This window comes from Salmo salar, chromosome 09 (assembly GCF_965601325.2).
Source record: "Salmo salar chromosome 09, fSalSal1, whole genome shotgun sequence".
Taxonomy (NCBI): Eukaryota; Metazoa; Chordata; class Actinopteri; order Salmoniformes; family Salmonidae; genus Salmo; species Salmo salar.
In genome coordinates this window covers 65,695,667-65,984,024 of record NC_138299.1, presented here as the reverse complement: position 1 = coordinate 65,984,024, position 288,358 = coordinate 65,695,667, and the positions used below count along the sequence as shown (strand labels likewise).

The following is a 288,358-nucleotide window of genomic DNA, read 5'->3' as shown; positions in this document are numbered from 1 at the left end:
CAGAAATATATAATTTTCTTATGATAAATACATGTTTTCAGTTGTCACAAAGGCAAGTTTATACATTCAGGCGTCATGTTGAATTATTAATATTAGGAAAAACTTAAAAAGCACTTAAAATAATATTCAATGCAAGTTAATGTACAAATTTATAAGAAATGTGTTATAAATGAATTGTATGATATTTCATTTTCAACTAAAATTTATGTTTAATGACATGATGTAAATGATTCTACATCGACTTCAGGTTACGAAAAAAAAAGAAGGTATGGGAACTGTTTAAAATATCTGAACATTATGAAGTGGATATGAACTAACACGTACTCAAATACATGCTTGCTTACACATACGGACTTATACATACACACACACCTGATCTTGCTCTCTTCTCTCACTCACTCTTTCTCTCTTTTCTCTTCTCTCCCTCCCTCTATTGTCAAGAACTGTTTTATAATTTAATGTGTTTATTTTTTCTCTGTCTTTTTTATGTATTTGTCTACAAGTTTATATATGTTTACAACAAGCAAGGGGAATATATCAAAATAGGGGCATTGGGGAATAGAAACATATTGTACGGAATACATTTGTACTGTAGTGAAGCCATCACTAGAGTAATGCAAGGTCTCTTTCATGATCATGTGAAATGTCAATTGCTATGGAAATGCTGGGATGTGGTTTTCAATTATGTTAAAGGTAATTATGATGCAACTATGATGGTGATACGATATGGTTTACAATTATGAATATTAAGGATATTCGGACTACATGTTACACACAGACACTCAAACATGCAAATTGGCAGATTTATTATTTATTTGGACATCACACATTATAGTTTTACTCTTATAAAGACATCGTACACACTCTCATTATATCATATCTAATATCATACACATCAACCTACTCAGATTTGTTACACACATAATTTGTCTCAATTTTCTAACATCTGTGGCATTGGCTCACAGGCAAACAGGCAAGGGAATAAAAAGAATATTGCTAGATCCTATTTCTTGAATTCTAAATAACAGACATTTTAAAGCTCTGGTTTTGACCTTCATAATACCTCTGATGGCAGTAACTTTACAAGCACTAATTATGGTCAATTTAGCCTGAGAATAGTATCTAGTTAAGGTAAGGGGTGAAATAAGTATAGCTAGTTATAATTGCAATGGTTTGGCAGATTATAAAAAAAGAAGATCAGTCTTTACATGGCTAAAAGAAAAGGAATATAACATATACTGTTTACAGGAAACTCACTCTACATCCTTAGATGAAGTTGCGTGGGAAAAGGAATGGGGTGGTGAAATAATTTTCTGTCATGGACAAAGGAACTCAAAGGGTGTGATGATATTAATGAACAAAAATGTCGATCTGAATGTGCTAATAATCAGGAATTATTCGCAAGGACGGTGGATCCTTTTGAATATGAAAGTGGATGAAAAAGAGATTTGGCTCATTAATCTATATGGTCCAAATCAGGATGATCCACACTTCTTCGAAAACATTTATAGCAATTTATTGAACTTACAGGTAACAAATGATCTAATCATTATGGTAGGAGACTATAACACAGTGTTAAGTACCTCAATGGACCGTAAAGTTAATCACTCTACAAACTATCATCACCGTGCCCTTAAGGAAATCACAAATATTATGGACACATTAGAAATAGTGGATATTTGGAGACTAAAATACCACGACCTAGTGAAATATACATGAAGGAGACTTAATCAGCTAGTCATCTCTTGCATCAAAGGTTAAAAAAGTTTTAATAGGAGACAGAATGCGATTGGATCATCATCTAATTGGCATTCACATAACTCTTATAGATGTTCCACGTGGACAGGGATATTGGAAATTTAATCAAAGTTTACTGGAGAACAACTTATTTTTAACTAAAACAAAATAATTTATAACTGGATTTTTCCAGTATAATATAGGTTCAACAAATCCCCTTATTGTTTGGGATACCTTTACATGTACCTTCAGGGGTCATTCAATTCAATATTCATCAATAATAAAAAAGCAGTTTCTGGCTAAAGAAAGAAGACTAACAAGGGAAATTCATGAACTAATAATACCGGTAGATAGCAATAAAAATTATACTACAGAGATACAAAATTAGTTAGAGGAAAAACAAAAAGAACTTGAGGAACATATTCAAGAACAATCTAATGTAATCTATTACAAAAATAAAGCAAACTGGATGGAATATGGAGAAAAATGCACAAAATTCTTCCTGAATCTCCAATACAGGAATGCTAACAAAAATAATTTGCAGAAACTCGTTACCGAAGATGGAGTCATCTATGATTCTCTGAATGATATTTTAAAAGAGGAAGCTAATTATTTTAGGCAGATATTCTCTTTTCTGTCTCATCCTCTCCCACTGAATGAAGATTACTGTCACAGTATCCACAGAAAATGGTGCCCCTCCTCGGCCGGGCGGCGCTCGTCGGTCGTCGTCGCCGGTCTACTAGCTGCCGCTGATTTGTGTTTCTGTGTTCATTGTGTTTTGTATGTCTAGGTCCGCACCTGTTGTCACTTCTGTCATTAGTGGGGGGGGGGGGGGGGGTATTTAGTTTGTTCCTTTGGGGTTGTGTGTTGTGCGGGATTGTTTGTTTGTCAGCGGGTTTACGCTGTGGCCGTTTCTTCTCTATCGTTTTTATATTGGAGGATTTATTTTCTCGCCGGGCTGCGCCCCGTGCGGGATTTTCCCTTTGTGGATTACCTGTTTCCCTTTTGGGTATTGTACACTCCCAGTGCCTTTTGATCACCTAGTGTTTGGGTATGAATAAACTTCGAGCTACTGGACGATATCTCCTGCATTTGACTCTACTCCTTCCTCCTGCCCTAAGTACCCGTGACAATTACGGTAAGGAATTCTTTCCAAATAATATAAAAAATTGAAAATTAACCTGTTATGGCTAGGGGGCAGTATTTTCACGGCCGGATAAAAAACGTACCCGATTTAATCTGATTATTACTCCTGCCCAGAAACTAGAATATGCATATAATTATTAGCTTTGGATAGAAAACACTCCAAAGTTTCTAAAACTGTTTGAATGGTGTCTGTGAGTATAACAGAACTCATTTGGCAGGCCAAAACCTGAGAAGATTCTGTACAGGAAGTACCGTCTGACCATTTCTTGCCCTTCTTGATTATCTCTATCCATTACAGGGGATCTCAGCTGTTACGTGACACTTCCTACGGCTCCCATGGGATCTCAGAAGGCGGCAAAAAGCTGAATCGTGGCTTTGCAGGCTCTGGCTGAAAAATATTAGCGCGTTTGGATAGTGGCCAGTCACAGTACTATGAAACTCAGGCTCGTGCACGAGGGGATCCCATGCTTTTATTTTCTCTCTCTCTTTGTACGTATACACGCTTTCTCGGTCGGAATATTATCGCTTTTTTACGAGAAAAATGACATAAAAATTGATTTTAAACAGCGGTTGACATGCATCGAGAGGTCCGGTAATGGAATATTTAGAATTTTTTTGTCACGAAATGCGTCGTGCTCGTGACCCTTATTTACACTTCGGATAGTGTCTTGAACGCACGAACAAAATGCCGCTATTTGGATATAACAATGGATTATTTTGAACCAAACCAACATTTGTTATTAAAGTAGCAGTCCTGGGAGTGCATTCTGACGAAGACCACCAAAGGTAATCAAACTTTTCTAATAGTAAATCGGAGTTTGGTCAGGGCTAAACTTGGTGGGTGTCTAAATAGCTAGCCGTGATGGCTGGGCTATCTACTCAGAATATTGCAAAATGTGCTTTCACCGAAAAGCTATTTTAAAATTGGACACCTCGATTGCACAAAGGAGTTCTCTATCTATAATTCTTAAAATAATTGTTATGTTTTTTGTGAACGTTTATCGTGAGTAATTTAGTAAATTCACCGGAGGTTTGCGGGGGGTATGCTAGTTCTGAACGTCACATGCTAATGTAAAAAGCTGGTTTTTGATATAAATATGAACTTGATTGAACAAAACATGCATGTATTGTATAACATAATGTCCTAGGTGTGTCATCTGATGAAGATCATCAAAGGTTAGTGCTGCATTTAGCTGTGGTTTTGTTTTTTGTGACATATATGCTAGCTTGAAAAATGGGTGTGATTATTTCTGGCTGGGTACTCTGCTGACATAATCTAATGTTTTGCTTTCGCTGTAAAGCCTTTTTGAAATCGGACAGTGTGGTTAGATAAAGGAGAGTCTTGTCTTTAAAATGCTGTAAAATAGTCATATGTTTGAAAAATGGAAGTTTTTGTATTTTTGAGGAATTTGTCATTCGCGCCACACCTATCATTGGATATTGGAGCAGGTGTTCCGCTAGAGTACTGAGCACCATGCTATTCAGTTAGCCGTCCAGCCACGGCATCCCCAAAACGCTGAAATATGTTACAAATATTATCTTACCTTTGCTGATCTTCGGCTGAATGCACTCGGAAGGTCTCCCACTTCCACAAGAAATGTTCATTTGTTCGATAAAGTCCATCATTTATGTCGAAATAAATCCGTTTTGATGGCGCGTCCAGATCCCCATTCCAAAATGCATCTTTCCACCGTCGACGAAAAGTTCTGAAGTTCCCTCAGCGTTTGTAGTAACATGTCAAACCATGTTCACAATCAATCTTTAGGGTGTTATAATCGTAGAATTGCGATAATATTCCAACCGGACAATAGCAGATTCATTACAAAATAAAAATAAAAATGGCTAATCCTTCGTGAGCGCGCGCGAGGTAAGGCAATGACCCCAGGTCGACCACATACTGTTCCGGGTGTTATTCAATCAAATTGTATTCTAGAAGCCTCAAACGAGTTTCTAATGACAGTTGACATCTAGTGGAAGTCTTAGGAAGTGCAATATGACATCACAGACACTGTAGTTTAGATAGAACTTCATTTGAAATGACTACAGCCATCTGAGGTCAAACTTCCTGTTTGGATTTTTCTCAGGTTTTTGCCTGCCATATGAGTTCTGTTATACTCACAGACATCATTCAAACCGTTTTAGAAACGTCAGAGTGTTTTCTATCCAACTCTACTAATAATATGCATATTCTAGTTCCTGGGCCCGTGTAGTAGGCCGTTTAATTTGGGTACGTTTTTCATCCGGCCGTGAAAATACTGCCCCCTATAGTGAAGAGGATAAGGGGAGCAGGAAATGTATTCCTATGGGGAGAGAAGTCATTGCAAACTGTTTGATGTAAACAGCTTCTTTTCACTGTTAAAGGTTAATGCCACATGGTCACGGTCAGGCTTGCACAGATCGGGAGGACCTCGGGAATGTTCCTGAGGTCGAATTGTGCTTCTAACCCTAACGGTTCTCTCACTATCACCCAAAAGCACTTGAAATTTAGGGCCAGGCTTCATTTTGGGCCTACTTTTTTCACGGTCGCTGCGCTCAGACCGAGCGAGCTATGGTCAAGCGGGGCATCTCGTTGAACTCTGCACAGACTAGAGATAATGGTAATACCATTGCAGGCTCTGTGTGTCTTTAAGCACGCACTGTGTCACTCCATCCTTGCTGTGTGTGTGTGTGTGTGTGTGTGTGTGTGTGTGTGTGTGTGTGTGTGTGTGTGTGTGTGTGTGTGTGTGCTTTTCTTTGACATCTGATGGGATAAATCACTGATTTACAGTTCATGAGGGTTGCCTAATCACACATATGAAGTTGTGGAAAGATCTGACCTTTTTAACCCTTCGAAACTGCCCCTATGACACCATTTTAAGGCACTTCTGGTTGACACAGGAAGCTGAAAGTGAACACATATCCTCCTTGGGTTAGGCTCTTATAGAATATTGAGCTGTAAGTCTTTACGTTAAGAACTGACTTATTTACAGAGGGTTGAATGAGTGTGTGTTATTTCAGAAAATCACAGAAAATCACAGAAATCTCACAGAGCTCCGAAACCTGCCTTAACGGATTCATCTGAACACGCTGCAACTGGATCTGTAACTTTTTGGAAAAAAAAAACTCATTTTTTTGAACATCACCAATTGTACATTGTACGATGTCTCTTAAATTACGATAGATAAATGTCTGGTTATTTTTTTCCTGACACCGTAGCTTCAAGTACTTTGACGTGAAGCGGTCAAGTTAGTGCTCTATTTTCGTTTTTGACCTTTAACCTTAACTCAAAAAGCGTTGAGGCCTTGACTCTTGTTCGGGGACAACTGCCCATTATGCCAAACCTAATGCTCACCAAGTTTCGTCTTCGAAGTCTTTTCTGTTTAGGAGAAAAGGCCACGTCGTGAATTGTTAAGTTTTGTACGTTTGCAATATGATCCATTCGCCCTCTGCTGGTATTTTCGGGGACAGGTGAAAAATTACCAAAATTTGAAAATTTTATCAAACGGAAACCAAATGTCCGAGAGACTTCGTTCGATGACTTCCCGGAAGATCCGGCCCCGGTGCACGGCCCGCTGCCGTCTGCGAATTTTACAAACATTCGCGGACATCTAGTAAGGGACCGTACATTTGCAATATGTAGTTTCTCATCAACCATACAGCAAATGCCAAAATGTTCCCTTCATGTATGTAAGACTGGATTTTATTTATATATGCCTGGATTTTTTTCAATTTTGCTAATTCTCTTATAAAATGGGTAAAAAATAATGTATAGCAACCCCAGGTGTAAAATAGTAAATAACGGCTACTTCTCAGAGAGTTTTGAATTGTCAAGAGGAGTTAAACAGGAGTGTCCACTGTCACCATATCTATTTGTTATGGCCATCGAAATGCTAGCTATTAAAATCAGATCCAATAACAACATTAGAGGATTAGAAATCCAAGGTTTAAAAACAAAGGTGTCCATGTATGCCAATGACTCAAGTTTTATGTTAACCTGTCTGGGCCAGTGGGACGCTTGCGTCCCACCCTAATCAACAGCCAGTGGAATCGCGTCGCGCGAAATGCAAAACCTCATAAATGCTATAACTTCAATTTCTCAAACATATGACTATTTTACACCGTTTTATAGATACACCTCTCCTGAATCGAACCACATTGTCCGATTTTCAAAAAGGCTTTACAGCAAAAGCAAAACATTAGATTGTTAGGAGAGAACCCAGCCAGAAATAATCACACAACCATTTTCAAAGCAACTAGATGCATCACAAATACCCAAAACACAGCTAAATGCAGCACTAACCTTTGACAATCTTCATCAGATGACAATCCTAGGACATCATGTTACACAATACATGCATTTTTTGTTCGATAAAGTTCATATTTATATATAAAAATAGCATTTTACATCGGCGCGTGACATTCAGAAAATCTTTTCCCTCAAATGCTTCCGATGAAACAGCGCTACAATTTACAAAATTACTATTCGAAAACATTGTTAAAATGTAATATTGTCATTCAAAGACTTATAGATTAACATGTCTTGAATGCCACTGCTTTGCCAGATTTAAAAATAACTTTACTGGGAAATCACACTTTGCAATAAACGACGTGGTATACCCAGCAAAATAGGCTAGGCTATACATGTTGGAGCCATCTTGGAACGATCAACCATCAAAAATACTATTGTAAATAAAACCTTACCTTTGATTATCTTTATCAGAAAGCACTTCCAGGAATCCCAGGTCCATAACAAATGTAGTTTTGTTCGAAAAAGTTAATCATTTATGTCCCAATTGTTAGCGCGCTCTGAAGGCTACTGAAAATGTACCGTGCTGAGTAGGACTTGTCGTCACGAATGTACAAAACAAAAATATTTAAGTTCGTTCAAACATGTCAAACGTTGTATAACATAAATCTTTAGGGCCTTTTTCAACCAGAGCTTCAATAATATTCCATGGGGACGTTTGCATTGTCTTTCAAAACGTTTCGAAAGGGGAGGGTAGCCATGGGCGGCCGCGTCATAATGGTAAATGGCCCTCCACCTGTGACCACTTTCCACAGCGTCTCTTTCAGTCAGTTTTGATAGTAGGAGACTCAAACCACTTTGTAAAGACTGGGGACATCTAGTGGAAGCAGTAGGAAGTGCTAAATGAATCACAAGCCCCTGTGTGTTTCAATGGCAAATGTCTGAAGTGATATCCACACATCAGATTTCAGTTTCCTGTCAGGATTTGTCTCAGGGTTTTGACTGCCATATGAGTTCTGTTATACTCACAGACACCATTCAAACAGTTTTAGAAACTTTGGGGTGTTTTCTATCCAAATCAAACAATGATATGCATATTCTAGTTACTGGGCAGGAGTAGTAACCAGATTAAATCGGGTACGTTTTTTATCCGGCCATGCAAATACTGCCCCCATCCCCAACAAGCTAGATCCCTGCAATGTCTCATTAAAGGTCTAGATAACTTTTCTGTACTCTCTGGACTAAAACCTAATTATGATTTTGACAACTTTTACATTACCTTGCAGCTTACCTATAAAATGGGCTGATGGTGAAGTAGACATACTCGGTATTTATATCACAAAATATATAAATAAGCTCTCCATAATGAATTTCAATAGAAAACTTGTAAAAATAGACAAGATCCTGCAACCATGGAGAGGTAAATACCTATCTATTTATGGAGAAATTGCCCTGATTAACTCCTTAGTCATATCTCAGTTATATCTATATAATGAATATGAATTGGGTGGGTTGAGATTATTAAATATAAAAGCACTAAACCTCTCTCTGCTTCACTCATTCAAAAGTTTTATTTGAACCCTAAATGGTTCTCAAGTAGATTAATAAGAAAAGCTCATCCATTGTATAAAAAATGCCTTTTTGCCTTTGTGCAGATTGCCATGTCTCATTTTTGATTAATTGAAAATGATACTTTTTTCAAAGTATCTGTCTTTTTCAAACAAGCATTGCAGGGCTGGCTACAATTTCAATTTCATCCCCCTGAAAAGACAGAACAAATATTACAACAAATATTATGGCTGAACTCAAATGTGCTGGTTGATAAAATACCTGTATTTATGGGAAAGGGTATTTTGAAAAGGGTATTTTGTTCTTAAATTATATTGTAAATTGTAATGGTAGAGTTATGTAAGAATTGTGTGGGAAGGTCTGCTCAATCCAAGAGTACAACCAATTAATTACAGCATTGCCCCAAAAATGGAGGAGGCGGGTGGCAGTGGGAGGAGGTAGGGAACTGGTCTTTCTGCCCAATATAAAGGATCAGAACTGGCGGAGGAATAAAAATAGCATAAATAGGAAAGTATACCAGTTTCATTTGAGGATCAGGATGTTGACAACTGTGCCATACAGATTGCAAAATAGTTGGGAAGAGATTTTTGATGTACCGATTCCATGGTACAGGGTGTATGAGTTGATATATAAAACAACGCAAGATTCAAGACTTTATGCTTTTCAGCTAAAAGTATTATATAGAATTCTTACCACCAACAAAATGTTGAATATTTGGAGCATAAAATCATTGAAGCTCTGCAGATTTTGTTGTGAGGATACAGAATCAATAGACCATTTATTTTGGTATTGCCCTCAGGTAGCCTGTTTCTGGTCTCAGGAATGGCTGAAAATGCATAGCATTGATCTAAAATTGACCCTAGAAATAGTACTGTTAGGAGATCTGGAGAGAAAGGGTCAGTCAATTACTAATATACTAATACTCTTAGTAAAAGTATTTATCTTCAACACGCAATCTGTAGATTCTATTCGATTAGATAAATTGAAATTGTATGTTAAAATGGGTTGCGTAGAAACACGAAGTGGGTGGCCAGCAGAGATAGATGGGATGGGCTGAGGGAAGCTGAGGGTTGGTATGTGGAATTGGAGACAAGTGGGAGTGGAGTTGCTGTGTGTGAGAGAGAATAATGGTCAAAAGATAAAGGGAAAAAAAGTCTAAATAAAACATGATAAAAGTACATTTGAATGACACTAAGTGGCAGTGTTTTTACAACTAATGCCGGTTTGCCTGAGGCTGATGACGTGCAGGTGTTTGTACACATGCATATACACACACTCTCATTCAAATAAACACATACAAGGACACACACATACATGTAATAGTGCCAGACATGCACACAAACATATAAAGTAGGCATTGCTGTTATGATTTCAGTTGTCCTTGATGTCCTTTGTTTTACATTTATTATTATACAGTGGGGGGAAAAACGTATTTGATCCCCTTGTCACGGCTTTCTTCGTCGGAGGACGATATAGCGAAATCGTCGTCCGAAAAGGTGGACCAATATGCAGCAGAGTTGGTGTTCATTTTCTTAATTTATTAACAAACGTTGAACACGAAAAAACAAGAAAACAATAAGCACGACAAATGACAGTTTTGCAGGCTAACAAAACACGCAATGCAAAAACAATCTCCCACAAATACAAGACAAACACACCCAACTAATATAGGACTTCCAATCAAAGGAAACACCAAACAGCTGCCTTCAATTGGAAGTCCACCCCAATTAACTCAACATAGAAACACACTCACTAGACTACACATAGAAATACATAAACATAGACCATAACTCAAAACCCGGAAATAATAAATCAAACACCCTCCTAACTAACACACCACCCTGAACCACATAAAACAAATACCCTCTGCCACGTCCTGACCAAACTACAATAACAATTAACCCTTATACTGGCCAGGACGTGACACCCCTTCTGATTTTGTACGTTTGCCCACTTACAAAGAAATGATCAGTCTATAATTGTAATAGTATTTATTTGAACAGTGAGAGACAGAATAACAACAAAAAAATCCAGAAAAACGCATGTCAAAAATGTAATAAAATTATTTGCATTTTAATGAGGGAAATAAGTATTTGACCCCCTCTGCAAAACATGACTTAGTACTTGGTGGCAAAACCATTGATGGCAATCACAGAGGTCAGACGTTTCTTGTAGTTGGCCACCAGGTTTGCACAAATCTCAGGAGGGTTTTGTCCCACTCCTCTTTGCAGATCTTCTCCAAGTCATTAAGGTTTCGAGGCTGACGTTTGGCAACTCGAACCTTCAGCTCCCTCCACAGATTTTCTATGGGATTAAGGTCTGGAGACTGGCTAGGCCACTCCAGGACAATAATGTGCTTCTTCTTGAGCCACTCCTTTGTTGCCTTGGCCGTGTGTTTTGGGTCATTGTCATGTTGGAATACCCATCCACGACCCATTTTCAATGCCCTGGCTGAGGGAAGGAGGTTCTCACCCAAGATTTGACGGTACATGGCCTCGTCCATCATCCCTTTGATGTGGTGAAGTTGTCATGTCCCCTTAGCAGAAAAACACCCCCAAAGCATAATGTTTCCACCTCCGTGTTTGACGGTGGAGATGGTGTTCTTGGGGTCATAGGCAGCATTCCTCCTCCAAACACGGCGAGTTGAGTTGATGTCAAAGAGCTCCATTTTGGTCTCATCTGACCACAACACTTTCACCAGTTGTCCTCGGAGTCATTCAGATGTTCATTGGAAAACTTTAGACGGGCATGTATATGGATTCTTGAGCAGGGCGACCTTGCGGGCGCTGCAGGATTTCAGTCCTTCACCGCGTAGTGTGTTACCAATTGGTTTCTTGGTGACTATGGTCGCAGCTGCCTTGAGATCATTGACAAGATCCTCCCGTGTAGTTCTGGGCTGATTCCTCACCGTTCTCATGATCATTGCAACTCCACGAGGTGAGATCTTGCATGGAGCACCTGGCCGAGGGATATTGACAGTTCTTTTGTGTTTCTTCCATTTGCGAATAATCACACCAACTGTTGTCACCTTCTCACCAAGCTGCTTGGCGATGGTCTTGTAGCCCATTCCAGCCTTGTGTAGGTCTACAATCTTGTCCCTGACATCCTTGGAGAGCTCTTTGGTCTTGGCCATGGTGGAGAGTTTGGAATCTGATTGATTGATTGCTTCTGTGGACAGGTGTCTTTTTACAGGTAACAAGCTGCGGTTAGGAGCACTCCCTTTAAGAGTGTGCTCCTAATCTCAGCTCGTTACCTGTATAAAAGACACCTGGGAGCCAGAAATCTTTCTGATTGAGAGGGGGTCAAATACTTATTTCCCTCATTAAAATGCAAATCAATTTAAAATTTTGACATGTGTTTTTCTGGATTTTTTTGTAGTTATTCTGTCTCTCACTGTTCAAATAAACCTAACATTAAAATTATAGACTGATCATTTCTTTGTCAGTGGGCAAACGAACAAAATCAGCAGGGGATCAAATACTTTTTTCCCCCACTGTATATATTTTTTTGTATTGTTTTCTTCTGTCTTTTACTTTTTTCTCTTTAGTTCATTCTCTTGGTTGTTGGTGCATTGGGGGGTTCTTGGGGGTAGGGATTGGAATTAATTGTATTTTTTTTCTTCTGGGGGGGGACTGTGGGAGGGGTCTCGAATGGTTGAGGGACAGCTATTGTGGAACTGTGGGGGGATCTTGGAGGGTTCGGCTTTCACAAGATTGTGATCATGAAAAAGGAAACTGACATATTTTATATCACTATCATGCACACGCACCCTCACACATAAGGATGGCTCTGTTGCGGAAAGACTGATACATGTTTGATAGTGTCTTAATGCAGTAGTGTTTGTCCTTCATATTCTAATACTTTAATGTTACCCCTTCCTTGTGTTTTTGTAACAAATAATTATAAAAAAAATAAAACATGAAAATAAAAAAAGACATTTGTCTATGGCTGTCTGAGAAAATATATATACATTCCTGAATAGTACGATCGCAGCCATTACCAGATATTATTTCTAGACAAATCGAAGACAATTATAATACTGGTAAAATGGTGTTTAAATACATTTTCATTTCTGAAAGCTTGTTGGGCCAAAGTGCCCGAAGTTGCAGAATCACCCAATTACTGTCTTAATTGGTGTCCCATTACTTTATTGAACATAGATACTGTAAGAATATATTCAGGAGGACATCATTGGCACAGCAGATTTAGAACCAGATTGTACACATCAACTGTAAATGAACAACTAACCTCCTGAGGGCTGGGGATTCCAAATGACAGAGCAACAAATATGGGAATTTACTACAACACACTGCCCAGTGTTCATCAGGGATAATTTATCTTGAGGGTCAGTCTGTCCATAAAGACGTGGAAAATGCCTCAGTGCTGAAGAAACTGCTAACCTGTTAGGGCTAGGGGGCAGTATTGACACGGCCGGATAAAAAACTTACCCGATTTAATCTGGTTACTACTCCTGCCCAGTAACTAGAATATGCATATAATTATTGGCTATGGATAGAAAACACCCTAAAGTTTCTAAAACTGTTTGAATGGTGTCTGTGAGTATAACAGAACTCAAATGGCAGGCCAAAACCTGAGACGATTCCATGCAGGAAGTGGCCTGTCTGACAAGTTGTGTTTCATCTTGGCTCTTTTTATTGAAGACTGAGGATCTTTGCTCTAACGTGACACTTCCTATGGCTCCCATAGGCTCTCAGAGCCCGGGAAAAAGCTGAACGATATCGAGGCAGCCTCTGGCTGAAACACATTATCGCTTTTGGCAAGTGGCCGATCAGAGTACTATGGGCTTAGGCGCGTGCCCGAGTCGACCCCATGCTTTATTTCCTTTCGTCTGTTTACCTAAACGCAGATTCCCGGTCGGAATATTATCGCTTTTTTATGAGAAAAATGGCATAAAAATTGATTTTAAACAGCGGTTGACATGCTTCGAAGTACGGTAATGGAATATTTAGAATTTTTTTGTCACGAATTGCGCCATGCTCGTCACACTTATTTACCCTTTCGGATAGTGTCTTGAACGCACGAACAAAACGCCGCTGTTTGGATATAACTATGGATTATTTTGAACCAAACCAACATTTGTTATTGAAGTAGAAGTCCTGGGAGTGCATTCTGACGAAGACAGCAAAGGTAATAACATTTTTCTTATAGTAAATCTGACTTTGGTGAGTGCTAAACTTGCTGGGTGTCTAAATGGCTAGCCCTGTGATGCCGGGCTATCTACTGAGAATATTGCAAAATGTGCTTTCACCGAAAAGCTATTTTGAAATCGGACATATCGAGTGCATAGAGGAGTTCTGTATCTATAATTCTTAAAATAATTGTTATGCTTTTTGTGAACGTTTATCGTGAGTAATTTAGTAAATTCACCGGCAGTGTTCGGTGGGAATGCTAGTCACATGCTAGTCACATGCTAATGTAAAAAGCTGTTTTTTGATATAAATATGAACTTGATTGAACAAAACATGCATGTATTGTATAACATAATGTCCTAGGGTTGTCATCTGATGAAGATCATCAAAGGTTAGTACTGCATTTAGCTGTGGTTTGGGTTTATGTGACATTATATGCTAGCTTGAAAAATGGGTGTCTGATTATTTCTGGCTGGGTACTCTGCTGACATAATCTAATGTTTTGCTTTCGTTGTAAAGCCTTTTTGAAATCGGACAGTGTGGTTAGATTAACGAGAGTCTTGTCTTTAAAATGGTGTAAAATAGTCATATGTTTGAAAAATTAAAGTTATTACATTTTTGAGGTTTTTGAATAACGCGCCACGGGATTACACTGGCTGTTGAGTCCCACCTAGCCCATAGAGGCTAACAGAGACAGTCAGCCCTCGGTTAATTGTTAATGGAGGGCACACATCTTCGGAGATCCCCCCCATCTAGGCCATATGTTCCTCACCAAATTCTTGTGACATTCATTTTCCATTTCACCTCAAAGTTAATTACATGATATTAAAAGAATGTTGTCTCTCACTCTTCATTTACAGGTGATTCATATAAATTGGACTGTGCACCCCGATGAGTGAGAACACAGTGTCGAACGTAATATTTACAGTTCGTATTTTTTCTAACTGGATATCAGTGAGCTGGAACTCGACTTAATATGGCACATAAACACATACAGCAATGTCCTATTATTGCAGGCTCCTTAAGGGCAGCTAAACTAAAAAAAATAATATTTTTCTGGTTGAAAACTGTCACGTCCGTCGTAAGAAGGAGACCAAGGTGCAGCGTGCGTGGAGTTGCACATCTTTTAATAAATGAAACTCACCAAACAAAACAATAAAGCACAAACGAAAGGTGAAGTAAATGGCGTGCGCACAGGCAACTAACCAAAAAACAAGATCCCACAAAAACCCAGTGGGAAAAGGCTGCCTAAATATGATCCCCAATCAGAGACAACAAATGACAGCTGCTTCTGATTGGGAACCATATCAGGCCAACATAGAAATACAAAAAAACATAGATATTCCCACCCGAGTCACACCCTGACCTAACCAAACATACAGAATAACAAGGATCTCTTAGGTCAGGGCGTGACAAGAATGGCCTATGTTGCATCGGTATTAGTGTAAATCAGGGTTGGGGTCAATTCCACAAATTAAAATCAAATTCCATTTAATTCAATTCAAATTCTAGGTCAGTCTTTGACTTCAGTGATATTTAAATTTAGCTCCATTACAATGTTAGGTAAATTCCAAGAATTCAAATCCCAATTCAATATTATCCCCATCGTTTCCACAAATGTAATGTTTCATTCCAAAACACTATATATCAATATTTCTGAAATGTTGGTAAATTAGCTTTTAATGTTAAAATAATTATGAACGAGATTGGTGTGGTTTTTCACAATCTAATCATGACATTGGTTGTTCAATGACAGACATGTATTTATTTAAAAACTATCACTTGATGGTTTTATTTCAGAGAGTGAAATAATCATGTTATTTCTATTTAAATGCTATACTCTGAGAAATAAGTAGTACTGCTAGTACTTCTAGGTTTTAGCCAGTCAATTGTAACCAAAAACATTTTTAATAAAGAAATGTAGTGATATGTTTGTGACATCAATATTTAATAATATGAGATCTGTACGCAAAACATTTATATTTGACATTTTAGTCATTTAGCAGATGCTCTTATCCAGAGCGACTAAGTAAGTGCATTCATCTTAAGACATCACAGTGAAATATAGAGGATACGAACATTCCATTCCAGCTAAACAATGGATATATAGCGTGTTGCAAAGAAACAAAATGTTTTTCTGTTGTTGGTATTTTACCCCCTTTTTCGATCTTGTCTCATCACTAGAACTCCCCCAACGGGCTTGGGAGGCAAAGGTCGAGTCATGTGTCCTCCGAAACATGACTCGCCAAACCATGCTTCTTAACATCCGCACGCTTAACCACCAATGTGTCGGAGGAAACACTGTTGAAATGACGACTGAAGTTAGCCTGCAGGCACCCGGCATGCCACAAGAAGTCGCTAGAGCGTGATGAGCCAAGTAAAAACCCCATCTGCCAAACCTTCCCTTAACCAGGACGACGCTGGGCCAATTGTGCAACGCCCTATGGGACTCCCGATCCCAGCCGGTTGTGATACAGCCCGGAATCGAACCCGGGGCTGCAGTGACGCCTTTAGCACTGCGATGCAGTGCCTTAGACCGCTGCGCCCCTCGGGAGGCCCCAATAAACACAATTTCACACACATCTAAAAATCTATTCATAAAAATGTATTTTGATCATGCCCACTTGCCCAATAACACAGGATGGTAACACCTAGGGAAAATTGTCTTGCACGGAGAAACAGCAGTGGTGATTGCGTTCTATCCAATCGTACTGCGGAGCCTACAGACATTGAAAAAGATCTGTCCACATTAAGGAGCGCCTCAGACTTTTTTACACAATATGTTGGCAATGTTATGTTGACAGAACACTTTGCCCCTAAGCCCTTTATCGAGTGGCCAGCTGCTGATGTGTTTGATAGTGAAAATGATACGTTGCCCATGCGTCGTCAATGGGCCATGCGATGCATTCTGGGTGATTCTGGGAAAAGGAGATCCCTCCTTCAAGAAATGAATGGGAGTCAATTCGGAGCTAGTTCAAAAACACAACATTAACATGAATTACATGAACAAGAAGTACAACATTACAAATATTTTATGAGATATGAGATAATTAACTTGTTCTCTGAAATATCATATAGCTTTGAAATCATGACATTATGTATTTTCAAGGAAAACAGGTAGGTTTCTCGATTCATACCCTGACTTTTAGAAGGGATTGCGTGACGTTTACCTTAGCAACCATGTGACGCAGCATGACAAAGTGAACACAGTTAGTCGACAGTCTGCTGGGAGAAGCGTAATACATTTCTCCATTAATTTCCCGCTGGGATTCTTATCTCCTCAGTTTTAAAATGTCTCTGATAGTGACCATTCAAGTGTGCCACTGTTTTGGGCAAAATGAGAATTGAGACAATGTGCACTTACATCCCAATTGCCACTTCAACTGCAACTTACATCCCAATTGCCAATTCAAAACCCATTTGCACGCATCTTGTGTCCTGCTGCGACGTATTTTGTAACATAATTCACTATAAAACACAGGGTAACACTTCATTTTAAGAAATCTTTATTACAAGTATAGTAATTAATTGTAAGAATTAATAGTTGCACTGTACCAACAACATGTGGTAATTGCAATTCAAGTTTGTGATTTTTTTAACCATCAGTCAAACTATTTCAACACATTAATAAACAATTATTGTCACGTCCTGACCAGTTAAGGGGTCGTTTGTTATTATAGTTTGGTCAGGGTGTGGCAGGGGGTGTTTGTTTTGTGAGTTTTGGTTTATGTTCTATATTTTCTATTTCTATTTGTTTATCTAGTTTTTCTAATTCTATGTTGGGTTTTGGAACGACCTCCAATTAGAGACAGCTGGTTGTCGTTGCCTCTAATTGGAGGCCATATTTAAGTGGGTTAGTTTTCTCTTGTGTTTGTGGGTGGTTGTTTCCTGGATAGTCTGTGTACCTTACGGGACTGTTTTCGTCGTTTGTTTTGTGTAAGTGTTTTGTTTTCCTTCGATTAAAGAAGATGTTAAATATACCCACTGCAGTTTGGTCCATTCCATACGACGAACGTTACAGAACCACCCACCAACGAAGGACCAAGCAGAGGAGGAAGGAGCAGCAGGGTAAAGAGGACTGGACATGGGAGGACATCCTGGACGGCAAGGGATCGTACACTTGGGAAGAGATCCTGACCGGAAGGGATCGCCTCCCATGGGAACAGGTGGAGGCACTCAGAAGAGCGGAGGCAGCAGGAGAAAAGGTCCAACGACGAAGGTATGAGGGAACACAGCTGGCAAGGAAGCCTGAAAGGCAGCCCCAAACATTGTTTTGGGGGGGCACACGGGTAGTTTGGCTTGGCCAAGGGTTAGCCCTGAGCCAACTCCCCGTGCTTATTATGGGGAGCGACGGATCAAGCAAGCACCATGTTATGGGGAGATACGCACGGTATCGCCAGTGCGCAGCTACAGTCCGGTGTGCTTGGTGACAGCTCCTCACGGGGTCATGTTAGAGCCAGTATCGAGCCAGGACTGGTGATGCAAGTAGCAAGCATCAGACCACCGGTGAGGGTTCATGGCCCAGTGTATCCTGTTCCTGCTCCTCGCACTGGCCCTGAGGTGCGTGATACTAGGCTGGTGCCTCCTAAGCCAGCCCCACGCACCAGGCCTTTAGTGCGCCTACCCAGTCCAGTACGTCCTGTTCCTGCTCCTCGCACTAGCCCTGAGGTGCGTGTCCATAGTCTGGCTCCTCCAAAGCCAGCCCCACGCACCAGGCCTTTAGTGCGCCTGCCCAGTCCAATACGTCCTGTTCCTGCTCCTTGCACTAGCCCTGTGGTGCATGTCACTAGTCTGGCGCCTCCAAAGCCAGCCCCACGCATCAGGCCTACAGTGCGCAGTCCCCGTCCAGAGCTTCCGGCGACAGTGCCCCGTCCGGAGCTTCCGGCGACAGTGCCCCGTCCGGAGCTTCCGGCGACAGTGCCCCGTCCGGAGCTTCCGGCGACAGTGCCCCGTCCGGAGCTTCCGGCGACAGTACCCCGTCCAGAGCTTCCGGCGACAGTGCCCCGTCCGGAGCTTGCGGCGACGGCCCACAGTCCGGAGCCTGCAGAGACGGCCCACAGTCCGGAGCCTGCAGAGACGGCCCACAGTCCGGAGCCTGCAGAGACGGCCCACAGTCCGGAGCCTGCAGAGACGGCCCACAGTCCGGAGCCTGCAGAGACGGCCCACAGTCCGGAGCCTGCAGAGACGGCCCACAGTCCGGAGCCTGCAGAGACGGCCCACAGTCCGGAGCCTGCAGAGACGGCCCACAGTCCGGAGCCTGCAGAGACGCACCTCAGCCCGTGGTCTCCAGCGACGCACCTCAGCCCGACGTCTCCAGCGATGCACCTCAGCCCGAGGTCTCCAGCAACGCACCTTAGCCCAGAGCCTTCAGCAGTGGTCTACAGCCATGAGCCTTCAACGGGGGTGGGCAGGTTAGAAGGGGGACTCAGGCCGGAGCCTGAGCCACCTCCGTAGTTGGAGGATTAGGGAGGGGGGGGTGTAGCACGGGAGCCGTCAGTGACGGTGGCCACCCTCCCTTCAAGTTTGGGGTTATTTTTGTGGGGGTTTTGTGTTTTGGTGAATCCGGGGTCTGCACCTTTGGGGGGGGGGGGGGGAGGGGTACTGTCACGTCCTGACCAGTTAAGGGGTCGTTTGTTATTTTAATTTGGTCAGGGCGTGGCAGGGGATGTGTGTTTTGGGGTTTTTGGTTTATGTTCTATATTTTCAATTTCTATGTGTTTATCTAGTTTTTCAATTTCTATGTTGGGGTTTTGGAACGACCTCCAATTAAAGGCAGCTGATTGTCGTTGCCTCTAATTGGAGGCCATATTTAAGTGGGTTAGTTTTCTCTTGTGTTTGTGGGTGGTTGTTTCCTGGATAGTCTGTGTACCTTACGGGACTGTTTTCGTTGTTTGTTTTGTGTAAGTGTTTTGTTTTCCTTCGATAAAGAAGATGTTAAATATACCTGCTGCAGTTTGGTCCATTCCATACGACGAACTTTTCAATTATGGTAAAAATTGTGAGATGGTCATTTAGTGCTCGCCAAATTGTGATCCAGGGTTAAAAAATGGTTTACAAATGCACATAAATAGTCATAAGACAACCTTTTATTTCATAATGTAACTTTGCAAGGGTTTCACAGTTGAAGAACATTCTCCCTTTTGGATGGGACGCATTAGTGCACTTAATTATTTATCTCAGGAAGTATGGAATTATGTCAATATCGGCCCATCTGCACAACGCGCTCAAAATAACGACCTCGAACGTGGTCATGGCTAGACAGGACACAGCTATTCCAGAGTATGCGGAGGTTAGAGGTTATAACCTAGAATTCATGTCCGGAATTTATGTTGAGTTATTGACATAGCCTTGCTCTGTTCAATGTTCTTTATCTATTTAATACTGTAAATACAAGATACAAATTTCTGACGCCATTCAAACCAATGAGGGTTCGAAACTTGAAAGCCTATCTCCGAATAAAAATAGAACCTTATAGTCCAAAGCACTTTTTTTGTCAAATTGAAGTCAAAAGTTTAGCTAAACCTAACCCTTTAATTATCTACGTTAATTCTCCTAACCTGCTGCGTAAGTTTTCCTAACCTGGTACAACAAAAATCTATTCTGATATAAACTATATACCATCCAGTCAAAACCACTGAACGTGCCCAGAATTTGTCTTGACACTGATGTCATATTGACTGTGTGCAAAGAACTGGGATTAAGAAGACTGTGTAAAAAATCCAGACAAGAAATTGCCAGCTAGCTAGTCTAGTGTTGGCAAATGCTACGATACAGTTGAAGTCAGAAGTTTACATACACTTAGGTTGGAGTCATTAAAACACATTTTTCAACCACTCCACAAATTTCTTGTTTACAAACTATAGTTCTGGCAAGTCAGTTAGGACATCTACTTTGTGCATGACAAGTCATTTTTCCAACAATTGTTTACAGACAGATTATTTCACTTATAATTCACTGTATCACAATACCAGTGGGTCAGAAGTTTACATATGCTTGTCACGGGTGTGCGTACTGGTAGCGAAGTCAGGTGCAGGAGAGCAGAGAGTTGTGAACAGGCGCACACTTTATTGAGGCAGGAGCAAACAGAAGACGGACGCAATTGCGTTAAAACCTCCAGCAACAATGGCAAAAGTGCAAAGTGTGAAAACAGTAACAAAGGTTATAGTTTACCAAATAAACATACTTCATGAAATAAACACAGATCATAGAAAACCAGCCTGGCGTGTCACATAAAAAACGTAACACAAAACAATTCCACACAAAGACATGGGGGGGGACAGAGGAATATATAGCAGTGTAACTAGGGAATGTAAACCAGGTGTGCAGGGGACAAAACAAATTGAACAATGAAAAATGGAGCGGCGATGACTACAAGGCCGGTGACGTCGAACGCCGCACCGAACAAAGAGAGGATCCGACTTCGGCGGAAGTCGTGACAATGCTAAATTGACTGTGCCTTTAAACAGCATGGAAAATCCCAGAAAATGATGTCATGGCTTTAGATGCTTCTGATAGCCTAATTTACATAATTTGAGTCAATTGGTGGTGTACCTGTGGATGTATGTCAAGGCCTACCTTCAAACTCAGTGCCTCTTTGCTTGACATCATGGGAAAATCAAAAGAAATCAGCCAAGACCTAAAAAAAATAATTGTAGACCTCCACAAGTCTGGTTCATCCTTGGGAGCAATTTCCAAACGCCTGAAGTTACCACGTTCATCTGTACAAACAATAGTACGCAAGTATAAACACCATGGGACGATGCAGCCATCATACCGCTCAGGAAGGAGACGTGTTCTGTCTCATAGAGATGAACGTACTTTGGTGCGAAAAGTGCAAATGAATCCCAGAACGACAGCAAAGGACCTTGTGAAGATGCTCGAGGAAACAGGTACAAAAGTATCTATATCTGTAACGGCCATCGTCAGAAAGAGACCAAGGTGCAGCGGATGATGTGTTCATCATAACGGATTTTAATCAACGAATGAACACTACAAACAAAACATGAAAAGAAATGACAGCCAACAGTTCTGTCAGGATTAACAAAAACCTAGACAGAAAATAATCACCCACAAACCCCAAAGGCAAAACAGGCTGCCTATGTATGACTCTCAATCAGCAACAACGATCTACAGCTGTTCCTGATTGAGAGCCACACACGGCCAAACCAAAGAAACAAACCAACATAGAAAAATAAACATAGAATGCCCACCCATGTAACACCCTGGCCTAACCAAAATAGAGAACAAAAAAACCCTCTCTATGGCCAGGGCGTTACAATATCCAAAGGAAAACGAGTCCTATAGTGACATAACCTGAAAGGCCACTCAGCAAGGAAGAAGCCACTGCTCAAAAACCACCATAAAAAAACAGACTACGGTTTGCAACTGCACATGGAGACACAGATTTTACTTTTTGGAGAAATATCCTATGGTCTGGTGAAACAAAAATAGAACTGTTTGGCCATATTGACCATCGTTATGTTTGGAGGAAAAAGGGGGAGGCTTGCTAGCCAAAGAACACCATCCTAACCGTGACGCACAGGGCTGGCAGCATCATGTTGTGGGGATGCTTTGCTGCAGGAGGGACGGGTGCACTTTACGAAATAGATGGCATCATGTGGAAGGAAAATGATGTGGATATATTGAAGCAACATCTCAAGACATCAGTCAGGAAGTTAAAGCTTGGTCGCAAATGGGTCTTCCAAATGGACAATGACCCCAAGCATGCTTCCAAAGTTGTGGCAAAATCGCTTAAGGACAACAAAGTCAAGGTATTGGAATGCCCATCACAAAGCCCTGACCTCAATCCTATAGAAAATTTGTCGGCAGAACTGAAAAAGCACGTGTGAGCAAGGAGGCCTACAAACCTGACTCAGTTACACCAACTCTGTCAGTAGGACTGGGCCAAAATTCACCCAACTTATTGTGTGAAGCTTGTGGAAGACTACCCGAAACATTTGACCCAAGTTAAACAATTTAAAGGCAATGCTACCAAATACTAATTGAGTGTATGTAAACTCCTGACCCACTGGGAATGTGATGAAAGAAATAAAAACTGAATAAATCTTTCTCTCTACTATTATTCTGACAGTTCACATTCTTAAAATAAAGTGGTGATCCTAACTGACCTAAGACAGGGAATTTTTACTAGGATTAAATGTCAGGAATTGTGAAAAACTGACTTTAAATGTGTTTGGCTAAGGTGTATGTGAACTTCTGACTTCAACTGTAGCTAGCCAACTACCTATGCTAAATTGTCCAGCAGAATACCATTTGCTTGTTAGCTAGCTAGCAAGCAAATGTTATCTGACATTTATTGTAGGCCTACCAACTAGGCTAGCTACAGTTGCAATCTTAACATGAAAATCAACAAACTTGTATCGAAGCTACTACACTACACATATACAGTGACCTCCAAAAGTATTGAAACAGTTTCAAATGTGTTGTTGTTGTAAAACAGATCCATATCTTTGGTTTAGTACCAGTGTTTTTAAAGTATGTGCCAGTCCATATTGGGGCTTTAGAACACAGCTGTAATTTTCAGACCAAGGTGGCTAGAAAGAAATTGGGCACTCCTCCCATAAAGGTCTCTGGCCTAACACAAATTCATGGATTTGAATGTTTAGCTATCATTCAAATTAAAGACAATACCTGTCGCTGTTCAGAAACCGATGTGAGATGGTGAATCTTTGAAATGATCCAGTCAAAAAAGTGTTGTTTCCTTTTCCATATTGGCCATCTACCAAAATCTTTTTCCCACAGAGATATGTTGATAAATGGCTATGACAGGTTTTCATCTATCAACAGATGAGCTACAAAAGCGTTGGGACAGTGACATTTTTGTTTTTTTTGTTTGGGCTCTGTACTCCAGCACTTTGGATTTGAAATGATACAATGATTATGCAGTTTAAGTGCAGACTGTCAGCTGTAATATGAGGGTATATTCATCCATATCGGGTGAACCGTTTAGAAATTACAGTTATTTTTGTACATAGTCCCCATTTTAGGGGACCAAATGCATTGGGACAAATTCACTTATGTGTATTAAAGTAGTCAAAGGTTTAGTATTCGGTCACATATTCCTAGCACACAATTATTACATCAAGCTTGTGACTCTACAAACTTGTTGGATGCATTTGCTGTATGTTTTGGTTGTGTTTAAGATTATTTTGTACCTAGAAATGAATGGTAAAGAATGTATTGTATCATTTTGGAGTCACTTTTATTATAAATAAGGATATAATATGTTTCTAAACACTTTTACATTAATGTGGATGCTACCATGATTATGGTTAATCCTGAATCAATCGTGAATAATGATGAATGAGAAAGTTACAGAGGCAAAAATATGAAATATCATATCCCCCCAAAATGCTAACCTAACCTTTTATTGTAATGAGAGGTTAGCATGTCTTGGGGGTATGATATTTGTGTGTCTGTAACTTTCTCACTCATCATTGTTTACGATTCATTCAGGATTATCCCTAATCATGGTAGCATCCATATTAATGTAGGAGTGTTCACAACATTTGGATGGGAGCTACGTATAATCCAGTTATAATATCCCCAAAATGTTAACTATGTGTGTCATTATTGCTTGAAATCAGGCTTGGGTGGACAGATTTCAATGGGGAACGATTACTTCCATACCCAGCTTGTCCCTTCCTGCGTGAATTTTGTTGAAAACTTAACGTAAGGCGGCACCCAAGGGGGCTAAAGCTTCCTATAAATCCCAGTACATGCTGCGGTCCAGCACTGTCCAAATGAATTCACCCACCTGAACCCTTGAGCTCGTGCTAATCACGTGCAGCCACACATGTTAGAATAACCTTTGGGATTACAGCTGTGAGACTTTCTGGGTAAATCTCTAAGAGCTTTGCACACCTGGATTTTACAATATTTGCACATTATTATTTTTTTAATTCCTCAAGCTCCGTCAAGTTGGTTGTTGATCAATGCTACACAGCCATTTTCAAGTCTTGCCACAGATTTTCAAGACGATTTAAGTCAAAATTGTAAAAAGTTGAATTTGTCTCCAAGTGTCCTAGGATTTTGCCTGTGCTTAGCTCTATTCCATTCATTTTTATAACAAAAAATCCCTACTCCTTGCCGATGACAAGCATACCCATAACATGATGTAGCCACCACCATGTTTGAAAATATGAAGAGCGGAACTCTTGTGTTGTGTTGGATTTGCCCAAAACATTAAGTCCTAAATACAAAGCGTTAAGTTAATTTCTTTGCCACATTTTTTGTAGTTTTACTTTAGTGCCTTATTGCAAACAGGATGCAGGTCTTGGAATATTTGTATTCTGTACAGGCTTCCTTCTTTTCGCTCTGCCATTTAGGTTAGTATTGTGGGGTAACTACAATGTTGTTGAGCATTTTCTCCTATCACAGCCATTAAACTCTGCAACCATTTTAAACTCACCATTAGCCTCATGGTGAATCCCTGAGTGGTTTCCTCAAAATCATATTTCTTATCATAGATTTTTTTACTGTACATTTTGCCATTTATGAATGTGTTATTCAATGTGTTTCTATGCGCTATAGTTGTAAAGACCAAATTCAATATTTTATCGGGGTCCTAAAATTCTAAATCAAATAGTTAAATGATCCATGGTATGAATCCCCCCCATCTACCAATTTTATCCATCTACCAACAGGTGCCCTTCTTTGCAAGGCACTGGAAAATCTCCCCGTCTTTGTGGTTGAATCTGTGAGGGACTTTACAGATTATTGTATGTGTGGGGTACAGAGATGAGGTAGTCATTCAAAAATCATGTTAAACACAGAGTGAGTCCATGCAACTTAATATATGACTTGTTAAGCACATTTTTACTTCTGAACTTATTTATTTTGTTGACAACATTGCAAATAAAACAGCGCTACCGTGTTGCTCTTTGTAAAGTTTTATGCACTCAGTGAGGTTCTCTTTCCATTCAACTCCACCCTAATCTTGAGGGGCATTCCTTTAAAACATGTATCCAATCTTCTTGATCCCTTAGATAACTAGACCAATCATATGCCATGGTTCAGGTGTGCCTTGAGAGCGTGAGAAGAGGGTCAAATGCTTGTGTCTCACAGTCAATGCGTGAGAGTTGGCAGCTCTGTTCTCCGAAATCAATCCCACACAGCAGCAGATACTGTCTGCAGTGCACTAATTAAGTAGATAAATTTGTCATGCAAAAAAACAAACAAATATTTGACAAATACTGCACCAAACACCTTAGCGAGATGTGGAATTGCGCAACAAAGACCTCGTCTGGAAAAACTCAATTAATGACAGATTTCTTCACTTATTTTAGACTAATTCTGACTATTTTGAGGGTGAGATGATGCTATCGCAACTCGAGGGACAAACAACAATAGCTGCCAGGGTACGATATAATAAACATAACACACCCCCATCAAACCACACCTCCAAAATGCAAATCTCGCTTTTATTCATGAGCAGCTGAAAAACACATGTGGAATTATGCACCCAATAATGGAACTCGAAATGTCTGTGGCACATGATGATCTTATTGATTTTAGGGTGAGGTAATGAACACACAGATATGATCATAATAGATTACCTCCTGTGTGAATAAGAATTGACAGACATTTTGTACATTTTTACTAAAAGATTGGCTAAAAGGTGAACACAATAGAATAATATGATCAGTTTGACGTGGTCAAGTCAAATGGGTGAAAGGCAAGCCTAGGAGTTTTCGTAGACAAAACTGCAAAAATATTTCTACAATTTTACTTACAGTATTCACTGAACTTTCCTAGCTTGATGTACGTACGATGTCTTTCAATCGGTATGAAAAAACGAAAGAGAAACAGCCAGAGGCAAAACCGCTGAAGTCAAAGGAGTGTTGTGTCTTTGGCATCATTAAAGTGAAGACTGTTATTTTATCAAATCAATTCTCTGTAATTATTATTGTGTGATTAAACTAATCATGTAAATGTAATTAACTAGGAAGTCTAGGCACCAAGGCAAATCTTCAGATTACAAAGTTATAATTTTCCTAATATAACTCTTCAGATATTTTAACATCTGATCAATTAGTCTTCTAATTAATGAATTATTCTTTACCTCACGTTAGTCTCATTCCAAACGTTGTAAATTGTTGGTTATCTGCAAGAATCCAGCCTTTATTATGAATCATCTATACACCAATTGTCTTAATAATTAATTTCCTAACTAACTAAATAATCCCAGAAATGCATAAACAAACAACACTAGATATGGTTACAAGGAAATGATAAGAGAGGTTCCCTAGTGGGCTAAGCCGATATGACGGCTTGGTGGACAAAGGGAAGTAGGTATGGACTGAGAAGGGCGGGAATTACAAAAGAGTCATAACACAGTTGATAATTATATTAACGGAAATGCTAATCCTTTGCACATTAACACTCATTAATTTGGGAATAATTGCAATCAATATATATTTACGCTCAGTGTGTCGTCGTGATCTCCATTGGAATCGTCCATCTTTCTGTTGGAAAATTCATCCAAGCGTCTCTCTGCTTCTCTGGAGTCTTTTGTGGTTTGAATGGATACTTCAGAGTACCATTCAGAAATGTTCTTATAGAATAGATGTTTTGGCGGTTGTCGATCTTCACATGTCAGGTTGACATAATTTCTATCTGCAGACTAGTAATTGGTATCGAAGATTTGCTCTTATTCTGTCTGGATCGATAGTCTCAGAGTTTAACCATTTCCACCCGGGTAGCCAATGCTCCACGTGGTATGGTTAGGAATTCAACAACCATTACAACCTTAGCTTATACTGAGGTTTTTGTGGTCTCTACTCAATCTTCGGCCCCTCAGCTGACCGAGGTAGGCGTGGTCTGAAGAGGATTTCTTCAGGTGGGGGTTTTATTCATAAAAGTAGAAAGGCTGTCCCATGATGCCAGATCATGTCTGTGCTCACGGGGGCGGGTCAATGACTTGGTTAAACTTTAAAGGGAATACAATTCTCTTTCATTAAAAGGGTTAACATAACCTTACATCATTTCACAAATAGTTTCATCTTTAGTCATTCATTTTACACAATAATTAGACCCAAACTTCATAATGGAGGCACCTGTATAAACAGAGTTATGGTAATGTGGATGTATTGTCTTTCATGAGGTCACAAACATGAAACAAAATGGACCGGGTCGTAGCTGGCTTCTCCACCGACCGTTTACACATTCTCCAAAACATGGATATTGTTCAGTTCTCAAGTTCTGTGATGTAGAAGAAGTTCCTTTGTTCTACTCTCTCTATATACTGCATGGCCAGGAGGAGAGAGTCTCCTGCAGGAATTTACAACCTGAGATAACAGAATCTGGGTGTAGGGGAGCGAGAGAGAGAGAAATGCCACGATCTATACCCAGAAAGGGCCACGTCATGACAGGAGTCTTCCGCATGGCACAATCGTTAATGTTATTTTTACAAACTCAAACACACAGCTTTCTGCTCTCACATTTCAACACCCTATTAACCTGTTAGGGCTAGGGGGCAGCATTGACACGGCTGGATAAAAAACATACTCGATTTAATCTGGTTACCACTCCTACTCAGTAACTAGAATATGCATATACTTATTACATATGGATAGAAAACACCCTAAATTTTCTAAAACTGTTTGAATGGTGTCTGTGAGTATAACAGAACTCAAATGGCAGGTCAACCTGAGAGATTCCTTTACAGGAAGTGGCCTGTCTGACCATTTGTTGAACTTCTTTTCCATCTCTATCATTTACTAAGGATCTCTGCTCTAACGTGACACTTCCCACGTCGTCCATAGGCGCTCAGAGCCCGGGAAAAAACAGAATGTCGTCATTCCAGCCCCAGGCTGAAACACATTATCGCCTTTCTCAAGTGGCCCATCAAGAGACACTAGCTTATGCGCGTGACCCCGACCGCCCCCGCCTTTGGGATTTTTTCCTCTGTTTGCCGAAAAGGAGATTCCCTGTCGGAATATTATCGCTTTTCTACGAGAAAAATGTCGTAAAAATTGATTTTAAACAGCGGTTGACATGCTTCGAAGTACGGTAATGGAATACTTAGAATTTTATTGTCACGAATTGCGCCAAGCGCGTGACACTTCTTTACTATTTCGGATAGTGTCTGGAACGCACGAACAAAACGCCGCTATTCGGATATAACGATGGATTATTTTGGACCAAACCAACATTTGTTATTGAAGTAGCTGTCCTGGGTGTGTATTCTGACGAAGACAACAAAAGGTAATGAAATTTTTATAATAGTAAATATGATTATGGTGAGTGCTAAACTTGCCGGGTGTCTAAATAGCGAGCCCGTGATGCCTGGGCTATATACTTAGAATATTGCAAAATGTGCTTTCACCAAAATGCTATTTTAAAATCGGACATATCGAGTGCATAGAGGAGGTCTGTATCTATAATTCTTAAAATAATTGTTATGCTTTTTGTGAACGTTTATCGTGAGTAATTTAGTAAAATGTTAGCGAATTCCCCGGAAGTTTGCGGGGGGTATGCTAGTTCTGAACGTCACATGCTAATGTAAAAAGCTGGTTTTTGATATAAATATGAACTTGATTGAACAAAACATGCATGTATTGTATAACATAATGTCCTAGGGTTGTCATCTGATGAAGATCATCAAAGGTGAGTGCTGCATTTAGCTGTCTTCTGGGTTTTGGTGACATTATATGCTGGCTTGAAAAATGGGTGTCTGATTATTTCTGGCTTGGTACTCTGCTGACATAATCTAATGTTTTGCTTTCGTTGTAAAGCCTTTTTGAAATCGGACAGTGTGGTTAGATTAACGAGAGTCTTGTCTTTAAATGGCTGTAAAATAGTCATATGTTTGAGAAATTGAAGTAATAGGATTTTTAAGGTTTTGAAAATCGCGCCACAGGATAGCAGTTGCTGTTACGTAGGTGGGACGAATTCGTCCCGCCTAGCCTAGAGAGGTTAAGTCAAACGACACCGCTGGTCCTGCTCACATTGCCCTACCCTATGCTTTGACCTCTTTCTACCCTCTCTCTCCAGATGAAATCTTGCGACTTGTGACGGCCGGCCGCCCAACAACCTGCCCGCTTGACCCTATCCCCTCCTCTCTTCTCCAGACCATTTCCGGAGACCTTCTCCCTTACCTCACCTCGCTCATCAACTCATCCTTGACCGCTGGCTACGTCCAGCGGTCAAGAGTTGCACCCCTTCTCAAAAAACCTACACTCGATCCCTCCGACGTCAACAACTACAGACCAGTATCCCTTCTTTCTTTCTTCTCCAAAACTCTTGAGCGTGCCGTCCTTGGCCAGCTCTCTTGCTATCTCTCTCAGAATGACCTTCTTGATCCAAATCAGTCAGGTTTCAAGAAGGTCATTCAACTGAGACTGCTCTTCTCTGTGTCACAGAGGCTCTCCGCACTGCTAAAGCTAACCCTCTCTCCGCTGCTCTCATCCTTCTAGACCTATCTGCTGCCTTTGATACTGTGAACCATCAGATCTTCCTCTCCTCCCTCTCCGAGTTGGGCATCTCCGGCGCGGCTCACTCGTGGATTGCGTCCTACCTGACAGGTCGCTCCTACCAGGTGGCATGGCGAGAATCCGTCTCCGCACCACGTGCTCTCACCACTGGTGTCCCCCAGGGCTCAGTTCTAGGCCCTCTCCTATTCTCGCTATACACCAAGTCACTTGGCTCTGTCATATCCTCACATGGTCTCTCCTATCATTACTACGCAGACGACACACAATCTTCTCCTTTCCCCCTTCTGATACCCAGGTGGCGAATCGCATCTCTGCATGTCTGGCAGACATATCAGTGTGGATGACGGATCACCACCTCAAGCTGAACCTCGGCAAGACGGAGCTGCTCTTCCTCCCGGGGAAGGACTGCCCTTTCCATGATCTCGCCATCAAGGTTGACAACTCCATTGTGTCCTCCTCCCAGAGTGCTAAGAGCCTTGGCGTGACCCTGGACAACACCCTGTCATTCTCCGCTAACATCAAGGCGGTGACCCGATCCTGTAGGTTCATGCTCTACAACATTCGCAGAGTACGACCCTGCCTCACACAGGAAGCGGCACAGGTCCTAATCCAGGCACTTGTCATCTCCCATCTGGATTACTGCAACTCGCTGTTGGCGGGGCTCCCTGCCTGTGCCATCAAACCCCTACAACTCATCCAGAACGCCGCAGCCCATCTGGTGTTCAACCTTCCCAAGTTCTCTCACGTCACCCCGCTCCTCCGCACACTCCACTGGCTTCCAGTTGAAGCTCGCATCTGCTACAAGACCATGGTGCTTGCCTACGGAGCTGTGAGGGGAACGGCACCTCCGTACCTTCAGGCTCTGATCAGTCCCTACACCCAAAGAAGGGCACTGCGTTCATCCACCTCTGGCCTGCTCGCCTCCCTACCTCTGCGGAAGCACAGTTCCCGCTCAGCCCAGTCAAAACTGTTCGCCGCTCTGGCACCCCAATGGGGGAACAAGCTCCCTCACGACGCCAGGACAGCGGAGTCAATCACCACCTTCCGGAGACACCTGAATCCCCACCTCTTTAAGGAATACCTGGGATAGGATTAAGTAATCCTTCTAACCCCTCCCCCCCAAAAAAGATATAGATGTAGTATTGTAAAGTGGTTGTTCCACTGGATATCATAAGGTGAATGCACCAATTTGTAAGTCACTCTGGATAAGAGCGTCTGCTAAATGACGTAAATGTAAAATGTAAGCTCCAGAATAATGCAATAGGCTGTCATGACAAACACTTGACAAGTGATGTTTTGACACAAACAACAGGAACATCTTGACAATAAGGAGCATCCCCTTAGATTCAAGACAATGTACATGAGAGATATTTTGGGCAATATTTGTCATCTGCAATACTTCCCCCTGTATAGAGGATGTCTGATACTGTGTATGATATAGAAATATCCATTTTATCTCATTGACTATATACATCAAGAAATTACATTAATCTCCCCTTGCCAATAATTCACTTGAATATGTTTTTCAATTCTATAGCAAGACAGCTTCTTTTTTTGCTTAGAGCATAAAAAAGATAGTGAATGACTATTATGTTGATGCTTTATTCAATTAAAAAGCTTTTGTCCCCAGTATTACAGATAGGTATGGCTTAATCATAGTAATATTGTAAACTCTGCCTGGAGAGCTGAACATACACAATGTGCTTGTGGTGTTAATAATTCAGCCAAACAGAAGTGGAAGAAAATAACTCTTTACCTATGTCCCCTTATAAAATTCCATAGAGAATATTACATTCTCCCTCTTGCTTGAATACAATAACAGGAAGGAAACTGAGGCATGTATTGTTGACTGTTGTCGTTAGGTCTGAAATATTATAGAATATCTTCAGTGTCTTGCTATTGTCTTGGCAAAATATACCGTATGAAGTTACTGTTATGTTATAGTTACCTTTTTCTGTGTCAAAGTTATGTCAACATCTAGATTATTCTCAGGCTAAAAACATTTGTTTATGTCTCTTATAGTGATGTCAGCTGTCTATATGTGAATCACTGGTAGTGAATAGTAGAGTCCACCATTTCTGCTGTACCATATGTTCATCCCACTGGAGTCCTGCCCTTGTCAAATGTTAGATTGATGGCAGAACAGTAGCATACTCAAAGCTATATCTCGCTCTCTCGCTCATATTCATATATTACTGTTTGCCACTACAATGCACATAAAAAAGGGCATCCATGTTCCATGCATTGGCTTGGAATGGGGACAGTTGTATAAGACGTGGATATAAATAAATATGAATAATGTTCCAGCAAGGGAAGAAGGACAGAACATGTTGACAGTCGCATGGACAGTATGCCTATCTGAGCCTGAGAGAAGTGGAAGTGAGTAAATGTGATCAGACACACATAAAAACACATATGTACACACACATACATGAGGCAGACAGGGGGATAACATAGTACACAATGTCCAGCGGCAAATTAAACTGATGTTGTGTCAGCCCCTAGGTGATTTACACTCAGTGGGCCAGTTTATTAGGTACACCCATCTAGTACCGGGTCGGAACCCCATTTGCCTCCAGAACAACCTGAATTATTCGGGGCATAGAAACATTGCTCAATTAGTTTAAAGGGACCTAATGTGTGCCACACCATTACACCACCCCCACCACTCTGTACCGACACCAGCTAGGATGGGGCCATGCTGCTTACGTCAAATCCTGACTCTGCCATCAGCATGACGCAACAGGAACCGGGATTCGTTGGACCAGGTGATATTTTTCCACTCCTCAATAGTCCAGCGTTGGTGATTGCATTGCATGCTCACTTTCAGATGGTAGGAATGGAACCTAGTGTGGTCGTCTTCTGCAATAGCCCATCCGAGACAAGGACCTACAAATTGTGCGTTCCAAGATGCCGTTCTGCGCCTGTCTGTGCCCCACCTGACATGCAAGATTCTTGCCATTCTCCTTCAAACTCTCATCAACAAGCTGTTTTCACCCACAGGGCTGCTGATTGGATGTTTTTTGTTCGTCGCACCATTCTCTGTAAACACTGTCGTGCATGGAAAAACCAGGAGGCTGGCTGTTTCTACATTTACATTTTAGTCATTTAGCCGACGCTCTTATCCAGAGCGACTTACAGTAGTGAATGCATACATTTGATACATTTCATTTCATGCATTTTTTTGTTGTTGTACTGGCCCCCCGTGGGAATCGAACCCACAACCCTGGTGTTGCACACACCATGCTGGCGTTGCAAACACCATGCTCTACCAACTGAGCCACAGTTCTCAGATACTGAAACCAGTGTGCCTGGCACCGATGATCATACCAAGCTCAAATTCATTCAGGTCACTCCTTTTGCCCATTCTAACGTTCAATCGAACTGTAACTGAATGCCTTGATGCCTGTCTGCCTGCTTTATATAGCAAGCCACGGCCACGTGACCTCACTGTCTGTAGGAAAAAACTGTAAGCGGGGTGGTGTATGTAATGAACTGGCCAGTGAGTGTGTGTGTGTGTGCTTGGGTGTTCAAAGTCCCTAACCTGATTGGCTGCCAATGTTTTTGAAATAATTCAAATTCACCAGTGGGAAGTGAAGTTGCACCTTCACAGTACCAATTCCCTAGTACTTATGCATGAATGACAAGGCACTTCAAAATTGAGTCTGACAGATGACTAACAATGGTTGCCATTGAAGGATAGGGACAGGGAGACGTGAGAACGTTTGGTACAGCAAGATGCAAACAACAATGCACCTACGCAGTCAAGGTTTGGTTTATGTTGTATCATTTTCTTTCCACACTGGATCGACGTAGAGAAAATTGTAATCTTTTCCCCTGGATTTCCCTTTGAAATTCTAACCGACAAGCCATTAATGATAATGGCATCAACCAGAAGTAGAACAAAAATGTCTCAGAGTATCCCCTGGCTTATATCAAATAAAGCTTATATAACATAAAACCTGATTACTAGGCTCTTTACTTGCATAACATGAGGTATAAGTGCTTTTCTTCTATTAAAAAAGAACACTAAACAAAACATCAAGGACACCCTATCTCAACAGAACTGGGTCAATTCAGATAATTACATCGAAAGAACATCATGAGACATGTTATACTGGGAAAACACGAGTGACTACCCCAATTGCCCTCTGTCTGGTATTATGTTCTCAAAGGTACAGTATATGAATGATGTCACACAAGTAGGTTACAATGGGAAAACTGATATCATTGTTAATGGTGGGTTAAGCCAGAATGCAATAGGACCCCATGGTGTTATGATCAGGGCTCGACACTCCATGTAGGCTTTAAACTGTATAAAATGAGACGCAATTCTATGTGAGCCATGCATGTTGTCCCCAGGAGGGAGTTGGGTAAATATCATGGTACAGCTATATGGACACTCAATCACTATGGTACTTGTTAATGGTGCATTTTCAAACATATATTATGATGAATAGATTTGAAACTTGTATCTCATTATGGTGAAATAAGTATAGCCAGTTAATTGTAATGGCTTAGCAGACAATAATTAAAGAAAAACAATATTTACCTGGCTCAAAGGAATCTAATAATTGTTTACAGGATGGTCTAGGGGGGGGGGGGGGGGGGGGATGAAATATACATCTCCCATGGACAAAGAAACACAAGGGGTGATGATAGTAATTTTAATCCAAATGTACAAATTGTCCAAACAGGTCCGCAAGGTAGATAGAATATGTTAAATACGTTATTGGACCATAAACAGATATGCCTCATTAAACTTTATGGACCAAATAATGATCCACGCTTTTGAAAATATATATCATAAATGATCAACCCTGCAAGAAATACAATACTCTATTATGGTGGGAGATTATAATACTGTTTTAAATACCTCAATGGACCGTAAAGGAAATCACACTACAAACTTTCACCCTCATGTTCTTAAGGAAATCATTAATGTCATGGATATATTGGAACTTGAGGATATATGGAGGCTTAAATATCCTGACCTAGTGAGATATACATGGCAGAGGCTCAATCAAGCTAGTCGTCTTGACTTCTTTATGTCATTCTCGTTGGCTCCAAAAGTTTAAAAAGTGTTGATAGGTAATAGAATGCGGTCGGACCATCATAATTGGCATATACATTACTTTTACTGAATTTCCACGAGGGCGAGGATATTGGAAATTTATTTAAAGCCTATTGGATAATAACTTGTCTTTAACTAGGACAGAGGAATTTATAACTGAATTTTTCCGAAATAACAGTGTGGCAGACCAGGGGATTTGGTCAAGACGTCTACACAGATCAGACACAGACAGACAGAGTAGGATTAGCTCAGTTTCAAGGGTGTTTATTTAAATAAATTAAAAGAAAAGGATAGGTCTCCCCCATGAGACCCTCTCTGGGATATCATCTTCTGGGCTCCGGGTCTTGCTGTATCCTGTCGGGCACAAAAACTGAACTCCCTCCTTTTAGCTCAGGCACCGTCTCCAACTCTGACAGGGAGTGGATACCTGATGTGTTGAATTACCTTTAAGCCTATGCCATTGAAACACACAGGGGTTGATTTGGCACTTCCTATTGCTTCCACTAGATGTCACCAGCCTTTACAAAGTGTTTTGAGTCTTTTACTGTGAGATCTGACCGAACAAGAGCTTTGGAACGGTGATGGCCGATTAGACTCTGGCGCGCGAGTTCATGTTGGGTACCCTTGTTCCAATACGTTATAAAAGAGAATGCATTCGTCCACCTTGAATATTATTCATGTTCTGGTTAAAAAAGGCACTAATGATTTATGCTATACAACGTTTGACATGTTTGAACGAACGTAAATATATTTTTTCCCCTCGTTCATGACGAGAAGTCCGGCTGGCTTAGATCATGTGCTAAGAACACGGAGCTTTTTGGACATAAATGATGAGCTTTTTTGAACAAAACTACATTCGTTATGGACCTGGGATTCCTGGAAGTGACATCTGATGAAGAGAATCAAAGGTAATGGATTATTTACATAGTATTTTCGATTTTAGATCTCTCCAACATGGCCGTTTGTCTGTATAGCAAAGCGTATTTTTCTGGGCGCAGTGCTCAGATTATTGCAAAGTGTGATTTCCCAGTAAGGTTATTTTTAAATCTGGCAAGTTGATTGCGTTCAAGAGATGTAAATCTATAATTCTTTAAATGACAATATAATATTTTACCAATGTTTTCTAATTTTAATTATTTAATTTGTGGTGCTGACTTGACTGCCGGTTATTGGAGGGAAACGATTTCCTGAACATCAACGCCATAGTAAACCGCTGTTTTTGGATATAAATATGAACTTGATAGAACTAAAAATGCATTTATTGTCTAACATAATGTCCTAGGAGTGTCATCTGATGGAGATTGTAAAAGGTTAGTGCATCATTTTAGCTGGTTTTATGGTTTTGGTGACGCCTGTCTTTGAATTGACAAAACATTACACACAGCTATTGTCAATGTACTCTCCTAACATAATCTAACTTTATGCTTTCGCCGTAAAACCTTTTTGAAATCGGACAACGTGGTTAGATTAAGGAGATGTTTATCTTTCAAAGGGTGTAAGATAGTTGTATGTTTGAAAAATTTGAATTTTGACATTTATTTGGTTTCAAATTTGCCGCTCTTGAAATGCACCTGCTGTTGATAGGGTGCACCACGGGTGGCACGCTAGCGTCCCACATAGCCCCAAGAGGTTAATTAATACCAACACCCTGCCACCCACCTGGAATTCTCGAGGTTGGGGTCCCCGATTGTAGACCTGGGCCTGGGCGTGTTGGGCCTTCTCCATATTTTCCCTTATCACTGGCCATAAGGCTGTCATCCGCTCCCTCATCGTCTCCATGTGCTCTACCACACTGCGTAAGGGGGGATGCCCACCCGGCTAAAGAGGTGGAACAACTCCCGGGTGATTCCCTTGGACACCGCCACCCGTAGGGGAATGGCCTCGGGATACCGGGTGGCATAATCTACTATCACCAGGATGTACCAGTGTCCTCGTGCTGTTTTTATCCGGGGGGTTTCGGAAGTGTGCTATTTGGGCAGTGAGTTGACACTCCGGGCAGCTGCGACAGTAGTCTTCCACGGCCCTCCTCATCCCGGCCAGTGGAACCGGACGGCGATCCATTCCCGGGTCTTCTCCATTCTCAGGTGCGCCTCCAACAGATGGGTATGGGCCAGCTGAAGAACGTTTCCCACATACCGTCGGGGCAGCAACAATACCTCTCGAATTTCCCCCTGTTGGCACGACACCTGATACAAAAGGTTATTCTTGATTTGGAAATGGGGGTAGCGCCAGTCACTCACCCCCGGAAGTAGCTGTCCATCCACCGCTATCACTTGGGCTGCGGCGGCTTTCAGGTTCGATCCTCCCACTGGGCCGTCCCGAATTGTCCCCTCAGTTGGCCCCCAGCAGGTGTCTCGACTGGTCCCTCGGGGGGGGGGGGGGGGGGGGTCGGGATCCGGTGCCCCCTCCGACTCCGGACCCGTAGATACAGGTTGGTCAACCGGTTGCTTCCGGGCCGCACAGGCGATGGGTCGTCCCCGCTCTCTTCTTTCGGCCGGCTCGTATAATTTTCTTCAGCTCATGCCCCCATAGGGCCGCGAACAGCGGACAATCCCGTCCCACTAGGAGAGGCACCGGCAACTGGTACTGCACCCACCATCATCTGGCAGCTCCCTTGTGGCGTCACGATGTTGGTCGATACGGTTGGATACCGCTTTGTGTCACCGTGAACACAGGAAATGGACATCTCCCTACCACGTTCGGTCTCCTGGTTCAGCAGGCTCGTGGTTACAAGTGTAACCATACTTTCGGAGTCTAATAGAGCTTTCGTGTTGTGTCCGTCAACCTTCCCCCGGGACCATGGGTGCCGTTGATTCGTGGTGCGCCCAACAGGAGGTGACATAGTTCACGGCATGACCTACCTTGTCTCCGGGGCTTGCTAAACGCATCGACTCCTCTCAAGCCGGGAAACTCCAGGCAATGTGCCCCTGGGTGCCACGCTCAAAACACCTCCTTTGGTCTCCATTTACCCGGGGTCGTCGGTGGCGGATCGGCCCTACCCCAGCCATCTCTCCATGGGTTTGCGGTCCTTTGGCCCTGCCGACTGTCGGTTCGGGGTACACAGCGGTGGGGCTGTCCTTCCGTCCCCTCGAACGGGTCGCTGACTCGGCCCAGCTCCCACTCAGCAGGGCCTGAGTGTTCTGATGCGTCTCCACTGCTTCCAGGAGGCCCTCCAAGGTCTGGGGTGCATATAGACTCGCTGCCCTCTTCATGTCGTGGGGTAGCGTCCGTAAGAAGCAAACCAGGACCACTTTGTCGAGGATGGAGACGTTGGTTAGGAGCCATGCCCTGGTGACGCGTAGTAGGTTGCTCATCTGGGCTTGGGGGGATGCATCGGGTACGAACCTCCAGTCTTGGAACAGTTGAGCCCGATGGGCCAAGCTGTACTCGTAGCAACTGAGGATCCCCCGTTTCAGTCCGTTGTAGTTAGCCGCCTGTTCATCGTATAGGTCCCATTACGCCTTTTGGACATTCCCAGAGAGGAACGGGGCCAGCAGACTTGCCCACTTTGGCCTTGGCAATCCTTCCCGCAGTGCTGTCCATTCAAACGTACAGAGGTATGTTTCGATGTCATCGTCTTCCATTAGCTTGGTTAATAACTGGTTGGGATGTGATTCAGGAGACGCTCCTCCTTGCAGCTTCCTGATTTCCTCAACGAGGCGGACATTTTCTCGTCGCTGTTCCTCTAGCGTTCGTTCCTGAACCACCTCTTGTGCATGTTGGGCCCGGACGAACTGAGCTATCAACTCGTCCATGCTGATGCTGTGTAAACATCAACCCTAATCTGACCACGTTATCAGAATGCCCTCATTCTCCACCACTTGTGGCAGACCAGGGGGTTTTACACAGACATTTACAGACATTTACACAGATCAGACACAGAGTAGGATTAGCTCAGTTTCAACGGTGTTTAAATAATTAATCAAAAGAAAAGGATAGGTCCCCCCCATGAGAGCCTCTCCAGGATACCGTCTTCTGGGCTCCAGGTCTTGCTGTATCCTGTCGGGCACAAAAGCTGACCTCCCTCCTTTTAGCTTGGGCACCGTCTTCAACTATACGGAAGTCACCTTTCTTTCCTCAGTCCTTTGTGTGCTGCACTTCTGGCAGCTTTATGGGACTCGTACAGCTGGTGAGCAATCAGCCCTTGATTACCCACCAACCACAATCAGCCCCAATTAGTCCCGGCCGGGGAGCCCGTCGAGAACTGGCACGTCCAGCAGAGGGAGCCATCATCGCCTTGTGATGTAGACTCCGTCTGCCACCAGGCCTCTGAGTCTCCCCCTGGTGGCTGACCTGCTGTACACCACAACAGGTACAGCAAATAGGCTTATTGTGTGGGACACTTAAATGTGCCTTTAGAGGCCATGCAATTCCGTACTCATCTCTAAAACAAAAGCACTTTAGGTCAAAGGAGTCCATACTAACAAAGGAACTAGAAGGTCTAACAGAACAGATAGATGGCAATAAAAACTGTACCATAGAGGCTCAGGATATGTAAGAAGATAAACAAAAATACATGTAGGAACTTTTTCAAGAAAGATCAAGTGTAATATATTATAATAATACAGCATATTGGATGGAATATGGGGGAAAATGCACCAAATTATTTTTTAATATTCAACATAGAAATGCTACCAAAAATAATTTACTAAAACTTGTTACAAATGACAGTGTCACCTATGATTAACCAAATTATATTTTGAAAGAGGAAGTAAAGTACTTTAAGTGTATGTTTTCGTTTCAGGCTCCTCCATCCGAAGCTAATTGTATGGATTTTTTTTCTATTAACCTCTATGGGCTAGGTGGCAAGCGTCCCACCCCTGGTACACCCTATCAACAGCAGGTGATATATCAAGGGCGCCAAATTTGAAAACAATGTCATAATTCAAATTTCTCAAACATACAACTATCTTACACCCTTTGAAAGATAAACATCTCCTTAATCTAATCATGTTGTCCGATTTCAAAAAGGCTTTACGGCGAAAGCATAAAGTTAGATTATGTTAGGACAGTACATTGAAAATAGCTGTGTGTAATGTTTTGTCAATGCAAAGACAGGCGTCACCAAAAGCAGAAAACCAGCTAAAATTATGCACTAACCCTTGACAATCTTCATCAGATGACACTCCTAGGACATTATGTTAGACAATACATGCATTTTTTGTTCTATTAAGTTCATATTTAAATCCAAAAACAGCGTTTTACAATGGCGTTGATGTGGAGTAAATATTTTCCCTCCAATACCACCAGTCAATCAACACAACAAATTAAATAATTACTATTCGAAAACATTGGTAAAATATTATATTGTCATTCAAAGAATTATAGATTAACATCTCGTGAACGCAACCGCATTGCCAGATTTAACCTCTCTAGGGTAGGTGGCACCAAATCGTCCCACCTACGCAACAGCCAGTCTAATCCCGTGGCGCGATATTCAAATACCTTAAAAATGCTATTACTTCAATTTCTCAAACATATAACTATTTTACACCATTTTAAAGACAAGACTCTCCTTTATCTAACCACACTGTCCGATTTCAAAAAGGCTTTACAACGAAAGCAAAACATTAGATTATGTCAGCAGAGTACCCAGCCAGAAATAATCAGACACCCATTTTTCAAGCTAGCATATAATGTCACATAAACCCAAACCACAGCTAAATGCAGCACTAACCTTTGATGATCTTCATCAGATGACACACCTAGGACATTATGTTATACAATACATGCATGTTTTGTTCAATCAAGTTCATATTTATATCAAAAAACAGCTTTTTACATTAGCATGTGACGTTCAGAACTAGCAAACTTCCGGGGAATTTACTAAAAATTTACTAAATTACTCACAATAAACGTTCACAAAAAGCATAACAATTATTTTAAGAATTATAGATACAGAACTCCTCTATGCACTCGATATGTCCGATTTTAAAATAGCTTTTTGGTGAAAGCACATTTTGCAATATTCTAAGTACATAGCCCAGCCATCACGGGCTAGCTATTTAGACACCCAGCAAGTTTAGCCTTCACCAAAATCAGATTTACTATAACAAAAATGTTATTACCTTTGCTGTTCTTCGTCAGAATGCACTCCCAGGACTTCTACTTCAATAAAAATTGTTGGTTTGGTCCCAAATAATCCATCGTTATATCCAAACAGCGGCGTTTTGTTCGTGCGTTCCAGACACTATCCGAAATGGTAAATCAGGGTTACGAGCATGGCGCATTTCGTGACAGAAAATTTCTAAATATTCCATTACCGTACTTCGAAGCATGTCAACCGCTGTTTAAAATAAATTTTTATGCAATTTATCTCGTAAAAAACCGATAATATTCCAACCGGGAATCTGCGTTTCGGTAAATAGAGGGAAAAATAGAAAGAAGGGTGCGACCAGTGCACGCGCCTAAGCCCACTGTCCCTGATCGGCCACTTGACAAAGGCGATAATGTGTTTCAGCCTGGGGCTGGAATGACGACATTCAGCTTTTTCCCGGGCTCTGAGAGCCTATGGGAGCCGTGGGAAGTGTCACGTTACCGCAGAGATCCTTTGTTTTGGAAAGAGATGTCAAAGAAAGCCAATAAATGGTCAGACAGGCCACTTCCTGTAAAGGAATCTCTCAGGTTTTTGCCTGCCGTATGAGTTCTGTTATACTCACAGACACCATTCAAACAATTTTAGAAACTTTAGGGTGTTTTCTATCCATATCTAATAAGTATATGCATATTCTAGTTACTGGGTAGGAGTAGTAACCAGATTAAATCGGGTACGTTTTTTATCCGGCGGTGTAAATACTGCCCCCTAGCTCTAAGAGGTTAAAAATAACTTTACTGGGAAATCACACTTTGCAATAATCTGAGTACTGCGCCCAGAAAAATAGGCTTTGCGATACAGACTAGGCGCCATGTTGGAGAGATCTAAAATACTATCTAAATAATCCCTTACCTTTGATTATCTTCATCAGAAGGCACTTCCAGGAATCCCAGGTCCATAACAAATGTAGTTTTGTTCGAAAAAGCTCATAATTTATGTCCAAAAAGCTCAGTTTTGTTAGCGCGTCCTGTAGGCTACTCAAAAACATGAACGACGCCCGCCGGACTTGTCTTCATCAAAGAGGGAAAAAAAAATATTTACAAACATGTCAAACGTTGTATAGCATAAATCATGAAGGCCTTTTTCAATCAGAACTTCAATAATATTCAAGGCGGACGATTGCATTCTCTTTTAAAACGTATTTGGAACGAGAGTACCCAAACATGCACTCGTGTGCCAGAGTAGTATCGGCCATCTGCTTATGACCAACGTTCCAAGTCTCTTGTTCGGTCAGTTTTCACAGTAGAAGACTCAAACCACTTTGTAAAGACTGGTGACATCTAGTGGATGGCGTAGGAAGTGCTCAATGATTAATAAGCCCCTGTGTGTTTCAATGGCACAGGCTTAAAAGTAATTCAACACATCAGGTATCCACTTCCTGTCAGAATTTGTCTCAGGGTTTTGACTGACATATGAGTTCTGTTATACTTACAGACACCATTCAAACAGTTTTAGAAAATTCAGAGTGTTTTCTATCCAAATATGTTAATAATATGCATATCCTAGCTTCTGAATTGGTGTAGGAGGCAGTTAAAAATGGGCACATATTTTTTTCAAAATTCTCAATACTGCCCCCTAGCCCCAACAGGTTAATAATGTAAAATGAACAGCCATAGAGACTCATTTTCAGGTGAAATTACAGGGGAGGAACTTGTTGATTCAATTAAATCCTTTAAGTCTAGGAAAACTCCAGGGCTGGATGACATACCAGTTGAGGTATACCAAACCTTTTTTGATATACTCAGAGGACCATTATTATCATGTTTTAACCACTCCTATGTAAATGGTAGATTATCAGATACTCAACAAGGTCTGATTTCATTATTACTGAAACAGGATACAAGTGGTAAATGTATAAATCCAGTCCATTTAAATAATTGGAGGCCCTTTACACTCCAGTGTTGTGATGAAAAATGCTAGCAAAATGTATAGTGCATAGAATTAAAAGGTACTGTCGGACGTATTCATTCTAATCAGACAGGTTTTTTAAATGGACAATACATTGGAGATAATATAAGGCAACTACTGGAAACAATAGAACACCATGGCTGCTATTCATAGCGGATATTGAAAAGGATTTTGATAAAGTACGACTGGAGTTTATATATAAATGCCTGGAACATTTCAATTTTGGAGAATCTCTTATAAAATGGGTTAAAATCATGTATAGTAACCCTTAGTGTAAAATAGTAAATAATGGCTACTTCTCAGAAAGTTTTAAAATGTAAAGAGGAGTGAAACAAGATTGTCCACTATCGACATATCTATTTATTATTGCCATCGAAATGTTAGCTATTAAAATCAGATCCAACAATAATATCAAGGGATTAGAAATACAGGGCTTAAAAACAAAAGGTGTCATTGTACGCTGATGATTCATGTTTTCCTTTAAATCCACAACTTGGATCCCTCCACAGCCTCATAGAGGATCTAGATACTTTTTCTAACTTCTCTGGATTACAACCAAATTATGACAAGTGTACTATATTACATATTGGATCAGTAAAAAAAAACATAATACTACTTTTACTTTACCATGTAGTTGTCACGTTCGTCGTAATAATTGGACCAAGGTGCAGTGCGACATGGTTTCCACATATTTAATATTAGAAACGCACAAAACAACAAAGAACGAAACAAACAAACCATAACTAAGAGGTGCTACGTGCACTAACTCAAAACAATATCAAATAAAACACAGGTGGAAAAAAATGCATCTTAAATATGATCCCCAATTAGAGACAACCATAACCAGCTGCCTCTAATTGGGAGCCATATCAAGCACACCAACGTAGAAATATGAAAACTAGAATACCCACATAGAAATAATAAACTAGAATAAAACAGACATCCATATACTAAATCACCCCCTCACCTACTATACCATAGAGAAACAATGATTCTCTATGGTCAGGGCGTGACAGTAGTTTACCAATAAAATGGTCTGATGGTGATGTGGATATTTTTACTAACTTTCTATAAACATTTATTGGAGTGAGATAATTTATCCCGAAATAAATAAATGATCTCACTCCAATAAATGTTTATAGAAAGTTAGTAAAAATAGATAAGATCTTGCTACCATGGAAAGGTAAATACCTTTATTTGTGGAAAAATCACCCTCATTGACTCTTAGTCATATCCCAGTTTACCTATTTGCTTATGATCCTGCTTACACCTCGAGAACAGTTTTTTTTTAATTATATGAGAAAAAAAGAATAAATTTTATTTGGAACGGCTAGCCAGACAACATTAAAAGGGCCTTATTATATAATGAATATGAATTCGGAGGGCAGAAATTATTAAATATTAAAGCATTAGACGTCTCACTAAAGGCTTCAGTCATACAAAAGTTATACTTAAATCCGAACGTGTTCTCTAGAAAATTAGTAAGAATGTCTCACCCTATGTTCAAGAAAGGCCTATTTTCCTTTATTCAGATTACAACCTCTCCCTTTCAGTTATTTGAATATATCGTTATTTGTAATACAAGCCATAGAAAGTTAGTTGCAATTTCAATTTAATCCACCAGAAAAGACAGAACAAATAATACAACAAATAGTGGTTAAACTCAAATATACTAATTGCTTTTTTTATAAAAAAAAGTAATCTTCGTAAATAATATTATAAATATGACTGGTTTAATTGTCATACATGTCATAGTTACTGGTTATTTGGACATATCACGATTTCGCAGGTGTTAGCATCTTTTGAATTTCGGAAGGGAGGGGACATTTGCTCCATAGACTTGCCTGTAACTTGCAAAGAGAGAGGGTGGAGGTATGGACCAAATGTCCCCTCTACTCCCGAAATTCGGGAGATGTATGTCCACATACTTTTGGTCATGCAGTGTATGTGATCCCTTTTGTCTTTCAGTTTAAAAAACATATTTCCTCTTACCTCATATCCAGTGGGAAGACATTAAATATGCTTGAGAGGAAGTTGCTCCCAGAGGCTCTAATTTAGCAACACATTTTTATGATGATAAAGCTTGATAATGTGAAAGCATCCCGGAACACAGAAAAGACCCATATTAAAATGTTCTGAACAACCTTGGCTTCAGGTGTCAATCAAAAGCTGCTTAGGATAAAAAGTCTGTCATGTGCAACATCACAAACAGTTGCATGGCACCCAGAAAAGCCACTGTATTTTCCCAATCAATTTTTTACAAAGAAAATGTCTGAGTTCGAGACCATCAAAACCGGGATGTATCATGGGTTAATTGTGACTGACTGACTGATTTACAAATAATAATAAGTTATTTATGATGCAAGGTGGTTTATAGACCAGTCAATCAGCAGTCGTCTGCACTGCCCAATGGAAACTCTGCTTGAACAACACGGTCAATGCTCGGGGGCACGCAACACATGGGTTGTCCTCTCTCTCGGTGCCGCTAAATTACGCACCTCTTAATGTCTTTTATTCCCCTCTAATTGAGTGCTCTGATGCAACTGCAGGGCATGTGTAGTAGCATTATGAAAAAAGAAATGGCCCCTGTCTACATTGTTTTTTTTGCATCTGTATGTCCTGTAGTAGCCCTAAGTTTAAAGTTAGGGGACAGTGGCCCGAAAAATTGTAGTCCCCCCATTCCCCTTTGGGCGACAGAGCGTGGCAATTAAAAAAATATGAGCCTACAAAACGCCCCATAGCCACAATATAGAACTGAATCGCTTCAATTTCCAGCCAGAGGATAAAAAATAAATAGTATCTAAAATATTCAGGGGGATGTTATTAGTGTTGCGTTTCGCAGTTTCATCTTGGCCAGGGCCGGTGGAGCCGTCGTAAGGTGTTTTGGGGGTTTAGGCATGTGCTCCTAAACCCCAGCGAGGAGGAAGAGAGGAGAGAGAACAGCAGAGAGAAAGAAAGGAGAGAGGGAGAGGGAAAGCAGCAGAGAGAAATAAAGGAGAAAGGGGGAGGGAAAACAGCAGAGTGAAATAAAGGAGAGAGGAAGAGGGGGAGTGGGAAAACAGCAGAGAGAAATAAAGGAGCGAGGAAGAGGGGGAGAGAGAGAACAGCAGAGAGAAATAAAGGGGAGAGGGAGGAAGGGAAATGGAGAGAACAGCAGAGACGCACTGGAGGAAAAGCCAGATGCCCCTGCTGTCCGCAGCTCTGCCACTGTTGCCTTGGATTTGGTTCAAAACATGAAAAAGCACAGAGGAGAGTTCCTTGCATGGAACTCCCTTCCATCTCATATAGTGCAAGTAAAGCAACACCTCACGGCACAAAGCCTCTCCCCCACATTTTTGTTTGTATGTACTGACATGCATGCACACACACACAAGGCAGACAAGGGGATAACATAGTACACAATGTCCAGCGGCAAATTAAACTGATGTTGTGTCAGCCCCTAGGTGAATTACACTCAGTGGGCCAGTTTAATAGCTACACCCATCTCGTACCGGGTCAGACCCCCCTTTGTCTCCAGAACACACGCACACGTTCTTTAGTTGTATTGTTTATTTTTCAAACTGTGTGTACATTTGTGTCTTCAGCTGTAGTTGTTTTGCATAAGTCTAATGTTAATGTTTTAAATATATGTAAATTGCTAAGTATTTTTGTCTGTAATGTCTTTTTCGTTGTGTGTCAGACCCCAGGAAGACTTGCCCTGACCATTGGAGTCGGCTAATGGGGATCCTAATAAAAAAAACATAAAAAGAGTGGAGATCCACGGAGCTGCCTCGGACTCTCCTCTCCTACTATACGGCTCATGTCATCCTCGATAAGGCCATCGGGCCAATAACAGAAGAATAACAGTAATAAAGTTATATTTTTAGCTTACATTAGATTGACATGCACAGTAGGCTAACACTTGGTGAGGAGTGTTGGTCTCTGCTGTACATCTCAAATGAACATCTATAAAAATAACTTTAGGGAAATGTTTCCCACTGCCAGCCCAATTTTTAGTATTATGCTGATTGTGTGTGTCTTTAGGTAGCTTGGATCTACGCAGATGCAAGAGAGCTTTTTCTCCGCTGAGGTACGGCTCTGCTGTTCCCATGCAAACACACTGCAGAGTGAGGTAGTGTGTGTGTCCTCACTGGTAAGGCTTAAACGCTGAGGGCTTATGCCTGACGGTCACACATTGACACTAATACGAAAACACACTGGCATGTACACACACAATAGAATGGAAAGAGATTACCCTTTTTACCATAAATGACCCTCTGTACCTGGGAACGTACATTGAATGGAAGATGAACCATAACAGTCTAAGCCTTGTCTAAGCCGGGGGGGGGTTCTACTAAGCTATATGGAATTGAATTAAGGTCATACCAAGGTTCATTTAGCTATTTGATTTTGAATTTAAGACCCCTTGAAGTATCAAACTCATTGAATAACAAATTCACTACATTGAACAGATAGCCCCCCCAAAAATCTAAAGGAAGTTTTTTCTGAAGTGTCTATTTATGCATCATAAATAACAACTCATTATTATTTGTAAATCAGTCAGTCACAATTTACCCATGATACAGCACAGTTTTGATGCTCTTGAACACAGCTACTGAGTTTTGATTCTCTTGAACACAGCTACTGCATTGTGTTCGTAAAAAAATGTATTGGGTACCAGGGGACAAACAACTGTCATGTACGTGTTCATAAGAGTCTCACCTTCCCACAGAGGTGTCATATTAGTGTGTAGCCCAAACTGTTCGGACCGCCACATTCAGAAGTTGGCAGATCGGCTGTACCGACTTCAGACGAGTAACATTTATGGGCCATTATTTGTTATGCTAATTAGATTTCTGTGGGGCGCGGACATCAACTCTAGGGGGTTAAAACCATTTCAAAACATTTACAAATCTATCCCTTGTCACCACTTTACAACCTCTCCTTAAGCCACCGAATATTCACTAGACCTCATTGAAAGCAAAGGGATGAGTGAAAGCAATAATAATCACTTTCCTGTGATCTTATCTTTTTTGGGTTTTTTTGTTTCCCCATTTAGCATTTCTGCATCACTCAGGCAGTCTCTACACCTGCTAGCAAGATGACAAAGTTGTATGTCTCAGCTCTCCTCTTTCCTCCCCTGCCCCTCACGTCGCAATAAATCTCTGTTTCCCCACTCCATCAACTCTGTATTCAAACATTCACCTCTTTCACCAAGAAGGAAGCTTGCACTCCGTGATGGAAGTCTGTGTGCATGCATCAGTGTGTGTTTACCTCCATTCTAATGGAATAGGACAGGCAAACGATGCCACCTCTGCTCACATCAGACTCAATCAAGCATTTAAAATGGGCTCCCTTTATAAAGCCCCCCCCCCCCAGCAGCCTGCCCTTTGTAAACCGGAGCCCATCACTCAGGGAACTGGGTATTTAATCACGGATGGGGATACAATTTGTCCGTCTCACTATCATGGAGCTCAATCTCGGCTCAGTTCCAGTTGTCTCTCCCTCTGAAAAGGTTCCTGGATCAGTGAGGAAGCAAGTAAACAAAGCCCAGAGAGGGAGTGTGTGTATGTTTGTGTGAGAGAGAGCGAGAGCGCGATAACCATCTGGTCTGAGCTCAGCCACATCAATGCTGGAAATTAGAAGGTGAGATGAGAGGTCCCTAAGCAGATGCTTCAGGAAGATGTTTGACTTTGAGTGAAAGGGGGCAGAGGTGGATGCTGACTGTAGATTGTCAGTTAAGTTTGAAATGCACTACTTGGAAAAATAATGTCTTGCTTATGAAGGCCACAGGCTCACGAGAGGTTGTGTTTCTAGTGTAGCACTTCGAAGTTTGTAGTTGAACTAAACCTCCTTTCTGATAATTAACAATAATATCTTCAGTGCCTAGTGAAAGTCTCCACACCCCTTGCACAGTATGTACAATTTGCTGCCTTTTAGGACCCCTGTAGGTATCAGTGACTAACAGTCATGCATGCATATATTTTATACGTGATGGCAGTGTGTGTTTGTGTGTTTACCTCCATTCTAATGGAATAGGACAGACAAACGATGTCACCTCTGCTCACATCAGACCCAATCAGTCATTTAAAATGGGCACCCTTTATAAAGCTCCCCAGCAGCCTGCCCTGTGTAAACTGGAGCCCATCATCACTGAGGGAGCTGGGTATTTAATCACGGATAGGGACACTATTTGTCCGTCTCACCCCAGGGAGCTCAATCTCAGTGCAGTTGTCTGTCTCTTCGCCTGAAAAGACTCCTGAATCAGTGTGGAAGCAAGAAAACAAAGCCCAGCTCAGAGAGTGAGTGATACAGAAAAAATATCTACAGTGCCTAGTGAAAGTCTACACACCCCTTGCACATTTTGCTGCCTTTTAGGACCACTGTAGGTATCAAAAACAAATATGACCGACCACCTTGTTTTGGTCTTATGTATCAAAACTTGAAATGGTATATCATTCACTATAAGGGCACAAGGCGAGACCCAGATGCAGACATGGGAGGCAGATGGTTTGAGTCTTTGATATTTATTATAATCCAAAAAGGGTAGGCAAAAGAATGGTCATGGACAGGCAAAAGTCAAAACCAGTTCAGAGTCCAGGACGTAGATTGTGGCAGACAGGCTTGAGGTCAGGGCAGGCAGAATGGTTGAGCAGGTGAGTACAGAGTCCAGAAAACAGGCAAGGGACAAAACCGGGAGGACTAGCAAAATAGAATAGAAAAGGCAGGAGCATGGGCAAAATACGCTGGTTGACTTGAAACATACAAGACAAACTGGCACTGAGATACATGAAACACAGGGATAAATACACCGGGGAAAATAAGCGACACCTGGAGGGGGGGTGGAGACAATCACAACGACAGGTGAAAGTTCAGGGCGTGACATACACTGCATTTGAGGAACAATGGGAAAGTCATTCTGATTTGAAAGTTGATAAACTTGTAATCTCACTTTTGAGAAAATGGCCTTTGAATTTTTGGTACCTACTGGAGAGCTCTTTGTTGACACCCATTCAGCTTTGTTCACACCCTCTTAAGCTTTAGCCCCCACCCAAACTCTGACCATTTTACTCTCCCTAGCAGAGCTGGTTAGGCTGTTTTCATCTTATCCAGAGCGTTGGTGACTAACAGTGCTGCTGGCAACAATTTAACCTCTTAGGGCTAGGGGGCAGTATTTACACGGCCGGATAAAAAACGTACCCGATTTAATTTGGTTACTACTCCTACCCAGTAACTAGAATATGCATATACTTATTAGATATGGATAGAAAACACCCTAAAGTTTCTAAAACTGTTTGAATGGTGTCTGTGAGTATAACAGAACTCATGGCAGGCAAAAACCTGAGAGATTCCTTTACAGGAAGTGGCCTGTCTGACCATTTATTGGCTTTCTTTGACATCTCTTTCCAAAACAAAGGATCTCTGCGGTAACGTGACACTTCCCACGGCTCCCATAGGCTCTCAGAGCCCGGGAAAAAGCTGAATGTCGTCATTCCATCCCCAGGCTGAAACACATTATCGCCTTTGTCAAGTGGCCGATCAAGGGACAGTGGGCTTAGGCGTGTGCACTGGTCGCCCCCGTCTTTCTTTTTTTTCCTCTATTTACCGAAACGCAGATTCCCGGGTCGGAATATTATCGCTTTTTTACGAGATAATTTTTATGCAATTTGATTTTAAACAGCGGTTGACATGCTTCGAAGTACGGTAATGGAATATTTTGTCATTTTTTGTCACGAAATGCACCATGCTCGTAACCCTGATTTACCATTTCGGATAGTGTCTGGAACGCACTAACAAAACGCCGCTATTTGGATATAACAATGGATTATTTGGGACCAAACCAACATTTGTTATTGAAGTAGAAGTCCTGGGAGTGCATTCTGACGAAGAACATCAAAGGTAATCAAACTTTTGTAATAATAAATCTGATTTTGGTGAAGGCTAAACTTGCTGGGTGTCTAAATAGCTAGCCCGTGATGGCTGGGCTATGTACTTAGAATATTGCAAAATGTGCTTTCACCAAAAAGCTATTTTAAAATCGGACATCGAGTGCATAGAGGAGTTCTGTATCTATAATTCTTTAAATAATTGTTATGCTTTTTGTGAACTCATCAAAGTCAGATTTACTATAAGAAAAATGTTATTACCTTTGTTGTCTTCGTCAGAATGCACTCCCAGGACTTCTACTTCAATAACAAATGTTGGTTTGGTCCAAAATAATCCATCGTTATATCCAAACAGCGCCGTTTTGTTCATGCGTTCTAGACACTATCCTAAAGGCTAAATAAGGGTGACGAGCATGGCGCAATACGTGACAAAATAATTCTAAATATTCCATTACCGTACTTCGAAGCATGTCAACCGCTGTTTAAAATCAATTTTTATGCCATTTTCTCATAAAAAAGCGATAATATTCCGACCGGGAATCTGCGTTTAGATAAACAGAGAAAGGAAAAGAAAGAACTCGGTCGAAGCGGGCACGCGCCTAAGCCCATAGTACTCTGAGTGGCCACTTGCCAAAAGCGATAAAGTGTTTCAGCCAGAGCCTGCCTCGATATCGTTCAACTTTTTCCCGTGCTCTGAGACCCTATGGAAGCCGTAGGAAGTGTCACGTTATTGCACAGATCCTGAGTCTTCAATAAAAAGAGCCAAGATGAAACACTACTTCTCAGACAGGCCACTTCCTGCTTGAAATCTTCTCAGGTTTTGGCCTGCCATAGGAGTTCTGTTATACTCACAGACACCATTCAAACAGTTTTAGAAACTTTGGAGTGTTTTCTATCCAAAGCCAATAATTATATGCATATTCTAGTTACTGGGCAGGAGTAGTAACCAGATTAAATCGGGTACGTTTTTTTATCCGGCCGTGTCAATACTGCCCCCTAGGCCTAACAGGTTAAGACATGTACAGTGAGGGGAAAAAGTATTTGATCCCCTGCTGATTTTGTACCTTTGCCAACTGACAAAGAAATGATCAGTCTATCATTTTAATGGTAGGTTTTATTGAACATTGAGAGACAGAATAACAACAAAAAAATCCAGAAAAACGCATGTCAAAAATGTTAAATTGATTTGCATTTTAATGATAAGTATTTGACCCCTCTGCAAAATGTGACTTAGTACTTGGTGGCAAAACCCACGACGCCAGGACAGTGGAGTCAATCACCACCTTCCGGAGACACCTGAAACCCCACCTCTTTAAGGAATACCTGGGATAGGATTAAGTAATCCTTCTAAACCCCCCCCTACCCTCCCCCCCAAAAAAAGATATAGACGTACTATTGTAAAGTGGTTGTTCCACTGGATGTCATAAGGTGAATGCACCAATTTCTAAGTCGCTCTGGATAAGAGTGTCTGCTAAATGACATAAATGTAAATGTTGTTGGCAATCACAGAGGTCAGATTTACATTTTAGTCATTTAGCAGACACTCTTATCCAGAGCGACTTAAAGTTGTGAATGCATACATTTCATGCATTTTTTTATTTTTGTACTTGCCCCCCGTGGGAATAGAACCCACAACCCTGGCGTTGCAGACACCATGCTGGCGTTGCAAACACCATACTCTACCAACTGAGCCACAGGGAATCCAGATGTTTCTTGTAGTTGGCCACCAGGTTTGCACACATCTCAGGAGGTATTTTGTCCCACTCCTCTTTGCAGATCTTCTCCAAGTCATTAAGGTTTCGAGGCTGACGTTTGGCAACTCAAACTTTCAGCTCCCCCCACAGATGTTCTATGGGATTAAGGTCGGGAGACTGGCTAGGCCACTCCAAGACCTTAACCCCTGGTCGGACATCCAGCGAAACATCCTATCGCCATTAGCATAACAAAATTGTATATTTTCTTTTTTCAAATATAGGACTATGTTATATCGTTTTATAGATACACCTCTTCTGAATCGAACCACGTTGTCCGATTTTAAAAAGGCTTTACAGCAAAAGCAAAATATTAGATAATGTTAGAGGAGTATATCGTAAAAGTAGCCACATAGCCATTTTCCGACCAACCACATGCATCACAAATAACCAAAAAACAGCTAAATGCAGCACTAACCTTTGACAATCTTCATCAGATGACACTCCTAGAACATCATGTTACACAATACATGCATTCTTTTGTTCGATAAAGTTAATATTTATATATAAAAACAGCATTTTACATCGGCGCGTAACGTTGACTAACTATTTTCCCTCAAATGCATCCGGTGAAACAGCGCTACAATTTACTAAATTACTATTCGAAAACATTTTTAAAATGTAATATTGTCATTCTAAGATTTATAGATGAATATCTCTTGAAAGCACCTGTAATGCCAGATTTATAAATAACTTTACTGGGTAATCACACTTTGCGATAAAAGGGGATGCGATACTCAGAAAAATAGGCTACCGTTACAGGTCAGCGCCATCTTGGAACAATCGCATATCAAATCTACTCTTGTATACTATTGTCAATAATCCCTTACCTTTGATTATCTTTATCAGAAAGCACTTCCAGGAATCCCAGGTCCACAACAAATGTATTTTCGTTCGAAAAAGTTAATCCTTTACGTCCCAATAGCTTGTTCTTGTTAGCGCGTTCTGAAGGCTGCTCCAAAACTTCTGTCGGCCGCGGGACTCCTCTTTCAATAAAATTCATTTTTTTTTTAAATTTAGGTTCGTTCAAACATGTCAAACGTTGTATAACATAAATCTTTAGGGCCTTTTTCAACCAGAGCTCCAATAAGATTCAAGGGGGACGATTGCATTGTCTTTCAAAACGTTTCGAAAGGGGAGGGTAGCCAGGGGCGCCCGCATCATAATGGTGATGGCCCTCCTCATGTGACCACTTTCCACAGCGTCTCATTCAGACAGTTTTCACAGTAGGAGACTCAAACCACTTTGTAAAGACTGGGGACATCTAGTGGAAGCAATAGGAAGTGCTCAATGAACCATTGCTCTTGAGTCCGCAATTCAGAATTCCACATCCTGTTACGATCGGTCTCGGGGTTTGACTGCCATATGAGTTCTGTTATACTCACAGACACATTTCAAACAGTTCTAGAAACTTTAGGGTGTTTTCTATCCACAAGTATTAATTATATGCATATCCTAGCTTCTGAGTTTGAGTAGGAGGCCGTTTAAAATGGGCACAATTTTTTTTCAAAAATCGCTGTAGCGCCCCCTATCCTAGGCGACCGTCAAGAGGTTAATGTGCTTATTCTTGAGCCACTCCCTTGTTGCCTTGGCCGTGTGTTTGGGGTCATTGTCATGCTGGAATATCCATCCACGACCCATTTTCAATGCCCTGGCTGAGGGAAGGAGCTTCTTACCCAAGATTTGACAGTACATGGCCCGATCCATCGTCCCTTTGATGCGGTGAAGTTGCCCTGTCCCCTTAGCAGAAAAACACCCCCAAAGCATAATGTTTCCACTTTCATGTTTGACGGTGTTCTTGGAGTCATAGGCAGCATTCCTCCTCATCCAAACACGGCGAGTTGAGTTGATGCCAAAGAGCTCCATTTTGGTCTCATCTGACCACAACACTTTCACCCAGTTGTCCTCTCAATCATTCAGATGTTCATTGGCAAACTTCAGACGGGCATGTATATGTACTTTCTTGAGCAGGGGGACCTTGCGGGCGCTGCAGGATTTCAGTCCTTCACGGCGTAGTGTGTTACCAATTGTTTTCTTGGTGACTATGGTCCCAGCTGCCTTGAGATCATTGACAAGATCCTCCCGTGTAGTTCTGAGCTGATTCCTCACCGTTCTCATGATCATTGCAACTCCACGAGGTGAGATCTTGTATGGAGCCCCAGGCCGAGGGAGATTCACAGTTCTTTTGTGTTTCTTCCATTTGCACCAACTGTTGTCACCTTCTCACCAAGCTGCTTGGCGATGGTCTTGTAGCCCATTCCAGCCTTGTGTAGGTCTACAATCTTGTCCCTGACGTCCTTGGAAAGCTCTTTGGTCTTGGCCATGGTGGAGAGTTTGGAATCTGATTGATTGATTGCTTCTGTGGACAGGTTTCTTTTATACAGGTGACAAACAGATTAGGAGCACTCCCTTTAACGTGTTGGGTCTAGGGGGCAGCATTTGCACGTCTGGATAAAAAAAATGTACCCGATTTAATCTGGTTACTAATCCTACCCAGTAACTAGAATATGCATATTCTTATTATATATGGATAGAAAACACTCTAAAGTTTCCAAAACTGTTTGAATGGTGTCTGTGAGTATAACAGAACTCATTTGGCAGGCAAAACCCTGAGACATTTTCTGACAGGAAGTGGATACCTGATGTGTTGTATTGACTTTAAACCTATCCCATTGAAAAACACAGGGGTTTAGGAATATTTTGGCACTTCCTATTGCTTCCACTAGATGTCACCAGCCTTTACAAAGTGTTTTGAGTCTTCTGGAGGGAGATCTGACCGAACAAGAGCCATGGAACGATGATGTCCCATTAGACACCTGGCGCGCTAGTTCATGTTGGGTACCCTCGTTCCAATACGTTATAAAAGAGTATGCATTCGTCCACCTTGAATATTATTCATGTTCTGGTTAAAAAAGGCCCTAATGATTTATGCTATACAACGTTTGACATGTTTGAACGAACGGAAATATATTTTTTCCCCTCGTTCATGACGAGAAGTCCGGCTGGCTTACATCATGTGCTAACGAGACGGAGATTTTTGGACATAAATGATGAGCTTTTTTGAACAAAACTACATTCGTTATGGACCTGTGATACCTGGAAGTGACATCTGATGAAGAGAATCAAAGGTAATGGATTATTTACATAGTATTTTCGATTTTAGATCTCCCCAACATGACGTCTAGTCTGTATCGCAACGCGTATTTTTCTGGGCGCAGTGCTCAGATTATTGCAAAGTGTGATTTCCCAGTAAGGTTATTTTTAAATCTGGCAAGTTGATTGCGTTCAAGAGATGTAAATCTATAATTCTTTAAATGACAATATAATATTTTACCAATGTTTTCTAATTTTAATTATTTAATTTGTTACGCTGACTTGACTACCGGTTATTGGAGGGAAACGATTTCCTCAACATCAATGCCATAGTAAAACGCTGTTTTTGGATATAAATATGAACTTGATAGAACTAAAAATGCATGCATTGTCTAACATAATGTCCTAGGAGTGTCATCTGATGGAGATTGTAAAAGGTTAGTGCATCATTTTAGCTGGTTTTATGGTTTTGGTGACCCTGTCTTTGACTTGACAAAACATTACACACAACTCTTGTAAATGTACTGTCCTAACATACTCTAAATTTATGCTTTCGCCGTAAAACCTTTTTGAAATCGTAAAACGTGGTTAGATTAAGGAGATGTTTATCTTTCAAATGGTGTAAAATAGTTGTATTTTTGAAAAATTTGAATTTTGACATTTATTTGGATTCAAATTTGCCGCTCTTGAAATGCACCTGCTGTTGATGGAGTGCACCACGGGTGGCACGCTAGCGTCCCACCTAGCCCCAAGAGGTTAAGATTGTGCTCCTAATCTCAGCTCGTTACCTGTATAAAAGACACCTGGGAGCCAGAAATCTTTCTGATTGAGAGGGGGTCAAATACTTATTTCCCTTATTAAAATGCAAATAATTTTATAACATTTTTGACATGTGTTTTTCAGGATTTTTTGTTGTTATTCTTTCTCTCACTGTTCAAATAAACCTAGCATTAAAATTATAGACTGATCATTCCTTTGTCAGTGGGCAAACGTACAAAATCAGCAGGCGATCAAATACTTTTTTCCCTCACTGTAGCTATTGTAAAATGAACCATAATCCCAACTCATCACGTTACTACCCTGCATGAATCTGCATGTACCTAACCAACGTCTAACAACAGTTGTTGGAGTGATATTCTATTGAAATGGATGCTTGCATAGTGGAGTATCTGTGAGTATAACAGAACTCATATTGCAGGCGAAAACCTGAGGAAAATCCAACCAGGAAGTGGGAATTCTGAGGTTTGTAGTTTTCAAGTGAATGCCTATCGAATATCCAGTGTCTGTGGGGTCAGATTGCACTTCCTAAGGCTTCCACTAGATGTCAACAGTGTTTAGAAGTTGTTTCAGGCTTCTATTGTGAAGGGGGAGCGAATAAGAGCACTAAGCAGATGGCCCAAGTGAAAGCCTTTAGTTTAGTGACGCGCGTGGCCGTGAGCTCCGTTCCCTTTCCTTTCTAATGACAATAGTATTGTCCGGTTGAAACATTATTGAATGTTTATGATAAAAACACCCTAAGGATTGATTAGAAACATCGTTTGACATGGTTCCACGAACTCAAATGGAACTTTTTTGACTTTTCGTCTAGACTTTGTGCCCACGCTTTGTGCATTTGGATTACTGAACAAAAAGGAGGTATTTGGACATAAAGATGCACTTTATCGAACAAAACAAACATTTATTGTCTAACATGGAGACCTGGGAGTGCCATCAGATGAAGATTATCAAAGGTAAGTGATTCATTTTAATGCTATTTCTTACTTTTGTGACACCTCTCCTTGGTTGGAAAATGGCTGTATGGTTTTTGTGGCAAGGCGCTGATTTAAGTTAAATGTTCTGATCTGTTGCGTCAACCACATTGCATTTTTTTATGTTAGTGGTTGTATTAATTTGGGATCTATTGCATCCCACAACTGTTCCAGACTGTTTGGAATATTTATTTCTCGCACAGAATAGAATAGGTTGACTTTTGTACTATGGGGGATAGTAGATTGACATTGGCTAGAGCTTTTGCTGTTCGTTCAGCAAAAGCCTGTGTGTAGCCTGTGAGAAAGACCTGATCATGTGATGGAGAGCCGTGTGAGTGAGAGATGCTTCGATTGCGCAGCACACTCAGGGAGAAGGGCACAACGCAGCACTCCGGGCCGCAAAAGGCATGGATTTTTTTAGGGTGCATTACCACCACAAAGTAATGCACCCTAAAACCTGTTCACCGGACGTGCTACCTGTCCCAGACCTGCTGTTTTCAACTCTCTAGAGACAGCAGGAGCGGTAGAGATACTCTCAAAGATAGGCTATGAAAAAGCCAACTGACACTTACTCTTGTGTTACTGACTTGTTGCACCCTCGACAACTACTATGATTATTATTATTTGACCATGCTGGTCATTTATGAACATTTGAACATCTTGGCCATGTGCTGTTATAATCTCCACCTGGCACAGCCAGAAGGGGACTGGCCACCCCTCATAGCCTGGTTCCTCTCGGTTTCTTCCTAGGTTTTGGCCTTTCTAGGGAATTTTTCCTAGCCACCGTGCTTCTACACCTGCATTGCTTGCTGTTTGGGGTTTTAGGCTGGGTTTCTGTACAGCACTTTGAGATATCAGCTGATGTAAGAAGGGCTATATAAATTCATTTGATTTGACAAAGGGGATGCCACTGTTAACCTCTCTAGGGTAGGTGGCACCAAATCGTCCCACCTACGCAACAGCCAGTCTAATCCCGTGGCGCGACATTCAAATACCTTAAAAATGCTATTACTTCAATTTCTCAAACATATAACTATTTTACACCATTTTAAAGACAAGACTCTCCTTTAACTAACCACACTGTCAGATTTAAAAAAGGCTTTACAACGAAAGCAAAACATTAGATTATGTCAGCAGAGTACCCAGCCAGAAATAATCAGACACCCATTTTTCAAGCTAGCATATAATGTCACATAAACCCAAACCACAGCTAAATGCAGCACTAACCTTTGATGATCTTCATCAGATGACAACCATAGGACATTATGTTATACAATACATGCATGTTTTGTTCAATCAAGTTTACATTTATATCAAAAAACAGCTTTTTACATTAGCATGTGACGTTCAGAACTAGCAAACTTCCGGGGAATTTACTAACAATTTACTAAATTACTCACGATAAACGTTCACAAAAAGAATAACAATTATTTTAAGAATTATAGATACAGAACTCCTCTATGCACTCGATATGTCCGATTTAAAATAGCTTTTTGGTGAAAGCACATTTTGCACTATTCTAAGTACATAGCCCAGCCATCACGGGCTAGCTATTTAGACACCCAGCAAGTTTAGCCTTCACCAAAATCAGATTTACTATAACAAAAATGTTATTACCTTTGCTGTTCTTCGTCAGAATGCACTCCCAGGACTTCTACTTCAATAACAAATGTTGGTTTGGTCCCAAATAATCCATCGTTATATCCAAACAGCGGCGTTTTGTTCGTGCGTTCTAGACACTATCCGAAATGGTAAATCAGGGTTACGAGCATGGCGCATTTCGTGACAAAAAAAATCGAAATATTCCATTACCGTACTTCGAAGCATGTCAACCGCTGTTTAAAATCAATTTTTATACAATTTATCTCGTAAAAAAGCGATAATATTCCGACCGGGAATCTGCGTTTCGGTAAATAGAGGGGAAAAAAAGAAAGACGGGGGCGACCAGTGCACGCGCCTAAGCCCACTGTCCCCTGATCGGCCACTTGACAAAGGCGATAATGTGTTTCAGCCTGGGGCTGGAATGACGACATTCAGCTTTTTCCCGGGCTCTGAGAGCCTATGGGAACCGTGGGAAGTGTCACGTTACCGCAGAGATCCTTTGTTTTGGAAAGAGATGTCAAAGAAAGCCAATAAATGGTCAGACAGGCCACTTCCTGTAAAGGAATCTCTCAGGTTTCTGCCTGCCATATGAGTTCTGTTATACTCACAGACACCATTCAAACAGTTTTAGAAACTTTAGGGTGTTTTCTATCCATATCGAATAAGTATATGCATATTCTAGTTACTGGGTAGGAGTAGTAACCAGATTAAATCGGGTACGTTTTTTATCCGGCGGTGTAAATACTGCCCCCTAGCCCTAAGAGGTTAACCGCTAATCACAGAATAGCTGCATGTGCTCACTCCCTCAAATCGATTATATGTTATTCAGCTTTGTTCAATAGTATTCGTCATACTATAAAATAATGGCACAGAATTATAAACAAATCTTGTGTACTAAATGAACTAGTGACGCACACAGCCATTTGGCATAGCCACATCAGGACATAACATTAGGACAACTTAGAGTATGCTATTCTTTTCTTCTGAAATAGACTACATTTCCTTCACAGCATGCTTCTTCAGACCTGTCTAAAATAAATTATGGATTTTTTGTGAAGGTGTAGGCTATAGCACATGGATTTGTTAGCATACAAGCCAATTAAAAAAGTCTGTGTGGAAGCCAGGAGATGCTAAATATTTTTATGTTCATTAACGGTCAATTACCGTGAGACCGAGTTATTTGCTTGATAATCACTGGATGACAAAATGTTGTGACCGCCACAGCCCTAAGTATACCCTTTAAATCCCCCTAGTCTACCACAATAGGAAATAATAATGCATGCTGTAAGGCATATGGTATATTGGCAGATAATGACAACAAATCCACGCTGTAAGTATACTAGCACACAGAAGTCTGGAGGCGTAGGCAGGATTTGTATGAAAACAATCCCACGGTACATGCTGCAACTTCTAACCAACAGTACATGAATTAGATAATGTTGAGGTAAAATCAATGGTCTTCCCGAGGGAATCTTTTTATGAGGGCGAAAACAGAAAGAGGCATGAAACCATGAAAATGCTGCTTGCCCACCATCCGTGATAAGTGTCAATATCAACTCCCTGCGCATGCTCCATCTTGGCTCATATAACCAGCCATATGTCAACTGCTCAGTGCTAAGCTCAGAAAAACAGGAAGGGTTATATGGAACATTTGAGAAAGTTCAGAGTAAAAAGATAAAGGTGTGAGATGTTGGCAGCTATAGGGTTATTGGAACTGATCTGAATGCCTTTTTCATTATTTGTGTTAATTACCATAGTGGTATGGGTTGTGATTTTTATGGCACGGAGAACATACTCGTCATAAGGAAATATAAAAAGTGTGCGTCATGCCTAAAATCATGTAAACATCTGCACACAGAGACACACATATGGACGTAAATGTAACACACACACACCCTCTATGGAAGGGTTGCCAATATGAATAGCCAGGCAGCCCTTGCCATCTACAGTGCCTTCAGAAAGTATTCACACCGCATTACTTTTTCCACATGTTGTTACAGCCTGAATTTAAAATGGATTAAATTTAGATTTTGTGACATTGATCTATACACAATGCACCATAATGTCAAAGTGGAATTGTGTTTTTAGAAATGTTTTCAAATTAAAAGCTGAAAAGTCTTGAGTCAATAAATATTCAACCCTTTTGTTTTGGCAAGCCTAAATAAGTTCAGGAGTAAAAGTTTGCTTAACAACTCACAGAATAAATTGCTTGGACTCACTCTGTGTGCCATAATGGTATTTAATAGTATTTAAATAATAGTATTTAAGTATGATTTTAAATGACTACCCCATCTCCCACACATACACTACTCAGTCGTGTAGTGAATTTCAAGCATAGATTCAACCACAAAGTTTGGTGCAGTATTTCTCAAGGAAAAAACCTGCTCTCTTATGTTAACAAAGTCGGAGCTGTCTCACTGTCTATCCAATAGCATAGAGAGCAATCACCGCAGCTGTTCACCCCATATTAGTGGAAAAATGGACATTGTCAAATCAAAATCCAACCTTCATTTATACGTTTTAGAGGAGAAAGACTTTATGACCAAAATTATCATATTTACACTTTGTAGTCAATTTTGTCAACTGTTTCTGACTCATATCGATACCAAATAGGCTGTTTTCAAAGGGATGCGTTGGTTTTTAAAGGCAGTCGCTATTTTAAACAGTTACATAGTTTAATGGCTGTGATAGGAGATAACTGAGGATGGATCAGCAACATTGTAGTTACTCCACAATGCTATCCTAATTGACAGAATGAAAAGGAAGCCTGCACATAATAAAAATATTCCAAATCATGCATCCTGTTTGCAATGAGGTGTTAAAGTAATACTGCAAAGAATGTGGCAAAGAAATTTACTTTTTGTCCTGAATACAAAGTGTAATGTTTGGGCAAATCCAACACAACTCATCACTGAGTAACACATATTTTCAAGCATGGTGGTGGCTGCATCATGTTATGGGTATGCTTGTCATCGGCAAGGACTATGGAGTTTTTTTTAGGATAAAAAGAAATGGAATAGAGCTATGCACAGGCAAAATCCCAGAGGAAGACTTGGTCCAGTCTGCAGACACTGGGAGACAAATTCACCTTTCAGCAGGATAATTACCTAAAACACAAGGCCAAATATACACTGGGAGTTGCATACCATGACGAGATTTAATATTCCTGAGTGGCCTAGTTACAGTTTTGACATAAATTGTCTTGAAAATGTATGGCAAGACTTGAAAATGGTTGTCTAGCAAAGATCAACAACCAACATCACAGAGCTTAAAGACTTTTTTAAAGAATAATGGGCAAATATTGTACAATCCAGTTGTGCAAAGTGAGACTTACCCAGAAAGACTCACAGCTGTAATCACTGCCAAAGGTGATTCCAACATGTATTCACTCAGGGGGTTGAATAATTATATTATCAAAAGTTTTATTCCAATTTGAGTATTTTGTGTAGATCGTTGGCAAAAAATAACAATTAAATCCATTTTAATTCCACTTTGTAAAAAAAAAAATGAAGGGCTGTGAATACTTTCTGCAGGCACATAAATCGGAGCTCTTCACTCTGATGAAAGATTTAATCTCGGTATTCCTCCCTGGACCAGTCTGAGGACAATGCCAGCTCCATCTGCAGGAGTGACATTCGGAGGGAGATGGATCTTTGGAAGCGGCTTGTAGAAAAGAAAAATGAAATCCACTTCTCACCTACAGTAGCTTCCTGTACTTTGGCTTTCCAACATCGATAAAAACCCTTCTCTGTCAAAGGCCCATAAACTGTTAAAACTCTAGTTTTAACGAACGGGAGTTTGGAAATAGCAACTTTTCTAGCAACTTTTTGCTGCAGATGGTGCACACCACGGCACACCCAAACAGATGCCAAGTCATTTTTCCTCAGACTGATGAGCTGCTGATGTTGTTTACCCATCTTCTATTCCAGTCATCATTATGCCGCCAATGTGTCGGCTTCGTTCATGTATCATTTACACTGTCAACTGGTTGCACTGAATCGTGGTCAGACTCCTGTTTGATGCCTATTAGATTTTTCTTTTTTTGTCATGCTTTATCTGTAGTCACTTCATTTGTTTACTGTTTCAAGAGAGTGTGATGGTGTGAATGGGACTTTTTCTTATTGGATGTTAACCTGTTGGGTCTAGGGGGCAGCATTTGCACGTCTGGATAAAAAAAATGTACCCGATTTAATCTGGTTACTAATCCTACCCAGTAACTAGAATATGCATATTCTTATTATATATGGATAGAAAACACTCTAAAGTTTCCAAAACTGTTTGAATGGTGTCTGTGAGTATAACAGAACTCATTTGGCAGGCAAAACCCTGAGACATTTTCTGACAGGAAGTGGATACCTGATGTGTTGTATTGACTTTAAACCTATCCCATTGAAAAACACAGGGGTTTAGGAATATTTTGGCACTTCCTATTGCTTCCACTAGATGTCACCAGCCTTTACAAAGTGTTTTGAGTCTTCTGGAGGGAGATCTGACCGAACAAGAGCCATGGAACGGTGATGTCCCATTAGACACCTGGCGCGCTACTTCATGTTGGGTACCCTCGTTCCAATACGTTATAAAAGACTATGCATTCGTCCACCTTGAATATTATTCATGTTCTGGTTAAAAAAGGCCCTAATGATTTATGCTATACAACGTTTGACATGTTTGAACGAACGGAAATATATTTTTTCCCCTCGTTCATGACGAGAAGTCCGGCTGGCTTACATCATGTGCTAACGAGACGGAGATTTTTGGACATAAATGATGAGCTTTTTTGAACAAAACTACATTCGTTATGGACCTGTGATACCTGGAAGTGACATCTGATGAAGAGAATCAAAGGTAATGGATTATTTACATAGTATTTTCGATTTTAGATCTCCCCAACATGACGTCTAGTCTGTATCGCAACGCGTATTTTTCTGGGCACAGTGCTCAGATTATTGCAAAGTGTGATTTCCCAGTAAGGTTATTTTTAAATCTGGCAAGTTGATTGCGTTCAAAAGATGTAAATCTATAATTCTTTAAATGACAATATAATATTTTACCAATGTTTTCTAATTTTAATTATTTAATTTGTGACGCTGACTTGACTGCCGGTTATTGGAGGGAAACGATTTCCTCAACATCAATGCCATAGTAAAACGCTGTTTTTGGATATAAATATCAACTTGATAGAACTAAAAATGCATGCATTGTCTAACATAATGTCCTAGGAGTGTCATCTGATGGAGATTGTAAAAGGTTAGTGTATCATTTTAGCTGGTTTTATGGTTTTGGTGACCCTGTCTTTGACTTGACAAAACATTACACACAACTCTTGTAAATGTACTGTCCTAACATACTCTAAATTTATGCTTTCGCCGTAAAACCTTTTTGAAATCGTAAAACGTGGTTAGATTAAGGAGATGTTTATCTTTCAAATGGTGTAACATAGTTGTATTTTTGAAAAATTTGAATTTTGACATTTATTTGGATTCAAATTTGCCGCTCTTGAAATGCACCTGCTGTTGATGGAGTGCACCACGGGTGGCACGCTAGCGTCCCACCTAGCCCCAAGAGGTTAACAATGGTGTAAGTTCAGGTGTTATTCACTGTAGCTAGCCAGGTATGCAATTGAGAACAATAATCTGTATATGCGACCAATACATTTTCATTTGATCTTTTACAATTACGAGCTGGGATTAGTTTCCCAAAGCCTTGTAGCTAACATGGTTCTTTCTTTCACACAACATTTCCCTTGGGTACCATATGTGAGTAAAAACACTACAATTGAGATAAGACACCTGAAAATCAGCCAACACAATGACACTGGAGTGAACCCATCACAGCACACAAAAACATGGAGATCTCCTTAAGGCCCCCATGGGCCATGCAGAGAGTAAAAGGGAAAATTACATTGGGGAATGAACATTCATATGCTGAATGGTATCTGCTCGTATTCTCTGTCTTCCAGAGCAGAGGATAGGCACATCCTAGTTTCTCTTCCATCAACCCAGTGCCACATATCGTTACAAGACAGACCATTAGTTTATTGCTCAGCCAGCAATGGAAACTAAGTGAGCGTGAACAATGCGAAACATTGAAGGAGAGAGCAACATTCCCCCGTTCAGTTAAATTGAGAGAAATAATATATTGTTTGGTAGCAGCCGGGCCCAAGTTCACTTTTTCTGGTTTGAATTCAATTCCCTCTGTGGTAGCAATAAGCTGGGCATGTTTGTCTTTTCAGGTGAACTTTCCAGGCCACATACTTTGAATGTAGATCAACATTCAAACATGAAACAAGGGGAAAAAGCTATATTTAATACTGTCTCATTGTTCACAGTATGAGTGGCCCTTACTTCAGACTACTAGTTATGTTATTGCCAAAGCCAGAAATATGAAAAGCCTGTTATCTCGAGTAAGATCATTAGTCTAAAACCTAAACCATTTTGACAGGCTGTCAACTTCTTATATCCTAAATTTATGTTCACCTTATACAGAAGTGTCAACATGTAAGGGTTTGGAGATAAGAATGCTGTTATGCTACAGTCTATTAGAGCAAAAGCCTGTCATGAGCTGTTACCATGGAAATAATCGAGCCGGTCTATAAAAGAAGCCTTTAATACTCACTGAATTCCCCCTCCCCCAACCACCTACACTAACACGCTTATTTTACTGATGAATGGCATAATGGTCATCCATTACATGTAATAATTCCCGAAATTAAGATGGTAGGATGCATGTCGGAACAGCCCAGCCCCCCTCCCACCTCCAACAAATACTTGTACGAGCGCCAACGTACAGCCAGAAGTGACATTGTGTACTAGGATATGAGAACACAGCTAATACTGTTGCCATGGCAACTCAGCCAGGGGATAACTGTATTATAGCATAAAAAACACCAACCAAATATAGTTGCCTCTGAAATGTGTTTTTGTCTCTCTCTCTCAGAGATTGCAATACTGTCCCAAATCTCAAAAGGTAACAAAATTAGTTAAGGACCACAATGAATGAATAGGTTTTATCAGCTCAGATGAGAAAGCATTACATCAAATGACAATTCTGGCCACCAAATATTATTTTCTTTCATTCTTTGAAGGTAGAGAGACAGATATGACATACATCTCAGAGATGAACGATATGACAGTGATGGAAATATTGTGTTCCATTGTCAGTTGTACATAATAGGGGCATGGCCAAACTCAGCAAATGAAAATGTCACACATGCATTTAAAATGTCATCCGTTACAGAGGTATTTGACAAATCTGTTTCATCTGTCTCGAACGTCACTTGTTGTTTTTCTAGTGCCACAGTAAAAAGTCGAAATGAACTCAATATTCTGTATCTGTCATAGAAAATAATGCAGCCCATGATATCAATATTTAATCAGAGACATTGTTAACTAGCTCTGCAGATCAGACAGAATTTCAACCTTGTCAGATCCAAAGAAAGTGTAGGCTTCTGAGGTGCCTTGCGAGACGGTCTGGAATCAACATGAAATGGAAAATAACTCAAGGTTCCATTAGCATTAAAATATAACCACACTTTGTAGTCCCATTTATTTAAGCTTTTTAAATGTTTCCACAGAATTCTAGCTCATAAACAATTTTAAATCCCCAAACTGGAAATCTTCAAATGTGTGTACAAACCATTAGGAACAACTTACTAATATTGAGTTGCACCTCTTTTGGCCCTCAGAACAGCCTCAATTCATTGGGGCATGGACTACAAGGTGTTGACAGCATTCCACAGGGATGCTGGCCCATGTGGACTCCAATCCTTTGCACAGTTGTGTCAAGTTGGCTGGATGTCCTGTGGGTAGTGGACCATTCTTGTTACACACGGAAATGTTGAGCGTGAAAAATACAGCCGCGTTGCAGTTCTTGACACACTCAAACCTGTGCACCTGGCACCTACTACCATACCCAGTTCAAAGGCACTTCAATCTTTTGTCTTGCTAATGGAACACATACACAATCCATGTCTCAATGTTTACAATTCCTTCTTAAACCTGTCTACTCCCCTTCATCTACACTGATTGAAGTGGATTTAACAAGTGACATCAATAAGGGATCATAGCTTTCACATGGATTCACCTGGTCAGTCTGTCATGGAAAGGCCATTGTAAGTGTTGTTACATAGATGCTGTGTTCACTATGCATGATTAATACATAATTCAAGGTTTATTTGATGTAGTAAATAAATAAATGATTTATTGATGTATAGATAAGAATTTAAATGTGATGTAACAGGTAAATTAACGTTAGGCCATTGATTGAGTTTTTATGTTCCATCCCGGAACTAACGTTCTCTGTTGTGTTACTGCTACGGAATTTGTTAATTGACTGTGTGCAATCTAGCTTAAGCAGATCTTAGTCTGAGTCATAATTGTTGATGGCAGAGGCTAAGAAAGACAGTAAAGGGACTTTCAAGGGACTTTAAGGATTCAAGAACCTCTTTTCAGGACAAGCAGCCAACGAGGTATTTTGTTCAACCTATAGAACTTTGTTTATAGTCGCGCCAAGTTCTATTTGTATTGTCGCGCCAAGCGCCATTTGTATTGTTGCGCCGAGCGCCATTTGTATTTCTTTGTTTCAGTACTGTATAATTTATCAACGTTACTGTGTTCATTCAAACATATAGTTCTCACGGCGTGACGTGGATGCATCGGAGAAAAAGACGTGCAATGCAATAAACGCCCGTTTCAAAGAACCAACCTGTGTCTGTTGTCGTGAAGAGAGCTACAGCCATAAAGGGCAAACATACTTAATTCATCAAACTTGAAGGCTCAAAGCTATACATTAGCATCTGTGGGCAATTAACACAGGCTCAATCAAATTAGCACCCAATGATGCAGGGAGAAATATTACATACAGAGGGTACAAAACCTGCTCTTTCCATGACAGACAGACCAGGTCAATCTAAGTGAAAGCTATGATCCCTTATTGATGTCACCATAAATCCACTTCAATCAAAGTAGATGAAGGGGAAGAGACAGGTTAATGCTATGTTGTCTTATGTCTCTCTTTATGTAGTGTTGTGGTGTCTCTCGTCGTGATGGGTGTTTTGTCCTATATTTTTTAAATTCGTTTTATTTTTAATCCCAGGCCCCCGTCCCCGCAGAATGCCTTTTGCCTTTTGGTAGGCCGTCATTGTAAATAAGAACTTGTTCTTAACTGACTTTCTTAGTTAAATAAAGGTTAAATGAAATAAAATACAATAAGAATTTTTAAGCCTTGAGATAATTGAGACATGGATTGTATACCATAAAATTCAAGCTGACCGTCTGCACTTTAACCTCATAATCATTGTATAATTTCAAATCCAAAGTTCTGGAGTACAGCACCAAAACAACAACAAAATTGTCACTGTTCCAATACTTTTGTAGCTCACTGTATGTAGTATACATTAGTTCATTGAGGTTTGTTAGAAAAGCGCAAACGGTACATGTCGGCGCGGTTATTGTCCCAGTTTAATGGATTTCAATACAATATGGATGCGAGTCATTCATTTGTGTGTGCTATTTATTACAGTAGAACAAGCTAATAAATTCCAGTCTTGAGTGACCGCTTGGTAAATATTGGTCCAAATGCAGTTTCTAAGGGAATCACTTAGCAAAATACAAGTAATCTGAATACAAGTGTGACACGTGTGTGGAAGGAGTCATTTTTATGGATTGGTCTTCAGAATATCACAATTTATTTCCGCATATTGATTATGAATTTATATGGACATCTGAAACTGGGGTTTTGACATGGCCATGAATCAAAAAGCCATGACAACGGCAGGCAGCAACAGTTCAATTTTCAATATATGCTTTAGGAATATAAATGGCACTTTTAACATGATTTTTCAACAGGATTCTACTTCATCATGTAAAAAACTACTGACAGATTTTCATGATATTAGTGAAATTGTGAAAATATATTTGTCCTGGCTATGATGAAACCTTGTGTTATCAATTTTATTTTAATATATTTTTTTACTATTTTTTTCACATTTTCAAATAGTCCATTTATATTTTTCATCGGGGCTATACATTTGGGTGAGGTTTTTTTCTTGCCTGGGTAGTCTCGTTTCACTGCCAAAAATAAAATGAAACCATCTGGTGTTCAGAGAAATAACAACACAATGTCAAATACAGGTAGCCTAGTCAAATAATTAACATCCAATCACATTAACCGTTACTCTCTTGCAGGAATTCCACTAACGGTCCGTATGTAGCCAAACGTAGCTTCTACTCATTCCGTTTGCTCAATAATTGATTAATGGTTAAAAAAAGTAAGCTCCGCGTCCATAGAGACACATGGTAGTACAGCTACTACCAGCAGTACTACACCTGCACCTGTCGACGACACAAGTTGTTCTGCTTCCACGAGCACATCCAATGCTAGCATCAGTAATTCTACATTTGTTGTTAGCCCAGCTAACATGGATACTTACAGTTGTGAATCTAATGCAGCCGAAGAGCTATTGCCCCCTAACCCAGGAAAGCACCGAACAACAGACAGGGACATTGGACATATAAGAGGCATAAATATGATGACAACTACATTGATTTGGGGTTCACTTATATTTGGAGTAGTGCCTTTCCTCACCCACAGTGTGTTATATGTGCAAAAGTACTACAGTATCTCACAACTCAATGAAACCTTCACTCTTGCGCAGACATTTAGAAACAAAACATGCCAATTTGAAAAATAAGCCACAAGAGTTTGAGCGAGAATTAAGATGACTTTCGAGTAGTAAGACGTGTATAAAAACAACAGATACCATTAGTAAGAAGGGGCTAGAAGAGTCTTATATGGTGAGCTACCGAGTGGCTACGACAGGCAAGCCCCATACTATTGTGGAGGACTTAATTCTTACTGCTGCTGCGGATATGGCTGGGACAATGCTGGGGGGAAAGGCCAAAAAAAACTATACAGACAATTCCTTCATCAAACAACACTGTTTCACGATGCATCAGTGACGTGGCAGGAGATGTTTTGAAACAATTACTGCTTCACATACAAGACAGTGAATTCTATACATTACAGCTGGATGACTCAACAGACGTGGCGGGCCTGGCACAGCTCCTGGTATATGTCCGTTACGTTTATGGGGGGTTAACCTGTTGGGGCTAGGGGGCAGTATTTGTACGGCCGGATAAAAAACGTACCCGATTTAATCTGGTTACTACTCCTGCCCAGTAACTAGAATATGCATATAATTGTGTGATTTGGATAGAAAACACCCTAAAGTTTCTAAAACTGTTTGAATGGTGTCTGTGAGTATAACAGAACTCATTTGGCAGGCCAAAACCTGAGAAGATTCCAAACAGGAAGCGCTCTCTCCGACCATTTCATGGCCTTCTTGATCATCTCTAACCAAAACAGGGGATCTCTGGCATAACGTGACATTTTCTAAAGCTCCCATAGGCTCTCAGAAGGCACCAGAAAGATGAATGGTGGCTTTAAAGGCCCTGGCTGAAAAACATTAGCGCATTTTGTAAGTGGTCGATCTGAGAACAATGACACTGGAGGCGCGTGCCCGAGCCGACACCATGTTTACTTTCTCTCTCTTTGAACGAAAACAACCACTCCCGGTCGGAATATTATCGCTTTTTTACGAGAAAAATAGCATAAAAATTGATTTTAAACAGCGGTTGACATGCTTCGAAGTACGGTAATGGAATATTTTGAAATTTGTCACGAAACGCGTCGGGCGCGTCACCCTTCTTTACCCATCGGATAGAGTCTTGAACGCACGAACAAAACGCCGCTATTTGGATATAACAATGGATTATTTTGAACCAAACCAACATTTGTTATTGAAGTAGAAGTCCTGGGAGTGCATTCTGACGAAGACAGCAAAGGTAATCAAACTTTTCTAATTGTAAATCTGAGTTTGGTGAGTACCACACTTGGTGGGTGTCAAAATAGCTAGCCTGTGATGGCCGGGCTATCTACTCAGAATATTGCAAAATGTGCTTTCACCGAAAAGCTATTTTAAAATCGGACATAGCGAGTGCATAAAGGAGTTCTGTATCTATAATTCTTAAAATAATTGTTATGTTTTTGGTGAACGTTTATCGTGAGTAATTTAGTAAATTCACCGGAAGTGTTTGGTGGGAATGCTAGTCACATGCTAATGTAAAAAGCTGTTTTTTTATATAAATATGAACTTGATTGAACAAAACATGCATGTATTGTATAACATAATGTCCTAGGATTGTCATCTGATGAAGATCAAAGGTTAGTGCTGCATTTAGCTGTGGTTTGGGTTTATGTGACATTATATACTAGCTTGAAAAATGGGTGTCTGATTATTTCTGGCTGGGTACTCTGCTGACATAATCTAATGTTTTGCTTTCGTTGTAAAGCCTTTTTGAAATCGGACAGTGTGGTTAGATTAACGAGAGTCTTGTCTTTAAATAGCTGTAAAATAGTCATATGTTTGAAAAATTGAAGTAATAGCATTTCTAAGGTATTTGAATAACGCGCCACGGGATTCCACTGGCTGTTACGTAGATGGGACGAAATCGTCCCACTGGCCCTAGAGAAGTTAATCTAACCACATTGTCCGATTTCAAAAAGGCTTTACAGCGAAAGCAAAACATTAGATTATGTCAGGAGAGTACCCTTCCAAAAATAATCACCCAGCCATTTTCAAAGCAAGCATATGTGTCACAAAAACCAAAACCACAGCTAAATGCAGCACTAACCTTTGATGATCTTCATCAGATGACACTCCTAGGACATTATGTTATACAATACATGCATGTTTTGTTCAATCACATTCATATTTATATCAAAAAACAGCTTTTTACATTAGCATGTGATGTTCAGAACTAGCATACCCACCGAAAACTTCCGGTGAATTTACTAAATTACTCATGATTAACGTTGACAAAATACATAACAATTATTTTAAGAATTATAGATACAGAACTCCTTTATGCAATCGTGGTGCCAGATTTTAAAATAGCTTTTCTGCGAAAGCACATTTTGCAATATTCTGAGTACATAGCCCGGCCATCACGGCTAGCTAATTTGACACCCACCAAGTTTGGCCCTCACCAAACTCAGATTTACTATAAGAAAAATTGGATTACCTTTGCTCTTCTTCGTCAGAATGCACTCCCAGGACTTCTACTTCAACAACTAATGAATCCTACAGACGAAGAACCATATATGTGACAATTTTTCCATTTTAAGATAATCAGTTATTTTTATATTATTAATTGTGTGTACCACATGTTATATGGTTATATGGTTGACAAATAATTCACCATACTCATATCTTCCAACAACAATTGATATTTTTTTGTTATTTAAAAAAATATTTTTTTTATTGCCGTTTTCATTTTTAGAATGTGGAAGAACAGTATATCTCCAGTGATGATTTCAGTTTGTGGAAGAACACTATATGTGACATTTTGCATGACACTTGTAAGATGTCCTTTTTTAACACCTGATATGATGTTTTAAGTACTTTCAAGTACAGATGCCCTTCATGTAAATAACTTAAATGCAATATGTAGTTAATTCATTTGTATGGAGGTTAAAGGTGGTCTATCAACTTTAGCAATGATGACTTTTCTTAAATTTGACTCATGAAATCTTAGTCTCATTTATAATGAAGCCCTCAATGTGAACATACCATAGAATAACTACAAAAATAGAATACAATTAAATTAATTAAATCAAAAGAAGCACAACTTGTACATATCAAATATGGACCAATGTGATGTGCCAATATGCATGACCATTATGCAGGTCCCTAAGGTCAATATTACAACATTTTCAGAAAAACGCAAAGAGAATGGTTAACACTATGATCAGCAATTAAGTTTTGAATTGCGTTAAACCCATGCTAAAGGCAAGAAATGTCATTCTGTACTGAGGTGAAAACAGTAAATAAGTATTAACTGCTTAGAGTTAATGCTAAATGTGGTGACAGAGAGATGTACTGTATATTGTAATGAATAAAAAAAGGGAATCATTAGGATATTTTATTGTTAGAACAACATGTTGCATGTTGATGGGATGTTAGTAAACTACACTGCTCAAAAAAATAAAGGGAACACTAAAATAACACATCCTAGATCTGAATGAAAGAAATAATCTTATTAAATACTTTTTTCTTTACATAGTTGAATGTGCTGACAACAAAATCACACAAAAATAATCAATGGAAATCCAATTTATCAACCCATGGAGGTCTGGATTTGGAGTCACACTCAAAATTAAAGTGGAAAACCACACTACAGGCTGATCCAACTTTGATGTAATGTCCTTAAAACAAGTCAAAATGAGGCTCAGGAGTGTGTGTGGCCTCCACGTGCCTGTATGACCTCCCTACAACGCCTGGGCATGCTCCTGATGAGGTGGCGGATGGTCTCCTGGGTGATCTCCTCCCAGACCTGGACTAAAGCATCCGCCAACTCCTGGACAGTCTGTGGTGCAACGTGGCGTTGGTGGATGGAGCGAGATATGATGTCCAAGATGTGCTCAATCGGATTCAGGTCTGGGGAACGGGCGGGCCAGTCCATAGCATCAATGCCTTCCTCTTGCAGGAACTGCTGACACACTCCAGCCACATGAGGTCTAGCATTGTCTTGCATTAGGAGGAACCCAGGGCCAACCGCACCAGCATATGGTCTCACAAGGGGTCTGAGGATCTCATCTCGGTACCTAATGGCAGTCAGGCTACCTCTGGCGAGCACATGGAGGGCTGTGCGGCCCCCCAAAGAAATACCACCCCACACCATGACTGACCCACCGCCAAACCGGTCATGCTGGAGGATGTTGCAGGCAGCAGAACCTTCTCCACGGCGTCTCCAGACTCTGTCACATGTGCTCAGTGTGAACCTGCTTTCATCTGTGAAGAGCACAGGGCGCCAGTGGCGAACTTGCCAATCTTGGTGTTCTCTGGCAAATGCCAAACGTCCTGCACGGTGTTGTGGCCTGCTGAAGGTCATTTTGCAGGGCTCTGGCAGTGCTCCTCCTTGCACAAAGGCGGAGGTAGCGGTCCTGCTGCTGGGTTGTTGCCCTCCTACGGCCTCCTCCACGTCTCCTGATGTACTGGCCTGTCTCCTGGTAGCGCCTCCATGCTCTGGACACTACGCTGACAGACACAGCAAACCTTCTTGCCACAGATCACATTGATGTGCCATCCTGGATGAGCTGCACTACCTGAGCCACTTGTGTGGGTTGTAGACTCCGTCTCATGCTACCACTAGAGTGAAAGCACCGCCAGCATTCAAAAGTGACCAAAACATCAGCCAGGAAGCATAGGAACTGAGAAGTGGTCTGTGGTCCCCACCTGCAGAACCACTCCTTTATTGGGGGTGTCTTGCTAATTGCCTATAATTTCCACCTGTTGTCTATTCTATTTGCACAACAGCATGTGAAATTTATTGTCAATCAGTGTTGCTTCCTAAGTGGACAGTTTGATTTCACAGAGGTGTGATTGACTTGGAGTTACATTGTGTTGTTTAAGTGTTCCCTTTATTTTTTGAGCAGTGTATTATACTCAATCTGTTATATTCAGAAGCACTGTTTCCAAAAAAGTTGTATTTTCTCTTTAAAGTTTTCATACTCTATACACCATCTCTGACCCTCAGCCTTGTGATTTGTTTACAGTAGATTTAGAAAAATACATGCAATATACATTTAGGAACTTGTTTTTTTTAGGAGAATGATTTCATACCTCCACAGAATTGTTCTATATAAATAATTCATAATTAGCAGTGAGTTTGAATGACTATGACAGACTGAAGACATATTCCTTTTGAACCATCCAGGATGCCAATGCAAGTCATACAAATTATCAGACTCACTGTGTGTCGTAATGTGTTCCTCAGAGTGTTCTTATCTTACTAACATACATTATATCTCGTCTAAAAAAAAGTTCTCTGCCTAGAGCCACCAGGTATATTTTTAGAATGAATGGGATGGCCTTTACTCTTGGGTACTGTCCTCGAATCCATAAAAATAAAGTGACTTCAGAGCTCACTTTTTGAGCCACGAAGACGCATACACCTCTTCCTGCAAAGGTTGTTCAGAGTGTGTTTTGTTTTATCTAGTTGTATGCAACTAAAGGTAATCATCTATGTAATCCCCAAAAGTAATTATTTATCATGAGGGGGACATAAAAAATAACGAGTAATGCTGTATACTCAAGTTAAAATGTCACCTTTCTGGTAAAAAAAAAAGCTAGAAATTGCTGAGGGGTAGTCACTTTTGAGGACACAAGCTCAAGTACACTACAAATATGATAAAAATATGGAACTATGAAATATTTTGTGATTCATTTCCTATTCAACAAAACTGAATACGGCTTGAAATGACAGGTACTTTCAAAATATAGCCTAAACTAATTATAAAATGAGTAACTATAAGATTTCACCTTTTTATAATTGAAAAATACATATTTGTATATTTAGTGTTAGAGAAAATGTGCATATTTTCAAAAAGTTCGATGAAAACATCTGCCCCCATTGCTGTGAAATGTCAGAGCTTTATCTTGTCATCCTGAACTCATTAGAAACTCACCTTTCATCTCACAGTGTCCTATTAATCTTGTCCGTCTATGACAGTGTTTTTTTGTTTAAAATCTATGAATTATTTTTGATTAATAGCTATAAATTGAGCGCTGAATGTACTACCGTAATGAAACCACTCATTTGCAGGCATGTGCTTTGTCAATGGCTGTGATGTAGGATTCAGCCAGGAGTTGGACAGTCAGAAGAGCAAAACAAATGGTAGGAAGGACGTCCCAGCTTCCAGTGGTTTCAGAATTCACATTCTATGTCACAGACTCAGAATATACTCTGTGTCCATGGGAACCAGGGCTATCGCTCAATGCAAGTCATTTCGATCTATGGTGTCCACAGATCGATTTACAAGCGGAAATTACTGTTGTAACCGGTACCAGAACCACGCTGGTCCCCTAAACAGGTGACTTTACATCTAAGAGGATTTTATCTAGACTTACTCAAAAATACTGAAGTATTACTCTGACAGTTTGGATGGGTTTATATTGAGTGGTTTACAGAGAATAACCTCCTTTCTGAACCTTATGCATTGATGAAATATATGTGACAATTTCCAATAGAAAGATGGGGCAATTTTACCATCAGATACAAGAAGTAGTCAGGTGGAATAACATCTTATTGTACTGTTCTTGTTTACTGGTTGCCTCCAGTGCTGCATCAGAAGTTCCTCTTGCCACCAATCCATCTACCTCCCATGGGTCTCAATTAGGCTCAACACTTGATGAAAGACAGACCGATGCGAGAGTGTGTTTACACTCTTAATCATACCCAGGTCCCAAAATACACTGAACAAAAATATAAAACGCAACATCTAAAGTGTTGGTCCCATGAGCTGAAATAAAATATATATAATCAAATGTAAGCAAAAACATGTATCCTTTGCCAAGATAATCCATTGACCTGACATGTGTGGCATATCAAGAAGCTGATTAAACAGCATGATCATTACACAGGTGCACCTTGTTCTGTGGACAATAAAAGGCCACCCGGACAGCTGATGAAACTGTAGGTTTGCACAACCGAAGAATTTCTGCACAAACTGTCAGAAACCATCTCAGGGAAGCTCATCTGTGCGCTCATCATCCTCACCAGGGTCTTGACCTGACTGCAGTTCGGCGTCGTAACCGACTTCAGTGTGCAAGTGCTCACCTTCGATGGCCACTGGCACACTGGAGAAGTATGCTCTTCATGGATGAATCCTGGTTTCAACTGTACCGGGCAGATGGCAGCATGTATGGCGTCATATGGGCGAGTGGTTTGCTGATGTCAAAAGTGTGAACAGAGTGCCCCATGGTGGCGGTGGAGTTATGGTATGAGCAGACATAAGCTACGGACAAGGAAAACAATTGCATTTTATCGATGGCAATTTCGATTCACAGAGATACCATGACGAGATCCTGAGGCCCATTGTCGTGCCATTCATCCACCGCCTTCACCTCATGTTTCAGCATAATGCATGTCCCCATGTCACAAGGATCTGTACACAATTCCTGGAGGCTGAAAATGGCCCTGTTCTTCCATAGTCTGCATACTCACCAGACATGTCACCCATTGATCATGTTTCAAACACTCTAGATCGATGTGTACGACAGAGTGTTCAAGTTCCCACCAAAATAACCAGCAACTTCACACAGCCATTGAAGAAGAGTGGGACAACATTCCAAAAGGCCACAATCAACAGCCCGATCAACTCTGAAAAGGAGATGTCTCGCTGCATGAGTTACAGTGCATTCAGAAAGTATTCTGACCCTATCCCTTTTTCCACATTGTTATGTTAGTGTTATTCTAAAATGGATTAAATAAAAATTATACTCAATCTACACACAATGATAAAGCTTACAGTTTTTTGAAATGTTTGCAAATTTATTTAAAAAATATAAAACATACTTAATTTACATAAGTATTCAGACGCTATACTACGAGACTTGAAATTGAGCTCAGGTCCATCCTGTTTCCATTGATCATCCTTGAGATGTTTCTACAACTTCATATGAGTCCATCTGTGCTAAAGTCAATTGATTGGACATGATTTGGAAAGGCACACACCTGTCTATAAGGTCCCACAGTTGACAGTGCATGTCAGAGCAAAAACCAAGCCTTGAGGTCGAAGGAATTGTCCGTAGAGTTCCGAGACAGGATTGTGTCGAGGCACAGATCTGGGGAAGGGTACCAAAACATTGCTGCAGTATTGAAGGTCCCCAAGAACACAGTGGCCTCCATCATTCTTAAATGTAAGAGGTGACCAAGAACCCAATGGTCACTCTGACAGAGCTTCAGAGTTCCTGTGGAAATGGGAGAACCTTCCGAAGGACAACCATCTCTCCACCAATTAGGCCTTTATGGTAGAGTGGCCAGATGGAAGCCAGTCCGCAGTAAAAGGCACATGACAGCCTGCTTGGAGTTGGCCAAAAGGCACCCAAATGACTGACCATGAGAAACAAGATTCTCTGGTCTGATGAAACCAAGACTGAACTATTTGTAAAATGTATATAGGTGTAACGGCTGTCTTCTTCGTCAGACGAAACAGAGAAGTCATCGTCCGAGAAAGTGGACCAATACGCAGCGGAGTTAGGGTTCATCTTTGTATTTTTAATTACGTAAGAACACTTTACAAAACAAACAAGAAAACCGACAGCCAAACAGTCCTGTCAGGTGCAAAACACTAAACAGAAATAATCCCCCACAAAACCCAAAGAAAACACATGCTCCTTGTGTGTGACTCCCAATCAACAACAACGAACTTCAGCTGTGCCTGATTGGGAGCCACACACGGCCCAAAACAAAGAAATACAAAAACATAGAAAAAACAGAACGCCCACCCAATGTAACACCCTGGCCTAACCAAAATAAAGAACAAAAAAAATAAAATCTATGGCCAGGGCGTTACAATAGGTTTTGAAATTTGGTGAAATAGCAGTTACAAATAGAACTGGATGGACATCAGAAATAGAGGAAGGACTAAAAACAAATACAACTATTGTAAAATAGATTGTTTATAAAATTCATAAACTGAAAGTAGAAGCCTAAGTGTTATTTTTTATTAGTTTATTCCAATTTGTGGAAGGGTGGTAGGGTTTGCAGGGAATAAATAAATAAATAAATATAGAGAGAGATTTTCACCCCCCCCCCCCCCCCAAAAAAAAGAAAAAAGATTGAACTATTTGGCCTGACTGCCAAACGTTATGTCTGGAAGAAACCTTGCACCATCCCTACGGTGAAGCATTGTGGTGGCAGCATCATGCTGTGTGGAGGGTGGATGTGGATGTTTTTCAGCTGCAGGGACAGAAACACTAGTCAGGATTGAGGGAAAGATGAACGGAGCAAAGAACAGAGAGAGAAATCCTGCTCCAGAGCGCTCAGGACCTCAGACTGGGGGCGAAGGTTTACCTTCCAACAGGACAACCATCCTAAGCACACAGCCAAGACAACTCAGGAGTGGCTTTGGCACAGTGCTCTGAATATCCTTGAGTGGCCCAGCCAGAGCCCAAATTTGAACCCGATCGAACATCTCTGGAGAGACCTGAAAATAGCTGTGCAGCGACACTCCCCATCCAACCTGACAGAGCTTGAGAGGATGTGCAGAGAAGAATGGGAGAAACTCCCCAAATACAGGTGCGCCAAGCTTGTAGCGTCATACCCAAGAAGACTTGAGGCTGTAATCGCTGCCAAAAGTGTTTCAACAAAGTACTGATTAAAGGGTTTGAATACTTATGTAAATGTAATTCGTTTTTTTTGCCTTGTCATTATGGGATATTGTGTTTAGATTGATGAAGGTGAAAAAACTATAATGAATTTTAGAATAAAGCTGTAACATAAGAAAATGTGGGAAAAGTCAAGCGGTCTGAATACTTTCCGAATGCACTGTAGTTCAGGCCTAAACTAATAATGTTCTTCTGTACTATGAATAATGCCATGCTTCATGTGGACCCCAGAAAGAGTAGCTGCTGCAAAAGCAGCAGCTAATGGGGATCCTATTAAATACCCATAGGAAAGCGAAACCATTAGCTACACCCAGTGGTTACCTAGGATAACCTCACCTTTGAGACCTCACCTAAGCACAGGTCTTTTACTTTTTTCCATTCATAACTTACACACTGACAAAGGCATTATGTGAAACCGTGTTTTCTGTGCTTTATATATAATAAAGATATTTTAACTTTAAATCTCAATTGACTGACTGGACCTTGGATTCCTCAAACCATGTCACACTCTTGTTGGCCTGTGCTTTATGTCATGTGCTTGTTTGGCAAGATACAATTGACTGAACTAAGCTATCACGCGATAAGATTTCAGTGATCCACAGATAAACAATGTTCTTTTCTCAGTTTTTATATCACAGTATACATCCAATCAATCAACTAGAATAACATGTACCAGGAGCTCATGTGTGCACTGTGACGTCATACCTAGAACAGCTTGGGAGAGGCAGTGTTTCATATATACAGTACAGGGAACAATTTGGTGGTGGAATAAATTAAATAAAGATATTTAGCATGGAGATATTCAAATGTAATAGCCATGTCATTATTTGTTACACAATGTGCTACAGTAGGCTGCATAAAATAGATGAAGGATAAATAACTAAATGTAAAGTAGGCTGCATAAACACTTCAAATTTTCCCATCATAAAATCGTATTCAAATCCATAGGACTCCTCTTAGGGGAACTGCAACCAGATTGCATGGACCACACAGGCAGATGTAGGCACTCTGTTCCTCTTCCCCAAGTGTCCTCTTGCCCACAGGGTGAATTGCCTATAGGCAGTCAATCTGTAAAGCCTGAAACATGCATATAGATTGTTATGACAACCTTATTGTAATAAATTCATGAAGTCCTTACAATAGAATGCTTGTGATTGTAATCAGAAAATAGCAAATTACAGATCATCAGATTGTGCATTATCTTGGAATGGATGCAAGGTAGCCTACTAATAATAGGCATTGAAAGTGTATCACGTCAAATCGGTAAAATGTCAACAAATGCACCTATCATTACAGTAGCCAGCAACAGACTGTAGAGTGGTTGTAAACAACTAGCTAACTAACTGTCTTGGCAACATGTGGGGCGACGATTCAGCTCGCTAGCTTTCCTAGCAAACAAATGCACTGCCTCTGATAAAGGTTTTGTTTCCATTCATTGACATTTATGACATCTACACTTTCACCCAATTCACATCAGTATGATCAAACAGTGCAGTGCCAATGCAGGATAATCCATAACTAGTTCCTTACTAGCTAGCTAGCTCTTCTAAAATGTAAACAATGCCTAGTAATGTTATGGTACCTGCTGTTTATATGGCTCTCCAAACGTTCAGCCTGTACATCCTTCAGGGATAAATAGGACACCTTCAAAAAGGTCTCGCTCTTCACAGAGCATGTTGAAGAGCCTGTGGTTAACTATACAAGGTTGTTGTCCTGGTCCACCACCGACACCCAGGTTGTGTAGGGCTGCTTTTTTGCAAAAGATCGACTCTGACCGTGGCCATCGCAGTAAAATTACCACAAGTGCACTACTCGCTATTGTTCAGCCTGTGGTGTAATTTTTTAAACAAATACGTTCTCTTGCTCAAAAAGATACTGAAGGTACTGCTAGGGGACCATGTCGAACAGGTTTAAAGGCATATGCCAGTTGATGAACAGAGAGCTTTGATGGGTCGGTCTTGTGAAGAGAAAATTATATATTTACCTGATATTAATAGTTAACAATTATATACTTAACCAATAGTAAGACATGTGTTATGTTAACCTGTTAGGGCTAGGGGGCAGTATTGACACGGCTGGATAAAAAACATACCCGATTTAATCTGGTTACCACTCCTACCCAGTAACTAGAATATGCATATACTTATTACATATGGATAGAAAACACCCTAAAGTTTCTAAAACTGTTTGAATGGTGTCTGTGAGTATAACAGAACTCAAATGGCAGGCCAAAACCTGAGAGATTCCTTTACAGGAAGTGGCCTGTCTGACCATTTGTTGAACTTCTTTTCCATCTCTATCATTTACTAAGGATCTCTGCTCTAACGTGACACTTCCCACGTCGTCCATAGGCGCTCAGAGCCCGGGAAAAAACAGAATGTCGTCATTCCAGCCCCAGGCTGAAACACATTATCGCCTTTCTCAAGTGGCCGATCAAGGGACACTGGCTTATGCGCGTGACCCCGACCGCCCCCGCCTTTGGGATTTTTTCCTCTGTTTGCCGAAAAGGAGATTCCCTGTCGGAATATTATCGCTTTTCTACGAGAAAAATGTCGTAAAAATTGATTTTAAACAGCGGTTGACATGCTTCGAAGTACGGTAATGGAATACTTAGAATTTTATTGTCACGAATTGCGCCATGCGCGCGACACTTCTTTACTATTTCGGATAGTGTCTGGAACGCACGAACAAAACGCCGCTATTCGGATATAACGATGGATTATTTTGGACCAAACCAACATTTGTTATTGAAGTAGCAGTCCTGGGTGTGTATTCTGACGAAGACAACAAAAGGTAATCAAACTTTTATAATAGTAAATATGATTATGGTGAGTGCTAAACTTGCCGGGTGTCTAAATAGCGAGCCCGTGATGCCTGGGCTATGTACTTAGAATATTGCAAAATGTGCTTTCACCAAAAAGCTATTTTAAAATCGGACATATCGAGTGCATAGAGGAGGTCTGTATCTATAATTCTTAAAATAATTGTTATGCTTTTTGTGAACGTTTATCGTGAGTAATTTAGTAAAATGTTAGCGAATTCCCCGGAAGTTTGCGGGGGGTATGCTAGTTCTGAACGTCACATGCTAATGTAAAAAGCTGGTTTTTGATATAAATATGAACTTGATTGAACAAAACATGCATGTATTGTATAACATAATGTCCTAGGGTTGTCATCTGATGAAGATCATCAAAGGTGAGTGCTGCATTTAGCTGTCTTCTGGGTTTTGGTGACATTATATGCTGGCTTGAAAAATGGGTGTCTGATTATTTCTGGCTTGGTACTCTGCTGACATAATCTAATGTTTTGCTTTCGTTGTAAAGCCTTTTTGAAATCGGACAGTGTGGTTAGATTAACGAGAGTCTTATCTTTAAATGGCTGTAAAATAGTCATATGTTTGAGAAATTGAAGTAATAGGATTTTTAAGGTTTTGAAAATCGCGCCACAGGATAGCAGTGGCTGTTACGTAGGTGGGACGAATTCGTCCCGCCTAGCCTAGAGAGGTTAATGCTGTGTTTTTGTAAAGGAATGGTTTCTACTCTAGCTTCCTGCAGTTAGTCTCGATGTATGGTCGAGGAAATGGGTTTTGCTAGAGATAGCTTGAGCTGACAATGACTTGGTGATAAAAATCTACAGCCGGCATTCCATAGACAAGATGTGGTGTGTGTGACCCGGGATAGAGATAGTCTGGAAGAGTTTAGAACAATCCCACATTGTCTTGGGTAAAACATCCCGTGCAGATAACCAGCAGATGAACCAAGGTGGTGAATGATGCCCCCCAATCAGCATGGGAGGGGTGTAACCAGCCCTGACTAAGCATTTTTAAGTCTCCTATATAAGATCTGAGTTTTCATTATCCGTTAAGGTCTCGGCAACACGCACTTCAGAGTGTGCTGTCGACCAGCTTCATTTTTGCAATAATGACTCAATGTATGTTAACTTCTTGCGGATCATTGGGACGCTACCGTCCCACCTGGCCAACATCCAGTGAAATTGTAGAGCGCGAAATTGTAATTACAAAAATCGTAATATTAAACATTCATGAAAATGCAAGTGTTATACATCAGTTAAAAGCTTAACATCTTGTTAATCCAGCCGCTTTTTCAGATTTCAAAAAGACTTAACGACGAAAGCACACCATGCAATTATCTGAGGGTGCCCCGCACACAAAAGCATTACATACATTTCCAACCAAGCAGAGGTTTCACGAAAGTCAGAAAGTGAGAAAATAAATCACTTACCTTTGAAGATCTTCATCTGGTTGCAATCACAAGGGTCCCAGCTACATAACAAATGGTCCTTTTGTTAGATAAAGTCCTTCTTTATATCCCAAAAAAGTCGGTTTCATTGGCGCACTTGACACAGTAATCCACCGGTTTCCCTCGTTCAAAATGCATACAAATGAATCCCATAAGTTACCAATAAACTTCTTCCAAACATAAACGTTCCTAATCAATCCTCAGATACCCTAATATGTAAATAAATGATACAATTTAAGACGGAGAACACCGGAGACCATTACCAGAGATAAAATAACGAAGTGGGCGCCCCCCCGGAACGCGCAATAAACACTACAGCCAAAATGGGAGCCACTTAAAAAAAACTACAAATTCTGACTCGTTTAAAAAAAAATAAAAAAAAGCCTGAAACTCTGTCTAAAGACTTGACATCTAGTGGAAGCCATAGGAACTGCAATCTAGGAGGTATTCCTTTTATATTCCCATTCCCAGCCATTGTAATCAGTGGTGAGCTGAAACGAAGATTTCTGGATGGATTGTGCTCGGGTTTTCGCCTGCCATATCAGTTCTGTTATACTCACAGACATTTATCAGTTTTGGAAACCTTTGTGTTTTTTCTATCCAATACTACCAATTATATGCATATCCTAGCTTCTGGGCCTGAGTAACAGGTAGTTTACTTTGGGCACCTAATTTCAATCAAACTTCCAAATACTGCCCCCTAGCCTGAAGAAGTTAAATAACAGCTGCTCCAGCTTGAGACAACAGCAGGCTCAGGTCAGGAGTCCAGTAAACAATAGCTGCCCTGAGACCAGAAAAAGCAGGAGGTCAATGCGTCCACTGGATGAGCATCACAGCCAGAATCATGAAGGAAACACTTGGTCACTGCTTAACCTGTCTGGGATAGGGGGCAGTATTTTCACGGCCGGATAAAAAAAACATACCCGATTTAAATTGGTTACTACTCTTGCCCAGAAACGAATATGCATATAATTAGTAGATTTGGATAGAAAACACTAAAGTTTCTAAAACTGTTTGAATTATGTCTGTGAGTATAACAGAACTCATATGGCAGGCAAAAACCTGAGAAGATTCCATGCAGGAAGTTGCCTGTGACAATTTGTAGTCCTTCTGTTGCATCTCTACGGAAATTACAGCATCTGTGCTGTATCGTGACACTTTCTAAGGCTTCCATTGGCTCTCTAAAGCGTTCAGAAAGCGGAATGACGTGTCCCCTGTCTCTGGGCAAAGTGCAGCAGCAGAGTGTGTAAGTGGCCTGCCTGGGGACAGTGAGAATGAGATGCGTGTTCGAGACTTCTCAATTTTTTTCTTTCAGTCTTTGAATGAATACAACGTTGTCCGGTTGGAATATTATCGCTATTTTACGAGAAAAATACCATAAAAATTGATTTTAAACAGCGTTTGACATGCTTAAGTACAGTAATGGAATATTTGAATTTTTTTGTCACGAAATGCGCTTGCGTGTTTCCCTTCGGATAGTGACCTGAACGCACAAACAAAACGGAGATATTTGGATATAACTATGGATTATTTGGAACCAAAACAACATTTGTTGTTGAAGTAGAAGTGTTGGGAGTGCATTCTGACGAAGAACAGCAAAGGTAATCAAATTTTTCCAATAGTAATTCTGGAGTTTGTTCCCCCAAACTTGGCGGGTGTCAAATTAGCTAGCCTGTGATGGCCGAGCTATGTACTCAGAATATTGCAAAATGTGCTTTCGCCGAAAAGCTATTTTAAAATCTGACATAGCGTTTGCATAAAGGAGTTCTGTATCTATAATTCTTAAAATAATTATATATTTTGTCAACGTTTATCATGAGTAATTTAGTAAATTCACCGGAAGTTTTCGGTGGGTATGCTAGTTCTGAACATCACATGCTAATGTAAAAAGCTGGTTTTTGATATAAATATGCACTTGAACAAAACATGCATGTATTGTATAACATAATGTCCTAGGAGTGTCATCTGATGAAGATCATCAAAGGTTAGTGCTGCATTTAGCTGTGGTTTGGGTTTTTGTGACATATATGCTTGCTTTGAAAATGGCTGTGTGATTATTTGTGTCTATGTACTCTCCTAACATAATCTAATGTTTTGCTTTCGCTGTAAAGCCTTTTTGAAATCGGACAATGTGGTTAAATTAACGAGTCTTAGCTTTAAAATAGTGTAAAATAGTCATATGTTTGAGAAATTGAAGTTATAGCATTTGAGGTATTTGTATTTCGCGCCACGTGATTCCACTGGCTGTTGAATAGTGGGACGCTAACGTCCCACTGGCCCAGAGAGGTTAATGCTAAGACGACAACAACTAACCATGACATATTGGAGCAATTTAAGGACATAAGGTTTTATCATCCTGCAAAAAATGTGTTCCTAGAGTGCTAAAAGTATGAACTAGACCTGAATACAAGTTTTGGGTGGATAGTTAATAGCATGGTGAGAGAAATGGGACTGTTTGGGAAACAGCCCCTCTGTGGTTCTTCCTGCTATCCCACCTTGGTTGCTCCTTCAGCCAATGATAGACCTACGGTTGCTTGAGACGGTAAGAGCTGGTGAGTAAGAAGTAGATCCAGTAAATATTGTAAGTGAACATTTCAGAACTCAGTACTATGCGGTCTTGAATATATTCACTGATGGATCTAAGGACCCTGCAGGGAAGAGAGGTGCAGCTTTTATTGTCCCTGAGTTTAAGGTGGCAGTGACAAAAAGAGCGACGGATCGTTTATGCATATACACAATGGAGTTGCTGGCCATACTCTTGGCTGCTCTGTGAGTGGAGGGGGTGAGGCCAGACAAGGTAGTCATCTGCTGTGACTCGTGTGCAGCATTGATGAGCTTAAATTATTTTGTGTCACAGAGCAGGCAGGATGTACTGTATGAGATTTGGCAGTGCCTGTTTAGGTTGAGACAGATGGGGATATTTGTGAGGTTCCTCTGGGTACCTAGTTCACGTGGGAGTAGAGGGGAATGAGGAGGTGGATGTTCTCACCAAGCAGAATCTCAAAGATCCTAGTTTTGGAATGGAAATGTCAATCAGTAAAGCAGAAGCCAAAGGGCTAATAAGAAAAGTGGTTAAAAACAAAATGTCAAGAGTTGTTGAACAGGGAAGGAAAGGGTAGATGTTTGTATAAGATCCAGGAAAAGGTGGGGCAGGGAGGTCCTCGGGTCGAGATAGAATGGAGGAAAGTTTAATCACAAGGTTGAGACACACAAGGCTCAACATTACATTGAGGTGTGATCACTGTCAGGAGTAGATGGAGACGGTGGAACACTTTCTATTTCAGTACCAGCAATATGGGAGGGAAAGGGCGAGATTGTTATCAGATTTAAGGAGTAATGGTGTTGAAGAGCCAAGCATAAGTGAACTGCTGAGAAAATCTTCAGAGTATGTAGTATTTAATTATGCATTTTTTGTTTCCTTAAGGAGAAGAGAATAATGGGTAGGATTTAGACGTTCCCTGTCTCTGGTTCAGCCTCCAATCCAGGTGGTCACGGTGATACACATTAACTTCTTTGGGATAGGGGGCAGTATTCACGGCCGGATAAAAAAATATACCTGATTTAACCTCTATGGGCTAGGTGGGACGCTTGCGTCCCACCTACTCAACAGCCAGTGTAATCCCGTAGCGCGTTATTCAAATACCTCAAAAATGCAAAAAATTCAATTTTTCAAACATATGACTATTTTACACCATTTTAAAGACAAGACTCTCGTTAATCTAACCACACTGTCCGATTTCAAAAAGGCTTTACAACGAAAGCAAAACATTAGATTATGTCAGCAGAGTACTCAGCCAGAAATAATCAGACACCCATTTTTCAAGCTAGCATATAATGTCACATAAACACAAACCACAGCTAAATGCAGCACTAACCTTTGATCTTCATCAGATGACAATCCTAGGACATTATGTTATACAATACATGCATGTTTTGTTCAATCAAGTTCATATTTATATCAAAAACCAGCTTTTTACATTAGCATGTGACTAGCATGTGACTAGCATTCCCACCGAACACTGCCGGTGAATTTACTAAATTACTCAAGATATACGTTCACAAAAAGCATAACAATTATTTTAAGAATTATAGATACAGAACTCCTCTATGCACTCGCTATGTCCGATTTTAAAATAGCTTTTCGGTGAAAGCACATTTTGCAATATTCTCAGTAGATAGCTAGCCCTGTGATGCCGGGCTATTTAGACACCCAGCAAGTTTAGCCCTCACCAATGTCAGATTTACTATAAGAAAAATGTTATTACCTTTGCTGTTCTTTGTCAGAATGCACTCCCAGAACTTCTACTTCAATAACAAATGTTGTGTTGGTTCCAAATAATCCATAGTTATATCCAAATACCTCCATTTTGTTCGTGCGTTCAGGTCACTATCCGAAGGGTAACGCGCGAGCGCATTTCGTGACAAAAAATGTCAAAAATATTCCATTACCGTACTTAGAAGCATGTCAAACGCTGTTTAAAATCAATTTTTATGGTATTTTTCTCGTAAAATAGCGATAATATTCCAACCGGACAACGTTGTATTCATTCAAAGACTGAAATAAAAAAATTGAGAAGTCTTGTGAACACGCATCTCATTCTCACTGTCCCCAGGCAGGCCACTTACACACTCTGCTGCTGCACTTTGCCCTGAGACAGGAGACACGTCATTCCGCTTTCTGAACGCTTTAGAGAGCCAATAGAAGCCTTAGAAAGTGTCACGATACAGCACAGATGCTGTAATTTTGGTAGAGATGCAACAGAAGGAGTACAAATTGTCAGACAGGCCACTTCCTGCATGGAATCTTCTCAGATTTTGGCCTGCCATATGAGTTCTGTTATACTCAGACACCATTCAAACAGTTTTAGAAACTTCAGAGTGTTTTCTATCCAAATCTACTAATAATATGCATATTCTCGTTTCTGGGAAAGAGTAGTAACCAGTTTAAAATCGGGTACATTTTTTATCCATCCGTGAAAATACTGCCCCCTAGCCCAGACAGGTTAAAGTTGATTGCCAACCTCCATATAAAAACCACATAACAACAACAACAAAAGGGAAGTAGTGAGTGGTAACAGTGAGGTAAATTAATCTACCTTTGCTATGGAGAGAGGTTTTTAAGTTCAGATGGTCAGCAAATTGAGTTCGATGTGTAGGCTAAAGCCTGCGCTGATATTGTGTTTAGCCAAGCGACAGCAGCTAGCTACTAAAGCTTGGTTTCTAACCACGTTGCCAACCACAGTTTATATGCAAGTGGAGTTTAGTTTTATTTATTAGGATCCCCGTTAACTACACATGCAGCAGCTACTCTTCCTGAGGTTGACATAAAATGTACAAATTCATGACAAAATACAGAACAGTAATAGACTGATATTACATGAAATTGTTACATTAAAATAAGAGTTATATATATAGGAAAGACACCAAGAGACAAAAATACTATTTATACACACACACACACACACACACACACGTGACACATTAAATCTGTTTTTGGTTTGGGTACATGAAAAACCCATAGTGGCATGTCTGGTGGGGTATGTACAGTACCAGTCAACAAGTTGGACTCTACTCATTGCAGGGGTTTTGTTTATTTTTACTATGTTCTACATTGTAGAATAATAGTGAAGACATCAAAACTATGAAATAACACATGGAATCATTTTAGTAACCAAAAAAAGTGTTAAATCAAAATATATTTTATGTTAATGTTCATGCACTTCCTACTGCTTCTGTATTATGTTTAAGTTAGCAAGCAGGCAATCTTTATGTGTGTGTGTGATCCATTTCGGGTGTACTCACATTCTCATATGAACTGCAATCATGCAATGTTCTGCTAACCAGAGCATGGCATAATAAAGGTCTTAAATTCATAAACCTAATTAAGGTCTTATAAATCCAATCAAAACTGTCACCAGTCATGTGGAGGGCAGATACCCATATGCTTCCAGGCATTGCGCTAACGCTAGTTCGCATTGACTCGTGAAACTACCTCTAACTTCCTTCATACTGGACACACAGACATTGCCAAACATTGCCAAAATCCCAAAGTATCCCTTTAACCCTAACACGTAAAATCTATTAATTCATTTATTTCAACAGCATTCAAAGAAAAGGGTTGAAAAAGGAAGCAAGCTGGGAGATTAATCAAGAAACAGACAAACAAAGCATGAGGCAGAGATGGAATGAGCAAAAGCAGAGAAAAAAGCATTAGGTCAAAAGAGGCAATGTTATTGTTAAAGAACCCACCAACCAACTCATCCCAATCCTCAGCCTTTTAGGTTCAAGCAGCCTCTTGGAAAGGCAGATAAACGGGGCCTAAAAGCTTTGCCAGCAAGTCCAAATAAAAAGGCTGTTGTTTCAGAAGCTGGCAATCTCATTGTGCTTTCTTAAGAACAAGAAAACCACTAACACTGAACTCTGACAAAACACAATAATTGGTAAAGGGGTTTTATATTAGAAATGAGGCAGGCAGGCACCAGGGATGTAGTGACCATCAGAGAGGGAGCACAAAAAACTGTCAGTGTTGGAGGCATATCGATGCTTCAAGGGAGAAAATCCAGAGGCTGTTATTGGGAAATCTAAGTTTGCAGAGCTGCAACAGCCCAATGTTCTCCGGTGCTCAGACACACCAAGAAATGTGTGCCATTACCACAAGTACACCAAGCTGCTTCTGGATTGTGTGCGCCATCATGTGCCATCAGGCATTTAACAGCAAATCAGAGTTCATTGAGGCCTTGGTCTGCTGTGCTAAAAGCCCTCAATGTATGCTGAATACCTTGGACTGCAGCAACGCCAAACAGCTTGACATGCATATTCTTAAGAACATTCCTGAAGAGGACAAGCAAACACAAACAACTTGGTATGCCTTTGAGGCAGAGGGAGTGCAGGTGAAATTCCAGAGGAGTGGGGTGCTGGGGGACATGCTCTGTGTTCTTGAGACTACAGCCCCAAAGTTATTGAGGCACTGTTGGGAAGAGAAAGCAAAGTGCCTCCGTCGGGTAAAGAAAGGTGTTGAGGATTCTGTGGTGCATGTGGACTTTGAAGAGAACTACACTGCTGCATATCAGGGTGAGATCCAGTCTGCACACTGGCATCAGAGGTAGGTAACTATTTTTATTTCTGTGGTGCGGGCTGATGTTAACCCCCTGTCATGTGTCATCATGGGTGACAGCTTGGAGCATGACAAGGCTGTGGCAAACGTTTTAAATATGATCATTCAAGATATACAGGAAAAACATCCTCAGGTAAAACAGTTGCACATCTTCAGCGATGGGGCTGCCTCGCAGCTGAAGAACAAGTTTACCTGGAAAAACTTGTCAACAACACTAAAAGAGCTGTTCCCAACAATGCGCATTGAGTGGCACTATTTTGCCACAAGCCATGGAAAAGGTGCAGTCGATAGAGTGTACTCAGCCATCAGGTGGTCAACGATGTTGCAACCTTTCTAGCTGTGTCAAAATGGAGCTGCCCGAATGTACAAATGAAGCTGATTACATTGGAAGAGATTGAAGACTTTACCCAGAAGCATCACCTGGAGGACCTGTGGAAAGATGTCAGACCTGTTCCAGGCACTCAAGCCATCCATCATGTTGAGCCCATCTCATGGGGAAAAATGAGACGGAAGCTTATTCTTCTGCATGTCAATCAGCTGATCACACTTTTGTGCAGTGTCCTCAAGAGCAGTGTACTGCCAGCCAAACACACCAATCATCTGACGACCAGTCCTTGTCCAGATCCACAGTCGTGAACATTAAAACAGGGGACTGCCTTCTTGTCATATACATTGCAACAACATCCAAAAGGAAGTCTGTGGGTCTGGTAACAGATAAAGACTGATGGTGTTCAAATGCAGTTCTTGAGGAGAAACTACCACACAGGATTTGTGTACATCTTGCCAGCCAAGGAGGACAAGGTTTGGGTGGCAGCAGGTCAAGTTGTCCAGTCCCTGTGTTCTTTTGTGGACATTGGGGGGGGGGGAGGAGGTACCATTTCACAGAGCCTGAGATGGCAGATTAAAGGGTGTGAGATTAATACAAAGCATGAGTTTATAAAAAATAACATTTGAAATGATGAGTTTGTTGATGTTAATTATCTTAGTATGTGATTAATAATAACATTTAATATTTGAAAACTTCTTAATGATCTAGAAAGAAATTACTAAAACTTTGTACATTTGAAATAGAGTATATAACTATTAAAGTTACTAGTGATTTCTTGGCGCTTTGAGTACCTCTGCAGTGTACCACTGCATTTTCAGATGACAACAAAAGTATTATTATGTAGTTTGGTGAAGAAATCTTTAATATACAAACACATTTTGCAGTGTCACATCCATAACAGAGAATGTCACATCCATAACGGTCAATTTTCCTCTGAAGTAAATAGGAAAATTCACATATTCATCATTGTTGATTGCCAGCAAAGCCACTACACAACACATTAATTACACTATAACAGTGACAAACAGTGCCCACAAACTGTTAGGGCCTACTTAAAAAGCTGTCCCAATATTTTATCACTGCTACACCTGGCTATCAGCGGAGCCTTGTCTTGCAGCAAAACAGTTCATTCAGCCTCATTTACTGCCTTTAAAAGAAACAGCTGATATGGCTGACTTGAATATTTTAACAATGGGCACGGGGGATGTTATCTGTGTATTCACTAATTATTTTTAACAATATTCCACCTACATCAGATTACAGTACAATAGTGAATCTGCCAAGTCAAACTTAGATCCGGCTCGAAGGACCACTTAAGATGCAATTAGGTTCTGATGACCGATATAATTTTTCGATCATCGTGTCCAAGTCATCCAAAAGTATCTCAAATTGATTGTGAACCTCAGTCGCTTATAGATGATTTGAATATGATGCACGAAAAATGCTGTTATCAGTCCCATGACTCAAATGGGATTTGTGTTAGAAATGCGAAAAGTTGAGCATGTGTAAACAGTGCTAGGGAAACTAAACCAAAGCATGGAATCAAACCAATGTAATTTTGAAATTTGGGTGAACTATCCCTTTAATACAGGAAAGCATGTTAGCTGTTATCTGGGTGGAATTCAAGGATTCACATTAAATCAGACCATTTGCACTGAAATGTAAATATAGGCTAAATGTCCTAGTTATAGAGAGATGTCAAGTCTAAGTCACTAAATTACGAATGCCCACTTGTCTTGTATATCTAGCTTTGTACTGTGAATCACATCTCTGCCGTTGTTATGGAGACAAATGTGTCACCGGGAGAATAAACTTTTTTTTTCATGAACAAATCTGAACACTCGAGGCTGGGAGGAAAAGCCATTTCCATAAGCTGAAGCACGCATTCAACTGTAGATCTCTGTATTAAATCCAACATTTCATTTTGAGACAAACGGTATGTATAGATTTTACGCATTCTCTAAATGTGCCTATGTTTAGTTTGTCTGTGTGGTTTTAATGGTGTATCTTGGGGTGTTTCCACTATTTCGATTTGGTAACGAGGTGTCTCGTTCACAGGCTTCAACATTTTGGTAGAATTTGGATTTGTTTCAACAATTATTTGAAGTACCAGAAAATATCCTCTGTTACATCATTCTGTTGTATAACTAGTTAAATTACAGTGTAAACAGTGCTGAAAAATGAAGTGCTAGCAGCATTTATTTGGCTACTAGACCTTTTCCCTTCAAATGTCCTCTTCTCACTTAAAGATGCGTCAGTACTGATCCCACATCCCCAGAGCTTTTCCTCACAACACTTCCTGAGACAGTGAAACACTCCAGCAACCTTCACTTTCCTCCCCGTTCAAGACACCAACCTTTGAGGTGAACAAGCTTAATTCCTTGACAATAGCAGCCTTGGTGGCTGCCTGTATACTTTTAGATTCCACCTCCTCTGTGTAAAAGGGGATTATGGTTAGTGGAGTTGTCCAATAGAGAAGGAGTATTAGCCTTGGCTCTCTTCTGTGCGGTTGGAGCTCAGGTTTATTGTATGGAAGTATTAAGATATGGGGTCAGGGGGAGGATTTGCAGTGTGGTACACTACTATCAGTGGCAGTCAGTGCCATTTAAGATGAGGGAGGACCATTCTTTTTTTTCATGAGCATGTCCTTAAATGGTCCTCATAACGGATGAATGTCATTCATATTCCATTCACCCAGTTCAATGTTAGAGCAATCAGTTCAGGCTACTACATGATAGTCAAATGTTCCCTATACTCATGAGGTTTCTACAACCTAGCCTATGAATCAAAGTTTACAACGTAAGTGCACAAAGGTTGAGAGAAAATTGAGGTGACAGACCGTGAAACATGGACAGACAGTGACACATTGAATACCGCTTTGGACACTTGCCTGCATCAAGCTGATATAGGGTGGAATCATTAGTTGCAAACAAGAGTTTCTATTGAACAAATTCAGGTGTTTTTCAACAGAATCGTCAGAATGAATACACCCCTGATCACACATAAACACAGTTCACTTTCATAACAGCCACGTTGTAATCTTTTTTGCATCTATGCGCTCTCCTCCCTTTACCTTTTCCCTTCGTCAATTGTGGATGTTAATGCACAAATAGCTAATAGAACTAACGCGTTAGTAAACCTGCTACAATCATGCAGTAATGTTACAGTGTACAGTCAGTAAGCATTTTAGCTTTTACACCGGCGGGTCCCGGTGGCAATAAGAGTAAAACCAAAAGCTTACCTTGACTTGGAAGAGTTCCAGTGTTCATTTTTTGATGCTTCGATTGGTGAACAACATGTCAGTTCATGCTGCAAGAGCGCTGATAGACTTCCGGAGGATGTCCTCCAACCTATGGAAGAGGGTGAGAGCCTCCTAGGTTTTGTATTGAAGTCAATGTACCCAGAGGAGGATGGAAGCTTGCTGTCCTCTGGCTATACCATGGTGCTACCCTACAGAGTGCTTTTGAGGCTACTGTAGACCTTCATTGCAAAATAGTATGTTTTATTCAATTATTTGGTGACCTGTGATTTATATTTAGTATAGTTTTATTTAAAAAGGATCACTTTTTAAAATGTTCTACAATTGTAATTCTTCTGAAAAATCACTGAGGAGGATGGTCCTCCCCTTCCTCCTCTGAGGAGCCTCCACTGTCTGATGTAGTTCTTGCGGTGCTGTGTTTCTAGTTCCCATTTGTCAGTTGGTCGTGGTAACATGCGGGTGGCAGGTAGCCTAGTGGTTAGAGCGTTGGGCCAGTAACTGAAAGTTTGCTAGATCAAATCCCTGAGTTGACAAGGTAAAAATCTGTTGCTCTGCCCCTGAACAAGGCAGTTAACCCACTGTTCCTAGGCCATCATTGTAAATAAGAATTTATTAACCGACTTGCCTAGTTAAATAAAAAAAAAATGAGTTCTCCCTTTCGTGAAAAACCATCAAAATTTGTGCTTTTCTGGTTTGAGTCATTCTTACTTTCTTCTATTTGGGGAAAAAGGATAGTTATCAGATGGATTAGCATTACCAAGCTGTATGGTGTGTGCACACAAAAACACACTCACAGTTTTGAGAAATGCCTGATATGAGGGTGATATGCGTCACACAGACAGGTGGTGATTCCGAATGGCATTTAAACTTCACGCAAATTGGTTGTGCGTTCAACCATCCGTTCAGTCCTAATCTGTGGCAGTCACACATTTATGTTTCTCTACTAAGAGGAAAAAGAGAAAGATTAGACCTGGGTGACATTGAACGACTCACAGAAAGCTATTTCACTGTCAGAGTTGCTCATGCTCAACATTGTGTACAAGTGCTACGGTCAGAAGTTACCCAGAGGTGTGACAGCTTCTGCAAGAACAATGGAAATCCTTTCATATTACAAAGGCCGAATGGCTCCCGAGTGGCGCAGTGGTCTAAGGCACTACATCTCAGTACTAGAGGTGTCAAAACCGGCCGTGATTGCGAGTCCCATAGGGTGGTGTACAATTGGCCCAGTGTTGTCCGGTTTAGGCTTTGGCCGGGGTAGGCAGTCAATGTAAATAAGAATAGGTTCTTAACTGACTTGCCTAATTAAATAAAGGTAGGTATGTGTGTGTGTGTGTGTGTGTGTGTGTGTGTGTGTGTTACTTACTGGCTCAAGCACTTGTCTGCTGCGTACACCCAGTTGGAGCTCCACAGAGGAGCATTATTAAGCCCTAATTGAATCTCATTCTCTTTTTGGCAGCTCCCTGAAACAGTGGAAATGTGATATTTGCCATAGCTAAGCTCCAAGACAGGTGGGATGCCAGGAGACCGCTAAAGTACCAGCTGTCAGAAATTGTGGCCATAGTTTCCTTAATGAGCCAGACAGCACTCTTATTACTAAAACTTGATAATGACTTCAGTTTGTGGTTGTCTTTCAACGTCAAACTATAACAAAACAAGTGTAAGTTTGTCTACTCCTTGCTTTTGTGTCCCATTAACCAATATGACAGACAGTTTTGTTGAGACCAAAACACTGGCTTGCACTGGAAGTAGGTAAGCTGTTCTAATTCAATGGTTACCCAGACACTGCACTTCCAAACAAACAGTCTGTGCTGTCATTAGCAATAGACAACAAGAAAACGTAGGGAAATTGTGGGCTGCCAACTGCACTAGAACTATTTTAGTATATTCTAATCTACTGTACATGTGGGCAAAAATAATACGGCTGGAAAGTAGACCTCAGGCAGAGGAGAGGAAGGCCGTAGAGATGACCATTTTGAGGAGAGGAAGTTAGCGATGCATACGGTATTTAAGTAGCTTGTACAGTGTGAGAAAATACTCTCTTCATGACATATAGCATTAGATAAATAGAAACTTAACAGAGCAGCAGACGTAGACAGTAACCTTCATGTGAACAGTGCGCTTGTGTATTAACTGATGTAATTTGACAATGTGATTTTTCATGAGAACAGTGGTACCTTTTGAGAAGAGTAACTTGCTCAAAACAAACTTTCGATTTCACCTCCTTTTAACGTTGTCATAGAGAGCATGTTTTAATTTAATAAAAAACATGTTTTCCCATCTCAAGAGGTAAAAAAAGACTACTAAGTGCCAAATAAAGTAACTGATCAGATCAAATGATTGACATAAAGAGCCGTTGTGTTGAACTCTGTGCGATGTATAACAGTGAGAATGGCAGAATGGTGAACTTACTAAATGACAGAGGTTGACTGTGTGATATTAGGTTGCTTCTTGTGTAAATATGTTCTGTCTGGATTTTAATGATTTGTATTTCACTTGAAATCAGACAAATTCCCTTGTGATGGGGAATGAAAGCTTGTTGTGTACAACAGGGAGTGGCAATTGAAAGCAAGCTTCACATTTGTATTTATTGCGAAAACATTTCTAGCGTGTCTATTTATGGATAACAGGTTTTCCACCACAAAACGTCCAAAAAGAGTAGAACCAGCTCAGCTGCTTTTACGCTATGATTTGACTACTAGATGTTCAATGTGTCTTTTGAAAAGAATTATTCGCCATATTAAAATGAGAGTTCAGTTCACATAATAGGGTTGATCTTAAAATGAGGTACAGATTTAAATGAATCACTAATCACATTAAATAAATAATAACCTTCAAAAATGATTTTGTTAAAGCAAAAAAAAAATAACTTAAGCTTTACAATGATGGTAAAACTTATAGAACATTTGAGATCAAGTGGGTTAAAAATATTCATAGAAATGACACCGGGTTGACTGAGGGATATGTCAAAATGCAGAATTTTGGCACTTTAGCAAGTCTTCATATAAAAAAAATCTGATTTACTTGAATTCTCCATGTGGTGCATATTATAAGGCACCTACTGTAGGGCTGGGTGATATGGCCAAAATATGATATATATATATATTTTTTTTTACTTTTGACGTTATTTGACCGTATTTTGTCTTTTTGAAAAATAAAAAGTTCAAAATATGCTAGGGTGGCAACACATACATTTAGCACTTTCTGCATTTCATGCACCTTTATCATTTACACATTGTGCCACGCAGGGCTGCATGATATGGGCATAAAAACATGGCCTAGTTAATTTGTGAACTGTTGGAATGATGGAAATAAAATTATTCTAATTAACTGTAGAACACACTGTCTCTCCCTATCTACATCATACAGTTCACAAAATCTCAACATGTTTCACTGTTTCCCCCACTAAACACTCACTCAGAACTGTTTCATGTCATCCCCAATGTGCCCAAACCATAGTCTACTCCACACAACTTCCTCTCTCCTACATCCCATACCCCTCATCTTTTCCTTTACTGACCGGTGCACACAATACAAATGCCTCAACCTTACTACTAGCACTGCACTCCCTTTGCCAAAGATCAAGCCCTTTTGCCCAAATCAAGGACTTGACTTCCCTGCAGCCCAGCAGGACCTGAATATCTACCCCCTCTTTCCTCACAGCACTCTTTGCCACCACATTGGCCTTCGCATTTGTCGGGAACCTAACAAAAGCTTACCTCCACTGATCCTCTCCAACAACATTAACATCTCCACAAACAAGTCTCCCCTATCCGATCTGCCCGTCTTCACACTACCTAACACTGCAACCGAATGAGAGCAGATCACCACTCAGTGGTTTCACCTCCACCCATCTCAAACCTATAATCATGGTCATCACTCATTGAAATCTGGGATATACACCCCTGCCCCCACCCTACCTGTGACTGGATCCTCTCAACCATCTGTATACATCCTTAAAAACAAATAAAAACGATTATCTATACATCTCTCCACACACTGTCTCAGCCCATTCTCTCCTGCTCACAATCATGTCCATGTCTACACTTGGTTTCAGAAACAGCCACGGAGGAACGTTCCCCAATGCAATTGCCGGCCCTCTCTCTCCCCTAGTCCATATTCTACCACCTTTTGTCCACCCGTACACCCTCTGCTTACCCACTCCTCGCTACCAGAATTCCCCAGTTGTCGTCAACCTCACCAGGTACGCATATGCAAGTTTTTCCCACCTTATCTTTAGTGGCAGTTCCCCACTATCCACCTGCAATGCCTCAACAGGTGTTGTCCTGAAGGCACCCACATACAATCTCAATGTCCTTGACTGTATCCTATCCAGGTGCTGTAGTACTGATTTGGCTGCCAATCCATATACAAAGCACCCATAATCCAAAGATGACCTAATCAATGCCTGGTACATATATAACAGCGTTTGTCTTTTCGACCCCCAATCATATCCTGCCACTTCCATCATGAGGATCAGCACCATTCTACACTTAATTTTAATATACTCAACATGTCTCTTCCACTTAAGCCTCTCATCAAACTACATATCTAAATACATAAATTCAAACCCCTACCAATATTCTGACTGTAAATTTACAGCCTAACATCTTCAACCTTCCTCCTAGAATACACCATAAAGCAGGACTTTGCCACAGACATCCTAAACCCCCATGTTCAAGACCAATCTTCCACAACTTATTGGATCTTCCTCAGCACATTTCACATTTCCACACAACCCCATCATTGGCATACAAGGCCACACCCACTCCCTGTCCTACCTCCTTAAATACTGTATGTCATCTATCAACAGGGTGAACAACACCAGACTAACCACACTTCCCTGAGGAGTACCATTGTCCACTTCAAACCCCATTGACAATTCTGACCTCACCCGTATGACTTGATTGAACAGGAAGTCCATGATCCAGTTATACAGACGTCCCCCCAATGCCCTCAACTTGGTCAACAAACCTTTCCCTCCACATGGTATCCTAAGCTTTCGCAATGTCAAAATACAAAACACTCATCACCTCTTTTATTGTCATGGCCTTGGCTATCTCTGTACTAACTGTCACCAGGGCATCCATGGCAGGCCTCTCTGTCCTGATCCCACTCTGTGCTACGCTCATCAAACCCCTAATTTTCAAGAGATACAGTACATCATCCTACTCACTATAATTTTTTCCATCAATTTACCCATGTTGGATGTCAGCGCAATAGGCCTAGAACTGCCTGCCCTAGTGCGGTCTTTAACTGATTTTACAAAAGCAATATCACTGAACGTCACCAGCCAGCAGGTATCACCCCAGTCCTCCACACCTTATCATACAACCCTAACACTGCTTCCAACGCACTGTCCAGTGCATCGTCTTGGAAAATGACACAATTAGTCATGCTATCCCGTGTTTTACTATTTAAATAATTGTCTCGTTATATGCTAGTGTTTTTTTCTAACCCGATACATACTTGTCTGTGTGACATTGTCATAAGACTGGGCGTATAGCTAGGATCCGTTTGGGTGCGACCACAACATGTGACATCCTGTGGGTTTACTATCTGCCGGTAGTCAGCTGTATGGAACCTTGCAGGAAGGAGCATGTTATAGTGTGAACTGTGACAAAACGCAGTTATACGGTTGAGCCCTCTTGCTATCTTAATCTGCACAGACAAGCCAAATCGTCTTTTACACAATGTCCCGCCCCCGTTTCCACACATCTGCTTCACTACCACGTAGACAAAAGAGGATGTACCTTTCTATAAAAAGCGGAGCCCTAACTCTTGTTCGATGGGCTTTCAGCATAGAACTACTTGAGTGATGCTGGTTGCTCCATTTTTGCAAATCTTATAATAAAGTGTGTTGGAAGAATCTACAGTCTCTTCTTTAGAATTTCCCCCACAGCATGCTTAAACATCACATAACACACCCTCTTGTCCATGAGCAGTAATACGGGAGCAAATCCCACCATGCCTTTCCGCTGTCTTACTCATTCTTCTCGCCATCGCTCTCTTCCCTTGATGCTCCATGAAATTCCTTTTTGTCAAGCCATTCCTAAGTACCTGTAGAGCTCTATCTGTTTCCTGCGCCACCTTTGAGCACTCATCTGTCCACCATGGCACCACCCGCCGTCTTCCTCCCCCCCGAACACACTGGAAGTCACATCTGCAGCTAATATAATTACTGACATTACTTCCTCAGTGCACTCGTCCAGACCCCTCCATTGATAACTTGTCTCTCGTCCACTCACACAGGTACTTGAACATCTTCCACTTAGCTTTCTCAAAGCACCACCTCATGTTATTGCCTCTACTCTGCACACACAGAACTGGAAAATGATCACTCCCTACTGTGGTTTATCACCACTTCCCATTCACTCCTCCTTGCCACCACAGATACCAATGTCAAGTCCAAGCATGAGTCTCTACCCCTCGCCACTGATTCTCGCCCCCTTCCCATTGTTAACACACACTACACACTAATCCCACGTTTCTGACAGAGGACAGCGAGACGAGTACCCAATTGTTGCCACTATATTCCATTGTCTTTACATGTACTTCCCCAGAGTTCATTTATAGGCATTAAAATCACCACACCATATTACCTTCCTACCCCTACACGTCCCATCAGTCCCTTCTAACTGTGCTAACACGAGAGGGTTATATAAGTTAATTATTCCAATGTTAGCCCTATTCCTACATATTTCTATTACCATACTCCTGTATCTCCGATCCCCTCTTTAATGAACATAGCGCAAGAGACGCTATATGGTCAAAAGTATGTGGACACCTGCTAGTCGAACATGGGCATTAATATGGAGTTGGTCCCCCTTTTCTGCTATAACAGCCTTCACTCTTCTGGGAAGGCTTTCCACTAGATGTTGTAAAATTGCTGCAGGGACTTCAGGCACGTGCAGAATCTTCTGGAATGTCATTGTATGCTGTGCGTTAAGATATTCCTTCACTGGAACTAAGGGACCTAGCCCGAACCATGAAAAACTGCCCCAAACCATTACTCCTCCTCCAACAAACTTTACAATTGGCACTATGCATTGGGGCAGGTAGCGTTCTCCTGGAATCTGCCAAATCCAGATTCATCCGTCAGACTGCCAGAGGGTGAAGCATGATTCAACACTCCAGAGAATGCGTTTCCACTGCTCCAGAGTCCAATGGCGGCAAGCTTTACACCACTCCAGCCGACGCTTGGCATTACCCATGGTGGTCTTATGCTTGTGTGTGGCTGCTCGTCCATGGAAACCTATTTCATGAAGCGCCCGACGAATAGTTCTTGTGCTGACGTTGCTTCCAGAGGCAGTTTGGTACTCAGTAGTGAGCGTTGCAATTGAGGAGATGATTTTTACACGCTTAAGCACTTGGCAGTCCCGTTCTGTGAGCTTGTGTGGCCTACCACTTTGCGGCTTAGCCGTTGTCGCTCCTAGATGTTTCCACTTCACAATAACATCACTTACATTTGACCGGGGCAGCTCTAACAGGACAGAAGTTTGACGAACTGACTTGTTGGAAAGGTGGCATCCTATTAAAGGTGCCATGTTGAAAGTAACTGATCTCTGTTCAGAAAAAAAATAATAAAAAAAACCTTATTTACAACACCACAAACTACAGCGCTTGTAAAACTGCTTGTGTTTTGCAAACCACCGCCCTACTCCCATTGAAGTCTGAGACCTTCGCCGCTTACCATCTGTAATAGACTTCAAGTAGCAAACGGAGTAAACTATAACAAAGGACATAACACGTGCCAGAGTTGCGTATCACAATTAACAAACCAAACATTGGAATACCGTTATAGAAGGTAAAGCAAAAACCCAAACCAGTATGTGCATCAATACAGGTATATTGCCCTGCCTTAATTTAATATAACAGGCTTTTAAAATTAAATATTGGTCCACAGTTTCTACTTAAAATATCACTTGATTCCATGTGTCATGCAGCTCTTAGGTTTATTACCAACAAAAAGTGTCTGACACACCACTATAATCTCTATATGCCTGGTGGCTGGTCTTCGTTGACTCTACGTAGGCTTAAACTTTGGTATACTATGATCTTTAAGGCCACTTTGGGAAAACTGCCACTTTCTCTGTTCATCTTTGATAAGGTCAGAAAATAAAAGTTAAACCCTCACTCCTATTTAGAAATATTTTGGCACACAGAACCAAATCCTGCATGCTTGCTGGCTAGCGTCTGTCACAAGAAACGACAAACAGCACAGTATACTTGGGCCTACAATATGCTTTGATTGCACCAACCTTGAAAGGGGTTTGCATTCTTGTGGAAGTCTAGTAATTTCAAATGGCTGAATCCGAGAGGTTGGGCTGCGTTACTTTGCACTGGTCCTCACATGTATGCATCCTTTCGAATTATTGAACTTTGCCATGCAGGAAGTTGATTTCAATGCTACTTTTGTGACTTAAGTGACTGCCAACTTGACATTGCCAATAACACTGGAAGTCTCACAATAATCTTTGCTCTCATTCAAACTGTGCTTGGGGCTTTCAGATATGACTAAGTGTCTGTTTAAATAAGGAAGTGCTGTAAACCGGCATGGGTCCACAAAGCATTAGAGCAAAACACTGCAATATAAATAAGGATATCACAGCATTATGGATAATCCAATATGGCACTTGCAGTTTTTTGGTCTTTTAGTTACTGTGTCACAGTGGAAGGGACTCTAAAAGGCGGCAGGTAGCCTAGCAGGTAGGAGCGTTGGGCCAGTAACCGGATCGAATCCCCGAGCTGACAAGGTAAAAATCTGTCGTTCTGCCCCTGAGCAAGGCATTTAACCCACTGTTCCCCGGGCGACGATGACCTGATGTTGATTAAGGCAGCCCTCAGCACCCCTCTGATTCAGAATATTTCAGTTGAATACTTTGTTGTACAACTGACTGGGTATCCCCCCCTTTCTAGTTCCAGTACATTTCCAGTCCTGCTTTAAAAAAGTGAGTGGGCTAAGATACAGTACTCACCAAGGTTCCAGCATTATAATTAGTAACTAACTGATTCGGATGACACCCACTCAATGAATCTCTAATATATTCAGGTTCATTCATATTAAAAGAGTGAAGCTAGCCTAGCTACCACCCACTACCATCACTGTGTCGCCCACTACTACAGATCCTAACGTGATCAGAGGGAGGTTTTGTTCTTCAGCATAACTTTAATGAGCGAGGGCTGTACAGAGAGTTGTAGGGGTGGAATTTAAAAAGCATCATGGAGGAGCAAGACAGCCATTTCTCAGCAGACACACTTACTGACCTCTGGTCTAGTTGGAGGGGGGATGTATGGGGGATGGGTAGTTGTGTGTTTGTGTGCGTTCGAATGTACAGTATGCACGCTTGCACACGTGAACACCTGTTCGTGATTGTGGATGCAGGACATTTTCAGCAGTAGTTGATTTGTACCTCACAACTCCCTAGGGAAAGAAAACCCTCCTACTTTATTCCCCTTTACTCCTCCCCCTCTTCCCTCTTATCACCCAAGGCTCTGGCGGCCTGGGGTATCTGGGAATGCCCCAGGGGATTATGGGAAAATGTGCTCGCCCTGGCCAGCTGAGCCCAGATGGCACAGGCAATGGCAAAGATGACGATGACGACAGCCAGGGGATGGAGAGGGGCTGTCATGAGCCTCTGTGGGGCCTGTCCTACTGTAAGCTGAGTGTCAGTAATTACCCAGTATGCCGTTGTGTAATAGCCTCTCCGCCTCTATACGGCTCTCACCCCCGCCAACCCCCCCACTGTGGAGATGGAGTGAAAGGTACGTGGGCCGCGACTGGATCATTACCGGGTTCGTTTTAGCCTCTAGTCACCCCAGGCGGAATGTACTCAGAATGACAAGTGTCAGAGGGGGGTTTGGATAGAGCCACCTCTCCAGATAAGAATGTGCTTTGGAATGCATTAAAGAGTCCTAATGCCTAAGGTCTAGTTTTGCCAGTATGGCTTGCTTCCACTATCCTCCTCACTTCACTATTGTGGGCTTATAGTGTTTGTGTAGATATAGGAGATATACTTGTCGGTGTACAACTCCATTTTTAACCCCCCCCCCCTCCCCTTAGCCTAACCCATATCAAATGCCAAACCCGGGAATAGACATCATTTACTCGTCTGGAAAGAGGGTTTTTCAATGGCTATTGTTTTTTTTTGTCAGGAAAGGGACACTGAACTGCTTCCCATGCTTACAAAAAATTATTGCAGTCAGTGTAGAATAAATGCAGTATGTTGCAAATACTGCCTCCAAAATAACACCCTTTTTTACTACAGTAATTTTGCAGTGTAATTGCAGTTACAGTGCAGTTATTCTGCAATTACTGTGTCCAAAATACCCCAGTCAACAGCAGTTAATGCACTTTTACTGCAGTTTCGAAACTGCAAACTTTTTTGTAAGGGCAGAAGCATTCACTAATCCATGGAGTAACAGAACAAAAGTGAGGAGCTTCTTGATGCCACATCACAGGGTGCAATTAGTGGGCTTGAGTCTACACCAAAATTGGACTCGCTTTCCTCGAGAAACAGGGATATGATTTGCTTGCCCCTTTTTGTCAGATTTCCATTTTCCACATTCTTTTGATCTATATTAGCTGTTCGCTCTATGTTTAGATCTCCTTTTTCATATCTTGAAAAAAAAAAAACCCAGGGAGTGGCAGCAATTTTCTTTTGTATAATGTATCAGTAAAACGAGGCGAGCTTGTCTCATTACTTATGCTGTGGCATTAAACTTTGATACGACCCACAGCTTTTAGCGTTTTAACGGCCGCCGTGCGACGCTGTTCATATCAAGCAAATTTCCTCTGCCTTCATTCCAACAAGCGCACGTGGCTTTTAACAAGATACACGGCCCGGTTCGCTCCGCTTTTTCCTTGATTATGAAATCATAAATTCAGGATGCTGTTTGGTTGTAAGGTTTTGTCTAGACTTCCTCACACTCCCATCAACACCCACCGGTAGTCTAGTCCCTCTCTCTGTACTCTCAACAATAATTCCTCACTAGAGACAAAGACTTTGTGATACATCTATGTATAGTAAATTAATGTCCGTTTTTCTATCACAGCATCTTGCACATTTACCTATAATTATATGGTATATGACAAAGGTGTACCCTTAGGCTCAGTGTTTTTTTTTAATTGCAGGTATGTCTCGTTGCCTCCCTTAACTGTAGAGATATGCAATCTGACTATATCTAAATATTTGAAAACATGTCAATTGTGAATGCTCCCCCACCCCACCACATGTTACCAAAGTAACCATCTGTAGGGTAATGAAATTCAGGACAACGTTGCCCTCCAGTGGTTTAGAGTGTATCAGACACTGGCTGGAAGTTTTATGAAGTAAGCAAGTTATGGGTGTGATCTGATGTCTCACTCATTCTTGTTCTCCCCGTCTCTTTACGCCTCTCTATGTACCATCCTCTCTCCATGTACCATCTCTTCTCACACCTGCCATACACACCCACCCACACACACTCCCTCTCCAAATTTCCTACCGCCGTCTGTGTTGATGAGTGGTAGCTCTTTAATACATAAAACATTTATCCAGTGGCTTTATACAACGAGACACGTGTGGCACAATGTTTCACATCTATTTTTTATATCCTGCATGAGTCATTATCGAAATGTAATCATTTTCAAAAAGGAATGTTATTCATTTCCTGACTGAATCAAATTGGTGTCATAATGACATCATGGAGAGAAAAACATCTAATAAGAGTTAAACACCTGTTATTTTATTTCAGACAGCAATTTTCTCACATACAATGAGAAAAAGTGACAACTGCTCATATCTGTGATTTTCAAAGCTTTTTGTGTCACATTCAATATTTTTCCTATGTCACAATGGTAAGGAGGCAATGTTATGTTTACATGGATGGAATCAAATCCTGAACCACTCAACATTCTCAGCCTTCAGCTGTATTTGGAGCATGCAAATGGATCATGATATCACGCAGTTGCACATGGCGTTTGGAACCATGGGAGTAAACAATCTCAGCTTGACATGTCCTTGATGGATGCATGTTCCTTACCTCGAATCCTGGGCCTATGCTATGCTGACTGTTACGTTCAATACATGAACCACAGAACACCACATTGTTGTGACAATTTTTTTTTTCTCCTCTATCAGAGAGCCGAATGTTATTATTCTCTGCTTTCCCCTAGGTGGGAGAAGGCTTCACAATTGCCTTTGTCCTGTCCAAATGTTAGTTCAACTAATTCATCAGACTCTGGCCTCTTGACTCAAAGGAAGGTACCAAGGGAAAAAAGTTGACTGGGTTCAGAGGGGAGAGGGGCTTTGATAGACAAGGTAATACATTACTAAAAGGTGTCTGGAACATTGTGTTCAAGTTTGGCCCTCAATAGGTGATTTTCCTGTGAATTTCTCCATACATTTGAGGTAACTGACACATACATTTGTCCAACAAGATTCTGACTTGTTACAAGGTGATAGGTTCCTAACGAGCACCGATATTAGCCGAGATGACCCCGGTAACAAGCTAAGCTACCCTCAGTGTAGAGTAAGTAGTACTTTAGGATTTCCCAACTTGGGAAATTGTTTTATCACTTCAGCATCATCAATCAATACAATTCCAAAGGCATGACCCGTATCAGTGGCAAACATGATAAAACATGTAGTGAGACAGACCCTGTTGATGATCAGTTATTTGAGAAGGAGACAAGTCAAGACGCTGGACCGGGTGGATTCAGTTTATAGTAAGGCTGTTTATTATGAGACAAAGATATTTGGCTGAGCGTGCACGGACTCGTTCGTTTAGCTCTTAGGGAACTAGCAGAAAAGAGAGCCCCGAAACATAGTGTGCATCTAATTTATACAATGAAATGACAGTGTGTTGACGTTGAGTCTAGTAGGTCCGCTCTCCTGACTGGTCGATGAGTGGAGGGACGGTCCACTCTCCAGGTGGTGTCGACTTCCCATTGGCCCTTGGCAGTGTCCTTTGTCCTCGGAGTCCAACACACCTAAGTGTGTGTGTGTGTGTGTGTGTGTGTGTATGTATTTCTGGTAATTCGTGTCTGGGTGCTTGCGATATTCATGGAATGTTGTTCTTTACACCAGTGGTCAGTTCGTGTGGCTAGGGCTTAAGTCAGCCATCTGTCTCTGGGTGTGGTCGTGATTGGTATCAGTTGGTCGCTCAATATGTCTCTGGAATTTTGTTGTGTGCTGTTGTGAAACATGTTGTGCAAATGCCCTCCTTATATATCATTAGGTAAAACGTTAGATTATCTTTATTACAACCCCTGCACGTTAACAGCCATAAAAAGATAGGAAATGAAGTTGTCTATCCTCCTGGGAAACAGCAGCAACAACACTCATTAAAAAGGCATAATAAATAGTCATTTACACTCATTAAAAAGCCTCATGGCTGTGGGTAAAAATGACCTTCCTAACCTCTCTGTGGAGCTTTTGGGCAGGATGAACCTGCTACTGAAGCTGCTTCTGTATTGCATTAAAGCCCTGTGGAGTGGGTGTGTGGCATTGCCCATGATTATGTGCGTTTTACCCGGCAGCCTTTTTATGAACATGTCCTGCATTGACCACAGACTGCATCTGATTGTAGCACTTGCTTTCTTTATGACTTTGTCCAGCTTGTTTACTTCCTACATTGCCAAGTCTCCTTTCTAGCACACAATAGCATAATACAACACATAAGCCACAACACTGCTGTCAAACATGCACCACATTTCACACTTTAAAAGATCAGAGCTTCCTTAAAAAGTAGTCTGGATTGTGATTTTTTTTTGTTGATATTCTGGGAATTCTTCTTCCAGTTCAGCTTATTGTCCACTGTAACTCCCAAGTATTTATAGAGTCAACGGAGCCAATCTTCACCAAGCAAATCATACAATTCTCACCTGGCATTGTAATACTCTAATACATGAAAATGACCAAATATGCTAATTCAAGGCTGAAATCTGACAGTAACGATTGAGCTGGCTTGAATGTCCCATCTCATTATTTAAGTTCGTCATAATACGGACGCACTGTCCAAGGCAGCCGACTGACGCTATAAGGTCATTCACTCAAAGCCAAGTTTTGCATACATTTGACTGAGTAAAACAGTAACTACATAACATTTCAACCACTGTGTCATGCCATGTGACCATCAGACTATGGTATTTTGTCATTTCTACTGAGAAAAGATTAAGGAATATGAAGCTCCGCTATCAAATATTGCCTTTAATTAAAATAAAAAAAACACAACAGAAGTTCTATGTTGGAGTCTGAAACAAACACTTGAAAACCTATTAAGAAAATAATATGCGGCTCTGATACACACAATATCGTAATGTACCTGTAGTGAACTGAACACAGCATCTTAAACTGCTAGACCATCCCAGGCCACTTGAACTAAACACTGATGGAAAGGTTGAGGAATAACCTTTTTAGATTCGATATTTCTTTATGGTCTAATTTTCACAGATATTTGCTCAACATACAAGAAAATACACTGCGATAGGACATGGCATAGGCCAGACATAACACCAAACATAGAAATGAATGAAAAACAAAACAAAAATGACAGCTTAAGGACTCTTACCCTTCTTCTCCATAACATAACTGTGACCCCCCCACTCATAAATCTCAATGTTACACATCCCTTAATGTGCAAAGTCCCTGAGGATTATACAATATTATGGCACACCCTTAATTTCAATATCCATGATTCCTTATTGCACAACACTTTCACTTTACACGGTTGGTTACATTTTACTTTTCACTATTGCACATTCCTGAAGGAGTGAGTCCATCCACATGGGTATTTAAGCAAAGGAGATCAAAAAGCGCTGGCTGGAAACATCATTTTTCTCCCCCATTCTACAGAGAGAGAAAGAATAGCTCAGAGATTGAGGTCTAGATACGTGAATCAGAGCATTATGTTTTGTCAGTTTGTCACTGTCTGCTTATGGCACCAAAGGAGTCAGTCCTGGAAAGTCTGACATGTGGAGGTCACCCTCAGTCCCTCACCTCCCAATAAGGAAAGAGGATATCTAATCAGTTGCACAACTGAACGCATTCAACCAGAATTTGTCCCTCTGAATCAGAGCAGTGCCTTAATCGACGTCCACTATCATCGACACCCAGAGAGCAGTTGTTATGGGGTTTAACAGCTTTGCTCAAGGGCAGTACAGCAGATTTATACATCTTGCCAGCTCCTGGATTCAAACAAGCAACCCTTCAGTTACTATCACAACGCTCTAACTGCTAGGCTACCTACCACTCAACAGGATAGCACCATGAGGTGCCACAAAATTGCATACAGTATAGGGATAGGCAACTCCTGTAGGTTTTTGTCGGAGCAAATGGTCAGAGGGGCCGGAAAAGAATCATAATAATTTGTACACTGCAAATTGACCACAACTAAGGCCAAAAATAGATTGTGTCTCAATGTAATTAAGGTATGAAATGCTTGTCCTTTTCAAATAAAATTAAGTCTATTTTCTTTGTGGGAATACTTGAACAATTTATTGATAAAGACTGTAAAATCACCAGTAATTTACCTAAAATGACCCCCAAATTACTTTGGGGCCTGTTGCTGACCCCTGCAGTATAGGATGGAAATGTATTGATTGCATGTCTATTTTTTTGTATTGTACACACAAACATATGTAACACACAAATTCAGTTGGGATGGGGATTTATATATTTTTTTTAATTAAATCAGTGCAACAAAAAAAATCTGTACGGTACTGTGAGGTCCCTGGCAATTCCCAGCCCTAATATTTATGTAGGTCTCCGTTTCTCATATGGGCGAATTCAACTCAATATTAGGAAGGTGTTCTTAATGTTTTGTACACTGTATTTTGTTGTATGCTTAGTGTCAACATATTCTATCTGGATTTATGGTGAGTGTTAATCACTATGCTGGAAAAGTCTTGACTGTGTGAGTGTTCGGATCGAGGCACAATTTCCCACACAAGGAGGTTGCCATGGAAACAACCCCACAAGTGCAAAATTCTCCATCACTAAGACGATTTAGACTCGATAGTAGTTGCTAGATGAAAAATAAGCCCCCTCCAGTTTCATATTTTATTCAATGTGAAATCCACCGTCTCTTTTCATGCAGCTGTCCTTGGATTATTCTCTGGGCATAATATTCTGTTTGGTAATGCTGACAAGGTTAAATTATTTCCTACATGATTTTGTATCAGAATATTAGTGTGCTTTCCTGTCTTGGGGTAATGTTTATTGCCAAGAGCTCACCAAGAAAACATTTAATTAATAATTTATATCAATCCAAGTAAGTAACGAGTGCATCAATGTTTCTGCAGGTGGTAGGTAACCAAGATGGAGGACTGAACAAAACAATGTAGATCACTTCAAGATAAAAAAGTAACATTCAATATCGATAAGGTAGACTAAATATTAGCACTTTACAATCTGGTGGGTAATAACCTTCAATCTGGATAACAACACAACACAAATCATAAGACAAGATAAATGTATCAAAGAGTGTAAGATAGGGGAACCTATTTCAAAACAAAAACTTGACTCTTCTACAGACAGATGATTTAATATTTTCACCACCGGGAATGGTAAAGGTAGAAACCGATCTGTTAAAATCAATAAATAACAATCTGGGCATACTTGAACTAGTCAGTAATGATATAAAAGAGATGAAGGCAAGCCTTGAGATGAGTGACGAAAAGGCTGTGACATTGGAGAAAGACACAAACAAGGTAGAAGGGACAGTCAATAAGATTGAAACCGAAGTTAACTTAAAAAAAGAGATCATCGTTCTGATAGAAACCTTACTTGACATACAGACTAGATCCATGAGAGAGAATCTGGTACTTACAGGTATCCAAGAGAAAGAAGGAGAAGTTCCTGAATGTGTAGTTACAGAGTTCCTCCTTAGAGCGCTTCAGATTCCATGCAAAGTTATCTACAAAATCCAACTGAATGTGTATACCGCTTTGGACAGAGAGGGCAGAGGTATGAATGCCCAATCGTTGCAAAATCTGCTTTCTTTAAAGATAAAATAATAGTTCAAAAACCAGGGTAAAAGACTTGCTGGCACCTTAATAATAGGCATGAATGATCAGTTCCTCACAAGTCCTCAACTGGCAGCTTCATTAAATAGTACCCGCAAAACACCAGTCTCAACGTCAACAGTGAAGAGGCAACATCGGGATGCTGGCCTTCTCAAGGATGAACCAGACTTGTGGAGTTCTACAAAAAAAATTCTGAGGTCTTGGCTGATTTCTTTTGATTTTCCCATGATGTCAAGCAAAGAGGCACTGAGTTTGAAAGTAGGCCTTGAAATACATCCACAGTTACACCTCCAATTGACTCAAATTATGTCAATTAGCCTATCAGAAGCTTCTAAAGCCATGACATCATTTTCTGGAATTTTCCAAGCTGTTTAAAGGCACAGTCAACTTATTGTATGTAAACTTCTGACCCACTGGAATTGTGAGACAGTGAAATAATCTGTCTGTAAACAGTTGTTGGAAAAATTACTTGTGTCATGCACAAAGTAGATGTCCTAACCGACTTGCAAAAACTATAGTTTGTTAACAAGAAATTTGGAGTGGTTGAAAAACAAGTTTTAATGACTCCAACCTAAGTGTATGTAAACTTCCCGACTTCAACTGTATATATATATATATATTTACCCCAAAAATATATGGCAGATTGGAAATGATGCCGACAAGTACATAGATGGAAGCAACAATCTGCGATATTAAAGCTGATCCTCCCCCTAAAATAAAAAATTACTTCCTCTTCTCTCCATCTGAATTCATGTGAAGACACAGGATAGGTTAAAGCAATGTAGTAGACATCTACTGGGCATTTGGCAATTATTTTGCATCAGTGCAGGAAAGAGGAGGAAAGACAGCCACTTTAGACTTTTGAGATGCAGCCGAAGTCTTGGAGAGGACATAGTTAAGAGTAAATGTGACATGACATGTCCTCCAGCGGAACACTAGAGGGCAGCAGAGTTCTCCCTTACCATCATTCCATCTCTCTGTCTCTCTCGCTTGCTGGGGTGAAATAGGAACTGATTTGTGGCTAAACTGTTCAAAATCAAACCAATACCAATGAATATATGGTAGCCATCTGCTTACTGCTAAGAATAATACAGTTTGACAAAATGTCTAATGGTGTATAGTAAGTGGTTGCTCAACTTTTTTCAATACATTTTTCACCCCAAACGCTTTACCTGCGTATTTTTCTGCAGGACTCACACCAGCTGAAAAGCAAAGTAGGAACATTAAAACCTCTCTAGGCTAGGCGGGACGAATTCGTCCCACCTACGTAACAGCCACTGCTATCCTGTGGCGCGATTTTCAAAACCTTAAAAATCCTATTACTTCAATTTCTCAAACATATGACTATTTTACAGCCATTTAAAGACAAGACTCTCGTTAATCTAACCACACTGTCCGATTTCAAAAAGGCTTTACAACGAAAGCAAAACATTAGATTATGTCAGCAGAGTACCAAGCCAGAAATAATCAGACACCCATTTTTCAAGCCAGCATATAATGTCACCAAAACCCAGAAGACAGCTAAATGCAGCACTCACCTTTGATGATCTTCATCAGATGACAACCCTAGGACATTATGTTATACAATACATGCATGTTTTGTTCAATCAAGTTCATATTTATATCAAAAAACAGCTTTTTACATTAGCATGTGACATTCAGAACTAGCATACCCCCCGCAAACTTCCGGGGAATTCGCTAACATTTTACTAAATTACTCACGATAAACGTTCACAAAAAGCATAACAATTATTTTAAGAATTATAGATACAGACCTCCTCTATGCACTCGATATGTCCGATTTTAAAATAGCTTTTTGGTGAAAGCACATTTTGCAATATTCTAAGTACATAGCCCAGGCATCACGGGCTCGCTATTTAGACACCCGGCAAGTTTAGCACTCACCATAATCATATTTACTATTATAAAAGTTTCATTACCTTTTGTTGTCTTCGTCAGAATACACACCCAGGACTGCTACTTCAATAACAAATGTTGGTTTGGTCCAAAATAATCCATCGTTATATCCGAATAGCGGCGTTTTGTTCGTGCGTTCCAGACACTATCCGAAATAGTAAAGAAGTGTCACGCGCATGGCGCAATTCGTGACAATAAAATTCTAAGTATTCCATTACCGTACTTCGAAGCATGTCAACCGCTGTTTAAAATCAATTTTTACGACATTTTTCTCGTAGAAAAGCGATAATATTCCGACAGGGAATCTCCTTTTCGGCAAACAGAGGAAAAAATCCCAAAGGCGGGGGCGGTCGGGGTCACGCGCATAAGCCAGTGTCTCTTGATCGGCCACTTGAGAAAGGCGATAATGTGTTTCAGCCTGGGGCTGGAATGACGACATTCTGTTTTTTCCCGGGCTCTGAGCGCCTATGGACGACGTGGGAAGTGTCACGTTAGAGCAGAGATCCTTAGTAAATGATAGAGATGGAAAAGAAGTTCAACAAATGGTCAGACAGGCCACTTCCTGTAAAGGAATCTCTCAGGTTTTGACCTGCCATTTGAGTTCTGTTATACTCACAGACACCATTCAAACAGTTTTAGAAAATTTAGGGTGTTTTCTATCCATATGTAATAAGTATATGCATATTCTAGTTACTGGGTAGGAGTGGTAACCAGATTAAATCGGGTATGTTTTTTATCCAGCCGTGTCAATGCTGCCCCCTAGCCCTATGCCATCTAATTACAGTCGCTGTACTCATAATATACAGGAGAACTGTCGCCTTTTGGTGAGGATAGCCATGTTGCAAACCCAGCTTCAGATGCAATCATTAGGCAAGGGCAATTTAAGTGTAGGAAATGATGAAACAGCGTCTCTGCCACCAGTAATTACAGATGATAGTATAAATCCCCCCCGCACACTCCCTGCAGTCTGACAATTTTCTCAAGGCTTCTGGAAATAAATGCTTTTGGAATGTTCAACTGGTGTCGCTCATTCAGCCGACAGAAACTTTGAACAGGTTCTCCCCGTTAAGCAATGAGTCTGAGTCAGAGGCTGAGCCGCTGAAGCCTCCCACCAGTAGCTCTGACAAATTTAAAACCTTAGTCATTGGCGACTCCATTATTGAAAGATTGTGATATCTTACATCTCAAAATAGGGCTGCTTAATGTTAGATCCCTCACTTCCAAGGCGGTCATAGTCAATGAACTAATCACTGATCATAATATTGACGTGAATGGCCTGACTGAAACATGGCTCAAGCCTGATGAATTTACTGTAATTTACTTACAATGTTCACGTGGAAATGTCCACAGACCCACTCCAAAAGGCTTTCGGCGCCACCATCGACTCGGGTTTTGTCCAACATCGGGTTTTGTCCAACATGTCTCCGGACCTACTCAATACCACAGTCATACCCTGGATCTAGTTTTGTCCCGTACAATAAATATTGTGGATCTAAATGTTTTTCCTCATCATCCTGGACTATTGGACCACTATCTTATTACTTTTGCAATCACAATAAATAATCTGCTCAGACCCCAACTAAGGATCATCAAAAGCCATGCTATAAATTCTCGGACAATATTCCTAGATGCCCTTCCAGACTCCCTTGACCTACCCAAGGACGTCGGAGTACAAACATCGGTTAACCACCTAACTGAGGATCTAAATGTAACCTTGCGTAACACCCTTGATGCAGTTGTATCCCAAAAACATTTGTCACAAGAAAATAGCTCCCTGGTATATAGAAAATACCCAAGCCCTGAAACAAGATTCCAGAAAATTGGAATGGAAATGGGGCTCCCCCTAAACTAGAAGTCTTCAGACTAGCTTGGAAAGACAGTTCCGTGCAATATTGAAGAGCCCTCACTGCTGCTCGATCATACCATTTTTCCAACCTAATTGAGGAGAATAAGAACAATCCAAAATAAATGTTTGATACTGTCGCAAACTAAAAAGCAGCATTTTCCAAGAAATTATGGTGTTTACTTCAGCAGTGATGAATTCATGAACTTTGACGAAAAGATCATGATCATTAGAAAGCAAACTACGGACACTGAACTAAAGCTCATTTGTCCGGAGTCTGCACAGAACTGCCAGAACCTAGGATCAATGGAGACTCTCAAGTTTTTTTTAACCCTGTATCGCATTCATGAAAATAGTCATGGCCTCTAAACATTCAAGCTGCAAACTGGAACCTATTCCAACTACTGAAAGAGCTACTTCCTGTGCTTGACCCTCCTATGTTGAACATAATAAATGTCTCCCTATCCTCCGGATGTGTACCAAACTCACTAAAAGTGGCAGTAATAAAGCCTCTCTTGAAAAAGCCAAACCTTGACCTGGAAAATGTTAAAAAAACTATTGGCCTATATCGAATCTCCCATTCCTCTAAAAATGTTTTGAAAAAGCTGTTGTGCAGCAGCTCACTGCCTTCCTGAAGACAAATAATCTATACAAAATACTTCAGTCTGGTTTTAGACCGCATCATTGCACTGAGACTGCACACGTGAAGATGGTAAATTACCTTTTGATGGTGTCAGACCAAGGCTCCGCATCTGTCCTCATGCTCCTAGACCTTAGTTCTGCATTTGACATTTGGAGAGATTGGAAACCCTAAATGGTCTACATAGACAAGTGCTTGCCTGGTTTAGATCTTGATCTCTCGGAAAGATATCAGGTCGTCTCTGTGGATGGTTTGTCCTCAAATCAGTTGTACGTTTCGGTGTTCCTCAAGGTGAATTTAAGTATGCTCCATCTCGGAGGACCTGAGCCTTAGGACCATGCCTGATGACTCCTGGCTGCCCCCAATCCACCTGGTCATGCTGCTGCTCCAGTTTCAGCTGTTCTGGAACCTTGACCTGTTCACCAGACGTGCTACCTTGTGTTGTGCTCTCTCACTTGGGGCCTAAAACGCCCCATAATTCAATTTGCGATGATTTTACATCCGCTAAGAAAAGTCAGCCAAAACTTAAAACTATCATCAATATGGAAAAGTCAACATACAAGTGTAAGTAAAAACTAATGTAAATCAGTTATAACTAATGCACGATGGTACAAACACGTATCGTAAAAGTAATGATGTTTTTGTTTGGTTAGCTTTTGGAAACGCTAGCTAGCGCATACAACTTTCCCTGACATCACACATTGTAATTTTGGATTTACCTGATATGATCGGATGGCTACTTTTCGATGTCTGCGGATGTGTTGTCTTCTAGCCAAGATATGAAATGCAATAATATTTAACTGTAGGGCAAATAAAGCACACACACACAACAGCTACTGGTGGTTCCATGTTGACTGAAAACAACTGTGAAGTGATGAATTTCCGGGCAAGGGCGGTCCATTTAAAATTCCTTCCTTCTTGCCTCGCCCCTTGGCCTGCAAGTGTCAACTCTACATACATTATGATACGTAATCAAAAGTGTCCACTTAATTTAAGGGCTGAGGGGAGAGGGTTGTCTTTTGCATGTTTGGAATGCAGTCATGGTCTGTTTCTCTCCCAAAGAGAGCTAGCCAAGTCAAAGGCTCCTAAATAGACACGTTGAATGTACATAACCTAGCCTTTTCCTTAACTTCATAGTTAAGCTACTGCACTCGATGCCCACTACCAGGCCGGCCTTGGGCATAAGCAACATAAGCGGTCGATTAGGGGCCCACGACCCAATATATATATATATATATTCAACTTACAGTTGAGAGTTAGAATACAGAAGGTGCCATTTTGAAATTTTGTTGTGCATCAGCAGTTTCACTCAGTCACTGACAGTCACTAAATTAGACAGTCACTAATGTCAGAAAAACATTTTTAGATTGGTAAGTTAACCTAGACAGCTGTCTAGGTTAACTTGCCAATCTAAAAATGTTTTGCTGACATTAGTGACTGTCTAATTTAGTGACATGGTCAAATTATAGACCGGGAATGAAGGGCACGTCAGGGCCTGGTGGACATGACCTCCAGGGGACTCACATTGATTTTGTTAGTCACTCTCAGATATCATATTAACATGGCATAAATCATGGCAAAATGTGTAGAGTTGCAGGAAATTTGCTTTAAAATGGCAAAATAATTATCTTCACCCCATGGCAAAATGAGTAGAATTGCATGAAATTAGGGCTAGGCGTCCCGCCAGCGGGACACCTGTCAAACTTCCGGTGAAATTGGAGGGCGCGCAATTCAAATAAATAATCATAAAAATATGAATATTAAACATTAAGGTACATACATGTATTATATAGGTTAAAAGCTTAAAGTCTTGTTCATCTAGCTGCATTGTCCGATTTACAATAAGCTTTACAGCGAAAGCATGCCATGCAATTGTTTGAGGACGGCGCCCCACATCAAAATATTTTTCAACCAACACAGGCTTCATAAAATCACAAACAGTGATTAAATATTCACTTTTGAAAATCTTCCTCTGATTTGCAATCCAAAGGGCCCCAGCTTCAACATTTACATTTTAGCAGATGCTCTCATCCAGAGCAACTTACAGTAGTGAATGCATACACTTCATTTTTTTTTTGTACTGGCCCCCCGTGGGAATCAAACCCACAACCCTGGCGTTGCACACACCATGCTGGCATTGCAAACACCATGCTCTACCAACTGAGCTACAGGGAAGACCTTCAACATGCATAGATGTTTTGTTAGATAAAAATCCTTCTTTATATCCCAAAAAGTCTGTTTAGTTGGCACCATCGATTTGAGTAATCCACTGGTTTATCATGCAGAGAAAGGAATCCAAAAAGCTACCACTAAATTTTGTTAAAACAAGTCAAAATACGTTTCTATTTAATCCTCAGGTACCGGGGAAAAGTAATTAAACTGTAATATTTCATACGGAAAGAAGTATGTTCAATAGGAAAGCAAAATTTTGCTTTCCTATTGAACATACTTCTTTCCTCTTTGTCACGTGCACACAGACTGATTTCCAACTCCTGCTCCCAGTACTAAAACTCAAAATTCTTCCTCGTTTGGGAAGAAACAAGCCTGAAACCATGAACAAAGACTGACATCTAGTGGAAGCCATAGCAATTGCAATCTTGGGAGCTGGATTTGGATATGACCCTATACGTTCCATACGTTCCATTGGAAGAGCATGGGCTCACTCAAAAAACAATTCTGTTTGGTTTTCTTTGGATTTTCTCCTACCATATCTATTGTGTTATAGTCTCATACATTATTTTGTATAAATGTTAAACAAAGTGTGTTATATCCAATGATACCAATTATATGCATACCCTGGCTTCTGGGCCTGAGTAACAGGCAGTTTACTTTGGGCACATCAGTCAGGTGGAAATTCAGAAAAAAGGACCCTAGCCTGAAGAAGATTTATACAATTTCAAAGTCTTCTCTGCGCCCCATGGCAAATTGTTTAGAAATTAGCATAGGGCCCCCAAAAGGCTAGGGCCGGCCCCTTGGTGCTAATAGCAGAGTAAGATGTCTATTGTTGGCCCAGTAATAAGCTACAGACTTCCAGATGAAATGTATCCAAGAGCTCTTGTTTTGCTTTTGTTATGCCCATATTTATTCCCCTTTCCTTAATTTCCTGGTGATGAGTATTTTAGCAGATATTTTCCCCTGGAGAAATCATTGGAGGATTTTTACAGCCACATTGAAGGAGTATATCACTGTATCAGTATAGTAAATGGTCAAAAAGGAATGAGGCATAAAATGGGAAAAATAGCAGTTTTTGCAATTTTTTCTCCTCCCTTCTTAGGATAACTGTTGGCATTACAGGATAATCATTCAGCTCCTGCGAGCTGTAATTGTGGTTTGAGATTAGGGCTTAGTCTTCCAATAGGCCATTTCAGAATAGCCTTCAAAAACTAATCTCATATAAATGAAAATTAAATAAATATCTAAAATGGGTTGCTCAATCATTCCCTAGAATGCCTTTCTTTCTTTCTTTCTTTCTGACCTTGCCTCTGTTGAGGAAGCTGTTTGAAGCAACAACAACCAACCAACTGTAAACCTAAACCCTTCTGGACGATTCCCTCATTTGATAGGTTGGCAACATGTCTCTTCAATCTTATGAGCACTCATTCTCATTGGCCTCATTAGATTTTTTGTCTCCTTTTCCCATCACAAGGTCTCTATTTGTAGATTGTGACATATTAGGCACACAACTGTCCGATTGCACCTAGATATCCCTGGGCAGATGTGTCATGTATACTCCCTCTCCGGCCTCTAGGTCATTAGACTGCTGATTATCCCGCACACCTGTCACCATCGTCTCACGCACCTGCGCCTCATGACACTCACCTGGACTCCATCACCTCCTTGATTATCTTCCCTATATCTGTCACTCCCCTTGGTTTTTTCCTCAGGTGTTATTGACTCTGTTGTCAGTGGTTCGTGTGCGTTGTCAGTGGTTCGTGTGCGTTGTCAGTGGTTCGTGTGCGTTGTCAGTGGTTCGTGTTCATTGTGTCTTATTTTGTAAACCACACACTCCCTGAACTTGCTTCCAGACTCTCAGCGCACTCGTTACAAGATGTTTGGCATGCCAGTGCGTGGCGGTGGTGTCTCACCCCATACACCCTTATTTATGGATGAGAGTGTGGGCTGTCACGTGTTAGGTCTGGACACACAGTGCCTACCCTTTACCTTTTTCATCGCTCCATGTATCGGAGTGTGAACCTTACGAACTAAGCGTTACATGGGCAGAGGCTTTGGTGGGGATATCAAGGATGAGGCCTGCTTTGTACAGTTTGTGTCCACTAAGGCAAACAATTCCACGTAGGGCAGTTTGAGCATGAGGGGATTGTGTGTGTGTGTGTGGGCTTGTATTACTATCCTTGTGGGTGCTATAAATCCCAACAAGTCACCACAAGGATTCTAAAACAAGGAAAATTCTCCCTCGTGGGGACATTTCTCATATCTCCACGAGGACAAAGGCTATTTTAGGGTTAGAATTAGGGTAAGAATTGGGGTTAGGGCAGTGTTTCACAAACTCGGTCCTGGGGCCCCAAGGGGCACATGTTTTAGTTTTTTGCCTTCAAATAATCAACTCATCATTAAGCTTTGATTATTTGTAGTGGTAGGGCAAAACCTAAAATGTGTACTCCTCGGGGTCCCCAGAACTGGGTTTGGGAAACACTGAATCAGGGTGATGAGTTAGGGTTAAGGTGAGGGGAAAATACGATTATTTTTAAGAATGTAAATAAATTTTAGGTCCCCACAACGATAGCAATACCAAACATTTGTGTGTGTGTTAAGTTTTATTAGTCGTATGTATGTTTGTATGGAATACACATGGTATACAAAAGGTTCTACAGCTGCACCATCGAGAGCATCCTGACTGGTTGCATCACTGTCTGGTATGGCAACTGCTCGGCCTCCGACCACAAGGCACTACAGAGGGTAGTGCGAACGGCCCAGTACATCACTGGGGCTAAGCTCCCTGCCATCCAGGACCTCTATACCAGGCGGTGTCAGAGGAAGGCCCTAAAAATTGTCAAAGACTCCAGCCACCCTTGTCATAGACTGTTCTCTCTGCTACCGCGTGGCAAGCGGTACCGGAGCGCCCAGTTTAGGTCCAAGAGGCTTCTAAACAGTTTCTATCCCCAAGCCATAAGACTCATGAACACCTAATCAAATGGCTACCCAGACTATTTGCATTGCCCCCTCCCCCTCTTTTACACCGCTGCTACTCTCTGTTATCATCAATGCATAGTCACTTTAATAACTCTACCTACATGTACATATTACCTCAACTAACCGGTGCCCCCGCACATTGATCCTGTACCGGTACCCCACTGTATATAGTCTCGCTATTGTTATTTTACAGCTGCTCTTTAATTACTTGTTACTCTAATTCTTATCCGTATTTTTTTTTAACTGCATTGTTGGTTAGGGGCTCGTAAGTAAGCGTTTCACTGTAAGGTCTACACCTGTTGTATTCGGCGCATGTGACTAATACAATTTTATTTGTTTTAAGTATACATCAGGGGTGTGAAACATTCCATGGAGGGCCAAGTGTCTGCTGTTTTTTTTCTTTTTTAAGACCTAGACAACCAGATGAGGGGAGTTCTTTACTAATTAGTGACCTTAATTCATCAATCAAGCCCAAGGGAGGAGCAAAAACTTGCAAACGCTCCGCCCGACATGGAATGAGTTTGACATGTGGTATACACCATCCAACGAAATGCTTACTTACAGGTTCCTTCTCGACAATGCAAGAACAATAAGAAATAATACAAGATAAGAATACAAACAAAGTAAATGGCTCAATAGAATATACTTTTAATTTCTGTGCATAGAATAATACATGAAGGCACAATTTATCATCCAATATTTACATTTGTTATGGTGATTGGGGGGAAAGTGTTTAGATTTTGTAGTATTTAGCAATCATAATAAGAGTCTGGTGGCAGCACTTGTGGTGTGTGTGCATGAGTGAGTACATGTGTGCTAAAGTGCAGAGAATCAGAGCAGATGGTCAGTCCAGTTAGTGTTCAGCAGTCTGATGGCTTGTAGATAGTTTCTATCAGACCCTATTCTCCGATACAGTCTGCCCGACGGTAAGGGAGTAACCAGCTCGTGGCTGGCATGTGGGGGTTCCTTGATGATGCTGCAAGCCATCCTCATGCACCATTTTGAGTGGATGTCCTGGAAGGGTGGGAGCACGGTCCCAGTGATGTACTGGGCCGTCTTCACCCCCTCGCTGCAGGGCCTTGCGGTCATGGATGGAGCCATTCCCGTACCAGGCCATAATGTAACCGGTCAGGATACTCTCAATGGTGCAGCAGTAGTTTTTGGAGAGGACCCAGGGGTGGCAGGCAAAATTTCCTAAAGAAGTAGAGACACTGTTGCGCCTTCTTGACAGAAGTGGTGGTGTTGTCCATGTCAAGTCTTCGGTGATGTGGACACTGATGACTCTCTCTACTGCAGTCCCATTGATGTGGATCGGGGCATGTTCCCTCAGATTTCTGAAATCAACAATAAACACATTTGTTTTGATGATGTTGAGGGAGCGGTTGTTGCCTTGGCATCTCAATGTCAGTTCACTTACCTCCTCCCTATAGGCTGACTTGACATTGTTCATTATCAGGCCTACAACCGTGGTGTCATCAGAAAACTTGATGTCGTGCAAAGCCACACAGTCGTGGATGAACAGGGAGTACAGCAGTGGGCTGAGGACACACCACTGGTGAGTCCTTGTATTAATAGTCAGTGTGGAGGAGGTGTTGTTGCCAATCCTCATCCGCCTGTGATCTGCCCGTCAGGAAGTCCAGAATCCAGTTGCAGAGGGTGGGGTCCAGACCCAGGGCTCTGAGCTTGGTGTGAAGCCAATTGAGGCTGTTCTGAGGGCAAAACGGGGTGTGCTGCTCAATACTAAGGAAGGTGTTCTTATTGTTTTGTATATTCTTTGATGTTGATGGGGGAATCCTGGGTGGATGAATCTTTGAACATACTCCAATCAGTCCTGTAGCATTGAGTCTGCTTCCTCTGTCCAGCGCCTCACTATTCTGTGTTGGTGGTTCCCTCTTGAGTTGCTACTTATAGGCAGAGAGAAGGAACAGAGCAGTTAGGTCAACACCCTGGTGAGGATGACGAGCACGCAGATGAGCTTCCCTGAGATGGTTTCTGACAGTTTGTGCAGAAATTCTTCGATTGTGCAAACCCACAGTTTCATCAGCTGTCTGGGTGGCTGGTTTTAGACGATCCCGCAGGTGAAGAAGCCAGATGTGGAGGTCTTGGTTTGGCATGGTTTCACGTGGTCTGCGGTTGTGTGGCCGGTTGGACGTACTGCCAAATTCTCTAAAACAATGATGGAGGCAGCTTATGGTAGAGAAATTAACATTCAATTCTCTGGGAACAGCTTTGGTGGACATTCCTGCAGTCAGCATGCCAATTGCACGCTCCCTCAACTCAAGACTTATGTCACACCAGTCAGGTGGGTGCATTACCTTGGCAAAGGAGAAATGCACATTAACAGGGATGTTAACAAATTTGTGCACAGAATTTGAGAGAAATAAGCTTTTTGTGCATATGGACATTTTCTGGATATCTTCTATTTCAGCTCATGAAACATGGGACCAACACATAAAAATGTTTTGTTCAGTATACATGGTCCAGCATGTTGTTTAGTCTTGTGGGGCAGGATACATGTTGGTGATATTTTGGAAAAGTTTGTTTTAAATGTACTTTAAAATCACCCTTGACAATAAAGACTGCTTCTGAGTAAGAGGATTCTTGCTGGCTAATGATCTTGTGCAGTTCCCTGAGCGGTGTTTGGTGTTTGCTTGTGACAATATGTACACAGCTGTGATAATAACACACGTGAATTCCCTCGGCATATAGCGAGGTCGGATTTTTAGCATCATAAACTTCAGGTCGGTTGAACACGAGGTCGAGATGTTTTCCACTTCGGTACACCAGGAATTGTTGATGAGGGAACATACCCCTCACGCCTACATTTACTAGAAGCCATATGGAAAATGAAAAGGCTGTCTGGTTGAATAACAGTGTTGAGTGGATCATCCAAAAGCCATGTCTCAGCAAAAACAAAGAGACAGCATTCTATGTTCTCTCTGCAATTGAAGCCTTGCTCTGAGTTCACAAAGTCTAATTTCCAGCGATTGGACATTAGACATCAGGATACTAGGAAGAAAATGCTGTGTAGCCTGTCTTTTCAGCTTAGCTTGTAGTCCACCTTTCTTTCCTCTTACTTATTGCCAGTGTTGCCTTCGGTCGTGTTGGTCAGCAGCAACAAGTAAGCCCGCTGAGAGGGGAACAAAGGAGAGAATGTAGTCTTCCAGATCTGGGAGGATAGGAGATAAGTGTGTAGCTTCCGATTCATGATAGGGAAGTGTTTGTCGGTCATAGATAATTATTGCACAAACATTCTGAGCAACAATGTAATAATTAATGCAAAAATAGCCAGAGCGAGAATTGTAAAACAGGGCCTGTTGGGGTCTAGTGATCATAAGATCTGTCAAATTTCTGTATCACTCCCATCGAAATCCTGAGCTGGAAATCCCTGTTTGTTATTTCAGAAAGGTTCTCAGGCGAAGTGTTTAGTTAGCGACCCAATGCTTTCATTAAATCGGCTTTGAAAAATTATTGACTTGGGTGTGCGTACAGCTCCGCTAGCTTAACCGTTTCATTTGCTTGCATTCTTACCTGACAGAAAACCTTAGTCCTATTTTTTAAAATTTTATTTAACCTTTTATTATAGGCCTACCTCTGACTTTAACTGGACATTTAGATATTGGTCAAGTTCAGTCAAAGTGAACATGTCTATCACTTCTTAAATTAAGGTCACTTTATGTTATGGTACACTGAAGTTGGACTATCTTGCCACAACAGTGAGGAAAGAGTATAAAGTTAGGAGGAAATCACTTTCAGACAAGACAGCTCTGCCCAGAGCCAGAGCTGTTTGTACATGCAAAAACCATATCTTCACACCAAACTCCAAGATACAGAGCATAACAGAGAATATGTAACAATGTGTGCTGAGAATCGGGAAACAAGTTCAGGGAATGAATGATTTAATCAATAAATGAAACATAATACAAAACAAGAAACACGAACAACGCACAGACAAGAAACAATAATGCCTTGCGAAGGAACCAAAGGGAGTGATATAGGGAAGGTAATCAAGGAGGTGATGGAGTCCAGGTGAGTGTCATGAGGTGCTGGTGCGCATGATGATTGTGACAGGTGTGCGGGATAATGAGCAGCCTGATGACCTAGATGCCGGAGAGGGAGCACACGTGACAGTATAACATCACAAACATGCATTATTGAGGATTCAAATTCTGGGGCTATTCAGTATTCAGGTTAAAAAGTAAAGGCCTCTGGAATGAGCAGGAATTTAACACATTTTCTGTGACACTTGTTGACGTTCTTTTGATTTCACTCACAAGTACAGATGTAGGATCTTAATTTGAGCTAGTTTACTACTGCGTGAAAATAATCCTGTAGCAACAGGACATTTTTATTATTATGTGGATTATAATTAAATGTACATTGTGTAGGGGTTGATACATTTTCCGTTAGGGTAAATCAAGTGAGAATTCTTTTGAAGCCTTTTTTAACCTTGAATATACTACAAGTTTACATTTCCTGCTGTGCATGTTAAGCACATTTTTACTCCTGAACTTATTTAGACTATAACTGTCACGTCCTGACCAGTAGAGGGTGTAGTTGGGTCAGGACGTGGCAGAAGGGAGTGAGTGTTTTATTGTTTCATTTAATTTTGGCCGTGTGACTTCCAATCAAGCACAGCTGTAGAGGGTTGTGGTTGATTGGGAGTCACACATAAGTTGCCTACGTTTCCGTTGTGTGGTGTGGGTAATTGTGCTTGTCACGGTTGTTGCACCTGACAGGACTGTGTTGGCTGTCAGTTTTGTGAATTGCATAGTGTTCGTAACATTAAAAATGACGAACCCTAACTCCGCCGCATTTTGGTCCACTTCTTCCGTAGACAGCCGTTACAATAACAAAAGTGTTGAATCCTTAACAGGACATTGACTCAAGACATTTCAGCTTTAAATGTTGTATTAATATGTAAACATTTCTAAAACCATAATTACACTTTGACATTATGTGGTATTGTGTGTAGGCCAGTGATACAAAATCTATATGTAATCCATTTTAAATTCAAGCTGTAACACATACATACACATTGAACAACATATTCACTAGATGGAACAACAGAGTCCCCCTTTCAAAAAATCTAAAGGAAGTTTGTTCTGAAGTGTCAGCACAATATCTGAGAGATATAGTTGAAGTCGTAAGTTTAAATACACTTAGGTTGGAGTCATTAAAACTCATTTTTCAACCACTTCACATATTTCTTGTAAACAAACTAGTTTTGGCAAGTCGGTTAGGACATCTACTTTGTGCATGACACAAGTAATTTTTCCAACAATTGTTTACAGACAGATTATTTCACTGTATCACAATTCCAGTGGGTCAGAAGTTTACATACAGTAAGTTGACTGTGCCTTTAAACAGCTTGGAAAATTCCAGAAAATTATGTCATGGCTTTAGAAGCTTCTGATAGGCTAATTGACATAATTTGAGTCAATTGGAGGTGTACCTATGGATGTATTTTAAGGCCTACCTTCAAACTCAGTGACTCTTTGCTTTGGAAAATCAAAATAAATCAGCCAAGACCTTAGGAAAAAAAATTGTAGACCTCCACAAGTCTGGTTCATCCTTGGGAGCAATTTCAAAATGCCTGAAGGTACCATGATCATCTGTACAAACTATAGTACGCAAGTATAAACACCATGGGACCACGCAGCCATCATACCGCTCAGGAAGGAGACGCGTTCTGTCTCCTAGAGATGAACGTACTTTGGTGCGAAAAGTGCAAATCAATCCCAGAACAACAGCAAAGGACCTTGTGAAGATACAAAAGTATCTATATCCACAGTAAAACGAGTCCTATATCGACATAACCTGAAAGGCCGCTCAGCAAGGAAGAAGCCACTGCTCCAAAACCGACTTTAAAAAAAAAACAGACTATGGTTTGCAACTGCACATAGGGACAAAGATCGTACTTTTTGGAGAAATGTCCTCTGTCCTGATGAAACAAAAATAGAACTGTTTGGCCATAATGACCATCGTTATGTTTGTAGGAAAAAGGGGGAGGCTTGCAAGCTGACGAACACCATCCAAACCATGAAGCATGGGGGTGGCAGCATCATGTTGTGGGGGTGCTTTGCTGCAGGGGGGACTGGTGCACTTCACAAAATAGATGGCATCATGAGGTAGGAAAATGATGTGGCTATATTGAAGCAATATCTCAAGACATCAGTCAGGAAGTTAAAGCTTGGTCGCAAATGAGTCTTCCAAATGGACAATGGCCCCAAGCAAACTTACAAAGTTGTGGAAAAATGGCTTAAGGACAACAATGTCAAGGTATTGGAGTGGCCATCACAAAGCTCTGACCTCAATCCTATAGAACATTTGTGGGCAGAACTGAAAAAGCGTGTGCAAGCAAGGAGGCCTACAAACCTGACTCGGTTACACCAGCTCTGTCAGGAGGAATGGGCCAAAATTCACCCAACTTATTGTGGGAAGTTTGTGGAAGGCTACCTGAAACGTTTGACCCAAGTTAAACAATTTAAAGGCTATGCTACCAAATACTAATTGAGTGTATGAAATAAAAGCTGAAATAAATAATTCTCTCTACTATTATTCTGACATTTCACATTCTTAAAATAAAGTGGGGATCCTAACTGACCTAAAACAGGACATTTTTACTAGGATTAAATGTCAGGAATTATGAAAAACTGAGTTTAAATGTATTTGGCTCATTCGTATGTGAACTTCTGTATAAGAAAGATCAGGAAACATGTTTTTTTTTTTACATGTATTAAAACTCTCATTTTTGGCACTAAACTGTGTCTATTTAAACAGTTAATTATTTCAACTGGTACCGAGGGACCTTCAGACGAGTCTTGTGCGGCCTGTGGGCATCGTAGAGCAAAACAACTGACATGTAAGTGTTTGTTATAGTGGGTCATATTACTGAATAGCCCAAACTGTAGCCCAACATTATTTTTGTATTATGATAATTAGAATTCCAAGGGGGCGCAGACATCAACTTTAGGGGATTAAATACATTTTAATCTCATGTTTGAAACAATAAAATGTGGAAAAATTCAAGGGGTGTGAAAGCACTGTATAAAATTGCCTACAAGCAGTGAGAAAGGTAAGCTATACCGATCTCCCAAAAAATGAATATGTGTAGCTAAGGCAGGCAGTAAATGCAGTTGAGATATTATCAAATAGATCAGCTAAAGTAATCCTACCATAACAAGACTGTACACTATGTGTGAGTAGTAACCATGTGTTACATTAGCTGTGCAGTCAAGTTTGGACACACCTACTCATTCAAGGGTTTTTCTTTTTTTGCTTACATTGTAGAATAATGGTGAAGACATCAACACTATGGAATCATGTAGTAACCAAAAAAGTGTTAAACAAATCAAAAAATATTTTATATTTGAGATTCTTCAAAGTAGCCACCCTTTGCCTTGATGACAGCTTTGCACACTCTTAGCATTCTCTCAACCAGCTTCATGAGGTAGTATCCTGGTATGCATTTCAATTAACAGGTGTGCCTTGTTTAACCTGTTGGGGCTAGGGGGCAGTATTTTCACGGCCGGATAAAAAACGTACCCGATTTAAACTGGTTACTACTCTTGCCTAGAAATGGGAATATGCATATAATTATTAGATTTGGATAAAAAACACTCTAAAGTTTCTAAGACTGTTTGAATGGTGTCTGTGAGTATAACAGAACTCATATGACAGAGCAAAACCTGAGAAGATTCCATGCAGGAAGTGCCCTGTCTGACAATTTGTTGTCCTTCTGTTGCATCTCTATCGAAATTACAGCATCTGTGCTGTTATGTGACACTTTCTAAGGCTTCCATTGGCTCTCTAAAACGTTCAGAAAACGGAATGACGTGTCTCCTGTCTCTGGGCAAAGTACAGCAGCAGAGTTTGTAAGTGGCCTGCCTGGGGACAGTGAGACTGAGATGCGCGTTCACGAGACTTCTCCATTTTTTTCTTTCAGTCGTTGTACGGTTGGAATATTATTGCTATTTTATGAGAAAAATAGCATAAAAATTGATTTTAAACAGCGTTTGACATGCTTCGAAGTACGGTAATGGAATATTTTGATTTTTTTTGTCACGAAATGCACTCACGCGTTACCCTTCGGATAATGACCTGAACACGCGAACAAAACAGAGGTATTTGGATATAACTATGGATTATTTGGAACCAAAACAACATTTGTTGTTGAAGTAGAAGTCCTGGGAGTGCATTCTGACGAAGAATAGCAAAGGTAATCCAACTTTTCTAATAGTAATTCTGAGTTAAGGTTGCCCCAAACTTGGTGTGTTTCAAATTAGCTAGCCTGTGATGGCCGAGCTATGTACTCAGAATATTGCAAAATGTGCTTTCGCCGAAAAGCTATTTTAAAATCTGACATAGCGTTTGCATAAAGGAGTTCTGTATCTATAATTCTTAAAATAATTATTATGTATTTTATCAATGTTTATCATGAGTAATTTAGTAAATTCACCGGACGTTTTTGGTGGGTATGCTAGTTCTGAACATCACATGCTAATGTAAAAAGCTGTTTTTTGATATAAATATGAACTTGATTGAACAAAACATGCATGTATTGTATAACATAATGTCCTAGGAGTGTCATTTGATGAAGATCATCAAAGGTTAGTGCTGCATTTAGCTGTGGTTTTGTTTTTTGTGACATATATGCTTGCTTTGAAAATGGCTGTGTGATTATTTTTGGCAGGGTACTCTCCTGACATAATCTAATGTTTTGCTTTCGCTGTAAAGCCTTTTTGAAATCGGACAACGTGGTTGGATTAACGAGAGTCTTATCTTTCAAATGGTGTAAAATAGTCATATGTTTGAGAAATTTAAGTTATAGCATTTTTGAGGTATTTGTATTTCGTGCCAACTTCCGGGGAATTCGCTAACATTTTACTAAATTACTCACGATAAACGTTCACAAAAAGCATAACAATTATTTTAAGAATTATAGATACAGACCTCCTCTATGCACTCGATATGTCCGATTTTAAAATAGCTTTTTGGTGAAAGCACATTTTGCAATATTCTAAGTACATAACCCAGGCATCACGGGCTCGCTATTTAGACACCCGGCAAGTTTAGCACTCACCATAATCATATTTACTATTATAAAAGTTTCATTACCTTTTGTTGTCTTCGTCAGAATGCACACCCAGGACTGCTACTTCAATAACAAATGTTGGTTTGGTCCAAAATAATCCATCGTTATATCCGAATAGCGGCGTTTTGTTCGTGCGTTCCAGACACTATCCGAAATGGTAAATAAGTGTCGCGAGCATGGCGCAATTCGTGACAATAAAATTCTAAATATTCCATTACCGTACTTCGAAGCATGTCAACCGCTGTTTAAAACCAATTTTTATGCCATTTATCTCGTAGAAAAGCGATAATATTCCGACCGGGAATCTGCAATAAACTAAACAGCCGAATTAAAATACTCCACGGGGGCTAATCGCGCACGCGCCTCACTCCATTGTCACCTAATGGGACACTTGAATAAGATGATAATCTGTTTCAGCCTGAGGCTGCCTCGTCAACCTTCATGATTTTCCCGCGTCCTGAGAGCCTATTGGAGCCCTGGGAATTGTCACGTTACAGCTAAGATCCTTACTTTTCAATAAACAGATGCAAGACGCACGACTCCTTGTCAGACAGGCCACTTCCTGCATGAAACCTTGTCAGGTTTTTGCCTGCCATAGGAGTTCTGTTATACTCACAGACACCATTCAAACAGTTTTAGAAACTTTAGCGTCTTTTCTATCCAAACCTGAACAATAATATGCATATTCTAGCTTCTGAGTTGGTGTAGGAGGCAGTTAACCTGTTAGGGCTAGGGGGCAGTATTTGCACGGCTGGATAAAAAAATGTACCCGATTTAATCTGGTTACTAATCCTACCCAGTAACTAGAATATGCATATACTTATTATATATGGATAGAAAACACTCTAAAGTTTCTAAAACTGTTTGAATGGTGTCTGTGAGTATAACAGAACTCATTTGGCAGGCAAAACCCTGAGACATTTTCTGACAGGAAGTGGATACCTGATGTGTTGTATTACCTTTAAACCTATGCCATTGAAAAACACAGGGGCTGAGGAATATTTTGGCACTTCCTATTGCTTCCACTAGATGTCACCAGCCTTTACAAAGTGTTTTGAGTCTTCTGGAGGGAGATCTGACCGAACAAGAGCCATGGAACGATGATGGCCCATTAGACACCTGGCGCGCGAGTTCATGTTGGGTACCCTCGTTCCAATACGTTATAAAAGAGTATGCATTCGTCCACCTTGAATATTATTCATGTTCTGGTTAAAAAGGCCCTAATGATTTATGCTATACAACGTTTGACATGTTTGAACGAACGGAAATATATTTTTTCCCCTCGTTCATGAAGTGAAGTCCGGCGGGCTTAGATCATGTGCTAACAAGACGGAGATTTTTGGACATAAATGATGAGCTTTTTTGAACAAAACTACATTCGTTATGGACCTGTGATACCTGGAAGTGACATCTGATGAAGAGAATCAAAGGTAATGGATTATTTACATAGTATTTTCGATTTTAGATCTCCCCAACATGACGGCTTGTCTGTATCGCAACGCGTATTTTTCTGGGCGCAGTGCTCAGATTATTGCAAAGTGTGATTTCCCAGTAAGGTTATTTTTAAATCTGGCAAGTTGATTGCGTTCAAGAGATGTAAATCTATAATTCTTTAAATGACAATATAATATTTTACCAATGTTTTCTAATTTTAATTATTTAATTTGTGTTGCTGACTTGACTGCCGGTTATTGGAGGGAAACGATTTCCTCAACATCAATGCCAAAGTAAAATGCTGTTTTTGGATATAAATATGAACTTGATAGAACTAAAAATGCATGCATTGTCTAACATAATGTCCTAGGAGTGTCATCTGATGGAGATTGTAAAAGGTTAGTGCATCATTTTAGCTGGTTTTATGGTTTTGGTGACCCTGTCTTTGAATTGACAAAACATTACACACAACTCTTGTAAATGTACTGTCCTAACATACTCTAAATTTATGCTTTTGCCGTAAAACCTTTTTGAAATCGTAAAACGTGGTTAGATTAAGGAGATGTTTATCTTTCAAAGGGTGTAAAATAGTTGTATGTTTGAAAAATTTGAATTTTGACATTTATTTGGATTCAAATTTGCCGCTCTTGAAATGCACCTGCTGTTGATGGAGTGCACCACGGGTGGGACGCTTGCGTCCCACCTAGCCCATAGAGGTTAAAAATGGGCACATGTTTTTTCCAAAATTCTCAATACTGCCCCCTAGCCCAAACAGGTTAATTGAACACATCAGACCCATTTGCTCCTCTTTTATCAATTTATATATATATATATATATATATATATATATTTTTTTTTTTTTTTTTTTCCTGAGTGAGCTAGAAGTCTCAACACACGTCTTTCAGAGCTCAGTTTTTAAGCCTTTTGCCTATTCCCTGCCTGTACTTTAGCCTATCGGATTTCCTGTTATCTACCTATTGCCTGATCTCCCGGATTATGTTACTATCCATTTCCCTGCCTGAACTGTTGCCCTTCTGGACCCCCTGTGTATGACCTTCTGCTTGCCCCTGCGATAAACACCTGCTGCGTCCTGCGCTTGAAACCAGCTCTCTGTTTCCCCTCGTGTTCATTACACTGGCACTGACACACTCCAGGCATTCCCATGATTGGAGACAGCAGTGGGACTGGCATGCTAGACCCCACAAAACCCAAAGCAAACAGAACATCAGAACGCAGGCACATGACTTTACAAGCGGGTCGCCACAATATCCTAATAGTTGTGACTCATTGCAACAGTATGCACTAATTAACTAGTGTAGCTTTACAAGTGCACAATTTTTGACCAGCCTGCAAGTTAAATGTAATGTGTTTCTAGCTTTAACTGTGTAAAGGAATAGGGTTCCAAAGAATAATAAGCACAGTCAGAAATAATTTGTACAACATTTAAAGTGTGACTGCAGCGCAAGAGAGAGAGATGGGCAAATTATTTGTGACCCGATTCAGGAAACTGGGTGTATGTCGAAAGTCACGACTTCACAGGAGAGCCGGATGAACGTAAAAAAATCGTTTGGATTGGTCTGCCAAGGCTTCCGTCTATATGAGCTTGTCAGTCTGTGTTGGTAATCCTGTCGAATGGGGATTTAAAAAAAATGTATTGTGTAGTGGAGCTGCGTAAGTATTGCTCTCCACTTTGTGGAGGATAACGTTTTGAAATCAGTGGAATTAGAATATGATAGCTAAAGAGATGGAGAAAACACCTGTCTCCGGATTACATCTTCAAACTAAAGGCAACCATGGTATAGCATTCCTGACAGGGAGACGCGTCCATCATGCATGATGATGTATGATAGTCGAGCGTTAGCTAGCTACATTTTCAGATATTACACATTTATAATTTTGACAAAGTTGTTTCATTTCAAGCTAAAGTGTACTCTTAGCTAGCTAGCCAACATTAGCTGGCTGGCTCCCTAGCTGATGTTATTATTTGTATCCCAGAGCCGTATTCATGCAGGGTAGTAACAACATGATTTAGTACTCGTTCATTGTTGTTTAACTAGCTAATGTTCGCTAGCTGGCTTGTTAGCTAACGTTACGTGACGTGTGTGATCTTAAACGTTGTTTACCTATCTAGCTAGCTACATGTCTTAAGCTAAAGTGTATTGTTAGCTAACTAGCTAATGTTAGCTGGCTGGCTTCCTAGTGTTGATGATCAGTTACTTGAGAAGGAGACCAAGTCAAGACGCTGGACCGGGTGGATTCAGTTTATAGTAAGGCAGTTTATTATGAGACAAAGATATTTGGCAAAGCGTGCACGGACTCCTTCGTTTAGCTCATAGGGAACTAGCAGAAGAGAGCCCCGAAACATAGTGTGCGTTTAATTTATACAATGAAATAACAGTGTGTTGACGTAGGTTGAGTCTAGTGGGTCCGCTCTCCTGACTGGTCGATGAGTGGAGGGACGGTCCATTCTCCGGGTGGTGTCGACTTCCCATTGGCCCTTGGCAGTGTCCTTTGTCCTCGGAGTCCAACACCCCTAAGTGTGTGTGTGTGTGTGTGTGTCTGCTAAGTCGTGTCTGAGTGGTTGCGATAGTCATGGAATGTTGTTTTTTACACCAGTGGTCAGTTCGTGTGGCTAGGGCGCTTTCATGTCTTGACATGTTTGTGTGAGTGCTTAAGTCAGCCATCTGTCTCTGGGTGTGCTCTTGATTGGTATCAGTTGGTTGCCCAATATGTCTCTGGAGCCCTGCTGTGCGCCGCTGCGAAGCATGTCGTGCAAATGCCCTCCTTATACATCACTAGGTAAAACGTTAGATTATCTTTATTACACTAGCTGACGTTATTATTCATATCCCAGAACTGTTTGCTTTTCTAGTTAGAGCTTTTCTGTTTAACTAGCTAACGTTAGCTGGCTGGCTCATTAGCTAACGTTATGTGACGTGTGTACAACAACCGTTGAATATGGTCGGTGTTAGTAAACATCTGCAAAAAAGCATAATGAAATCGTTACCAGCAGAGCTGGTTAAGCTGTTTTCATGTAATCCAGAGGTAAACAAATCATCGGCCAGAGCGTCAAGTGTGCCCTCCGCGAGCGAAACGAAATGGGTGGGGCTAAAGCTTAAGAGGGTGTGAACGATGTAGAATGGATGTAGACAAAGAAGAGCTCTTCACTAGATACCAAAACATTCAAAGGCGATTTTTCTCGAAAGTGATTTTACAAGTTGATCAACTTTCAAAGCAGAATTACTTTCCCATTGTTCCTCAAATGCAGTGTATGATACACCATTTTGTAGCTCTGAGTCTCTACTTTTATCCAATGTAAAAAACACAATTTCTACATTGCTACATAAGACCGAATCCAGGCGGTGAGTCACATTTAGCAAGCATATTCAGTATATCTGAGTGTGAACTTGAGGCAAGGAGGATAGAGAGATTCAGACAGACCGGCAGGCAGGCCATTAGTTACTTACTTGAAGGGGCACGTTGCAGAGTACAAACATATGGCAGTGACAAAATGAGGAATAAATATAATAATCAGATTTGACGTTTAGTCACACTACCCTCCATATGTATTTGGACAGTGAAACTATATGTTTTAATTTCGCTCTATACTCCAGCATTTTAGATTTGAGATATTTCATATTAGGCGACAGTACAGAATGTGCGCTTTTGGTTTAGGGTATTTTCATACATATCTGTTTTACCGTTTTAGAAAGAAAAGCACTTCATGTACCTGGTCTCCCATTTTTAAAGAAGTCATCAGTAATTAGACAAATTCACTTATAATGTATTAAAGTTGTCAAAAGTGTAATATTTGATCCTTTATTCCTTGCATTCAATGACTACATCAAGCTTGTGACTACAAACTTGTTTCATGCATTTGCAGTTTGTTTTGGATTATGTTTTGGCCAATAGGAACTGAATGGTGAATAATGTATCATGCCATTTTGGAGTAACTTTTATGATAAGTAAGAATAGAAGATTGGGCCTAGATACATAAAGTGCTTTCATTTGTTAAAGGAAACGTAAAGGTGACATTCTGTTTTGTCGCCTCTTATGAATCATTTTGATCTAAAATCGAAAATGCTGGAGAATAGAGACAAAATTTAAAATGTAGCTTCACTGTCCAAATACATATGTTCAGGAGCGTATTTCCTCATCCCTGTACTGACTTGAATCGATGGCTGCTGTGGAAAGTTGTACAGTACCTTTAAAGTGAACCGCACATACGATCCATTCACTAGACCACTTGCGCTCAAAATGGGACCGTTGTTGGCATGGGAAAACCATCAATAGTGATATAGATACAGTGCATTCGTAAAGTATTCAGACCCCTTTACTTTTCCACATTTTGTTACATTACAACCTTATTCTTTTTTCATCAATCTACTCACAATACTCCATAATGACAAAGCGAAAACGGGTTTTTAGAAATGTTAGCAAATTTATTCAAAATAAAAAACAGATACCTTATTTACATAAGTATTCAGACCCTTTGCTATGAGACTCGAAATTGAGATCACGTGCATCCTGTTTCCATTGATCATGCTTGAGATGTTTCTGCAAAAACCAAGCCACGAGGTCGAAGGAATTGTCAGTAGAGCTCCAAGACAGGATTGTGTCGAGGCACAGATCTTGGAAAGGGTACAAAAACGTTTCTGCAGCATTGAAGGTCCCCCTCCATCATTCTTAAATGGAATAATGTTTTAACCACCAAGACTCCATTTTTACTATTTTCTACATTGTATAATAATAGTGAAGACATCAAAACTATGAAATAACACATATAGAATCATGTAGCAACCAAAAAAGTTTTAAACAAAAATGTGTTTCATATTTTAGATTCTTCAAAGTAGCCACCTTTTGCCTTGGCAGCTTTGCACACTATTGGCATTCTCTCAACCAGCTTCATGAGGTAGTCACCTGGAATGCATTTCAATTGACAGGTGTGCCTTGTTAATTTGTGGACTTCTTTCCTTAATGCTTTTGAGCCAATCAGTTGTGTGCGGGTGGTATACAGATAGATTTGACATAGCCTACATGCTATAAAAATGTCACCTTAACATTGAAGTGTAAATCAGTCTAGTAGTACCACAGAGTACTCCTTTGTTCAAAAAGTAATACTGCAAGATATATGAAATGACTGAAAATATATTGATGAATTGCAATGCTTTATTAATTGATGCCTTATAAGACTATAAAAGGCCCCCATAAGTATTCTGCAAAGGTGAGGGCCAACTCCTAAGAGGAAAGTTGGAACGCAAGCAAAATGTTATGACCTGACTCTTTGCCAGTATAATATAACAATTGTTTATTATCTTCCAATTTTTCATGTCAAGTGCCTATTATGCCTAATAGCCTACATAGTAATTATTCCAAAGGTTACCCAATGATTGCATTTTGACAAAGGCTAGAGGCCAATATGTTGTGATACGAATGCAGGACACTCAGTAAGTGGGAAATGGGCCTACAGTACCTACAAACGAAAACTTCCTGCTGACAGTGGGTACGCTCCGGTTCAGTCCCAGGATCATATCTAAATGGAAAGCGAAAACCTCGCTTGTGTCTACGGGACTTTTGATAACTCCACAACTTGCTTGACACAATTGATGGTCATTCACATCATTGTGTTTGTTAGAATGGATCAAGAACAAATTTGATGTGGTTTGAAACAGCAAGAAGGGGATAGATTCCTTATGGGACACCTCATGAATGAGAGTAACTATACCATCAGCAAGAAAGCGTATGGCAATAATGTCCTATTTGCTGAACCACGGTGGTGCCCTCTCACTGTATATTTGGATAGAATTGACGTGAGGTTCTGAATGCATCTTTACATTCAAGTTTACATCCCGTGTTGCATTACTTGTAGTGTTAATTTGTTTCCAAGATATTTCCAATTCCTTTAGTGCCCTTTTGTCTCTATTTCTCCCTTTCCAAAGTGGGATACTTCTGAACGTAGTTGGGTATCCTCAGAAAATAATAGCATGACCACAGAATGAGAGACTTTTTTATGTTTCCAGGATGTATACATTTCTCCATTAGAACGTATGATCCGACATGGTTATCTGTTTGTCTTTGCATTGAGCTCAAGTAAGGATACAGTGAGGGAAAAAAGTATTTGATCCCCTGCTGATTTTGTACGTTTGCCCACTAACAAAGAAATGATCAGTCTATAATTTTAATGGTAGGTTTATTTGAACCGTGAGAGACAGAATAACAACAAAAAAATCCAGAAAAATGCATGTCAAAAATGTTATCAAATAAATATTTGAGCCCTCTGCAAAACATGACTTAGTACTTGGTGGCAAAACCCTTGTTGGCAATCACAGAGGTAAGACGTTTCTTGTAGTTGGCCACCAGGTTTGCACACATCTCAGGAGGGATTTTGTCCCACTCCTCTTTGCAGATCTTCTCCAAGTCATTAAGGTTGAGGCTGACGTTTGCCAACTCGAACCTTCAGCTCCCTCCTCAGATTTTCTATGGGATTAAGGTCTGGAGACTGGCTAGGCCACTCCAGGACAATAATGTGCTTCTTCTTGAGCCACTCCTTTGTTGCCTTGGCCGTGTGTTTTGGGTCATTGTCATGCTGGAATACTCATCCACGACCCATTTTCAATGCCCTGGCTGAGGGAAGGAGGTTCTCACCCAAGATTTGACGGTAGATGGCCCCGTCCATCGTCCCTTTAATGCGGTGAAGTTGTCCTGTCCCCTTAGCAGAAAAATACCCCCAAAGCATAATGTTTCCACCTCCATGTTTGACAGTGGGGATGGTATTCTTGGGGTCATAGGCAGCATTCCTCCTCCTCCAAACACGGTGAGTTGAGTTGATGCCAAAGAGCTCCATTTTGGTCTCATCTGACCACAACACTTTCACCCAGTTGTCCTCTGAATCATTCAGATGTTCATTGGCAAACTTCAGAAAGGCATGTATATGTGCTTTCTTGAGCAGGGGGGCCTTGCGGGTGCTGCAGGATTTCAGTCCTTCACGGCGTAGTGTATTACCAATTGTTTTCTTGGTGACTATGGTCCCAGCTGCCTTGAGATCATTGACAAATCCTCCCCTGTAGTTCTGGGCTGATTCCTCACCGTTCTCATGATCATTGCAACTCCACGAGGTGAGATCTTGCATGGAGCCCCAGGCCGAGGGAGATTGACAGTTCTTTTGTGTTTCTTCCATTTGCGAATAATCGCACCAACTGTTGTCACCTTCTCACCAAGCTGCTTGGCGATAGTCTTGTAGCTCATTCCAGCCTTGTGTAGGTCTACAATCTTGTCCCTGACATCCTTGGAGCGCTCTTTGGTCTTGGCCATGGTGGAGAGTTTGGAATCTGATTGATTGATTGCTTCTGTGGACAGGTGTCTTTTATACAGGTAACAAGCTGAGATTAGGAGCACTCTCTTTAAGAGTGTGCTCCTAATCTCATCTCATTACCTGTATAAAAGACACCTGGGAGCCAGAAATCTTTCTGATTGAGAGGGGGTCAAATATTTATTTCCCTCATTAAAATGGAAATAAATTTATAACATTTTTGACATGTGTTTTTCTGGATTTTTTTGTTGTTATTCTGTCTCTCACGGTTCAAAAAAACCTACCATTAAAATTATAGACTGATAATTTCTTTATCAGTGGGCAAACGTACGAAATCAGCAGGGGATCAAATACTTTTTTTCCCTCACTGTAAGGACAGTGTTGACGCATAGGCTAACTTCCAAAACTAATTTTCAACAGGAAAAAAGTGTGGTCCAAAATCAGAACGCAATATAGAGAGGCTGTGGTTATACCTTATGTCAGTGTGTCATCGCAAGAGAGGAAGGGGTGTCTTTGTTGCCATAGAGAATGAACAGGGACACCTGGCAAAACAGATGAATCAGATAAGATAACAGACTTATAACCGGGCATGCAAGAATTGATACATGTATACATTTGTGCATGTAATATACACTGCCATACATGTAGGCCCAAAGATACATAATTGTTTGTCACAATAATAGCCTAAACAAACATATTTTTATATTTAGCAGATGTTATTGCAGGTGTAGCGAAATGCTTGTTTCTAGCTCTAACAGTGCAGTAGTATCTAACAATTCACAACAATACACACACATCTAAAAGTAAAAGAATGGAATTAAGAAATATATAAATATTAGGACAAATAATGTCGGAGTGGCATTGACTAGAATACAGTAGAATACAGTATATACATATGAAATTAGAAAAATAGTATGTAGACATTGTTAAAGTGACCAGTGTTCTATTATTAAAGTGACCAGTGATTCCATGTCTATTTACATAGGGCAGCAGCCTCTAAGGTGCAGGGTTGAGTAACTGGGTGGTAGCCAGCTAGTGACAATGACTAAGTTCAGGGAAGGGTACTGGTTCGGAGGCCAGCTAGTGATGGCTATTGAACAGACAGCTTCCCTCCTATTCTGGAGTGAAGTGAGTTTCAGAAAAACTGAAAGTATGCATCTTAGAAATAGTTTTCACATACAAACTTTATATGCAAAACTAACATGGTCACTGTAGTAGAACGTTTATTTTGATTGCAGATATCCTGCATATTTTTAAAGTCCCATGTGAACAGGATTACTAGGGAAGTCGTTGTTCTTGCAAAGCATGTAAACGTTTGAAAAAAACAATTATATTAATCTGACTATCCAAAATAATCGTATTACTTTGTGCAAGTAACCGTGCTCATTGATTATTTGTAGTCACAGATGGTTTGTTTATGTTTATATTAGTGCTGGAAGCGTCACTACAGACACCCTGGTCCGAATCTAGGCTGTATCACAAACAGCCATAATTGGGAGTCCCATAGGGCTGCGCACAATTGGCCCAATTGTAGGCCGTCATTGTAAATAAGAATTTGTTCTTAACTGACTTGCCTAGTTAAATAAATGTTAAATGTTAAATAAAAATAAATAAATACAATTTTGGCTAGATTTTTAAAAATCAGTTAAGATCAAATTATTATTTAGATGGAGTAGGCCAACTAGTGTTGGGGACAACTGTAGCATTGTCGCTGAGACAAACCCTAACTCTTTTCCTGACCTTAACCTCATTCACCTAACCTGCTGTGTTAGTTCTTCTAACCTGACACGTTAATTATCCTAACCTGCCACGTTTATTATCCTAACCTATCACGTTAATTATCCTAACCTGCCACGTTAATTATCCTAACCTATCACGTTAATTATCCTAACCTGCCACGTTAATTATCCTAACCTGTCACGTTAATTATCCTAACCTGCCACGTTATTATCCTAACCTGTCACGTTAATTATCCTAACCTGCCACGTTAATTATCCTAACCTGCCACGTTATTTATCCTAACCTGCCACGTTAATTATCCTAACCTGCCACGTTAATTATCCTAACCTGCCACGTTCATTATCCTAACCTGCCACGTTCATTATCCTAACCTGCCACGTTACCTATCCTAGCCTGTCACGTTAATTATCCTAACCTGCAATGTAAACAAGCCATCTATACCGAAAGATCGTCAGTATCACCACTGGGGAACACACCCAAAGTTAAGCCCAGCAGCCTAATTGATTGCCTATCTTAATTAGTGTCAGCTGTTGCAGCATTATTCCTTGTTGTGGAACGGCAAGTATTGTCGTTAACACATGGCCGATCATCTGTGCAGGTTTTGAAACCGGTTATTGTTGATGGTGGCAGAAATGCTAGATGTAAACATGTTTAAACTTTTTCTCCTAATTGCTGTCATGATGTGGTCTCTGGGGAATTTCTCAGAAGCAGAGAAAGTTGAACAAGGTATGTAGCCTACTCACCATACACCTATGTGCTAGCAAACAGATGCTTGAGATGGTAAAAATAAACAATGCATGCTGCCTTGAAATGATCTTTATCTGCAGTGCATGTTGAAGAAACTGTAGGGCTGGTTGCTTGAACAATCTTCCAGACAATACTAGTTTAATCCTGTTTTATATTGCTGTATGTAGCTAAAGGTTCACATTAATTTCAAAATTGTATAATTATAATAGTAACATATGAAGTGATTTAAAAAATAAAAAAAACATTTTCAAAACCAGCCTACAATGGTGAAACCTAATTTATCTGAAGTAGTTTGTTTTCTCTAACTTGTCACTCAATATTTTTGTCAATGGGTATTATTGGAGTACTTGATGCTGATAATTGGTCCTTGACTAAATTCAGTAACATTCTTCAGATGTGCACGTTGATGAAAATGCTACAATGAACATTGAAGTAAGAAGATTACCTTTACTCGGTTCATTAAACATGACTGGAATGGCTTACGGCTTTGTTGCAAACAGTATTGCTGTGATCTTGTATGGCAGCAACTTTATCCCTGTCAAAAGGATAGAAACTGGTGATGGTAAGAGATCCATAAAATTCATAATGCATGTTTTTTAACTTCTCTCGTTTGACCATCTTGTAATATTTTAACATAAATCTTCAGGGATGTTTTTCCAGTGGGTGAACTGTGCATCCATATTGGTAGTTTCGATGATTGGTGACTTGATACTCGACTCTCCCAAATTCCATCCGTTGGCAATGCTGGGAGGAGCAGTCTGGGCCACAGGTATGATTCCAACTTTCAAGCTGTACTGTAACTTCCACACAAACATAAATTGGGCCTACAATCTGAACTACTGAAATGTTTTCATCAATGTTTACAGGCAGTTTAACAGTCGTCCCCATAGTGAAAGCCATTGGCCTTGGACTTGGAGTTTGTATTTGGGGATCCAGCAGTTTGCTGATGGGATGGATAAGTTCAAGGTAAGTTTTTATTTATTTTTTTTTATATATTTTTTTGTGCAGTAAGTCCTCATATTTTACATTTTGAAAGGGCAATTCATATTTAGTTTCAAAATACAATTTCCATTGGGAATATGTTCTTAGTCCAGCAATTGAGTGAGGTAATTTAAATCTTTTTTTTCAACAGGTTTGGATGGTTTGGTATTGAAGCACAGGATGTTGCCAGACCAGTATTGAACTACTGTGGTGCTGGTTTGTGCTTGTTGAGGTAATGAGTCATGAAAGCACCTAATCCAATACCTCAGAGTAATACTCTTGTCACTGGTCAATTTGTTAATAACTTTATATAGTCTTTGAAACTCCCATGACAATCGTATTGCATTTACAATTTATTTTTGTTTCCAGTGGACTCATCCTTTTCTTTGTGAAGACTAATGTTGGAGAACTTCCACATTCAGAATCCACCCCCTTACTGATTAACAGGGTAATTATGCTTGATGTTTGGAAGTCTAAACGCTTTTGCTCAATAGCCATGCAGTATCAATTCAGTTGAATTAAAAAAATAATCTGAGGGGCAATCATTTTGGATACATGTCAGACAGCAGCAACGATGACATGAAAGTGTACCATAACACGTACCACACAGCAACTTCACAGCAAGACAAGATATAACACCCAAGACATTACCACACATCAGCTAATGACTGGTTTGTCTAAAATGTATGTCATTCGTGACACTTATTGTAACGGCTCTCTAGAAAAATCCGTGGGGTGAAAAGTTGAATGATCAATTCTTCTGCCACCACAGGACAGACTTGTCACAACTGCAGAAATGTATTTTTTGAGTTTGTATTGAGATGACCATGGGAAACTGCTGTGCTGAGTTATTGTCTACACTACTGACTTGACTATTTTGTCTACTTAAGACTGTGAATTCTGGTGTCTATGGGCCTTCGGAGTCCTGGGTGGATGTCATGGGAGCAAAGAGAAAGCGCTGTGTGTGAGTACACCCCTTAATCACTCATGCTCTTTGCTTTCACAATTGAGTAGTTGGAGCTGGGCTGAAGTCAATTGATTTGGGTTCTAGTTACATGTTGGGACATGACTTACTCAACTGAACATTTATTTCCTTTTGACTTTTGGACATGGGGCTAACTCAACATGAGAAATTACAGCTCGTTTAGTTGTCTTGTAATTTTCAATGCAGTCATAGAAACTCTCTCACCACCCTTTTGACTTTAGAGGCTGCTTGTTGGCTGTTGTAGCAGGCCTGTTGTATGGGGCCTCCTTTGTTCCAATCCTCTACATAAAAAGCCATGCAGCGGTCCACGACAGCATCTGCTATGGAGCCAGTCTATACGGTGAGGTGCTAGGTGGAAGGATCCTAGAGACTGTAGCCAATCACACATTAAACTCAGTAGTCTGTGTAATGCTGAAGAGGGTTTAGTCTAAACAACGTGCTAAGTTTACATATTCTCTATTGTCAACCTAATATGCCCCCCATTTCCTAGATCTCGACTATGTGTTTGCCATGTGCTGTGGCATCTACCTCACCAGCACGGTGTATTTCTCCATCTACTGTGCAGCCATGAGGAACAGACCCAGGGTGTTCTCCAGAGCCATCCTGCCAGGTGCTCACTCTCCACTCAAATTCTAATTATCTCCTCTTCCTGAACTGTGCCCTATATTTCTACCCCCCCCCCCCCCCTTAAAGTATGGGCTTGATACAATCATGGGGGTGTCTATCCTCATCCATGAGGGCAGATTGAGTCCAGGGCTGGCTTAGAAGTGTTTCCCAACTCCAGTCCTTGACTACCCCCAACGGCACACATTTTTGTTGTAGCCCCAGACAAAAACTCCTAATTCAACTTGTCAACTAATCATCAAGCCCTTGACAAATTGAATCAGGAGTTTTTGTCCAGTGTCACAACAAATATGTACTATTGGGGGTACTTGAGGACCAGAGTTGAGAAACGCTTGGTTAAAGAATTGGGCCGGGATTGATAATGCCATGTAAAATATATTGTTTTGTAAAGCATGTTAAGTAGGGTGTCACTAAATCTCATTCTCCTATGTTCAGGCTTTTTGTCAGGTCTGATGTGGACGTTGGCCACTTATTGTTGGTTTCTGGCTAATAACTACCTTAGTGCCGTGGTCACCTTTCCCATCGTCTGTGCAGTAAGTACACCTCTGGGATGCCCCCTGACATACTTTTATGTGTGGACACCCCTTCAAATTAGTTGATTTGGCTGTTTCAGTGATACCAGTTGCTAACAGGTGTATAAAATTGAGCTCACAGCCATGCAATCTCCATAGACAAACATTGGCAGTAGACTGGCCTTAAAGGCTTTGACTTTCGTTGTGGCACCATCGTAGGATACCACCTTTGCAAAAAGTCAGTCAAATTTCAGCCCTGCTTGAGCTGCCCCGGTCAACTGTAAATGCTGTTATTGTGAAGTGGAAACATCTAGTAGCAGTAATAGCTCAGCCGGGAAGTGGTAGGCCACACAGAATGGGACCGCTGATGCATGTTGCGCGTGAAGTCTTTTCAGTTGCAACACACTACCGAGTTCCAAACTGCCTCTGGAAGCAATGTCGGCGCACTAATTGTTTGTCGGGGGTTTCAAGAAATGGGGTTTCCATGGCCGAGCAGCCAGACACAAGCCTAAGATCACCATGCGCAATGCCAAGTGTCGGCTAGAGTGGTGTAAAGCTTGCCGCCATTGGACTCTGGAGCAGTGGAAGCGCGTTCTCTGGAGTGATCAATCACGCTTCACCATCTGGCAGCCTGACACGTACGGGTCAGGGTTTGGCGAATGACAGGAAAAGCTGACTGAGCCAGGCCTAAATGCCCAACATATGGACTGACCTCACTAATGCTCATGTGGCTGAATGGAAGCAAGTCCCAATAGCAATGTTCCAACATCTAGTGAAAACCCTTCCCAGAAGAGGGGAGGGGTTTATAGCAGCAAAGAGGGGACCATCTCCATATTAATGCCCATGATTTTGGAGTGAGATGTTCGACGAGCAGGTATACATACTTAGGTCATGTAGTGTTATTGCTAGATGACTCATACTTCGTATAGCACATGTGCTTATGTCCTTGTATAGGTTTTGACATTGAGATTTGGTGATGTCTTCTTACAGAATATAGTTTGCGCCACTGTCAGTTTCTTGAAAATGTGCTACTGTTCCTGGTAATGCTAAATGTAGAGAACCTGACAATGGTGCTTTGTAAACATGAAGGTGTAAGTGATCCAATAATTCCAATTAACAGAATTCCTCTATCTAGGGTAATTGTCTAGTTGCAGCTCTGTGGGGAAGTCTGGTTTTCAAAGAAGTCAAAGTAAGTATCCCGGAGTGAGCAAATTTAGTGGATTTATTCGTCTAAGAAACTTCCTCAGCTTCTGGGAACAAGGCACACTTGACAATTGCTGAAATTGAAGTATGAACCCATTTATGTAATTTTGTGGACAGATAAAATCAAGTTCCATGTTAATTTTCTAAATTACGTTTTTGCCCTAGAATTTCCAAATGTAAAACAAACCTTGCTGTGCAGATTTTGAAGTAGCTGGTCATGCCATCGCTTTTTGACACCAGCTGATTGAGTATCATTTAGTTCTGATTAGCTTGCCCAATGTTGGATATTTTACATCCTGTTGCTCTTATGCATGCCCCCTTTTTCAACACCATTCCACTCACATTATGCTTACCCTGTGCCAACCCAATTTGACACGGAGTTTCCAGTGTGACATGCCATCATTTGTTGTATTAACTAATGCTTGTCTTTTTTCAGGGCTTGGTAAACTGTTCAATCTTCATAGTAGCCTCCTGTGTTGTCCTGACTGGATCAATGTTGACGGCCTTCTCCAATGTGTAACAAAGAATCAATATAACCCCTAGGTGGCAGCGTTTATACAGGAATGGCCATCCTAAAGGAGTCCTGAGGTGTATTCAGTGAAGTGATGTGTTCTGAATGTTTCCGATGGAAAGGTAATGGACAGAGCTGATTCATGATCCCCTATTCTGTCTCAGACAGTCATCTGTTCTGGACAATACATTCCTATCTGAATGTTCTGTAATGTTACACCCTCCTGAACAAGGCCCTGGATGGTGAAGTATGTTTGTCTCTGATAGTCCTTCAGTTTTGTCTGTACATCTAATGGAGCACTTTATCACCTGGTTAATGAGGGTTCAGCTGTTGCTGGTACATATGTTGTCACGTATTCAATAGTTTGACGAATTCAAGGGCATTCCGAATGTTAAGAGGGAAGATGTATTAGTAATTTCAAATGGTCATACTCTACTGAAAATATTTATGGTGTGTTGTCTGTGGCATTTTGCTATGAATGTGAGTTAAAGATTTATATGACTATGTAAGATCTTAATGTTAATCTTTATTTGGGACATGTCTGAATAAAATAGCTTTCAATCACAAGTTTTTGAGCACTGAACTTTGAAGGGAACCTAGTGGGGAAAGCAGAAACCCTAAATGGTGTGCTATTCTACTGCATAAATTAAGAAACTGCTGCCTTTCAGTCTTTATGGTTTTCTGAAAATCAAATGGAGAATGTGTACCTCTCTTCCCAGATTACCTATACTGAACAAAAATACAGTACCTGTGGAAAGTACTCAGACTGCTTGACTTTTTCAACATTTTTGTTACGTTACAGCCTTACTCTAAAATGGGTTAAAATAAAATCCTCAGCAATCTACACACAACCCCATAATAAAAGTTTTTCCAATTTTAGGGAATGTGTTAACAGATACCTCATTTACATAAGTATTCAGACCCTTTGCTTTGAGACTTGAAATTGAGCTCAGGTGCATCCAGTTTCCATTGGTCATCCTCGATGTTTCTACAACTTGATTGGAGTCCACCTGGGGTAAATGTTATTGATTGGACATGATTTGGAAAGGCACATGTCTATATAAGGTCCCACAATTGACAGTGCATATCATAAATGATATCATTACGTGTACCACCCATGTCATTTACATTATTAAATGTCCATGTGGGCTCTATGTCGTAAGACCTCCCGCTCTCTCCAACAGAGAATTGGTGAACATAAATTCAATCAGGCGACACGACAGGGATTATCCAGTCGCAGTACATTTTAATGACCTAAAACATGACATTTCTACCTTTTTAGATTTTGTGGCATAGAGAAAGTCAAGATATCAGACAGGGGAGGTGATATTAATAATACTCTGAGCAAAAGAGAATGTTTTTGGATTTTCACCCTCCAGACATTATTTCCTAAAAGGACTTAATGTTGAAATGACTATGTAGGTTATGTTGTGAATTTGAACATGAATTATGTGCCTATTTAAGATAACTCTGTTTTTTTGTATGATGTACCCAATGATTAATGGAAACTTGCTTTGTCCTCATTGTGGTTTTATGGACGCGTTTAATGCGTCTTATTTACACACTTTTGTAGTGTTTGTAATGCATATTGTTATGTTTGGTAGCACTTTATTTTTCCTTTGCCTCCAACCCCTTTCCATGCATGGAATGGATGTGGGTGGGGCTAGGTCTACATAGAGGTGCTGTTTTTAGAAAATTCACAAAAGCTCTGACGAAGGCCGTGAGGCTGATACGTAAGCTTAATAAATATCAGTGATCCTATCGAGCAGTGTGCGGTTTCCTTTTTCCTTCATGCTGAACAACAAAAGAAAGGGAATATTGAATGATCCCCAATGATCCATCGCATCTCCAAAAAACATTTTCAACATCTGTAAAATGATAGTCTAGAAACTAAAACTTTGGCTGTCTTACTCTCAGGCTTCCATGTCTTCTCCCTGGACCTCCTCAAGGTCCACCTCTTGAACATCAGACTGAGGCCTCATCTTCACTGTCACTTTCCAACCTTGTTGAGGATGGCTCGTTGTCAGGCTCAAAAAGCCTCAAATTTACGCAGATGGCCATCAATTTTTCAACCCTTGTGTTGGTCAGCCTGTTGCATGCTTTGGTGCCTGTGTTCCCAAACAAGGACCAGTTGCGCTCTGAGGCAGCTGATGTTGGTGAGATTTGGAGAGTGATGGAGGCAACGGGAAAGAGCCTCAGATCCACAAAGTTCCTTCCACCAAGTGGCTGATGAGATATGTTGGCACGACTGCCATCCCAATGTCCTTGCTTGGAAGTGTACTTCGCCAGACTGCATAGAACTTTGCCCTCATCCAGGCCAAGGTGGCGAGACACGGTAGTGATGACACCATAGGCCTTATTGATCTCTGCACCAGACAGGATGCTCTTGCCAGCATATTTGGGGTCCAACATGTACGCTGCGGTGTGTATGGGCTTCAGGCAGAAGTCTTCACACTTTTTGATGTGTTTCAGAACTGCAGTTTCCTCTGCTTGGAGCAACAGGTAAGTGGGCAGGGCAGTACGGATTTCTTCTCTTACATCTGCAAGCAGAATCTGAACATCAGACAGAATGGCATTGTCTCCCTCAATCCGTGTAATGGCTACTGCTATAGGTTTCAGGAGTTTCAGGCTGTTTACCACTCTCTCCCAAAATACATAATCCAGGAAGATACTCTTGATGGGGCTGTTCGTATCGGCAGACAGTGATATGGCCATTTCTTGGAGAGACTCCTTCCACCCCAGGAGACTGACAAACATGATGACAACACCACCCCAATGGGTGTTGCTGGGAAACTTCAATGTGGTGCTCTTATTCTTCTCACTTTTCTTGGTGAGGTAGATTGCTGCTATAATTTCATGAACCTTCACATACCTAACCATTTCCTTGGCTCTCTTGTAGAGTGTATCCATTGTTTTCAGTGCCATGTCCTTAAGGAGCAGATTCAATGCATGAGCAACACAGCCAATGGGTGTGATGTGAGGGTAGGACTCCTCCACTTTAGACCAAGCAGCCTTCATGTTCGCAGCATAGGCTGTCACCAGTGCAAATCACTTCTGTGGTCCAAAGTCATTGATGACTGCCTTCAGCTCATCTGCAATGTTGAAACCGGTGTGTATGTTGTCCCTTGTGTCTGTGCTCTTGTAGAATACTGGTTGAGGGGTGGAGATGTAGTTAATTATTCCTTGCACATGGACATTCGACCACCCATAGGAGATGATTGCAATACAGTCTGCTTTCTCTATGATTTGCTTGACCTTCACTTGAACTCTGCATCCAGCAAATGAGTAGATAAAGCATGTCTGGTTGGAGGGGTGTATGCTGGGCAAAGAACATTCAGAAATCTCTTCCAATACATAGCCTGTGAGCATCAGAGGTGAACCAGTTGCATACACAGCTCGAGCAAGACATTCATCAGCATTTCTCTACGTTCCCCCATTGAGTAAAAAAAAAACGTCTGATTCCAGGAGGACCGTGAGCTGTTGCTATCGATAAGTTGTCTGATTCATAATTTTCACCTCAAATAGAAGTAGAGGGACTTTTGTCAAAGGTTGCTTGTTGTGAGTGCTGACGGAACTTTATGCACTTGGCCAGATGATTCTGCACCTTTGTTGCATTCTTCACACATGATTTGGCACAGTATTTGCAAATGTACACAGCTTTTCCTTCTACAGTAGCTGCAGTGAAATGTTAGCTGCAGTGAAATGTCTCCACACATCAGATAGTGTCCATGGCATTTTCTTGTAAAGTTTAGGGAAAAAAATGAGTAAATACAATTCCAATTCCATGTACAGATACATAGTTAAGCAGTTAAACAACTCCTTTGTAAGATAAATGTTTTATAATGAAACATGTATGGAAACAGGTGAATTAACACTCCTCAGTTAGCAGGCTCAAGCAAGCTAAAACCCACATGGTAGCAAAAACTAACTAGCAGACATTGTTTACTAGTTAACAAAAAATATTGTATGTCATATAAAATATATTCACCCCACCCAGTATTGTAATTAAAACTTATCAGAAAACATGTAGTCCTTGGCTCAGACAGTGTAGTAGTGAGTAGTGGGGCTCAATAGCATTTATTTTGTGTGCAAGATCTTGAGAAACAACTGTACATGTGATGGAAGAGTGCAACTCAGGAGAGTGAACCTGATTATTTCTCCCATGACGATATGTAATAGTTGTTAATGCTTAATGAAAGGTAAATTGTGCAATTTTCGCTCTTTGCTTCTGAATCCACACAATGGGCTTTTTATTAACATGTAAAATAATAGGAAATTAGTACTAATATGAGAACTTCAGTCATTTCTTTTTCGGGGATATGCATATGAATCGGGGAATAACTCACTTCAGAATCTGTGTTGCTATAGCAGCTATCTCGTCTAGACTACTTTTGAATTGGAGGACCACAGAGACAAACTATTGTTCCTCGGGTTCAATCCTAGGATTTAAGTCCCCTCCTTTTGTATTAATTATGTAAATAATTTAAGTAATGAGGCACTATAGTTTGAGAAGTACTTGCATGACCCTGCACTTTCAAAACCTCCCGGCTAATCATGATAGGTTGTGTATGTCAGGACAGCAGACATTGTTGATGCTTTACCTCCAGGACAAAGATGTTCATAGGTTTCCTAGATGGGACACCATAATTGTTCTACTGTTCTGTGTTGTCCTGAAAAGGGGTGGATGTTATTGTTGGTGTCCTAAAATAACCTGTGGCTATAGTGGAGTGGAAACAGAAGTGTCCAGATATACAATAGAATTAACACACATAGTGGCCATGTACTTAGTGGAGTCCAAACGGAAGTGTTAAAATGCAGAATTAATTAACCTATTTACAGATATTCTCACACCCTGCGTGTTGAGGGCTTTTGTTATTGACTATCATAAAAACAATGTGAAAGGGAAGGACACAATGTTGGCTCAAGTTCTTTGGGACATTCTAATTGCTCAGAATTTGCAGAAGGTGTCTGAACATATAGTCCCAACTCTGATTGTCTAACTTTATATCAGTTTCAAATTCATGTCTGTGATCTGTAATGCTGTAAATCAACAAATCCATAAGATGATTAAAACAGAGCTTGTTATAGCGTAGCATGCAATGACATCTCCCAATAACTGACTGGATGAAAACCAAACTTGATTGATTGTCACGCCCTGACCATAGAGATCCTTATTATTCTCTATGTTTGGTTAGGTCAGGGTGTGACTCGGGTGGGGAAGTCTATGTTTTCTGTTTCTTTGTTTTTGGGCCGAGTGTGGTTCCCAATCAGAGGCTGCTGTCTATCGTTGTCTCTGATTGGGAATCATACTTAGGCAGCCTGTTTTCCACCTGTGTTTGTGGGAGGTTATTTTCTGATTAGCGTCTGTGCCTGACGGAACTGTTCGCTTTCGCTTTGTTGCTTTTGGTTATTCTTGTTTGAGTGTTTCTTGAAATAAAGTATCATGAACACTTAGCATGCTGCGCCTTGGTCCACTTCTCCTAACGACGAGCGTTACAGAACATCCCACCTAAAATGTACCAAGCAGCGTGACCCGGAGGAGTGGACATGGGAGGAGATCCTGGACGCAGATTGGGGAGTATCGCCGTCCAAGGGAGGAGATAGAGGCAGCAAAAGAGGAACGGCGACGCTACGAGGAATTAGCACGGCAACAACGGAAGCCCGAGAGGCAGCTCCAAAAATGTTTAGGGGGGGTGCACATGGGGAGATTGGCGGAGTCCGGGTTTAGACCTGAGCCAACTCCCCGTGCTTACCGTGGGGAGCGTGTGACCAGTCAGGCACCGTGTTATGCGATGATGCGCACTGTATCTCCAGTGCGCATTCATAGCTCGTTGCGCTCTGTGCCTGCGCCCCGCATTTGCCGGGCTAAAGTGAGCATTCAGCCAGGACGAGTTGTGTCGGCTCAGCACTCCTGGTCTCCAGTACGCCTCCTCTGTCCAGGATATCCTGCGCCAGCTCTACGCACTGTGTCGCCAGTGCGCCTTCACAGCCCAGTTAGTCCTGTGCCAGCGCCCCGCACTTGCCGGGCGAAAGTGAGCATCCAGCCAGGACGGGTTGTGCCAGCCCTATGCTCCAGACCTCCAGTGCACCTCCATGGCCCAGTATATCCTGTGCCAGCTCCGCGCACCTGGTCTCCAGTGCGTCTCTCCAGCCTGGTACGCCCTGTGCCTGCTCCACGCTCCCGGCCTCCAGTGCGTCTCCCCTGTTCGGTGAGACCGGTTCCGGCTCCACGTATTAGGCCTCCAGTGTGTCTCCCCAGCCTGGTAACCCCTGTGGCAGCTCCACGCACCAGGCTGCCAGTACATCTCCTCAGTCCGGTGAGACCTGTTCCGGCTCCACGTACGAAGCCTCCAGTGATGATCCATGGTCCGAAGCCTCCAGTGATGATCCATGGTCTGAAGCCTCCAGTGATGATCCATGGCACGAAGCCTCCAGTGATAATCCATGGCCCGGAGCCTCCAGTGATAATCCATGGCACGAAGCCTCCAGTGATGATCCATGGCCCGGAGCCTCCAGTGATGATCCATGGCCCGGAGCCTCCAGTGATGATCCATGGCGCGGAGCCTGTAGTGACGATCCATGGCGCGGAGCCTGCAGCGATGGTTCCCAGTCCGGAGCCTGCAGTGATGGTCCCCAGTCCGGAGTCTCCGGCAACAGTCCGCAGCCCGGAATCTCCGGCGACAGTCCGCAGCCCGGAGTCTCCTGCGGCAGCCCGGTGTCTCCGGCGAGTCCGCAGCCCGGAGTCTCCGGCGACAGTTCGCAGCCCGGAGTCTCCGGTGACAGTCCGCAGCCCGGAGTCTCCGGCGGCGATCCAGGGTCCGGTTCCACAAAAGTGGGGGGAGCTCCAAGTGGAGGGGGATCTGCGTCCTGCACCGGAGCCTCCACCAAGAGGAGATGCCCACACGGACACTCCCCTATAGGTTCAGGTTTGCGGCCGGAGTCCGCACCTTTGGGGAGGGGGGGGGGGGGGGGGGTACTGTCACGCCCTGACCATAGAGATCCTTATTATTCTCTATGTTTGGTTAGGTCAGGGTGTGACTCGGGTGGGGAAGTCTATGTTTTTTGTTTCTTTGTTTTTGGGCCGAGTGTGGTTCCCAATCAGAGGCTGCTGTCTATCGTTGTCTGTGATTGGGAATCATACTTAGGCAGCCTGTTTTCCACCTGTGTTTGTGGGAGGTTATTTTCTGATTAGCGTCTATGCCTGACGGAACTGTTCGCTTTCATTTTGTTGCTTTTGGTTATTCTTGTTTGAGTGTTTCTTGAAATAAAGTATCATGAACACTTACCACGCTGCGCCTTGGTCCACTTCTCCTTCTAATGACGAGCGTTACAATAATTGTTAAATGCATTACTGTTTTTAATTTCAATCTGAATAACAATGCTATTAGTGCTGGTCTCTGGTGCTTTTTGGGATATAATGATACTACTGTAGGATCGGACAATGAAAGCAAAATCCTGTTGAGCTGTACCAATAAATCCATCTAAAGTTTATAAAGTTTTAATTTTGGTCAACTGGTATGTTGACCACAATTAATGGGCATTACATAATACTGATGAAATGCTTCAGCAGAATGCTTTTCTTGTCAAACTTCTAAAGGCAATGTTTATATATTTCATATACGCATTCAGTTTTTATTTCCTACTGTCTGTTGAGCATGAGACATGAAATTGGAAAGAAGACTGTACTTAAATAGAATAACCGCGCTCGCTATGCTCCCCCGCACCTTAACCAAGAAGTTTAAGTTTAAAAATGAATTCCTGTCAAAATAGAGTTATGCCTTTAAAAAGGGATAAACTCAAACTATGGGACAGTGAAGTTAAAAAGGAGCTACACTTCGTTTAATGTTCATTTTAAAGCAGCAATTTTAGGGCAGGTCAGCGTGTTTGCTAAATGAGTGCTTTGGCAGTATGCAAGCAGCATGACCACTCACAAGTAAAGTGCACTCAACGATGCCGGCCCACATTCACAAAGCCTCACAGAGTAGGAGTGCTGATCTAGGATGCATCCAATTTGTAATGTTTATTGGGATCCCCATTAGCTAACGCCGTAACACTAGCTAATCTTCCTGGGGTCCAAAACCAATTAACAAGACATTACAACCAACCACAAATCAAGACTTCACAAACATTCATCAAGGAGACTTTTTTTTAGTTTAGTTAAGTTTATTAATTCGACCATTTAAAAAAAAACAAGCACACATAAAACTTAAAAGCCATACATGCACATGAATAAAATCATCGAGGATAACACACAAAGTCTGGGACTTATTTCCATTGTGGTCCTCTTGAGACAAGATGGCTAGAGAAGATCAAAAACAGTATGGCAGTGAAATAATAAAACAAAAACATAGAAGAGGAACATCATAGGGGTTATTCATATGGGCACAGAAGACATCAAACATATTTTACTTGATTTTAAAGCTGTCCAGAAAGGATGTTGTTTTTATAGGCAGAGGCAACTCATTCCATTCTGAGGCTCCAGTATACAAGAAAGTACCTTTCCCAGCATTACTCCTGAACCTGTATAAGCACACATCAGCAACACCTGATCTGGTGCTGTGATTGTGTGCATCCCTAACACGAGGAAAGTAATCACTTTGATATCTGGGCGCAGGACCATAAATACTACTGTAAACCAAACCTAGTCAAATCTGGGACACCCTAGCCTCAACAGCCAGCCAGTTTAGTTCTTGAAAGCAGCTCCTGCCTATGTGAGTATGTGGACTCACCTTCAATACTACCCTGATCAGCTTTTTCTGGGCTATCTGGAGCTTCCCCTTCATAAGTTTAGATAAGCCCCCAAACCAGGAAGTACTAGCATAGTCAAAATGGTATTGAATGAGGGCAGTAGCTAGCACTTTCATGGAGTCCTTATCAAGCAGCTTGGACTTTCTAGCCAAAAACTTAGTCCTGGCATTAACCTTCCCTAGCACCTTATTGGCCATGGTCACACCTCCCAAGCTTCCATCAAGGATACATCCCAAGTAGCTAACAGAGGTTTTAGTAGTCAGCACCTCACCTCCTAACTCCACTCTGATTTCAGACGACCTACACAACTTAGGTCTGGATCCCAAAATAATTGCTTCAGTTTTCCCTAAGTGCAGAGATAGCTTATTATATCCAAGCCATTTGCTAATGTTAGTAAACTCTGTGCTAAGTATGCTCTCCAACATAGTTTTACTTTTGTGAGACACCAGAAGTGTAGAGTCATCCGCATAAAGAAAAAGACGGCAAGAACAAGCATCTTTCACATCGTTAATATACAATAAAACAGCAGAGGCCCAAGCACGCTCCCCTGCGGAACGCCACAACGCATTGGTTTTGCTTGAGACAGTGAACCATTAACCTCTACTACTTGCTCCCTTCCTGATAAATAGGACTTCACACAGCCTAGAGGGATACTGCTTAACCCCAGTGCCTCCAGTTTGGAGATTAGGAGACAGTGGTTAACTGTATCTAAGGCCTTCTGTAGGTCAAGCAGTACCATTCCACACAGATTTCCCTCATCAATATCTTTCCTGATGAAGTCAGTCAAGTAAAGTAGACATGAATCAGTGGAGTATGTATTTCTAAAACCCGACTGAAAATCATACATTAGACCCTGTTTGTTAACATATTCATACATTTGCTCATGTACAACTCTCTCCAGGATCTTTGATGTTACACAGAGGATAGATACAGGCCTATAATTCCCAGGGTCAGACTTTATCCCCTTCTTATACAGAGGTATAACTTTAGCTTGTTTCATGTCCCTGGGAAAGGTGCCTTGTTCAAGAGAGAGATTAACGATATATGTAATACAAGGGCCAATTTGCTCAGCAGAATCTATTAGAAAACTTGCATGAATATTATCCAGGCCTGTGGCTTTGGAGCATTTAAGCTTTGCCAGCATACTGACTATTTTGGCTGTTGCTACCTTTGCAAAATAAAAATAGTTTGGCTGAACCCCTAACTCTACATAATACTTCTTGACTTGGTTGCTTTCATACAAACCAGAACTGGTGGGCAGCTTGCTAACCAGCTTGCTGGCAACAGAAGTTTAAAAAAAAAGTTGAATTTGAGTTTATTTTATTTTTTACAGGGACAGTGCACATTAATCCACGTTTCAAATTCATTGGCAACCTCTGCTTTTTCATATGCCATCTCCCCTTTGATTTTCAGTCCAATACTGTTTAGTTTGTTTTTGGTAGTACTACTACAGCCTAGTTCCTTAAATGATTTCCAAAGCTTTTTAGGGTCATTTTTGTTTAAGGATTTTCTCAGCAAAGTAACCCCTCTTAGCTTCATCCATCCTGCTCTGTGCTTCATTTCTGTGATGTTTATATAGGACAAAATCATGAAGCTCTTGAGAGGCCTTATTCCTTGCTTGGATAGATTCTAGAATCTCATGATTAAACCAAGGGCTAGATCTCTGCTTTACCCTGACCCATCTAATGGGAGCCATCACATTCACCACATCAAGGAATCTACATTTAAAGCCTTCCCAGGCACTGCCTACACTATCTAGCACAGGTGACCAGTCAATTTTACCCACTTCCTCCCTAAACCTTTCTACACAGTATTTTTTGAGTCCTCTGATTCAAACGGTTTTGTGACACTTAAATATATCTTTAAAATCCTCCTTGTGCAAAATGTAATAAAATGATCACTTATTCCATAGACTATTACTCCACTCTGCGATATTTTAGATTTATCAGACACCAATATTAAGTCAATTGTATTTTGCACTGTTTCACATATCCTGGTGGGATCTTTAATCATTTGGGTCAGAGCAAGTGATCTACAAAAGTGCATAAATACATTGTGGGTTGGGCTATTCTTTTTGTAGACATCAGTATTGAAATCCCCTAACAAAATGATTTCCTTCAACAGGGAATCGTTATAGTTTGACAACACAATTTCAAGACCTTCATAGAATGCATTCTGCTTGGGCGGCCTATAACACACCCCCAACAAAATCGGCTTGGTTTTAGGAAGGCAGATATCCAGCCAGACAATCTCCAGATCAGCGTTTAAATCCGATCTGACGTTAACCTGTTGGGGCTAGGGGGCAGTATTTTCACGGCTGGATAAAAAAACGTACCCGATTTCATCTGGTTACTAATCCTACCCAGTAACTAGAATATGCATATACTTATTATATATGGATAGAAAACACCCTAAAGTTTCTAAAACTGTTTGAATGGTGTCTGTGAGTATAACAGAACTCATTGGGCAGGCAAAACCCTGAGACATTTTCTGACAGGAAGTGGATACCTGATGTGTTGAATTACCTTTAAGCCTATGCCATTGAAACACACAGGGGTTGATTCATGTTTTGGCACTTCCTATTGCTTCCACTAGATGTCACCAGCCTTTACAAAGTGTTTTGAGTCTTTTACTGTGAGATCTGACCGAACAAGAGCCATGGAACGGTGATGGCCGATTAGACTTTGGCGCGCGAGTTCATGTTGGGTACCCTCGTTCCAATACGTTATAAAAGAGAATGCATTCGTCCACCTTGAATATTATTCATGTTCTGGTTAAAAAAGGCACTAATGATTTATGCTATACAACGTTTGACATGTTTGAACGAACGTAAATATATTTTTTCCCCTCGTTCATGACGAGAAGTCCGGCTGGCTTAGATCATGTGCTAACAACACGGAGCTTTTTGGATATAAATGATGAGCTTTTTTGAACAAAACTACATTCGTTATGGACCTGGGATTCCTGGAAGTGACATCTGATGAAGAGAATCAAAGGTAATGGATTATTTACATAGTATTTTCGATTTTAGATCTCTCCAACATGGCCGTTTGTCTGTATAGCAAAGCATATTTTTCTGGGCGCAGTGCTCAGATTATTGCAAAGTGTGATTTCCCAGTAAGGTTATTTTTAAATCTGGCAAGTTGATTGCGTTCAAGAGATGTAAATCTATAATTCTTTAAATGACAATATAATATTTTACCAATGTTTTCTAATTTTAATTATTTAATTTGTGGTGCTGACTTGACTGCCGGTTATTGGAGGGAAACGATTTCCTCAACATCAATGCCATAGTAAAACGCTGTTTTTGGATATAAATATGAACTTGATAAAACTAAAAATGCATGCATTGTCTAACATAATGTCCTAGGAGTGTCATCTGATGGAGATTGTAAAAGGTTAGTGCATCATTTTAGCTGGTTTTATGGTTTGGTGACGCCCGTCTTTGAATTGACAAAACATTACACACAGCTATTGTCAATGTACTCTCCTAACATAATCTAACTTTATGCTTTCGCCGTAAAACCTTTTTGAAATCGGACAACGTGGTTAGATTAAGGAGATGTTTATCTTTCAAAGGGTGTAAGATAGTTGTATGTTTGAAAAATTTGGATTTTGACATTTATTTGGTTTCAAATTTGCCGCTCTTGAAATGCACCTGCTGTTGATAGGGTGCACCACGGGTGGCACGCTAGCGTCCCACATAGCCCCAAGAAGTTAAATATTCCCCCACCGTTTCGATTCCGATCCTTCCTGACAACAGAGTAATTACCTATCTCAATTTCTGAGTCACAAACAGATGAATCTAACCATGTCTAAGTAAAACATAAGACGCCCACCTCTGATTTGCAAACCAACAGGCGTATCTCATCGATCTTCGGTAGTAGGCTTCGGACGTTTAAGTGCACAAAATGTAAGCCCTTCTTCCCAAAGGCCTCATTGAATTCCCGATCCACTTGTAACTCGCCTCCCACTGCGCTGCCATCTTCCCACTGCCCTGCATCCAGTGGCCTCCCTGTCGCCATGGAGCACCCCTCCCCAGGTGCTACTCCATCGTCCACACCACCGTGTCCCCCGTCACTCACCTCTGGTTGCCTCCGCTCCGCTGTGGACCGCTCCTCCTCCGGTGCACTCTCCACCCTTGGTAAGTCCTCTGGTCCCACTCCACCTTCAATGCTCACACACCATGTGGGTACAGCACACCAACAGCAACGGTAAGCTTCATTGACCCCTTGCCCAAATCTAGAATCGCTGCATTTTAAATGAATCCACCGCACGCATTCCAAACATACCAAAGCTTTGCTGTTACTCTTTATCCACCGTTCGCAAGAGTTGCATGGGTGCATAGGCCGTTTTGATGGGGTTCGTGATAAAGTGAGGTCCAGGGAATTGATGGATATCACCCGATACGAGAAGGCATAGAGTTATTATAAGATCTCCACCATTAATTTGCGATTTCAGGCTGGATTTTGATGATCGTTTTGGTTTGTGCCAAGGTGCTATGAAAGTCTGGTATATAACATTCCTTCCAAATCCGAAGTGCTGGATGCCATCAAAAGTGTTTGCATGACTGAGAAGTTGCTGAGAATGTACTATTCTTTCATCAAAATAGCAGATGCAATTATTTCCAGTAACATTTAAAACAAACACATAAAGTAAAAGTGCTGCCACCATGCCGAACTTGCCGGTCGCACACTTGTCTACAACGCTGTGTCTGTGGGAGCAGCTCAGGATTAGTTCCCCTGGTGTGTTCCAATACAGACAATTAAAATACCTGACTGGAAACACATTTACCATTCAGTTGATGCTTTCTATTTCCTATCCAGTTATATGGTCTATCACATTAGATGTTCTTAAAAAAAATTATTGAAGGTGGATATACTTTTTGTCTGAGAAATATGGATTGGTAAAGAGTTCCATTCAGCTGTAGTTCTATATAAAACTGTAGATTTAAGGCGATTTGTCCTTGGCTTGGGTTTTCTTAGCTGCCCTGAATTTGCCTGTCTGGTTTGGTGGTTATGCGTGTTGCCAGTTTGTACTAACTGGCCTGAAAAATACTGTGTTATTTTGAAAAATATAACATTGCTAAAGAAAATCAGAAGACTGCATAGTAATTTGTTTTCAACTTGAAGCCATGAGATTCTGATGCATTTGGTTAATATTCATACGGATAGAGCAATGAAGAGCTTATCTGGCAGCCTTGTTATGAGCGATTGAGCTTTTTTATATCTTTATTTGCTGCAGATGACCAAAGAGATCTTCTGTTGAATCTGACAATTAATCTGGATGGTTGTACAGTCGTCTCAAATAAAACTGTGAAGGACCTCGGCGTTACTCTGGACCCTGATCTCTCTTTTGATGAACATATCAAGACTGTTTCAAGGACAGCTTTTTTCCATCTACGTAACATTGCAAAAATCAGAAACTTTCTGTCCAAAAATGACACAGAAAAATTAATCCATGCTTTTGTTACTTCTAGGCTGGACTACTGCAATGCTCTACTTTCCGGCTACCCGGATAAAGCACTAAACAAACTTCAGTTGGTGCTAAATACGGCTGCTAGAATCCTGACTAGAACCAAAAAGTTTGATCATATTACTCCAGTGCTAGCCTCCCTACACTGGCTTCCTGTTAAGGCAAGGGCTGATTTCAAGGTTTTACTGCTAACCTACAAAGCATTACATGGGCTTGCTCCTACCTATCTTTCCGATTTGGTCCTGCCGTACATACCTACACGTACGCTACGGTCACAAGACGCAGGCCTCCTAATTGTCCCTAGAATTTCTAAGCAAACGGCTGGAGGTAGGGCTTTCTCCTATAGAGCTCCATTTTTATGGAATGGTCTGCCTACCAATGTGAGAGACGCAGACTCAGTCTCAACCTTTAAGTCTTTACTGAAGACTTATCTCTTCAGTAGGTCCTATGATTAAGTATAGTCTGGCCCAGGAGTGTGAAGGTGAACGGAAAGGCTGGAGCAACGAACCGCCCTTGCTGTCTCTGCCTTGCCGGTTCCCCTCTTTCCACTGGGATTCTCTGCCTCTAACCCTTTTACAGGGGCTGAGTCACTGACTTACTGGTGTTCTTCCATGCCGTCCATGGGAGGGGTGCGTCACTTGAGTGGGTTGAGTCACTGACATGGTCTTCCTGTCTGGGTTGGCGCCCCCCCTTGGGTTGTGCCGTGGCGGAGATCGTTGTGGGCTATACTCGGCCTTGTCTTAGGACGGTAAGTTGGTGGTTGGAGACATCCCTCTAGTGGTGTGGGGGCTGTGCTTTGGAAAAGTGGGTGGGGTTATATCCTGCCTGTTTGGCCCTGTCCGGGGGTATCATCGGATGGGGCCACAGTGTCTTCTGATCCCTCCTGTCTCAGCCTCCAGTATTTATGCTGCAGTAGTTTATGTGTCGGGGGGCTAGGGTCAGTCTGTTACATCTGGAGTATTCCTCTTGTCTTATCCGGTGTCCTGTGTGAATTTAAATATGCTCTCTCTAATTCTCTCTTTCTCTCTTTCTGTCTTTCTCTCGGAGGACCTGAGCCCTAGGACCATGCCTCAGGACTACCTGGTATGATGACTCCTTGCTGTCCCCAGTCCACCTGGCCGTGCTGCTGCTCCAGTCTCAACTGTTCTTCCTGCGGCTATGGAACCCTGACCTGTTCACCGGACGTGCTTGTTGCACCCTCGACAACTACTATGATTATTATTATTTGACCATGCTGGTCATTTATGAACATTTTAACATCTTGACCATGTTCTGTTATAATATCCACCCTGCGCAGCCAGAAGAGGACTGGCCACCCCTCATAGCCTGGTTCCTCTCTAGGTTTCTTCCAAGGTTATTGGCCTTTCTAGGGAGTTTTTCCTAGGGAGTTTTTCCTAGCCGCCGTGCTTCTTTCACATGCATTGCTTGCTGTTTGGGGTTTTAGGCTGGGTTTCTGTACAGCACTTTGAGATATCAGCTGATGTACGAAGGGCTATATAAATAAATTTGATTTGACTTGATATAACTGGAAAGTGCTCTAAGTGTGATAGGACCAGGGATTGAATCACTGTATTCAGAGTGCTAGATGTTACATACTCTGAACATTTTCTTGTAACAGTAATTCCCTTACCCTTCTTAACCTCTATGGGCTAGGTGGGACGCTAGCGTGCCACCCGTGGTGCACTCCATCAACAGCAGGTGCATTTCAAGAGCGGCAAATTTGAATCCAAATAAATGTCAAAATTCAAATTTTTCAAACATACAACTATTTTACACCCTTTGAAAGATAAACATCTCCTTAATCTAACCACGTTTTACGATTTCAAAAAGGTTTTACGGCGAAAGCATAAATTTAGAGTATGTTAGGACAGTACATTTACAAGAGTTGTGTGTAATGTTTTGTCGATTCAAAGACAGGGTCACCAAAACCATAAAACCAGCTAAAATGATGCACTAACCTTTTACAATCTCCATCAGATGACACTCCTAGGACATTATGTTAGACAATGCATACATTTTTAGTTCTATCAAGTTCATATTTATATCCAAAAACAGCATTTTACTATGGCATTGATGTTGAGGAAATCGTTTCCCTCCAATAACCGGCAGTCAAGTCAGCGTCACAAATTAAATAATTAAAATTAGAAAACATTGGTAAAATATTATATTGTCATTTAAAGAATTATAGATTTACATCTCTTGAACGCAATCAACTTGCCAGATTTAAAAATAACCTTACTGGGAAATCACACTTTGCAATAATCTGAGCACTGCGCCCAGAAAAATACGCGTTGCGATACAGACTAGACGTCATGTTGGGGAGATCTAAAATCGAAAATACTATGTAAATAATCCATTACCTTTGATTCTCTTCATCAGATGTCACTTCCAGGTATCACAGGTCCATAACGAATGTAGTTTTGTTCGAAAAAGCTCATCATTTATGTCCAAAAATCTCCGTCTTGTTAGCACATGATCTAAGCCAGCCGGACTTCTCGTCATGAACGAGGGGAAAAAATATATTTACGTTCGTTCAAACATGTCAAACGTTGTATAGCATAAATCATTAGGGCCTTTTTTAACCAGAACATGAATAATATTCAAGGTGGACGAATGCATACTCTTTTATAACGTATTGGAACGAGGGTACCCAACATGAACTCGCGCGCCAGGTGTCTAATAGGACATCATCGTTCCATGGCTCTTGTTCGGTCAGATCTCCCTCCAGAAGACTCAAAACACTTTGTAAAGGCTGGTGACATCTAGTGGAAGCAATAGGAAGTGCCAAAATATTCCTCAGCCCCTGTGCTTTTCAATGGGATAGGTTTAAAGGTAATACAACACATCAGGTATCCACTTCCTGTCAGAAAATGTCTCAGGGTTTTGCCTGCCAAATGAGTTCTGTTATACTCACAGACACCATTCAAACAGTTTTAGAAACTTTAGAGTGTTTTCTATCCATATATAATAAGTATATGCATATTCTAGTTACTGGGTAGGATTAGTAACCAGATTAAATCGGGTAAAAAAAAATTATCCAGACGTGCAAATGCTGCCCCCTAGCCCTAACAGGTTAATAACAATATTATCTATGTGTTCTGACCATGATAAAGCTGCTTCCAACATGACGACTAGTAGTTTTGTTTTTTTCACTTGCTCTACATGCGTTCTATTCATCGACCAATTCAATTGGAGATCATCAGCAAGCATACAGTTGAAGTCGGAAGTTTACATACACCTCAGCCAAACACATTTAACCTCTATGGGCTAGGCGGGACGAATTCGTCCCACCTACGTAACAGCCACTTGAAGCCTGTGGCGCGATTTTCAAAACCTTAAAAATCCTATTACTTCAATTTCTCAAACATATGACTATTTTACAGCTATTTAAAGACAAGACTCTCGTTAATCTAACCACACTGTCCGATTTCAAAAAGGCTTTACAACGAAAGCAAAACATTAGATTATGTCAGCAGAGTACCAAGCCAGAAATAATCAGACACCCATTTTTCAAGCTAGCATATAATGTCACAAAAACCCAGAAGACAGCTAAATGGAACACTAACCTTTGATGATCTTCATCAGATGACAACCCTAGGACATTATGTTATACAATACATGCATGTTTTGTTCAATCAAGTTCATATTTATATCAAAAAACAGCTTTTTACATTAGCATGTGACGTTCAGAACTATCATACCCCCCGCAAACTTCCGGGGAATTCGCTAACATTTTACTAAATTACTCACGATAAACGTTCACAAAAAGCATAACAATTATTTTAAGAATTATAGATACAGACCTCCTCTATGCACTCGATATGTCCGATTTTAAAATAGCTTTTTGGTGAAAGCACATTTTGCAATATTCTAAGTACATAGCCCAGGCATCACGGGCTAGCTATTTAGACACCCGGCAAGTTTAGCACTCACCATAATCATATTTACTATTCTAAAAGTTTGATTACCTTTTGTTGTCTTCGTCAGAATGCACTCCCAGGACTGCTACTTCAATAACAAATGTTGGTTTGGTCCAAAATAATCCATCGTTATATCCGAATAGCGGCGTTTTGTTCATGCGTTCCAGACACTATCCGAAATGGTAAAGAAGGGTCGTGCGCATGGCGCAATTCGTGACAAAAAAATTCTAAATATTCCATTACCGTACTTCGAAGCATGTCAACCGCTGTTTAAAATCAATTTTTATGCCATTTTTCTCGTAGAAAAGCGATAATATTCCGACCGGGAATCTCCTTTTCGGCAAACAGAGGAAAAAATCACAAAGACGGGGGCGGTCAGGTCACGCGCCTAAGCCCAGAGTCCCTTGATCGGCCACTTGAGAAAGGCGATAATGTGTTTCAGCCTGGGGCTGGGATGACGACATTCAGGTTTTTCCCGGGCTCTGAGCGCCTATGGACGACGTAGGAAGTGTCACGTTAGAGCAGAGATCCTTAGTAAAAGATAGAGATGGAAAAGAAGTTCAAGAAATGGTCAGACAGGCCACTTCGTGTAAAGGAATCTCTCAGGTTTTGACCTGCCATTTGAGTTCTGTTATACTCACAGACACCATTCAAACAGTTTTAGAAACTTTAGGGTGTTTTCTATCCATATGTAATAAGTATATGCATATTCTAGTTACTGGGTAGGAGTGGTAACCAGATTAAATCCGGTATGTTTTTTATCCAGCCGTGTCAATACTGCCCCCTAGCCCTAACAGGTTAAACTCAGTTTTTCACATTTCCTGACATTTAATCCTAGTAAAAAATTCCCTTTTAAAACCTCTTTGGGAAAGGCGTGCCGCTAGCGGTTTTTTCCCGTCACTCTACTTCATCAATTTTGTGCTGATAGAATCCCTTCTTCTTTCCTTTGGTTAGCTTGGTCACAAGATTTCTTAATTTACTATTACTTTGCTTATCAAACACAGTGCCAGATTTATCTGCTACCTCAAAAGATGAGTCCAAGTGAGTCTCTGATATTGCCAATGCATGAATAGTGTTTGACTGCACGAGACAGCATATTTCATGAATTTTGTTCCTTAAGGCTAGGGGGCAGTATTCAGAAGTTTGGATGACTGATGTGCCCAAAGTAAACTGCCTGTTACTCAGGCCAAGAAGCTAGGATATGCGTGCAATTGGTAGTATTGGATGAAAACACTCTGAAGTTTCTAAAACTGTTAAAATAATGTCTGTGAGTATAACAGAACTGATATGGCAGGCAAAAACCCGAGGAGAATCCATCCGGATTTTTTGTTGTTGTTGAGGTCACCACCCATTAAATGCTTGGCTATGGGATATTCAAAGGAAATTCTCCCAGATTGCAATTCATATGGCTTCCACTAGATGTCATTAGTCTTTAGAAAGGGTTTCAGGCTTGTTTTTTTTTAAATGAATTAGTGGTTGTAGTTTTTCAAGGTGGCTCTCATTTTGACTGTAGTCTTGTGGCGCGCGTGTGTAAAAGGGCGCAAACCTCGTTATTTATCTCCGGTATTGAACATACTACATTCCGTCTTAAATGTTATCATTTATTTACATATTAGGGTACCTGAGGTTTGATTAGAAATGTTGTTTGACTTGTTTGGACGAAGTTTATTGGTAACTTTTGGGATTCCTTTGAATGCATGTTGAACTAGTGGAACAGGTCGATTACTGAATCAAACGCGCGAACTAAACTGACTTTTTTGGGATATAAGGAAGGACTTTATCGAACAAAACAACCATTTGTTGTGTAGCTGGGACCCTTGGGATTGCAAGAGGAAGATCTTCAAAGTTAAGTGATTTATTTTATCGCTATTTCTGACTTTTGTGACGCCTCTGCTGGGTTGGATTTTTTTTAATGCTTTTGTATGCGGGGCGTTGTCCTCAGATGATCACATGGTATGCTTTCGCAGTAAAGCCTTTTTGAAATCTGGCAAAGTGGCTGGATTAACAAGAAGTTAAGCTTTTAAATGATGTATGACACTTGTATTTTCATGAATGTTTAATGTATTTTGAATTTCGCGCTCTGCAATTTCACTGGATGTTGTCGAGATAGCCCAAAGAGGTTTTAAACTGCATATATTCAACTGACCAATTAACAGATCTTTCTTTGGTAGATTTACAATATTTATATGTCCAAACATGAATCAGCAGTTGGAATCTGAGAGAGAGTTACTCTTGTGTGTGTGTGGGGGGGGGGGGGGGGGGCTGGAATGACTTGTTACTGTTGCTCTTCCTAACTCCTTGGGAGGGAGGATGAACAATCAGCTTGTCATACCTCAGATATGCTATGTCACCTCGTTCTCTTGTAGCCTTCATAGCTGGTATTTGTTCCTTTCTTCTTTGACGGACTGCATCTGAGAAATCCTCATTGATGAAGATGAAAGAAGCAAGCTTATCCTTGAACCTGAGGAATTTCACTACAATTGGCCTGGGTCTGGTTCCATTGGCCACCATTGGCACCACCATTGGCACAACCAGTGCCCCCTGGTTTCCCAGACCGGTGAGCACATTCCAGCTCAACCTGAGAATGCTCAGGATGCTATGATTTCTGTACATTTTCCTGTGTATTTTTGCAGAAAAGCCACCAAAGATGGCAACCACAGTTGTATCATCCAATCATCTCCCTCCTTCCCTCTATTGATACAAGTCTCACAGCTCTCCAGTTGCCTAGACATCCTGTGCCATAAAGTACTTTGTCCACTGATTGGAAAAATAAAAAAATACAATGCCCAAAGTCAATTGACGGGGACCGTCTCAAAGGGAAACGAGCCCCTGGTGTCGAGGCTTGTATTCAGATCCATTGCCTTTGAAGATTCTATAGCTACCTTGCATTAATGAAAGGTGGGTTATACTTTTATTGATCAAATGATCCAATGTGAAAATCCCATGCCAAAGCTAAACTTTTCGGAGGCAGAAAAATAAATGGAGAAAGTGCAGAGAAACAAGATGAAATGTTCACATCAGAAAGTTCATAGTTCACATGTGTCCTCTTTCACCCTATTACCTGCTCCATGTTTTGGACTGTGTCCCACATCTTGTTAAATGTGCCATTGTTATTGCTTACTGACCCACTAATTAACAAACTTATTGTTTTAACATAGGAATTATTTTTTTTATCTCAATGGGATCACCTGGATAAATTATAAATAAATGCCTTTATATTTACTTCAAAGGACTTTGTAAGCATTTTGACAATGACAGAGATGAAACGAAACAGACTACCTGGTGAGCGTCATCTCCAATGAGTCGAGCTAGAGGCATTATTTTCTTGGGACGACAGCGCAACCAATTTGCTTTATTGGAAATTGACAAAACTGATGTGTTTTGGGGGTGGTCAGTGCTGAAACAGGAAATTGAAGTGCAATGTATTTATTTAATGAGGCGATGGCCTGATAAGTGTCTATCAGATAAGATGTCCTTTATTTTACCCTAAGGGGAAGTTGCCTCCAGGCGTCCGCATGCTTCCCGTACAAAACAGTTCGGAACAGTCATGCATATATTATGATGACATTTTGTGACGTTTTGGTCTTTGGCAAGGGTTTTTTCAGCTCTTCGTGCACACATTTTTTCTCGAGGCCAGCCGAAGTTGGTAGCTTAATTCTACGCCCCTTCGTCTGTGATTGGTCAACATTAGTGATTCTTCAATTAATTGTTTGTTGTCGTTCACTGAGAGATGCAATTTTTTTCATTTGAGAAATACTGCACAAAACATCTTAGTTGTCAAATTGCACGACTAAACATACATTTAAAATAAATGACAGATTTCTTGAGATATCTAGTTATATATTTTGCTACGGCGTCTCAAGATGGATAAACAGTACTATAGCCCCCTTTTTTCTTGTTTTTCAAGTGAAGGTCTTTTAAGGGAGTATGTGACCACACTCGATCAGTTCGCCTAGCCGAGTTCTGCTTGGCGCCAGCAAACCAAAGCATGCTGACGCCTTTAGAGACACACGATTGCCTTTGTTTATCTAAGCTAAGACTTTCATGCAATAGCAAGAAAATAACAGACTTTACACCTCCAGTGAGTGGTGTGACATCAATAGTAAGTGTTTCCTCCTCACCATAGGTAATGGCTTACAAAGTGGAGAATAATGCTTTTCCCCATGAAATCATAGGAGGAATGTGTTTTGCCTCAGTCCCCTGTAGCTTCCACCGATGAATCTTCACAGCAGGAAAATCACAATTTCTTTAAAGGTTGTTTGAGGAGAATCTTCCCATTATACAGAGCTCAACATATAAGATGAGACTGGGAGAAGATTTATATGTACAGATAAATCGAGCCTATAGTCTATATGTACAGTATTTCTATTAAACATATTCAGCAGCATGCTTTGCTGTAAGATACACATTAAATGCAACAAATTGCATTTCAAACTACATAATTTCTCTTGAACTCATTCATCTTGAAAAAAGTCCCCTCTCCCTCCCTTCCGACACCATGAGCACGGCAGTGCGTTGCTATGCTGGTCATTGTGGCATGCATGTGCTTGTAATGAATACTGCCAGTGGGTTAGTTTTGAATTTCTAGAATGTGTTTTCTAATGGTCAGGGACAGGTAAGGGGCAACTGCAGTTTGCCTCTGTCAGTAGCAGAACAAATTCAAATCAAGTGAAGACTTGTTAGCTTGTTTTGACAGCACAGCCTAGCTACAGTGCTTTAAAAAAGCATTTACACCCCTTGACTTTTTCCACATGTTGTTGTGTTACAGCCTGAATTTAAAATGGATTCAATTTGGATGTTTTGGTCACTGGCCTACACACAATACCCCATAATGTTAAAGTGGAATTATGTTTTGGGGTTTTTTTTTTTACAAATGAAAGTAAATTTAAAAAAGGTGAAATGTCTTGAGTTAATAAGAATTCAACCCCATTGTTATGGAAAGCCTAAAATAAGTTCAGGAGTAAACATTTCCTTAAGTTACATACTAAGTTGCATATATTTTTGAATGACTATTGTACATCATCTCTGTACCCCACTCATACAATTGTCTTTAAGGTCCTTCAGTCAAGCAGTGAAACACAGATTCAACCACAAAGACCAGGGAGGTTTTTCAATGTCTCGCAAAGAAGGGCACCCATTGGTAGGTGGTAAAAAAAAGAAGTTGACATTGAATATCCCTTTGAGCAGGGTGAACTTATTATTTACACTTTGATGGTGTATCAATATACCCAGTCACTATAAAGATACAGGCGTCCTTCCTAACTCAGTTACCGGAGAGGAATGAACCCGCTCAGGGTCAATGGTGACTTTAAAACAGTTATAGTTTAATGGCTGTGATAGGAGAAAATTGAGGATGGATCAAAAACATTGTAGTTACCCAACAATACTAACCTAATTGACAGAATGTTCCACAATCCAGGCGTGGAAAGCTTTTAGAGACTTACCCAGAAAGACAGCTGTAATCACATCCAAAGGTGATTCTAACATGTATTGACTCATGGAGTTGAATACTTATCTAATCAAGATATATTAGTGTTTTGTTTTTCATAGATGTTTTACAAAATGTTCAAACTTTACTTCCACTTTGACATGACAGTATTTTGAATAGATCATTGACAAAAAATGACAATTAAATCCATTTCAATCCCACTTTGTAACACAACAAAATGTGCAAAAAGTCAAGGTGTGTGAATACTTTCTGAAGGCACTGTAACTAGCTGATTCTATCTAGCCTATGTTAGTGATGGTCAGCTGATTTAGCCTACCCACCCCAGGAGTGGTTCAAGCTAATAAGTAGTGGTTATTTCTAACTAAGCAGTTTTTTTGCTGAAAGAAAGGCCTATGTTAAAAAAGGCCTATGTTAAAAAAATGTTTTATGAATGTGTGTGTGTGGGGAGGGGCTTTTCTTCTTTGAACACTTGCTCCAACAAAGGTATGTGCATGGCCCTGCCAACTACTATACAGTAATCTCTCGCTCTGTATGAGAAGTCATGTATTCTGTGTAAGAGTCTGAACCATTCAAATGGCAACTCATTAGAATGCTGTCTGGTGAGCCAGCCTCACTGGAGCCATACTCATCTAGGATTGCATCAAGGCTGGTCTGCTTTGCTGTCAGATCTCTCTCTCTTCATATTCCATCTCAAAACCTTATCCAATGCCAGCTGGGCTGCAGTTGGTAGTTTGGCTGATAACTTTGAGATACATTCGCAAATCATGCATTAAAGTCATGAGGGGATATTTGTGTGAATTGGGAGTTCGGATGCTGAACAAAAATATAAAGTGTAAAGTGTTGGTCCCATGTTTCATGAGCAGAAATAAAATATACCAGAAATGATCCATGTGCACAAAAAGCTTATGTTTCTAAAATGTTGTGCACAAATTTGTTTACATCCCTGTTAGTAAGCATTTCTCCTTTGCCAAGATAATCCATCCACCTGACAAGTGTGGCATATCAAGAAGCTGTTTAAACAGCTTGATCATTACACAGGTGCACCTTGTGTTGGGGACAATAAAAGATCACGCTAAATTGTGCAGTTTTGTCACACAGCACAATGCCACAGATGTGCAATTGGAATGGTGACTGCAGGAATGTCCACCAAAGCTGTTGCCAGAGAATTGAATGTTAATTTCTCTACCATAAGTCACCTCCATTTGACTGTATGTTCAACCGGCCTCGCAACCGCAGAACACGTGTAACCAGCCCAGGACCTCCACATCCGGCTTATTCACCTGCGGGATCATCTGGGTTTGCACAACCGAAGAAATTCTGCAACAACTGTCAGAAACCATCTCAAGGAAGCTCATCTGTGTTCTTGTCGTCCTCACCAGGGTCTGAACCTGACTACAGTTTGTCGTTGTAACCGACTTTAGTGGGCAAATGCTCACCTTCGATGGCCACTGGCACGCTAGAGAAGTATGCTCTTCACAGATGAATCCCGGTTTCAAATGTACCGGGCAGATGGCAGACAGCATGTACGGCATTGTGTGGGCGAGCGGTTTGCTGATGGCAATGTTGTGTACAGAGTGCCCCATGGTGATGGTTGGGTTATGTTATGGGCAGGCATAAGCTATGGACAAAAAACACAACTGAATTTAATCGATGGCAATTTGAGATCCATTGTCATGTCATTCATCCACCACCTTCACCTCATGTGTCAGCATGATAAATCACGGCCTCATATCGCAAGGATCTATACACAATTCCTGGAAGCTGAAAACGACCCAGTTCTTCCATGGCCTACATACTCACCAGACAGGTCACCCATTGAGCAAGTTTGGGATGCTCTGGATTGACGTGTATGACAGCGTGATCCAGTTTACTCCAATATCCAGCAACTTCGAACTGTCATTGAAGAGGAGTGGGACAACATTCCACAGGCAACAATCAACAGCCTGGTCAACTCTACTACATTTTATGCATATCTGTATTCCCAGTCATGTAAAATCCATAGATCAATTGACTGATTTCCTTATGAACTGTAACTCTGTAAAATCTTGGAAATTGTTGCATGTATCGTTTATATTTTTGTTCAGTGTATTTCAGTGGCGGTCGCTGCCGTTTAAGATGATGGAGGATGCTTCCAGACAAACTAAACACCTTCTTTGCCCGCATTTGTAAAACCAAAAGCTTACCTTGACTTGGAAGCGTTCCAGTGTTGGATAGTCATAGCCAGCTAGCTAACATAGCATCCATCTGTTTGAGCCGGGTGTTTGAGTTGTTGAAACTAGCTAGCTGTATTTGCTAGCTACTGTATGTAAGTGAAAGTGAAGAAAATGACAAACTATAGCAATCTCTCTCTCTATCTTGCTCCTCCTTCATTTTTGACAAAATTACTTTGTTCAAAACTGTTAAACTATTGTCTTTCTCTCTCTTTGAGTCAACTACTCACCACATTGTATGCACTGCAGTGCTAGCTAGCTGTAGCTTATGCTTTTAGTACTAGATTCATTCTCTAATCCTTTCATTGGGTGGTAAACATGTCAGTTCATGCTACAAGTGCTCTGATAGGTTGGAGGATGTCCTCCGGAGGTTGTCATAATTACAGTGGAAGTCTGTGGAAAGGGGTGAGAAGCATGAGCCTCCTAGGTTTTGTATTGAAGTCAATGTACCCAGAGAAGGACGGAAGCTAGCTGTCCTCTGGCTAGACCAGGGGTAGGCAATTCCAGTCCTCGAGGGCCTGATTGGTATTACAGTTTTGCCCCAGCCCCAGCTAACACACCTGACACCAATAATCACCTAATATTGATCTTCAGTTTAGAATGCAATTTGATTAATCAGCTGCATTTACTAGAGACTGAGAAAAGTGTGACACCAATCAGGCCCTCTTGGACTGGAGTTGCCTACCCCTGGGCTACACCATGGTGCTAACCTACAGAGTGCTGTTGAGGTTACTATAGACCTTCATTGCAAAACAGTGTGTTTTAATCAATTATTTGGTGATGTGAATATATTTTCTATAGTTGTATTTATTTTATATTGATCACTTTTTAAAGGATTCAATATAAAAAAATAAAAAATCACTGAGGAGGATGGTCCTCCCCTCCCTCTTCTGAGGAGCCTCCAATGATGTGTTTCCAATGGTGAGAATACAAGAAATGAACATAATTTACCAGAATGTTACCATCTGGCAAGCAGAATCGGAGCATCGAGTCTCGGACCAACAGTCTCCGAGAGAACTTCTACCACCAGGCCATCAGGCTGCTGAACAGCTAACCCCAGCTGTCTCCCTGCACAGACCTGTACCTAGAGACTATTTGCACCCTAGAGACTATCTGCACCTTAAAGACTATGAGCACTGTCTCTCCACACATCCAACCCTTACACACAAGAACACACACACAGACCCAGTCAATGCTACTACTCTACATTACCAGTCAAACGTTTGGACACACCTACTTATTCAAGGGTTTTTCTTTATTTTTACTATTTTCTACATTATAGAATAATAGTGAAGACATCAAAACTATGAAATAACACATGGAATCATGTAGTAACCAAAAAAGTGTTAAACAAATAAAAAATAAAAATATATTAAATATTTTAGATTCTTCAAAGTAGCCACCTTTTGTCTTGATGACAGCTTTTGCACACTCTTGGCATTCTCCCAATGCGCTTCACATGGAATGCTTTTCCAACAGTCTAACACCCTATACTGATGGGTTCATGGAAAAGCCAATCCCATTGGGGCTGCAAAGCTTTCAGCTAGATGCCAGACAACAGTTGGTCCTGTACTGCATCACAGTCAAGGGCATACAAAAAATTAGTTTAGTTTACGTAACGCCACAACGATGCATCTATCAAAGTAGACATTTTGGGAAATTGAATATGATGATTTATACAATCTACTGTAAAAACAAGGTAAAAAGTGGAAGATATAACCTGGGTCATTTGCGGAGGATGTATAGGGAGGACTGAGCAGCCAACAAATTCACAGCATCATCTCTTTGTAGGTACAGAGAGAGGTTATATACTCATCGTTGCATTGTGGTGCGGAGGAGAGAAGAGAAATCCATCATTCCCAATGATCTTGGAAGGGCTTTGGAGGCTATGAGCCCTAAAGTGGAATAGACGGTCAACCTTCACACATTTTAGATCTGCTAAGCCAGGGAGAAATAAGGAAGGAAGGTGAACCTGAACGCAAAGGATAACACTGAAGCACTGCTCACTTGAGTGTACAGCTGCAAAGTCTGCGTCCCAAGAGGACACGTTATGCAAACGCTAAAGGAAGTGGCACCAGCTTGGAGAGGATACTCTAGAAGGGGACCAGGGGGGCAGTACCTTTGTAAATGGGGAGAGGCACTACAGAGAGAAGAGGTGACAGATTGTATACAAATGAACTTCTATGGGCTAGGTGGGACGCTTGCTAGGCGAAGATTGGGGAAAAAAGGTCAGATCCTTAATGTGGGACGCTAGTGTCCCACCCGCGGTGCCAGTGAAATAGCCAGTGAAATAGCATGGTGCGAAATACAAAACAGCAAAAATCTCATAATTTCATTTTCTCAAACAATCAACTATTTTACACCATTTTAAAGATAAACTTCTCGTTAATCTAACCACATTGTCCGATTTAAAAAAGGCTTTATGGCGAAAGCATAAAATTAGATTATGTTAGGACATATACTTCACAAGAAAAACCACACAGCCATTTTCCAAGCAAGGACATGCATCACAAAAAACCAAAATACAGCTATAATATTCACTAACCTTTGATGATCTTCATCAGATGGCACTCATAGGACTTCATGTTACACAATACATGTATGTTTTGCTCGATAAAGTTCATATTTATATCAAAAACCCCATTTTACATTGGCGCGTGATGTTCAGAAAATGTATTCCCACCAAAACTAACGGTGAATGAGCACATCAATTTACAAAAATACTCATCATAAACATTGATAAAATTTACAACAGTTGAAAGAATTATACATATACTTCTCCTTAACCTGTCTGGGCTAGGGGGCAGTATTTTCACGGCCGGATGAAAAACATACCCAATTTAAACAGGTTACTACTCTGGCCCAGAAACTAGAATATGCATATTATTAGTAGATTTGGATAGAAAACACTCTGAAGTTTCTAAAACTGTTTGAATGGTGTCTGTGCAATGTGACCCCACAGACACTGTAATTTCGATAGAAGATTGAAAAGAAGAACTACAATTCTCAGATTTCCCACTTCCTGGTTGGATTTTTCTCAGGTTTTTGCCTGCCATATGAGTTCTGGTATACTCACAGACATCATTCAAACAGTTTTAGAAACTTCAGAGTGTTTTCTATCCAAATACACTAATAATATGCAAATATTTGACTCTGGGCCCGAGTATTAGGCAGTTTACTCAGGGCGTGCTTTTCATCCAAAAATGAAAATACTGCCCCCTATACCTTAAAAAGTTACTTAGCTACTGTGCAGGGACTATCTGTATTCCATAATAGCCCACACGTCACTTTTCCGACACAGGTGTACACCTCTGCCATGAGAGCTAAAACAGGGAGAAACACCTGTTACCATGGATCTGTTTTTAATCTGTCAAAATGGCCATACTTGGGGGTCCATAGCGGCTGGGCGATAAGATGAAGAGGTGAGTCAATGTACTCCAATCTACATATTAGACAGCGTTAGTAAAACACTTCCCTCTGGAGAGCCCAGCGGTTTCGGGCGGTGCAGTTGCTGAACCAGTCGGTGATACAGCCCGACAGAATGCTCTCAATTGTGCATCTGTTAAAGTTTGTGGGGGTTTTAGGTGCCAAGCAAATTTCTTCAGCCTCCTGAGTTTGAAGAGGCACTATTGCGCTTTCTTCACCACACTGTCTCTGTGGGTGAAACATTTCAGATCGTCAGTGATGTGTACGCCGAGTAACTTGAAGCTTTCCACCTGCTCCAATGCAGTCCCGTCGATGTGGATAGGGGAGTGCTCCCTCTGCTGTTTCCTGAAGTCCGCTATCAGCTCCTTTGTTTTGTCAACATTGATTGTTTTGTCAACATTGATTATTTTCCTGGCACCACACTCCCAAGGCCCTCACCTCCTCTATGTAGGCTGTCTCGTCATTGTTGGTAATCAGGCCTACTACTGTTGTATCGTCTGCAAACTTGATGATTGAGTTGGAGGCGTGCGTGGCCAAACAGTCCTGGGTCAACAGGGAGTACAGGAGGGGGCTGAGCATGCACCCTTGTGGGGCGCCTGTGTTGAGAATCAGCGAAGTGGAGGTGTTGTTTTCTACCTTCACCACCTGGGGGCGGCCCGTCAGGAAGCCCTGGACTCAGTTGCCCAGGGCGGGGTTGAGACCCAGGGCCCCGAGCTTAATGATGAGCTTGGAGGGTACTACTGTATGGTGTTGAATGCTGAGCTTTAGTCAATGAACAGCATTCGTACATAGGTATTCCTCTTGTCCAGATGGGATAGGGCAGTGTGCAGTAGCTACAGAAGGCAAGAATACCATGGCAACATAATGCCCCCTAACCTAGTTATCAAACTTCTACATCAACAACACATGTAGTGAATCATGTTGGAGGGCATCAGGGGGAAGATATACATAACATAGATGTCCATTTACACAATAGCTGTTGAGAAGACAAAGTGTTGGTAGGGCCTACAACTGTGTTCAATCAATTCCCTGAACAAGGTATACTGGAGGGTGTTACCTGTAAGCATCGGCAAGTGCATGTCCTGGCAGCACTTACAAAGCTATTGTTGGAACTAAATATAAGGGTAAAAACAACGAATGTTTAGTGACCTTGTATGAGGTATGTTTGTAGATGTATGGATAGGTATTGACATAAGTTACATAACACTGTAGGGTACTGTCAATTCAGTTTTTAAAGGCAATATAAACAAGTGTACTCAAAACTGGTAGGTGGGCATGTGTTGCATTTCTACTGTTTAGCTCTAATATGCCAGGTGGCCCGGCTTGGAATGAATTTAGTCCAACTGTTAGTTACTATTACTAAGCACTAATCCCTTTCTTATTGGTGAATCATGATATGTTCTAAGTTCTTTCACAATGTGTCAAATTAGTTATGAAGACTTCTTCCCCATTATAGCATGAACTGGAATAGTACAATAGATGCTTGAACAGGAGAAAAAATAAGATAGCCGAGAAAATACTTAAAATTACTATTCTCATACCTTGGGTTTTCTATATCAGCAAGGAATATAAATCAAATATTTTGTCTCAGTGGAAGGCACTGATTTATGCATGTACATGACCAGGTTGTTCAAATACCTGTGTGTGTGTGTGTGTGTGTGTGTGTGTGTGTGTGTGTGTGTGTGTGTGTGTGTGTGTGTGTGTGTGTGTGTGTGTGGTGTGTGTGTGTGCGGGTGTGTGTGTGTGTGCGTGCGTGCGTGCGTGTGTGTGTGCGGGTGTGTGTCCGCATGTGTGTATGTATGCCTTTTTACAACTCATTTATGTAGCAATATGTATCCCCATTACAGGTTTACTGTTTGTATTGGATTTCTGGGTCCGGTCTCAGTGAGGCCATGTACTGTAGGAGATATGGAGGAATGAAATGTGTGGCAATAAGTGTCATTCAAAGCAATATCCTTTAAGCCTTTGTGGTGCTCCAGCTGCAAGTGGAGATAAAACCCGAATGTATTTGAAGACTTCATGATTAAATGACATGTTCATTCTTCTTTCTGGTAATATAGAGTGATTGGATTTCAGAAGGTCAACAGAGGTTTAAAATAGTGACATATTATAAATAGAGACATAACCTTTGAGCACAATGTTCCCAGTTTGCTTTATACACATCTTAACATTCACATCACTGCTGCTATTTCAAACTTTTACATTTTAGAACATTTTAGTTTGAATAATAGGTTCAAAAGTGCACTTTGTATACAGACCACAGTGCAAATCCATTATAGGCCAAATAGTAAAAAGAAAATGTTCAAGCATCATGATTATGTAATGAACAGTTGAACAGTTATTATGTGTGTTAGTAAAATAATTCCCCAACTTGGCATGGATCATCAAAGTGACCTAAAGTGCAATTATTGATTTGTTTGTTTTGTTATTTGACTATTCTTAGGCGATTTCTTTCAAAATAAGGTTTTTGTTTTCGGTAGAAATTAAATAAAAGCAGCCCAGAGCTATTTAATACTTATTAAAAAAGAGCAAACTGAGCTCAAAGTACAATGTAATTAAATAAATCAAAATAATTCAGTGCACTCCAAGTCATAAAGTAACAGATTGTATTGAGATTTCCCGTCAGAGAGCATGATTCTAACCATTCTTGCCACGTCCTGGCCTGTATAAGGGTTAATTGTCATTGTAGTTTCGTCAGGACGTGGCAGAGGGTATTTGGTTTATGTGGTTCGGGGTGGTGGTTTTGTAGTAAGGGCATTTGATTTAAGTATTCCGGGGTTTTTGGGCACTGTTTGAGATTCATGTAATTCTATGTTTAGTCTAGGTAGTCTGGTTCTATGTTTAGTTAATTGGGGTGGGGACTCTCAATTGAAGGCAGGTGTGGTCTATTTGCCTTTGATTGAGAGTCCCATATATTAGGGTGTGTTTGTGTTTGTCATTTGTGGGTAATTGTTTCTGTTCAGTGTGATGTGCTGTCAGTACGGTTTAGCTGTCGGTATTTTCTTGTTTTTGTAGTGTTCCAGTGATCATTTTTTAAATTAAAATTATGAACACTAACTCTGCTGCACCTTGGTCCACTTCACTTTCTGAAGACAGCTGTGACAGAATTACCCACCAAACCAGGACCAAGCAGCAGAGGAACGAGGAGGAAGGATGGACGTGGGCAGAGCTAAGGAGGAGCGTTTCCAGGGCGATGGAAGAGTTTAGGAAACTCGAGAGGCAGCCCCAATAATTTTTTTGGGGGGGGCACAAGGGCAGGTTTGCGGGGCAAGAATGGAGCCCCAGGCCAGCTCACCGCACTAGCATGGAGGTGCATGTCTCCAGGCTGGCACGTCCAGTACCAGCCCCACGCATCAGGCGTCTAGTGTGTCAGCCCAGCCTCGCCAGTCAGGAGTCGCCAGAGCTGCCCGCCAGTCAGGAGTCGCCAGAGCTGCCCGCCAGTCAGGAGTCGCCAGAGCTGCCCGCCAGTCAGGAGTCGCCAGAGCTGCCCGCCAGTCAGGAGTCGCCAGAGCTGCCCGCCAGTCAGGAGTCGCCAGAGCGGCCCGCCAGTCAGGAGTCGCCAGAGCGGCCCGCCAGTCAGGAGTCGCCAGAGCGGCCCGCCAGTCAGGAGTCGCCAGAGCGGCCCGACTGCCCGGAGACGCCAGAGCGGCCCGACTGCCCGGAAACGCCAGAGCGGCCCGACTGCCCGGAGACGCCAGAGCGGCCCGTCTGCCCCCCGGGTCTGCCAGAGCGGCCCGACTGTCCTCCGGCCCAGCCCGAGCGGCCCGTCTGCCCGGAGCTGCCGGGGTGGCCCGTCTGCCTGGAACTGCCAGAACCGGAGCCACCTCCAGATATAGGTGGGTTGGGGAGGGGGGGGGGTGTAGCACAGTGCCGTCGTTGACGGCAGCCACCCTCCCTTCCCTCCCTTTAGTTTAGTGGGATTTTTTTGGGGGGGGGGTTTGTTTTTCTTGAGGTCCTTCCGGGGTTAGCACCTTTAGGGGGGGTACTGTCACGTCCTGGCCAGTATAAGGGTTAATTGTCATTGTAGTTTGGTCAGGACGTGGCAGAGGGTATTTGGTTTGTGGTTCGGGGTGGTGGTTTTGTAGTAAGGGCATTTGATTTAAGTATTCCGGGGTTTTTGGGCACTGTTTGAGATTCATGTAATTCTATGTTTAGTCTAGGTAGTCTGGTTCTATGTTTAGTTAATTGGGGTGGGGACTCTCAATTGAAGGCAGGTGTGGTCTATTTGCCTTTTATTGAGAGTCCCATATATTAGGGTGTGTTTGTTTGTCATTTGTGGGTAATTGTTTCTGTTCAGTGTGATGTGCTGTCAGTACGGTTTAGCTGTCGGTATTTTCTTGTTTTTGTAGTGTTCCAGTGATCGTTTTTGAATTAAAATTATGAACACTAACTCTGCTGCACCTTGGTCCACTTCCCTTTCTGAAGACAGCTGTGACAATTCTGGTTAGCTGTAGACTAATTTTACATCTCCCTAAACTCATTTTCTTCCCTTGAGAAAAAGTGTCTGCTTTGCTTTCTCTGTTCTCTCTGCTAGACATTTGATCTTGTTCCCGACGTTAAAGAGACAGGGTAGCTTAAGAAAATATTAAACGTGACTGCCATACAATGTATGCTGCTGCTAACTAAAGAACCAAATTTAACTTGTCTTAAGTCCTCTTGGCCATCTTAAAACCTCTCTGGTATTATTGGGACGCTAGCGTCTCGCCTCGACAACAGCCAGTGAAATTGCAGGACGCCAAATTCAAACAACAGAAATCCCATAATTAAAATTCCTCAATCATACAAGTATTATACACCATTTTAAAGAAACTTCTTGTTAATCCAACCACACTGTCCAATTTCGAAAAGGCTTTACGGCGAAAGCACACCATGCGATTATGTTAGGACAGCGCCTAGCCACAAGAAACCATACAGACATTTTCCAGCCAAGGAGAGGATTCACAAAAGTCAGAAATAGCGATTAAATGAATCACTAACCTTTGATCTTCATCTGGTGGCACTCCCAGGACTGCATGTTGCACAATAAATGTTTGTTTTGTTCAATAAAGTCCCTTTTATGTCCAAAAATCTCAGTTTAAATTGGCGCGTTATGTTCAGTAATGCATCGTCTCAAATAACATCCGGTGAAATTGCAGAGAGCCAAATCAAATTACAGAAATACTCATCATAAACATTGATGAAAGATACAAGTGTTCTACATAGGATTAAAGATAGACGTCTTGTTAACCTCTATGGGCTAGGCGGGACGAATTCGTCCCACCTACGTAACAGCCACCTGTATCCAGTGGCGCGATTTTTGAATCGTTTGAAATACTATTACTTCAATTTCTCAAACATATGACTATTTTACAGCTATTTAAAGACAAGACTCTCGTTTATCTAACCACACTGTCCGATTTCAAAAAGGCTTTACAACGAAAGCAAAACATTAGATTATGTCAGGAGAGTGCCCAGCCAGAAATAATCAGACACCCATTTTTCAAGCTAGCATATAATGTCACCAAAAACCCAAACCACAGCTAAATGCAGCACTAACCTTTTATGATCTTCATCAGATGACACACCTAGGACATTATGTTATACAATACATGCATGTCTGTTCAATCAAGTTCATATTTATATCAAAAAACAGCTTTTTACATTAGCATGTGACGTTCAGAAAAAGCATACCCCCCGCAAACTTCCGGGGAATTTACTAACAGTTTGCTAAATTACTCACAATAAACGTTCACAAAAAGCATAACAATTATTTTAAGAATTATAGATACATTACTCCTCTATGCACTCGATATGTCCGATTTTAAAATAGCTTTTCGGATGAAGCACATTTTGCAATATTCTAAGTACATAGCCCAGCCATCACGGCTAGCTATTTAGACACCCAGCAAGTTTAGCCTTCACCATAATCACATTTCCTATAAGAAAAATGTTCTTACCTTTCCTGTTCTTCGTCAGAATGCACTCCCAGGACTTCTACTTCAATAACAAATGTAGGTTTGGTCCAAAATAATCCATCGTTATATCCGAATAGCGGCGTTTTGTTCGTGCGTTCTAGACACTATCAGAATGGTAATCCACGGTCGCGCGCATGGCGCATGGAGTGACAAAAAATGTCTAAATATTCCATTACCGTACTTCGAAGCATGTCAACCGCTGTTTAAAACCAATTTTTATGCCATTTATCTCGTAGAAAAGCGATAATATTCCGACCGGGAATCTGCAATAAACTAAACAGCCTAATGAAAATACTCCACGGGGGGCTAATCGCGCACGCGCCTCATTCCATTGTCACCTAATGGGACACTTGAATAAGGCGATAATCTGTTTCAGCCTGAGGCTGCCTCGTCAACCTTCATGATTTTCCCGGCTTCTGAGAGCCTATTGGAGCCCTGGGAATTGTTACGTTACAGCTAAGATCCTTACTCTTCAATAAACAGATGCAAGACGCACGACTCCTTGTCAAACAGGCCACTTCCTGCATGAAACCTTGTCAGGTTTTTGCCTGCCATAGGAGTTATGTTATACTCACAGACACCATTCAAACAGTTTTAGAAACTTTAGGGTGTTTTCTATCCAAACCTGAACAATAATATGCATATTCTAGCTTCTGAGTTGGTGTAGGAGGCAGTTAAAAATGGGCACATATTTTTTCCAAAATTCTCAATACTGCCCCCTAGCCCAAACAGGTTAATCCAGCCGCTGTGTCAGATTTCAAAAAGGCTTTACAGCGAAAGCACACAATGCGATTATGTTAGGACAGCGCCTAGCCACAAAACACCATACAGACATTTTCCACCCAAGGAGAGGACTCACAAAAGTCAGAAATAGCGATTAAATTAATAACTTACCTTTGATGATCTTCATCTGGTGGCACTCCCAGGACTCCAAGTTACACAAATGTTTGTTTTGTAAGATAATATCCCTCTTTATGTTCAAAAACCTCCGTTTTGTTGGTGCGTTTAGTTCAGTAATCCAAAAGCACAAAGCACGCTCTCAACATCCAGACGAAAAGTTAAAAAAAGTACAATAAAAGTTCGTAGAAACATGTCAAACGATGTTTAAAATCAATCCTCACGTTGTTTTTGTCATAAATAATCAATAATATTTCAACCGGACAAAAAGCTTTGTCAATAGAAAAGGAGAAATAAGATAGGCGCGCTCCCGATTACACGCTGGGCTCATGTTTGGAAATTTCCACTGTCCACTCATTGAAAGTGCTGTATCTCCCTCATTTTTCAGAGTAAAAGCCTAAAACAATGCCTAAAGACTGGCCACATGTAGAAGAAGCCATAGAGATCGTGAACTGGGTCCTAAGTCTTTGTATGGTGGATAGGCTTTCAATGGAAAAACAGCCTTTCAAAATAATAGTACTTCCTGGATGGATTTTCCTCAGGTTTTTGCCTGCCATATCAGTTCTGTTACACTCACGGACATTATTTTAACAGTTATGGAAACCTTACAGTGTTTTCTATCCAAATCTACCAATTATATGCATATCCTAGCTTCTGGGCCTGAGTAGCAGTCAGTTTAATTTGGGCACACTTTTCATCCAAAATTCCGAATGCTGCCCCCTACGCTAGTGAAGTGAAGAGCACATGACTTTCCCCATGCCTCTCTATCTGACTCATGTTTCACGTGTTATCTTACAATACATAGGCAAGATCTTTTGCATTTAAATTATGAGCTATTGTATGTCTCCTATCCACCTCCATTATCTGTCCATGATGAAGCTACTGGCGTCCTGCTTCGCTTTCTTCCACTAATATATATTTCTTTTTGTCAGGCCACCATATCCACATGGTGTATCAAAATCAGTTTTAACGGAAAATGAAGGCCTTCCGTTTATGAATGAGGGGTTTTAAAACAGTACACTGAGTCACCAAGTTCAATGCGATTCAAATGATTCTATGTGTTGTGAGTCAACTGATTGCATTGGGATTTTCTGGCATTGAGAGAGCATGATGATATTGAGTTCTTGGAGAGTGGGGGACATGCATACAGTACACGTGTTATCCTTACTACAGAGCCTGGATTTTTCTCCTTCACAACTTTCATGGCGGTAGTTTGGTACATCCAGTTGTAATTCATTCATGTGAGTCATTCATTTTACGTTGACAACAATTAATTGCTTTTAACTATGATCACAAGGTGATGAATACAAACGATGCCTCAAATAGATAGGTGTGTGCAGAAAACAACACGGGAGCAATTATTTTCTCTCTAAATACAGTATGTGATCTGTATGCATTCTAACGCATACCGACAGTGAGAATTACCTTTTTATAGAATTATCACACCAGCTAAATGTTCCATCAGAATTACTCTTGCATTGGATTACATGATTAATGCATTTACAGTGAATGGCAGTCTCGGTTGAATTCTAACTTCAAATACGTACTATGCACTTCAGATACGCATTCATCAACTCAAGATTAAGAAGAAAGTTTGAGTTATACTCATTAAAATTTGAGTTGTATTAATTATTCTCACACAAGCATGTAGTCTTCTGAATTCCAGTTTTTTTTGCCTGGTCCCAGATCATGACCATAGGAGTTTGCAAGACAACACAAATAGACCTGAGACCAGGCTACCTGCTTTGACCTAGCAACTTTTGTTGTGACATACATGGTCCTGTACCTCCCTTCCATGCTTAAATGTGTTCCATGTTCTGTGAACATTGTCCTAAAATGATTTCAGGAGGTAATGTCATGACCAACATAATTGCTAGCACACCAAACAGCACTTAATTTCTATTACGAGCAACTGAGCTCACACAGTACCTAAAATTGTTGGTCTTGACAGGGCACATCAATGGCTGTCAGCTAGTACATATTTCAGAGCGTACTTCAGTTGCCATAAGGATATTTATTTGACAGCAGTACACACTTCCTGGTTTTGTCAATCAAAAATGAAGGACCATACTGTCACACAATGCTGATTTTGCCCGATTTCAAAATTATTACCTGACACACTGTGTATTATTAAGCCCTGAAACAGGTGATTTTCATCTCACCTTCACTGTCGAAATGGCTTCCAATCAGAATAGGTTTCAATTGAAGTTTTCTGAATTGAATCAATTGAATAAAACAGTGGTTGTTAATTAATAAAAATAGTAGGTAAAACTTTATTTGGATGGTCCATCTGTAGATGCTCAGTAACATTTCAACTAAATATCTACCTACACTAGCTCTAACCCTAACCTTAACACTTATCCTAACCCTATACTTAACCATTACCCTAACCCTAGCACCAACTCTAACCTTAACACTTATCCTAACCCTAAACGTAACCGTTACCCTAACCCCAACTCTAACATCAACTCTTGCCCTAAACCCTTATTCTAAACCTTACCCTAACTGTAACCTTGGCAAGCAGTGGCTTATCAACGTATATTTTGTTGATAGTATGACCATATGTAGAGCATCTACAGATGGACTATCCAAATAAAGTGTGACTGTACATAGAACCAGGGGCGAAAATCTGATATCAACTTTGGAGGGGACAATTACATGAAATTTTCTCAAGAGCAATTCCTGAGGGGGACACCAAAAGTAGTGCTGTAACACATAGCCTACATTGTAATATGGTAAATGTATATTGAGGAACCAAAGAAATAAGGTGTTTGCCGTATTCCTAACTACCGGTACCCAAAACTACACAACTAATCACAACAGCAATACCATTGCCTTTAACAAATCTTAGTTCAGTCACCAGTTTAAGTTGAGAGTGGGGGTATCCATGGCAATACAACAAACTTACCTGAGACTCCCTGTCTCTGCTAGTCTGTCCCTGCATATCTGTCCCCAACTCTGCTGTCTGTGTGCCATCTGTTGCCTGCTCTGCCTAATGACATCATTGTGAAACATTTCCATTAGAATTTCATTTCTTTCTTATGAACATTTTATCAACTAGTCTTTGAGATATTAGGCTACTAGGGTTCTTACTTTGCGTTTTGGTGTACTGAAAAATACTCTGATGTCCGTCTTATTTTTCTACCTGGCTGGCTGGCTGGCTACACACACACACACAGTGTGTAGGTTATTTACAGTAGGCGATGGGCTTCTATCATCTTATCTTTTATCATTCTATTTGGGCTTCGATCTAAAAGGTAGCTAGCAAATGTGAAACGGATTAAAATGACAAGAGTTGACAGCTGTATGAGTTCACCATTTACACAACATATGCTGCAACCTTTTGTAATTTGAATAGTTTGTTTCATATTGGCTGGCTTCCAACAATAGTTGAATTTGCAAAGCTAGCGAGCACCAATTCCGTTTCAGTGGTGTTTGCTATAATCTTTGCTACCCGGGTTAAATAAAGGTGAAATAAAATAAATAAATAAAAGTTCCCTTGCGACAATTTCGCTTTTGTATCGAGACCATTAAATATATTTAAGACAATGGTAGAAGAGAGTGTAGTTCTGTTCAGTTTGGACTTCAGTTTATCGCTAACCTTATCACAGGGACTTTGAAGCACTAATTTACATCATCTGCATGCTGATCTTGGAATAAATTGACGATAGCAAAGATTCCATCTTTGACGAGGCCACATAAATGGAATAGGTACTAGCTAGCTTAATAGTTAATATTTGCGCACTAGCTCTGCATATCCTGTTAGGGCTAGGGGGCAGTATTGACACGGCTGGATAAAAAACATACCCGATTTAATCTGGTTGCTACTCCTGCCCAGTAACTAGAATATGCATATAATTATTGGCTTTGGATAGAAAACACCCTAAAGTTTCTAAAACTGTTTGAATGGTGTCTGTGAGTATAACAGAACTCATATGGCAGGCCAAAACCTGAGAAGATTCCATGCAGGAAGTGGCCTGTCTGACAATTTCTTGCCCTTCTTGATTATCTCTATCCATTACAGAGGATCTCTGCTGTTACGTGACACTTCCTACGGCTCCCATGGGCTCTCAGAAGGCGGCAAAAAGCTGAATCGTGGCTTTGCAGGCTCTGGTTGAAAAAAAGTAGCGCGTTTGGGTAGTGGCTGGTTACAGTACTGTGAGACTCAGGCGCGTGCCCGCGTCGACAGAATGCTTTGTTTTCTTTTGTCTGTTTACCTAAACGCAGATTCCCAGTCGGAATATCATCGCTTTTTTACGAGAAAAATGGCATAAAAATGGATTTTAAACAGCGGTTGACATGCTTCGAAGTACGGTAATGGAATATTTCGAATTTTTTTGTCACGAATTGCGCCATGCTCGTGACCCTTATTTACACTTCGGATAGTGTCTTGAACGCACGAACAAAACGCCGCTGTTTGGATATAACGATGGATTATTTTGGACCAAACCAACATTTGTTATTGAAGTAGCAGTCCTGGGAGTGCATTCTGACGAAGAACATCAAAGGTAATCAAACATTTGTAATAGTAAATCGGAGTTTGGTCAGGAATAAACTTGGTCGGTGTCTAAATGGCTAGCCGTGATGGCTGGGCTATGTACTCAGAATATTGCAAAATGTGCTTTCACCGAAAAGCTATTTTAAAATCGGACACCTCGATTGCACAAAGGAGTTCTGTATCTATAATTCTTAAAAGATTTGTTATGTTTTTTGTGAACGTTTATCGTGAGTAATTTAGTAAATTCACCGGAGGTTTGCGGGGGGTATGCTAGTTCTGAACGTCACATGCTAATGTAAAAAGCTGGTTTTTGATATAAATATGAACTTGATTGAACAAAACATGCATGTATTGTATAACATAATGTCCTAGGTGTGTCATCTGATGAAGATCATCAAAGGTTAGTGCTGCATTTAGCTGTCTTCTGGGTTTTTGTGACATTATATGCTAGCTTGAAAAATGGGTGTCTGATTATTTCTGGCTGGGTACTCTGCTGACATAATATAATGTTTTGCTTTCGTTGTAAAGCCTTTTTGAAATCGGACAGTGTGGTTAGATTAACGAGAGTCTTGTCTTTAAAATGCTGTAAAATAGTCATATGTTTGAGAAATTGAAGTAATAGCATTTCAAAGGTATTTGAAAATCGCGCCACTGGATTACACTGGCTGTTGCGTAGGTGGGACGAATTCGTCCCGCCTAGCCCAGAGAGGTTAATCTTAGCATACTGGATGAGGCACTTTTAGTTGACCCAACAGACTGACTGTTACCATGATCCTTGGTCTTATTTCCCTTGGTGTGTGCACCTACTACGTACACAGGCGCACACGTGCAATAGAAGACCTAATGAGGTCTTATACTAGGATTACCCGTGGGAGAGAAGCGATTCCGATTTTTGGAAAGTTGGCAATAGATCCTGAAACCCCATCAGGGGGTCCATCCACAGCATCCCCCGCCTCCTCTCCCGAATTCGCTAGGTCAGCCATGTAATGTCCCCAATGTAAGCTTTGTCCTTCAGGGGCCATTTTTTCCAAGTGCCTTAACTACCCACCTTCAAGTAGGATCACCCTAGATATGACATTAGAGACAATGCCATGATAGTCATTTAGCCGAGACCTTGGAAATATATAGAACATAGTCCAAATTAGATGATTAAGGTGTGGTAGATATACACAATATATCTTTTGTTTATATTTTTCAATTTTAGTTTAATTTCCTTTGACACGTAGGAAGTGATAGAGCCATAAACAAGTTCCCCATACAACCACCAGTTAGAGACACAACGGCGCTCATTTGGGGAAGAAATGTAATGATGTATTGCCCGAGTGTTGTGTGTTATTAACATCTGCCAAAGTTACTGCCTAGATCCACTAGCTGGGACAAATGGACGATGAGCCGGAACACAGAGCCACTGCCGGACCTCCCAGGTCCATTCTGATGGTGATCTTTAGCTTGCAGAAATCCTACCAGGGTAAATCACCGGGGTGGGGGGGACTGCTACGATGATCCACAAACCAGAACATCCGATGGTCATTCTTATGGTGGGTTGCAACATGCAGAATCCTTCCAAGTTGAACCTACCAGAGGGGGACTGTCATGACTGGCCTGCTCGGGTCAGGTTACCGTGGACCACAATCCTACAGAGAGATCTCTCACACCCACCAGAAGGGAAGAGATCGAGAGGTATGGAGATGGGGGGATTTTATGACACCTCACGCCCATTGTAAATCTAAGGCAGCAGACAAAATTCCTTTGTCCTCTTACTATGGATAACTGGCTTCAGAACATTAACATGCAATAACTGGGCATTTGGACTTTGAGTTTCGTCAGCTACAATGGTGGTAATGACGATTGATGGAATATGAAAATGAATGTCGTTTTTGTTATGTTATTAAAGGTTAAAGGACGACATTATAACAAAAACATTGTAACTTTATTAAGAGTTTTCCTAGTATATGCTTGATGTTTGCATAATGTACATTGTGTGAAAAATGTCCAGATCAAAGAGAATGTTTTGTAAAGATGAAATGTGAAGTTAGTTCTCTAAATTGGATCTGAGTAAAATCCAGACCTTGCCTCGTAAACTTGGTACGCTCAGAGAATTGCCCTATGCGTGTTCTCGCATACCCCTAGAGCATCGAGCCAGCGGGGTGGTGGCACTGGAATCCTCATCTCTCCCAAGTGGACATTCTCTCTTTCTCCCCTGACCCATCTGTGTATCTCCTCATTTGAATTCCATGCTGTCACAGTTACCAGCCCTTTCAAGCTTAACATCCTTATCATTTATCGCCCTCCAGGTTCCCTTGGAGAGTTCATCAATGAGCTTGACGCCTTGATAAGTTCCTTTCCTGAGGATGGCTCACCTCTCACAGTTCTGGGTGACTTTAACCTCCCCACGTCTACCTTTGACTCATTCCTCTCTGCCTCCTTCTTTCCACTCCTCTCCTCTTTTGACCTCACCCGCTCACCTTCCCCCCCTACTCACAAGGCAGGCAATACGCTTGACCTCATCTTTACTAGATGCTGTTCTTCCACTAATCTCATTGCAACTCCCCTCCAAGTCTCCGACCACTACCTTGTATCCTTTTCCCTCTCGCTCTCATCCAACACTTCTCACTCTGCCCCTACTCGGATGGTATTGCGCCGTCCCAACCTTCGCTCTCTCTCTCCCGCTACTCTCTCCTCTTCCATCCTATCATCTCTTCCCTCTGCTCAAACCTTCTCCAACCTATCTCCTGATTCTGCCTCCTCAACCCTCCTCTCCTCCCTCTCTGCATCCTTTGATTTCCTCTGTCCCCTATCCTCCAGGCCGGCTCGGTCCTCCCCTCCTGCTCCGTGGCTCGACGACTCACTGTGAGCTCACAGAACAGGGCTCCGGGCAGCCGAGCGGAAATGGAGGAAAACTCGCCTCCCTGCGGACCTGGCATCCTTTCACTCCCTCCTCTCTACATTTTCCTCTTCTGTCTCTGCTGCTAAAGCCACTTTCTACCACTCTAAACTCCAAGCATCTGCCTCTAACCCTAGGAAGCTCTTTGCTACCTTCTCCTCCCTCCTGAATCCTCCTCCCCCTCCCCCCCCCCCTCCTCCCTCTCTGCGGATGACTTCGTCAACCATTTTGAAAAGAAGGTTGACGACATCCGATCCTCGTTTGCTAAGTCAAACGACACCGCTGGTCCTGCTCACACTGCCCTACCCTGTGCTTTGACCTCTTTCTCCCCTCTCTCTCCAGATGAAATCTCGCGTCTTGTGACGGCCGGCCGCCCAACAACCTGCCCACTTGACCCTATCCCCTCCTCTCTTCTCCAGACCATTTCCGGAGACCTTCTCCCCTACCTCACCTCGCCCATCAACTCATCCTTGACCGCTGGCTACGTCCCTTCCGTCTTCAAGAGAGCGAGAGTTGCACCCCTTCTGAAAAAACCTACACTCGATCCCTCCGATGTCAACAACTACAGACCAGTATCCCTTCTTTCCTTTCTCTCCAAAACTCTTGAACGTGCCGTCCTTGGCCAGCTCTCTTGCTATCTCTCTCAGAATGACCTTCTTGATCCTAATCAGTCAGGTTTCAAGACTGGGCATTCAACTGAGACTGCTCTTCTCTGTGTCACGGAGGCTCTCCGCACTGCTAAAGCTAACTCTCTCTCCTCTGCTCTCATCCTTCTAGACCTATCTGCTGCCTTTGATACTGTGAACCATCAGATCCTCCTCTCCACCCTCTCCGAGCTGGGCATCTCCGGCGCGGCCCACGCCTGGATTGCGTCCTACCTGACAGGTCGCTCCTACCAGGTGGCGTGGCGAGAATCTGTCTCCGCACCACATGCTCTCACCACTGGTGTCCCCCAGGGCTCTGTTCTAGGCCCTCTCCTATTCTCGCTATACACCAAGTCACTTGGCTCTGTCATATCCTCACATGGTCTCTCATATCATTGCTATGCAGATGACACACAATTAATCTTCTCCTTTCCCCCTTCTGACAACCAGGTGGTGAATCGCATCTCTGCATGTCTGGCAGACATATCAGTGTGGATGACGGATCACCACCTCAAGCTGAACCTCGGCAAGACGGAGCTGCTCTTCCTCCCGGGGAAGGACTGCCCGTTCCATGATCTCGCCATCACGGTTGACAACTCCATTGTGTCCTCCTCCCAGAGTGCTAAGAGCCTCGGCGTGACCTGGACAACACCCTGTCGTTCTCCACTAACATCATGGCGGTGACCCGATCCTGTAGGTTCATGCTCTACATCATTCGCAGAGTACGACCCTGCCTCACACAGGAAGCGGCGCAGGTCCTAATCCAGGCACTTGTCATCTCCCATCTGGATTACTGCAACTCGTTGTTGGCTGGGCTCCCTGCCTGTGCCATTAAACCCCTACAACTCATCCAGAACGCCGCAGCCCGTCTGGTGTTCAACCTTCCCAAGTTCTCTCACGTCACCCCGCTCCTCCGCTCTCTCCACTGGCTTCCAGTTGAAGCTCGCATCCGCTACAAGACCATGGTGCTTGCCTACGGAGCTGTGAGGGGAACGGCACCTCCGTACCTTCAGGCTCTGATCAGGCCCTACACCCAAACAAGGGCACTGCGCTCATCCACCTCTGGCCTGCTGGCCCCCCTACCTCTGAGGAAGCACAGTTCCCGCTCAGCCCAGTCAAAACTGTTCGCTGGTCTGGCACCCCAATGATGGAACAAGCTCCCTCACGACGCCAGGACAGCGGAGTCAATCACCACCTTCCGGAGACACCTGAAACCCCACCTCTTTAAGGAATACCTGGGATAGGATAAAGTAATCCTTCTAACCCCCCCCTTAAAAGATTTAGATGCACTATTGTAAGTGGTTGTTCCACTGGATATTATAAGGTGAATGCACCAATTTCTAAGTCGCTCTGGATAAGAGCGTCCGCTAAATGACTTAAATGTAAAAATGTAAATGTAAAGGCAGAAGCGCCCATTTCTGACCACCTGGTCCCCACATTCCTACGCTGTGAGCCCTGAGCTACAGGGCTGGCTGTTCTCAAAAGACCCCTTTCAAAACAAGGGTGAGGAAACAGACCACTAAGACAAAGGACACTGACATTGTGAGGACAACCAGAGAGTTACACCCTGTAACCAGAGAAGTGCGTCATCAGAGAAGCCGAAACTCGTCCACGAAGAGACACCCTGTCAGAGACCTTCAACACATAATTACATCATTATACTCTGACCCATAAGAGCAGCAGTCCGGGGCAAGGTTAGGGATAAACTAGGCCTAGTTTACAAATCTACTCAAGTGTGCTTTTCTCTCTCTTTTAAATCCCCATTTTGTGTAACACGTGTCATATTGTGTTGGCCGGCTAGGGATCTGTTTCATTGTATTAAGTTCTAATCAATAGCCTAGACTATGTGTTTGTGTATCTTATATTATCGTTTTAGCTTGTTAGTAAATAAATAATCAATTTAATTGGTGTGGTACGGACTCATTGGTGGGACTCGGGATTCTCAGATTATGCGACGTTCAGAATGAGACTGTAGAAGAAATTGATTAATTAGCGACTGTTGTAAAATCGATATGCTGATATTCTTTGAGTTAATTTGGGCAATAGAAACTCAATAAAAACAAATTTTCCCATGGTGCCCCAGGTTAATGAGTTAATAATTCCTGGTTCATTTAATCACGTAATTATAAACCGTTACTCAGTCGATGAGCAGCAGTCGTCACATTAATCAATGCAACGTCACGACACCCCTGAGTGGTCTCCCAGATATGGGAAATCTTCGGCAGGGCCGATGTAGATCTTTACGCATAGTAAGGAAGCGCACTTTGTCTGTTTTGCTTAATGAGGGACCCAAGCGCTTCATTGGGAACAAACACCCTGGCCTCCGACCCTCCTTTACACATTTCCCCCTGTGGAGCTTGTTCAGCCCAAGTGGAGAGGGTGCACCTGGAGGGCTTGTTGTTGATTCTTGTGGCTTCCCGTTGGCTAGAGGGTTACCTCCAAACATTATTGCTATTATTATGTCAGTATACTTATGCTGAGGGGAGTTGGGCATCACCCCACACTTTGAGGTTTTATAGCTTGGATGTCACTGTACTTGCGGCTTAGTCTTGGCAAAAGTAGTGAGGGGTGCGTACTGGCGGCAGAGAAGTCAGACGCAGGAGAGCAAAAACAGTGTTTCCAAACGGCGCAGTTTAATTAATAACAAAAAAAAACACCGGAAAAAAGAACAATCAAATAAAGGGTACATAACCCGACACACACTAGGACAGTCGTGCACAATAACTTACAACAATCACCGACAAGGACATGAGGGGGAACAGAGGGTTAAACTCACAACATGTAATTGATGGGATTGGAACCAGGTGTGATGGAAGACAAGACAAAACCAAAGGAAAATGAAAAGAGGATGGCTAGAAGCGATGGCTAGAAGGTCGGTGACTTCGACCGCCGAACGCCGCCTGAACAAGGAGAGGGACCAACTTCGGCGGAAGTCGTGACAACACCCATGTCACCATCTCCAGTACTGTTACAGACTGACTACCCCGCTCGCGTCACGTGCGCGAGCATTGCAAACTAAATTTAGAAATCTATGTTATTAAATTATTGCACCCACACTGTTTGCGTGCGCCAACGAGCGTCTGCGTTGCCAAGGGCTAAAATAGAAATCAGTTCTATTTCTGACACAGATCGCGCTGCAAGTCCTGCCTCTCCCATTTCCTCATTGGTTTATAGAAGCAGGTACCAATGTGCTATCTCCTCATTGGTTATACCCATCGGTTGCCCATTTTATGTGTGGATTAATTGTTGGAGTAGAGGACCTTGTGCATTTCAGGTAAAATAACAACTCAATGTTTATATCCCAGGACAAATTAGCTAGCAACAGCAAGCTAGCTAAATAGGACAAATTAACTAGCAAGTGCAAGCTAGCTAGCTAAATTGCCATACATGTTTAATGATTTTCGACCTGTCCCCAAATTAATATAATTGGTTCAGTTTGTTTTGATATTTTAACCTGCGTGTCGTGATCGCGTTTGGTGTGGGGGGGACAAAATACATTTGTGCATGATGGCGCACGATGGTGCACGCGCGCAGCCGGTTTGGGTTCCGTGTAACTGGTTATTTTAATAGCTAATATCTGCCACTACCAATGATGTGTGTGTGTGTGTGTGTATGCGTGCGTGCGTGCGTGCGTGTATACATAAATCATTGATCACACCTATGTAGCCTATAACCTTAGTAGATCAATTTAAGCTAGTCAGGATGAAGCTAATAACTAGCTAGCTAGCTAGGAAGGTATCTAAATGGCTGGCTACCTAGCTAGCTATCTAAGTAAGTTAGGTAGCTGGTTAGCTAGTTAGCTAAATATAGATATTTTGTTACCTTTTACTGTCCAAAGCCTACATTTCCCAATATCAGGGACCAAAGACAATGGATCTTAGTTGTGTCATAGCTAGTTCCATGATTTAATATCACTTTCCAACAGGACAACGACCCTAAGCACACAGCCAAGACAACACAGGAGTGGCTTCGAGACAAGTCTCTGAATGTCCTTGAGTGGCCCAGCCAGAGCCCGGACGTGAACCCAATCGAACATCTGTGGAGAGACATGAAAATAGCTGTGCAGCGACACTCCCTATCCAACCTGACAGAGCTTGAGAGAATCTGCAGAGAAGAATGGAAGATACTCCCCAAATACAGGTGTGCCAAGCTTGTAGCGTCATACCCAAGACGACTCGAGGCTATAATCACTGCCAAAGGTGCTTCAACAAAGTACTGAGTAAAGGGTCTGAATACTTATGTAAATGTGATATTTCCATTTAAAAAAATAAAATAATTGGCCAACATTTCTTAACCTGTTTTTGCGGGATATTGCATGTAGATTGATTGAGGGGGGAAAACTGTTTAATCCATTCTAGAACGAGGCTGTAACGTAACAATGTGGACAAATTCAAGGGGTCTGAATGCTTTCCGAATGCGCTATATAGTTTGATAACTGCTGGACAATTCAATATTTTTACATCAAATGTATCAATTGGACATCAATTTATGTTGGTACAGTAGGTAAAAACAAATCATATGTGGATGTGGCTATAAATACTGCAATAAAAAGCATGAGCTGGCGCACACCCAGAGAAAAGTATTTAGTGTAGAGGTGCTGACTAACGGTGAATAAACTGTAGGCTATAAAAATAAATAGTCACACACTCTATATATAAACTCATAGTTATTTATTGGGTAAACCACCAAAGTTTCAGCATCACTGTGCCTTCTTCAGGGTAATGTGATGAATGCTTGAACAAGATTATGTACCGTAGACAAACAATATATTTAATTGTTTCCAATTTCCTTAAATTTTTGTTACATGTAATATTTTGCTTCGACCATAATGCATAATAAGCATCATCAACAGGGGAAACGTACTGGGTGTACACTGATAAGCTGTAGAAAGAATATATTTATTTATTAGACTGGTTCATAAAAAATAATTGTTCATGAGGGCCTGAGATCAAAGTCAATATTCAGACCACTAGGGTTCAATGTTTTTAGGTAGGGTATCCAGTAGGCCTCCCTCTGTTGTAGTACTAGGATCTCTATGTTACCTCCTCTCTTTGGAAGAGCAACATGCTCAATGTCTGTGTATTTGAGGGAGGAGATAGGATGGTTAGCTTCAACAAAGTGAGGTGCTACTGGATAGTCAGTGTTCTTACAACTTATTTAGCTGAGGTGTTCTGACCATGGCTCCTGCTGTGAATGAGCCTAGTCAATATGACATGATGACTTCTCAAGTCCCCAAGACAGGACTCTGGTAACACTGAAACAAGGAAGAGCAAGAAGAAGCGGAAAAAGGACAGGAAGCAAAATGTTGGTAGTCTATGGAGATGTTCCTCTGCCAGAGGGTGGAGGTTAATCTTATATGGCGACTCCCCCATCAAACTCAAGCCCTAGATGTGAGCTGGTGGAGTTGGCTGATGGCACGTGGGCCATGAAGCAGATGACCCCACGGATTGTCGTCCCTTACAAAGGAACCAATGTGTTACCGGACTCTGTGTAGACATCACTTGCAAAGGAGACAATGTGTTATGTAACGTTGCTTAAGATGTCACTTGTAAGGGGCAGGATGAGTTGTGTGGCTGTAGTCAAAGGAGGCATGGGCTTGGGCAAAAAAAGTGTATAAAAAACAATGTAAAAGATACAGAAAGAGGGATTTGTTGGTGAATACAGATCAGGAGCTGATTGTATTTGAAGTTAGTAGACGTTCGGGCAAGGTAAGAACAGAATATAGCTGTTATCATTAGAATCCATTGCATTATAATTACTATATAAAATCTATAAAATCCATCAGTTGTGAAGCTGTGGAACCAAAAGAGAAGTGTTATTGGTTATCATTAACTAGTTAATTTATTTGTTGAATAAAGTGCTGAAGAAGAAGATTGTAACAACTACAGGCTCAGGGGATTCACCTTAGGTGTCCCGCGCCAGACCATATCGTGGATGTCTATAGTTTGTCCTCTACCTAGAAGAAAAACCCCTGCTATCAGTTAGTAATTCATTTTAAGTAATTAGTCTTAGCTGAAGCCCTATACCCGGGACTTAGTGAGGGAGGACCAGCTGCTAGCAGGAGTGTATGAGGTCATGCTGCGCTTATAAAGATAGTTCATGTAATAAAATAGTACAAAGTGGACCCCAAAATTTATTGAATTACTTGTTGGTTTTGTACAAAAATAGCCGCCGTTGATGCGTAGTATCCTGTGTCACAAACAACCCGTGAAGCGTAATCAGTAGGAAGGAGGGACAAACCAAGTGGGATGACCCAGTTGATAAAGTGGAGCTCAGGGCTGCTAACTCAGCTCAGGGTAGGAAGACAGGGAGGCCTCCTCACCGGGAATGAGGCTCGTCCCGCCAATGCTCAGTGGGAGTGGACCCACCCTGTGAGGTCAAGATCCAAAAGGCAAAGACTACCTGCGAGTGAGTGAAGCTAGTAGGTCCGTCAGAGAGGCGGCCCGTACTAGTCACCTGGACTCTCCCCAGGGTCAGGAGCGGCGGCTGCAGTGGCCAGTGCTTGCTGGTCTCGCCATTCTTCTTCTTGCTGTCTCAACTCCTCTTCAGTATATTCCAGCTCAAATTAATATGGCTGTATGTTCCTATGTTAACCGTTTACACTCGTACCCGTTTACGGGTTGAAAATGCTGTACAGTAACATGCTATATATAACATCAGAACTCTGGCTCTGTGCTTCACAGCGCTGTATGGGTTTTGAATGACAGACATTCTGAACTTGAGCCCCCCCCACGCAACAAGACATTTCCCCCATCCCTCCTGCTAATAGTGCAACTTTTGCAAATGTTTTGTTTTCTGAGTGAGGGAAATGCTGTAAATGAAGAGGGCTCAATGTACTTTGAAAGATGAGACGCTGAGGATTATAATACATACTGCTTTGATGTCATACAAGAAAACCAAACACCCGTGAGTCCAAATGTGCACTTTACATTTCCATATCATAAAACCCATGTCATATAGAGTTGTGTCAACGTTTATGATCACTATGTTTGATGTACAGTTACAAGATGACATGGTGTCATACCCTGGGTTGTTCTAAACAGAATAAGCCTATGTTTGTCTATTTTGAAGAAAATTTGCTGCAGAACACCTGAATGCACGTATGACTCCTTTCTATGTGCACCAAAATTACCATCTGTTTCTCTGAATTAGCTTGTGAAAGCTTAGCACTATAAGATTGTATTTCATAACTTAGCTAGTCATGTTGACAATGCAACAAGCTTTCAAATGATGCCCACCTGACCCAGATTGCAATTTATAAAGGGCCTTTTTGTATTGTGTAAACAACAACAGTAATTGTGTGATGTTGGGGATGCAGGGCTGTGCTTCAAACAAAACAACTACAAGTGTGCTTGCTCTATTTCTTCAATGGCACAGCTAGGAGATAAAAAAAAGTTCCTTATAGTTGAAGACCTTTCTTTGAGTCATAAAAGTGCATTGAAATTGCTTAGGAACTGTGCACACTTTGGAGAGGTGTATGGCCACTTGGAGACACCAGTACGTCCTACCACTCAAAGCCTTTTGTGTCTTATGTTGCAAATACCTCACATTTTCCAAGAATATTCGTATAATGTTACTGAATACAATCGGAGTATTTTCACATTTCGTTATCAACAAATGTTTCAGAAAGTACAATAAATGTAAAGTGCATCATAATCATCAGTTTATTGTTTGGATTCAGTCTTTCTCCCGTCAACCTGTAGAAACTAGCACTGGCCCCGTTTTGAAAAACACGCCTTCGAAGGTGGAAAGACATTTGGACAAGGAAGTAGGGCTCCCGTCAGGCTGTAGTCTTTACAAAGCCAGGGAAAATGAGTCAACCTAGATATCCTGCACTGTCCTGGCAGGTAGGAACAATTACAATGGCTTTGCTGAACAAGGACAACCATATATATTTGCTGCTAGCGTGATCGTGCAATCGGCGAAACACAAAGGCCACAATAATTGCTACAAAACATGACTCCAATCATTGCTTGATCAGACAGCAGGCTCAATCAACCGATGACGTTATTGGTTGAACTCTCCCTGCACAAACATTCGAAAATACTGCTATAGTGCATAATTATGTCTGAAACACCTCTCATCAATCAGAATAATGTAGGGAGACTGGAAAAACACCCCAAATAATGTCTTGCGGTGAATTAAGACTTACTCTTGATCATTTTCATATTTTCAACTCAGGAAAATGCTAGTTTGATTGAATTTGAACCGTAACATGTCCGTAGACTACATATTACTTTTTGGTAGGAGTGGAGTCACTTATGTAACTTCTTTTGCATCACTGAAACTTATGTTGCGAGGAGGACACCCTCCATATGAAAATATGAAGAGTTAAATCTGGTGAAAATGATATATGAAGAATCTGACTTCAACTTCTGCCATTCAATTAGAAAGACCCTTACCTTGCCTCAGAGAACCTGTTCCCTGGTAGATTGATTCCCCTCTCTCTCACTCTCTATTTCTCCTTCTCTGCGTAATTTTTCTCTTTCTCGTTAAGTAGAAATCCTTTCTTCCAAGACCCAGTGTATATCAAGAGAAAGTTGGTTGAATCAGAATTTATTCATTAAGGGCACAGTCCTTAGTTAAAATATGCCCACTTAACTCTGACTTGTGTAAATCATGCATTATGTCAAGGGGACCTTAAGTAAGGATTAGGCCCTGGATTCAGAAGAAAATGTTCCTTCTTTTATTAAAACCCCTCATACTTCCTACTGGGGTAATTTTGACCCAAGAGGTATATTTTTTAACATAACCCAAAGGGTTTATTTGTTTAAATCAACGTTTAATGTTTATGTATCAATATGAAGAAAATAAATTGTCCTTTAGGGGGTATTTTTACCCCAGCTAATTCTGCCTGTAGTAATTTGATAGATAGGACCTTTATTTGAATCTAGGTTTCTCTGGAGACATGATAACAAGTTATCCATACCACCAGAATGTGGAGGGGGACTTGTATCAGTGATTTTGACCAGATAGACTGATCATATGCATAAATACAGCACCCCATGTACTTGCCTAAGATGTATATACCATGTATTGTATGACTGTGTACAAAACCAAAATTATAATCTTTTTGTACATATAAAAATATTCCAATGGTATACAAAGTTGAGCACGCACCCTTGTGGGGCCCCAGTGTTGAGGATCAGTGAAGTGATGTTGTTTCCTACCTTCACCACCTGGGGGTGGCCCGTCAGAAAGTCCAGAACCAAATTACACAGGGTGGGGTTGAGACCCAGGGCCTCAAGCTTAATGATGAGCTTGGAGGGTACTGTGTTGTTGAATGCTGAGCTGTAGTCAAAGAACAGCGTTCTTACATAGGTATTCCTCTTGTCCACATGGGATAGGGCAGTGTGATGGCGATTGCATCGTCTGTGGACCTGTTGGGGCGGTATGCAAATTGAAGTGTGTCTAGGGTGGCAGGTAAGGTGGAGGTGATATGATCCTTCACTAGTCTCTCAAAGCACTTCATCATGACTGAAGTAAGTGCTACAGGGCAGTAGTCATTTAGTTCAGTTATCTTTGCCTTCTTGGGTACAGGAACAATGGTTAGCCATCTTGAAGTATGTGGGGACAGCAGACTGGGATAGGGAGCGATTGAATATGTCCGTAAACACACCAGCCAGCTGGTCTGCGCATGCTCTGAGGACACAGCTAGAGATGTAGTCTGGGCCAGCAGCCTTGCGAGGGTTAACACGTTTAAATGTCTTGACCACGTCGGCCACGGAGAAGGAGAGGGGGGGACCCGCAGTCCTTGGTAGCAGGCCGCGTCGATGACACTGTATTATCCTCAAAGTGTGTATTCTCTGAAAAGTCGTTATTCTAGGGCAGACCTAAAAAAGTATTTATTTGAATCAAGGTTACTCTGGAAGAATAATATTACATTTACATTACATTTACATTTAAGTTATTTAGCAGACGCTCTTATCCAGAGCGACTTACAAATTGGTGCATTCACCTTGTAATATCCAGTGGAACAACCACTTACAATAGTGCATCTAAATCTTTTAAGGGGGGGGGGGGGTTAGAAGGGAGGAAAATGATGTGGATATATTGAAGCAACATCTCAAGACATCAGTCAGAAGTTAAAGCTTAGTCGCAAATGGGTCTTCCAAATGGACAATGACCCCAATCATACTTCCAAAGTTGTGGCAAAATGGCTTAAGGACAATAAAGTCAAGGTATTGGAGTGGCCATCACAAAGCCCTGAACTCACTCCTATTGAAAATGTGTGGGCAGAACTGAAAAAGCGTGTGTGAGCAAGAAGGCCTACAAACCTGTCTCAGTTACACCAGCTCTGTCAGGAGGAATGGGCCAAAATTCACCCAAGTGGGAAGCTTGTGGAAGGCTACCCGAAACATTTGACCCAAGTTAAACAATTAAAGGCAATGCTACCAAATATGTCACATCCTGACCATAGAAAGCTGTTATTTTCTATGGTAGAGTAGGTCATGGTGTGACAGGGTGGTGTTCTAGTTTATTTTTTCTATGTTGTCATGTTCTAGTTTTGTATTTCTATGTTGGGTTTTGTTTGGGATGATCTCCAATTAGAGGCAGCTGGTCATCGTTGTCTCTAATTGGAGATCATACTTATGTAGGTGTTTTTTCCACCTGGGTTTGTGGGAGATTGACTTTGAGTTAGTGTATGTTTCTACTCTGCGTCACGGTTTGTTGTTTTTGTTAGTTCAGTTTATTGTGTATGTATTGCATAGTTTCACAGTGAAAATAAAATGTGGAACGACACACACGCTGGACTTTGGTCCGTTCCTTCCTATGACAGCCGTGACAAAATACTAATTGACTGTATGTAAACTTCTGAACCACTGGGAATGTGATGAAATAAATAAAAGTTGAAATAAATCATTCTCTACTATTATTCTGACATTTCACGTTCTTAAAATAAAGTGGTGATCCTAACTGACCTAAGACAGGGACATTTTACTAGGATTAAATATCAGGAATTGTGAAAAACTGAGTTCCAATGTATTTGGCTAAGGTGTATGTAAACTTCTGACTTCAAACTGTAGCCTTTTATCTCAGAGTAGTCTAATGTCCCCTGACATGCAATCTCCATGTTACACCAAAGCTATGAAAATCTGTTAATATCAAGGCCTAAGCATGTCCGAGTCTCAGAATACCCTCAAGGTCAATATGTTTTGCAAAATATCTACTCCATGGTGATATCTGTTTGAATTACATTTTGTGGGATTGTGTGTCCTATTACCATGGACTATGCAAGCACTGTTTTTTTCATTATGTTGCAGGATACTGAATGTATTCTGTATGATGAAGTTAGATCCACGTGAAGGAATGAAAGTAGGAGGACATTTGATGAAAATACATTTCTGTCAGTAGAATATTAGCAGCCATATTAGAGAGCCATGTAACATGCAATATGTGATGTAATATGTCATGACACATGTAATACATGGATGTGGGGGAATAAAAAATGTAAGTGCCATTAAAACACATTTGGGTCTATCAGCTAAAACAAGGGCCCATTTCTGTGAAAATTGTTTCTGGTGTTGCCTTTTAAATGAAGAGATGGACTATTTCATGAGTTTGTAATCCCCCAATGTTCAGGTTGACTGGAAATGAAACAGCCATTTTCTTTAGCGTTACAGTACATTAACTACTGTCTGCATTGTTAAATGAGTTTGTAATCTTCCAATATCATTTTAGTTGACTGAATGTTATACAATGCTTTTCTTTGGCTTGACAGTACCAGCTGTTATTTTCCATATTATTATAATGATATTATCTTACGTCACCTACAACCTCTCAAAATGACTTTCCTGCCATACCGGGGCAGATGAAAGTAATGTAATAATTAAACTAATCTTATTAAATCTGTTTTTTTAATTTAAGGTTTTTATTAATTTACTGCAACGTGTTACATGAAAATCGTACTGATTGTGATAACTCAACAGTTAGTTAAGTACATTCATAATGAATGCATAGGACACATCAGACATGCCAAAGTATTATAATTTTTTTAGCACTTCAACGCATTTCTTCCTCAAATGTAAGTACAAAACTCTAAACTGATAACACTTGTAATGCCCCCCATCTTATGTTCAGAACATTTGATTTGACATTTGACATTCAAACATCTTCCATCTTGAGTCATTCATGCAAAATCTAAGTTTTTCATGAAATACCATGAGAACATTTAGTTTAGTCACCAATACATCAGATAATGTTAACCTGACCATTGTCATTTTAACTACCAACCCAACAGAAATGAAAGATACAGATTTCAGAGCTGAATAGAGATATATTTTTAAAATAATTTTACGCAATGGCAGGTTGAGAAATGTCAATCTTACGGTTCCATTATCCTTATACAGTACATATGTAGGACAAATAATCAGAAATAGGGGTATTGTAAAACAATTGGCAACTTTTGCATGCCATTTCTGCCCTATGCAACATTGTACAGTATCACCTTTCTCCCTGCTTGAAATTCATCAGCTTCTAGTGTATCAATGAAATTCAGATGAGTGAAATATTGTTTTATACAATCCAAGTATTTCAACAGTGCATTGTACACAAAACTCTAATTCCAAATGTTATCCCTTAGGGGGATTATTTCTACTTTGTCCTATTGAAGCACACTGGCTGATGGAGAATGATAAAAAATAAATAGAGTCACACACTCTATATATAAACCCCCAGTAATTTATTGGGTAAACTACAAATGTGTTGGCATCACTGTGCCTTCTTCAGGGTAATATCATGAATGCTTGAACCAGGTTATGTATACAAAAAGTGCAATTAGTGCAACCAACTCATTTCTGATCATGGCTGGTTTTTTTGGGGGTGTTTTCAGATTTTGGCTGACCAAAGTTTTACCCTCAAAGATGACTTTGCTCTTAATGTTCCTCACCCTAGCATTCACATGTGGCAGAAGCCAACTTCCAGGAAAAGCGGTGGAAGAATCAAGAATCAAATCTAATGTTCATATTGGTATGCTTTTAATTCAATATTAGCATGGAATTTCACTGTGACATCTACTAAATCATATTAAGCAGTACCACACACACAGTAAATAATGCTGCAACATATGTACATTTGCATGACACACTCTTCATCCCTGCATTATCCCTATACATATACATGTGCGACCAAGCTTTAACTTCCTGACTGATGTCTTGAGATTTTGCTTCAATATATACACATCATTTTCCTCCCTCATGATGCCATCTATTTTGTGAAGTGCACCAGTCCCTCCTGCAGCAAAGCACCCCCACAACATGATGCTGCCACCCCCATGCTTCACGGTTGGGATGGTGTTCTTTGGCTTGCAAGCCTCCCCCTTTGTCCTCCAAACATAACGATGGTCATTATGGCCAAAAAGTTCTAGTTTTGTTTCATCAGTCCAGACGACATTTCTCCAAAAAGTACGATCTTTGTCCCCATGTGCAGTTACAAACCATAGTCTGGCTTTTTTATGGTGGTTTTGGAGCAGTGGCCTCTTCCTTGCTCTTCCTTGTTTCCTCCAGCATCTTCACAAGGTCCTTATTCCATTTAATGAGATCTGCTTTCGTATAGTTAAGTAATGGGATAAGGTTATCTTTATATATTTGTTTTTTGTTGTCTCTTATTGTATTTTATATTTTTTGTGGTCCACTTAAAGGATTGCTGTAGATCATGAGTTATTCTTAATTGTTTTTCTATTGCCATTATTTACATTTTTTCCAAGTTAATTTTATATACTGAGATTTTTGAGAATTCTGACAATATTTTTTAGCAAGGGGGGCATTGAGTTTTCAATATTGGTCAGGTATTTTAGGAGATCATCTGCAAATAAGTTTTGTTTATATTCATGTTTACCAATACTGATCCCTGTTACGTTTGGGTCCTGTCTAATTCTTTCTGCAAGCGGTTCAATTGTCAATGTGAACAAGAGGGGGGGAGAGGACATCCATGTCTTGTGCCCCTTTCCAAAGCATTTTCATCAGATAATGCTGTGAAGTTTTGAATAGAAAAGGCCATTAGAGATGATCGAAAGCCTTTTCGGCATCAACAGCCATTATTGCTAAATCTATATGTTATTTTTTTATCGTATTAAACTGAAATATGTCTTTTGGTTTGTCAGTGTTGATTTTTTTATAAATCCTGTTTGATTGAAATGAATCAAGTCTGGTAAGACTTTATCCATTCTATTGTTAATGAGCTTTGTTATTATTTTATTGTCACAATTTATTAAACGTATGGGTCTGTAATCAGCAGAGGACTCTCCAGATATTACGGCACGGTCAGAACTAGAAGCACAAGCATTTCGCTACACTCGCATTAACATCTGCTAACCATGTGTATGTGACCAATACAATTTGATTTGATTTGCTACATCATACGCTACAATTGAGAAACAACGGGAAAGTAATTTTGCTTTGAAAGTTGATAAACTTGTAAACTTACTTTTGAGAAAATGGCATTTGAATGTTATGGTACTACTATTGGAGAGCTCTTCTTTGTCTACAACCATTCAGCATCGTTCACACCCTCTTAAGCTTTAGCCCCACCCATCTCTTTAAGGGTTGATCCAAGCGTTCTGTACTAACTTTCTAGCTACTTCCAGATATCTAAGTGAGAGAGAACAGCTCACTGAACCTTACTCGCCCTATTACTCGCCCTAGCGTTATGTTATCCAGAGCGTTAGTGACTGGAACTGTGCTGTCAGATTGTCAATTTGTAAATTCAAAATGTTTCGCGTTCAGAGTGCACACTGGATGCTCTGGCCGATGAGTAGGGTTGATCCAAATATTCTAACCTCACAATGGCAGTCAAGCACCTAAGCTAACTGGCTAACATTGGCTAGCTTGCTAGCAACTTCTAGACACATAATGAGAGAACACCCCACTCTGACCATTTTACTCAACCTAGCAGAGCTGGTTAGGCCGTTTCATGTTGTCCAGGGCATTGGTGACTGTAACTGTAGTGTTGGCTACAATTTAATTATGCTTTTTTGCTGATGTTTACTGACAGCGGCCATATTCAACGGGTGTTGAGCGTTCGTAAATTCGTCAGTTATTCTGCGCTCTGACACACTAAGACAAGAGTATTTTGTTAAGACAGCTAGCTAGTTTGGTAGCTGGGTAAACAATGAACCATAATCCCAACTCATTACATTACTACCCTGCATGAATCTGCAGGTGCCTAACCAACCAGGTTAGTGCCAGACATGTACACAAACATATACAGTTGGCATTTCTGTTATGATTTTAGTTGTCCTTGGTGTCCTTTGTTTTAAATTTATTATTTTGTTTTATAAATTTTTTGCATTGTTGTTTTGCTGTTTTCTTCTGTCTTTTCCTTTTTTCTCTTTAGTTCATTCTGTTGGTTGTTGGTGCATTGGGGGGGTTCCTGGGGGTGGGGAATGGAATTCGTTGTATTTTTAATTTTCTTCTTCTTCTTGGGTGGACTGTGGGAGGGGTCTCGATTGGTTGAGGAACAGCTATTGGGGAACTGTGGGGGGATCTTGGAGGGTTCGGGTTCACGTTTATTTCCCTGGTGGTAGATCTGTCAACGTGCCCTTGAGCAGGGCATTAACCCTGGATGCTTCTGTGTGTCGCTCTGAATGGGAATCTGTAGGACGACTGGTATGATGTAGTTGTTGAGCGGCTTCACTGCAAGTATATTGTAAATTTCGGATATTCAATAAAAAAATATATTTTTTAAATTAAATAAAAAAATGCTGTGCCTCAGAAGTTTCTGTCCATGAGTGATGCAACCCAAAAAAGCATGAAAGACAGAATGAATGAGTACTTGAGGTCGTTGAGTAAGTCTGGACATGCCCTGCTCAGCCTTATCTAAGGAGTTAGGCATACAGTACATGTAGGCTACAGTAAACATCTCATTGTCCTGTTGGTTTTTGTCACACTGCACTGTAGCCTAATAAACGCATTCCTTTTGAAACGTTTTTATTTGATTTGATCTAATTCAATAATAATTCTACCATTGAAGATGCTGTGTTTTTATTTTTAGATTACAGTTATCGGTTTATGGTGTTGATGGACATTGGTCAGGGTTCACGCATTGATGAGCCATTAAATTGGACAATAGCCAGCCGAAACCCTCATAATAACTAATTGGTGATCGAAACTAATTGGTATCTGGCCATCCAGATACAATGACAAATGCAACAACCCCTACAAATATATTATAATCCACATAATAATTCACCCAACAAAAATCCCCCAATTTCTGGCTCCAATTTCTGGATTTAAATACATTTGAACGTCATGCTTATCAGTCTCTTATTATTTCTCAACTGATAATTGAAGCGTGTCTCCATTCACTATTCAAGTGCAGGCAACAGGCTATCAGCGGGTCACCCACCACTTTACAATGTGAGCTGGAGGCATTTTGAAAACATGTTTTGAAACACTTTTTTTATCACAAGTGTAGCAGGTTGTGGACTCTGCAAACAACGTTTCCACTCTGAGAATAAGAATGGTAAATGACTGTAATTAATGAATTCAATTGCATTGGAATGCAAAAGAAGCCATCCACCCACGATGGACTATTAGGAGGACAATAGACTCTTGCCAAGTTGATTTCCATTTTTAGGGACTTGAAATGTATTAATGGGTGTGAATGATTGATTGATTGATATATACTGAAGTAATAAGTAAGTTATGTTAAGACAGCTACAGCAAACAGGACTCTTAGTCCTACAGCTCCATGTCATTTCAATAAAAACCTTGAACCCAACTGTCCCTGAATTTTCCTAAGTATGTGTATTCCACAGTCTAGCAGCAGGCCTACATTAAGATAAATATCACAAAAGACCATAACATTCTGAGCATTTCATGCTCAAAGCGCCATGAAGGTCTGCTGTGCCGTATGCATATTAACAGTAGAATAGCCGGGACTCAACGAGTAGCCTACCAATAGCTGCCAGTCTAATTAAATCAATTTAATATACACAACCACAAATAAATATATTCATATTTTGTTTAGGAAGGTCATAAAAAAACATGATACTAAGACAATGTATTTCAAAAGACAGAATAGCATATTTTAAGATGTATTTCTCTGTGCAATAGTAGCTGAGGCTATGGTTGCTTCATGTCAACTAAATGTATTAACTTGTTATGCTCGTTCAGATAGGGTATACAGTGGGGGGAAAAAGTATTTGATCCCCTGCTGATTTTGTACGTTTGCCCACTGACAAAGAAATGATCAGTCTATAATTTGAATGGTAGGTTTATTTGAACAGTGAGAGACAGAATAACAACAAAAAAAATCAGTAAAACGCATGTCAAAAATGTTATAAATTGATTTGCATTTTAATGAGGGAAATAAGTATTTGACCCCTCTGCAAAACATGACTTAGTACTTGGTGGCAAAACCCTTGTTGGCAATCACAGAGGTCAGACGTTTCTTGTAGTTGGCCACCAGGTTTGCACACATCTCAGGAGGGATTTTGTCCCACTCCTCTTTGCAGATCTCCTCCAAGTCATTAAGGTTTCGAAGCCTGACGTTTGGCAACTCGAACCTTCAGCTCCCTCCACAGATTTTCTATGGGATTAAGATCTGGAGACTGGCTAGGCCACTCCAGGACCTTAATGTGCTTCTTCTTGAGACACTCCTTTGTTGCGTTGGCCGTGTGTTTTGGTAACACAGATAATTGAACAAACACAATTCTTAAAACTCTGAGAAGGGTAATAGGAGTTGATCTGCACTGCATATTAAACTGACATTCTTATTGATGTATTCCACGCATCTCTCTCTCTCTCTCTCTCTCTCTCTCTCTCTCTCTCTCTCTCTCTCTCTCTCTCTCTCTCTCTCTCTCTCTCTCTCTCTCTCTCTCTCTCTCTCTCTCTCTCTCAATTCAATTTGCTTTATTGGCATGACGTAACAATGTACATATTGCCAAAGCTTACTTTGGATATTTATAATATTAAGATAATAAGAATCAAAATTGTCAATGGGAAAACAGTAACAACAATAACCAACGATCAAAATAACCATACATTGAACAATAACAATAAGCATAAAATAGAGGACATGTGCAGGTTGATTGGTCTGTCAGACACTGTCCCTCATCTTATGGCAGGCAGAAATGTAGTGCGCTGCCAACCCACAGCTCTCTGCATCCTCTCCCAACAGGACGGGTAGCCTATTCTCATCAGAGAAGTCTTTGAAACCTTGAATAAGGGTTTCAAATTTGGGGAAATGACACTCTCTAATTGTTTTATATTTTTTACATTTTGTCAGGAAATGCAGCTCTGTCTCAGGTTCTGCTGTGGTGCAGTGGTTGCTCAGCCTTTCCTCTACGGGGAGCCATGTTTTCCTGTGTCTACCCTTCTCAATGGCAAGGCTGTGCTCACTGAGCCTGTACTTTGTTTTGATCAAGGTTTTGATCAGTAACCATGGTTAAATAGTTAGCCATGGTGTACTGTCGATTTAGGGCCATATTGCATTGCATTTTGCTTTGTGCTTGTGCTTGTGTTTCCCAATAAGCAATGTCGTTTTGTTTTGATTGTGTAGTAATTTGTTTTATTCTGGTTGATTGGATGTTCTGGTCCTGAGGCTTCAGTGTGTTAGTCGAACATGTTTGTGAACTCAGCCCCAGGACAAGCTGGATGAGGGGACTATTTTCTTTGCTCAGCTCTTAGCATTGCAGGGCTTGGTAATGATATGAGAGGGAGTCAATGTATTTTAGATGTTTCCAAAACTGAATTGCTCTTTTTTGAGTTTTTATTATTTGTGGATATTGGCCTAATTCTGCTCTGCATGCATTGTTTGTAGTTTTCCTCTGGACATGTAGGGGAATTTTACAGAACTCTGCATGCAGGATTTCAATGGGGTGTTTGACCCATTTGGTGAAATCTTGTTTTGCAAGTGGACCCCACACCTCGCTGGCATAAAGTGTAATTGGTTCAACGACACATTCAACTAGTTTAAGACAAATTTTAATTGGTAATTCAATTTGAATTAGTTTTTTTTAATGGCGTAGAATGCCCTGCGTGCTTTCTCTCTCACTTCCTTCACTGCATCATTAAGGTGTCCAGTTGAGCTTATTTTTAAACCTAAGTAATTGTAGTGTGTGCAGTACTCTATATATTTTGTACCAATTGAGAACTTTGGTCTAATTCCTTGAGATCTGGATCTTCTCTGGAAAATCATTATTTTAGTCTTTTTGGGGTTTACTGCCAGGGCCCAAGTCTGGCAGTATTGCTCTAGCAGGTCCAGGCTCTGCTGTAGGCCATTTGCTGTGGGTGACAGCAGGCATAGGTCATCTTCGAAGAGTAGCGATCTCTCTCTCTCTCTCTCTCTCTCTCTCTCTCTCTCTCTCTCTCTCTCTCGCTCTCTCGCTCGCTCTCTCTCTCTCTCTCAACCTCTCTCTCTCTCAACCTCTCTCTCTCTCTCAATCTCTGAGTGCTTGACCATGAAACGCCAACTGGCATTCACTCCTAACTAGCATTTACTCCTATTTGACGATGCTGGTCATCTATGAATGTTTGAACAGCTTGAAAAATGATCTAGCCTTTATGGCCATGTACTCTTAAAATCTCCAACCAGTTCGGATTTAAGTTTAACTTTTTTATGACTATCTACTTTAGTGAGAGGTCTGATGAGAGGTCTAATAATTTCTGCCCTCTGAATTCATATTCATTATATATATAGGCCCATGTGCATCTTGATATTGGGAGTGCGCCATGCGGCCGTGCCTAACGGGAAAAGGGGGATGGAGCCGGTCGGGCGAGGGATCCGAGCTCGGGCGAGAGCCGAAGCCAGCCTCCCGACCCTCCCGGCCCAGAACCCAACGCAGAGGGAAGGGAGAAGCGGAGGGCGTGGGTCCCCGTTTACCCGTGCTTCATTGGTCTGTTTTACTTGATGGCCCTCCGATCTGCACTTGTTAGATGGCCCTCCGACCTGCAACCGTTTTCTGCTGTTATATATGTGTTCCCTTTCTTGTAATATATCTTATTGACCGTTTTACTATCGTCCTGGGCTTATAGACCTTGTCAATCCTTCATCAGATGATCCGCAACATGTTGGCTCAAGCGATTTAATTCATGAATGCATTTTAACGTTTTTAATATTGTGATAGTGAAGAGCAGAGAATTAAGAGAATTAACATTAGTTACACCAACTGTTAGCCTCTATGGGCTAGGTGGGACGCTAGCGTGCCACCCGTGGTGCACTCCATCAACAGCAGGTGCATTTCAAGAGCGGCAAATTTGAATCCAAATAAATGTCAGAATTCAAATTTTTCAAACATACAACTATTTTACACCCTTTGAAAGATAAACATCTCCTTAATCTAACCACGTTTTACGATTTCAAAAAGGTTTTACGGCGAAAGCATAAATTTAGAGTATGTTAGGACAGTACATTTACAAGAGTTGTGTGTAATGTTTTGTCAATTCAAAGACTGGGTCACCAAAACCATAAAACCAGCTAAAATGATGCACTAACCTTTTACAATCTCCATCAGATGACACTCCTAGGACATTATGTTAGACAATGCATGCATTTTTAGTTCTATCAAGTTCATATTTATATCCAAAAACAGCGTTTTACTATGGCATTGATGTTGAGGAAATCGTTTCCCTCCAATAACCGGCAGTCAAGTCAGCGTCACAAATTAAATAATTAAAATTAGAAAACATTGGTAAAATATTATATTGTCATTTAAAGAATTATAGATTTACATCTCTTGAACGCAATCAACTTGCCAGATTTAAAAATAACCTTACTGGGAAATCACACTTTGCAATAATCTGAGCACTGCGCCCAGAAAAATACGCGTTGCGATACAGACTAGACGTCATGTTGGGGAGATCTAAAATCGAAAATACTATGTAAATAATCCATTACCTTTGATTCTCTTCATCAGATGTCACTTCCAGGTATCACAGGTCCATAACGAATGTAGTTTTGTTCAAAAAAGCTCATCATTTATGTTAAAAAATCTCCGTCTTGTTAGCACATGATCTAAGCCAGCCGGACTTCTCGTCATGAACGAGGGGAAAAAATATATTTACGTTCGTTCAAACATGTCAAACGTTGTATAGCATAAATCATTAGGGCCTTTTTTAACCAGAACATGAATAATATTCAAGGTGGACGAATGCATACTCTTTTATAACGTATTGGAACGAGGGTACCCAACATGAACTCGCGCGCCAGGTGTCTAATGGGACATCATCGTTCCATGGCTCTTGTTCGGTCAGATCTCCCTCCAGAAGACTCAAAACACTTTGTAAAGGCTGGTGACATCTAGTGGAAGCAATAGGAAGTGCCAAAATATTCCTCAGCCCCTGTGTTTTTCAATGGGATAGGTTTAAAGGCAATACAACACATCAGGTATCCACTTCCTGTCAGAAAATGTCTCAGGGTTTTGCCTGCCAAATGAGTTCTGTTATACTCACAGACACCATTCAAACAGTTTTAGAAAATTTAGGGTGTTTTCTATCCATATGTAATAAGTATATGCATATTCTAGTTACTGGGTAGGAGTGGTAACCAGATTAAATCGGGTATGTTTTTTTATCCAGCCGTGTCAATACTGCCCCCTAGCCCTAACAGGTTAAAACCGTATCCAAAGGTGGGGGCAGACATGGCCGCCGGCGTCATAATGTTGATGGCCCATCCCCTGTGACCAATTTCAAACTCGTGTCATTCACTGAGTTTTGACTCTATAAGGCTCAAACCACTGTGAAAGGACTGGCGACATCTAGTGGAAGCAATAGGAAGTGCTCAGTGAACCATTGCTCACGGTGTGATTAATAGGCAAAGTGATGAAGTCGAGTCCACAATTCAGAATTACACTTCCTGTTTCAATCGGTCTCGGGGTTTTGACTGCCATATGAGTTCTGTTATACTCACAGACACCATTCAAACAGTTTTAGAAACTTTAGAGTGTTTTCTATCCATATATAATAAGTATATGCATGCCCTATCTTCTGAGTTTGATTAGTAGGCCGTTGAAAATGGGAACGATTTTTTTTCTAAATGCGCTGTGGCGCCCCCTATCCTACGGTATCCTCAAGAGGTTAAGTAGTCTTTCTTGTCTCAGTGCAGCGTGAAACAGTGCTGAAATAGTTGACTACATGCAGGAAGGCTATTGCTTGTTGGGGGGGATTTTCACACCTACAGTAGCCGGGCTATTAAACTAATCGATGGATAACAGATCGGCTCTCGGAACTCATTAACAGGCATTACTGAGTGTGTATCAAGAGATAGGCTGGAACCTATGTCAGAGAGGTGTTTTTGGGACATCGTGTCTATTGTCCTGCTGATGGCCCTTGTGAAAAACAAGAATTTGAAAACATTTTTCCCCCTTCCACTTGCCTCTTCCATTCATTTTGAAAGAGTATTTTCCAGTAAGCAACCATTTGTTTCCCTTCATTAGCCTACTTTGTTACAATATTTCTGTCATTCAGTGATATTTATTCCCATAGTAATTCGTTATGGATCCATAACTAAATAAACATCTGCATTTTGAAAGACAATTTTTATCATTATTTTATTAACAAAAGCATAAAGATGTGGATGAAGAAGCCACATTTGCCTCGTTATCCATCCCAGTTGGTATTCTGTGGAACCATGTGTTTTTTTGCTGCGGTCCATTTGTATAGCCCTTTGTCCACTGATCTCCATAGATGGTTGTCATCATTGTTGTATGCTCTGTAAAAACACATTCACGTTTTTAGTACACAATTATGGATTTTATTACACTGTATGCCTACACATTGATAGCCTATTCAAATTTGTTTGAGAAAATGCACTGAAACCAAAACACCTGTAGTTTTGGTGATCCTCTCACCTCTGGCTCATTTTCAAGTTCTCTGGTGGTTACATTCCAAACCCTGGAACAGGTAGCACCATAGAAAGAAGCTGGCTTGATGAAAACTATGTCTGTAAGCTGGGAAAGGGGTCTGCTCAGACCAAAACACACTGCTGCCCGGGTTTGCAGTGTAAATGAGGGCATAAACTGGGTCAAGACGCCAGCAGAGTAAGTAGACTTTTATGTAGTAAAATAAAGGTTAAATAAATTTAAATAAATAAAAGACCTACAACACCAACGGTAGGCCAACAGAATACCGAAGAAAACAAATTCTACATGTACTGTAGATCTCCTGATTTAAACCCGATTGAACTTGTTGGGCTGAAATCATTCATATAATTTAAACAGGCCGCTCTCCACCTGACTCTCCGCTTATTTTAGTTAAACGCTCTTCACAGACCACGCTTATTTGAGACCAAAACTAGCGATCAATTGTAGAGTCGTGACTTTTTAAAATCACTTACATTTTCTCTTTTTCTCTTTTAGACTATCAGAAACAATGTTGCTACTTATTTATTTTGATCCAAATCCATGAATGAGTGACTCACTCAGTTTTATGTACAGTTGAAGTTGGAAGTTTACATACACTTAGGTTACATACACTTAGTCATTAAAACCCGTTTTTCAACCACTCCAAAAATGTCTTGTTAACAAGCTATAGTTTTGGCATGTCGGTTAGGATATCTACTTTGTGCATGATACAAGTAATTTTTCCAACAATTGTTTACAGACAGCTTATTTCACTTATAATTCACTGTATCACAATTCCAGGGGGTCAGAAGTTTACATACACTAAGTTGACTGTGCCTTTAAACAGCTTGGAAAATTCCAGAAAATGATGTCATGGCTTTAGAAGCTTCTGATAGGCTAATTGACATCATTTGAGTCAATTGGAGGTGTACCTGTGGATGTATTTCAAGGCCTACCTTCAAACTCAGTGCCTCTTTGCTTGACATCATGGGAAAATCAAAAGAAATCAGCCAAGACCTCAGAAAAACAATTGTAGACCTCCACAAGTCTGGTTCATCCTTGGGAGCAATTTCCAAATGCCTGAAGGTACCACATTCATCTGTACAAACAATAGTATGCAAGTATAAACACCATGGGACCATGCAGCCGTCATACCGCTCAGGAAAGAGACGCGTTCTGTCTCCTAGAGTTGAACGTACTTTGGTGCGAAAAGTGCAAATCAATTCTAGAACAACAGCAAAGGACCTTGTGAAGATGCTGTAGGAAACAGGTACAAACGTATCTATATCCACAGTCAAACGAGTCCTATATCGACATAACCTGAAAGGCTGCTCAGCAAGAAAGAAGCCACTGCTCCAAAACTGCTATAAAAAAGCCAGACTACGGTTTACAACTGCACATCGTGACAAACTTTTTGGGAGAAATGTCCTCTGGTATGATGAAACAAAAATAGAACTGTTTGGCCATAATGACCATTGTTATGTTTGGAGGAAAAAGGGGGAGGTTTGCAAGCCGAAGAACACCATCCCAACCGTGAAGCACGGGGGTGGCAGCCTCATCTTGTGGGGGTGCTTTGCTGCAGGAGGGACTGGTGCATTTCACAAAATAGATGGCATCATGAGTGAGGAAAATGATGTGGATATATTGAAGAAACATCTCAAGACTTTAGTCAGGAAGTTAAAGCTTGGTTCGCAAATGGGTCTTCCAAATGGACAATGACACCAAGCATACTGGCTTAAGGACAACAAAGTCAAGGTATTGGAGTGGCCATCACAAAGCCCTGACATCAATCCTACAGAAAATGTGTGGGCAGAACTGAAAAAGCGTGGGCGAGCATGGAGGCCTACAAACCTCACTCAGTTATACCAGCTCTGTCAGGAGGAATGGGCCAAAATTGTCATGTCTTCGGCCGAAGTCGGCTCCTCTCCTTGTTCGGGCGGCGTTTGGCGGTCGACGTCACCGGCTTTCCAGCCATCGCTGCTCCATTTTTCATGTATCCATTTGTTTGGCTTTTTCACACCTGGTTTGCACACCTGGTTTTCATTCCCCAATCAATTCATATGTATTTATTCCTCTGTTCCCCATCATGTCTTTGTGTAGGATTATTTGTGTTACGTGTATTTTGATATTGTGGATATTGTTACGCGCATTACTTTTTGTCTGTGTTCCGTGTTTTGGGCACATTTTATGTTATTTTTGTGCTGTCATTTTGACCGGAATAAAAAGTGCGCCTGTTCACTTCACTCTGCTCTCCTGCACCTGACTTCGCCTCCGATACACACTCCTAACAAGAATTCACCCAACTTATTGTGGGAAGCTTGTGGAAGGCTACCCGAAACGTGAACCAAGTTAAACAATTTAAAGGAAATGATACACTCAATTACTATTTGGTATGTAAACTTCTGACCCACTGGGAATGTGATGAAAGAAATAAAAGCTGAAATAAATCATTCTCTCTACTATTATTCTGACATTTCACATACTTAAAATAAAGTGGTGATCCTAACTGACCTAGGACAGGGAATTTTTACTAGGATTAAATGTCAGGAATTGTGAAAAACGGAGTTTAAATGTAGGTGTATGTAAACTTCCAACTTCAACTGTATGTGACTGCGCCATCAACTTGATTATTTAGCAAACATCACTTGCTGCTTGTATTCAGTCAACACATTTATATCTTAAGAAATATTTCATGAAATATAATTGAACATTTGTTTCTCTTCGAATAAAAACCTTAGTGTAACAACAATTTTAGTAAGTAATACACTACAGTCCAATTACAGCTTCTTCTGACCAAGGAGGGAAAAAAGTGTATTTTTTGGGGTGTGCGTGCATGACAGAGGAATAGCAATTCTTACAGTGTTGCTCTAAATTCAATCACCTTTTTCATCCTTATCATTCACTTAATTGAAATTCAGTTTTGAAGTCGCGCACAATTATCAGTTTCTATTTGGTTATATTGCCCATTCATTGTCAGGTAGAGACATATTTAGTGCCTTGGGACCCAAAAGCATAATCAGTGCTCTAACTCCCCCTTGCGGTGGTCAGGAGCAATGAACCAGTGACGCAGGGTAATGTACTAAATCACAAATTACCTCTCAGTCCCGCAGCATAATCTCAAAACGTTTAATTGAGAAACCACTGTAGTAGTTTGTAGGCCAAACCATTCGGAAGCTACATACGATTTTGTGAGAAGACACATTTTCGGGATGTCTCATGGTTTGACAAACACCGCTCTAGCCCTGCCACCTTTCACCAGAAATACAGAAGTGTGACAGGTGGATGCGGTGGATCGAGACGCATCCAATGCAAAGTAACTGATACCTCTAGCTTAAACTGGAAGATTTTTTTATGGGGATTGTTGTGTTATGCTGATTCGATTTCCGTGGGGGTGCAGACATCGACCTTAGGGGGTTTAACAAGTGACATTAATAAGGGATCATAGCTTTCACCTGGATTCACCTGGTCATTCTATGTTATGGAAAGAGCAGGTGTTCAAATTGTTTTGTACACTAAGTGAATATAAAGTGTGTGAGCATGTGGGCTAAGCAGACATTTAACAGAGAACACAAAAAAACATAAAGCAATGTGCATTGAGGTGCAATGTCATTTTAGGTTTTTTGAGCTCCAGCTCCTGTCCTAATGTACCAAAAGTCTGTGGATTATGTAAGTACTGTGGTCAGTTTGTATTTATTACCTTGTAAATTATTATTATTATTATTAATATTATTATTGTTTTTTTATGAGCGATGAGCCAAGGAAAGCCCCCGACCAAATCCTTCACTAACCCGGAAAGGGGGGGCGGGGCAATTGTGCGCCACCCTATGGGGCTCCCGGTCGTGGCTGGCTCCCGGTCACTTCTCTAAAGTATGTGTGGGGCCTCAACTCATCTCACTTCAGACCTCCACCAGCCAATATACTTTCATTTAATTTATTGTACAAGGGGGCCCCCTGAGTGGTGCAGCGTGAGGCAGGCCCCCTTGTAAATTTAATTAAAGTATAGTTGCTGGTGGGGGTTACTTGGGGAGAGTGGGTCCACCAAGAGACTGAAGTGAGATTAGTGGAGGCCCCACAAAGACGTGTTTGATGTCACCCCTTCCCAATCCCTCGGATAGAGCCCCTTTCCACTCTCAGCAATAGCCACCGTTGAATCTTAGCTATAATTACAATTATAATAAGGAATAATAATGACTTGACATCCTCTCCTAATCTGTCCAGAACTTTTGTTAATTTTACAGCAGGTTTGGAAGTCACAAAAATAAATATAAATATATTGGAATATAGTTTAATCCTCCCTTCTCGCTCTCCCAAGCCAAACACATCCCTCTCCACCTCCCCCTCCCAGTTGTCTTCCCCCTTTACTGCACCCAAGCCAAGTTTGTCCCAGCCTCCCATCTTTTCCCGTCTTCCCTACCTCTCAGACAAACTTAAACCCTAACCCGGGCGACGCTGGGCCAATTGTGCGCCGCCCTATGGCACTCCCAAACACGGCTGGTTGTGATACAGCCTGGAATCTATCCAGGGTCTGTAGTGATGCCTCTAGCACTGAGATGTAGTGCCTTAAACCGCTGCGCCACACCGAAGCCCCCATATAGTGCCCATCGGAAAGTATTCAGACACATTCACTTTTTCCACATTTTATTACGTTATAGGCTTATTCTAAAATGGAATAAATAGTTTTTTACCCTCATCTATCTACCAACAATACCCCGTAATGACAAAGAAAAACAGGTTTTTAGAAATGTTTGCAAATTTATTTTAAAAAAGTAAACTTGAAAATCACATTTACATAAGTATTCAGACCCTTTACCGAGTACACCTTTGGCAGTGGTTACAGCCTCGAGTCTTCTTGGTTATGACGCTACAAGCCTGGCACACCTGTATTTGGGGAGTTTCTCCAATTCTTCTCTGCAGATGCTCTCAACCTCTGTCATGTTGGATGGGGAGTGACGCTGCACAGCTAATTTTTTGGTCTCTCCAGAGATGTTCGATCGGGTTCAAGTCCGGGCTCTGGCTGGGCCACTCAAGGACATTCAGAGACTTGTCCCAAAGCCACTTCTGCATTGTCTTGGCTGTGTGCTTAAGGTTGTTGTCCTGTTGGAAGGTGAATCTTCTCCCCAGTCTGAGGTCCTGAGTGCTCTGGAGCAGGTTTTCATCAAGGATCTCTCTGTACTTTGCTTCGTTCATCATTCCCACGATCCAGACTAGTCTCCCAGTCCCTGCAGCTGAAAAACATCTCCACAGCATAATGCTGCCACCACCATGCTTCACCGCAGGGATGGTGCCAGGTTTCCTACAGATGTGGCGCTTGGCATTCAGGCCATAGAGTTCAATCTTGGTTTCATCAGACTAGAGAATCTTGTTTTTCATGGTCTGAGAGTCCTTTAGGTGCATTTTGGCAAACTCCAAGCAGTCTGTCATGTGCCTTTTACTGAGGAGTGGCTTCTGTCTGGCCACTCAACCATAAAGGCTTGATTGGTGGGGCGCTGCAGAGATGGTTGTCCTTTTTAGAAGGTTCTCCCATCCCCACAGAGGAACTCTGGAGCTCTGTCAGAGTGACCATTGGGTTCTTGGTCACCTCCCTGACCAAGGCCCTTCTCCCCTGGGTGGGCCAGCTCTAGCATGAGTCTTGGTGGTACAAAACTTCTTCCATTTAAGACTGATTGAGGCCACTGTGTTTTTGGAATGATTGAGGCCAATACTCTTAACCTCTATGGGCTATGTGGGACGCAAGCGTCCCACCCCTGGTACACCCTATCAACAATAGGTGAAATATCAAGAGCGCCAAATTTGAAAACAATTAAATGTCATAATTCAAATTTCTCAAACATACAACTATCTTACACCCTTTGAAAGATAAACATCTCCTTAATCTAACCACGTTGTCCGATTTCAAAAAGGCTTTACGGCGAAAGCATAAAGTTAGATTATGTTAGGAGAGTACATTGACAATAGCCGTGTGTAATGTTTTGTCAATTCAAAGACAGGCGTCACCAAAAGCAGAAAACCAGCTAAAATTATGCACTAACCTTTGACAATCTCCATCAGATGACACTCCTAGGACATTATGTTAGACAATACATGCATTTTTTGTTCTATCAAGTTCATATTTATATCCAAAAACAGCGTTTTACTATGGCATTGATGTTGAGGAAATCGTTTCCCTCCAATAACCGCCAGTCAATCAGCACGACAAATTAAATAATTACTTTTATCCGAAAACATTGGTAAAATATTATATTGTCAGTCAAAGAATTATAGATTTACATCTCTTGAACGCAACCGGATTGCCAGATTTAAAAATAACCTTACTGGGAAATCACACTTTGCAATAATCTGAGCACTGCGCCCAGAAAAATACGCTTTGCGATACAGACTAACCGCCATGTTGGAGAGATCTAAAATCTAAAATACTATGTAAATAATCCATTACCTTTGATTCTCTTCATCAGATGTCACTTCCAGGAATCCCAGGTCCATAACAAATATAGTTTTGTTCGAAAAAGCTCATAATTTATGTCCAAAAAGCTCCGTGTTGTTAGCACATGATCTATGCCCGCCGGACTTCTCGTCATGAACGAGGGGAAAAAAAATATTTACGTTCGTTCAAACATGTCAAACGTTGTATAGCATAAATCAATAGTGCCTTTTTTAACCAGAACATGAATAATATTCAAGGCGGACAATTGCATTCTCTTTTAAAACGTATTGGAACGAGAGTACCCAACATGAACTCGCGCGCCAGAGTCTAATCGGCCACCACCGTTCCAAGGCTCTTGTTCGGTCAGATCTCACAGTATAAGACTCAAAACACTTTGTAAAGACTGGTGACATCTAGTGGAAGCCATAGGAAGGGCTCAACAATTAATAAGCCCCTGTGTGTTTCAATGGCATAGGCTTAAAGGTAATTCAACACATCAGGTATCCACTTCCTGTCAGAATTTGTCTCAGGGTTTTGACTGCCATATGATTTCTGTTATACTTACAGACACCATTCAAACAGTTTTAGAAAATTCTGAGTGTTTTCTATCCAAACATGAACAATAATATGCATATTCTAGCTTCTGAGTTGGTGTAGGAGGCAGTTAAAAATGGGCACATATTTTTTTCAAAATTCTCAATACTGCCCCCTAGCCCCAACAGGTTTTAAAGGGAGTGCTCCTAATCTCAGTTTGTTACCTGTATCAAAGACACCTGTCCACAGAAGCAATCAATCAGATTCCAAACTCTCCACCATGGCCAAGACCAAAGAGCTCTCCAAGGATGTCAGGGACAAGATTGTAGACCTACACAAGGCTGAAATGGGCTACAAGACCATCGCCAAGCAGCTTCGTGAGAAGCTGACAACTGTTGGTGCGATTATTCGCAAATGGAAGAAACACAAGAGAACTGTCAATCTCCCTCGGCCTGGGGCTCCATGCAAGATCATGAGAACGGTGAGGAATCAGCCCAGAACTACACGGTAGGATCTTGTCAATGATCTCAAGGCAGCTGGGACCATAGTCACCAAGAAAACAATTGGTAACACACTATGCCGTGAATGACTGAAATCCTGCAGCGCCCGCAAGGTCCCCCTGCACAAGAATACATATACATGCCCGTCTGAAGTTTGCCAATGAACATCTGAATGACTCAGAGGACAACTGGTGAAAGTGTTGTGGTCAGATGAGACCAAAATGAAGCTCTTTGGCATCAACTCAACTCGCTGTGTTTGGAGGAAGAGGAATGCTGCCTATGACCCCAAGAACACCATCTCCATCGTCAAACATGGAGGTGGAAACATTATGCTTTGGGGGTGTTTTTCTGCTAAGGGTACAGGACAACTTCACCGCATCAAAGGGACGATAGACGGGGCCATGTACCGTCAAATCTTGGGTGAGAACCTCCTTCCCTCAGCCAGGGCATTAAAAATGGGTCGTGGATGGGCATTCCAGCATGACAATGACCCAAAACACACGGCCAAGGCAACAAAGGAGTGGCTCAAGAAGAAGCACATGAAGGTCCTGGAGTGGCCTAGCCAGTCTCCAGATCTTAATCCCATAGAAAATCTTTGGAGGGAGCTGAAGGTTCGAGTTGCCAAATGTCAGCCTCGAAACCTTAATGACTTGGAGAAGATCTGCAAAGAGGAGTGGGACAAAATCCCTCCTGAGATGTGTGCAAACCTGGTGGCCAACTACAAGAAACATCTGGCCTCTGTGATTGCCAATAAGGGTTTTGCCACCAAGTACTAAGTCATGTTTTGCAGAGTGGTCAAATACATTTTATAACATTTTTGACATGCGTTTTTCTGGATATTTTTGTTGTTATTCTCTCTCACTGTTCAAATAAACCTACCATTAAAATTATAGACTGATCATTTCTTTGTAAGTGGGCAAACGTACAAAATCAGCAGGGGATCAAATACTTCTAATCTATTTCTAATATAATATTTAATATTTCTAATCCCTTAATATTATTGTTGGATCTAATTTTAACAGCTAACATTTCGTTGGCAATAATAAATAGATATGCCGATAGCGGACAACCTCGTTTTACTGCACTTTACATTTTAAAACTTTCTGAGATGTAGCCATTATTTACTATTTTACACCTAGGGTTACTATACATAACTTTAACCCATTTTATAAGAGATTCTCCAAAATTGAAATATTCTAGGCATTTATGTCTAAACCCCAGTCGTACCTTTTCACAATTAGCTATGAAAACATTTTTACCCGATATTTCACAGTATTCTATTGATTCCACTACTTGTCTTACATTATCTCCAATGTATCGTCCATGTAAAAAACCTGTCTGATTAGGATGAATAATATCTGACAATATCTTTTTAATTCTATGCGCCAAGCATTTAGCTAGAATTTTTGCATCACAACACTGAAGTGTAAGAGGCCTCCAATTTTTTTAATGGAATGGATCTTTATATATATACCACTTGGATCCTGTTTCAGTAATAATGAAATCAGACCTTCTTGTTGCGTGTCCGATAATCTATCGTTTATATAGTGGTTAAAACATGCTAATAATGGTCCTCTAAGTATATCAAAATAAGTTTGGTATACTTCCACTGGTATGCCATCCAGCCCTGGAGTTTAATTGCATCAAGAAGCTCCTCCTCTGGAAATTGGCCTTCACATGAGTCTTTCTGTACAGATGTTAATTTGACATTATTAACAGGAAAAAAAACATACAATTAGCTTTGGTTAGTGGAGATGGAGGAGACTGAAATGAAAACATTCTTAAAGTACTTTACTTCCTCTTTCAAAATATAATTTGGTGAATCATGCGGGACGCCATCGTTTGTAACAAGTTTCAATACAATGTTTTTGGTAGCATTTCTATGTTGAAGACTGAAAAATAATTTGGTGCATTTTTCCACATATTCCATCCAGTTCGCTTTATTTTTTATAATATATTACACTGGATCATTCTTGAACAAGTTCCTCCATTTCTTTTTGTTTTTCCTCTAACTTATTCTGTGCCTCTATGGTACAGTTTTTATTGCTATCTAACTGTACTGTTAGTCCTTCAATTTCCTTTGCTAATATGGACTCTTTTGATCTAAATTGCTTTTGTTTTATAGATGAATACTGAATTGCATGATCTCTAAAGGCACATTAAACGTGTCCGATACAATAAGGGGAACTGCTGTTATGTCGGAGAAAGTCCGTTTTAAATTCTTCTGTCTTAGTTATAAACAAGTTGTCATCAAGCAGACTTTGATTAAAGTTCCAATATCCTCGCCCACGTGGAAATTCTGTAAGAGTAATATACAGTTGAAGTCAGAAGTTTACATACACTTAGGTTGGAGTCATTAAAACTTGTTTTTCAACCACTCCACAAATTTCTTGTTAACAAACTATAGTTTTGACAAGTTGGTTAGGACATCTACTTAGTGCATGACACAATTCATTCTTCCAAGAATTGTTTACAGGCAGATTATTTCACTTTTAATTCACTGTATCACAATTCCAGTGGGTCAGAAGTTTACATACACTAAGTTGACTGTGCCTTTAAACAGCTTGGAAAATGTCAGAAAATTATGTCATGGTCTTAGAAGCTTCTGATAGGCTAATTGACATCATTTGAGTCAATTGGAGGTGCACCTGTGGCCTACCTTCAAGGCCTACCTTCAAATTCAGTGACCTCTTTACTTGACATCATGGGAAAATCAAAAGAAATCAGCCAAGACCTCAGAAAACAATTGTAGACCTCCACAAGTCTGGTTCATCCTTGGGAGCAATTTTTTGTACGTTTATCTGTACAAAAAAATAGTACGCAAGTATAACACCATGGGACCAAGCAGCCGCTCAGGAAGGAGGTGCGTACTGCCTCCTAGAGATTAACATACTTTGGTGCGAAAAGTGCAAATCAATCCCAGAACAACAGCAAAGGACCTTGTGAAGATGCTGGAGGAAACAGGTACAAAAGTATCTATATCCACAGTAAAACAAGTCCTATATTGACATAACCTGAAAGGCCGCTCAGCAAGGAAGAAGCCACTGATCCAAAAGCGCCATAAAAAAAGCCAGACTACGGTTTGTAACTGCACATGGGGACAAATATCGTACTTTTTGGAGAAATGTCCTCTGGTCTGATGAAACAAAAATAGAACTGTTTGGCCATGATGACCATCATTATGTTTAAAGAAAAAAGGAGGAGGCTTGCAAGCCGAAGAACACCATACCAAACGTGAAGCATGGGGGTGGCAGCATCATGTTGTGTGGGTGCTTTGCTGCACTTCTGGTGCACTTCACAAAATAGATGGCATCACGAGGGAGGAAAATTATGTGGATATATTGAAGCAACATCTCAAGACATCAGTCAGGAAGTTAAAGCTTAGTCACAAATGGGTCTTCCAAATGGACAATGACCCCAAGTATACTTCCAAAGTTGTGGCAAAATGGCTTAAGGACAATAAAGTCAAGGTATTGGAGTGGCCATCACAAAGCCCTGACCTCAATCCTATAGAAAATTGGTGGGCAGAACTGAAAAAGCATGCGTGAGCAAGGAGGCCTACAAACCGGATTCAGTTGCACCAGCTCTGTCAGGAGGAATGGGACAAAATTCACCCAACTTATTGAGGGAAGCTTGTGGAAGGCTACCCGAAATGTTTGACCCAAGTTAAACAATTTAAAGGCAATGTTTTCAAATACTAATTGAGTGTATGTAAACTTCTGACCCACTGGGAATGTGATGAAAGAAATAAAAGCTGAAATGAATCATTCTCTCTACTATTATTCTGACATTTCGCATTCTTAAAATAAAGTGGTGATCCTGACTGACATAAGACAGGGAATTTTTACTAGGATTAAATGTCAGGAATTGTGAAAAACTGAGTTTAAATGTATTTGGCTAACATGTATGTAAACTTCCAACTTCAACTGTATATGCCAATTATGTGACGATCTGACCACATTCTGTCTCCTATCAACACTTTCTTTTTACTTTTGGTGCCAGAGAGAATGACATATAAGAAAGTAATCAAGACGACTAGCTTGATTAATCCTCAGCCATGTTTATCTCACTAGGTCAGGGTATTTAAGCCTCCATATATCCTCTAATACATCCAATACATCCATGACATTCATGATTCCCTTTACGGTCCATAGAGGTATTTAAAACCGTAGTAAAATTCCCCAGCATAATAATAGAGTTGCTTGTAGAGTTCATAAATATTTTCAAAGAAGCTTGGATCATCATTATTTGGACCGTATAGGTTAATAAGCCATATCTGTTTGTTGTCCAATAACATATTTAAAATAATCCATCTACCTTGATGATCTGTTTGGACAATTTGCACATCTGGATCAAAATTACTGTTAATTAATATCATCACCCCTTTTGAATTTCTTTGCCCATGGGAGAAATATATTTCGCCCCCCAGTCCCTTTTCCACAAAACTTCATCTAAAATTGTTGAATGAGTTTCCTGTAAACAATAGATATCATATTCATTCTCTTTTAACCAGGTAAATACTGATCATATTTTCTTATTATCTGCTAAGCCAATACAATTATAACTGGCTATACTTATTTCATCACTTACCATAATGAGACACAGGTTTCAATTCTATTCATCAAATATATGTTTGTAAACGTACCATTAAAAAGTAACATTATGAATAAGTGTCTATATAGCTGTTCCATGATATTTGCATTGCTACTAAGTAAACCTCCAATTGGTCCCTACTATTCCACCTGCTAAAACCCCTCCTCATCCCGAGTTGGGTTGTCATCCCAATGCCCGGCAGACCACCTCCGACCCCCCGGATCCCATAGCCCCGGAGAGACCAGGACCCATCCTTCGAAAAGATTACACAGTGCCACCCACAGAACAGAAGCAGATCAACCACCAAATGCATTTCCATCACCCTCACCTCGATTTGTATTATATATAATTAGCTATTAATATTTGTAGTAATGTAGTCAATTTATGCAAAGGATTTTTACCTCTCACCAGTCTCGCCATTACCAAAATTACATTATGGCAAGCAATTATTGTATTAGCAAACAATTATTGTGAATCATCCTATATTGTCCCTAACATCTTTTACTCCCTCGCAACAGTTGTGGGATACACACACACACACACACTCATACACACTCATACACACTCAACCCCTTTCCCCCACAACAACCATAGACTCAGATTCTCAAAAGTGTCACGTCCTGACCCTTGTAAGAGGTCATTTTCCATAGTAGAGTGGTCAGGGCGTGACAGGGGGGTGTTTTGGGTGTGTTTTGGGATTTCTGTTTCATTGTGGGGTTTCTAGATTTCTATTTCTATGTTTTCCGTTTTGTCTATGTACCTGACGGAACTGTTGGCTGTCGTTTTTGTTATTTTGTTTAAGTGTTATCATTAATAAAAGGAATATGAGCACTTTACACGCTGCGCCTTGGTCCCCTCTATACGACGCCTGTGACAAACAGTTGCACCATCCCAGAGCCCAACTCAAGAAAGGTCTTGATTTCCGAATTCATATACAGTTGAGAAGGCCTGCAAAACTCCGCAAAAAAATGGGCAGAAAATGAGAGATTTGACTAACCATTGTCACGTCCTAGATGATGGATGTCAGATACCCCCTTCCCCTGAAACATCCACAACATGGTCCCCCGTGGTGACCATATTCCCAAGCATCTCTTTGCAGTCAGACCTTTGATTTTGTGCCACCAGGTCCACAATAATATGCCCCCTCTCTGAATGTCCGAGTGTGACCCCCTCCCCATGGGTTACTGCAGCTAGTGTTGCCACATTTTGACCGCATTTTGGCTGCTTACAGGCCGCTTACAGCAGGCCCATAAAACAGATAGGGACTTCTCCTTAGTATCTGGATCGTTCAGGTGGGTGTAATGCATTCCTATGGTAACAAAGTGTTATGTTTGGGGCAAATCCAATGCAACACATTACCAGGTACCACTTTCCATATTTTCAAGCATAGTGGTGGCTGCATCATGTTATAGGTATAATTGTAATAGTTAAAGACTGGGGACCTTTTCAAGATAAAAGAAAACCATAAAGAATGGAGATAGCCAGAGGCAAAATCCAAGAGGAAAACCTGGTTCAGTTTGCCTTCCAACAGACTGGGATATGAATTCACCTTTCATAAAGTGAATGTTGCTGTGTGGCTGGGTTACAGTTTTGACTTAAATCTACTTGAACATCTATGGCAAGACCTGAAAATGGTTGTCTAGCAATGATCAACATTCAATTTGACAGAGCTTGAAGGATTTTGAAAATACTAATGGGCAAATGTTGCACAATCCAGGTGTGGAAAGCTCTTTGAGACTTACCCAGAAGCACTCACAGCTGTAATCGCTGCCAAAGTATTGACTCAGGGTTGTGAATACTTATGTAAATTAGATATTTCTGTATTTAATTTTATAATAAATTTGCAAACATAAAAAAAACATGTTTTCACTCTGTCATTATGGATTATTGGGTGCGAAACAATTTATATATAATCCATTGTCACGTCCTGGCCAGTATAAGGATTAATTGTTATTGTAGTTTGGTCAGGATGTGGCAGAGGGTATTTGGTTTATGTGGTTCGGGGTGGTGGTTTTTCTAAAAAGGGCATTTGATTTATGTATTCCGGGGTTTTTGGGCACTGTTCCTTGTTTATGTAATTCTATGTTTAGTCTAGGTAATCTATTTCTATGTTGAGTTAATTGGGGTGGACTTCCAATCGAAGGCAGCTGTGTGGTGTTGCCTTTGATTGGAAGTCCTATATTAGTTGGGTGTGTTTGTCTGTGTATTTGTGGGAGATTGTTTCTTGTCTAGCATGTATGAGCCTGAGAAGACTGTCGGTATATCTTGAGTTCGTTTTGTTGTTTTTCTGTTCATTTTGATTTAATAAATATTCAAAATGAACAAACACAGTCCTGCTGCATTTTGGTCCTCCTTCACCGACGATAACCGTGACATCCATTTTGAATTCAGTCTGTAACACAACAGAATGTGGAATAAGTCTAGCGGTATGAATACTTTCTGAAAACACTGTATATGTTTGGCTGGCAGACAATAATTAATTCGATATATTCAAGATAACAGGTCATGAAAAAAGAAGTGATTTTCTTTGCTACTGCCTAATACAATTTCATTGTATCCGATACACTATGTACTGTATGTATATTAAAGATTACAGTTTGTCTCAACTATCCAGCATTTTAATTTGTGTCTAAACCATTCAGAAAAGAGTTCTACAGCCGCAATCACAAATTTGATCTACTTTTCCTATCTTGCTAATAAATCTTAATCAGCATCAGACTTATTCATGCTAGAGAAATGTGACGATTATTGTCATAGATAACATAGATAGATAGCAGGTGCATGGAAGCTACGGTATCTCCGCTATCCATCACAATTATCTGGTTCCTTGCACCTGCAGCACCTTTCCATTGACTGAACACAACGTATTGTCACATAAATCATTTGGAATTACTTTTCTCCCCATTTCCTATATGGAAATAATGAGTCTTTCTACAAAAAAATATAATGACTTTCGAAGGAACGTTAGCACAAGAGCCTTGTTTCATATAAAGTGATTGATAGCATAGCACAAACAAGTCATATCACTTCCAATACAGTTTGTTCCAGCTTTCCATGAAATAACAGAAGCCAAAGTCAAAAGCTTCCACTCCTTGATGACCCTCCCACTCATGTACAGTGCCCATATTAGGACAGAAAAAAATTGGTGTCAGTGTCAGACTCAAATATTGCAGTCTACAGCTTTAGACTCCTTCCAAGGCCTCCAAGTCGGACACTGTCACCAACTCCTTGTGATTCTGAGGCTTTCCTAGTATGGAGACCGTGTTGATCGACCAAAGGGTATTTGTTGCCCTTGCTCCCGTCCTCTCCACTGCTTTGAAGTAATTGAGAACGGTTAAGTGCATGCTACTCTATAATTACATTAAAGATTTGCTGATCACAGGTGTATTTTATCCAGTTTTACTAAGCCATTGCCATATGTTCATCTGTACTGAACTGCATCTCTCGACCGAACTGCATCTGTTACAAAATAAGTGTCTCTTCAATTAGAAGAATGTCCAACTACTCTGGAAACCTACTGAGACTATAGAAGTTTGTTTTGTTTTATAGAGAAGAGAGAAGCGGTGGAGTTAAGCTTTAATTTCCCTATAGACAAGAGTTTATGAATGACAATCTTCTTTCAGAAACTTGGCATAGATAATTAGTCGAGAGCCAATCAGGACTTTCACTCCAAGTTTTATCCCCATATTGCAACAAAGGCTCCAAATTAATTAAAGAAACAGGCATGGTCTGTCTTCTTAATCTCATGCGATAAATCGCCTGGCTAACATGTGTTAGTCAAAACAGGCCAGTCTGATCGCCCATTCCGAGCATTGGACACCAAATCTCATTCGTGGAAAGTGGGAAAAGTGAAAGTGGTAGACAGAACAAGTGAAAGCGTACGGAGTGCTGAGCCCCAGTTAATTAAGCAGTGTTCTCTGGTGTTTGAGTTAATGCATTGTGATGCGTCGTTACTGGCCTACCACCTAAACAATGCTCCAAGCACACACCCAGGCATGTTCCGATATTGGGCAGTTAATTAATTGGCTCATTTGCATTCTAACATTTACACCCCTTAGAAATCATGGTAGAGCTGATTGACAAGCTGATCTAATTGGTGTGTTCACATGCTCTGTACAGGTAGGCCCAATGTGAATAATGTAGACAAGACACCATTCGAAGGGGGTTAGAGTAGAAGTGTCTCCTCGGACGATCTTTCATTGTCAATTTATCGCTCAAGTCAATTATTGATGGTGTCATTAATAATCCATGATAACCTTATGGCCCATATGTATAGATTCATTTTAGATAGCAAGTAAGAATGAGTATTTCAAGCTATTGGAAAATGGATGGTTCACCAACCTTGGTATATTCAACAATTCCAACCTTGGCGTCTTCTCTCTTTGCTATAACTATTTTTGTCATCCCACCATCAATGATGTCCAGGTGATCAAATATTCAAGACACATTGATACACCTGTTTTTCCAAAAAAAACGGTTGTTGCTGTCGTGAAAGTACGTTTCTGCCTGCACACTAAAGAATGCTCTTACACCTGATACAAATGACGCGCTGTTCAGCTCACTGACTAACTGATGTTGTGAGAATCTTCCAGGTTGTTTAAAGAACATTGGTGCAGTGACATTAAGGTATCAAGGCCTGCCTCAGTGGAGCAAAGTATTATTGATGTACGGAATGTTAGGCTTAATTGTATAACGTGTGTATTCTGACACATAACAGAAATATAAATGCAGCTTGTGAAGTGTTGGTCCCATGTTTCATGAGCTGAAATAGAAGATCCTAGAAATTTTCCAAACACACAAAAAGCTTATTTCTCTCAAATTTTGTGCACAAATGTGTTTACATCCCTGTTAGTGAGCATGTCTCCTTTGCCAAGATAATCCATCCACCTGACAGGTGTGGCATATCAAGAATCGGATTAAACAGCATGATCATTACACAGGTGCACCTTATGCTAAGGAGAATAAAAGGCCACTCTAAAATGTGCAGTTTTGTCACACAACAGAATGCCACAGCTGTCTCAAGTTTTGAGGGAGTGTGCAATTGGCATGCTGATTGTAGAAATGTCCACCAGTATCACGTTTTAGGGAAGACCCAGATGCAGACAGTGTCGAAGTAACAAAAGTTTATTATTAGAACAGGGGCAGGCAAAACGACAAGTCAAGGGGAGGCAGGGGTCGGAAATCCAGATCAGAGTCCAAAAGGTATAGAACGGCAGGCAGGCTCAGGGTCAGGGCAGGCAGAATGGTCAAAACCGGGAAAACTAGAAAACAGTAACTAGAAACAGACAGGAGCAAAGGGGAAAACTCTGGTAGGCTTGACGAACAAAACGAACCGGCAAAGACAAGCAGAGAACACAGATATAAATACACTGGGGATAATGGGGAAGATGGGCGACACCTGGAGGGGTGGAGACAAGCACAAAGACAGGTGAAACAGATCAGGGTGTGACAACCAGAGCTGTTGCCAGAAAACGTAATGTTCATTTCTCTACCATAAGCTGCCTCCAATGTCATTTTAGAAAATTTGGCTTAAGGCACTTCTTTAAAACTAACCAGAGGTACTAGCTACGACACTTTCCCTATTTCTCTGACAGGCTCGCAAATGTTTTAGAACTATTTAGTTGTTATAATTACCTTGCGGCCGTGTTGCACAAACGACAATACGCTGCACAATTGATTCTGACTTTCTTAGAAGATAACATGATGGCGTGGAACAAGTAATTCCCCTACCACACTTGATCGTATATTGGGTGCACAGAAAGACTTCAATGCCTGTTTTTGCTTGCCTCAATGAGTCAAGTGTGTTCATGCAGATTTCAATGAGAGCATGCTAGGGTCATAATTTAACTTTGTTGTCTTGGATGCATGTTTCTTAGCTTTGAAAATGTGTTGCCTTTGTTGATTATATAATAGATTTGCAGTGTAAAATCGTTGAAAGAGGGAAATCAATTGTGTATTACAGGTCGCAGGGCCGTACACAGATCTTTCAAGGGCATAGGCCTATTTCTGCAACAATACACTCATCACATATAGTAAGCAAGTTAGGTGTAGTGTCTCCTAAAGACATGATTAACATTGGGAAAATAGGGTGGGCTATTTCACTGTTAGTTTACACCTGTTGTTTACGAAGCATGTGACAAATGCAATTTGATTTAATTTGATTTAACTGGCTAGTGTCTTGTGTGGATATTTTAGTATATGGTGGTTAGCTAGAGTGTAAACTACCTATGTTGCTGCTGCCCTGACACACAACTCCCGACTGAAGAAGGGATGGAGTTGAATCGAAAAGAAGGAAATCAATTGTGTATTACTGGAGGAAATCAATTGTGTATTACTGGCCGCAGAGCCATGCACAGACCTTTCAGGGCGAAGGTGTTCAAAATCTGAGCATAAGCCTATTTCTGCAACAACACACATTGCTGCTGCCCTGACACAGGTACAACTCCCGACTGAAGAATGGATGGAGTTGAATCAGAGAGTCATTGATGCAGCCGCTCATCTCTACTGACTTTCTGCCTCTCTCTCCTGCTCGTATCAGCCAAGCAGACCGGATATTGATGATGATGTAAATCAAGTGTTATCAAATGTTATGCTGCTAATGAGGCACATTCTTTTCTTTATTTAAACGACTGATACCAGTATATATAATACTTTTTTTCACACTGAATGAAAGATAAAATGTAAAGACATTGTACATTTTTCCCCTTTTTGTCCCACTTCAACCTCCTGGCCAAATCCAAGATGGTGGCCAAACTTCTACTTTCATCTATGCCATTTCTATCAGGAATGGGAACAGTGGCAAGGTCCAAGCAAGGCATTTTTTTGGGAGGGATACAGCTAACTTCTTACAGTTTCATAGCAAATCTTTAATTGTGCCCATTTTGCCATGTGGCCGAGAGAAAATGTTGCAGTTTTAAAGCTAATGTCCTGAAATTCAAAAAATGTTGCTATGAGGCAGAGAGAAAAACGTTCAGTTTTATAGCTAATATCATGCTATTTTACCATGTAGACAGAAAAATGTGCAGTTCTAAAGCTAATTCACTGCGGGGCAGAGCTCATGCACACTCATGCAGGGGTGTGTGGTAAATGGGAAACGTTCTGCTTACACCTCTATGCAGCCTTGGCACTGAATGTCTGTCAGACATCAGTTGATTCTTCAACATATTTTAGAAAATAAAGATGATAGATGCCAAAGGCCAAATCCTAAAACCTTGAGAAGCAAACCAACATTGTCACCAAAACAAATATAAACCCTCGCACATGAATCCTTATCATAGCAAACAAACTGCATATCACATAAGATTTTATAAAGACAAAGTAAACAGATGAGTAGTGAATACCAAAGAACTTAATTTTAACCTACAGTGAGGGAAAAAAGTATTTGATCCCCTGCTGATTTTGTAACTTTGACCACTGACAAAGAAATTATCAGTCTATAATTTTAATGGTAGGTTTATTTGAACAGTGAGAGAGAGAATAACAACAAAAAAATCCAGAAAAACACATGTCAAAAATGTTATAAATTTATTTGCATTTTAATGAGGGAAATAAGTATCTGTATCTCTATCTGTAGTGTATCTGTATACACTACAGATAAAGTCGACACTTCTGCAAACCCAGGTGAGAAATGGATAGAATTATTCAGTGGTAAATATGCACAGTGGTAAACATTTTACAGTCAGTGGTAAAATGTGTCTTTCTATGCATGTTCAACACTCATACCATCTTTTACATAGTGTGTGTCATTTCCAATACAGATTGCTCAACGATCCAGTACACAACAAACAAAGGACACTTCTTTTTTTTGTGGTCATGCTCCAAGAATCATCCATGCTCCTCAAAAGTGGATGTGTTCTAAGAACAGCACAACAGCACTGGACATGTGCCAAACGTGAGGACTGTGTGGTCACAAAGGTCAGGCAGAACCCAGCACTTTGAGTGCCAGCCCCCCAATCCGAACTGTGTTATTACTTCCTTTGTTATAAATATTTTGACAAGACAAACGCCACTCACGCCCTCTGCTTTTAGCTGCTTTTTGATGTATGTCAGACAGACGTGTCCTCTGTCTCCATACATTCTGTTTGATTGCCATGCAGCTCCAGCTGAAAAGGCGGTTTCAAAGAGCAGAGGGAGAGAGAGAGCGAGAGGGTGAGACACAGACAGAGAGAGAGAGAGAGAGAGAGAGTCAAAAAACAGCTAGAGTGAGAGAGCATTCTGTGTTTTCATCCATCATTGTTGCTTACATGTGTCAACAGTGACATGTCAGCTGTCATGGCCTGTTGGAAAAAGTCAGAAAGAGAACTTCAAAAAGTAATCCAGTTGACAAATCCCAATGAGATTTCTCCATAAAACAAACTTAAAGCAACTTAAGCAACTTTTCATATTGTCTTAATGGAGTAGTTCACTATTTTACAAGTTGATGTTAGATTTTTTTCTCACCCTGAAAGTAGTCTATTGGCCAAGAGAAACTGTAACCCATGGTTCAGTTTTCTTTAATAAACAGCCATTTGGCCATTTATAAAAAACAAGCTCACGTAACCCTGGCCCATCACAGCACAGCTCAACCAGACCCGCCCACCTCAGCACAGCTCCACGAGACCCGGCACATCACAGCACAGCTCCACCAGACCCAGCCCATCACAGCACAGCTCCACCAGACCCGGCCCATCACAGAACATCTCCACCTGACTCGGCCCATCACTGCACAGCTCTGTCAGACCTGGCCCTTCACAGCACAGCTCTACCAGACCAGGCCCACCTCAACTCAGCCCAGCTCTACACAGCACCGACCACTACCCTAGGGTCTGGCAAAACACATTTGAGGGTAGTGCACCAAATGATGCAGTCCACACCATGTATCATTCACATCATCAGCCCTCATATGCTGAGAGTTTGGAGCTTCGCCAGCCACACTGCCCTCCGCACAACCCTCCTAAATTCCCCCCACAACCTCCCGCCCAGGCTAGTTTTGGTTACCCTCGTTACTCCCATCCCCAAGACAGGACTGACATTCTGGTTCTCTCGGAAACATGGTTAAATGGTTATGTATCTGATAAAGACTTTGAAGTAAATTATTTTAATGTATTTAGATGTGACAGATTAGAGAAAGGGGGAGGAGTGGCCATATATGTAAGATCTCATTTCATAGTGTCCCAATCTTTAAATATTTCTGATTGCAATAAATTTCAGCTCCTGGTTGTAAATGTGTCCATGAATCAGAATACACATTTATTTGTAGCTATTGGTGCTATATCCGAGTGTTAAACATCTTTTTTTGTCCCCGGAGTTGGTCATTTTAGGGGATTTGAGTCTGGATTGGCTGTCCTGGCCAATTTTAATCAGACTCAATTGATCTCAAAACCCACACGGATAAATGTGAAAAACCCTAGCAATTCCTCATTGATTGATACAATTCTTACTAATAATCCACTGGGGCTGATCCATTTTTACTGCAGCTCTCTGCCCCACTGATTTCTTAATCAGTAACCCATATTTTTTACCTTTTTTACCTGAATGTACTCCCCCTTCACAAAGGTGGTGACCCTTGTGACCTAAATAATTATTGGCCTATTTCTAAACTTTCTTGCCTAGCTAAAATATTTTAATCCTTGATTAATTGTCAGCTAAGATCTTTCTTATCTTTGAAATGTATTCTAAATGTACATCAGTCGGGATTTAGACCAGGTTATAGCATTATCTCTGCTGCCCTCTTCATTGACCTGTCAAAGGCTTTCGATACTGTTGATCACTCACTGCTAATTCAGAGGCTCCTCAATTGGCCTAGACCAGGCTGCATGTAACCGGTTTAAAAATGATTTGACAGATAGAACTCAATGTGTATCTACTGATGGTGTTAAATCAGGTTTCCTGGATATAACGAAAGGTGTCCCACAGGGGTCGATTCTGGGTCCTGTACTTTTTACTGTTTACATTAACAATATCGACTTGTCTGTAAAAAACTGTAACCTGCACTTGTATGCTGATGATACTGTTGTGTATACTATTGCACCCACGGTTGACCAAGCTCTATATGAACTACAGTCTGCTTTCATTGTATTACAGAAAAACTTTATTGACCTGAAATTAGTATTGAATGCAGGTAAAACTAAGTATATGTTGTTCTCTGGAGCGCATAAAAATAACTCTGATGATTTAAGCATATGTATTTTGTCCCTGCTTACAAATACCTGGGAATCCGGATAGATGAAAAGCTGTCTTTTAAAAAGCATATTGATGAGTTAGTAAAGAAGCTGGGAATAAAAATGGGTTTCTTCTATAGAAATTGGTCCTGCAGATTATTCAGTCGACTTTCCTATCAGTGACTATGACGACATCATACATATGAATGCAGCTGCCACTTCATTAAAGCCGTTAGATGCAGTTTATCAAAGCGCACTGCACTTTATTATGGCCGAAAATGTTTGTACTCATGACTGCATTCTCTTCCAGAAAGTTGGTTGGCCCAATTTGATGTCACGTAGGTTGATACATTGCTATGTTTTCATTGATAAAGCCCTTTCACAAAAAATCCCAATGTACCTAAAATCTTTACTAAACTTTAGACGTACAAGTTACCACACCTGGTCTCAGGGATGGTTAACTATGGAAATTCCTTTGGCCTCTACGGAGTTAGGTAAATCAGCTTTTACTTTGTGGAACAATCTTCAAAATGTTCTTACATTTGATGTGTTGGTGCCTCTAGTGCAATTCAGAAGGCTGATTGACGACATAATTACTGATGAATGTGGGTTTTTTTATGACCATGTTTTTCTTTCTACTTGCATTTTGTATTTATATTGATGTGTGTATTTTCTGTAATTTATGTAATTCAAGGCTCATCTGTAAAAGAGACCTTGGTCCCAGTATGACTCCCTGATAAAGTAAAGGTTACATTAAAAATTAAGAATGAAAACACCATCACTTCCATTGACTGTGAGCTTGCGGTTGGGACAACCTGCCCACTCCTCCCTTCTTCAGACCATCTCTGGAGACCATTTTACATTCCTGACTTCCCTCATTAACTCATCCCTGACCACTGGCTGCGTCCCCACTGACATCAAAATGGCCCTAGTCGCTCCCCTCCTCAAGAAACCAACACTCAATCCTACTGACGACAAAAACTACAGACCGGTATCCCTTCTTTCATTTCTTTCCAAAAATCTTGAGCGGGCTGTCTCTGACCAACTCTCTCGCTATCTCTCTCAGAACGATTTTCTTGACCCTAACCAGTCAGGCTTCAAGATGGGTCACTCAACCGAGCCTGCTCTTCTCTGTGTCATGGAGGCTCTCCGCACTGCCAATACTGAGTCTCTTTCCTCTGTTCTCATCCTCCGAGATCTATCCGCTGCCTTTGACACAGTGAACCATTAGATCCTCTTCTCCACCCTCTCAGGGCTGGGCATCTTAGGCTCTGCACACTATTAGATTGCATACTACCTTGCAAGCCGCTCCTACCAGGTGATGTGGAGAGGCTGTGCTTCTGCACTACACGCTCTCACTACTGGTGTCCCCCAGTGCTCAGTTTTAGGCCCTCTCCTCTTCTCTCTATACACTAAGTCATTCCGCTGTGTCATATCCTCACATGGTCTCTCCTATCATTGCTATGCAGATGACACGTAACTACTTTTCTCCTTCTCCCGCTAGGTGGTGACATGCATGCCTGGCAAATATCTCAACTTGGATGTCGGTCCACCAGCTCAAGCTCAACCTCGAGATCAAGCTCAAGCTCAACCTCGAGATCAAGCTCAAGCTCAAGCTCAACCTCAACTGCGGAAATTCACTGTTGGCTGGGCTCCCCGCTTGTGCCATAAAACCCCTGCAACTTATCCAGAACCCAATGGTAGAACGAGCTTCCCCCTGAAGGTAGGACAGCAGAGTCCCTGCCCATCTTCCGAAAACATCTGAAACTGTACCTCTTCAAAGAGTATCTTAAATAATGTCACAACACACCCCCTCTCACCCCCTTCTCACCCGTCCCCCAGCCCCCACCAAAAAACATTTATAAATAAAAACATTAAATAAAAATGCCTTTCGTCAACTAACACTCGCACTTTACTTTTTCCCACCCTTACTAGCTTTGACTTTGCTGATAGCTACATTATTTAGGAAAAATGCTCTTACTATGACTGTAATATGTGGTTGTCCCACCTAGTTATCTTAAGATGAATGCACTGTAAGTCACTCTGGATAAGAATGTCTGCTAAATTACAAAAATTTCAAATGTAAATGGTTGCTAAAGTTAGCAGAAATTTTTAATGGCTGTTTAAAGAAAACTAAACCATTGATAAAAGTTTATCCTGGCCAATAGACAACGTTCAGAGTGAGGTATAATCTAACATTAAGTTGTAAAATTGTGAACAACTCCTTTAAGTTTATAATGGTGAGAATTTAGCAAAGCTTCTTTCCTGTTCAACATGATAATTTTGCAGTATGCCACAACTATAATCCCCCTTGTTGAGATGGAGATGTCAATCTTCTTCCGCTAGAGGCCAGTCGACTCCTGATAAATACTATGTTTTTTGACTGTCAATGCATGCACTGAACCAAAGTACTGTTGGGAGATAACGTCAAAATAAGTAAAAAATGATGTATTGGAATTGGGACTAGTGAACAGCACTGCACCATTTGCACTTATCTTATGGACAGTAGTTTGGTGTTGTCTGTGCACTGCAAAACAGTCTTTCCAAAATTGGAACTTAGTTGCAACCAATTCCTTCTTGGTCAAGGCTTAGCCTGTCTGGGCTGGGGGTATACAGCACGTATTGTTTGGTTAATTTAGGGGGACAGGAATTTTCAAAAGGCTTTATGTGTCAAAAAACTTGGCAACCACTCCTGTAGAATACAAAGAGTAGTTAGCATCCTAAGAAACTCCACACTATAGCTAGAAAAGCAAGTGAGTATAAGGATTATTGATGATAATAAACATTGCCCTGACCCTTAAAACTTCACTCCTACTCTTTTATTAACTGAAAATTCCAATGGATTTTGTCATTTCAGTTCTTATTACGCAGTCTATTTCTTATTCACATTCACACGAAGAATGGAGCGTGCTCCCTTTCATATGATTAATAATGTGTCAATATTAGAGGGCAAAGGCTGATCGTTATCGCACAGAAAGAACGTCTCAGTTGCACACCATTCTTCAATGTACTTACTGCCCTTGAGAGTTCATTACAAAGTAAACTTGGAAAATCATCTAAAAGGTCAAAATGCTGCTGCATTCACTTGTTATTTAGTATTAAGGTAGATTAGTATTCTGCAACATTTAAGTCCAGGAGGCTTACAGAGCTTTTATTGATAAGATCAATGACTAATAATTGAGTCATGTGCCAATCATACTTATCCCCTTAGGCATGTGTGCGTTTGTTCTGTATTGTATTGTAGACATAGACACTGAAGATGTTTGGGGGTGCCCGTGCTACAGACGGCTATATCGTTCCACTAATACAGGACTAGGAAAGGCCCAGTACACTACTTTTGTGAAAATATACATTTTTCAACAGCAACCAAAAAATTGCCTGCGCTACAGAAGGCTATATCGGTCTGCTAATACAGGACTAATAAAGGCCCAGTGCACTACTTTTGTGATATTTGCATATTTAAAAAAATAAAATAAGTATTATTATTCAGATGTTTTAGGGGTGCTGCAGAACCCTCAGCGCCCCTACTTCCTGTGGCTATGATTGTAGAACTTGTATTTAAGCCTTTCCACTAACTTACAAAATAATACTATTAAGCAATTACTTAAAAATCGAATAATATTACAAAAATTATATAATTCAGCAATTAATTCAGTTCAATTGAATTAGGTCTCCTTTTCCTACCATCAACCCTTTCCTCTAGGGGTTACATATCCCAGGCCCATCTTATAAATATTAATATGCCGATATTGAGAGGTGTGTGTGAGTGGCATGACCTGATCATTCATTCTTGATTAGCTCTGGTTGACACTGGATAAGTGTCAAAGAAGAGATACACCTGTCTTTGACAAAGATTGTTATAAATAGACTTCCAAAATTGGACTCCCCACTCCAAAACTCTCCCTACTGAATGAACGTGCTATTCAGCACAAAGCCTGCCAAATTATCTCCAGGTCAGACCATCCACCTAATCACTGCTTTGATCTTCTCATCAGGCCAGAGGTATTAAATGCCACACTGCACGCTTCAGGAGGAGATTCGTCCTTTTTCTCATCCTCCTAGTTTTGAACCTTGCCTGTCCTGACTCTGAGCACACCTGCCTGACTACTCTGCCTGCCCCTGACCTCGAGCCTGCCTGCCACCCTGTACCGTTTTGGACTCTGCCCTGGCTATGAACGCTTGCCTGTCCCAGACCTGCCTTTTGTCTATCCCTTGGATTATAATAAAAACCAGCTCAAACAATCTGCCTCCTGTGTCTGCATCTGGGTCTCGCCTTGTGTCGTGATAATTGCAGAAAATCCAGTCCTCCTTCCCTATGTGAGCCCAATACATTGATGTAATTCAACGTTGTTCTGAGGATTCCATGCAATATAATTAAGGCTTGAGAACCCAATAACTGCCGACTATAAGGCCTGTTTCTTAGGCCCAATGCAAAGAGGACAGGGGACACAGCACTTAGGAGGGTGTTAATATTGATCATTCCCAGGATCGAGGGCCTTATTGCATTTTTATACAACGGGTGGGTCTAATCCTGAATGCTGATTGGTTAAAACCGCATTCCAGCCAGTGTCTATTCCACAAGTTACCACCAGCTAAATCTATGATGTTAAAATGCCTATTTACTCTGTTCCATCTGACTGTGCAATCCACTGTCTCATCAGCCCAGCACTTTATAAACTTGATCTCCACTATAAAAAGCATCTAGAAATGATCTCACATTTCTTTTAGACTAACATTTAGTTTTCATTTGGTATATGTGTATATAAATATACACTGCTCAAAAAAATAAAGGGAACACTTAAACAACACAATGTAACTCCAAGTCAATCACACTTCTGTGAAATCAAACTGTCCACTTAGGAAGCAACACTGATTGACAATAAATGTCACATGCTGTTGTGCAAATGGAATAGACAACAGATGGAAATTATAGGCAATTAGCAAGACACCCCCAATAAAGGAGTGGTTCTGCAGGTGGGGACCACAGACCACTTCTCAGTTCCTATGCTTCCTGGCTGATGTTGTGGTCACTTTTGAATGCTGGCGGTGCTTTCACTCTAGTGGTAGCATGAGACAGAGTCTACAACCCACACAAGTGGCTCAGGTAGTGCAGCACATCCAGGATGGCACATCAATGCGAGCTGTGGCAAGCAGGTTTGCTGTGTCTGTCAGCGTAGTGTCCAAAGCATGGAGGCGCTACCAGGAGACAGGCAAGTACATCAGGAGACGTGGAGGAGGCCGTAGGAAGGCAACAACCCAGCAGCAGGACCGCTACCTCCGCCTTTGTGCAAGGAGGAGCAAGAGGAGCACTGCCAGAGCCCTGCAAAATGACCTCCAGCAGGCCACAAATGTGCATGTGTCTGCTCAAACGGTCAGAAACAGACTCCATGAGGGTGGTATGAGGGCCCGACGTCCACAGGTGGGGGTTGTGCTTACAGCCCAACACCGTGCAGGACGTTTGGCATTTGCCAGAGAACACCAAGATTGGCAAATTCGCCACTGGCGCCCTGTGCTCTTCACAGATTAAAGCAGGTTCACACTGAGCACGTGACAGACGTGACAGAGTCTGGAGACGCCGTGGAGAACGTTCTGCTGCCTGCAACATCCTCCAGCATGACCGGTTTGGCGGTGGGTCAGTCATGGTGTGGGGTGGCATTTCTTTGGGGGGCCTCCATGTGCTCGCCAGAGGTAGCCTGACTGCCATTAGGTACCGAGATGAGATCCTCAGACCCCTTGTGAGACCATATGCTGGTGTGGTTGGCCCTGGGTTCCTCCTAATGCAAGACAATGCTAGACCTCATGTGGCTGGAGTGTGTCAGCAGTTCCTGCAAGAGGAAGGCATTGATGCTATGGACTGGCCCGCCCGTTCCCCAGACCTGAATCCAATTGAGCACATCTGGGACATCATGTCTCGCTCTATCCACCAACGCCACGTTGCACCACAGACTGTCCAGGAGTTGGCGGATGCTTTAGTCCAGGTCTGGGAGGAGATCCCTCAGGAGACCATCCGCCACCTCATCAGGAGCATGCCCAGGCGTTGTAGGGAGGTCATACGGGCATGTGGAGGTCACACACACTACTGAGCCTCATTTTGACTTGTTTTAAGGACATTACATCAAAGTTGGATCAGCCTGTAGTGTGGTTTTCCACTTTAATTTTGAGTGTGACTCCAAATCCAGACCTCCATGGGTTGATAAATTGGATTTCCATTGATTATTTTTGTGTGATTTTGTTGTCAGCACATTCAACTATGTAAAGAAAAAAGTATTTAATAAGATTATTTCTTTCATTCAGTTCTAGGATGTGTTGTTTAAGTGTTCCCTTTATTTTTTGGAGCAGTATATATATATATATATAAAAATATATGGGGGATTGGAAATGAAGCAGACAATTACATTGATAGAATCTACAATCTATCTGCACTGTTAAAGCTGATCTACCCCTAAATAAAAAATGTAAACATAAACCTTGCTGTCTGTCTCTCCAACTTTTGCAACATTGTTTACATATTCAAATTCAATCTCCAGATGTTCCATAGTAATGAACGTATCGGGATGAGACAGACAGGCAGGCAGCTTTTCTCAGCCAGTCGAAATCATGAATCAGCATCATTTTTATGGATATATACAAAGAACTATCAATAGAAAACAAGTATTTCCAGCATCAGTTTGAAGTGATTGTGTTAGCTGTGTTGTTGGCTAGCTCCCTTGTCCTGAGCTCATTGTTATGGATGTTCCAAATAAGTTTCACAACAACAACAAAACGCTTAAACAAATGCAAATTCAGCTACTTTGACTAAATCTTGTGGAAGGATAAAACAGCATGAATAAATCAAAGTTTGTCATGAAAATATGTAAATCATTATTTGAATATGTTGATAATCTGTTGTATAAAAGTGATAATGTCCCCAAAGCCGGTGTTTGGAGGATATATTGGCACGGTTTGCTGGCCCTTGACGAACATATCCTTCAAACATCGGCTTCTCTGGCATTATCACTTAAATAAAACGGTTGCCAACACTCTTATAAATAAGGCTTCCAAAAGGGTTCTTCGGCTGTCCCCATAGGAAAACCCTTTTGGGTTCCATGTAGAAAAGGGTTCTACCTGGAACCAAAAAGAGATCTTCAAATTGTTATCTTATGAGACCAGACAAAGAAACCTTTTAGGTTCTAGATAGCACCTTATTTTCCAAGAGTGTATTTGCACTTTCATTTGTTTAACCTTTGCTTGTATTGCCATTTCTTTTGGACTTCCACTAGTTACCACAGCCACAAAGTCAAAATTGTCTATATTGTAAATATTCATGAAAAGTAAATGTTGCTTTTTGGTCTTAATTAAATTTAGGGTTAAGCATAAGGTTAGCAGTGTGGTTAAGGTTAGGGTTAGGGATAGGGTTAGTGTTGAAATAATAAGAGTGATTGTAGATATGGGAGGGGTTTATGACTTCGTGGCTGCGGTAACTGATGAGGACCATTACAATGATCCTGATAAAATAATTTTCCTGGCTCAGAGAAGCTGTCAGTCTCATCAAGTTCATATACATGCCATGGTGGAGATATTAAAAAAATGCAACATTGTTTCACAGTTTGGAGAGGCTGACAGCAAGATTTAGAGTTTAGACAAACCCCGACTGTTGTAAAGCAAATGTTAGCCTAGTAGCACTGGGACAATTTGTCTAGACGCTTTTTTCCAGGGAAGATTAAGTTTATAAATTGACTGACTGGACTGTGGGACAGTGGATGCGCATTGATAAATCTAATGTAGCTGTTAACAGGCATTACCCGTATAATGCGGGGATTCCGGGGCTATGGTTCCCTGCTATCAACCAATCAGCATCCAGAATCCAAACAACACTTTTTACAATTCAGCATTAGAATGTTATTGTGCCACTCTATATGGCTAATCAACTCTGCTCTCATGACTTGGTAACAAGCAGTCCTTTAGTTGTAAATACACTACAGGTTTGATGTGTTAGAGTGATTGACTGAAGCTTTGTTGAGAATACAAATAAGGAGGAAGGAGAATAAGTAGCCTTCATTCACTCGCACGTCAGCCTCCCACGCTCTGGGATTGCACTGTTAGTAAAGACAAAAACAGGTATATCAAGTTTTGCTCCAATGATCAGCAGCTTCTATATCTCTAACTCTTGTTCTACATAAACACAGCAAAAAAAGAAATGCACTCTCACTGTCAACTGTGTTTATTTTCAGCAAACTTAACATGTGTAAATATTTGTATGAACATAACAAGATTCAACAACTGAGACATAAACTGAAAAAGTTCCACAGACATGCGACTGAAAAGAAATCGAATAATGTGTCCCTGAACAAAAGTAACAGTCAGTATCTGGTGTGGTCACCAGCTGCATTAAGTACTGCAGTGCATCTCCTCCTCATGGACTGCACCAGATTTGCCAGTTCTTGCTGTGAGATGTTACCCCACTCTTCCACCAAGGCACCTGCAAGTTCTCGGACATTTCTGGTGGGAATGGCCCTAGCACTCACCCTCCGATCCAACAGGTCCCAGACGTGCTCAATGGGATTGAGATCTGGGCTCTTTGCTGGCCATGGCAGAACATTCCTGTCTTGCAGGAAATCACACACAGAATGAGCAGTATAGCTGGTCGCACTGTCATGCTTGAGGGTAATGTCAGGATGAGCCTGCAGGAAGGGTACCACATGAGGGAGGGGGATGTCTTCCCTGTAACGCACAGCATTGAGATTGCCTGCAATGACAACAAGCTCAGTCCGATGATGCTGTGACACACCGCCCCAGACCATGACGGACCCTCCACCTCCAAATCAATCCCATTCCAGAGTACAGGCCTCGTTGTAACGCTCATTCCTTCGACGATAAACGCGAATCCGACCATCACCCTTGGTGAGACAAAACTGTAACTTATCAGTGAAGAGCAATTTTTGCCAGTCCTGTCTGGTTCAGCGACGGTGGGTTTGTGCCCATAGGCGAAGTTGTTGCCGTTGATGTCTGGTGAGGACCTGCCTTACAACAGGCTTACAAGCCCTCAGTCCAGCCTCTCTCAGCCTATTGCGGACAGTCTGAGCACTGATGGAGGGATTGTGCGTTCCTGGTGTAACTCGGGCAGTTGTTGTTGCCATCCTGTACCTGTCCCGCAGGTGTGATGTTCAGATGTACCGACCCTGTGCAGGTGTTGTTACACGTGGTCTGCCACTGTGAGGATAATCAGCTGTCCGTCCTGTCTCCCTGTAGCACTGTCTTAGGCGTCTCACAGTACGGACATTGCAATTTATTGCCCTGGCCACATCTGCAGTCCTCATGCCTCCTTGCAGCATGCCTAAGGCACATTCACGCAGATGAACAGGGGACCCTGGACATATTTCTTTTGGTGTTTTTCAGAGTCAGTAGAAAGGTCTCTTTAGTGTTCTAAGTTTTCATAACTGTGACCTTAATTGTCTACCGTCTGTAAGCTGTTAGTGTCTTAACGACCGTTTCACAGTTGCATGTTCATGAATTGTTTATGGTTCATTGAACAAGCATGGGAAACAGTGTTTAAACCCTTTACAATGAAGATCGGTGACGTTATTTTGATTTTTACGGATTATCTTTGAAAGACAGGTCCCTGAGAAAGGGACGTTTCTTTTTTTGCTGAGTTTATTTTCTGAGTTAATCTATGGTATAATGTATATCCTTGTGCAAATGTAGTCCTACTGTACTGTATCTACCTTTAACACCACCTAGCAACCTTATCAAGAGGTTCGGACCTCCTGGTGTTATTTCTAAGGTGTTGGACCAGATCTGAGTCTAAGTCCCAGTTGGTCTACACCCCCCCCAATTTGCTACAGGACATTATTTTGCTGCGTCAGATTTCCGTGCACCACCAATGCCACTCAACAAGTATGTTACTGAACAAACATTTTTACAGAAATGAACTGGAGCAAGCTTATCAATGTCAGAGCGTGAAGTGTAAGAAATGGCATAATTGAAAACCATAGCTCAGCACTGTTTCTGATGTTAATCAAATAATTGTTTGGTTCTAAATGAATTGTGTCCGACCTGAAGCTATTTCAGTATTATTGTCTTATCAGCATTTTGTACACAATGGGTTGAAATATTAAACTTATGGCCCAGGGAAAAAGTTTGCACCTGTTCTATACTGTTTTTCTCTCTACAATATAACACAGGAGGAAGAACAAATAGGGAAAATAAGAAGGCCTTGTAGACAAGTGTAAATTTAAACAGTTTGTGGGTTTTAACCCCTGCTGTAAAATCCTTTGTACCTTGTGCAAATCTTTTGTAAATCTGCGATTATGTTTTCATCTGCCAGCAAACAGCTTTCCAGCTAAGACAAAAATAGTCACGTTTTTGGTTAGAGCATGGTAGGTAATTGACCAAAATAGCTAAGAAGTTCATCCTCATGCTTCAACGCTCTTAGTTATTGTGGAAATTGACCCACTATGCTGTTTACTTTGTGCACTTACATCATATCGCTGAGTCTACCCTTAACAAGGAACTTTTTACATCAAACATGCTTCATTGCTGTGGTAAAAATGTATTTATGGAAACTGTTTTCATCGTTTTACCTGCGGACACAAACTACAGTATGGCCACAGCCTGTAATCTCTCTCTCTCTCTCTCTCTCTCTCTCTCTCTCTCTCTCTCTCTCTCTCTCTCTCTCTCTCTCTCTCTCTCTCTCTCTCTGTCTGTCTGTCTGTCTGTCTGTCTGTCTGTCTGTCTGTCTGTGTATATATATATATATATATATATATATATATATATATCTATGTATGTCTCTCTCTCGCTCTCCCCTGTCTCCATCTTCCTCTGTTGATGACAAACGGTTCGCAAGCGCCCTAGAGTAGCAGTGGAGATTTCAGCGCTCCAGTTGATGGCAATTGATTCTCTGGAGCAGTTGCGAATCGTTTTCTCTCCTGCTGGCACAAGACACGCCACTTACCTTGCTTAACATTATTTCTCAACTACCAAGTAGCCTAGCCCATCATGGTAACTGCAGTTCTTGGTCTACAGTTTTTACGCATTCGGGGCTTGCAAGAAAACTAAAACTTCTGTTTTCTCGTGTTTGCTGTTACAGTTAAATATCATGCAAGCTTATGTCGCTTGGATCCTCATGTATGGAGTGACAGGTATGTTTATTCTATTTATATGTTGCACATAAGTTTGTTAATTGTGAAATGTATCAATATTGATTGATACTATGGTTTAGGACTGTATAATCTCTGTTTTCCCCCCGATTCTGACATTGTTTGCATCTATTTTTGATAGGATTTCTGGAAGTTTACTTAGATCCAATTTCTTAGACTTGCAATAAGTGCAGCCTATATTGCAATAGATGCAGCTAAATGCATCATATACTGTAGCCTTGCTATCGGAAATACTGTGGGACACTTGACAGATTGAATTCATTGTAAATGCCCAATTATTACATTGAAAGACGAAATAAGAAAACTCAGGAAAATTCATTTGTTATGGTATATAATTGCCTTGCTGTGCATGGTCCAATCCAGACTCCAAATCACTGGCTTAGCACACACCCCCACGAGTTTTGTGAAACCCCAACCCCCAGATAGCATATGAACATGTCACAAACCATTAATGCTTTTTTTTTTTGAATGACAGGAAATTAGATTTAAAACTGAAACACTTTCTCAGTCTCATAACAATAATAATAATAATAATAATAATATATTCAGCTTCTATAGCGCTTTTCAGTACAGAAAGAATCTCAAAGCATTTGAAAATAATAATAAATAAGTCTCAAATACAAAACTATATATGTAGCTTCATAACAGAGAGTAGGTCTGGACTACAAACATTTTCAGCTAGAGAGCGAGATGATTTTCAGACGGAAACAAATATAGGTGATCAAGACTTATTTCTAGGCAGTGTAATGAGTGTGTGTGAATAATGGAACAAAGATGTGCTTTTAATACACTAGGTAGGCTAACGCATACAAAGCAGAAAGACGACCGTTTCCAAATAATCTGAAGGATCACAAAAATATTTTCAGCCGAAAGTTGTCTGTCTGACCCCCGCTCCCCACCGTAGCGTGAAAAGTGCTTTTTGATGTGGTTTCGGTTTAGGATATTTGAAAAATAATCACAGGTTTTGGTTTCGATAATTTTTTAAAAACATTAAACCCATTACGAAGTAATGACATTAAAATGATTAGAGCTTTTTAAATGCAATGCCAAAACACTGAAAATACGAAATTTTCTCTCTAAGGTTCACATAGAAAAATAGGAAAGTACTATTAAATAATAAAATATATTCCAGTATTTAGTTTTATATGACGACTATCATTTTTTATTCCTTAAAGTCATCATCTCATCTCTGGTCAGGCAGTAACAGCCAGCCAGACAACCATATAATGTTATTTCGGTTCTCCACATACTGTACTTTCTTTAGACATCCTATTTAACTAGGCTAGCCTGCCTAAGTATACTGCAGCGCTGTCTGACAAAATCATTTTTCTAGTTCTTCAAAGTAGAGAAGGCATACTTTCATAAACTCTATATCCCTCTCTCGTTGTTGTGTACCTTCCTCTCTTATGTGGTATCGTATGCAGTCTGTGTGTATCTAACCTAACATAGCAGGCTAAAAGTCTATCCATCTGTGTCCCAGCCGGAAAAGAACAGGCGCAATAGAATATGGTCATTGTAGTTAATTACCCCGTTTCTGCACTGAACTAGGTTGAATATTTGATAAATGAAAATTACAACTCCCTTCAGCCCAGCGTCCCAATATAGATCTTGACTTCATTTATCTGGTGAATGATTTGATTTCTCTCTAGAGAAACGGCATGTTTGTCACGGTCGTGATAATGGACGGACCAAGGCGCAGCGTGTGTTGAGTTCCACATCTTTATTTGCAGTGAAAACTTAAACAAAAAACAAACATACAACGAATGTGAACTACGTGGTGCTGAATGCACTCACACAAAACAATATCCCACAAACACAGGTGGGAAAAAGGGCTACCTAAATATGATCCCCAATTAGAGGCAACGATTACCAGCTGCCTCTAATTGGGAACCATACAAACTACCAACATAGAAATACAAACACTAGAAACCCCCCTAGTCACGCTCTGACCTATACACCATAGAGAACCCAGAGGGCTCTCTATGGTTAGGGCGTGACAGTACCCCCCCAAAGGTGCAGACTCCGACCGCAAAAACCTGAACCTAGATGGGGAGGGTTAGGGTGGGCATCTAGCGTTGGTGGCGGCTCCGGTGTGGGACGTAGCCCCTGCTCAGACCACGGATCCGGCCATGGAGCAGGACTGGACGCCGTGCCTGGACTGGGCACCAGCGCAGAGGAAGGCTCCGGCCATGGAGCTGGGTTGGCCGCCGTGCCTGGACTGGACACCGGCGCTGAGGGCTCCGGCCATGGAGCTGGGTTGAAAGCCGCGCCCGGACTGGGCACCGGCGCCGAGGAAGGCTCCTGCCATGGCACTGGCACAGGAAGCTCCGGGCCGTGGACCGTCCATGGAAGCCTCTGGGCCGTTGACCGTCACTGGAAGCTCTGAGCCGTTGACCGTCACTGGAAGCTCTGAGCCGTTGACCGTCACTGGAAGCTCTGAGCCGTTGACCATCACTGGAAGCTCTGAGCTGTTGACCGTCACTGGAAGCGCCGGGCCGTTGACCGTCACTGGAAGCGCCGGGCCGTTGACCGTCACTGGAAGCGCCGGGCCATTGACCGTCCCTGGAAGCTCCGGGCCGTTGACTGTCCCTAGAGGTTCCGGGCCGTTGACCGTCCCTGGAGGCTCCGGGCCGTTGACCGTCGCTGGAGTCTCCGGACCGTACGCACGCACTGGTGGACGAGTGCGGGGAGCCGGCACAGGATGTACCGGGCTGGAGAGGCGCACTGGAGGCCTGGTGCGTGGAGCCGGCAGAGGTGGCACCGGACTGATGACATGCTCTTCAGGGCGAGTGCGAGGAACTGGCACAGGACGTACCGGGCTGGGTAGGCGCACTGGAGGCCTGGTGTGTGGGGCCGGTACAGGTTGCACCGGAATGGTGACACGCTCTTCAGAGCGAGTGCGGGGAGCAGGCACAGGACGTACCGGACTGGGGAGGCGCACTGGAGGCCTGGTGCGTGGAGCTGGCTCAGATTGCACCGGACTGGTGACACACTCTTCAGGGCGAGATAAGCAAACAGGAAAATGCTCATCCAGAGGCGGCGCTCCTGGTGGCCGGGGACTTTAATGTAGGGAAAATTAAATCAGTTTTACCTACTTCTACCAGCATGTTAAATGTGCAACCAGAGTGAAAAAAACTCTAGACCGCCTTTACTCCTCACACAGAGACGCGTACATAGCTCTCCCTCGCCCTCCATTTGGCAAATCTGACCATAATTCTATCCTCCTGCTTACAAGCAAAAACTAAAGCAGGAAGCACCAGTGACTCGGTCAATAAAAAAGTGGTCAGATGAAGCAGATGCTAAGCTACAGGACTATTTTGCTTGCACAGACTTGAATATGTTCTGGGATTCTTCTGATGGCATTGAGAAGTACACCATATCAGTCACTGGCTTCATCAATAAGTGCATCAATGACGTCATCCCCACAGTGACTGTATGTACACACCCCAACCAGAAGCCATGGATTACAGGCAACATCCATATTGAGCTAAAGGGTAGAGCTGCCTTTTTCAAGGAGCGGAACTCTAACTCGGAAGCGTATAAGAAATTCCGCTATGCCCTCAGACGAACCATCAAACAGGCAAAGTGTCAATACAGGACTAAGATTGAATCATACTACACCGGCTCCGACGCTCGTTGGATGTGGAAGGGCTTGCAAACTATTACAGACTACAAAGGGAAGCACAGCTGCGAGCTTCCCAGTGACACGAGCCTACCAGACGAGCTAATTTACTTCTATGCTCGCTTCGAGGCAAGTAACACTGAAACATGCATGAGAGCATCAGCTGTTCCGGATGACTGTGTGGTCACGCTCTCCGGAGCCAGAACCGCCTGGTGCTACCACACGGCAAGCGATACCGGAGCGCCAAGTCTAGGTTCAAAAGGCTTCTTAACAGATAACAGCTTCTACCCCCAAGCCATAAGACTCCTGAACAGCTAATCAAATGGCTGCCCAGACTATTTGCATTGCCCTCACCCCCTCTTGTATGCTGCTGCTACTCTCTGTTTATTATCTATGCATAGTCACTTTAACTCTACTTACATGTACATATTACCTCAATTACCTCGACTAACCGGTGTCACCGCACATTGACTCTGTACCAGCACCCCCTGTATATAGCCTCGCTATTGTTATTTTACTGATGCTCTTTAATTATTTGTTACTTTATTTAAATGCTTTACTTATCTATGTTTTAGTTAATTTGTTTTAAAATCTCCATTGTTGGTTAAGGGCTTGTGAGTAAGCATTTCACTGTAAGCAACACCTGTTGTATTCAGCGCATGTGACAAAATGTTATTTGATTTGCCCATTCAACATGCTCATAAGCTACCATGAAATTGAAACATCTGGTGGGAGTTGTTGTGCTCTATTATACAACTATTATGGATAGGCATACTGAGCAGTGAGCACATAAAGTGAAAGAGAACATTGCTTCAGTATAACCCTTTAAAAATACATATCATAACCTAGTTAAATCAAGTAACCTTTAAAATACATATCACCTAGTTAAATCAAGTAAGGTTAAACAACACACACTGTGCAGATGTTGATTTGCTATCCCTCCTGCATATAGATATGGGGGCAAAGGGAATTTGTATTGCCTTAATGACTGCTGGCTGCTGATGTTTCGCATTCAGAATTTGTTGTTGCTGTGGTGCTGTTTATGAAGTTTGGAGATATTTGCAAGGGTTGGGAAATATTATTCTCAGTCATATAGTGTACTGTATTTTCCCACAATTTGTTTGTAAGGGAGTATTGAGGTCATGTGACCTTTTTAAATAACTGTTCACCTTATTTTAGTGATGTGGAATGAACATCAGTAGAGAGTCAATGATATAGAAATCATCTCCTTCATGATGCTCATACCATAGAGATACATATTGTTGCTCATACATTACATCTAAAACTTTTTAGTCTTGCACTGTGCTTTTCTCAAATTGGCAAGGCAAAGATTTTGGCCCTGAGAGTCATGCTTAAATAAAATTGTTACCACTTTCAGATATCAAACAAATATTGACTAGTAAAATCAATAATTCAACATACTGTATTAGCATTACACATATTGTAAGACACATCCAAGAAAATGTTTGGGACAGAGCACCAGGTTGCTCTGCGGCTCGGTGCTGGAAAGGTTCCACATTGACAGATGGACTGAGAAACTGATCAACATCACTGTTAGTCAACATCAGTATGCCAACATAACTTTCATTTACATGGATTTTGTACACAGATCAAGAGATGTTTTTTGTATTGATTCAGATTTATTTGGCATTGTTAGGTTCTGAACAAACAGAGTAAAAACTCAAACGGACGACTAGGAAAAGATCAAACTAAGTTTATTCACCTACTGGGTCATACAGCTGCAAAGACAAAAAAATATAGCTTGATCTGTGTACAAAATCCATGTAAATGAAAGTTATGTTGGCCTACTGATGTTGACTAACAGTGTTGATCAGTTTCTCAGTCCATCTGTCAATGTGGACCCCCTAACGTCCTACTAGGCAGGGTCAACTCCTTACACATCTAGACAGCCAATACATCTCTGTTGCTAGGCAGGAACTTAATTGGTTCCTCTCACTGGTGTAGTCATGGCCCTGCCTGATGCTAGAACCTCCGTGGGTCTGGAAGTGTATCCATGTGAGATAGGACTGTAGTAGGAGGGTCATTGGGGTGGGCCCCTCCGGCCCCCCTTCCAGAGGTTTCTTCTCACTTCAACTGTTGACTAGACCTGAAGCCGAATTCCTCGCTTCTCCCTAGTTCCGCAGCTGGCCTGCGTTATCAGAAACTGAAACCAGACGGCTGCCCTTTGCCTCCCTCCTTAGTAACAAAATAATATGTTCAAACAGAATATTAACTTTCTGCACATCCCCTACATCAAGCTTCTATCCACCCTTCATCCACCTTCATTGTCCCCAATATATACATTCCTTATACATGTAAAGTTCCTTATACATGTATCAATAAGTTCTAGTATTGTAACATGAATAAGTATATTTCAAGATAGAATCCAACAGCATGAAAAAGTAATTGAGCACACAGGCTAAGGGACCAACTACAAATGCTGTTTATTTTTCACTTTCCATATGTGATATATTCTTTGTTGTATAGTCAAAGTTCCTTTCTTTGTTGTATAGTCAAAGTTGTATAGTCAAAGTTCCCTCCAGGCAGAATCTGGTCATTTCTGACATCAGCAAATAGTGGTGGTGTATAGAATGGAGAAAAGGAAGTGTTGGAAGCTAGTCCAAGGCAAATGTCTTTTAAGGTGTCCCATGAAAACTAATTTAAAGTGCTACTTCATTCCAAAATCAGTGTCAGATGTTTCTTCTTTCTTCAAATGTTATCAAATGTCACCATGAGTCAGCTTTCCCATTCATTTGGGGTTGATCTGGAACTTCATTGCAACAGATGGCATGGAAGGTGGACTCATCTCAGCATCAGACCACTTTAAATATTGGAAAATGCCTGGCAAACTTAGATCTTTGGAGTGGACAAGGACTTTAGTTAGTTGGGAAGCTGTCCTAATTTGGACACCATAGGGGTAGAAGGGGCAAGTGAAGGTACACTTACTGATTATGTGGTATTTATGTGATTAATATCGAATGCCGATTGCAAATGTCAGAGAGGATTAAACGCCAAATGCTATCAAATAGTCAGCCACCAACTAAAAAGTGAACATTGTAGCAAATGCATCCCATGACAGTTACAAATAGAACTTGGCTTGTATGATATACTGTATCTAGAATGTACTGCATCTGGAATGACATGGCTCTGTAAATGCGGTGGATATTTTATGTAAATTACCCTTACTTGAAATGGAAACAATATGTGGATCTCCCTTTTGACCCTAGTAGAGACACAGATTGATTGCTCTTTCCCTTCAACTTTTCAGAGCAACTACTGTATATGACATGCTTATGTCTCGGAGGGAAAATGTTGGAAAAAGGTTGTCAATGTTAACAATTCCATCTTGACTGGCATTTACCTTTATCCCTGGTGAAGAGGACTTTTAATGCGCTGAGGTCAAATGCAATTATCTGTGTCACGTCCTGGCCAGTAAAGGGGTCATTTGTAATTGTAGTATGGTCAGGGCGTGGCAGGGGGTGTTTGTTTTGTGTGTTTACATTTTTTGTTTGGTTCTAGGGGATTTTGGTTCTAGTTTTCTATTTCTATGTTTCTTTTTCTATGTGTGGCCAGGTATGGCTTCCAATCAGAGGCAGGTGTCTTTCGTTGTCTCTGATTGGAAGCCATACTTAGGCAGCCTGTTTTTCCTGTGTTTTTGTGGGTGGTTGTTTTCGGTATAGCCTATGTGCCTTACGGAACTGTTTATTGTCGGTTTGTTATTTTTTGTTTAAGTGTTCACTTTATTAAATAATAAAAGAAGATGAGCACTTTACCCGCTGCATTTTGGTCCCCTTTCATCGACACTTGTGACAATCTGGGATGGTCAGTCAGTATGAATAGACTGGAGTGAGGCTTTTGAGGTTGTAGTTGATGACATGGCCCACGTGCAACCATGCAATTTAACTGACATGACTGTGTGGCTTTACAATATTGGCGTAGGCCGTTCACTGCATCACCTGCTATGGTGGGATCAGATGTTAGATAAATAGCTTTGCAAATCTCTTTTGAAAGATGTTACACAAGAGAGATGGTTTCAAGATTTGTTAAGGAAACACACAAACAGCTCTTATTAGGATGGATGAGCAATGACTTCTGAAAGATAATTGATGTATCTCTTCTCTACATCTGGTAATCTTTGGTGGTAAAATATGAAAGTTCAGCACCAGTGAGCCATGCAGATCATTTTTACGGCCTTCAGGAAAGGTGTTCTGTCTTCGAAAAGATGAGAGCTAAGTTTTGAAAGATAATCCATACATTTTATTCCAGTGACAATCTAAGAAGGTTAAGTGCTCCTTTGGTCTGAAGAATAAAACTGAACTGAATGATGTAATACCACTGTGAAAGGAGAAAATGAGAAAGTGTTTCACTGATGTCTTATCAGGTATAAATGTTACATTGACAACCACTTGGTATAATATAATACAGTATATCAGGAAAAATAAGAACTTTTATTCATACCCTTTGGTTATCATGAGAGATGTACAGTAACTAGATTCCACAAGCTGTGCTCATTAGCTTAAGGTTAACTATGTCAACACTAAAGGAGAAGTCACATTTTTTTTACAACCAAATCTCAATTAATTTGGAAACAGCAAAGCACTCTGTATAGTGATGCAGGTCAATCAATGTTGTACACATATAACATTGTGTATAACGTTTGGAATGACAATTTTGTCTGTACAACATCTAAAGACCTGCATCGCTATATTGAGAGCTTTGACATTTCTAAAAGGACGTACTTGGGTGTTTTTGGAGCCTTTGTTCATGTTTTTCCAGTGCCACCATACTGCAGAACAAGTATGAGAAAGTGATTTACTGTTTGGGGTAAATTATATCACAAAAAGGTGTCTGGATCCTTCTATAACATGCCATTTACATCAAAAGTAGAGATTTAGATGTAAGAAAAACGTATCCTTTAAGCTATTTATAAACTAAAGCAATATGACATCATCCTTCATAGTTGGGCAATTTCCTGCTTACAGAAAATGACCACAGCTGAATGGAAATTTGCCAAGACTGCCATTGGCTCTTCCCAATGTACCCACGCCTCTAGGGAAGGCACAAATTGGGTAGTGGTGTCTCTAAACAAAAAGTTACCCCACTGTGTACCTTCAATGTAAAGTATAGGATAGTGGATAGTGGGTTTGCCAGTGAGATGATCTTATCTAAAGCTTCTATCCAGCCGTAAGGATGGGGAATACCTATTTGTCTAAGAACACACAAATACAGTAGATTAGCCTCTCCATTGGATACCAAGCAGTTAGCCTTGCTAATGCTACCCAGCATTAATGCTCCATTAATCCCTGGAAACTGTGGGATGTGGAATGAGCATTCATCAGAGCAGCCATTGGCAAGTGCCACGGAACTGCTACCAGTAATTGGGGTTTTTCACTTTGGCCGCTGACGCTAATTCATCCTGTCAATATCTGCCTGAGATAACCATTTTACCAAATTAGCATTGTCTGGGAAACCCTGTTCTAGAGCATCAAGTAATGACAGAAGAGAAGCTGCTTGTATCTAATTATATGGCAAGTTGACTACCAAATAGCCTATCAAATGTTGGAATGTATAAGCAGAAAAATATCTAATTGAGGCTTAAAAACGTTGAGTTTTCCGGTGCTAAATTTCCTAATCAGTTTGTTGATCGGTTTTAAGGAAATGAAAAACTGTGAAAATGAACCACCACGTTTCTGATAGTATTTAAATTAATTTTGGATGCATATTTTATGTGGCTAAAAGTCAAAAACTGTCAGATGTTATGTTGCTTGAAATTTTTTCTATTTTAGGCTACACAGAACTTTTTATTATAAGTGCACATTCACATTTTCTCAAGATGAAATTAATGTATATTTTTTTCACTCCTGCTTCTGAGACAAAATTTATATTTGGTTTATAATTTTACTGCAAGAAACACTTAGTTCTGCAGGAGTTCTTATAATAGCTACATGTGAGTCCTACAGTCAGTTACTACTCCAACCATTACTGTTCCCATCTGAACTTCAAAGGTGATACTATGCGAAACTGAGCCTGCACAGACTGCGAAAAACAACAGTAAACAGGATAAGATGTTTACATTCCACAGTATCTCGTCTAAGATCAGCAGAACCGAGGATCTGCAGTTCTTCTCGGTATCTTGGTGGCTATAGTTTACAGTCGGTAGACTTTCCTTAGGTGAGCATGTGTGTAAGCTCAGATGGATGGTTGGAATCATCCTTCTCCTGATACTGTGTTACACAGCATCAGACCCTGCTGATTGAGTTGGAGAGCGGTGAATTTTTTAGAGTGGTTGTGATTCTAGGTCCCTCACTCATGTCACTTTTGTGATTAAGTGCATGGCTGAGGTTTGCCGAAGCCCTTAGGTCCTTAGGTTTGCACATGACTTACCATGGCCCTTAACCATGTTCATCTTCACAATAAGCACGGCGTTGTCACTATCAGCTGTTACACACCCGGCTTTAGGGTTCATGTAGTCTTCAGGCTCATGATCTCAGTGAGAAAATGTGTCATTTTAATTTTCTGATTGTAGAGGTATTGGATAACCAGGTAAAGATGTCTTTTCATGATAACATCAAGACAACTGGGAAATATGTCCTATTTTCTATTGTTATCTGGTCAGTAAACCATGATGACCATGTGTCAACTAGGGCTAGGTATTCCCAGGGACCTCACGATACAATATTATCACGATACTTAGGTGCCGATACGATATGTATTGCAATTCTCTCGATTCTATATGTATTGTGACTCGATACTGCAATTATTTTGCGATTCGATGTTCAAAACATATTGCTAACCAGGGTCAAGAGATTGTCACGCCTGTCCTCCGGCCCAGCCCGAGTGGCCCGCCTGTCCTGTCCGAGGTTCACGTCCCGCACCTGAGCCACCTCCAGGATAGGTGGGTTGGGGGAGGGAGGGTGTAGCACAGTGCCGTCGTTGATGGCAGCCACCCTCCCTTCCCTCCCTTATTGTTTAGGGGATATTGTTTATTGATTTTGTTGGGGTATTGGGGATTTTTTGTGTTTTCTTTTTTTAAGGTGCATTCCGGGGTCTGCACCTTGAGGGGGGGAGTACTGTCACGTCCTGACCAGCAGAGGGCATTATTGTATTAGTTTTGGTCAGGACGTGGCAGAGCTTTTGTGTCATGTGTTAGTTAATTGGGGTTGGACACCCAATTGAAGGCAGGTGTGTTGAGTTGCCTTTGATTGGGAGTCCTATATAGTAGTGTGTGTTTTTCTTTGGGGTTGTGGGTAATTGTTTCCTGTTTAGTGTGTTTGCACCTGACAGGACTGTTGGCTGTCGGTTTTCTCAGTTTGTTTTGTATAGTGGTCTCTGTTGCTTTATTAAATATGACGAACACTAACTCCGCTGCATTTTGGTCCATTCCTGAAGACAGCCCTTACAGAGATAGACATGAGTTTTGATCAGTCATGGAAATAAAAGTGCTCATCTGTACCAAAGAGAGATATATGTGATCGTATACAAATTTAAGCAAGATAAGAAATTATTATTTTAGTCAATATTATATCTGTTTGGGATGAATTATTGTAGTCACTTAGTAGTCTAAAAATTATTTGTAATTATCTTCCAGCCCCATGGGCATCCGCTCAAGAAAAAAATGGTCCCGGGCTGAATCTAGTTGATGACCCCAGGCCTAGGGGTTAGAGAGACAGACCAGCAGCCCCGGGCCGGGCAACATAAAACATGGTAATGGAACTGAACTGGCAGCTGCTGGTCTCTGTTCCCATGTGCCCTTGACCAAGGCACTTTACCCCCCACAATTGCACTCCATCCGGGGGTGCTTTACCACGGCTGACCCTGTGCCTCTCAGTGTGTGTGCGCGCGTGTGCATGTATGTGGGGGTGTTGGGAAAGGTAGAAGACACATTTCTGTTCTAACCAATGGACAATAAAGTATTTGGTCCATTGGTTGAATATGGATTAATATTCCATAATCGAGGCACTCAACCAGTCAGCAGCTTTGCATTGGTTTTTGATTATTTTATGGAAATTGGGATAGAAACTGAGGTTCAAGCCTGTAAGCAGTCAGACCTGTGTGCTTAACCGACTACAGTATGATATGTAGGTATATTTCAGAAACATATATGCAGTGGGTGGCCTTTGTATGTGGGCCTTCCCTGTGGCTCAGTTGGTAGAGCATGGTGTTTGCAACGCCAGGGTTGTGGGTTCGATTCCCACGGGGGGCCAGTACCAAAAAAAATAAAAAAATGCATGAAATGTATGCATTCACTACTGTAAGTCGCTCTGGATAAGAGCGTCTGCTAAATGACTAAAATGTAATGTAAATGTATGTGAAAGTGCAGCCGTTTAGTTTGATTATCATGAAAGCAGATGCAACTAGCCTATCCTCCAGAGAGCACATAAACACTCTGAACTATGAATAAATCAACTCTGTAAACGGAACACCATGGGAGTCCTGTTAATACTTCATGTTTCACAAATTTTCATAATTGACTGCTAATTGAAACGTTGATAGAAAAACGCTGAAGTGTTTTGGAAAAACACACCCAGAGCTCACTGACTGATTATGTACAGCTAGCTCCCCTTGAGTGCACGATACTGTGAGATGTTTACTTGTATAATTTTTAGAGGGCTCCTTTAATACTTAAATGTGTTCCCACTCAGGAAATACACCCATTTTAAAATGGTCATCCGCTCTTTAATTTTCTGTGGTGTTATGTGTTCCTACTCCCCACTTATATACTGAACAAAAATATAAAGGCAATATGCAACAATTTAAATGTTTTCACTGAATTACAGTTGATATAAGGAAATAAGTCAAATGAAAGAAATTAACTAGGCCCTAATCGATGGATTTCACATCTGGGCAGGGGTGCAGCCATGGGTGGGCCTTGGGGGCATAGGCCCACCCACTGGGGAGCCAGGCCCAGCCAATCAGAATGATTTTTTCCCCACAAAGGGCTTTATTACAGACAGAAATACTCTTCAGCACTCCCCCCACCCACCCACCACACCACACACACACACACACACACACACACACACACCACACACACACACACACACACACACACACACACACACACACACACACACACACACACAATCACACACATCTCCCCCTCAGACGATCCCGCAGGTGACGAAGCCGGATGTGAAGGTCCTGAGCTGGCGTGGTTAAACATGGTCTGCAGTTGTGAGGCTGGTTGGACGTACTGCCAATTTCTCCAAAACGACTTTGGAGGCAGCTTATCATAGAGAAATGAACATTAAATTCTCTAGCAACAGCTCTGTTGGACAATCATGCAGTCAGCGTGCCAATTGCAGGCTCCCTCAAAACTTTAGACATCTGTAGCATTGTCCCCAGCACAAGGTGCACCTGTGTAATGATCATGCTGCGCAATCAGCTTCTTGATATTCCATACCTGTCAGGTGGATGGATTATCTTGGCAAAGGAGAAATGCTCACTAACAGGGATGTAAACAAATTTGTTCACAAAATTTGAAAGAAATAAGTATGGAAAATTCATGAGATTCTTATTTCAGCTCATAAAACATGGGACCAATACTTAATATGTTGTGTTTATATTTTTGTTCAGTGTAGTATGTGTTTACCCTCATCGAAAGACACCAACTTTGATATTGAAACACGGCTCTTGAATTTTCAGCAGGAACTTCGTTCAACGTCTCAGAGGAGAAGACGAACTGCCCCCTAGGATATTTTCCTTGTGGCAACCTGAGCATGTGCCTGCCCCAGCTCATGCACTGCAACGGTGTTGATGACTGTGGAAATGAAGCGGACGAGGAGAACTGTGGTGAGTCGTCAGTTTATTCATTTATATATTTAGTTATTGCACATGTCAAACTCCAGTCCTGGAAAGACAAGTGCCTGGGGTTTTTACTCCTCCTTTATAGTTGATTAATTGATTCGTTAGGAACTACCCTAATCTGGTTGTCTAGGTCTTAATTGGCCACAAATGAAAAGGAAATGGCAAAAACCAGTAGACACACAGCCCTCCAGGAATTGAGTTTGACACCCCTGATTTACTTGCTAATTTATTATGTTCACAAGTATTCTGACTGTGCCGGGGACATGCCCCACCAGGATATATTTTTTGTAGCACCGTGAGAAAGTCAGTTATTTTTTTTATCAACTGTTTTATTATACAGTATGTTCAAATAGTAGGCAGAATAAATAATTGGACAGCTAATAATTAGATTGTCAGTGCACAGAAGGTCAGTTCTGTTGATTTTTTAAAAGGGCATTCTACTCTAAAATGCAGACAGTAACGGAGTGAATAGTCCGTGGTGATGTCTCCAGCGATGCACTGGGCAGTCTTCACCACTCTCTGAAGGGCCTTGTGGTCATGAACGGAGCAGTTTCCATATCAGGCCATTTTATTTTATTTTTTATTTCACCTTCATTTAACCAGGTAGGCTAGTTGAGAACAAGTTCTCATTTGCAACTGCGACCTGGCCAAGATAAAGCAAAGCAGTTCGACACATACAAAACACAGAGTAACACATGGAATAAACAAACATACAATCAATAATACAGTAGAAAAATCTATATACAGCATGTGCAAATGAGGTAGGATAAGAGAGGTAAGGCAATAAAGAGGCCATGGTGGCGAAGTAATTACAATATAGCAATTAAACACTGGAATGGTAGGATGTGCAGAAGATGAATGAGCAAGAAGAGATACTGGGGTCCAAAGGAGCAAGATAAATAAATAAATACAGTATGGGGATGGGGTAGATTGGATGGGCTATTTACAGATGAGCTATGTACAGGTGCAGTGATCTGTGAGCTGCTCTGACAGCTGGTGCTTAAAGCTAGTGAAGGAGGTAAGAGTCTCCAGCTTCAGAGATTTTTGCAGTTCGTTCCAGTCATTGGAAGCAGAGAACTGGAAGGAGAGGCGGCCAAAGGAAGAACTGGCTTTGGGGGTGACCAGTGAGATATACCTGCTGGAGCGCGTGCTACGGGTGGGTGCTGCTATGGTGACCAGTGAGCTGAGATAAGGCGGGGCTTTACCTAGCAAAGACTTGTAGATGACCTGGAGCCAGTGGGTTTGGCGACGAGTATGAAGCGAGGGCTAGCCAACAAGAGCATACAGGTCGCAGTGGTGGGTAGTATATGGGGCTTTGGTGACAAAACGGATGGCACTGTGATAGACTGCATCCAATTTATTGAGTAGAGTGTTGGAGGCTATTATGTAAATTACATCGCCGAAGTCGAGGATCGGTAGGATGGTCAGTTTTACGAGGGTATGTTTGGCAGCATGAGTGAAGGATGCTTTGATGCGAAATAGGAAGCCGATTCTAGATTTAATTTTGGATTGGAAATGTTTAATGTGAGTCTGGAAGGAGAGTTTACAGTGTAACCACACACCTAGGTATTTGTAGTTGTCCACATATTCTAAGTCAGAACCGTCCAGAGTAGTGATGCTGGACGGGCGGGCAGGTGCGGGCAGCGATTGGTTGAAGAGCATGCATTTGGTTTTACTTGCATTTAAGAGCAGTTGGAGGCCATGGAAGGAGAGTTGAATGGCATTGAAGCTGATCTGGAGGTTAGTTAACACAGTGTCCAAGGAAGGGCCAGAGGTATACAGAATGGTGTCGTCTGCGTAGAGGTGGATCAAAGAATCACCAGCAGCGAGAGCGACATCATTGATGTATACAGAGAAGAGAGTCGGCCCGAGAATTGAACCCTGTGGCACACCCATAGAGACTGCCAGAGGTCCGGACAACAGGCCCTCCGATTTGACATACTGAACTCTATCGGAGAAGTAGTTGGTGAACCAGGCAAGGCAATCATTTGAAAAACCAAGGCTGTTGAGTCTGCCAATAAGAATGTTGTGATTGACAGAGTCGAAAGCCTTAGCCAGGTCAATGAATACGGCTGCACGGTAATGTCTCTTATCGATGGTGGTTATGATATCGTTTAGGACCTTGAGCGTGGCTGAGGTGCACCCATGACCAGCTCTGAAATCAGATTGCATAGCGGAGAAGGTACGGTGAGATTCGAAATGGTCGGTAATCTGTTTGTTAACTTGGCTTTCAAAGACCTTAGAAAGGCAGGGTAGAATCGATATAGGTCTGTAGCAGTTTGGGTCTAGAGTGTCTCCCCCTTTGAAGAGGGGGATGACCGCGGCAGCTTTCCAATCTATGGGACGATACGAAAGAGAGGTTGAACAGGCTAGTAATAGGGGTTGCAACAATTTCGGCAGATAATTTTAGAATGAGAGGGTCCAGATTGTCTAGTCTGGCTGATTTGTAGGGGTCCAGATTTTGCAGCTCTATCAGAACATCAGCTATCTGGATTTGGGTGAAGGAGAAGTGGGGGAGATTTGGGCGAGTTGCTGTGGGGAGCGCAGGGCTGTTGACCGGGTTAGGGGTAGCCAGATGGCCAGCCGTAGAAAAATGCTTATTGAAATTCTCAATTATTGTGGATTTATCGGTGGTGACAGTGTTTCCTAGCCTCAGTGCAGTAAGCAGCTGGGAGGAGGTGCTCTTATTCTCCATGGACTTTACAGTGTCCCAGAACGTTTTTGAGTTTGTGCTACAGGATGCAAATTTCTGCTTGAAAAAGCTAGCCTTAGCTTTCTAACTGCCTGTGTATATTTGTTCCTAACTTCCCTGAAAAGTTGCATATCACGGGGGCTGTTCGATGCTATGCAGAACGCCACGGGATGTTTTTGTGCTGGTCAAGGGCAGTCAGGTCTGGAGAGAACCCAGGGCTATATCTGTTCCTGGTTCTAGATTTTTTGAATGGGGCATGCTTATTTAAGATGGTGAGGAAGGCACTTTTAAAGAATAACCAAGCATCCTCTACTGACGGGATGAGGTCAATATCCTTCCAGGATACCCGGGCCAGGTCGATTAGAAAGACCTGCTCGCTGAAGTGTTTTAGGGAGCGTTTGACAGTAATGAGGGGAGGTTGTTTATCCGCAGACCCATTACGGATGCAGGCAATGAGACAGTGATCACTGAGATCTTGGTTGAAAACAGCAGAGGTGTATTTGGAGGGCAAGTTGGTTAGGATGATATCTATGAGGGTGCCCGTGTTTACGGATTTGGGGTTGTACCTGGTGGGTTCATTGATAATTTGTGTGAGAATGAGGGCATCAAGTTTAGATTGTAGGATGGCCGGGGTGTTAAGCATGTGTTAAGCCATGATGCAGCCGGTCAGGACACTCTTGACCAGGGCAGTGGTGTTGTCAGTCCATGTGTGGTGATGTGTGCACCAAGGAACCTGAAGCTGCTGTCGGGGCATGTCCTCTTCCCTGCTTCCTGAATTCAACAATCAACTCCTTCGTTTTGCTGACATTGAGGGAGAGGCTGTTGTTTTGGCACCACACTGCCAGGTCTCTGACTTCCTCCCTTTAGGCTGACTTGTTGTTGTCGGTGATCAAACCTACCACCATGGTGTCATCTGCAATCTTGATGATGGGGTCGGTGTCATGCTTCACACGCAGTTATGAACAGGGAGTACAGCAGTGGGCTGAGGACACATCCCTGGGGGGCCCCCGTGTTGAGAGTCAGAGTAGGGGAGGTGCTGTTGCCAATTATCACAGCCTGTGGCCTGCCCGTCAGGAAGTCCAGGATCCAGTTGCAGAGGATGAGGGTGGTTTGGAGACCCAGGGCCCTGAGGTTGGTGACAAGCTTGGAGGGAACAATGATGTTGAATGCTGACCTTTAGTCAATGAACAACATTCTTACATAGCTGTTACTCTTGTCCAGGTGTGATAAAGCCATGTGGATAGCAATGGAAATGGCATCTTCTGTGGATCTGCTGGAATGGTAGGTGAATTGGAATGGGTCCAGTGGGTCTGGCATGCTGGCCTTGAAGTGGGTCTTGACTAATGTTGGCTATAACCAGCCTCTCTAAGCACTTCATGTTGAAAAAGCACCCCCACATTTTTTTTATTACATCCACCCGAGATATGAACTGTTCTCCATGTTCCCGTCTGGCAGGTGGTACTGGTCCATCATGGCTCAGACCAATAGACTCTTAAACAGCTTCTATCACCTGGCTGCTGACATACTGTTTACTATTATTATTATTATTATTTATCCTTCTACCAGTCACTTTCTCCTAATCCCTGCCTATATGTACATATCTACCTCAATACTCCAGTATCCCTGCACATTGTCATTTTGGTACTGGCACTTACACAGTATAAAGCTTCCTCTCTTATTTCTTATTTCTCGTGATTTAAAACAAATAAATATATTTTTTCTTATTAGTTATACTTTTTTGACATCAGATACTGCACTTTTGCAAAGGTAAACTAAGGTAAGCATTTCACTGTACTTGTGCATGTCATAAAGCAAAACTTGAACTTGAATTTGAACTTGACGGTGAGTACAATGGGGCGATAGTCATTTAAGCATGTCACCTTGGTGTTCGTCGGCACTGGAACGATGGTGGTTGTAGCATGTGGGGACTACAGCCTGGGATATGGACATGTTGACGCCTGCCAGCTAGTTGGCACATGCCCTGAGGACACGGCCAGGGATGCCATCTAGGCCGGCCGCATTGTGACTATTCACTCTCTTGAAAATATTTGTCAGAGTCAGCTTTGAAGAGCAGTGGGAACCCTACTGGATGGCTTGGTGTTGGTCACCTCAAAGCGAGCATAGAACGTGTTGAGCCCATCTGGGAGGGAGGACTCGGTGGGCATCACACAGCTGGGTATGCCTTTGTAGTTCATAATGGCCTGTAGTCCTTGCCACCTGTGTCGTGTTTCTGAGCTGTGTTATTGTGATTCCAGTTTGAGTCTATATTGTCTTTTTGCATCCCTAATGGAATCCGGAGCGCGCAACCCTGTCACCAGGGTTTGCTCTGCTGATATTGAATTCTGCAGTTTGGGCTCTCGGCATGGCACGGATTCCTCAGTTTATCCAGGGTTTTTGGTTGGGGTATGTCCGTTTTTTTCTGTGGGTACAATATCATCAACAAATGTTTTGATGAAACTCGTGACTGATGATGTTTATGCCTCAATGTTAGTGGATGAATCATGGGTAGATGAGTCCAGGAACATATTTCAATCCATACTCTCAAAATAGTCCTGGAGTATTGAATCAGCTCGCTGCGTCCAGTATTTTACTATTCTCTCCGTCGGTGGCTCCCCATTGAGTTTCTGCTTGTAGGCGGGGAGTAGTAACAGGGAGACGTGATCTGATTGGCTGAAATGGGGGTTGGGGGTGGCTCTGTACTCGTCCCGGATGTTTGTGTAAACATGGCTGACTAAGTTCCGTTCTCTCATAAGAGACATGTTGGTGATATTTTGGCAGATTTTGTTTTGCCTGGTTAAAAGAGTGTGCAATGCTGTTGTCATGACGTTGGCCTCTTTGAGTACAGGGAGGACAGTTGACCCCCTCCCCCTTGCACCATCCCCCAACCTACCTGCCCCCACCCAGGCCCTGTGTGAAGGGGTTGTAAAACTCTAAGAGGAGAATCTCTTGCCACATGGCCCATAGAGAGACACAGAAAATTCTTCCAACTCACAGAATTGGGGAGCCAAGCGACATTTGTGTTCTGGAGAAGGTATGGAAGACTGGTGAAGAATCCAGCTACGAACTGGTCCGCTTGGTACAATTTTGTGATACTCAGAAGAGACAATATAACCATATTACCATAAAACTGTTTATATAATAGCCTCAGCGATGGGACTTGCATCCAAATGGTTGTATAGAATGTATTAATAAGGATAAAGCTATTTGTAATACATTGAGATGCTATGTACTGATGTTAACCTGTTATGGCTAGGGGGCAGTATTTTCACGGCTGGATAAAAAACGTACCCGATTTAATCTGGTTACTACTCCTGCCCAGTAACTAGAATATGCATATAATTATTGGCTTTGGATAGAAAACACTCCAAAGTTTCTTAAACTGTTTTAATGGTGTCTGTGAGTATAACAGAACTCAAATGGCAGGTCAAAACCTGAGAGATTCCTTTACAGGAAGTGGCCTGTCTGACCATTTCTTGAACTTCTTTGCCATCTCTATCTTTTACAAAGGATCTCTGCTCTAACGTGACACTTCCTACGTCTTCCATGGGCGCTCAGAGCCCGGGAAAAACCTGAATGTCGTCATCCCAGCCCCAGGCTGAAACACATTATCGCCTTTCTCAAGTGGCCGATCAAGGGACTGTGGGCTTAGGCGCATGCCCTGGCCGCCCCCGTCTTTGTGATTTGCCGAAAAGGAGATTCCCGGTCGGAATATTATCGCTTTTTTACGAGATAAATTGCATAAAAATTGATTTTAAACAGCGGTTGACATGCTTCGAAGTACGGTAATGGAATATTTAGAATTTGTTTGTCACGAATTGCGCCATGCGCACAACCTTCCTTTCCAATCGGATAGTGTCTGGGACGCACGAACAAAACGCCGCTATTCGGATATAACGATGGATTATTTTGGACCAAACCAACATTTGTTATTGAAGTAGCAGTCCTGGGAGTGCATTCTGACGAAGACAACAAAAGGTAATCAAACTTTTATAATAGTAAATCTGATATTGGTGAGTGCTAAACTTGCCGGGTGTCTAAATAGCTAGCCCGTGATGGCTGGGCTATGTACTTAGAATATTGCAAAATGTGCTTTCACCAAAAAGCTATTTTAAAATCGGACATATCGAGTGCATAGAGGAGTTCTGTATCTATAATTCTTAAAATAATTGTTATGCTTTTTGTGAACGTTTATCGTGAGTAATTTAGTAAATTGTTAGCAAATTTCCCAGAAGTTATGCTAGTTCTGAACGTCACATGCTAATGTAAAAAGCTGTTTTTTGATATAACTATGAACTTGATTGAACAAAACATGCATGTATTGTATAACATAATGTCCTAGGTGTGTCATCTGATGAAGATCATCAAAGGTTAGTGCTGCATTTAGCTGTCTTCTGGGTTTTTGTGACATTATATGCTAGCTTGAAAAATGGGTGTCTGATTATTTCTGGCTTGGTACTCTGCTGACATAATCTAATGTTTTGCTTTCGCTGTAAAGCCTTTTTGAAATCGGACAGTGTGGTTAGATAAAGGAGAGTCTTGTCTTTAAAATGCTGTGAAATAGTCATATGTTTGAAAAATTGAAGTTTTTGTATTTTTGAGGAATTTGTAATTCGCGCCACGCCTATCATTGGATATTGGAGCAGGTGTTCTAGATGTAAGAGGTTAATGTGATAGAATTGTATTTCTGTACCAAGCTTAACTCAGTCATCGGCACGCCCCCAGGGACACAGACAGGACCAGGCGTCATGTGACAAGCCTGTTCTATGTTCACTATAAAACCACCCCACCCTGATTTACTTTCTTCAGACCAGGCCTCCACTCCATTGCGAGTTGGCCAATAGGTTTGACCATCCAATTCCGCTACTGAAAGTGAACTATACCACGTGGTTAACTTTTAGACTATTGATATCGACAGAATAAGAAAAAGTCTTTGATATTAATTAATAGTCTGCAGCTAGAAATTATATCATTGAACAAAGACCGACGAAACATCCATTCTATGACGACATTAATGAATGTCGCTTTGAAAGATCCATTCTAACCGAGAGAGAGAGAGAGAGAGAGAGAGAGAGAGAGAGAGAGAGAGAGAGAGAGAACTCTCCAACAGAACGACGCTCCAACAAGGATCCCGACGACACACTGAGCGTAAATATATATTGATTGCAATTGTTCCCGAATGAGTGAGCGTTCATGTGCAAAGGATTAGCATATCAATTGTTAATATTAATGAACTCTGCCCTTTATGACCCATTGTTGAACAAGACACGCCCACTAGGGCACATTACTCTACCAATTCTTTGTGACGATAATTACTGTTTGTATACTTTCTGTGAATTACTTAGTTTAGTAAATAAATGATTTTAAGACAATTGATGTATGGATGATTTTAGTAAAGACTGGGTTCGTGCAGATACAACAATTTACGACATTTGGAATGAGACTGGACGCGAGGTAAAATACACCATTTAAACCAGAAGATAATCGGCCTATACTATAATAGAATATAATATATAATGTTATAATGTAGGAAAGTTATATTAGGAAAATTATAACTTTGTAATCTGAATATTTTCCTTTGTGCCCCGATCTCCTAGTTAATTACAATTAAACGATTAATCAGTTTAATCGCGTGATAATAATTACAGGGAGTTAATTGATAAACATGTCTTCAGTTTAATGGTACCCCAAAGACACGACACTGTCATCAAGGCAAAGGGTAGCTACTTTGAAGAAACTCAATTATAAAATATATTTTGATTTATTCAACACATTGTTGGTTGCTGCATGATTCCATATGTGTTATTTCATAGTTTTGATGTCTTTATTATTATTCTACAATGTAGAAAATAGTAAAAATAAAGAAAAACCCTGGAATGAGTAGGTGGTACTGTAGGTTCCAATTTAATCCGGTCCAGCCTTGATGTGACCTGGTCTGGGCCGCCCTTCATTTTAACCTCCACAGATGTCCGGTCCCAACCAGCCTATATATTGCCCAAATCTAGACGTCTATAATTGGTTCAGATTTGGTCTGGTCCGGGCCGGCCTTGATGTGGCCCAAACATTGACGTCTATGAATGGTTCTGATTGATGAAGTACAGACCGGACAAAATCTGAGCCAATCATAGACAGCTATGTTTCATAAGTTTGGACAGTACAGTATTGTACAGTACATTATAGTACAATAGAGCACCGGAGATTACAGTACAGCACAGTAGAGCACAGCAGAGTACAGTACGGTACAGTAATGTACAGTAAAGAAAAGTAGAGAACAGCATAGTTCAGTACAGTAGAGTACAGTACTGTACATTAGAGTATAATAACCCTAACCCTACTAAACTAATGTACTGAACTAAGCTGTACTGTACGGTACTGTGCTATGCTATGCTGTGCTGTTCAAACTTGGGAAACATAGAGGTCTATGATTGGTTCAGATTTAGTCCAGTCCGTCCCGCCCTTAATTTGGCCCCAAAAAATACATATATGATTGGTTCAGATTTGGTCCGGACAGGCCTTGATTTGACCCCAAAAAAGACATCTTAGATTGGTTCAGATTTGAGCCAGTCCGGACCGGCCTTGATTTAACCGGGAAAAAAAATACTGGCAACAGGAACTGAGTACAAATTGCTACATTTGTCCCTTTGTTCATGGTAACCTGTATTTGATTTAATTAATTACAGGACCGTAAGGATGCATTTTCTATCCCATTTTTAACATTGAATCCATTCCCTGTGACCTCATGCTAATGCTTACATAGCTGTCTACAAATATGCCATAATTGAGTGCATGACTCTCGTTTGTAAGCATATAAAAATTGATACTAAACACTACTTCTGCTATGTTCTGTAGTGACAGACTGCACTTTTTCCTTGTGATGTTGTTATATGCAGTCTGACAACAGAATGTAGAAATGTACGGAAAAATCAGCTATGAAGGTATAAGTCAGTGGAGGCTGGTGGGAGGAGCTATAGGAGGACAAATAAACATTCAAATTACATTCTGGAATGTTGTCCTGAGTTAGGGCATTATAGCTCTCAATAGACGACTTCACTCACCTGTCCTTTCCAAGAAAGACACCTCTGACAAGGGCCAATATGATACACTTTCAGGCCGCGGAGAGAGAGCGAGAATAGTCGGCTTAGAAGCTGCTGATCTGCGCCTAGGCAACTTGACTATCTGTGGCATCACGTCATTCTTCACATTCACCACACACAGACACACACACACAACAGTCCCACCCTTCTATCTTAATTCCCCTTTAAGTTAATAGCAGTAATTAAACCATATTTTTATGTGTATTGTCCAATAGAAAGGGCTGTCCAGTTGCAGTGACATGTGGCTGGCTTCTTCGCTCACCTGTGCTAGCTAGTTAATCCATTAGGCTATTATTAACATTTTATATAATAAAGCAGGCAGCAGGCTACAATGCAAATAAGCATTTTAGAAATACTGAAGCGAGGAGGTGGTCATGGCCCATCATCATCCTCAAACAAAAGATCCAGAGTGCAGCATGAAGAGGCAACCACCAGCGGAGGGACAGCGGGACTGTTATTGGCCATGGTGGGGATGGAGCAGGAGGAGCGGGCTGCTGTTGTGGTGGGAAACACGTCTAGGGCAACTAGTAGTGTGGATGCTGTAAATAGTAGACACAGAGGGAACCATTGAAAATGGCAAGGGGATGAACAGTACCCGGGTATTCCCGTCTGTCTGGTCATGTACCCAATATGAGCAGTTCAACAACAACAAAAAACACATGGCTCTCTGCGTCGGAGGGCGAAATGGGCTGCGCGACCTGCCTTGAGCTGCAGGCTCCAAATTGTTTTCTGCCAGGGGTGTCAACATTGCAAAATAGCACCCTATGGTAAAACGAAAGAGACCCACATAGAATCGACGAGCACAAAAACAGCATTGAACACTAGTTTTAGGTACAGCCAAAAAAGTACTCCTTAACTCCTAACCAAAAAAAGTACTCCTTAACACCAACAGTGAGGAGGCAGCATTTCAGTCAACTTCCAATGTTTTTCGCACGGCACATTGCGTTGCAAAACAGAATAAGCCGTACACAGATTTTGAAAGTCTTCTAGACATGCAGGCTGCAAATGGGGTAGATATAGGGCGACTGCTACACAACAAAACTGTGTGTGGGGAAATAATTCATCATCTCCGCTGACATGCGGAAAACACTTGTGCAGAAGATGTTTAACAACAAATCAAAAATGACTGTGCTTGTTGATGAAAACACCATCTTGTTTAAAAAAATCTATCCTCATAATTTTCATGAGAGCAAGTGTTGATGGCATCATGGAGCTCATTACTCTCCCCCTGGACCTCGTAGAGCTCCAAAGCATGAGTGGAGCCCACATAAAATGACAGATACTAACCTATCTCATGCGTAATGACTTCACTGATGAGTTCTTGAGGAAGATGCTCATTGGCTTGGTGGCTACAGTGGGAACTAATGACTAAGTCATTCCTCGACTTGCTTTACACACAATAAAAACAACAGGGAGATAGATGCAATAGCAGAGGAACTAGACTCCTTGCTTAATAAAATAGGGAGGGTATTTAGTGTGAGGTGGGTTGTGTCATCTTGGAGAGCTGTTAGCGCAGTATGGAAATTCTTCCCCGCTCTAGCTAAGCACTTCGAAGAGGCTTCCCAGGATCAACAGCAGGACAGCAAAGACACAGCCAAGTTCCAAGGTATGCTCTCCAAACTGTGCTCTGTGAACTTTGTGAACAACCTTTGGTCAGTGGTGGAAAAAGTACCCAACTGTCATACTTGAGTAAAAGTAAAGATACTTGAATAGAAAATGACTCAAGTAAAAGTTAAGTATCAAAAGTAAATGTATAAATAATTTCAAATTCCTTATATTAAGCAAACCAGATGGCACAATTTTCTTGTTTTTTTTTTTATTTACAGGGGCACACTCCAACACTCAGACATCATTTATAAACAAAGTATGTTGATTTAGATCAGATCAGAGGCAGTAGGGATGACCAGGGATGTTTGGTTGATAAGTGTGTGAATTCGACTATTTTCCTGTCCTGCTAAGCATTCAAAATGTAACGAGTACTTTTGGGTGTCAATGAAAATATATGGAGTAAAAAGTACAATATTTTCTTAAGGAATGTAGTAAAGTAAAAGTCATCAAAAATATAAATAGTTAAGTACAGATACCACAAAAAACGACTTAAGTACTTTACATAAGTACTTTACACCACTGCCTTTTATTGATGCTAGATGTGCTGACCGAACTTAAGAACCTACCTGAACTTCTACAGCAGAGGCAGATGACCATCCCCAGGGTAGACTGCCTGATCAACACGTACATACAGAGAATACATAGTGTAGACAGATATCCTGGGTCAAACAAAGAGCAGGCCCAATGAACCACAGCAAAAACACAGAGATGCAAGGAAAAGGACGGTCCCATCATCAATTCGGCCCAGTTCATCCAGGCATTGGTGGGAAACATGAACTGCAAACTGTTTACCACCACATCCAACAAAGGATGACTGAAAGCAGGGAAGAAGAGTACCGCACTCGGATACACCAGCTGACTGTGCTGGACCCTGAGAGCTGGCATGAACAAACCAAAAACCCATGGTTTGGAGAGGGGGAGACCAGTGCGATTTGCGAGAGGCTATTGGTAGATCACCAGCATGCACAAATGGGGTTCATGGAGTTCAAGTCCTGTGCAGGGCGAAATGTGCCTGAAAAGTTGAAAAAAAACTCCTTGCAGTGGGCACACTTTCTGCAAGCAACGACGACTGTGAGCGTGGGTTCAGTACAATGAACATTATTGTCACTGACCTACGAAGCCAACTGACCATCCCACACGTCTCTGACCTTCTGTTGATCTCAACAGTTGGTACTCCCTGCCAAAAATGGAACCCATCACCCCACGTTAGGTCCCGGTTGGGTAAGCTCATTCAATTGCTGGCATGGAGAAAAAGAATAAGAAAAGAATATAAAAAGTCTGCCTAACTTAATATTTGGAATGGAGGAGGTGTTATCTGTTTGATAGACTATGTTTTGATACCATTAATGGCTACGTGAAGTGGATCGAACTAATGAGAAGTTATACGATTAACTAATTTAGGAGTTTTTTCTTTGAGTTTTAAAGGTTATAATATGTGTCAAAAGTTTGGACACACCTACTCAGTCAAGGGTTGTTCTTTAATTTTACTATTTTCTAAATTGTAGAATAATAGTGACGACATCAAAACTAAGAAATAACACATATTGAATCATGTAGTAACCAAAACAATGTTATTATATTAAAATATATTTTAGATTTTAGATTCTTCAAAGTAGCCACCCTTTGCCTTGATGACAGCTTTGCGCACTCTTGGCATTCTCTCAAGCTTCACCTGGAATGGTTTTACAACAGACTTGAAGGAGTTCCCACATACTGTATGCTGAGCACCTGTTGGCTGCTTTTCCTTCACTCTGCGGTCCAACTCGTCCGAAACCATCACAATTTGGTTGAGGTCGGGTGATTGTGGAGGCTAGGTCATCTGATGCAACATTGCATCCTTCTTGGTCAAATAGCCCTAACACAGCCTGGAGATGTGTTGGGTCATTGTCCTGTTTAAAAACAAATGATAGTCACACTAAGCGCAAACCAGATGGGATGGCGTATCGCTGCAGAATGATCACAGAGAGTGTCACCAGCAAAGCACCCCCACACCATCACACCACCTCTTCCATGCTTCACGGTAGGTTATCATCCGGTAACCTATTCTGCATCTCACAAAGACACAGCAGTTGACAAAGACACAAAAATCTGAAATTTGGACTCATCAGACCAAAGGACAGATTTCCACCGTTTGAATGTCCATTGCTAATGTTTCTTGGCCCAAGCAAGTCTCTTCTTATTATTGGTCTGATTCACACAGTCTCCTCTGAACAGTTGATGTTGAGATCTGTCTGTTACTTGAACTCTGTTAAGCATTATTTGGGCTGCAATATGTGGTGTAGTTAACTCTAATGAACTTATCTTCTGCAGCATAGGTAACTCTGGGTCTTCCTTTCCTGTGGCGGTCCTCATGAGAGCCTGTTTAATCATAGTGCTTGATAGTTTTTGCAACTGCACTTGAAGAAAGTTCTTGAAATTTTCCGGATTGACTGACCTTCATGTCTTAAAGTAATGATGGACTGTCGTTTCTCTTTGCTTATGTGAGCTGTTCTTGCCATAATATGGATTTAGCCCTAAGGAAAGGAATTCCACATATTAACTTTTAACAAGGCACACCAGTTAATTGAAATGTATTCCAACTACCTACCTAATGAAGCTGGTTGAGAGCATGCCAAGATTGTGCAAAGCTGTCATCAAGGCACATTTTTTACAATGACGGCCAACACCGGCCAAACCTTGACGACATTGGGCCAATTGTGCACCGCCCAATGGGACTCCCAATCGCGGCTGGTTGTGATACAGCCTGGAATCAAATCATGGTATGTGGTGATGCTAGTACTGAGATGCAGTGCCTTAGACCGCTGCGCCACTCGGGAGCCTGAAGGGTGGCTACTTTGAAGAATCTCAAATATGAAATATATATTTGTTTAACATTTTTTGGTTACTACATGATTCCATATGTGTTATTTCATAGTTTTGATGTCTTCACCATTATTCTACAATGTAGAAAATAGTAAAACTAAAGAAAAACCCTTGAATGAGTAGGTGTGTCCAAACGTTTGACTAGTACTGTAAATATATTGAAAGATGATATATTGAATGTTTCTATTGTTCACGATGATTCATCTTTGAATATGATGTCATTATGAGTGTAATGATAAATAGTTGGCCTATTTGTTATGTTGACAGGACTTGAGGTACTGTGTGTCGTTAAACGTTTGCTTGATAAAGTCTATTCCAGTCTGAATTTTCTATTGGCTTATTGTGTGGGGGGTATTTGCTATTGTGTGTGTGACTAGAGTTTACTGAAATTTAGCCAAAGCAGAGACGACCGGCCGAGACCAAGACTCAAGAGGACGCATCAACCTAAACACGATCCAGGTTACAAGTGTATCAATAGCTGTTGGATCTGATGGTAGCCTACGGCGCCTTTGAAGTGATTTGTTTGACAATCAGATGAAAACACTATGACTGGTTCTGCTAACCGGTATATTAAAAGGTAATACATTTTCAAAATGAAAAGACAGATCTATATTAATTGGGACCATCAAAAATGCTTGTGAACGCTCAAGTGCGTGCATAGATAGGAGGTCTCGTTCCGGCAAGAATTTGTATCTACTTTCACCCCTGTCCATTCCATTGATTCCATTCCAGCCATAAAATGAGGCCATCCTCCTTTAGCTACCAGCCTCCACTGATATAAGTATGGTGTTAGCAGAAGTAGAGTGTTTAGTCTCATCAGTAAAATGTTGTGCTGACAATTGGTAGCCATGCACTGTGAGCTGTCATGTACCATCTCTGTGGTTCTGCTACCACTAAATTACAGTCTCACATTTGACTGTAATTAAACTAGTGGCAATATTGGAGGAGCTGTGGGCCATAGACAGACTCACAGACCTGGATGACTCAGCCTTCTGTTTCAGGAGACTAGAAACTCTGGAGGACTATCTAGAGGAGTATTTGAGCCTCCGAGTGGTGCAGCGATCTAAGGCACTGCATCTCAGTGCTTGAAGTGTCACTACAGACACCCTGGTTCGATTCCAGGCTGTATCACAACCAGCCATGATTAGGAGTCCCATAGGGCGGCGCACAATTGGCCCGCCGTCGTCTGGGTTTGGCCGGTGTAGGCCGTCATTGTAAATAATTATTTGTTCTTAACTGACTTGCCTAGTTCAATTATTATTATTTTTTTTAATCTGGCGCAAGAGGCCCAGCTAAACAATTCAGACACCAAAAAGCTTATGGTGATATTAAATGTTTTTGCATTAAGAAGACAACAAAAAATGTGTCTGCCACAAATGTAATATTGATCACAATCAACGCAAAGTACTGTATGATGTATCATCTTTGGTATATAAAATGGTACAATATTGTTTTGATATAGATTATGTTTACCATCAGATTGCACAGCTTCCAGAAGTTGGTAGGAGGGATATAAAGGACTGCACCAACAAAATCCTGGAGAGGTATTTGATCGTCTATCGTAATCACTCCTCTTTCACCCCAGCTGCCAAACGAACCCTGATTCAGATAACCATCCTACCCATGCTAGATCACAGAGACATAATTTATAGATCGGCAGGTAAGGGTGTTCTTGAGCGGCTACATGTTCTTTAACATTCGGCCATCAGATTTTCCACCAATGCTCCATATAGGACACCACTGCACTCTATACTCCTCTGTAAACTGGTCATCTCTGTATACTCGTCGCAAGACCCACTGGTTGATGCTTATTTATAAAACCCTCTTAGGCCTCACTCCCCCCTATCTGAGATATCTACTGCAGCCCTTATCCTCCACATACAACACCCGTTCTGCCAGTCACATTCTGTTAAAACCTGTTGGGGCTACAGGTTAGCAATGAACCCCGAGTCGGGATTGCTAACAAGGCTGGAAATTCAAAACATCAAAAATCTAATAATTTCAATTTCTCAAACAATCAACTATTTTACACAATTTAAAAGATAAACATCTCCTTAATCTAACCACATTGTTCGATTTTCAAAGAGGCTTTACGGCAAAAGCATAAAGTTAGATTATGTTAGGACAGTACATAGCCACAAAAGTACAAACATCCATTTTCAATTCAAGGTCAGGCGTCACCAAAAGCAGAAACCAGCTAGAATTATGTACTAACCTTTGTCAATCTCCATCAGATGACACTCCTAGGACATTATGTTATACAATACATGCATTTTTTGTTCCATCAAGTTCATATTTATATCCAAAAACAGCATTTTACAGTAGCGTGAAATTCAGATTTTTTCTTCTCTGAAATGCTTCCGGTGAACATAACAAAATTACTATTCGAAAACATTGGTAAATTATAATATTGTCATTCAAAGAATAATATATTATCATCTCGTAATTGCTACCGAATGGCCAGATCTCAAAATAACTTTACTGGGAAATCACATTTTGCAATAAACGGGGTGTTATGCTAAGAACACTAAGCTATGCTATACAGTTAGCATCATCTAAAATCGATAATAACATTGTAAATATCCCCTTACCTTTGATTATCTCCATCAGAAGGCAGGCATCCCAGGTCCGGAAGGCATCCCAGGTCCGGAAGAAATGTGGTTTCTTTTGACAAAGTTCATAATTTATGTCCAAATAACACCAAGTACTTAGCGTTCATTATGCTCCCACAAAACGTGGTGGGGGGAGTGTAAAATCACGCCGAAAAGCTAAAAAAACCTAGTAAATAATCTATTTATGTTCGTTCAAACATGTCAAATGTTGTTTAGCATTAATCTTTTGGTCCATTTTTAACGTTAAACATCAGTAATATTTTCACACAACCTATCCTATGTCTAGATAAACAATGATGACAAACTCAAGCTTCTCAGATTTATGCGCAGGCGCAAAAAAAATGAAGTGATGACATGTCAACTTCCTTGGATTCTAATTTGCTCTCTGTTTATCATAGACGCTTCAAACAACTTTATAAAGATCGTTGACATCTAGTGGAAGCCGTAGGTGTTGCGAAATGAATCCTTTCTCACTATGGTATCTATAAAACAATGACACTAAATAGTACAGTCACAAAATTCACATTTTTTTTAAATCTATTTTTCACAGGTTTTTGCCTGCAATATGAGTTTTGTTATACTAACAGACACCATTCAAACTGTTTTAGAAAATTCAGAGTGTTTTCTATCCGAATGTGTTAATAATATGCATATCCTAGCTTCTGAGTTGGTGTAGGAGGCAGTTAAAAATGGGCACATATTTTTTTCAAAATGTCTCAATACTGCCCCCGAGCCCCAACAGGTCCCCAAAGCACACACATCCCTGGGTTGCTCCTCTTTTCAGTTCGCTACAGCTAGCGACTGGAACGAGCTGCAACAAACACTCAAACGTTTTATCTCAATCTCTTCATTCAAAGACTCAATCATGGACACTCTTACTGACAGTTGTCGCTGCTTTGCGTGATGTATTGTTGTCTCTACCTTCTTTCCCTTTGTGCTGTTGTCTGTGCCCAATAATGTTTGTACCATGTTTTGTGCTGCTACCATGTTGTTGTCATGTTGTGTTGCTACCATGCTGTGTTGTCATGTGTTTCAATGCATCTGGTATTTTTGCAAATTACATTAGTGATCACTGTGCTATTGCCTGTGTGAGAGATGATAAAATTCCTAAACAATCTCCACGTGTCATTACGAAAAGAAACTGGAAGCAGTTTGATATTCAAGTTTTTTTGCATGATGTATCTAGCATTGAATGGAATAGAATTTCATTAATCCCTGATGTTGAACTAGCCTTTTCTTACTTCCACAACGCATTAAAAAAAATCAGGATTAAGGGCAGAGAGAACCTTTGGTTTACTGATGAAATTATGAAAATCATAAGGGAACTTAATGCTTTGTCGGCTAAAGCAAGAGGGCTGGTTCGGCAGATGATTGGATGGCTTATAAACATCTTCGAAATATGGGTACGGCTATGACCCGAAAACAGACTACTACAGTACCTTAAATCTACTTCAGATAATTTAAATAATCCCTCCAAATTTTGACAAGTAGTGAAAGGTTTGGAGTGCAAAAGAGATATACAGCTTCCCAAACAATTGTTGTAGACACACAGGTTGTAACTGAGAGAACCTCTATTCTGAAAGCCTTAAATCAGCATTTTCTAGATGCAGGCAGTTTATTTGAAAAGGTTAAAGGTATAAATGAGCCCCCTGTGAATTTATCTGACACCCCTGTGCACTCCTTCGCCAGATTTTTCCTTCTCATCCTTCTCTGTAAAGCCCTGAAAGAAATTGATAGAAAGAAATCCCCAGCCTCCTTCACCTAGCTGCTGACATCATTGCTCCCCCTTAACCATTTCACACATACCAACAAACGGGTGTGATCATTCTATAGTGGTCCCTGCAGCGTACGCTCAAACCGGTGTGATTAGAACGCTTATTTAGAACGTCCAGTTTTGATTGACGCAACAATCAGCGTTTGAGCTGGCCACGCTGTTTTTTCACAGAAACATTTTGCACAAACACAGTCCTTACAAAGTTATGTCCAGAATGTGACCAGTTTATTTTTGGATGCAATGTTTAGACATTCACAGAAGTAGCTACAGCATAACACAATCATCCAAACCGGAAAATGTTGACTACGTTTGTCCTGAGGAAAGATTGATGTAACACAAGCGGTCATATTTTTATAACTCTCGGTTGACATAAACTACAATATGAATTACCTAATAGCAATTACAATTTATAATTAATCACATCACAGGTGAGCTTACCATTAATCGAAATAATTGAGTAAAACACTTTCTAGAAATTGAAAGTAATCCGACAATGGGTAGTTTGTGCGCGCCGCCATGTTTGTTTTTTCGCATCAACCAAAGATAATAAGAGGAGACAAGATGAGTTTGGTCTATAGTATGCATGATGAAGAGGGTTTGTTGTCTACCATCGTTCACAACATATTATTCACTTCCGGAAGTTTACTTGAAAATGACTGAACCATCCCTTCACCTCATTATAACATCTTTGGTCTGACAGATGTTTACGTGACACCCAGAATGCATTGTATAATGTAAAAAAAACATGGTCCAAAACATACACATAGCTGATAAATAGCTTAGCATTAGCTCATTATAATCATTACAAAAAACTAAAGTATTTTACACACATCATAGGTGTCCATTACAATTTATTCAATAATCGGAATGCATTATTTGTTACCAGTGCTTGAAAACATGTGAATAAAACTGTAAATACATTATGCTCCATACATACATACATATATACATACTGTATGCGCCTACAGTGGAAACGACAACACGATATACAGGAAATAAGGAACTTACTTTGATAGGAACGCCCAAAGTTATTATTTTTAAGGAAAACAAGGCATTTCGAGCGCCAGCCAGAAAATGGTCCAATTCGTGCAAGACAGCACAAATATCTGCATACTTATTCTGCGCAAACATTGGTGAAGTGCGTGGGCTCTCCTCGAAGAAAGAAGTTTGTTCGGCTTAGTAAAGCATCAAACATTAATTGTCTACAATGCTGAAATGGGCTACATCTATGTGAATTAATGAGGAGGCGGAACACACCTCAATTCAAAATGATGTTAGAAAATACAACTTGTTCGAAAATAATTTGAAATTGACAAGTTCAAACATAGCCTATAGATAATTAGCAGGCAGCGCATGTTAACTGTCCTGTTGCGTAATAATCACATTTTGGAACAGTGAGTGCATTCTGACATCATGTGCATAAAACAACTCACACTGGAGCGACCGTTAGAGATATTTGGAACTCACATATGAAAAGGTTAACATGTATTTTTAACCTCACGCTTGATGTTAAGGAAATCCCGAAGTTATGGAAATCTGCTGGAAATCTGCCTCTCCTGAAAGCTGGAGATCCTTCACTACTTGACAACTACCGACCAATATAAAATTGTCCGTACTGTCAAAGGTACTGGAGTCCTTAGTTAGTAGGCAGCTGAAGGCCTACCACCTAGAAAACAACATCTTAAATGGAATGTAATCAGGTTTTAAATGACATCCACTGTACTCTTGACAAGAAGTTACATTGTGTGTCTGTCTTTATTGATTTGTCGAGGGCATTTGACACTGTGCGCCATGCTGTGTTGGTGCAAAGGTTAAAATGTTGTGGAATTACTGGTCATGCTCAAGATTGGTTTATAAATTACCTATCAAATCGTACACAATGTGTAATGGTGAATGGTTGTAAATCCATAGAGTTGTGCTCAGGTGTTCCGCAAGGTTCTGTTTTGGGTCCACTGTTGTTCATTTTGTATATCAACAACATTTGGGATCATAGTGAAACAGCAAATGTTCATTTTTATGCAGATGATACTGTTCTTTATTCAAGTGGTAGTTATCTTCAGCTTTTGAAAATGCCCAAAGAGCATATAACACCATACTACAGAATCTATATGATCTCAAGCTGGTTCTGAATTCAGGTCAAACAAAATGCATGGTATTATCAAATGCAAGGCATGTTACTAATCATGTCATTGCTACATTGGATGGACATACTATAGAGCAAGTCAAAGTGTAAAAATATTTGGGAGTGTGGGTTGATGACAAGCTGAGCTTCACTGTTCATGTGGGGAACTTGATAAGGAAGCTGAGAATAGGTTTTTATTACCGGCATAAGGCTTGTTTTTCTCTGGAGGTCAGGAAGGAGCTGGTACGATGTACATTACTGGTGGTTTTAGATTTTAGTGATGTTATATACATGTGACTCACCACCTGGATTCGGTCTTATGTAGCGACATTTGAATTTTTGTTTTTTTACATTGGATAAAAGTAGAGACTCAGAGCTACAAAATGGTATATCATACATTGCATTTGAAGAAACAATGGGAAAATAATTTTGCTTTGAATGTTGATCAACTTGTAAACTCCCTTTTGAGAAAACCTTCTTTCAACTACTATTGGAGAGCCCTTCTTTGTCTACACCTATTCAGTGTTGGTCACTGCAACTGCGCTGTAACATTGTCCGTTCGTAAATTCAGAGCGTTTCGCGTTCAGAGCGCACACTGGACGCTCTGGCCAATAAGTAGGGTTGTTCCGAAAGCTCTGACCTCACAACGACAGACAAGCACCCAAGCTAACTGGATAATATTGCCTAGCTACTTCCAGACACATAACGAGAGAACGTAATTTGTTGCATAATTTACTGACACCGGACATATTCAATGGGTGTTGAGCGTTCAAAAATGTATCAGTTATTCTGCACTCTGGCACACTAAGAAGAGAGTCTTTTAGAGTATTTTGTTAGACATGTAACTAGCTAGCTAAATAATGGACCATAATCACAACTCATGACCTTACTACCCTGCATGAATCTGCAGGTAGCTAACCAACCAGGTATATGTCTATCACTAGTCAAGCAAATATGTCTGAGACTCGAAGAATAAGATCATACACAAAATGTTAGCTAGCGACCCATCCAGCTAATGTTAGCTAGCTAACAGTACACTTCAAATGAAACCACTTTCTGTCAAAAATTTGTAATATATGAAAATGTAGCTAGCTAGACTATCTTACCAGTATACATCATGGTTGGACGCGTCTCCTGTCTGATGCCATTGTCATGACGTTGGCCTGTGGGTAAGGTTTATGACCCCCCCCATAACTACCTTTCTCCCTTCCCCTCTATTTCTGACCCTACTGAAGGACTGTTGAATAGCCTTTGTTAAATATAGAGAGTCTGGGAACATCAAACAAATGGGGAAAAGGAACCATATTTTGGTAAAAAAAAAACAGTTGGAAATATGCTTTGGAACTTAAGGAGTATGGGTGTCAGTTCGGTTGTCATCTGAGACATTATGACTGATGACAGGATGACATAAACTGTACCTGGGAAAGTATACACCCTCTAGTTATCAGAGTCACATGGAATTGTTATGCAATTGAAATGTTTGATATTGAAATTGTTTGTTAGGAGATTAAATGTAATTTTAGCTTACAATTGAGAGAATTGGGTTTTCATAAGGAAAGTGCCCTGCTTGATCAGTGGCCCGCCCCTGTGAAGAGACAGGGGTTATAAACGATGAAACACACCCTCCTCCCCTCGCCAATATATAAGACAATGACCAATGTTCTCCAGGGTTCCACTACGTGAGGTCTGCAGCCTCTGCGTTACAAGGACACACATGTCAAGTACAGAACTAAGCCAACCTCGGCGTGAGCTTTGGTTGTGAATGGTATGAACTTTGAACTTATTCACTACAGAAGTGATACTTCCTAGCCGTTCAGTTAGCAGCGGCCGCTGTAGACGTGGGCTGGGAAAGGACGGACGACGGATCCAGTCTACCACAGACGAAGATACCACCACGTATCGAATTTACCACCAGAGACATTCTTCCGAGGACCGGAAGATCTGTTGGCCAAACCGGCCAGCATCTATGACCAATCTACCGAAGCGCAGCTCAGAGTAATTATTTATTGCATTTTCCTTTTCCAAATGGGCGGTAATTTAGAATGCATAAGATTCTGTATTTACGATAGCATAGCTGCTGTTTCTTTGTTCCTAAGTCTTCCCGCTCTTTCATTCAAGCCCAACCCCTTTTCTGTGTGTAACAAGCCGCCATGTCGGCTCCGTCCACCACGGCTGTTTTCTGCATGACATCATTTGTATTCTGTGTATATGTAATTCTGTGTGATTAGTTAGGTATTTAGTAAATAAATGATTAAACCCAATTTTGTATTGCTGATTCAACTTGTTAGCCAGGGTTCGTGAAGATAACCAAGAATTTACAACTTTCATTATGAGGCTGAAAATAAGGTGACGATTAAGATGACGGCTATCGATGTAAAATATTACTAAGTCTTTTAAGAGTTTATTCGGAAGATAACGGCTCTATAAACACTCTTCCGTGGTGTCCCGACTTTCTAGTTAATTACATTTACATGATTAGCAAATCAGGTGATATTACAGAGAAAGGATTTTATCGAATAGCATGTCATATCACTTAATCCGTTATAGCCAAAGACACGACTCCATGCATGGATGCCCTTAGTTTGATGATGTAATCCAGACTGGTGTTTTCTCCATCTCCTTAGCTATCATACTCGAATTCCACTGATTTCAAAACTCGGTCCTCCAGAAAGTGGAGAGCATACACATAACGTTAGCTAGCTAGTCAGACAGTTTTACTATGCAATAAAAAAATTTAAAAGCCGCGTTCAACACGATTACCTAGACATACTGACCAGCTCCAATAGACAGATGCGTGCTATATGACAGAACAATCCAAACTCATCTCTCGGCATGTCCAGCCCACTCATGATCTCAGCCAATCATGGCTAGCGGGATGGTTCTCTCTTTCTGTGGCTAAACAAACTAGGCTCGTAATTTAACAATGTTATTTGTATTTACAGATGGCATAAAAGTTTCATATTAAGGTACATGAAATTTCACATATTCGGGAAGGCATTTCTGCCCAAAAAAACGCATTTTGATTAAAAAAAAATGTTTTGCATTCAAACGGCACTCCTGTGAAGTCTTGAATTGCGACATATGCCTAGTTTCCAGAATCGGGTCACATATGTAGGCCTCAATCACTACCCTGAGAGCATTTGATTCAGTATATCATGCAGCCCTCAGGTTCATTACCAATCAAAAACGTCTAACACATGTTAGGAGTTGATGTTATTATTCAATAACGCAAACCCCAAAACAAATCAGAGAAAAATAGGTTTATTCAGAGAGGACAAATCATAGATGTTATGCTGGGAGGTAGATGTTCAGTCTCCCCTGTCCTCAGCTTTTCTCCACAGAACAAAGGAACAAGATGCCATTTATACCCCCCCACCCTAGCCTGGGTTTGACCAATCAGAAGTCCTTGCAGTACAACTGGGCTAATGGCCAAGTAAGAAGTATCCTGCTCCAGACTCAATGTAGCACACGCAGCACATGTAGCTCTGAGTTCAGGAGTGACATTCCATTTTAAAAAGAAATATACTTAAAATGTATTTTTAGAAAACATGAAAAAAAATAGACAGAATAGAAATCATTACTAGTAAGCATAAAAATTATATTTTAGATATACCATAAGAGGGAAAAGCAATCGCAAAGAATCTCTCCGTTTCTGTAATCACATGTTTATGACGCTGTGAAAAAGGGAGAATTCACAGAATGTCTTTACATGCGGTATGACATATCCCAAAAAGCACGACCCTTGCCACAACTTTGGTAACCCAGAATAGGCATAGGATCCACAGATAAAGTAAGTCCCCATTAGGAGCTATCATACCATTATTGATGATATTACCAAAGGTATTGGCATAAAAAGTACTCGTAGTGCCATTTACTGAGAGTCAATTCAACAGACGTTAGACATTCCGTACCCTTACACACCGTCACATACAGATAGGTCTGTTGTCTGATCACACTTACTCTGTCCTACTTTGACAAAAGCGTCCTGGTGTAGTTGAGACAAGTTCCGAGAGTGTCCTATTAAAACATAACCACCCAACAGGGGCATGTGTAATAACTAGGTAAGGTGGTCGCTGATTAGTGTCATTGGTGATCTCAAATGAAGGAAGGTACTGCAGAACTAGGTACTCTCGCATGTTGATACTCAACATTCTCACCCCAATTAGTACCAATAATCGCCTTATACCAATTAACATCTCTCCATATATCCAACATTTCACTCTGGTTAAAAGGAATAGCCCCTAATGGAATACCTGCCCTTCATGTGAATGGTGCATACAGTGGGGGGAAAAAGTATTTGATCCCCTACTGATTTTGTACGTTTGCCCACTTACAAAGAAATGATCAGTCTATAATTTTAATAGTAGGTTCATTTGAACAGTGAGAGACAGAATAACAACAAAAAAATCCAGAAAATCGCATGTCAAAAATGTTATAAAATGATTTGCATTTTAATGAGGGAAATAAGTATTTGACCTCTCTGCAAAACATGACTTAGTACTTGGTGGCAAAACCCTTGTTGGCAATCACAGAGGTTACCAGGTTTGCACACATCTCAGGAGGGATTTTGTCCCACTCCTCTTTGCAGATCTTCTCCAAGTCATTAAGGTTTCGAGGCTGACGTTTGGCAACTCGAACCTTCAGCTCCCTCCACAGATTTTCTATGGGATTAAGGTCTGGAGACTGGCTAGGCCACTCCAGGACCTTAATGTGCTTCTTCTTGAGCCACTCCTTTGTTGCCTTGGCCATGTGTTTGGGGTCATTGTCATACTGGAATACCCATCCACGACCCATTTTCAATGCCCTGGCTGAGGGAAGGAGGTTCTCACCCAAGATTTGACAGTACATGGCCCCGTCAAATGATGCAGTGAAGTTGTCCTGTCCCCTTAGCAGAAAAACACCCCCAAAGCATAATGTTTCCACCTCCATGTTTGACGGTGGAGATGGTGTTCTTTGGGTCATAGGCAGCATTCCTCCTCCTCCAAACACGGCGAGTTGAGTTGATGTCAAAGAGCTCCATTTTGGTCTCATCTGACCACAACACTTTCACCCAGTTGTCCTCTGAGTCATTCAGATGTTCATTGGCAAACTTCAGACGGGCATGTATATGTATTCTTGAGCAGGGGAACCTTGCGGACGCTGCAGGATATATATTCAATTGTCCTATTGTCAAGGTAATCATTCACAAAGTCTTTTAAAAGTGACCAGTTCTTCCACACTGGTATCAGTTCCACATTGATAACTATTAGAAATTATGTTCTGACAGTCTGCCGGTAGTGAGGAATTCTTCTTCCGTTCCACTGGTTTGTATTTGTATTTATTATGGATCCGCATTAGTTGCTCTTCCTAGGGTCCAGCAAAAGTAAGGCAGTTTATACAATTTTAAAACATTACAATACATTCACAGATTTCACAACACACTGTGTGCCCTCAGGCCCCTACTCCACCACGACCACATATCTACAGTACTAAATCAATGTGTATGTATAGTGTGTGTGTGTCTGTGCCAATGTTTGTGTTGCTTCACAGTCCCTGCTTTTGCATAAGGTGTTTTTTATCTATTTTTTAAATCAAATTTTACTGCTTGCGTCAGTTACTTGATGTGGAATAGAGTTCCATGTAGTCATGGCTCTATGTAGTACTGTCTCCCATAGTCTGTTCTGTACTTGGGGACTGTGAAGAGACCTCTTGTGGCATGTCTTGTGGGGTATGCATGGGTGTCCGAGCTCTGTGCCAGTAGTTTAGACAGACAGCTCGGTGCATTCAATACCTCTCATAAATAAAAGTAGTGATAAAGTCAATCTCTCCTCCTTTTTTGTGGCACCTGACCACATGACTGAATAGTTGCCAAGGTGCGACAAAACTAGGGCCTGTAGGACCTGCCTTGTTGATAGTGCTGTTAAGAAGGCAGAGCATCGCTTTATTATAGACGGACTTCTCCCCATCTTAGCTACTACTGCATCAATATGTTTTGACCATGACAGTTTAAAATCTAGTGTTACTCCAAGCAGTTTAGTCATCTCAACTTGCTCAATTTCCACATTATTTATTACACAATTTAGTTGAGGTTTAGGGTTTAGTGAGTGTTTGGTTCCAAATACAATGTATTTAGTTTTAGAAATATTTAGGGATAACTTATTCCTTGCCACCCACTCTGAAACTAACTGCAGCTCTTTGTTGAATGTTGCAGTCATTTCAGTCGCTGTAGTAGCTGACGTGTATAGTGTTAAGTCATCTGCATACATAGAAACTCTGGCTTTACTCAAAGTCAGTGGCATGTCATTAGTAAAAATTTAAAAAGCAAGGGACCTAAACAGCTACCCTGGGGAATTCCTGATTCTAACTTGATTATATTTGATAGACTTCCATTAAAGAACACCCTCTGTGTTCTGTTAGACAATAAACTCTTTATCTACATTATAGCAGGGTGCGTAAAGCCATAACACACGTTTTTCCAGCGGCAGACTATGATCAATAATGTCAAAAGCTGCACTGAAGTCTAACAAGACAGCCCCCGCAATAATTTTATCAACAATTTCTCTCAGCCAATCAGTCATTTGTGTAAATGTTGTGCTTGTTGAGTGTCCTTCCCTATAAGCATGCTGAAATTCTGTTGTCATTTTGTTTACTGTAAAATTGCATTGTATCTGGTCAAACACCATTTTTTCCAGAAGTTTACTTAACGGTTGGTAACAGGCTGATTGGTTGGCTATTTGAGCTAGTAAAGAGGGCTTTCCTATTCTTGGGTAGCGGAATGACTTTAGTTGCCCTCCAGGCCTGAGGGCACACTCTCTCTAGTAGACTTAAATTGAAGATGTGGAAAATAGGAGTGGCAATATCGTCTGCTATTATCCTCAGTAATTTTCCATCTAGACTGTCAGACCCCGGTTGCTTGTCATTGTTGATAGACAACAATATTTTTTTCACCTCTTCCGCACTGACACAGAATTCTAAAGTACAATTCTTGTCTTTCATAATTTGGTCTGATATACTTGGATGTGTAGTGTCAGCGTTTGTTGCTGGCATGTCATCCCTAAGTTTGCTTATCTTGCAAATGAAAAAGTCATTAAAGTTGTTTGCAATATCAGTGGGCTTTGTGATGAATGAGCCATCTGATTCAGTGAATGAAGGATTCGAGTTGGCTTTTTTCCTCAAAATGTCATTTAAGGTACAAAGCTTTTTACTATGATTCTTTATATAATTGATATTTGTTTCATAGTGTAGTTTCTTTTTCTTTTTATTTAGTTTAGTCACATGATTTCTTAATTTGCAGTACGTTTGCCAATCAGTGGGCTGCCAGACTTAATTGCCATACCTTTTGCCTCATCCCCTCTCAACCATACCATTTTTCAATTCCTCATCAATCCAAGGGGATTTAACAGTTTTTACAGTCATTTTCTTAATGTGTGCGTGCTTATTAGTAACTGGAATAAGTAGTTGCATAAATGCGTCAAGTGCAGCGTCTGGTTGCTCCTCATTACACACCACAGACCAGCAAATATCTTTTACATCATCAACATATGAATCACTACAAAACTTCTTGTATGACCTCTTATACACTATATTAGGCCCAGCCTTTGGAACTTTGGTTTTCCTAGATATGGTTATTATATTGTGATCACTACATCCTATGGATTTGGATACTGCTTT

General features: G+C 41.1%; 1 protein-coding gene across 1 annotated transcript; it reads left to right on the top strand.

Moving 5' to 3' along the window:
• Positions 1–141,103: 141,103 nt before the first annotated feature.
• LOC106611565 (transmembrane protein 144) lies at positions 141,104–147,421 on the top strand. The gene is made up of 12 exons (XM_014211914.3): positions 141,104–141,471; positions 141,887–142,054; positions 142,139–142,261; positions 142,359–142,458; positions 142,625–142,705; positions 142,843–142,921; positions 143,364–143,437; positions 143,680–143,798; positions 143,949–144,068; positions 144,518–144,615; positions 145,730–145,783; positions 146,234–147,421. Exons 1-12 carry the CDS (start codon positions 141,366–141,368, stop codon positions 146,315–146,317), a joined length of 1,206 nt encoding a protein of 401 aa, XP_014067389.2. The 5' UTR covers positions 141,104–141,365; the 3' UTR covers positions 146,318–147,421.
• Positions 147,422–288,358: the final 140,937 nt, after the last annotated feature.

What these genes read in the sequence shown, in the direction of transcription:
- LOC106611565 (XM_014211914.3), top strand. Translation starts at nt 141,366, where the DNA reads ATGGTGGCAGAAATGCTAGATGTAAACATGTTTAAACTTTTTCTCCTA. An exon ending in GCAAAGAGAAAGCGCTGTGT is followed by an intron (nt 143,438 to 143,679) that starts GTGAGTACACCC and finishes TTTTGACTTTAG; the next exon opens with AGGCTGCTTGTTGGCTGTTG. An exon ending in CTATGGAGCCAGTCTATACG is followed by an intron (nt 143,799 to 143,948) that starts GTGAGGTGCTAG and finishes CCCATTTCCTAG; the next exon opens with ATCTCGACTATGTGTTTGCC.